Here is a 281,835-nt window from a genome sequence, read left to right as displayed (position 1 = left end):
ACCTCAAAAAGAAAAGCTCAAAACTACAGGAGTGATGAGAACAGTATAAAGAGACAACAAACAATAAATACAACAAAACAAAAAAACACTTAAGGAGAGAGCAGGCATAAAGAGATGCAATTTGGCATATAAATGCATAGAGAGCGAAAGAGAGAAGAGGAGCTCAGTACATCATGGGAGGTCTCTCATCACTCTAACACTATAACAGCATAACTAATGGATGGCTCAAGGTCAGCTGAGCCAGACCTAACTATAAACTTTGTCAAATAGTAAAGTTTTCTGCCTAATCTAAAAAATAAGGAGGGTGTCTGCTTTCCAAACCCAAACTGGGAGCTGATTCCTAAAAAGAGCGTGAAAGCGATCAAATACTTTTGCATGGAAGAGTCACGTGAACCTTATCCCTCTCATCCCCACTTCTGCCTCTGGTGATGTTGTACTTCTTGGTGTATAAAAAGCATCACAAACTAAAGTAATCCACCTCGCAATTACTTATCCTTTAATACGTAGTGTACTTGCCAAGGCAAATTCAAAGTATATAGACATAATTTGCAAGAGAGTGTGTGATCTGAGGGATGCATCTACTTAACCCTTCAGTTCCAGTGTAGACAAATGAAAGATAAAGGTGTCGCATACCTTTCACTTGAGCACCCAGTCACCCAGAGTCCTACGGCATTAAGCATTATTTGAAATACTTTGTCACTAGTTCAATTTCAAGCTTTGACACTGTCTTGCAGCAAGATTCAACAAAGATAAAGTTTTAGATGACAGGTAACAGAAACTTGCAGCATGACAAAAATGTCATATTTGAATGAGTCAGTGTCAAAATATTGTGAAAACTATGTATGATTCACAGATAGCGCCAATAATTTTGCCAGATTTGCTCTGCCAGGAAAAAAAAAGCCCTAAGGTTGATATATTTATCATTTTTCTTCTTCACACTCTCTGTATTGAGTTTTTTTCCAAGACTCAACAGAGTAGCATTAAAGAGCAATACCACATATCACCTCTTCTCATCTAACCTTCATCCTAACCCTAGCCAGATAAATTAGTTAAATATATAATTATTCTATTCATAATTTGAATAGACTGTCGGAGTACAGTTGTGTTGCGTGGATAATGTATAAAAGGTTATAGAAACCAAGAAGCATGTCATCAGGATAAAGGGAAAATACCAAGATACTTTATCTCTGAAGAGGCTTTCATTCACTTATCTCTTGTGTATCACTCATATTTCAATCTATCCGCCTCGCTTTTCATTAATGTATCGACCTCTCTATTCATCATCTATTCATCCATCTATCACCTGCAGCACCAATCCACCCATACATCCAACCTCTCAAGAGAACAAAAACACCACTTGGCCAACAGCTCACCTCTGCAACATCAGACTGTACTAACACCATAAGCACGTTGGTGAACGAGCCAAATGTTGTGAAGAGGAGATGAAGGAATGAGGAGGAAGGACAGGGAGGGTCCAAATGTCAGGTCCCATTGGGGTCAGAGGATGGCGGCTACATTTACCAAAGCAAACAGCCCAGAGGAGCAGGGTACTTCACCTGTCGCTGTGGATTACTCCATTATCACATCCACCAGTCTCACAGTGTCCTATTCCAACCACTCACTATTCAAAATTCATACAACATGCAGAATGGTGGGTGCTATAAAATGTTAAACTGCAGGAGGGTTAAAAAAAAAATCAAAGAGGCGTTGAGTTATTGAGACAAGTTAACTGTATTACAGAGCACTTTAAAAAGGAGAGGACTTTTTTTTTGTAATCTTAGATAAAGAAAGAAGTCACGCTATCTTATTTCCCACCAGTATTTCTGGATGTAAAGGCTCTTGAAGGCCTGGACTATGCCTTAATATGAGATGGGTGCCTATAAATAAATATATAGACAATGCAAGTTCATGCAACACATACTAAAACAGTTTCCCAGTTACATCGCACAATGTTAATGACATTACTCAATGGCAATGTAGGAAACATGGGACAGTTCAAGTGGTGTGCTGTCATATATTTGTGTAATTTATTCACCTTGTACATCACAGCAAGAGGGCCACATTCCATCTTAGATTTATTATCAGTTTAAAAAAATACATTAGACTTGTTCTCTAAATTCACCTGAGCAGTTATATTTCATTGTGTTTATTCATTTTATTTATGCAATTAATTTTTTTTTTATCTCAATTGAGACCATAAAAAAATCTAGATGAAATAGAAATTAGCAAAAATTCAGAATGTACAAGACTAGATGTGTTCACCTAAACAAGAATATAAACATCTCAATTATCAATAAGTATGCTATTAAGATTATTTTTATGAGGCTTAATTTGAATATAATTTGGTTAAGATTTAAAGCTCTATTTTGTAAATCCATGTGCAATTTGTGGATACATATGAGTGTTTCTTTTTCTTCTTCCCTTTCTTTTGAAATAAAATAAATTAAGATGATAAAATAAGAGAATTCTAAACCTGCTCTTCTGCTCTTCCAGCCAAAGCCACACACGTGCGAAGGCAGGTCAAATAGGTCTGAAACAAACCATCTGAATTCAAAGTACTTATCAACTCTTTGAGCCCGTTCTCATTCCCAAAATTTCAGCGCATGCAGTTTTGTCAAAGCTGATGGCATCAGAGAGATGCGCACAAGGTGCACTTTGATGTCTAAAACATACACACCTTGACGAGCCATAAGTCTATGTGTATTTCTAAAGAAATGTAAGTACTAATTTTAACCCAAACCATGATCTTTTCCTAATCTTTAGCACATGGTTGTTGTTGCCTAAATGTAAGGCATCTTGTGCATCTATACGAGATGCAGACAGCTTGAATTGCAATTACGGTACACATAAAGGGGTAATAATTCAAAAGCCTTTTCATCTACTCATCTGGTTTAGTAATCTAGTCAGCCGTGCAAGACCTTTTGTCCTTTACACACAAAAGATTAGGACATGTAATTAAAAGTTCCCATTTATTTATAAACACAACATCAGTGATGTTTAGAGTACATTGTTCTTCAAATGTGTCGTTAATAAATGAATTGCATCGGGAGGTTTGAGAGTATGTCATTTACCTATGCTTTCTCCGTTGCATCCTCCCCATCAGCCCCCCCACTCTGTGCCTCAACTGTAAAAAATTTAGAGAAATTACTATTCAGACGGAATCCCAAATTATTCAAACAAGCCTTTATGTACATTATTAATAATTTGTCACCAAGTTTTCACACACTTTAAAAGGCTTAAATATGTCAATCTCAGTTACAATTTTTTTCCGATTATCCATCAAAAACCTGACAGTATTCAATATACAATGATATAAAGACAGAAATGCAGAAAATCCTCCCATGCAGGTAGCATGGAGCAGTTAAAGTGTCCTTAATACTTTGTCCTTAACAAATGATTAAAAATAGTCAAGACTGGTCATTTTATGTCAATAGCCCAGCCCATATCACAATTATTTAGGTTTGTACTATATACTGTAGTACATTGCATGCATAAAATAATGTACTCAGTATGACTTTTTTGAATGACCCACTAGGTGTAGTAAAATTACATTTCCTTCTACATTTCAGCAGGAATTTCTGGACTGTAGCCCTGGAGCTAGTGGCTGGAGGTGGACTAAGCTGCACCATACTTTTACCCTGCAGCAATACAGAGTGCCAAGGCACTCATAATGCCACTGTGGTTTAGCTTGAGAGCAAATAGAACAGGAGAAATAGCACAAAAGACATATCCAGGGTAAAGAGCCACCCCTGGAGAAAAGAGTGACACCGAGGAGTCCCACCTCTCCTTCTCAGCAGTGTGATTAATAACCCCTGTGCCCCATAATCTCTCCATCATCTATCTATGTAAATGCCCCCGTCCCTGCATCGCCAACACACTTTGACTGATGGCTGTTCCACAGCATTGGGCTTGGTGTGTGTGTGTGTGTGTGTGTGTGTGTGTGTGTGTGTGTGTGTGTGTGTGTGCTTGCATGTTTTTGCATATACAGGCAGATATGTGTGTGTGTGTGTGTGTGTGTGTGTGTGTGTGTGTGTGTGTGTGTGTGTGTGTGTGTGTGTGTGTGTGTGTGTGAGGGGATGAGATGGTTTTTGTAAAGGGAACGGAGGAGATGAGAAAAGTCCCACTGTATAGGCTCACAGACTGGTTTTATCTGTTACAAACACACATCAGGAAAAAAGAAAGGCTTCGCACCCAAGAACAAGGCACAGGGGAGGTTATAATTTACTCACATGAATAAGGAATAAGAGGTGAAATTAGATTTGGCCAAATAGTTGAATAAATTCTCATTTTGTCCTCAAAGCCCCATTTTTTTTTCTAAGCAATGACAGTTTCAATAAATAGTGTGAATTGGATTAATTAGACATCCCAAAGCACCATTTCAAATATTACATTCATTATTAATGATTGTATATTTTTTATTAAATAATAATGTCTCGTCTTCATAATAGTAAGAGTTTTCATGGTTTGGTTTGTACTGACTGTAATTGCTGGCACCTTCCCCCATGTTGCCAACCAGGAAGTTGTTGAGCACAAAACTGAAGAAACAAGATATCCTTTCTTCAGTTCCTACTGGTGAAGGTTTATTTGGAAGATAGATTTCTTTCTTTGTGAATTTCTGTGTAATCCTTTTTGGGGAACCCAGAGGAAGCAACATTGCTCGCTTTTGCTTTTTAAACCCCTTGTAAAGAATAAAGAATTCAAGTTTTATACAGCCTTTATAGGAAACATGCAGCCATTGCCCGCAGTCGTGATTAAAATGAGGGGAGAGAGAGAGAAACCAAGATATGAGAATATTAGTTAATTAAAAAGGTGTGGAGAAACTCTGCAATTTGAGGATGTCAGAGGCTCATAAACAGATAAAATACAGAGTCATAAGAGTCATAATTCACAAGTCTGTGTTCAGAAGCACGCAGGTTACTTTACTTCTGGTTACCTGTTACTTGCAGCTAGCTGGGTGTTACCAAAAAGCAAAGTTCACCGTAAATATAAAGGTCTGGCTGTACACCATATTGAAGTTTTCAGTCGTTGCATCCTACCGTTAATTGTGAACATTTTGGAGCAGCCTTTAACCCATCGGCATTGACCACCATATGCACTGAAACTCTACCACCAGCAACTACATTAAAAAAAAAAAAAAAAAAAAGCACCTCATATATACCTCCACTGGTTGCTGATTGGCTGCGTCTCAGGGTGGCTGTGCAAAGGGCTTCCAGACTATAATCAGTGATGAAAACTGAAGCTGTGAGCAATGGCTTGGCGGAGCCAGGCTATGTTGCAGCACCTGATGTTACATGTCTGTATGACTGTACATCTCACATCATTTTGTCCTTTTCCATTTATGTTTGAACAATGCATAACACACAAATGTTTTTTTTTTAAGTTTTTTCACTACAGCAGTGCAGCTAAAATTTTTATTTGTGGTCAGTACTGTTTGAACCAAGCAAAGGTTAACCCCTTTCAAATATGGTAGATTGTTTTGTCTACTTTTATGTTTCAGCAAAGTAAAAACATTTAGCCTTTTGGTAAGTGTAAAAGTGGTCTTTTCAACACTTTTATATCAAAACAGAAGAACAGTCCCACACATAATACTGCAGATCTTTATTGAACATCTTTTAATGATTACTGTTACAAAGTCCTTCAGATAATGGTTGTCTAAGGCAATTTTAATTTATTACACTTTGTGGCATTTGGTAATTTAGGTTAATAATTGCTGTTCAAATAATGACTTACAAAATGTAATTCATTTGAAAGGGAACCATAATGATAATTTTTTAAGTGATTTGCTAGTGACTAAGTTGTGAGCTGAATTGAAAAGCTGCTGAGCTAATGATTTCTAAATTTTAAAAACTGAGCCCAATAGATGATTCGAAAGTAATAAACCAGCCAACGTTTGAAAAAAAGTTATTTCAGGTAATACACTCAAACATGTAGAATCCTCTAACAGTGAAATCCCGTTCTGCTGGACGTCATGAAGGATTAGGAGACGGGATTCATGATTTAGCATCCAGAATGTTTTCATCTGTTTCCTAAATGGTTGTCCCAAGTGTGGGGGATGGTGATGCAGACATACAGAATGCTTTGTGGGGTTTTTTTTTAACCATGACATCCCTCAGGCAGTTTTGGGCACAAAGACAGATAACAAGAGTTATGAAAAGGTCAAGGACCAACATTGTCTTAATGTGCAACTGAGTCTGAGGACAGAGGAGAAAGAAATCAGAAGGGAAATCTTTTCCAGGTGCAGTAGGTGAAGCTGTAATGTATTTGTAGTGGTATTGTGTTTCTATTTTGAGGATTACATCCATAGAATAAACACTAACTCTTTATTTTAAATTTGACTGAGTTGTGAACCTGTTAAATAAATACAGTAATTACCAAGAAGTATATACTTTTCTTTGTGAATCAAATATATGAAACTGAGAGTTCCTCATGTTTTGTGTCCATCGTGAACAGGTACAGTATTATAGATAGATTTAGTTTATGTTATCATTTTCTCATCACACATTATTTATTCTAAACATGAAGATGTCCTGTGGGTGACACAAATAACCTAACAGATCTTGCCCTAATTCTGGTTTTAATACTGGGGGTAATCTGGATCTGATTTGCTAATTATAAACCCATCTCAATCTTGTAATTGATAATTACAGTTGACTGATTGGATAATTACAATGCAGCTGAAATGAAAACAGACATGTATTGATTAAATGCTATTGAGACACCGTTTAAAGACCGATTACTTTTCATGTTGCCATACCATCCACGGCTTATTGGTAATTCTCAGGTGCTATGTAAAATGTTGAAGAATCTTGAAGTATAGAATGTCATAATGCACTTCAAACTTATTCTCCTGTTTGACACAAATACACTAGAATCGCATGAGGTTGTGAAGAAAATAATGGCAAACTAAAATTACAGCCTAGCAGTTGTATGCCTCCGCTAACAATTCAAGTTGTAGTTGACATGCATATATGTCCAAACTCATATAGATGTTGCTGCAAAGAAACTATAAATTCTAAAATGTGGTTGGCTCCCACACAACTTCAACCCTGACAGCACAGAAGATCTATAAAAAAGCCAAGATTTCTAGATAGACACCCCAGGGTAATGTCAACAATTCAGTATTTGTCATAAATGTAAAACAAGGTCACAATCTCCGCTTCTGCTCCTCAGTTATAGTATTGAACAATGGACAGAAAAAAATACAAATAATTTTATTGTATCAGAAATTCGTGTGAAATGTTGTCATAATGGACAATGAAAAAGACCCTGATCTTTGACCAGGAAAATATAATCAGTTCATTGCTGAGGCACAGTGAAAATTTTTGACAAATTTGAAGAAATTGCTCCAGGCACCCCAAAACTATCAAATTCATGAGCATAGGTCAATGGGAAGTGACGGTGACCCTGACCTTTGACCACCAAAATCGTATCAGTTTAACGTTGGTACCAAGTGAAGGCTTGCAAAACTCTAACTTTAACTGCCAAATTAAAGGTTTACTATATGTGAGAGTACTTAGTAAAGTATGCACAGACACAGCCTGTGACTACTTATTTTACTTTGGCCAAAATCATAACTGCACATTAGAGAGGAAATAGCAAAATGTTGACGCTGATGTTATTGAAACTCCTCTAAAAATTATCAACTGCAATTCTAACCAATTTAATGTGAAAGAAATGAAACACAACACTACATCAAATTTAGTCTTTATAGTACTCGTGTTTTCAGTAAATGTGCTGCACTTGGTAGCTTTTAACAAAGGCCCTTGTTGCGTCCTGGTCCCTGTAGAGGTACTTCCTGGGTAGAAGGGGTTAAGTCTTTTAGCCTAATTTACATTTGAAATACAAAATGATTTTAGATTCCAGAGACTTTTCAAAAGCACTGCTCTGATTTTGAGTTTTCCTTAAAAAAAAAAAAAAAAAAAAAAAAAAAAAAAAAGCCATAAAATATCATTTTCATCGTGTTTTGAGGAAGAATCTCTACTTCATAGTTACAATTACACATTTGTTTTGGCCTTGCTCAAGGAGATGAGATTAAACCCTACTGACAGCAGCAATCAAATTATTTATGCAACATGTACAATTTATCAAATTACATATAGTCACTGCTGAATATTCAGGGCACCTTCAGCAAATCAGGACTTCCTGTCACTTACGAGTCCAAGAACTAATCAATGCAGTACTTTTGATGGCTTTCTACTTGAAGAAAACTAATGGATGCAAACCCTCAGGACTGATCATTTTAAAATCTTTCATAGGTACAGTCAGACTTGATGATGATTGCCTTAATTTAAATGTAAGAGAAACTGAGTCACTCTGGTTCTGCTCATATGTTTACAAGTGAGCTTCAATTACCAAGTCTCACATATGAAGAAAAGGGAGGATAAGCATCTACAAGCCAACAACTTTCCCCAAAAACCTTCACTACCTTATCTGAATATCTCAGTATCCAGAGGATAGCCGGCATCCACCCCACACTCCAAAGCACCTTTTTCAGTGAGCTGCCCTCACACAGCTCTTCAGAGGGGAGACATGTTGTTAATAATTAAGGCTGTGGCTGGAGGCACAGGGAGGCTAAACTTCCTCTAACAAGTGGCTCTCTGACAGCGTAGACATATGGCTCTCGCTTCCCCATATTCTCCTCAGCCCTCCAGACTTGTGCATTTCACACACGTCCAAGGCGGGGGTGAGAAACCTCCATCCTGACTGCCAAAGAACAATAAATCAAATTCCAAATGGTCGGCAACAATCAGATAATTATGAGCGTGGCCGCGTGGCATGAAAGGGAATTTTCTCCTTCAAATCCAGTTAAGTGTTTTGCTTGATTTCTTGCCAGTTCTCACAACATTCAGTACAATAGGTAATCCTTTTTTTCTTTTTTTCTTTTTGGAGTAGAATGCAGAAATTTGAACATCATTAGTCAAATTCTCATACTGATGTTTTCATTTCTGATAAAGATCCTGTTAAAACATACAAAGTAATTGAAGTAGCAAAGATTTCTCCACAGTGTTTGGAAATCTTAAAATTTTTGTTTAAAGAAAAAGCCTGGTGATATTTTTCTTAATGTCTGCAAAAATATTATAGTATATATATATATATATATAGTATATCCAGAGCCTGATGTTGGTAGTTTTTTTTTCTCTGCACCTCAGATCTACTGTACAGTGGTGCTTGAAAGTTTATAGACTCCTTAAGAGTTTCTATATTTTTGCATAAATGTAACCTAAACCTTCATTAGATTTTTGGACAAGTACTAACATTTTATTGACAGAACATCATTGAACAAAAGACACAAACTTATTCAATTTTGTTATTTATTCATTCAGAAAAATTATGACATTTTTCATGTCTGTGTGTGGCTAAAGTAGGTGAACCCTTGGGATTAGCAGTAAATTTGAAGGTGAATTTAGAGTCAGGTGTTTTCAATCAGTAGGATGATATTCAGGTGTGAGTGGCTGCCCTGTTTTATTCAAAGAACAGGGATCAGTCAAAGCCTGAGCTTCACAACATGGTTGTGGAAGTGTATCATGTCACAAACAGAAGAGATTTCTGGGAACCACAGAAAAAAGAGTTGTTGATGCTCATCAGACTGGAAAAGGTTACGAAGTCATATCTAAAGAGTTTGGACTCCATCCGTCAGACAGATTGTTGTATAAATGGAGAAAATTCAAGACCATTGTTACCCCCCCAGGAGTGGTTGGCTAGCAAAGCTAAGAGCAAGGAGTGTAATAGTCTGCAGTTCTCGAAGGAACCAAGGATAACTTGTAAGAAACTACAGGCCTCTGTCACATTGGCTAATGTTCACCACCATCAAGAGAACACTGAACAACAATAGTGTGCACGGCATGGTTACAAGAAGAAAAACAGTGCTCTCCAAAAATAACATTTCTGCTCGTCTGCAGTTTGTCAAAGTTATCTTGTCATGTATTAAGAACTAAGCCTGAATACTACATTAGAGCCTGGCTTAAACTTTTCAATGTCACACCAATTAACAATATCTACTAATAAGTTTCAGTTGTCCCTTAGAAACATATCCAGACCATATTAGTACCGCACACCATGTTGGAACAATAGCACATTTTACAAAATGACAGTATTGGGGTCCAAATAGTCTAAGACTATTTCAACCATCTGTTGCCTTTTTATGTAAACCTGGAATTAATTAGAAAGTTTTAGGATTTAGAAAAACATTTTAAAACAAAGAGAAAGTTTTGACGTGTAAAATGAAGAAATATTTCAGATTTTGCACTATTTCTAAATCAGCAATCAAATGGAAGCAAATGTGTAGCTTCGACCAGGTTTGTACAAAACGTCAGCCTCACTTCATGTGCGTCTTTCCACGGATGACGCAGGTGGATTTGATCGAGCTGCAGTCACCTGTTAGAAATATGGCGGTGCCTCAGGTTTCCAGCACAACACTGCTTATCAAGTAGCATTGTGATGATGGGGAAAGTGTGAGACATTATTATCCTCAGAGAAATCAATATTATCAAGCTTTATTCAGAGAGAAAGAAAAGCAACCGCATCACAGATACGGAATTTGATTAAATAAACACCTCATGTCAAAAGAAGGCTGGCTAGTAGTGGTCTCCGAGGACATGTTCTCAGGTGGGGGAAAAAAGTCACATGCATCGAGGGAGGCAAAGACATACCCACGTTTCACAGTGGCTGACTGAAAGAAAAAAAAAGCTTAAATTGACTGATTAATCCAAGTTAGAGCTTAGTGGCAGTAACACAGGAGTGTATATAAGGAGACAAACAGAAGAGAGTGAAACAACAGTGTATCAAACCTACAGTGAAACGTGGTGGTGGGAATATTTAAGTCTGAGGGTGTTTTTGTTACTCTGGAGTTGGAAACCTGTACAGATCTGACTCCACCCCGCAGGAGAAGTAGTACTCCATCCTTCAGAGACAAGTTCCACCGTCAGGTTTGCATCTTTGTGGGAAAGGAATTATACTGAAGCAGGACAACAAACCCAAACACACCTCAAAACTTCGAAGAACCACTTCGAGACCAAAGAGAGAGTCTGTCGTGGACTTTTCTCCACACTCATCTGACCTTAGCCCCACGAACATTTATGGGAGTACTTACAGACTGAGAAAGTCAAACATTTCTGATGAGACAAGAGGCTCTTCCGAACATTGCCAAATCATACTGGGATAACATACACGTCTAAATCGTATAATTCCCTTAGTGCACTTACTTGTATAGTACTTGAATTTCAACTGGGTAGTGTTGTCTCAAAATTCACACTACCGTTCTGCCCTTAATAACTGTAGCATTTGATGCATCATCCGCCACCATATCTAGCGGCTTCATTTATTTTACCCAGAAAGGAGCATGTTCTCATGCCCTCCATTTTATGCACAAAATAAACATATTGATGTCTTCTAACCAATAGCAGTATGGTGGTACTTAATAAAAAAAAATAAACACTTTTGTGTGGACGTGTAGGCTACAACTTGCATTGTATTAGTACAGCATTCAGTTACAGCTGCAGCTTCCTCAGCCGCCACAGTTTAAAAATACTTTAGGTCAGTGGTCTCTCCCTTTCCGCTAAGTAGCCACAATGGCTGCAAAGTGTCCAGCGTTTCACACTCAGTTTGTGGACTGTTTTGAGTGCACTATCCGGGTACTATCCAGCGCACTGCATGGGTCCATTTGACAGTGTGAATGCACTCATGCACTCAAAATAGTAATTGTTAGCCTGTAAGTACGTGATTTGGGACACAATACTGGTGTCACACCCAGTCCAAACCCAATAAAACACGACGTGTAATCACGTCCTGTTTCATTTTTCAACTCTCCTCCTTTACTATCCTGGTATTGTTTGGTCTCCCACTGGTTTTATGATCCCAGCTGTGTCTTGTTTCCCATCAGGTAGTTATGTGTCTGTGTAGTCCAGCCTTTTCACCTCCCAGACACCAAATTGTTATACTGTATAGTGTTCACAAGTGCGCGAGTTTACCTGAGATTAGTCCTTTATGTGACTGTTTATTTATATTGGGTTTTTTTTGGATGTTGCCTGTTTTTGGATTCTGCTCCAGCCTGAGTTCCATTTTGTCATCGGCCTGCCTTATTTATTTGAATCAGCCCTTTTTTGTGAGTAAAGCTTGCTTTGACCTGCCTCAGCGTCGTGCATTTGAGTCCTGCTCCTTCTTCTGAACCATAACGCATGAGTCATCAGGTTTTGCACAAACTTGTGGAGTCCATGCAGCTCAAGTGCCTGCTGTTATTAAAGCAAAAGAGGGGCAGACCAAATACTAAGATATTCAGAAACAAATTTTAAAAAAAAATGAGTTTAGAATTGTTTGGCTTATTGGCTATAATTTAAAATGAAAAATGCTGTACTTACTTTGTACAAAATCCAATCACCTGGTGTCTCAGACTTTTGGACGCCAGCGTATGCCAAACAAATTTGGGAAACAGCTCAATTTAGGTTTACAGTTCTGGGTAAACGAAGGCTTTCCGTGGCTGACACTAGTTGTACTTTTTGAGTCAAACTAAGCATTTGGCCATGGAAGGAAAAAAAAAAAAAAAAAAGAAAAATCGTCATTTTAAGCAGCCATTGCCTTTTCTGCTTTCTCCCTCTGTTTCTGCTGGGTGGGGGAAGGGGCGACAAATCTTGTTTTGATACTGGCGCTGTCAGGGGGCTAGCCAGAGAGGATAGTAAACACTGCCTTTGCAGAACATTTAAAATCAATCCTTCTGCCACAGGCCTCGATACTCCCCTCGCTTCTCTCTCTCTCTCTCTCTCCCTCTCTTTCCCCGAGCCTTTCTTCCTCTCGTTCTGTCTCCCCTCTCTGTAATGTGTCTGCTGCTCACTGAGAATAGAGGCAGCACTTAAAAGCAGGGCGTAGGGGCTGAGTTTTGTGACAACAGTTACGGCTTTTATTATCATGCTGTGATGTGACCAGCGCCACCCATCACTGCCACCAGCAGTACAGACTTTCACACATCCGCACACGGACGCAGTTTCACACATACACACTCACATCGCCCTGATGAGCAAATAATCATGTCATTAGCCCGTGCGCTTTCAAGGCGGTGGTTCATTTGCTATCATCCAAGCTGTTACCTTTGCTCATGATTGGCCACGAGATTAGTTGAAAATCATTTTGTTTCCAGCGCTATTGCTTGATTAAGCCACCATTTGCCAACCAACAGAGACAGTCAACAGATACTTCTACCAGGCGACTATTGATGGTGGAGCGGAATACTAATGAATGTTGGCTTTTATGATCATGAAGGAACTTGTATGTTTTTTCGCATGTGCTTTATCATGAAATTCCAGCAAACCCCAATTTTGTACATCAGGCTAAATTTCCTTTCAACATCTCACCTGTGGCTTTATCTCTGCATGCACCATTAGATGGCTGAGCTGCACTGTAGAGTCGAGCAGCTGGTAAAGAGCACGGGAAATCCGACCCCAGAGAGGGTAAAGTGAGCCCTGATCCACACAGACAGCACTCTCACACTGAGGATTGTGTGTGTCACCCACCACCTCCTCGGCGGAGCGTTTTATTTCTTTCAGCAGGTGGGGCGACACGAAGTGTACGGTTTTATTTCACAGTACCACCATCCAGGCAGACACTTTCTTCTACTTATCTTGTGTTTTATGTCTGCATTCATTTTACTTACTTTATTTTTTTATTTTTTTATTCTATTGATGGGAAAAGCTATTAATTAATTGAAGTGATGTAATAGTTTTTACAAAGTAGGTTGTGGGACATTGTGCTGCGCAGCACCTGAGCAACATAACAACATAGCAACAACCAAAGGCCAGTTCTTCCTTGTCACGTCCACGTCTCCACAGTAGTTCATGTGGGTCCACGTCACATGAATTTCATTGTCTGCCCAAGTCCGCAATGATTGGTGCTGATGCTTCTGTGGACCTCCTGCTAGCGTGTTGCCGAGCTATGTGCCATAAAAACAAAATGGGTGTTTATTTTGAGGAGAAACTGTGAATCGCCGCCATTCCACACCTTTTTATAATTCATCATTAAACGATTATAAGGACACACAAATGGTGGTAAACTCCTGGCAAAACCACTATCTGCCACCATTATATTCACAACTGTATGGCCCATTGTGGTCCACCATTGTGAAGCCATAATGTGCATCACATGCATCCGTGGAACAATAGAATAGGTCCGTTTGTAATTGAAATTGGAGCTGCACATGATCGATGGCACCCAAACACAGCAGGAGGTTTCAGATTTTCTAGAAATCGGGTGCTGTGTCCATCCACTGCTTGGAAAGGGGGTTAAAAAATGCTTCTTCATAGCAGACTGATGTTTACTCTAAAATTGTGATATAAATGGAACCATGTGCGTGTGGTGCATGAGTCCATATCAGTTAGCAGAGGTGTGAACTATGAATTGGCTTTAACAGATTATCCTCCAGTGATACAGTCATCTTCAAGACAAATCAGTGACAAATATGTTAATCGGTGACCTGTAATTGCGAAAGCCTCCTTGGGGCAAATCAGCAGACTTTCAAAAATTGTAGTGTGTATAGGTGAGGTGTAGCCTACAATATTTCTCTTTAAATTAACTGGAACATATGTGGCCCGACACTAAGCTGTTGAATAAAGAGAAATTTCACAAAATGTTAAACCCTAATCGTAATGGTATTACATGTGACCAAAAAATAGTAGGATGAAAAAATAAAGAGTAAAGAGGAAACTGATCATCTTAACAAATTGATTTAGGCCGACAAGTCGGGGATAAGGTTAAATATCATTTCTGGCATCATTTTTGCAGAAGAAGAGTGGTGGTATTGAATCATAAATGAGGAACACAAACAAGTACCGTCCACCAGAAAATGTAAACAATCATAACTTGGAAGGCAGAGTGACTTTGTATATATGCTGTAAATGGCCCACTGTCTTTATCCTTGGAAAAATCAAAATGCTTTTTCCGCTATTGACTGACTGACTGGTGTGATTTCTGCACTGCTGCACATTACTTTAGATAGGGGCTGATGGTACGGGTGGGGGTAGGGAGAGATGTCTGGTACAAACAGCCATCAAAGATTGGGATGTTTCATGGGAGCAACAGAGAGCAGCAAGGGCCAACTTTCATAGTTCACAAGCAAGGGTGACATTGCAGGACCCCGAGGATTAGCGCAGCAAAGATGGACACATTTTACCCTCCACACAGAAGACAGAAACAGCGGAATCGTAACGCTATGAGAACTGATAAGGCCAGCGCGAGGAACAGGGCTATATGGAAAAACTAGTGAATTGATAGAATGAAAAAAAAAAATCAATTTAGACTATCCACATTTTTATTTCTTTCATTTCCAACTCTGACAACAAAATGTGGAGAGAAATGTTTTTTATACTACATATGCTCGAGGCAATTAAAGTTTCTCAAATGACTGAATGATCAATGGTCAATATACTTATAATAAATATGCAAATTTCTACAGATTGTAGCCACATTTAGCTTCGAATTTGATAAAACTAATTGGGTATAATGTGGGGGTATGAGATGTTCTGTATGTGGAAAGTATGAACAGACCCCAAAGGATTATTTGGCCGAAATTAAAATATGATCCCCAAAATAGAAAATTTCTGAACTCTTAAGCGTGGTTCCTCACTTTTTCACGGGTGCGACAATTTATATCCAATTATTTTGGCGCATAAATTAAATGGTTTTATGGTACAAGATTATGCTATGAAGCTTCACAATTGTGAAGTACATAAGTAACAGACATCTTTGCTGTGGTAAAACCTCGGCCAAAAAGTTGTCTCAGCGTAGCTAGCTATATAGACCTCCAATTGAAGGGTGTTCTGGATATGCTGTACATTACATTGCAGTAAATGAAAAAAGTGAAGGTAGCAGCAAACTTCGAGGCATGGCTCCAGTTCAGCCCAGTAAAAAAGGTTTTGGTTTGGAGTTACATTGGCAGAAATGGAATAAAACATTCATAACTATGTTTGCATTAGTGTTTGAACTAAGAAACTAAGAAGTGTTGTGTTTTCATTACCTTATAATGAAACCTTCATATCTACATAGTGAGTGGTCCTCTCGTATGGAGCTAACATGTTGCACGGTCATGTTTCTACAATGGCCTAAAAAAGACAAACCAAGCCAAACCAAGCAATGAACACACAGCCAGACGTGTATTGTTTTCTACTTTTTATCAGACCACATGAAAAAAAAAACAACGCCCTGGACAAATTCAATGGCTTTAACAGGTACACAGTGAATCAATAGAGCCTTGATCGTTTAAAAATTCTTTAAAAGGTGATTAGTAGACCCAAATGCATAAAGGACAAGACATGATTCTATAACAATTGAATTGGTTCTTCAAATAGATTACAAGTGTTTGCAAATGTTTACAGGTTTGTCCATGACGCACATATTTTGCATTGTCCTGCTTCCCCAAAAGAAGAATGCCACTGGGAACTGTCCTGTCAGGAGAGTGTAAGGTCAAAAAAGGAAACGCATCTTCTAACAAGCAGAAAACGCCTTTCAGAGATCATAATAAGTTTCCCATTTTTATAGGTAAAAGAAAGTGCATTTAAAATCATTTTGTAAGTAGATGTTGTTATAGTTTTGCAAAAGTGACTTACTGAGGGCAACATGCTAATTCAATCTTCATGTGCAGCCATCTCATACGAACATTTTAAATACGCATTGTAAAGGCAATATCTCACTGGTAAGATGAGAACCTGCAAGAAGTTCTTTCTTTTTGAAACACTTCACGGGATACAGTCTTTTTTTTAAAGAAAAAAAAAATGATATTACTGTCATCTTGCTAGTAGAGAGTAGAAGGTGATTCGCTTAATGTGAAAACAAACACGACTATATGTGGCAAGCGACAAGTACTTAATACTGAACATCTTCCCATCTGTTCACTGATAATTTAAGTATGTCACAATGATATCAATCGGGAGAGGATTTCTCACAAAGGACAAACAAAATTTGCTGCTGCACCTTCAACTCTTCAGTTTCAAGTTTACACCTGCGGTCACATCCCAACGGAGACATAAAAAGAGGCGTTTCGCCTTTGGAAGTGATTACAAAACACCTTGTGAGACATCACTGCTGCCTCATTGCTGACAAGAGGTGGTGCAAAATCCTTAAAAGGTTCAATTCAACTAGAGTAGTGCAGTATGTATATGCCTGTGAGGTAGCACTATATGCCACTAAATGTGTCACACCTTAGCATGGTCAAGCCATGTCAATGTAATGTACAGTATAAGCAGCATTGGCAGATTAAAAAAAAACCTGTGTTTTTGTGTTAAAACCAAGCGTTTGAAATGCCTCCGTAAACTGAGATATGATGTGGCCGTGGTGGGCTGTGGCGGACTCTAAGTTAATGTCATTGTCAACACCTGCTTGTGCTGAAATCCACACAGAGGCTGTAGATCCCAGACAGAAATGCCATCTTCGAAAAACCTCCATGAAATATGGAATTCTTCTTTACTCTTTTTTTTTTTTTTTTTTTTTTCTAAAAAGACGGCTTTCTTCATGCATGGCTTCCGTTTGCTGCACAGTGAAGAATGTTGTTACCAGGCAACAGGCATAACAATGACACAGGTGCTCTCCGTCTCTCTCCGTCTCTCTCCATCCTCTGTTCGTGGCTTTTGCATCCTCTCCCCAATATTGTTAAATGGCCCTTGTTCTAAGTTCAGCATGAATTTGTTGCACTAATAAGAAAAGGTTGCACCTTGATTTTTGAGAACATCCTGATCAGGTCTGGTTTTTTTGTTGTTTTTTTTTCTCCAGGTTTTGCTTTGGGGCTTGTGTTTTGTTCTTTCTTTTACGTTTAACAGTCTTTTGGTGTCGTTAAGAAAAGAACAGTAAGGTGATCACGCAATTGCTATAAAAAATATTATTAAGCATTTTAGTCTGTAAATAAACTCTGAACAATCGGAAAAAAAAAAATCTACCAGCGAAGAATCCATTTCCAATTCTAAATGTCTGTTAAAAGACATGTTTAAAGTTGACAAAAAGACAGAATACTGCACTAAAATGCAGGGTAAATTTAAAAAAAAAAAAAGTAAACTAGTTGATTTGTACGGCAAACAGGTTGAAAGAAAGTCACCACACTGACAGAATTCTCTTTTTTAGAAGAAAATAAGACTTTTAGGCCTCAATAACAGAAAACATTAACAGATCAAATCTTTTTTTTTTTTTTTACTGTGTGAGAAAAAAAAGTGGATAATCAAACATGTTGGTTTTCCAGAAACCCAGTAGCCTTCCATTCTAAAAAGCAGACTTTCAAAGTTTCTTTCAAAAGCCCGGAGTAATCCCGGCTCACATTTTTCTAAACACCGAATCACAAACAAAGAGGCAGGAGGGAAAGAAAAGCAAGGGCAGAACTAACAGGCAGTTAACACCAGCCTGAGCCCGGCCCGATCTCCTCCATGTCTGTCTCCTTTCTTGCTTTTCAGAGATGGCAGAGCCTTTGAGCTTCGTTAAATTGTCCCTCCTGCCCCTCCCCCACCTCTTCCTCATCGTCGTCTCCTTTTTCTCTTTCCCTCTATCTCCTCTCCCCGTCTCTCACTCACTCTGTTCTCTGTATCCCTCCTCCTTCTCTTCCTACCCTCTCCTCCTCCTCCCCCTCCCCCCCCTTCTCCTGCTCCCTCTCCTCCTCCTCCTCCCCCTCCTCCTCCGCTCTCACCACCTCAGCCGGGAGTCTTTCGCCCTTAATCAGAAGGCTGCGGCTCCCCACGCTTCTCTGCCTCCTCCCTCTATCCTCCTCATCACCCCCACCCCCCCTGCCCCCCCCCCCCTGCCCCATCTCCCCCCCCTCTATCCTTTCACCACCAGCCACCACTTCCCTCCCAGCGCTGACTCTCTCTCTCTTTTTCTCTCCCTTTACACTCCCCCTCCCCTCCCCCCCACCACCGCCACCGCCGCCACCACCACCACCTCCACACACCTCCTTCTACACCCCTGCAGTTAGCATCTGCCAAAGGCCGCCTCTGTTCATCACTCACCCATGCACTTAGCAACAAAAGATGTGTGGTAATTTCCCAATGCGTGCGGCAGATTGCCGGCCGGTCACACCCCGGGGGGGTGATGGAAGGAGGGGTCCGCCGAGGCTCTTCGACTTGCCGCTGCTTTCTAGTGACCTCCATGTCACGCATGATCGACGTGGGGGAGAGCGGTGGGCTGCAGCTACGTGACTGGCAGGCCGGGAGATGACAGCGGTGGGGTGTGGGAGTGAGTGAAAGCACCGGTGGTGGTGGTGGTGGTGAGGGTGCTGGCAGCGGCGGGGGAAAGAGCAGAGCTGATGGCTGCCACCGGCCCCGGCCGCCACGGTGTGTTTGTTAAAATGACTTCCTCGTGCAGCGTTGTCACGGGGGCTCGCTGCTGCACCTGCTCTCCTCCTCCCCAACCTCCACAGCTTCAAACCGTGTGTGTTTGTGTGCCTGTGTCTCTCACATTCAACTACAGTGCTTTCTTTGGCAAATCACCGTAGATTCTCCAAGTTGAGAAAGCGGCTCAGCAGCACATTTGCAGGACCTTTAGTACCTTTCAAAAAGCAGCACCAAAAGTCATAACGAGAGATAGTATTCATGAACAGTCTTAAACCAAAGAGGTGAAACACACAGCCGAACGTGGAAGCACTTTTATACATCCCAAAATACTGTACAACACACACATAAATATGAAAAGCGCACATGTGAGTCAAATCACAGCCTCGCAGGGGAAAGGCATATTACTGGAATTCTCAGAGTGGAAAGCGCTTTTCCCAGCAATGAAAGAATAAGGGTGTGTGTGTGTGTGTGTGTGTGTGTGTGTGTGTGTGTGTGTGTGTGTGTCAGGGGAGGGAGGGGGTTGTACGAGGAGGGGCGGGTGTATGGAGCGGGTGCGAGGACACCTCCATCCAATCTGATCAATGGCGATATTAATCTGAGCACGAGTCAGCCCCGCCGCCACGGCATTTGATTAAAACAGGGAAGAAATATGACGTAACCAATAAATCTGTTTGTCAAAATGGCACATGGCTGGAGAGGAAAGGAAATACTGGCACAGATAATAGGAGAGGAGAGGAGAGGAGAGGAGAGGAGAGGAGAGGAGAGGAGGCTGGTGACCGACCTCCTCAGCATTTCCGCCGCATGAGTGGAGCACTCAGGCTGAACCAGATCTTCACCTGCTTGCCTCCCACTGCACTTTCTCCAAACCACCTTTCCCACTGTGTCTCTCTGTTTATTTCTCTCCCTGCCTCTATCTCTTACCCTCTCCCAGCAGCACCCATGGATAACAGAATAATCCTCCTATCCTGCACTGGGGGCCTTAATGTGTGTGTCTGTTTTGTGGAGTTTGGGGTCCCGACTGCTCGCTCCTCGAAATAACTCCAGAGAAAAAGGGGAAGGGTGTAGTGTATGTTCTCTTCGTGCATATAAACTTACAGACCTGCCAACACTGTTGAGAACATTTCACAACGTAGATACAGTAATATTTTCATACAACAAAAGGCTTTTTTTTTTTTTGATTGGTATACCTTACGGCAATTATAGGGAAAGAACATTGTGTCAAGAGTTTACTGTAGAACACAATCGCTTGTGGAACATTTTCTTGATATGTTGGGCAGCTTGTTGTAGGCCTACTACAAATTGCAGAATGGAAAACACAACACCATCTTCAAATGCCTCTTATGACCTACAGTATAGTGTTAAAGGCTGTGAAATTACTGTATGAGCCCTGGCTCTTCAGAGAAGTGAGAGAAGAAGTGTGAAATTCTTATTTGCAATGCAAAATAACAACCAATGGGAAAGTGGCCAGGAAGCATAATGAAGTCAACAGAGTGTCTGACTTTCAGGACACTTGTTTACTGCTTCCTACCCAGCTAGGCAGAGCCAACCTGGCTCTGCCCTCCTACACCTCACAGCTTCAGCTTTCACTGTGACTACAGTCTGGAAACCCTCTTTGCATGAAGGTCACCCAGGCACTCTGAAGGCCAGACCAATCAGAGATCAGTGGGCGTGGCTAAGAACGATGACTTTGAAGTCAAGCATTTGTTTCAAAATATAGGTCCAACAATATTGGTTCTGGTAAGGCTACATGAATCGATATGAACATTTGCAGCAACAATAGCAAATATCAAGTCATTGAAGCCAGGGCAAAAACAGCGTCTGACTTTTTATTACAAAGTCTTCAGTGGTCCTTTGCACTCTGCACACATTGGGGGAGGGTCTTTGCTGTTTACAGCTTGGTGAGTTTCTGTGCACAACATACTTCACATGGTGGTCAGTGTGGATTGATTAAAGGGTGCTCCACTAGTTTCAAAATTAACCTGAAGTCTACGCCAATTAGAGTGCAAGAACTGGAAACAATCTCCAGTGTACGTAGAAGTATGAAGCTATCTTGAAGTTGTTGTTGTTGTGCCCAAACATATAACCAAAGTTTAACCATTGCTCAGAAAATGGTCATATTAATTATTTCTTACTGCCTAATGTACTGGCAAATAATGTTCTTTTGCCAATAACGGTCAGAAAATGTTGTGTAGCTTTCCAGCCATGTGGTCAGCCAATCAAAGCCCAGCCCCTAACAAAAGAGCGTTGACATCCAAACACAATTCAACACGGCTTTTTCTTGGAAGACAGTAACACGTCACAGTCGTAAAAGCACAGGCGTAAATAATAAAACTGATGATGTCTGAATTCCATTTAGCTGCTTCAGCTGGTATTGTTCATGCTGGTATTGTTCATGCTGACTCCCCGTCACACTGCTGCAGCTTATTGGGAATAGAACAGAACCATTGTTAATGCTATTAGAGACACCTGTGCTTCATGACACGTAAAAATGTCTGTTTTATTTTAAGGTTGCGTGACGGTTGAATGCTGTGACTTACACACTGTGTTGCATGCGCAAATATCGGCACACAGCGTTATGCTTGATCACTCACATTAATGGTAACACACATGTTGCATATAAATCTTGAGAGAAGAGCCACCTGTGAAGAGGCTAAAGATTGTTTACTATCTGTGTATTTAAATAAAATGGCTTTTTTTTTAAAGATTTCAGTGAATTCTGTGTAAGAATGCATAGTTTACAAAATGTCTGATGTATTTTTCCAGGATAATTGAATTTCTATTGAAATGTTGCTTATACACTTACATTTTTTTTTTTAAAGATTATCAATTGCAACAAATCATCATTGTCTTCCTGAGTGTTGTGCAGTAACAGTTTATTTTTGTTTCTAGAGGCAAGAGAGAAACAGCCATGTAAGATGAGTAAAGTTAGTCCATTCATTAAATTCTTCCACACCCACTTTTGATGCAGTGGCACCTTAGCCCAGAGGTGAGATTAAAATGCCACACCCTTCCTGCTCCTTATGCAGAAAATAGGGATTTAGTGAGATTTATTAAATCCGATCCCCTACAAAGTCCCATGAAAGTTTTCCATTTTTCCTTCTGTTGCTCTCAAATATTTACCCTCTAACCATTTTGCACAGATACACTACTCCAGCCCGCAATATCTGCATTAGTAAAAGTAGCCCTTGTGCTGTAGCTCATGTTTTGTCCTGATAGTAAAAGCTAAGACGCTATGGTCTTTGTTAGAACTGTGTTTCCTCATGTGTTTTCTCATTCAGAAAATTTAGAGGAATTGCAGTTATGACATGATTCATTTACACAATGAAACAAAAGAAAATAGCAGATTCTCTAGCAATATGAGTGAGGAAGGGAAAAGCATCTGTGATTGTGAATGTGGTCTTCAAAGCCTAACTGAGATGAGTGTGTATCATCTTTAATCATTTGAGAATGAACAGCCTTACTTTTGTTTTGTCCTGCCAAGATGTACAATAGGTAGTTTGATAAATATTGCAACTAAAGAAAGCACAAATTAGATAGAAAGCATTTTCTTAACTACTCTGGGTTATTTTAACAATTTGAAAATGTTACTTCCTGTTTGCAACAAGCAGAACCTTATTGAGCCCTTATTATTTGTTTTTCTTCCAGTATGAAATGATTTCAATGATGCTTAAAAAAAATTTGTGCAAATCTTGTTCTCTTAGATTTTGTATTGCACAATAACATCTATTCTGTTGTGGTGGCAGGTGGTGGTCCCAATAGCAGACACTGTATTCATCTATTAAAATGCACCTACAAAATATTACTAAACAACTGCTTCTATAAAAATATTTAAAAAAAATGGTGGTTTTTTTCCCCCACTATTGAGTAACTTATATAAAAACTGACTTGAGAAATTACTCACTTCACGCTACTCATTGAAACATAAATATAATTAGAGCTGGGTATCATTCAAAAATGTTCCATACCAGTACTGATAACTTGACTTTGAATCCTGAACTATTCTTTTATCGATACTAATTTCAGTTTCATGCAGTTTAGAGGGGGAGAGTGTAATCCAGGTCATTTTCTGTTGCTATATTTTACAATGTGCCCTAAACACCTCATGCATGCACTGTAGGCACTGTAATTTACCGATGTTCCCTTAACTCATTACATATATGCTATTGGTAGAGACTAGCTACTGTAGCGTGCACAACTCAGACAGATATGTCAAAAATTTGATGAAAAGAGAGAAAACAAAAGGTTTTAATGTAAGTTTTACTTAAACTGAAACTAAGCAATTTTATCTACCTAGGCGGGCCGCCTAAGCAGAGTCTTTGAATGATAAACTGTATTGGTTCACTGATGCTATTGGGATTTACTCCTGAGTAAACATAGTAAAGGTTTTGCATTTTAAAAGGAAAACATGTTAGTGTGGATTTGGCCTTGATATGAAAATGTTATACAAAATTTTTGGATTCCAGATAGTATCGAAGCAATTTGATAGGTGCCATAAAAGTATTCAAGTTCGGTACCCAGCAGCCTAATTATGCCCAACTATTATACAAAGCTTCAGTTTTTGCTGTGATTATATCCTAAAATCCTCTTCTCGTGAAGGTTTGCTCAGCTACTCAGACGGGAAGGCCAATCAGCGCCCAGTGGGGGTGCAATGACGTTGTCTTTGTTTGGAAACATAGTTCCAACAATGGCAGCAGTGGTAGAGTTTTGGCACCTATGGTGGTCAATGCTGATTGGTTAAAGGCTGCTCCAGTAGATTAAAAATGTACCCACAGTGTACATGCAGATTCAGTGGAACATGGTCTATCTATTCACACAGAGAATTTATGCCTGGACATATCAGGCTGGGTACCCAGCCTACTCAGCAAAAGTAATGCAGGACTTGTAACTTTTGATACCCAGCCCAGCTGAGTTTTTCCCAAGTGGCATCTCTAAACCCTTCACATCCACCCATCACATGTTCTGCATTTAACGTGCGTAGAAACAGAACACAAGACGTTGTGGTTTAACAAGCAAGCACCCCCATAATTTCGAGGGATTTACTGAATATGCAGAGGCACTTAGCTTTAGTGGCTCCACACGTCTCCATATAGTACTGACTTCAATTCACACACCCTTTAACTCTAAACAGAACAAGGTGACTCCTGAATATGGGCGTATGCATGGGTAACGTGCGTAAACCAGCTGAGGTGCCTTACAGCATGTGAATAAGACAACTCTGGAATTAACAGGAGTCACATCTCTCCTTTTTTCATCATTTACCCACCATGTAGCTCCTGGTTAGATAGCAAACAAGCCGAAACGCCAAAATAATCATATTGTGATCATAGAATTTAAAAATGTAATCTTTATCTTTACTAAAAAAAATAATCACATTACTGTATAATGTCCCTATGTAAAGCATTATTGCCACTGTTATGGAGCACACTTAGGACTGATGGTAAGAAAGAACTGGTTGTTGTGTAGGTGAGGCTGTTAATTAAGTTGGAGGGGATGACTCATACAGTCCACCTCTAAATGTCACTGCTTCAGTTCTGGCTTTGTGTTTGTCACCGTGGACGTAGTCTGGACAGATGAAGATTGCAAGAAGCAAACTTGTTTATATGCTTATTTATCATTTGTGTTGGTCCTAATGAATGTTGTTAGGCATATAATTAAAGTATGTAAATGAAATTATATTAAAAAGACTTGACAACTTTGATAAAACAAGTTGTCCTAAAGACCCTAATGTCAAGTGGCCGTACTCCCGGTCAAATAAAGCTTTGTTTGCCTTGCTGACGAGCCATGGATCCTCACCATCTGTGTGCAGCTCTGCCATGAGCAGTCCCCCATTCCTGAATGTCTCGTAGACATGAAAAGAAAGGGGCACAATGCAAAGAACAGTAAGGATGGAGGTATTAAGAGGAATGGAGAAGACTGTTGGAGAGGTGGAAGAGATGAAGAGGGAGGCCACGCAGGAGGGGGAGGAAGAAGAGGGTGGAGGAGAGCAGAAGTCACGTGACCCCTACTTCAGCACAGTGCAGGGGGAGTCGGGCAGACAAAAGAACCTGTCAGCGCCCATGTGAAAGAGCAGACATGCACATACACAACAACACAACACTGTTGCCAGGTAAACCTGAGTGGCAGAAGGTACAGATGAGGAAATGGATTTTTTTTTTTTTTTTTTTAGGTCAAGCTAAACCTTCAAACATCAAGGTGTCTTGTATAAATAACCCATCTACCAAGAGAGGTATCTAGGCAGCCCAGAGGAGGCGGTCAGTTCCTGACATCTACCTCCATCAATATCACACTCCTGTGTGGCCAGGAAGGAAGGAAAAGGAGAAATATTCACAATGTTCATATGAAACCGAGAACATCACTGAGGTGAAACCAGAGCCCCATAGCTGACGTAAAAGAATCAAAACATGACCTAAAACCACAGTGACATCTGTGATAATTCATATTAGTAAATTCAGCCATACAGTACAGCCTTACTCAACAGTATGACGTGTGCTTCTCTCAATATTATTGTTTTTAGTAATATGTTTATTTAATCTGTTTATCATCTTACAAGTACCTGAAACAAGATGCTCCAACCAACACCCTGGCTTTTGCTTTCTACTGCTGAGCTGATGACTCTCCAAAAGCCCACAAAGGCACATAGTACCTCCTATGCTGGCACTGAACTTTGGCATTTGACATAAATCTTTGAGTGAGGAATTGACTAACATGAACATGTTGCCTATTATTGAGCTGTTTGAGTTACAGAAGAGGTATTGAAGCGTGGACAGGGGGTAGTCCAGAGGTAGCATCCAGACTTTGACTCTCTGAGCTTTCACAGTTGTCCAGTTGCGTGTTTATTATCTTTATGGCCTGTCTCTTAGCATGCAGCTCCGGTTCCAGTGATGGGTGGGGGCATATCTGGGCCCTCTTGCTAATTGAGCGCAGCACTGGACCCCAAGGTCTGCCTCGCTGACGTTTTCTTAATCCATGGCTGTTTAACGCTGGCTGTGCTTGAGTAATTAAGCAGATAATCTTCAATTAAACTGAGCTCGACCCCACAACCCCCAACCCCCATCCGAAGACAGATGGGCTTGGAGCACACAGCTCCTCTTTCCCAAGATAAATGCTCCACTCCCCTGCCATGCAACCAGGGTGCTGCCATGCTTTACGACAAGTGGCTTTTTATCATGATCATTTTTTACAACCGGACTTCCATATTGCCACACTGACACATTTTTAGACCTGCGTACTGCATATACAGTAAGGCTATACATTTACACATTTGCTTTGTGTATGTTCTGAAGATTTTGATATTTTTAAATGCAAATAAATGCTTGCTTACTCAAATTTTTTAAACTATATATTAAAAGTATTTTTTTACAATTGGAAATGAATCACTATTACCTCTAAATCACTGTAGTTATATAGAGTATGTCAGAAAAATAACATTATTAAGTATGTGTTGTTAATCTCTGAATGAAAGTCAGACTTCCAAAACCTAAAGAAATCTTAAAAAATTAAGTGACCAGAATCCAGATTTCATATCTGAGGATCACTGCTCTGCTTACAACTTAAGCCTTCATTATATTAAATGAGGGCCATATTCAAAAGTCATATCAATGAAGGTGTCTTGGGGCTTGGCCTTGATTCAAAACAAATCACGTGATGCTAATTAAAAAGGTCTAATAAATACATGCAGCGATTTAAAAGCCCAAATGAGAAAATTACTTATCGTGAGCCAATTTTAATGTCTTGATCTGTGCCTTAATGTGGGGATATTCAAGTGTGAATGATTCCACATGTAAATGTTCTCATCATTTAGCTGATGTTCAAATCCTTTGAACCTATGTATAGTTTGCAGAGAAATAAGGCCAGCATTTATCTATATTTTTCTTATTGTCAACAAATCACATGAAAACAATAAACCCAAGTTTCTCTTTTTGATACAATCGAACAGGTCTGTGGCGCTAAAAATTCGCAAACATAAGAAAGGACATAAAGAACGTGTCATGCGTTCAGTATAATATACGGTTGCATTGTGGCGAAACAGTGTAGCTTAAAATATTGTGGGATTCTGTACTTCAACACGGGGTAAGAAAATAGGAATAGAGATGGCAACTTATACAGAATCGATCAAATATATCAGCATGGTACAGTAATAATATCATCCCATACCAAACAAAATTCATTCTTATTCAGTGAGCTTAAATGAGCATCAAAATTCTCCTCACAGACAGCATATATTTAAGATGCCTTATGGGACCTCGTTGCCATTTTAGCCTCACGCTAACGACCCTCACAAGCTTATCAGTGCTGCTAACACTTGCACATAACCCTCTCTCCCTCTCTCTCCCTCTTCCTCAAACCACTTCTGTTTCCACAGCGATAATTAAGCCATCAAAGCGTGCAACCATGCCCATCCTCCGTCTCTAAGGTGAGAATACAGGCCCACATGTCAAGCGGAGCGCAGCCACCCGTGTGTCTCTTTAAAGGGGAAGGCACAAGGGAACGGGCAAAGAGGGAGAGATGTGTGTGCGTGTGTGTGCGTGTGTGTACGTGTGTGTGCGTGTGTGTGCGTGTGTGTGCGTGTGTGTGCGTGTGTGCGTGCGTGTGTGTGTGTGTGTGTGTGTGTGTGTGTGTGTCTGTGTGCACGCAGGTGTTGCGGGCTTTTACCACATCAGCTATGACTGGCTGGTAGACAACACAGTGTGACGTAAGGTGAATGTTTAATACCTGCTGCCACACTATGCTGGAGATCCACAGAGAACTGTTTGCGTTAGTTTCTTTAGCACAAAGAAAATTAAATCGGAAAAGAGGAGTAAAGAACGCTAAATGCAACCTGTTCAGGTGTATTGAGGCATAGCCTCCTCCTATTAAACATACACGGATACATAGACATGTGCCAATGCTTTTTCCAGCTCTTTCAATAGATTTGACCCACAGATATTCTTGCACTGCTGTATGCAATCAGTGATGTTCACTCAGTCCCTCCAGCATTTGTCAGGTCAGTTTTTGCAGGACTTGATAAAAAAAAATTGTAAGTTGAGGAGATTGAGGAGAAAAGATTTTTGTTCATTTTTTGCTTCAGTACAGGTTGTCAATATGGTGTTGCGTCACTTGCAAAGTCTAGTTTATACACTGTATGTTTACTATTTGGGGATTACATTAACTGAATGAAGGGCTGTTATTAAAGAAATGTGGTTTATTTTAAATAGTCAGCAGTTAAACAGGACTAGTCTGTGTATTGTTATTAGTTTGCTTAAAAATATAGTGTGGGACTTTTACATATAACTGAACATGTTATGTTTCAGCCCTCGCCAAAAGGGGTCACACAATTCTAACTATGCCTATCAACACTAGATAAATCTCTGTATTTCAGAGTACGCAGAGATTTTTAATCTGGTGTCTGGTGAGACATTTCCAGTCGGTTTAGATGAATGCATACTGAGCATGCTTTATGGCCGAGCATCCTCACCAGACATTTCTGCCGGCCAAGCCAGAAAACTTCAGGTTAGCCCGATATCCTAAGTTGAGTAGGGTTAAATCAACTCAATCAAGCAGATCGTTTAAACTTTTAGGATTTTGTGCGACTGAATGGATCAAATTCTAACAGTAAAAGGAGTCATTTCGCAGGGGTTGTAACAACAATTTTTGTATCCACTGTTTTGCAGCCGCAACAATAATATTGGACAAAGCTACCGCAGAGCCTATGACGTAAGCACGTGTCTGCAATGTTTTTTCAATTACTCTCACTGACATACGGAGGAGACAAAAGCTCTGCACTGCAGGTTTAAATTAGTAGAAGCTCTATACGACGATCAATAAATAAAGCCATTGCATTGTTTCCACTAGTGGCAGCGAGGTTTATTGATTAGTAAAAATCGGACATTCCCTGACTAAAGTTCAATGGTGGTTGGTGGTGAAATCTTACCACTGGGATGAATTCACAGTCTGTCAAAACAGGCACTGTGCTTTGTCACTGCCATGTGTGCAAGCTGCCTTTACATGTTTTTTGTGAATTCTGTGAACAGGTGCACAGGTGCACATGTACAGCGAGAGCAGACCTAGAAACTCGCTTGGCATGTTGCCAGGTTGATAAATTTCACCCCATCTCAGCTGTGGCAGAACATCAGAGCCAAAAAAAAAAGCCCTCCAGCCCTCAACCAGTCAACTACAGGCGAGGCACATGGGGACCATACACAGACAGACATGACATGGACACTGACCTTAACAGACAAGAGCGCAATGTCTAAATCAGGCTCTTGTTTGAAGTGGTCATAAGTTTTGTAGTAATAGCACAAATTACCACACAAATAAATTCTGTGACATCACCCTTGCTGAAGTTAGGAGCACAGCCTGTCTCATTTTATTACCCGTACAAAATAAAACCTAAGGATTTGATACATGATTGGTTATAAGTCAAGTGATGACAAAAAGTTGCTAAATAGAAGTGTGGTAAAGTTGTATGCCATGCAATTTACATATGTTAGATCTCTGCCAGTGACTGTTTATTCAAAATTATATCTTCATTTTTTCACTAATTTGGCATTGTGATAGCTCATGCATGTGCATCATGATATACAGTATATACATAGTACACGTACTTCCTTTTCCAGGGAACAGAGGGCTATTTTTTGTTTTTTTATGTGTTCATTTGATTGGCACTATGTCAAGTTGAACTTAATAATTCACAAAAAAAACTTTACTTGTATGAGTATACAAAAACACACAGAGACAATACATTGTACCAATCGAAAGAAACATGTTATTAAAACAAGCCTTTGCAGGATTACACTTGAATCCCTTTTGGTGATGGTGAAAAAAAATGATCTTCCAAGCAAAGACCTGAATATACAAACCTGCAAAAGTGATCATCAAACCGAGATGAACAACCTTTTTTTGTAAAAGTATAAATCTAAACATATCCTTTGGTTGATTGGGATTCTCCAACAGTTAAAAAAAACAAAAACACAATCAAGTGGGTTGAGGTCAAAGCCTGAGCCTGCACATACGCACACGCACACACACACACACACACACACACACACACACACACACACACACACACACACACACACACACACACACACACACACACACACAGTCAGTGGATTGCGGTAGACTCCTGTTCTTTAGCAGCTGGGTGTGTTCCCTCATGTTACTGACAGCTCCTAATGGCGGTGGGAGACCTTGTGTAATTAGGAGACCGTACGCCTGCCATGACGCCTGTCTTACAGAAGCCAGTTCCTCCTGATGTTTCCCTCCGCCACCACAAATCCACTAACCCCACCGCCTACACACAACAAATACACACATGTGCACCAACGCACATCATCGCTCCTCCACCTTTTTTTCTCCTCCCTGCCCCCTGAATGGCTGCCGTCTGCTCTCCCTGGCGCAGTGCCCCCGGTGGCAGCACGTGCATGGTGTATCCCAGTGTACCAGTACCTGGGGGAGGTAATTATCGAGATAAGCAGCGTGAGGGAGGAGGGCTTAGTGTGTGTGTGTGTGTGTGTGTGTGTGTGTGTGGAAGAGAGGTATCATGACCACATTGTGCATCCGTATCCCCAAACTTAGACATGGCCCATCGGAGGCCCCTCATTTTTAAGAAGGAGGAGATTTACTGTATATATTTAAATTTCCTTTTTTTTGTCGTCATTTCTGCTCCTTTTTGACAGTCTGCACAGAGCAGCCCTGATTCTTTTGTCCTTCCCTTCCATACATGTTTAAAGCCATTCTTCCCCCCTCTCTCCATCTGTTTTGTCTCATTCTGCAAGTCTCTCATTCCTGATTTGAGCCCTTTTCTGAGCTTTCACACCTCCATCCACTATTCATTGAGGTTTCAACATCAGACTCACCAATGAAGTTCACTGAAACCCGACCATCCATAACCCTCTAAATTAGACAGGCGACAACATTGCATCGCGTGTAAATATCTCTTAATAATTCTATCATTGCGATCGCTATCAAGTGGCCTCACCAGGATTAAGTAATGATTGAGCCTGGAGTGGTAGAGAGGGAATAAGAGACTGGTAATTATTCTCATTTTATTGGTGCTCCCAGTCAGGCTGGTGGGCTTGTGATGCTTCATCACATGTAAAGATGAATGAGATGAAAACCATTTGTGAATGACTGGAATTAAAAGCCAAACCTGGGATAACTGAGGAACACGGAAGAAAACATACAATGTTAACGTATGCATCAAGACACTTCAGGTAGGGCTTGTCATTAAATGATCTATTGCTACGTTATCAGTAGTCTCCGATTGAATAAATATACATCATAAATATTGGAAAAATGAATCTCATCGGTGTGATTAATTTTGTCACTACGGGGGCTGATGATGTGGTGATAATGGAGCAGGTATGTGGTCTTCGGTCAGCGGCCAGTGGTCCTGGAGGAGAGAGATATAACCTTTGTCTCAGGGACGGCAGATATACGAGCCAAGCGAGCGCCAAGGATTATACACCGAGGTCCTCGCAGGGAGATTGAGAGGGGGAGAAAAAAAAGCCTGTGACCGTAGAATAATTTCAGCCTCTCTCCCTCCCTCGAGACCACACGCTGTCTGAGCCAACCACCACCACCACCACCACCCCCGGACACACACACACACACACACACACACACACACACACACACACACACACACACACACACACACTTTATCCCCCCTCCCTCCCTCTCCCGCCAATCCCCTAACTGCCTGCCGATGCCGGATGTCTCTTCTTCTCCTCCTCAATGTAGTGGGGAGAGAGGCGGGAGGAGGAGGAGGAGGAGGTGGTGGTGGTGTGGGGGGCATTGTAGGTGGTGGAGGGGAGAGAGACAGAAACTAGAGCCAGGTTCCTGTGCCGCTGCAGCTAAGTGCTGCAGCAAATCATCCCCACATTAGGAATATGGGCAATTAGCACTGTGGCACATCCGTCCATACACCCTTGTGCCTACACACCCATGCACACACGCATGAGCACACATGTACTAACAAAAATGATTCTTCACATTATCATTCAGATGGTGAAAAAAGCCTATATACAGATATTTATGTGAGAAGAGTGTTTGGCTTTTTGTTAAGATTCTTTCTATTCGATATGTTGTTTTATATGTGTAAGATAAACATAATCTAATAGCAAAAAAACATCATAAAATGTTCATCTTACCCTGATATTGTTCAGAAGTGCTCAAATCAAAAATAGCAGCAACTCTAAAAACTCTTTAAATCAAGCAGCACTAATCTCAGACAGCATGCATGCCACTTTCAACAAACATCTCTAAACAATAAATCAATCTGCAGCATTCAGGTGTACGGAGGAGGATGCAGAGCGGCAGTTGCCGTTCCACCTTAAGAAAGGTACCTTAAAAGATTATCTCGGTTATTTCACCGCCACTGAGCCGGCACTAATAGTCCAAGGCAGATATTGAAGAGCAGCGCAGGGCCGCAGAGATCTATTAGAAATTCCCATCTACGCGCCTCATACATATTGATTTCTGACACCAAGCAGCAATGAAAGGCCCAGGGGAATAATATATTTAGCAGGGTTTGCAGTGAGGAGGTCACAGAGTGCATAAAGATTAGCTGCACAGACCCCTGACAGGACGATGTGTGAGCCCAAATTGTAGACAGGCAGCCACAGACTTATGCACACACCCAGACACACACCTAAACGCGCACACACTCACACGCAGATATATGCATACATAGTATATGTAGAAACTCACACAGTCCACATAGACGGCTTTTGTGCATCTCCACGACGTTGGAACTGGGCTGCTCTGCTTTTAAAGTTGTTATCCCTCATGGGATGAAAAAACAACAATAAAAACATATGCTAGTATCAAACCTCAACAGCAAGAAATGTACATTATATGTTCTTAAAATGCCACCTTTTGTCTCTTTGTTAGAAAGAATCCACTGTTAATTGAGTCAGCCAATATTCAACAGTGTGCTCAGAGTTTTATGCTTGTTATGAACAACAAGGGCTACAAGCAAAGCCTGTTTACTCCTGTGACTGCTGAAATGCATGCAGCGGGGTTAGTCGAGGGCAGAGCACACACATACAGGATACAGAGGAGTTGGACACAAAAACAGAAACACCTGCTCGCTTTAATGTTACAACAGACCTGCAATGTAGTATTCTTCTTGTGTGAGGCTTTTAAAGGAAAGCTACGGCTTAGTGCAATTTGGGTTTTACTTTTGTGTCACTTTCTGTGGATAACACTGTCGTCCCCAAAGTCACTGTAGCGATCTCAACACATGGCAACATGCATTAAAGATAAAACACCTAGTTGGTCAGACAATTTAACAGTTTGAAACAAGCCAATAATTTTGCCACATCAACTAGATTACGTGTTTTATTTGGAACCGAAAGTGAGTGCACCCGTTATGTTTTTTTTTGTCTGTATGCACGTATTGCTGCTGTTGCTAGCCGCCCTGTTTGGATCTTCCTTTAGTGACTTATTGTTTCTATGCTTCATGAGCTTTACAGCTGCTTTGGTGAGTACAATTTTAACAACAGTATCAGGATAGGAAATAGAGGTGGTGACTGCATGCACAATCAAATCTTTAAAAATGGATCCTCAACATTTTGTCACTGAACAAAATTAGTGGCTCGAATGTGTGATGCAGTATGTTACTTACTTGTTAAAAGCCGACTAAAACACAGCAAAAGCCACAGAAACGATCCTGTTCTGATAAGTGAGTGCCAAATAAGAGACCGATGAGCTATTAGCCTTTTGTGCAGCGCTTGTATGGGCTACTTTGTACTGAACTAAGTAACAGCTTGGACTAGTAACAGACTAAATGCATTACCAAACTGAAGACAGTCTGAATCAGCTGTGAAGGTTGTACTGTATGAACAGCAGTGCTTTCACTTATGGTTGCGTGTAGTGAAGTGCTTTTAAATAGTGATGCGATTATAGTTTCGGAAAAGATGTAAACAAACTATTTAATAACAACAAATATCTGAGCTGAAAGATATTTGTTATCACCAAAGCAATTTGTAATTTTCACACTTTGCTCCAAAAAATAAGTCAAGCAGTTATTTTTCCAATGTTTTTTTTTTTTGCTGTGTGCAAAAAAAATTGTAAAGTTTTATGGTAATTTTTGAGTTGTTTGTAGCGGTGTCTCTATTTCCCCAAAAAGTTCCTGCTCTAACTTCCGTCTACTATCTCCCCTTTCCTCCAGCATTTTGCAGTCGTGGTTGGATTCTGGCGTTGTTGGGGTGGAGGTGGTGTGCTGGTGTGAGTGGAGTGATTCTGTGATGAGCTTGTCCAGGTGAAAGGGTAATTGCTTCAAAGGGGATCAGACCGCCGAGAGTGAGGCTGCGACCAGCAAGAGGGAGGACTCAACTCGTTGTGAGAGCACTTAACACCGCCTCTCCATACATCCATCCTCCACACCCCTCCCCACTCTCACCTAGCTTCCAGCTCCTGCATGCCCAATGCCATTGCCATTACTGCCTTTTTTTTTCAGTCCTGCCCTCCCCTCATCCTTCCTCCCCTCCTTCAAAGCACCACTCGGCAGCCTCTTCAGAAATTAGAATCGCTCAGGGTTTAGGCAATTTGACCAACTGCAGGGCCCGCATGTAAGGATTGAGAAGGGGAGGAGGGGTGGTTGGGACTGCTGGGTGAGCCTTGGGGGGGAATGGAATGAAATTACCAATTCAGTGGCTGAAGCACTGCGCGACAGTGGCAAACCATGGAAACAAAATGAGGATTATCCGATTTTAGGAGGGGGCGAAAAGTGCCAGAAAGAGCCTCAAGTCCACGACAGCTGACGCCCCTGCAAGTTTGCTTTGACAATTGTCTAAACCAAAATGTACACTTTTGCCAATATCACTCATTGTTTTGGTAAAACATAAAGATTTCTGACAATGTTACTTAAGCATCTTACTCATCTTCCAATCACAGGGAGTGACTGATTGTTGTTGAATTGTTGTGGAGAAGCGAGTAGGCAGAGAAAGAAATATAGCTTTTTCAGGATGATGACATTTGCTCATTTCAGGAAGAAATACCAAACAAAGACAGAGTTGATTTCATGCACCCTCACTACGTCACCAAAGAGAACAATTTGTCACAACTCCAAATCAATTAAAATAAGGTAAAATGAGAGTAAGACCGAAACTATGTGTTTGAATTCAAGGTTAAATATTGTTTTCACAGTGATAAAAACTCTAGATCTAGATACATAACATACTGTACCATCATAAATTCCTTGAGGAAAACTCCACCCCTGTGCCATTGGAAACACGAGCCACGGTATTCAGCTAGCACTGCCTGCTCCTATAGGAAAATACCTGATTTTTCACTCCATCATGGCTTGAATGGCTTTGGGAAGACAGTCTATTTCAGAGCTTTATCTCACTTCAGTATAGTCGAAGACATGACAGGAAAAAAGCCTGAATCACTTATAAGCGACACCATCCTGATATGCTCATTTCTGTTGATCATTGGGGAAAGACATTTTTTTCAACTCTTTGCAAAGATATAACGATTTTACACAGATGCATACCTTTATTAACATACCTCCAATTAAACTCTTATAGCTCTGGATTTGTCTAAAAGCACCAAACAAAACTTAAATACATTTCTGTCACTTGTCCTTATCTGTCAAAGCAAAGTATGACAGCCTGATGAGGCCGTCTCACCTTGATCGCAAGCCTCGCAGTTCAGATGACGTGAAAAACAAGCATAAACTAATCCCAACGCAAACCAGTGAATTTGATAAATCACAACCATTGTCTGTGGAGTGATGAATGGCAATGATGCTAACTACGACCATTCATCAACTCACCATCAGTTATCCTAAGGTGGCTTAATGTTTCATGCACTCAGACCTCAGAGAGAGCGGACAGCCATCCCTCATCACAGCCGACTGGGAGAGCTCCACGCACATTTCAATCTTGTCTTGTCATCTCTCCCACCAGGCGCAGACAGCCACCCTCAAAATCATCATTTTTATCAGCCACAGTAAACCTTGGACCCTGGACCGCATTCAAGATGCAGATTTTTATGGACTAGAGAAAAATAAAATCAGTTTAGCTGAGTGAGCCCAATCTGTTCGTTTATGTGTCTGTGTCTTTTTTTGGTCGAAGCAGTGACGAGGACGGCCAAGACAGGGCTGAAGGGGTAGCAGCAATGACAGGTCTTTCAGCGTGTTGGTTACAGTAAATTAGCATTCAAGCGGTGCTGCATGTTTAGCACTTTGCGATTGGGTTCAGCAGAGGCCGCGCCCAGACTGTCCCTGGGGGAACCGTCGGCAGCAATACGGCGGCACAATGGGCGTTACCGGGCTGTCAAAATTAGATAATAAAGCACCGCAGCGCTGGCGGATAAATGCGTGTGAGAGGGCATCCATCTTGCAAGCGTGTTGCTGAAGAGGATGTTGCTAAATGACAGTGAGGGCTGTGTGTGTGTGTGTGTGTGTGTGTGTGTGTGTGTGTGTGTGTGTGTGTGTGTGTGTGTGTGTGTGTGTGTGAGACTGTGTTTACACATCCATGATATGACTGTGAGGAACCAACGGGAAACAAACTTTTCTTTCCAGTGCAGCTTCGCTTTCAATAAAATGTAATGTGAGGAATTTTGATTGAAGTGTTTAAAAAGAAAGGGAAGGGGAGGGAGGGAAAATGTTGAAAGGGACTATCAAAGAGTTAGAAAAATACAAGGCAAGTGTGACACAGAGGGTGAGCTGGAGGAGGGAAATTAAATGTCGGCTGGGCACTTAACCTTTCCCTAATAACGTGTGGCCTGCTGAACCAGCAGAGTCCCTGATGTTTTATCAATACTCCTAATTAATGTGCAGCTGCCATATTTTTGACAGTATTTATGCAATATGGCTGGCTAATGCAATCAATAACATTCTGATTCACATTCTGTTCGCTTTACAACTTGAGCAACTTAAAGGATAAGTCTGGTGGTATTCTGTTTTATTCTCATCGTCGGCAAACCTTTTTAAAAGACCAAAACAAACAGTGATTTCAAGTCAATCACAACATAAAGTTGAAATATATTCAAACTGGCACATGACCCCTTCAAACAAGTTTGACTGCAGTCCATGTAAAGAAACACATTGCAAGGCACTTTTAAAAAAAAAGCCACCACCTGATCATAGCCTAAAAAAATGACCAAATGATCAAGACAACTGTTTTTTTACTCGGCACCATATCAGCAGCTGAAAATAGTCCCCAACAAAAACAAAGTTTACTACTGATTGAGTTGTGTTTGCTTAAATTTTTAATAGCCAGCTATTTAAAGAAATGAGTTCACCTTTAAACAAATAAAAATAGCCAATATGTGTTTAAGATTTTGAGTTTAAAAGATTTAGAACTTAAAGTTATCCACAGAATCTGAAGAAATAGCGGCGCAGATGTTCCATCAAAGTCCACTGAAGTAAGTATGCTAACCAGCTAGCCCAGGACCATCACCCCACACCTCAGGAGACAATAGTGACTGACTGTTGCATCCTCAGTCCAACATGAGAAGAAAAAAATAGCGCATTGTGAAATCTCTGATATGAACATAGACTGTATTTAAAAATGTATGTAATTTCAGATCTCAAAAGTGAGACCAATGCAAAACTGTCATAAAATTCAATACCACCGAGGGCTGCTAGCAGTTGGCTCCAAAAATGCTATGTCTCCATAGACTCCCATTCAACATCTCTAATTAAATACAATGTCAATCAATTTTTTTTTCGAGACGTTGTAATCCCTACTATTAGCTGAATTACCTTCTTTCTGGTGGTCCATCTGAAAATAATCCCATTATTAATTATATATTAGGCCTTATAAGTGCTATGTCTGGGGCTTGATTGACACATAGGTTCCAAATTAGATCAAGTCAGATTCAGCACTTGCTTCTCCCGACTGGTCTGAAAATGGCCACTTCTGGCTCCAAAAAGACAGCGATGGACGACTTGTCGAACCTTCAGAATGGCAGTTCAGAAACCAATGGGTGACGTCATGGTTGGTCGTCACTTTTATTTCAATGAATGAAAAAGTTTCAGTGATGGTAAGTAACGGCTTCAAATGCTAACAGTGGCAATGTAGTGATAGCTTAAAGTGATAGATACTTGTTTAATGATTGTAAGAGAGTTAATATGTAGCTGTTAGATTATAGGCGGTTCAGACCAATTAAAATAACCGTATGTGATTAGCTACTTTAGTTTGTCATCTATCTATCTATCAATCTACCAATCTAAGACAATTCTGACGGAAGTAGGAAGTAGAGTTAGTTTTGGTCTCGTCATTGAATTTGACGAGACAAATATGTAAGGAACATATTTGACTTAAAATATAGAATGACATTTTTTACCTTTACACAGAAGTTTTAACTACCATAACTTGAAATAAGTGAAGCGTTTATAGTAAGAAATGCATTTTTTTTTTTTTTTTTTTTTTTTTACTCACAGTTCTTATATTTCTATAAATTGTTTAGTAAGTAGGTTTGAGTGCAACTCTGTGAAACAACTGTGAAACAGCACTACTCCTCTTTAGATTCCTTTCTCTGTGTAAATAGAACCTGGCTTTATAGTGCTGCACATACATCTAGCCACGAGAGACAATTTACAAATAGGAATATATTTAATTTAATCATCTGTCATTCATTCTCCTTGGTGTACATTGTGCTTGCCATTGTGAGCAGCACTGATGCTTCCTGATTAATGGCTTTTTCAGAGAGGTACTGCTAATGGCTCTTTAATTGTTCTGACTTCCTTACCAAGCAGCATTACTAGTCCTGCTCCTTACACTGCAGGATACAGACAGTTTATATGGGGTAAAGAAGGGGAGGGGTCGGGGGTGGTGGGGCTAGTTTTCTACGATGCTCCTCACTGACGGGTTTGCTCTTATGTTGGAGCATTAATAACTTGTGAAGAGGCTCGCTTGCAAGCAGAGTACAGCAACCGTTCTTCAAGCTATAGTGTTCACTACTATGCTGCAGAGCTTGTAGTCATCCTGAACAGACTGGTGTTTTTATGTGAAGGCTACCTTGTAAAGCTTTTAAAATATTTATAATACACTATATTCATTAGAAGAGCATGTATGGTTGTTTAGTTAAAAGAAGGTTCACAGACTCATACAGCATGTTCCCACCAAGCAGGAACCAATCACCAAAAAAAACAGCTCAGCGTGTGTTTTCCCCTCAGAGAACTGTTGTTGTTGTTTTTTTTAAAGCCCAGCATCTAGCCAGTAGGAAACCCATATCCCTGCCTGTGTTTAGAGGGGAATATGCAGCCGGCTTTTTTGCTGTGGTTTTCGCCACAAAGTTTATCTTATCTCGAGGTCCATAGCTGTCACAAAGCAGAGAGCAGGGAGAAGCATGGCATGGCATGGTGGTCATCTATCACCATTGTAAAAGCTTGAACAATGACCTCCACAGAAATAAATGCAACAATAGAGTTGGCTATACATGCATTTAATGGTTTTAAAAATGTACCATGTGCCACAAAATCCAGAATGTGTTAACCAAGAATGTATTAATATACACAAGACAGCAAAAAAGATCAAACAAAATGGTCATAATCAGCCAATCATTAAATACAAAAACCCTCAAGTATCAAGTCAAATATCTTTCATCTGAAATGCTAATCTACTAGTTTAGCAGCACGTTGCAACAAGAGTCACCCTCGTCTTCTGATACTGACTGCCATGCAGTCAGATATTGGAAATCGTTTTTTATATTTGTGGTATCAGATGTGTACAAGTGCTGAAAACAAGCTCAGTCAGGCCCCATGATATGCCAAAGGCTCCATCGTGATCTAGACGGAAGTGATCAATACAATCCAATACACCAAATTCATTAGCAACATTTTGTTCGACATCCCCATTTCTAATATATGTCACTAATTTCCTCTGAACAAGGGTGCCTTCCTTTTCCACAGCACTTATATTAAAATGTTTAAAGAACGGATGTTGTGCATGGTTGTGCATCAGGATGAACGAAGACAGCCTGCCCATGTGCCCAAAATTTGTATGGATAATATTTGTCCATATATGCAAGCAATAGATCAAAGGTCCATCCAGGCTGTACAGCTGTCCCTTAGTGGCCTTAGTAAACAAGTCTGACATGGTTCTGGGTTCAAGAGAGTTGTCTTGTGTCATACTAACAGGAAAAGACCTGCTGCTGTTTCTCTTCTAGCTTCGGGGATTTGGGCTGCACGGTTTGTACTGTTTCAAATAGAACACTGACAAATCATCTCTATTGCTGAACATAAACATTATAAAATGTAAAAACCCATTTAGATAACATTGTTGTCAGTACTCCAGATGTATTTCTATGCAGTGAGGTAAGAGGGCCGATGCAATAGAATAGAATAGAATAGAATAGAATAGAATAGAATAGAATAGAATAGAATAGACAGTATATCATGTCTTAAATATGGATCAAGAGATTCATAAGACTGAAGGAGCCTGTAAGTTGCATATATATTGTTCAAAGTTGTCTTACTTGATACTTTATGCAAAAAAGTGGGATGTTGTCACTAGATTTTTAAGCTTTGAAAACAAAAAGCTGTTCCATTCACATGACTTACAGGCTGATCCATCATTTTTCAATGTCTTCTTAATATGGAATTAGTTTGTGACTGAACAAAAAGCTGCTGCATCTTGGTTTGTGTGTCTTTTTTTCCCCATCATATTAATCGGTAATGTAACAAATGGAATCTTGCTTATTAACCCAGTAACTTTATAGGCTTTCACTTTTGGAGGTTGTCCCCAATATCTACTCAAACAACCGACTAATAGTTCAGTAGAATGAGTTGTGGGCAGTAAAATTCATTCATCTAGTTTTAAGCAGGATTCGGTTAACTCACAAACGCTAGTGCCAATATAAATGTCCTTCAGTCCTATCATTCCTTCCAGCAGATCACCTTTTCATTTCTTTAATACAGGAAGTGTCCATGTTCTACTTAACGCTGTGATTTAATGCAGCTGGCAAGGAGATTGTTGCAGGACCTCCAAAATATGGACAATTCGTAGTGTAAAATTTCAGGTTAGAATATAAATTTTGCACAACAAATCCTGACCTCAGAATCTGTACTCTCAAATAATCAAATAAAATAGTTTCAATTTATGGACAATTAGACGCGTTCTCCGAGATAATATGAGTGAGTTTTTAAATGTGAGCTATGTCCTTGAAAAGCTTAAAAGTGTTCAAAAGCAAAATTAACACAATTGAATAGAGTAAAGGAAAAAACATTGACAATACAAATGTCTAAACAAGCGAGGACAGAAAACATCTTTCTGTTTGTGTTGAAATGACTTAACATTCAAAGCTACTTTAATACGCTACAATATATCTTCTCTCTGCTAGCAGCAATCAATCTGAAATTATTCATAAATATTTCAGTTTGTTTAATATGTAGTTAGTTACTCTCAGTTGCTGAGAGGCACATTATTTAAAAAAGATTTATCACAATTTTGACTCTCAATTAAACCTCACGTCGCTATTATCTGACCAGCGTATTCTCATTAATTCAATTTCTTAATCTAGATTCTTCACTTATAGCTCAAACATTTAATTGGACTCAAGGATGAATTGATTAGGCTTTGGCGGTCGAAGGTCAATGTGACCTCAGAAAACATGTTTGTGGCCATAATTCAAGAATTAATTTACCCTAGTAATTATGTCAAAATTTTACACAGATGTCTAATCGGATAAAATGATGAAGTCATGGCATTTTATTTACAAAAGGTCAAAGGTCAATTTCACTGCGACATCATCATGTTCTGCAAAAACGCTTTTCTGATCATTGTTCAACCGGTGATGATTGTCAAGATCTTCTGTGCTGAGCAACATCCATATTTGAAGCATTGTCTGTTGTCATGGTTACAATTTTGTGTTCTATCAGAATCAGCTTTATTGGCCAAATTCCTTCTTAGGCCCTCAGACACTGCTCACGTAGCAGTTTGCATAACTTGATTTTCATGCCGGTGCTTGTATTAATAACTAAGAGCAGCCACAAAGCCTTTGTGAGACACGCCAGGCATGCCTTGCCATCTGCGGCACCTCATCTAGAAAATTGAGACAACTGTCTTCCATGAGTGACGCATGCAGTTTCCAGCAAAAAAAAAAAAGATGGGAAAATATCTGTCATCACATAGTTTTATATAATCATAGCAGAAACTCAATGAAGGCTCTAATTATATTACGTCAGTAACTTTACAGGTGATGGGGAGCATTTTTCTGATGTGTCTCTGTCACTTGTCAGTGTGTGTTTGGGCCTACGTATCTCACTCTGAACAAAGGTAAACAAAAATCAGGAGACTGCTTTTGGTTTAGAACAATTCACTTGTTGGACCACAAATATACGATCACAGATGGCTATTATCAAAGGGAAACCGTGAAAAATCATGGAAAGATAGGGCTGGCAGTAGCAGCACCGCAACAGACACTCACCTGAGAGGTATGCATGTACTGTAAATGAATCTGACAGGTCGTAGCTTGCAGTTGTGTTAAACTGGACTGCATTTCGTTGAGAGTTGTTGGAGACGTATTGTCCTGCAAATTTACAAACATGTAAGTGGGAAGAAGTAATTTTTTTTTTACAAAGCACAAGTCAGACCTTAATATTAAACATTGTGCTCCAAGTTCATGTATCAAATTCTTGACACAACTCAAGGATAATAAAAGCTGCAAGCAGCCAAATAAATTCTGTAGGAGCAGTTTGTTAAAGTACAACATGTGCAAATCGCCAAAAATGGCCACTACATTAAAAAATGACCAACTTATTGTTGAGTTGAGGTCATGGTGCCAAAACATTAAAAAAAAAATCTTGGTATGATACACCTGTCCACTTATTTGGTACATAAAGTAGCAGAAGGGGCTGCAGTTTAGGGGGCAGTAGTGAGCCATTTTGCCATCCCTATTCCAGAAACCCACAGCATATATAGGCTACATTTTCACCATGACTGACTCCAAGTTTTTGAGAATGTTGAATCCTTCAAAAAGACAATTCATTGAAAGAAGAACATTGAAGATTTTTTTTTTTTTTTTTTTGCAAAACAGCTAGGCCTACATGTACTAAACTTGAAGTGCCGTAGCAAAGGGGCTAAATACGTTGTGAACTAAAAGAGTTCAGTTTTGATTTTGAATCCATTTGAAAATCTTGAGAAAACATGTTTCACTTTGTCATTATGAGTTTCGGTATGAGTGAAGATTGATGGGCAAAAGTTGCAATTGTATCTATTTAAAATCAATTCTGCAAGATAAGTATGTAAAAAGTGAATGGATCGCTGTGCTTTCCAGAGTTCCGGTAAAAGCTTTCTTTAGTATTCTAGACCTCTGTGCAACTAATTGATGTGTAAAGGCCGGAGGATGCTTGAACAACAAAAAAAATAATAATATTTGCACGAAGCATCAACTTACAATGTCTCAATGCAAAAGACCCGACAAAAACCAGGATTAGAAAAAAGGTAAGGTTTAATAACATGAAGTCTCCTCTCAAAGTCATCAATGGTGTTGCTTTTGTATGTAAACACAAAAAAGGACTGGAGGAATTGTGTAAAGAGGAAATCGGAGAACTTGAGAGAGAAGTCGGGTGTTAATGTCGCGCCGGCTTGATAATGCTTTAAAAGATGCTGAATACTGTTCATCAGAGCATCTGTTAAGTCAAGGACAATTCCACATTGTGTAGCCACAACTCTATTCAAACAAGTGACTTACTATTGCCACATGGTAAAATACTTTGATTTGACAAAAAAAAAAAAAAAAAAGGGTATAAAGTAGATGCATTTGCTTCCTTATGCATACAGTAACAGCTTAAGTTATTAAGGACGTTTTACAATATATTTGGTTTAATATATGCTTTCAAACTGTACTCGCTTTAGAACAGCCTGTATCAACCATCAACAACAAACTAGTACTCTGTGTGCAACAACAACAGCAACAACAACAACAACAACCCTGCAAAAAAAATAAAATAAGCAGAGCTGGCAATAAATCCTCTATTTTTCAGTGGCCACAATGCCGGTGGTCCTTCATTTCACCATTTCCATCTCTTTTCTTTTTCTTTTTTTTTTTCTGGTAACAAGGGAGGTTCGGGTGGGCATATCGTTAATAACGGAATAGTGATTCATCATTTAATTATGATTTGACAAATGCTCGCGCCTTCCCCATTCTCGGCATCCTCCTCCCTTTCAATTCTCCGCTCTGCCAAACTGTCACGCACTCCCCCCGTGGGATTAATTCGAGCTGTCTGTCTTTGTGAGGCTGCCGGCGCTCTCGGGGCGGCGGGTGCACGACACTGTCAATGAACAGAGAGCCTGACACTTCCAGGGAGCCGCACACAGACGCACGCTCCCCGCTCCCCTTGTTATTGTTTTCACCTTAACCCCTTCCTCCCCGTCTCTCCCCGCCCGAGTGCGTGTGTGCGTGCGTGCGTGCGTGCGTGTGCGTGTGTGCGCACCTTCCTCCCCACCTCCCCTCTCTCTCGCTCTCCCTCTCTCTCCCTTCCCCTGCTTTCCTCTGGTCCTGTCTCTCTCCTCTTCTCCCTGTCTCTCGCTCCCTCCCTCCCACCTACCCAGCCAGCCTCTCGCTCTCTCTCTCTCTCTCTCTCTCTCTCTCTCTCTCTCAACCCTTACAGAGAGAGGGGACAGCAGCATCAGGAGGAAATATCACACAAAGGAAGCGCAGATGTAGCTCCGGCGGAAAGGCTGCGTGAACAGAATAGGGGGGTGGGGTGGGGAAGGGAGGGAGGGAGGGGGGGGAGTCGTAGAAATCAATTAAAATATGTATCTGCCTGCATGTAAAAGTTCACATGGAGATGATATATATATATTGTTAGATTTGGTAACCGGCCGCAGTATGTTTACAAAGCAAACTAAAAAAAAAAATTAAAAAAAAAACTCCACGCGTCCAATTTGGAGCCACGTCAAAGCCCGCTGGTGACAAGCGATGCTAATGGGTGGCCATTAAAACAAGGCATGTTTGAGTTGAACTGAAAGCACTTGTGTAGCCAAATCCAGCAGGCCTTAGCCCCAGCTGGAGAGATAAGGTTTAATACCAGGCACAGGGCCCAGCCTTATCTCCCCTACTGATAGAGAGAGCACGGAGGAGAAGGGAGAGGATGGGGGAGGGAGTGGGGGAGGTGGGGGAGTGGGGAGGGGGGTGCGCAGGCGAGGAGAGAAAACAAGAGGGACAAAAACAAGTGTCTTGCAGGGACCCTGGCTGGCTGGCTGCGTGAGTGCGTCCTCCCGCCGTTGGCATAGAAACTAATCCACGTTCACATTTAGCACCTGACTTTTTTTTTTTTTTTTTTTTTTTTTTTTTTTCTTCTTCTTTTTTTTTTTTTTTTCCACCTCTCTCTCTCTATCTCTATCTCTCTCTCTCTCTCTCTCTCCACGGCCCTGGTGCAGTGGGAGTTGGGGGGAGGAGAGGGTAACCATGAGCCTTCTCCCTCATAATGAGGCCCGTAGGAGGGAGGGGAGGGTAGGGGGACGCCGGTGGGGGGGGGCGTGAGAGGGGATGGGGGGGGGGGGGGCGTGAGAGGGGATGGGGGTGGGGGGGGGGGGGATCAGCGAAGAAGGGAGGAGGGTGAGCCGCCTGGCTGCTTGGTTGGCTGGCTGACACCGCTTGGCCCTAAAGGGTCCAGCTGTGTCTCTCTGTGGGACACAAACGTGTTCACGCACACCTTCATGCTCACCACTGCTGCTGTTTTACATCCTGGTTGCGCACCTGGAGGACAGCAGACAGTATTGGAGATGGTATTGATTAACCGGGCTCAACACGCACGAACTAGCTGCTGGGAGTCTTGGGCCAGCGATTAAATGTCTCACTTCCGTTTTTTGTTTTTTTTAGAACTCACAGCCTGTGGTGTTGTCTAAAAGCGCTCTTTGCACCCAACTTCACTTTTTCTCTCACGTACACAATATAATTGTTTGTTGTGATTACCAAGATAAAGATAATAGTTCAGCTGCAGGATTCATTTATTTTATTTTGTTTTAATGGTAACGGGTTTTTCCACGTGCCCGAGTTCATATGAAGTGTTTAGAACCGTGTAAATGTCTGAAGGGATCAGTGTTATTGGTGCCATAAAGAAACCACAAGGACAATGGAAAGAGCTGTTTGTGTTTGATTCATGTGTGTTCATTGCTTTACATGTTGATGAAACTGAATAGCAGTTTAATACGATCTATTTTACCAGCACTCATCCTTTCAAACGCGACACCCTGCACGTTGCCCACGTCATCATCTCAATTTCTGCCTGCATGCGATAGACTGATGCGTAATTAAAAGCCTCCTTAAAAAAAAAAAAGTTCTTGAAACTAAGAGAACCAGAAATGTCTTTTTTTTTTTTTAGCGAGCACACTTGTTTTTCTAGTTAAAACCCAGCACATTACAATAGAATTCAACAGTAAAGAGTTTTGTGCTGTGATTTGGGTGTGCTATGTGGCTTTAACCTTAACTCACAAGACTTCTTTATAACCGGACAATCTGATTTTATTCATTTTCAAATTCCCAGTAAATTTTTAAGTGAATTCGTGAACCATAGTCACAACCAAAGCAAAGCTCCCTCTAGAGTCGGGGTACCACAATAACTAATACTTTAGCAAATCAATGCCAAAATTCTGAAAACATGACGCTGTCCTACTTGTTTTTCTACCGATAAGATATCAGAAAACCGTACCGTCCTGCAAAACAAAAAAAATGCTTTCAACAACTTTTTTCACATATCCAGGAAAGACAAGTTAACACTGAGTTCACCTTTAATCTCAATTGACCAAAATCTCAGTCCTCATAAAGTGGGATAGAAAAAAGTTGCCCACGCACGATTTATTAATATATTCACATTAATTCAGTCAAATTTGAAGTTCATATTTTTCTCTCGGTTTAAACTTTCAGTCCCACTAAAAGCTTTTTTTTACTTTTTCTTTTTTAAACCACAAAAACAAAGCTTTTCCAAAGCTTGGTGTTCCACTGAGAGTCAGCTATCACGGTCGGGGCGTAGTGTCTTTGTGTTCCCAATCAAATCAAGTTAGATCCACTGCTCGCTTCCCCGCGGCTCGTCCGAATATTGTCACTTCTGTCTCTATGGCCAGATGGCGACGGCTAAAATCTGAACTCTGAGGCTTGATAACAGCAAACCGTTGGGAGACGTCACTGTTGGTTGCCGCCTAATGCGCAACGCTGTAACTTGGAACGGGTCTAAATGGTAGCGAATCGAAACGAGATTCCCAGCCGATGTCATGAATCAACCAATACACCTTAAATGTCAATATGACAACTTTGACCATTCCGTTTATTTGGATTAGTTCTCTTCAATGACATCTGCTTTAGATTGGATTCGATTGGATCTTCGAGCACTTAAAAATGTAAATTCATTTCAACTGGATCAACACTGTGAACGTGTTTTTTTTCCTCACGTTGGGTGAGAGCCTGCAGCGTTGTTTAGATGTGCTCTGGCAGCACAACACCTATGATATGAGACTACACATCATGTTAGAATTTGGATATTATGGTATAAGTATTGTCTTCTGTCTTTTGAATGCTGCTTTACAGTAGAGTGATGTAATTTATCAGACTGTTCTAGCTGTTCTATTTTTTTTTTTTTTTTACCCACTTAGTTATTATTGCCTCATTACTGATGAGTATTTATCAAAAATCTCAATCTTTAATCATTTTCTGAAAGCACCAATAGCACCAAAATTGTCGCATTATCGTTACTGAGGTTTTTGGTCAAAAATATTGTAATATTTTATTTTGTTTATATCGCCAAGACCTAACGTAAATACAATGATTGTTTTGTATAACAAATGTGAGAATGTAGACACGGAAGTTGTAAAATAATTCAATCGTAATCTTGCGTCATTGTGTACGAGACATCAATGTAATGCTATGGTAGTGTGTGAAATTTGATCATAAATGATCAAAACCTGGTGTGTGTGTGTGTGTGTGTGTGTGTGTGTGTGTGTGTGTGTGTGTGTGTGTGTGTGTATATGACAGAATTCCTCACATCAAGTATAAAGCCATCCGGATCAAGAGTTTTGTATTTCTGACTCAAAATGAATAAAAAAAGGTCCAGTGGAATAAAAGTGTTTTAAAATGGGTGTTTAAAATCACCGAGTGCCATCAATTCACGGTCTTTCAAAACTCTCTTGACGCAGTGTTTTGATCAGGAAGACATACGACCAAGTGAACTCATTAAGCAGCAGTATGGCGCAAATGACGCCTTTTCGACAACAGAATGCGTGGCCCGCACGAACACACACCGGTCTCATGTTGCGCGTACTGCAAACATACACATTAGCACACCGCCTGTGCCTGACGGCTCTTAGCAAGGTGTTTATTTTCTTCCTTTGACGTGGGTTGCACTCTCGAGCCATCCACCGCCCCCCCCTCCCCCCCTCTCAAAAAAAAAATGTATAAAAAAAAAATGGTGAACTCCCCCCCCCCCCCCCCCCCCCTCTCTCAGTCTCTCACTGTGACATCAGTCAATGAGCTGGAAGAAGGAAGAGACGAGAAGAGGCTGCTGGAGCGCCATCTCGCTTCCTCCCCTACTCCACCACACTTCTCTTTCATTTGTATGTGTGTCTGCGCCCGTATGCTCACACAATGGTCTCTTAAGGCTTTTGGAGGATGCCGTGTGAGCGTGTGAGGTGCTTTCCCGTGGCTGTCCTTCAGCTCCCCACTTACCTCTCAGAAGAGCTCTCTGCTTCTGCACTGCCCATGTCACAGCCATTGTCCCTAATTAGGGACTCAGGACCCGAGCTCATTCAATTAATGTGCAGCCACAATGCACCGCAGATTCACCCCGCTCTTCACCCTTTCACCCCCTCCCTCTGGCCCTGAAAAGCCCTTTTCCAACCCCTTCCGCAGTAGAAGCAGATTAAAGGGACTAAGAGAAAAAAATAGGCTCGGGAAGGAATTAGTGTTGAGAGTACAGGAATTATTTTTTTGAGTAAATTCAAATGACAAAGCTGCAGCCAATTTGGCAAGGAAGCGACCTTACAAGATGTTAAATCTAAACATAAATATGTTTTTATATATATATATATATTTAAAATATGTCATTTGTGTCATCACTGCCAGCTAGAAGGGCACAGGTTACGATAAGATCAATGCCAAACAGCAGAATAGTCAGTGGAGGTGTTGAGATTTCCACATTTGTCACAGTGCATGATTTGTGGTTTAATGATGAGGTCTGATGCATGTAGTCATACTGTATTTGAATGAGGGCACTGAATTCATGACATGCTAGTATTACAAAAACTTACCGAAAAATGAGCGAGCTCCTGCTCATTTAGTGTAAGTACCTGGACTGGTTGGGAAAATCTGGGTTTAGTGATGAGAATGAGAAATGTCCGCAACTACAGTTTCATGATCATTCGCCTTTAAGCAAGACACTAAACCCCTGACTGTTCTGACAGAGAAACTCATTGACCAACATACTGTTGTCTTATTCGTCAGCTTACTGTGGCTAGCTTTGATGTTACTAGGTAAAACAAACCTTTCAAAGGGTACAATTAAAGTTCCCCTATTGCCTATGTGGGAATAAACATCAAGCTTTATACAATGCGTTAGTCTAAACAAAAGATGTTGTTTTTTTTTTCATGATGAGTATTACCAAAGAGAAAGAAGGGCAAAGATTTAAAACATGAACATGAAGTAAATTTGTGCCAAAGGTCACAATTTTAGTGAGGGGAAGCAGTAACTTTAAGGATTCCAAGTTGTTTGATCAACATCAGCACCTGTGTTACACACATTTCTGTGACCACTGATACTTGTGCATTTGTGATATCACCATGGATCTGTAACATGAGCAGAGAGCGCTCAACACGTTTTTTTTTTTGTCACACTCAGGAAATTGGCAAATGCTTCAGAAAGCCTACTGGATGGAAGCAAAAAAGCCAGGCAAGGTATTTGAGTGGCATACACGTCTCAAGAGGGGCAGAGCGTTACTGTTCAAAACCAGAGAAAGCACGTGAGGTCAGAAGCGCAACCGAGAACATGGTGGTTGGCGTTCTCATTGTTGTGCACCGTGAATCTATCCGCCGGGATCAGATTGTCAACGCCAAGTTGTACTGGGATGTTCTGAAGCGTCTGAAGGAAATTAACCTGAACTGTGGCATGCTGGCAATTGGGTTCTCCAACATGACAACGTACCCGGTCACAACACATTGGAAACACACAAGTTTCTCAACTGCAACAACACACTAAGACTTTAAAGGAGATGGTTTTTGGATGTCATGGGTGCAGCAGGGTAATGGAAATCCATCCAACAGCTATTTGGACATCACCCCCCCTCCCCAAAAAAAAAAAAATTAAAAAAAATAAAAAAAAAAAAAGGAAAAAAAGAATGCCTACTATGGTGGTGCCAGCTGGAGGAATCAACATAGTCAGGAGGCTTAATTCTGTCTGGAATATGTGTACATGTCTGTATACAGTTCCATGACAATCCAGCCAGTAGCTGTTGAGACATTTGAGTCTGGACCAGGCTAGTGGACATCCCTAGAGCCCTGCTACTACTGTGGCTAAACATAAAGGGGAGAATCCTCAGGAAGAGTGACAGAAGGTAAGGGATTCTTCCTTTTCGAATGAATAGATACACAATACAATACAAACCAATAAACAGTCCACATCTTACTATAACTTATACATAATATGAATAAGAATTTAATTACAAATGCCTATGGTTGGTCTATACCTAAACTCCCACACTATGTATATATGAAAATCTGCGGCTACCGTGTTCCAGAGTCAGTGACAACACTTCCAACAGAGTAATACTTATCTTTTTTCCGTGTGAAATGATTCAATTACTTACACTCACCCAGACAGGAAATTAGGGATTTTATGTATGAAGTATTTTGCAAGGTTAGGATGCGTGAACAGGCTTCTTAATGAAGCAGGCCTGCCTGAGTTTATAATGAAGATATCTGACAAATGGGAGCATTACTGCGACCTGACCTGTAGACCTTCAGGAGGCGTTTACAAACACACACACACACACATGTAATTTCACAATTGTCACAGGTGAAAATGTCTCAAGGGTTCCTATTCAAGACACAAACTGAACTATTATGTCTTTATTTGTCAATGTAAAAATGATGTGAAAAGCTACCCATTTTTATGACTAATATGAATTGAATCTTGACTCAACCACTCAAATATAATTTTAGCATCTTGACATATCCAAGTTCTTTTGTCATTAGGATCACATCTCTGGTAACTGCTGTGCTATTGAGTGATGAAGTATCAATATGAGATACTCAGGTTGTGCAACAAAATAAATTCAAAGAAAGAAGTGCAAGATTTATTGAGAGCTGAAATCAAAGATCCAACTGTTAGTGTTGTTGTCAACAATACCACTGTCTCAAACCTCAGACTCATCTTAAATCTATTCAGACCAAAAGGGATAAAGGGATTAAAATAAGTGGAGGTTAAAGTCAGGCGTCCTCAGAGAAACCAGCAGGTTGTCCCTGCTCCCGCTCAGTACATATACATACCTGTAACTGTCCTACATACACACCATACAAATCACGTCATTATTATCACAAACAGTTGCATGGCTATTGGAACTAATAGTCCAATGTCACAATGTTTCCCATTCACCCATCTACACACAGACCATTGGGAGCAGCTTGGGGTTCAGTGTCTTCCACAAAGACACTTCAGCATGTGGACAGGAGGAACCCAGGATCAAACTGCCAATGTTATAGTTCATGGGCAACCTACTCTTCCCTCTGAGCCACAGCTGCGCAATATTTTGATCCCAGTAGGATCTTAATCATGTAAAAACAAAAAGGGTCAGCATCTTCATTTGTGTGGAAGATAACAGGTGTGATTAACCATTCAACTCTTGTGATCAACATCTCAAAAAAATGATGACCTAACAAAGCAAATTGTACAAAAATAAACTTTGTCAAGAGTAGAATACATCAGTCCAACTATATACATATTGATAAATAAATATACTTTATGCATATATACTCGGTATGCATGTACAAAAACATTGTGGTCATCATTGTGGTCCATTATGTAAACCACCGCCTCATTGCCCTCCTTGTCATTCCCTCATCTCCTTCTGAACAAAAGTCCTTGAATTTCCTTGAAGAATGTTGGTGTTGTGTGTGTGATAACATTAGAACTGTTGCAGCAAAAAGTAAATACTATACTGTATATTAACAGTATAAAACCTAAAAATGTCCCATACAAATAAAGTTTTGTACTACATGATGTTGATGGTTCTTTGGGATTCAGGAAACACAGCTAATTTCTAAGTAGCAAAGCAAATGCCTGCAAAGCTCCATGACGTATTGTTTTACATTTGCAGCTAAAGTGCTAAGCTGAGCTTTGAAAGTTGCACAACTCTACTTAATAAAGACAAATGCAAACACAAGATATGTAAAAATCTAGAAAAAAAAAAAAACTCCTTACATTGAATTATGTTTCACTCACGGTTCAAAAGACCACAAACAATGTACCCTGCGTTTTGGAACTGAAGTATCTTTTAGTGTACTGCCAGGTATAAAATATGAGCAAAACAACCTTAAAAAAATAGCAGTCGGCCTAATTTTGACAGTGAATGCAGCAAATGGAATATGGCTGGACAATCATTGCGGCTGGTGTCATTCTATTTTCCAGCTTTTTTTAAAAATCATTTTCACCACAACTAGTAGGGGGTAATAGCGATATTCTAAGTGGAATATATTTACCCTCCACAAATGTCAAACTGTTGATGTCACAGCATCGTTGCTACAACAACTATGGCGTACGGCAAGCAATTGCCCCATGGGCATATCACACAAACACACAAATGCACCGACTCCGAAACAGGCATGCATGCCCACACACACATAAACACACCTGTAAACATATACTGTGTGCTGGTATGTCAGCAACTGTCTCCTCCTCTCATCACATCCATATACACATCTCCTCCACCTCCCTCCTCACCCCCACCCCACCCTCCAATTCATCCACAGAGCCTCCCCCGATGTTGTGGCCCAGTAATTGAGGGAAGCTGGCCGGAACAGTGTGAAGATGTGGGAGGAAAAGGGAAGGATGGGAGGAGAGAGAGATGAAAAGAGGAAGGGAGGGGGAAACCATTCATCTGAGACCCATGGATGTGGAATGGCATATTACAGGTCTAATGTGTAATTAGATAGATAGGGAATAAGGTCAGTGTGCTCTGAGTGGGGGTAATTGCTGTTGACACAGTGCCATCTAGTGGTGCAGCGGTAAACAGGAGGCCTCATCCTCAGGTGGACAGTTGAGGAATGGGGATCAAATTATAAGTTAACAATGATTTATGACATATTCTTCGCCGTCTGCAAGTGAAATTTCTCGTGTGATTGTTTGCCTCTCAAACTGTGTGCAGCGTTGCTGTCACGTGCACTGCCAGACAATGGGGCATTTGTTCATTTTTGTCATGTGGTTCTTGTGCTGCTGGCGAGCTGTTTTAAATAATTTCTCAACTGCCACTTCGACGATGTTTAATCTGAAAAAAAAAAAAAAAAAATCACATCTCGTGACTTGTTTTGTTCTGTAAACTGTTTCACTTTTAAGCTTGCCACAGAAAGCAGAGACACACAAAGATGACATGCAGAGAGGTAGACAGGGTCTTCGTGCTCATGCTAGTGTTTACATGTTTGCTATGGTAATGTTGCAGTCCCTAATGAGAGATCCTGGCCTTCCCCCCTCGCTTCCTGACGACAGGTGTTTGGTCCAGACCTTTTGGAGACAGCCACATCACATGACAGGAAGCTGCTCAATCTGTTGGGCCAGTAAACACAGAGAAATTACCACCCTGGGTTGAAATATTCTCTCCCTGCATTTACAAGTCCAACTTAATACATGTTTGTGTAGCTTTAAGTACGTGGCCTGCATACCTTGGTTTGCTAATGTCATGGTGTCCACCCATGGAAATGATTTATTAGTGTGTACATAGTAACCTCTATTTGTGTGCAACATATAGGAATAAGTAAAGTTTTTGTTTACTTTCTTCATACTGCAATAACACTACAAAGCCTGTCTGACAAACCTTGTTTTTTTTGTAGCTTTTCTGATCATTAATTTCAGCTCTACACATCAAGCCTGCCTGACTACAGTTGGGTTAATTTGCCAATATGGTATGTAATATGATACAGGGGATTACGATTTTATACATTGCAACATTTTCCAATACTGTAAGCAAGATATATATATAAAAAAAAAAATTTTTTAAATCTGACTAAAAAAAACTTGTTAATGCAATCAGAAGCACAGGGTCTGTATTTGCATTTATCATGGTTGCTAAAACATACAACATAATATAACTACTTTGTGTGTTCTATGTCTTTGTCTTTTGGGCAAAAGAACTACCAAGAATCTCAGCATGTAACTATCATATAAAAATTGATACAGTGGTTTTGAGAATTGATACAGTATCACCAAACATGATATTGAGATACTTCAGAGTATCAATATCCTCTACCTATCCTCCACCCACCCCTGTATCTAACTTGCAGAGGTATAGCTTTTGTAATGTCTTTTGAGGAGTTAAAACGAGTTGAAACATTGCCGTTTCTCTTTTCGCATTTAACGCTCAAATTACGTTTTCTTTTTGTGTGTAGTGTCACCACGTTGTGACATGAGCTCTTGGAAACTGTGGGGACTATTTTTATTATTTGATTTACTTTTTTTTTTTTCCAGATTATGTGAACAATTGAAATAAATACTCACATGAAATGTAACCAATCGTTGGTTTCCACCCCTTTGTGTGTTTTCATTATTTTAGTTTGTATTCCTTTTGTTTGAGCTGTGTTTGCTGTTACGAGCTTTGTACTCTTCATTTTGAAAATGTACTGAATCGATCCAAAAAAAAATTTTATCACGTGTGCCCAAACACACCAAGTACTGTCAGAACCAAGCGAAGAAATACAATTAATACCTAAATAAAGACTGGACTGTTAGTTTTGTCTAAACAAATCAAACTACTCAGGATATTTAAATATAACATACAAATGTGTGTGTGTGTGTGTGTGTGTGTGTGTGTGTGTGTGTGTGTGTGTGTGTGTGTGTGTGTGTGTGTGCGCGCGTGTGTGTGTGTGTGTGTGTGTGTGCGTGTCCATGGCAGCACACTCTTCTATCGTTCTATTACATGGGCCAGTGACTGCGCCATCTCTCCAGTTTCACCCCTCTGCTCTCCCAGACGTCTCGTATTGCCCGGAGGGATGGTGTTGATGTGGGAGGCAGACGAGGAGGGGAGAGGGCGGGTGACTACACACATTATCTGTCTGAGAGGAGCTCAAAACCGGACGGCCGCAGCCTCTATCGCCTCTCCGCCGACTTCAACATCTAACATTTGGTCCCAGTAATCTCACGTAGCTTTTGTTCACAGGTTACTGGCAACTGTTCATTTTGATAACTGATAACTGCATTATTCAATGAGAAGAAAACAAGGAAAAAAAAACAAGTGAAGAGGTAGCACTGAGCACCACCTCCATCGTGTTCAATTGTAGTGAATATGCTTTTATAGTTATATGCCTTTTTGGAAGGGTATTGCACAGGCACGGTTTATTTGTTAATGGTACTTGTCTCAGACATACAGTTTATTGAACAGCAGTTTAGTTTATAATGAAAATGACCTCTTTTTCTATGTAACTAATTATAATTACCCCATAACAAAGCTATATTTGCAGTAGAAGTGTGACAATATCTGTGCAGGTGAAAGAAAAAAAACATTTCACTGCAAATCCATGCCCTTAGTTTAATTTAGTATCAACCCTGCCCCCTGGTGGTGATGAGCAGTGCATTTTACAGGACAGGATAATCTCAGGCTTGTTGATGGAAAAATAATGATGGTAAAGATAACTGCCCTTTAAGATGTAATGATGGCTGCGAGGACATTTTATACGTATCTAAACACTGGGCTCTTATCAAGAATCAAAGGTCTGACATTAAAGATATGATATGATATGATATGATATGATATGATATGATATGATATGATATGATATGATATGATATGATATGATATGATATGATATGCGGCATCTACATCTATCTATACACATGACCACATCATAAACAGTCATAGAATTGGCGTATCATGATGTTGTTCCGTTTGGAGGATAAGTTTCGCTTTCTGTTCATTTTAAATGTCAGACAATTACAAAGAAGAAGACCAAGACTATTCATATCCACTACCACGACTTATTTTGATGAATTTGCAACATATTAAGTAATTTTTTTCTTAGATATTTTTAGATTTATTTAAAAGTTGTACGTAATGTTGGCGCGAATGGGAAATATTTATCCATGGTGTTTGTCAGCCTCTTTATAAAGTGACTATGTTCACTTCCTCTATGTCTGATACTTTTTTTGGGATGCTAGCTCTGTCAGGGTTAGACCACACCACTTGACGAAATGCCCACTCGTTTCGTGGCAAACACACAAGGAGGTTAGCGTACATGATTTCTCTGAGGCAGATTGTTTGACGTGGACAAAAGAAATAAAGAGAGAACAGCAGTTTAGCGTTTACTTCACATACTTTCCAATCCACTTCAGTACAAATTCTCATGACAAGATAAACCGCAGGGCAGAGACAACTGACCACACCCTGAGCACAGAGCAAACACCTCTGCTGAAGCTCATCTTTTATCAATGCTGCTTATTTGTTTTCTAAGCTCTCTCCTGCAAATACAAAGAAACACTGGGTGCTCTTTTGATGATAAAAGGCACATGAAACATTTCAATGAGGCTGCTTCTCAGCTGAGCATGGAGGCATTTCTGGCCACCCACACAACTCTGAGAGCGGACATGACTAGTTTTGGCAGGAACTCATCTAGGGGAAGAGCTGATCTGATGTAACAGTATACAGAGGAACCTCAAGATAGTTTTACATCTGCGAGACTGTGGAAAAAAAAAAACCGGATTCCAAGTAGGCCTACTTGATAACACTCGAAAAAGATTGAGAGAGCCATCTTCATAACTGTACCATGTTGGCAACCAGTGTTATAAAATATAGATATATATATATAACTTATAAATAAGTATTTTATGAGCAAGTTTTTTTACAACCTTATCCCTTGCACTTCCCTGCTTAACAATCTGATTTCAGAAGATATGCAGGCCATAAAATTGACTTTGTTCAAGGCCACACGCTGCCACAACTATCCATCCATCCATTATCTACACCCGCTTTATCGTGTACAGAGTCACGGCGGGTGGGGGAGGGGGGGCTGGAGCCTATCCCAGCTCACTTTGGGCGAAGGCAGAGTACACCATGGACAGGTTGCCAGTCTATCACAGGCTGCCACAACTGGACACTTTCAAAATGAGTCAGTCTCATTGTATTATTCAGAAATAAAATATCGGCTACCTAAAGTTTTACCATTCAAAAATAATAATTGTGAATATTTTTGTGCTTATATTGATGCAATATAAAAAAAGGGTTCAACAAAATACCCTGGGTGACAAGGACTTCATAAAGCCACTGGTTTTATGTGTGTCTTATCTTAAAGTGCTGCCAGTACTCAGGAGGAATGATGTCACCTCCTTGTTAATCATTATCCTACCACGACAGCCTACTCAAGCGCTGCCTTTATTACCCGGGCTGTAAGAGTGTGTTTTCATCCTGTCCAAGTCCTGGAAAAATACACAGCTAAGCTGACTATGTAGTAGCCTACATTTTGGTAGCTCCAGGAAGAATAAATGCTCTCGTTATTACGATTTACCGCCACTCTGATCCCAGGCAGACACTTTATGTCAATACACAATGGACTCCTTGTTAGAGCAGTCAAAGATAACTATTTAAACATTATAAAAAAAAATATGTTAGACAGTTCAATTCATTCCCCCTATGCAAATCTCGAGTGCTCTCATTTACCTCCCTCATTTCCTCGCTCCACGCTGTGCCCTCAATCTGCAGCTAAGTCCCTTAAAATCTGTGGTCTCAGATGCCTCTGACACACTCACAAACAGATTATTAATATTGTGTGTGTGATGAAATGAAACCAACGTTGGCGTAGACATTGTGCTCACCAGTTGCTATGCACAGGCCAGGAAGTAATGTGCATATAACTGTCAATACAGGTTTACATTCAAGGGGAACAAGCCCAGAGGTCATTCCAGGCTGATTTTCTTTAAAAAAAAAAAAAAAAAAAAAAAAAAATGTAGGCACATTTCAAGCCAAGTATCAGACACATTAAGAATAAATGTGTCACGCGATAGTTTCACAGCAAGTTTATGAGAACGTGCTAAATTGGAGATGTTTACACAAAGGTGAAACCACTTCAGTCACGAGTTATGAGAGTATTACTCAGTGTTTACAGAGAGGAGAGATAACCTTTTCATTGTGCTTGACGTTTGGTGCCAATATGAACACCTCAGTATATGTATATTAGAATATAACAACAATTACTCTGACCGTCCGTGGATATTAAGTGTGTCAGTTTCATTTACAGTCTGAAGTATTTTTACAGAATGAGATCAGTCTGGTTCGAGGTTGATTTGCCACGAGGCTTTTCAATCTAACACACAGTGGTTTGATTGTTAAATATAGGGAAATTGCTTGTGTTTGTAAATACCTGTCTTTTACGACAAACTAGACTTCAACAAGTAATTTTAAGCCTATTACAACTATTATATGACTCAGAGTTGCAACACAGTATTGTAAATATAAACTGTTGTGAAAAAAATTTCAATTAACAACAAAATGTCTGTACAGTAAAAGCTCCGCTTTATTTTGCATGAGCAAAGGTCGTAAAGATGAAAGATTTTAAGACTATTATGACTGAATGAATAGGTAAATTATATTGGGTTTAAAAAGTAACCTCAAAATATAAAACAAAACCTTCCCGCTGTCTGGCTGAAAATATTCTGACAAGACAACTTCAAAGCAAAAATACCAACATAACGAAGGCTTTATCTGTAATACAGTATGAATTGTGTGTGCTTAACCTCAATCCCCGTTTGTGACGTGTCTTTGATGTGATGTGCGGTCTGCAAATAGTGGAGGAAGGGCTCTAGTAGGTCTTTTCAGGGTGCATGATTCAAATTGAACAATAACTGAGAAGTTCAGTGAAATGTTTTGCAATTTAACCTTGGCTCGATGATCACTGACAAATTACAGTTTGTTTTAACAATTAAGTCCCTGGGAAGTGACAAAGAGATAAGATACCAATAACATCAGGAAGAGCTATTTAAAGTCAAACAATGTGAAAGACCAGGGTGTAAGTAGGGAAGAAACACATCACAGCCGGGTGAAATACCACGTGTTGTATAGAATTGCTCTGCAGCTACGAGAGGCTATCAATAGAAGTGTGGTTCCTACGAAGAAAACTTGCTCCCCAGTGTCTGCTGATTCCACCGGACGGAGGCAAAATCAAGAATACATTTTACAGTGTAAGGCATACTTCACATAAATATGTACAACTAATTTACATAAGGCTGCTCTGAACAGGCTGAAATATAATATTTCAACTTATACTTGACTGTTTAACTTGAACTACTAGATGTGCTTTACAAAAATGCCTCCTTTTTTTTGTGTCCAAAAGCTTCCTCTTTGATGTGAAAATGACAGAGGAAGAGTATAAACAGAACTAGAAAGAAAACCTGCATGTTACTATGTAATCTGAAGTTGTCTAGATTTAGTGTCAGTGTGTATCATTAGAATAATAGTTACATTTTTGTAACTATGTGAAATGGCAAATATCAAATTCATTAGTGGGGAGCTTTAGCAATTAAAAAGGACAGCCAAAAAAATAAAACATTAAAAAGGAACACTAAAGGGGGATTTCAAATGAGCAGGAGGTGATTTCACTCGCTGAGAATCAGAGCGTAGGTATTCCCCTCCTCAGCTGTCTGGGACAGTGGTTTGGATTACGCAGATATATTAGTATGCAAAGCACATCTCGGTAAACAGTGAAGTATGAACGATAAGAAATAAAAATTTAAAAATCTGTAAATATTTTGTTCATTTTCAGAGGCCATATAACCATAAACCTTTCAACTAAGCTGAGGTATGTAACACAGAGGACGTTCTGTGGGAAACACCATATAACTCTGACAGATTACAATAATGCCCACATCACTATTGACCACGTTTCTCCAAACTAAGCTTAAATTTAGCAACGAAGAGTGGGACTTTCTTCTTAAAGCATTTTTCTGACCAAAAGAACGTTCCAAATGCACTGATGTCATGAAGCCAAGCCCTACAAAGGAAAACCGCCGAATAAGACGTGTTTTGATGGTGGCCTCGGATGTTATTAAAAGCGAGCTTTAATTGTCCCCCTTCTTTTTTTTTTTCACTGTATAAAATTGTGACCTGTTTACTTTTCCATACTTTAAACACAGCATAAAAGGCATAAGCCAGAACGTCTGCAATCATCTACAGTGCCCTTTTTTTCTCACACCAAACACACACACAAGCACACAGACATGGGATCAGACACACATGTGCACATGTGCACACAGGGGACTTCCAGGCCAACACATCTCCTCCCACGCCCAGCTTCCAGCGCAACAGACTGAGCTTCAAGACCGACACACATACCACGCAGGTCTTATCACACATCACAAATAAACTGAGAATTAAGTCTATTGGCACACACCACCACACTTCATCAATGTCGACTTTCAGTGCCAGTGACCTCACTAACAGTCCTGGAGCTGAAACTACATCAGAAAACACAAACCAACATGCAGCTGATGAGCGGGTCAGTCATACTCAATAATTATTTGCATTTAAAAAAAAAAAAAAAATTTTTTTATAGACTCTCACACCAACACACATACAGCGGTATGGGCACCCCCAGGCAAAATACACATTTTGTTCATCGATTTAAGTGAAAAATTCAATCAATCAATAAAACTGAGCTTTTAATCAAATGCAATATTACTTGGATATTAGTATTGAAGCAATATTAATAATTATTTTACATACAGATATTTGTTACTAAACAGAAATTGTGGCACGAGCCAAAGTTTGGCCACCTACTGCTTATAAAACACTTAAAACTCATTAGGCCGTCGTCATCAGAAATTGTCAACTGATGACAGTTCGGAGCAGATCAATTCTCAGACTCTTCAAACCGTGTGATAACATGCAAAACACACAGGCTCTTCTAAACAACTGAAAGGATCTGAAGGGGAAGCTTTTAGCTTACACTTTTCATTGTCCAAACTGTCAAGAGTCAAGATGCGACTATATGCGTTACCATTTGAAAAATGGTCTCCTTGTGTACTGTATGTGTTGTACTCTGTCCCCTTCACAAAATCTAGAATTTGACCATGGTCGCCAGACTTTTACTAACAAAGTGTATGATCACCTGATGAAAATGAGAACTGGTTATTTACTATGACCTACCCAGCACACCGTATAAAAACATTTGTAGGGTAGTTCAAATAATCTCCATTTTGACCAGCTACAACTTTAACATGTATGTATGTTTTTGATATTCCTTGTGTACTTTTTGTATGATTATGACTGCATTACTTTCAGTTGTAACTGAGTATTTCTCCACGGTGGTATAACTACTTTTGCTTTTGTTTCTTCCACCACTAGTAAAAAACAAAATAAATTAAATCTTTTAAGAGTTTAATGTACACGTTAATCTGTGTTTCTTTGTCAATGCAATACAGTGACCACCAAATGCTGACATTTGCTCAGAAGTTAAAAAGATTTTTTTAAACTTAGAATCATAACTTATTCACATGAATAAACTGAGTAATTACATTGACACTGACTTTGAATGATTAAAAATATAAGTTGTAATTTTCTGTCTAAATATGTCTTTTATATTACAATGAATGCAGTACTCAACACACCTCACTCTAAGAATAAAATCAGGAAGTTCCACCATGCATGTGACCATATCAAATGATCTTCCTTTTTCAGCTGTACACGATCATCCGTTCCCAACTATGCTGAATAAGCAACAAGCTGAATACCAAACATTGAATCATTAGACATTTAGAATGTTTCAAAATCAGACCTATTCCCAAGAAACTTTCCAGTAAGATAAAAAATAAGATTAATAAATGGCCCCGACACTTGACTACAGCAAACAACGCATACCGCCCATGCTGAATGTCTACAGGTTAGCCATTCGCAAGCCAGCGCAGGTTTGAATAAATACCCTGTCAAAGCAGCATGCTCGTCTTTTAATCGTGTTTGACTAGAAAGTACATTTCAAAGTTAAACTTCCTCAGTCTACGCCGAGTGTAAAACTCATAAAGTCTGATGGCAAACCGTATGTATTTTATTTTGATGAAGTGTACAGAGTAAATGTTATTCCATTTATGACAATCAATCTATCCAGCCATAGATTTCATTGAACAATCGGTTACAGGTTACATTCCAAACAAAGTCTGTGCACAGTGTTTATGTAATTATCTCATCCACATCATGACAATGAGTAATTACTGCAGAACACCTTTACAGCAGTGGTTCAGCTGGTTTTATAATGGAGAAGCGTGTTATTACAGTTTCACTATGACAACCATTTTCTTTATTGAGAAACGTATTTGTTACTATAATTCTAAGTATGAACACATATTAATACCATTGTGTATGCACAATGACTGCTATTATGAGAAACACAGGCATTCCGATCATTTTGTGAAAGACTTCGACTGAGATGATGCATTTGGTCCACCTTGTTAACTGATTTTGTCATAAAGACCACCTTGTCAAAAGTCTATTTCAGTCTGCTCAGCAAAAACTGACCCAATTTTTATTTTAGTTTGTTTCACTTTGTCACTGGCGACCTATAAAACAGTTGCTGCATCATGTTTTTCAGACTTCTGTTAGATGTATATCTGAGGTATTTTAAAGACACCAAGTTTGGATCATCAACCGAGATAACCATTCAACGATTCCTGAAACACAAAGATGCCCAACAATGTTGCTTTGCCTTATTGCCACTGACATCATCAAAGTCTAGTTTCAAGGCCTTCTTCATTTCTTCATTTCAGTTCCATGTCTACATGTGGCATACTCTCTGTTTTTAATTAGACTACCACACAACACTCCTGGGGGCATTGAATATCTTGGGGCTAAAATAAAACTTAGAGGGAGGAACAAATACATTACCCAAACAAGAAAAATGCAATGATGCAATGACGTTGCAGAGGTGCCAAAAAGATTGCAGGGTCAAGCAGAAAAAAAAAGAAAAAAGAAAAAAAAAACTGGCTGATGCTTTGTTTCTGTTTGAATGACCAGGAATAGGGTCCCAGCACCTTGATCTTGCCCTGAAGGCCAACCGATCACAGGGACCACTCCTCCCGTTTGAGGTCTTCAGCCCCTTTTTCCAGCACATTCCAAACAGATGCATCTTGTCTTGCATTGAAAGTCAATAATGAAAAGGCTTATTAATTTTCTTATACTTAGCTTTCACACTTTAATAATTTTACAAACACGTAGCCTGGGTTAGTTGGCCCTGAGGTAGCCTACATTTGGTAACTGCTTTGGGGCTTTTGACCATATTAGAGGACTTTCAGTGGCTGATGACAGTAAAGGAACTCTAGAAAGCCTAAATTCCAATTTTTTTCTGTGCACTTTAAGAACTTGTGTTGTGTTTAAGTACAGTGAAAAAAAATAAGGAAATGTGGTTACTTTAATCCACCGGCAGTCTTGTTTTCAAATCAAAACAAGAGCAACAATGTAAAACCTTAATTGTGTCGAGCAGCAGTTGGTTTCCATCGTCTCGAGGAGGAAGAGACCGTGGCTGCGCTGCTCGGTTGCTTCTGTCAAATCGCGTTAGCAGTAGCGCATGCGCAGGAAGCTCGTCACTGCAGCAGCACATTTGACGTCACCCATTCAAAATAAAGACAAGCCCAGACACACACCGACTCAGCGCTGGACAGGGAATGCGAGGTTTACTTAACCGTGCCAGGCGACCGGTGGCCCGGACAAACTGACGAGCCTGGGGGGGGGGGGGGGGGTTGAAGACCGAGCTTAAAGACCACACACCCAACACAACAAGACGTTGTTTTGTTGTTGTTGTTTTTTTTCCGCCACGAGCCGCGGGGTCCCTTTTTTTTTTTGTGGAGCTTTTGTTTGTTTCTTCAAATAAGCATCACTGGGCAGGCTTTACCTGTCAAAGCAGTCCGCCGCAGCAGGTTTTCGCTTCAGATTTCTGTACATGACAATGACCCTCGAAGATGACCTGTCAGCAGCTGCGGCGAAGGGAACCACGGCAGATGTACAGGTTCTTCTGGCGGCAGGAGCGCAAGTTAACGGAGTCAACAGCTTCGGACGAACCGCTCTACAGGTCGGTGCCACCAGACGCGCGTCAAAATGCGAGACACAATTTAAAATAAATGTTTCCGGAACAAAGTTAACGTCGATAACTTCAATGGATGACAGACGGCAATAATAAACGGGCTATTGCTCTCTCTCTCTCTCTCTCTCGCCACCGGCCAGGAATCTGTAAACCAGAGTGCTCAAGTTATTATTTTATTTTTTTTATTTTTTTTGGTAATGTTTCGAAAAGGAAAAGCGGCCCCGGATGAACCCAGTCCCGCGAGTCTCTGTGGACTGCGGGTCAAACGTACGTTTATTGTTATGCAGGGAGAAAAAAACAAACAAAACAAAAAAAACCCAACCCAACTTTACTTGCATATTAATGTAGCCTAAAATCTGCAATTTGAATCGCGCTAAATAAAACGAAAGTTAAGTTCAGCTGTAGTCTTTAGACTAACAACAGAAATGTTGCATGTGGATTGTTCATTTTCGCACAGCATCGCTTTTAATCAAACAAACGATGTATTTAAATAATGAGGTTAAAGGGGAGAAAGAAAAAAAAACAACCAAAAACAATCTTTAAGCTTAATAATAATACTTACTGTAGGATTTACTCCCCAACTTCCACAAAAATAGGCTAGGCCTATATCTAATTAACGTCTGACTTACCCCGTTCTTTATGTCAGAAATAAATTATTAACAAGATTTACATAACACACATATAGGCTAAAATAGAATTTACTTTTACTAAACGTGTGTTTTTTGTTTTTTTTAAAGCCTGTTGCGCAATAGACAAATGGCATTTGTATTTACATCACGTTGTTTTGGTTAAATTTGAAATAATATTGCTTGCAGGGGGCTCATCACTTCTATTTCCACTCAGCAATAACAGGTCCAGGTGAAGTAAATTGCGGTCATAAGGAAATTACCTTACGAAAGACTATTTCTGTGCTTCATGTATTTTTTTTAATTTATTTTTTATAGCAGGAGAATCCTTATTTGCATATCTTTTTTTTTCCAAATCTGCATAGCCGTTGATTAAATACATATTTAGGTAAACTTAAAGCAAAGAAAAAAAACAAACAACTAAAGTCAACATTTACTTGTATTTCATGTGCAGCTATGATTTTAGCGAGGGTTCCGAAAGTGAAATGATTTCTTTTTTGTGTGTGCATTTCATAGTAATCAAATTAAATTACATCATAACTCACGGTGGTATTCTCATGAAGGTGATGATGATGGGGAGCTCGCCGGTGGCTCAGCTGTTGCTGCAGCGTGGAGCGGATCCCAACGTGACGGACAGCAGCACCGGGACAACCCCGCTGCACGACGCGGCCAGGACAGGCTTTCTGGACACTGTGCGCCTGTTGGTCCAATTCCAGGCTGACCCGCAGGCCAGGGACAATGCAAACTGTCTGCCTATTGATTTGGCCCGACAGAAAGGCCACGCAGAGGTTGTTGCTTTCCTGCAGGCTCTGTGAAATTGGCCTGGTATGCGACGCTGTGGTGTGTATATATATATTTTTTTGTTTTGTTTGTTGTTGTTGTAATATTTGCTGCTGCTGGTTCTGAGTGGGGACTCTGCGAGACGGGGCCTGAACAGGCCTGCAGCCTAAATCACGCACTAGCTGGTTTGCAGTAAATGTCCCATATTTATTTGTCTGTGTTTCGAGAATAGGAAGGCTGTCATTATTTTATGTTGAACAAAATCGGGATTATCGACAAGCGTAGGGTTGCGGATTTTGACAAATATTCAAAGGATACTATATTATTTGTAACGTCTTATCTTGTTGCACTTTTAACTTCCGTTTTTTTTTTAATCAAAGACAATGAACTCCCACTTAATCGCGGCGTGCACTTAATGGCGTATTTCTATTGAGCCAGGACTGTTACGGCTTTGACACAATCCTATTCAAATTAACGATTTTTTTTTTTTTTTTTTTTCTGTCTGACCATGTCATATATTTGACTAAATTACACAAACGCCATTAAAATGTTTTGCACATTTTAACATTAGTATTTAACTTATGCACTGTAATTTAATGTAATAATGCAGAGACTTTACTCCCATTGGTTGTATGGAGTAATGATATTCACATCTCGGATAGTATGCACTTTAGTGAACGTTGTTTCCGAAGGTTTACCTTCTTGGCAAATATGTTTGTGGTTCACATATTCTCTGAAGGTTGTATTACAGGCAGCCACGGTGAATAATTAAAAAAAAAAAAAAAAAAGTAAGCAATGATTATTTGACTGCATTTGAATTCAGCAGGGAGTGAAACCACAATGCCAAATGAGCATTGCGTAACCTCAGGGCAACAATTAAAACGTGTGAGGAGTACAAGTTTGTTTGTTTTTTCTAAACGGTTTTTTTTTTTTGTTTTTTTTACACCCATCAAATATCGCTGGTGACTTGGCTGTTAAACACAAGATGAAGGCAAATGCAGTCATTTATTTTTCAGTACAAAATGTAAGTAATTTCTTTTTTTTTTTTTTTTACTAACGCAGGCTTGTACATGTTACTGCTGTATTTGACAAGTTGACTTTGTCGCAAATAATAATAAAAAAAACCAAAAACAAACCGGTAGCTTTGTGAAGTATAATTTTTTTTCTCAAATTTACTTTTTCTAACGACACCACTGACCTGCCTGCCATAAACCTGTTTGCTGTACAACACACTGCTGCTTTCAGCAAAAGAAAAACGGGACAAGGAGGAGAAAAAAAATTGTTCAAGAGTGTTAAAAGAGTTAAATATTAGTCTGGTTTAGTTTGAGGTAGGTAGATTAGCTTTATAGACCCAAAGGGAGATTTGACAACACAAAGGGAACCAACCACCCACCACCACACCTCACCCTCCTCTAAAACCACCAGTCCCCATTCGCCTTTGTAGATCTTTAATACGACCAAAGCCATCAACAATCAATTCAATTAATCGTACATCAAGAATTAGGGTGTTTTCAGATTGAAGTCATACCATGAAATCAATAGCAAAATAGATTTTTCAGCAAACACTCCTGTTTTAAAATCGGAACATTATCGGTCCATTCAAGAGGATGGAAACGTAAGAGTGCCGCAATTCGCAGTCAAAAATAAAACCTTTAAATCTCAACTGCACATACAATATAGTAAATCAGTCCAAGTTACACAAGTTTCTAATGTTTAACGGTGTGCGTTTACCTGGTTAAAGCACGGACTTAAATAGTCATGCTTTGTGTCAAACTCTGTTGCGTTTATGACGCATAGAGGACGCATTTAGTTGAAAATGGATAAACAAACAGGAAATAAAAGGAGGAAAAACATATTTTGTGAAATCTTTAGTTTGATGAAGTTCAAGTGATGCAAATGCAGACAAGTAAAATATTGAATGAAATGAATTAATACTGATGATATCGCCAGTAAATGTTGTCAAACATACCGGTATATCTCAAACACTGTGAATTAGCAGATTCAATTATAGATATAAAAAAATTTAAAAAAGTGTTTGGATGATCAGTACAGAGCGTAAAAGAAAATCCGTTTTGATTCATGAAACGCAAAGCAGTCATAAAGAGCAAATGAAAATAAAAGTATTCCACAAATTAAAAAAAATGGCCCCAAAAAGCAAAGATAGAAACATTATGTTAATATTGGATTTTTTTTTTTTTTTAGATTAATATGACTTTTCTATAAAAGTGTATGCAGGGATTCCAGCGATTTTACTTCAATAAATCCGACAAACATTAAGACGTCAGATTCCATTTAAAAAAAAAAAAAAAGTAAAAGTAAAAGTGAAGTAAATAAGGCAGTAATTAAGGATCATTGTGCTAAACTTGAATAGCATTTTTATTTCATCCTGCATCAACAGAAATGAAGACACCAAAGGTTTACAGGCAAGAAAATGTATATATATCTGAAACATTTGCAGACCAAAAAAAAAGAAAAAAGAATATAAAGATAAATATACTAAATATAGCATAGACTTCAAATCATTTGAAATATTTCTGACACAATGACGAAGAGAAGGAGGTGTGAATCAGTATGAAGAGGAGGTTATATGTGGATTTTTGAATCAAGACAAAACACAAAGTCCAGCTGAATACACAGCATGTGCATTATTTATGTCAGGCACTTTATTGTGATTCACTGATGACTAATCCAGAGTTGAGTCAATTTTGTCTTTGTGCCGTCTGGTATCTTTTTCTTCATCGTTTTCCACACGCTCAGTGTTTTGGTAACATCACGGAAGATTGTGCCATTGACTGTAACAGAAAGAAGAAAAAACAGGTTTTTTTGTTTTTTTCCTTTTATGACATCGATACAATAGAAACAACCATACATATAGTGATGTGAAAGCTGTCTGGCAATTGTTTCTGGTGACTCTGACGTACGTTTCTTCAGCAAATGTAGACAGAAAAAAAAGGGAACCAAATGTGCAATATTGAAGTCACACAAAATAACTTCAATAAGAGGGAGCTTGTTCTGCACTTCATCCAAAGACTGAGCATTTCCAGTAAACAAAGATACGTTTTGGAAAGACACTGAAGAACTTACTTTACTGCAACTTAAAAGTACTTCAAGTACATTCAAAACGTGATGCAAAGGCTGTACCCAGTGTAAAAACACTCTTGTGGTATCATTCCTTTCAGCATTTTTCAAATGCCGAGATAATATAATATTTGTTTTTATTGTACATGTATTATATTTCTTACCGAATATACCGATTTATAATAGTAATATGCATCATCAGTCAGGGTGCAATCCAGTAAAATGCATCACTGCAGGCGGTGAGCCTAAGTCGAGTCAACTTTCATAAACGTTTGGTATTTGGAACGTAGTCGTGCACCATGTGGTTTGATTCGTCATTTGAAACGACACTTAAGGAAAGGCAAGTTTATTTGCATAGCACTTTTCAACAACAAGGCAATTCAAAGCGCTTCACATAAAACTATTAAAAAGCATCAAAACATAAAGCAAAGGAAAAGGAAATTTAAAAACAATTAACAAAGTTTAAGATGTGGTACAGTGAGAACACAGCTCAAGATAGCCGGCTGGAAGGTAAACAGACCGTCTTTCACAACCTCAGCAAAGCTTTGCTGAATGGAAATGAATCATAAATGTGGCAGCTTACTTTCAAGGTCTTCATTGTCTGAGCCCAGTCCATCTGACTAATCTGGGGTATTGCAGTCAGCAAGATACTGCTGGCTTTGTTGGCATTCTCTTTCATCGTCTTTAGTACATTGTCAACACAGACCTAGAGGACAAGGAAGAAAGAAAAAAATAAATAAATAACAGCAGCCATTTGCAGCCAGCAAATTGCACTTCCTTCAAAATGTCACAGTTAATTTGTATTTAACAAAGAAGTATCTTGTCGCGTATGTGGTGAATGTCTGCACTGTGAATAACACTGTACGATATCGAAAGATAGTAATTCATGATCAAAAATAAAAAATAAAAAAGGAGACACCCTCCTGTTAAATCAGAGCTGCTGATGTGATATCAGATTTTGTACATTTTCATCTTCTACATTCAGTAGTGCTCTCAATTATGGTCAAGAATAAATTGGTTGATATTGTGTGCATTTGTTATTTTCTACAAATTCAATGAAAAGTCATAAATACATCAGTGGGTCAAAACTTTGTGGACTGTGGAGGCAGTAAGTGGCTCGAAGGTCCGAGGGGCTTTCCCATTAGGCCCGAGTAGGACTGGCCAGCATTCACATCACATTAATCACACCCGAGCACGCTCGCATCATCATCATCATCATCATCATCATTATCACTATCATCATGCATGTGACAGTTTTATACAAAAGTATCATTTTTGCTCCAAATACAATTGATACATTTCCTACATCTAACTTTGCAGTTGATTACTAATTCATGTTACAGCTGTTTTTGTTTTGGGTGGAACAGACACGAAGGACAGCCGGCCTACTCTAAACTGTCCTCAAACCTCATCTGTCATACAAGGAAGCAGACGCGAGAATGCGATCCGCATCCCCCACATTTCTACGGAGACCGATATGAAACATGACACGGTGGAGTAATGGTGACATTTTATCCTCCTCAGCGGTAACTTCCTGGTTTAGATTTCACAGCTAACGCGTGCTGTCGCAGAGCGAGCAGAGCTCGACCCGATGCCTTTATGTCCGCGTCTCCAGAACACTGCACACCGGAGCGATCGCAAATTACCAAACATACTGAAACTTTGCGCTTAAACGTACCAGAATGCGACTGCGGTCTACCGAGTGGGAAAGAATCTGCAAACAAGAGCTTGTTGTGTACCAAAGACAGAATTCAAGTTCGCAAGAGTATACCATTTCAATTGAGATCAGCCTTTGACAGAAAAAGGAACACTTCGCTCGGAATCGTGCGAAACGATAACATGATAGCGACTGTCCTGAACTGCAAGGTCATCAGCCGAAAGTGAAACCATCTCGAGTTCAGTCAAAGCACTGTCACAACAGGACCTGCGAGTAAGCCTCAGAAATACTTGTTAAATCAGCAGTGATCCATCCAAGTGCAGATGTGAAGAGCATTGTGCTCTTTAACAGCCAGCTGTGCCCTGTACACCACCGACTCATTATGTGGTATTAATGCCCAGTCTCTCATACCACTTCAACTACCAGGTCTCTCATACCACTTCAACTACCAGGTCTCTCATACCACTTCAACTACCATGTCTATGTTCACGCGCGTGTTGAGGGTAACCTGTATACACCCGGTCTGCATCGTTGTACTTTGGCTACCTCATATATGGTGTTTCTATCGTTCATTGTGTTTTCAAATGCGGTCCACCATCTCCGTCTTTTTAACTTCCGTTTATAGGCTGTTTTTTTGTTTTGTTTTTTTAACTTAGTAAGCACTTTGTGACTTTGTCAATGAAAAGTGCTGTATAAATAAAAACTTGACTGACTTATTATGACACTGGCAATCACATTATTCAGCCAGTATTAATAATTAAAAAAAAAAAAAAAAAGCACAATAAGCATGCTTATTTATCTTCTGCAATCGTATTCGCAAATGGAAGTCTCAGTCACGTGGTCAGGATCTCTGGCCGAGTCATTTCTGGAATAATCTATTAATCATTATCACATACATTATGTGGTAAAAATTCATAGATCATTCCAGATACGAATCAGCCAGACGTGCAGTACAGGCCAGTAAATTACAGCGTCGTTTCTGTACCGTGTTCCGTCTCCTGTAACATGCGTTAACCCTTTCGCTTCAGTGCGCTTTGTTTTTATATGTCACACTGAATGACCAGGCTCGTGTTTTTGTGGCGTCTGCCAGGATGAAGCTGATGACTCAGTGTGACTCAACCTCCTCTGGCAGGGCTTCCACCGGAGGCTGGCAGGCAAGCCGACTGGGGAGGGGAGGGGGAGGAGGAGGAGGGGAAGGCCAGGAGGTAGTATCAGACATGGGAGGGGGTGGGAGGGCGGAAGGATGTGGCGAGCGCTGTGCAACAGGAGGGGGAAGAGGTCAGCTGCAGGAACTCGGAAGTGGAGTTGTGAGTTGTGCTGGATCAGTGACAAATTACACAAAACTCGCCCACACGCAGTATATCAACCGTCTTACCCCGAGCGCCTGACAGAGGGTAGGTCACTCGGAAGCCATAAGAAGCCACAGACACGCTCGTCTTACTTGCTGATCCGCAGATGTTTCAAACCTCCGTGGAAGAAACCATCATACTGATTAAACTTGACTAATCTGGTCTAGAAACGGACACGTCAACAATAACGTTTGTCTGATCCGTTTTATTTTCCACCAAAAAAAAAGGAAAAAAAGTTATTGTTAAATTTCTGTGCTGTAGTGCACATGCATTCTCGGCGCATGTGCACTACAGACTTCCAAGTTTCTACATTACACTTATTACAAGTTGAATATTTGGCTCCCAAATAATTTGCGATGTCCCAAATCGTGCGTGCACGTCCGTCCTTTAAAAGTAGACTTTCATTGAGCACCCAGTAGTTTTAAATTCTGCACATACGTCATTCTGCTCAGTGAAGCTCAAACATTCTCATGTCAGATCAAGAAAAAAAAATTATCTTTGACTGCAGGGGGACTTTAAAGATGCAATATTTTGGTGATGTGCTACACCCAAAACACTGCAGAAATTTCAAAATTTTATATCTTTTTTTTTTTTTTTTTTTAGCATTTTAAAAGCATAGTCTTGTTCATACTCACAGTTAAATACAACTGAAATTGTCTGGCTGCCACCTTTTTTTCTGTCAGTCATATCAAACCTTCCACCATCTGGGCCAGTGGTTATCAAACTTTTTTTAGTCACGCCCCACTTCAGAGGAAGTGCCCCCGCCGCCCCAACAAAATGGTAATTGTTGAATTTTTGTTGAAATAACAACATTTTGTGACTCCTCCATCTGTGCTTTTTCAAATAATAGAATAAAGATTTTCCAATCACTTTCAAGTAAACCAGATTGCTCCATCTGACATGAACAAATAAAATGTGCAATCACTTTGTTAGAACAATGCAAATAAAGTTCTTTCTGTGCAAAAAAAAAAAAAAAAGAACTAATATTTATCAGAAAGTATCTCACGGTGGCTGCAATTCACCCGTTTTGCACGAAATTTCTTTTCAGGATAATAACAATAAAGTTCAACCTGTGAAAATCTTATTACAGGTTAAAATATTTGTCAACAAAGAGTTTTACCGAGTTTAACGCCGCATATTGTTTCGACCCAGAGATTCTTTAAAATGAGAAATGAGGCGGAGAGACGAACTGTACATTTGCGCAGATCCTGGGTCCCATCGCACCTCCAGGGACGGCTTGTTTATTTGACACGAGAACACGTCATTTACTCATCACGCATCACTAAACTCAAACCGGAGGGAATTACAAATAACGCCCGACTCGTGTCACTTATGCTGCCGAATACGAACGGACTCTGGGCATTCTGGGTAAAAAAACAAAACAAAAAAAAAAAACGTTAACGATCCCAACACGCTACAATGTCTTTTCCAAACAATAACGTGCAACCTGTGCAAAACAAAACAAAATTAGCACAGATATGCGTGAGCCATCAAGTTGTTTTTTTTTATCAGTATTAGTGGCTGCAACGAGCCTGCTTTCCAATACAAATCTTTTTTTTTTTTTTTTTTTAAACGGGGTTGCAGACTTGATACGGCCACTCTCAATTCATGCTCAATGTTGAGAGCTTCGATCTGTATTTTGTTTTGAGAGAGGCAACAGCAGAAAGGCCGATCTCACAGGAGGTAGGGTGCGGCGAAGGGAAGCAGAATGCCCACAGCCCCTCTGTCCGATGAGAGGATGCTCTGTAGTGCTTTGTACTTTTGTAATATGTGAAGTTCTCAATAAGGTTCTTGAAATTAAAAAAAAAAAAAAAAAGAAATTCTGCATTTCCCCCTGCGCCCCCACCTGAAATACCACTGCGCCCCACTGGAGGGGCGCGCCCCACAGTTTGAGAACCGCTGATCTAGGCGCTAACGTGGGAGGACTGGATGTGATAATAATCACAATAATTGCGTTATTGCACAGCTTGGCACACCTTAGAATTTTACACATTCTGCCAAATTTGATCAAAAAGAAATTAATTTTTTGCGGAGAAAACGTTTGTACATGTCAGACCTTAAAACCTATCCTTATTTTGGAATCACTGGAATAAATGGACCTTCCCGAGGCTGGCTGCATATGGTATCAAAGACCACGTTTTTTACCAGCTTCTGGAAAGCACCCGGAGGATGAGTGAGGAGAAAAAAGTTGGACAGTTTATGCTCTCTCGCGCATCCAATGACAATTGGCTGAACAATGACACCGCTTATAAGATGCTTTAATGTGATGTAACTGCCCTTCATTTTTATTCAACAGCTTAGTTTGCTGATGGGTCAATAGGACATCCAACGGTTCAGCTGTGCATTTTAACGGTGCACTCTGCAGTACCACAAGGTACACGACTTCAAAACAACCCGTCGCACCTTATAGGCTGTTACATTTTGAATTGAACGATTGTTGGACTTCTGAGTAAAAAGGGACAGGCCGAGCATCGCTATAATCTCGATTGGAGTTTTGAGAAGAAACCATTGCGGGTGGCAAACGGCGTTATTTGTTGACAGAACTCGATCGAGGAGAGACGGAGCGACAAGTGTAAAGACGTTTAGCAAATTTATCTCGGAGCGCTTCCCCTCCCAGATCCAGGTGATGTTATCTCTACGAATGTTCTACATTCCCAGATAAGGAGAGGCACCTATATTACCCTTGAAACGCCAGACTGTCTCCGTCTATAGCTGTAACACAGCCTACGCAACTTTAATTGGGGTCATGTTATTTTACCGAAAAAGAGACACAGTGGTCTCAAACCAGGCTACAATGCTCCATCTGCAAAGTTTGGGGATTGCCACAGCTTAGTAAAGATAAGTTAGCAAATCAGAGGACTATTCATCACAGCATATACAGCATATCCATAACGAATGCTGCAATAAGCTCATGTTTTTAGATTGCTGTAACCCAGTGATGTAAGCTTGGGGTGACAAATTGTTCACTGAATTAAGTTGATTAATAAAAAGACAACTTAAATTTTGATACAACTAAGATTCTGTTTAATTTGTTGTGCGGAGAAACAAAGATCAGGCAAGATATGATTAACAGGGCTTCTTCCACTGCCACTGACTCGAGACACAAAAAAGGACACTAGAGACATTAAAAGTAATAAAAAACAACGACAGTTAGGACCTTTAGCCCTCCACTCACCGCCTCCTCATGTTCCTTCCAACAGTCGTAGTCTGTTGCCATGGCGATGCTGGCATAGCACAAGCCGGCCTCCTTGGCGAGGACCACCTCTGGCACAGTGGTCATATTGATGACGTCAGCACACCACTGGCGGAACATCAGGCTCTCTGCCCGCGAGGAAAAGCGAGGCCCCTCGATGGTCAGCATAGTCCCTCGCACGTGACACTTGATCCCCAGACTCCGCGCCACCTCCACCAAAACCTGCACCAGGACAGACCGTTAGTAACGGTCTTCATTGAGCCAATGAGAGAGGAATTGAAAAGGGTTTACGTGGTTCAAATAGCTATTCATGTGTGTGGGAACTTCTTATCTGTCCATTGTTTCAGTCTACTGCAGATAAGCCAATATTTATATGTTTGTGACAAATGCTACCTTAAAAACCAAATGCTTTTGGAGAGCTCCTCTGTTTTGTGACCAAAAAAAAAAATTGTTTTAAATATAAACAAAGTGGGAATTTAAAGGATAATTGCAGTTTGTTTCAACCATTGATGTGGCTACGGGTCATCTATGGTAATCCTTATTAGAAATTGTAGGTCAACAGAAAATTCACTTCATACTTTTTGTATTATTTTACTTTATCAGCCAGATGATGAGCAGTGTCTGGTGTTCGCCTGACAATGAAGTTCTGTCCGTTTAGTTTTATCAGATCAGAGAATCTTTTTCCTCATACTTTCAGAGTCTTTTGAATGCCAACGGCCCAACTCCGTGCAGGCTGCCATGTGCCTTTCACGCTGAGTAGCTTCCATCTAGCTACCCTCAGTTAAAGGCCTGATCGATGGGGTGCTGCTGAAATGGAAGGATTTCTAACCAAGGACCAACTCAATTACTCAGTTTGACCGAAAGTATTAGGAGTCATGGGTGGTCCGATGCAATATTCTTTCTCCATTGGCCTTTTTGGCCAGTAAATACGAGTTTTACCAGCCCCTAGTATATACAAAAGAAGTTCTCTTAAGATAGGGTTCTCTAAAAACAGGTTTTCACTTGGTTGTTATGGGTCACTGAATTTCCATTTGTGGGAATGAATGCCACATTTATCTATTTAAAATGACATTTATAACCATATAAATTGTGCAAAAAGCTAAGGGGTCTAATACTTTTTGAAGTGACTGTCCAATGTGGACTTACCTCTCTGGTTCTGTTGCAGAAAGGCTCAGCCATGGGGATGTGACACACACCTGGGGGACTGGTGGGCTGTCCATCATGCAGCGTTTGAGCTCTCTTGGTAGTCCTGGCAACAAGAAGCAGATAAGGTAAACAGAGTTCATTATCAAAGCAACCCAGGGAAATTACAGATCTCATTATGTTGGGCTCTCGTTGAAAAATTTGCCACATCCACATCAAATAATGAATTTGATCTAGTTTGCAAATATCAAACATATCAATATGTTATCAATTTATAGACAAGTAATTTTTTTTTTTAACCTTTTCTGATAGACAAATCAAAAATCGGAATCAAAAAGTTGAAAAATAAAAAACTGAAAAGACAGACTGCCTGTGTAAAAAACACAAGTGGACCACATAATTTGAGGTTGTCAGCATGAACACTAAGGATAATCGAGGAACAACGAGCAAAGTAAAACTATTGCTATAATCCTCATATCAGAATTTGGCAGTCCAGACACAGTTTCCATCATTAGTCTAAATAACATGTTATGAATAGCCCTTTTACAGCTAAGCAGAACTATACAAGCTTTAGCACAACAGCAGCCGCCTGGTCAAGAGCTTCTGCCCAACAACTTTCCTCCAGTTTCCACCTCATGCCGAGTCAGTGGCGTTGCAACAGGCCCGGTGCCACCCTGTCTCCCCTCAGCTCTTTATGGAGACCGGTCAGGAGCACACAAGAGACTGATTCACTTATCCCAGTGACCTGACAACATCAGCGTTTCTGTGCCTCCATGTCTCAGCTTCTTATACAAGTGTTTAGTTATATGAAGGTGCATAACGGAACCAGTCAAAAGTTCATATCTACCGATTAAAGGGTTTTTCTTTATTCCTACTCGTGTCTACAGTGTTAAACAACAATCAAGGTATCAAAACATGTTTTAAAATTTTAGATGCCTGAAAGAGCCCACCGTTTGGATTTCAAAATATTGTCAATATCTTAACCAGATTGTCAAAAGTTCACTGATAGAATTTCTGGCCTTCTCGAGGCATTTTTGAAAAATAAAAATTGGGTTATTTGCTTTATACCAATGGTACAAAGCAAATAGCCCAATTTTTTTTTTTTTTTTAATTTTTTTTTTTTGTAATCAATACTATGGGAGGAACCTCTAAGTCAAGTATGGAGAAATTACATACAACGCTTTGACAGAGTTCAGTGCGGGAGGTGGAATTTCAAGAACACAATGTTGGAACTGGTTCATGAGGAGTGCCCAAGGAAAGGAAGATCAAAAGACGTACATGCACTGAAGTTCCTGCTCTCAGAAACGGCAATTAATGGCACCCAAGACTGGAGCCCACATCACTGCTTCCCAGGGTTCAAGCAGCAGACACAATTCAACATCCACTGTCATGGTGGTAGTGCTGCTGCACAGAAACCACCGCTGTGGGAGACCAGTGGAAAACTCGACTTTGAGCTTACGAGGCAAAATTAGCATCAGATGAGATGGTTTGGGACGAGTTGAAGTTCAGAGTGAATCTATATTTTTGCTTTATATAAATATCTAAAATGTGCTATTCAATAGTTGTGACTTACGTTTTGAATGTGGAAAATAGACCAAAAAAAAATTATAAAAAAAAACCAAACAAACAAACAAACCACGAATGGGTAACACTGATTAAACTTTTATTTGACATTGTACTTATTATATAAAGGGGTCATAAAAAAGATTCTTCTGTTGTGCCGACACATGGCACCACTTTCTGTCTCTTTTGTTTTCTCAAGGATTACCGAGTCATTACAAAGTTATCTTGGACATCCAAAATATGCATCCACCAACAGTAATCTTTTAAATTGATGCCCAACCCCATCTCTTTTATTCATAAGCCCAGCATTGGTAGACTAAAGCTGTTGTATGAATGTTTTCCAGCAGCTGCAGCCCTGCCCTGCTAAAAGCCAGTAATACTGGTGTGTGAGAGAAACCATGAGCCGAGTACAATGCCTGCTTTGGCTATAGAAATCGAGTTATCTTGGCCTGGCATTTCATTAGCAATGCCATTTCAGAATCATTGTTACAGAGAATGACTCCCACACCCTCTAATTATCAAATATTCAAATTATTCCTAAAATGCAAAGCGCATGTGCTGCAAACAATTGTATACTAGATATATAGAGCAATTCTACAATCGTGCAAAAATACAGCACTACTCAGATTTATAATCAACGATATAAACACGAGTACAGTTTGAATAAAAAGGTGCATCATAGTTTCAGTATTATCCATGCAACCGTTTTGGATTGAATCTTTCTTTTAAATTATGTCAATGCAATTTAGTGGGCATTATGTTTCACAGAATATAAAATCACTGTCATATTTTAGTAAAGAGGACAGACACTCGAGTTTTTAAAGCAGAAATGTACAAGTCAATTTCTTTATGAGATGAGGTCATTTTATTTGATCTAACAATGAACCCCAGTGCTACCGAAACTCTTATGAAGTTTGCATATTCTTTAGATTTTTATTGAATTTGACCTCCTTAACAAATAAACTGAATGTTAATGTTGTCGAGATGCCATTTGGCCAGAAAAAAATAGCACTTTTAATCACGCGTAAAGCTCGGCTTCTGATGATTAAATTGAGGATCTTATTGCAAAAGACGTTTTGGAACATGAGGAATGACACTTAAAACCAGACAAACCTGGCACTCATCGATAGCAACCAAGTGGGTGATTTGTACACAACAAGAATGGAGAGGCGATTACATAAAAGTTAAGCCTTCAAAAACACGCTGTCACATGCTGTAGAACAAGTCTGAGCAAGTCCCAACAAGCAGCTTCCTCATTTCAGATAAATATGTGTCGTCTGTGCTTGATATCCGCGAGCGCATCGGCTTCGCCAACTCTGGCCAAAAAGCCAAAGGCTATGTGGTGCGGTCATGCACAAGTTTACTGGGAGAACACACTGATGCAACTGTGGGAAGGCAGTTTACTACTTATCTCCATTTAACCAGCCATATGCCAACTCGTGGATAATAAATAATATAAACAGCCCGTCTCAATAAACATATTGTGTTAGCTAATAGAATTTGTGCGATCGCCTCGCTGAGAGCACAATACTCTCATGCTCTCTCTATGCTGCACAGCAAGTGTATAAGTATATGCCTTGAGGTCAGAAAGGGCCGAGAAAGTGCTATTTGCTATGAAACAGAAAGCTTCAGATCGGGTTTACCAGCAAGTTTGTTTAAGGAAGAATTCATAGTCACCGAGACAGGAAACCTGGTGTGTTCAACTATAATCACTTCAAAGCCGTGAATGGTTTCAAATGATAAAAACATAGAAGTGAAAGATTATTGTCGGAGGTTTCGTTGTGACTGACAACATGGACAACAATATATGAGCATTGACTATATACCTAAATAAAGACAGCAATCAGTCAACCATATCAGGACAGTCCTACCTTCATGAATGTTACACTGGCCAGTTCTTGTTTGAAACTGTTGCCCCAGTTGTATCGGGGGGGGGGGGGGGGGGGGGGGGTGTCATTTTGGAGGACGTAGTTTAAGCTGCTGTTAATATGTAGCGTAGCCTCATTGATATAAATGGAGTGGGCAAAATAATAGAAACCCCTGCACCAATCCACAGCCTCCAAAATGATCAGAAAACAGAATGATTGAAAAGTGCAAGCTGAAATTCTCACAACTCGGAAAAAGCGATGCACTGAATGAAACATGAGACACACACAGGAAGGAAGCCACAACTGTTCACAGAAGTATCTCTGTAGCCAGGTTCGAGCTCCAATCGATCTGTCATCATGCTGGTGTTGCCACTGGTGGAATGTCACAGTGACAACATTTTTAATTCTCACTGAAGCCCAAACTGTGACACTTGAGATCAACACAAAATAGCCAGCACATGCTAACATTTTTTTTTTTTGCCCACTTAAAAGAAGAGTAAACAAATATTGCTTTTGACAGATGACGTCAAACATGGAGAAGCACTAAGCCGTTCTCAACCCACCATCTCAACACCATTTGTCACTCAGTAACATTAGTCCTGTCAGTGAGCCGTGTGGGAAGAGGCTTGAACTGCTGTACTACAATCACAGGATCACAGCCAACGACAACTTTTGACAGAAGGTCAAACAGATGTAAAGAAACAGCTTAAGACTGGGTTTATTTCATGAAACAACAACAAACTATGTAACCGTCATATATTCACATAAACTGGACACTGTTTATGATACTAATTCTCAAAAAGGACAGCGTTTAATTAAGACGTAACACACTTAATGTGTGTGCTGTTCTGTGTTCTATATTATATTAATGCTGTGTTTTACTATAGGTGTTAAAAATACCCAAGCAGTCAGACCAAAAATATCAGTAGCGAGTTCAAAGTTATGCTAGATCCTTGAATAGAAGTGGGATTGGACAGTCTAAAAAGCTGCTTTATCATATTTAATATTTTTTACTGTTATTTTTATTTCTTTACCTGTGACTATAATGCTGCTGTAGTGAAAACATGTCCCCTTGTGGGATTAATAAAGTATCTATCTATCTATCTATCTATCTATCTATCTATCTATCTATCTATCTATCTATCTATCTATCTATCTATCTTTTGTGTTGCCCCACAGACCCCGAGAAAAAAAAAAAGTACAACTTTACTTTTTCTTTGCGATGGATGATGCATAGTTCTGTTTGAGTGTACACATGCACATGAAAACGAACTTCCCTTCCTGTTCAATCAGATAACAGTGAGCAACAACTGATGCTAAAATATGTATGTAAATTAATTCGAAATTTCAAAAAACAGGAAAAAATGTTAAGGGAACAATGTGAATTACTGTCACATTCTTCCCTGTTTCTCTTCCTGGTGCTGGTATGAGAAACAAATACTGGAATCTTAATCCGATGATGGGGTCATATCCGGCTAACCTGTCAATGAACTGATCTATGATGACGATATCTCCTGGTTGAATCTCCTCCCGAAGTGAGCCACAGGCCGTGGTGGCCAGCAGATGTGTGCAGCCCTCTTCTCTGAGTGCCCAGATGTTGGCCTGGTAGTTCACATTGGATGGCATTATGGTGTGTTGTCTCCCATGCCTAAGGATGGCAAAAGTCAGCATTCAGTATGTACATTTATATAGTCAATGTCAGAAACGTGAAAATATACGCTTTAAATGTAAAACAAAATTCACACTGCCCACCATATTTGAAAAAGTGCAAGATTTTCCCACTAGATGGTGCTGATACAGAAAACATAGAAATGTCCTCTTACCTTGCAAGGAGCACACATTCCACATTTTTTATCTTCCCCAGTATCAGGGCATCTGATGGCTGTTCAAGAACAGCAGAATAATCAAATTACACCTTTAAGACGTCTACATGGAATTATTTTCACAGCAACGTAGGCCAGAACACAAGCAGAGCTTTTTGTTTACTCTGCTCTGTTCAACATGAACGCTCTTTGGAGCACAACTCACCTTTCCATACGGTGTGTCAACATAACGCTCGGTTCTTCCCTCCAAGATATCTGGATCATCGAGACCTGAACCACCAATTATTCCAATCTAAAATGAAAGATTTTTTAGAAAAGTTCATACTGCACTTCATATCGGAAGCAGCGCTTCTGCCGGGTTCACCAAGCTGCATTTGTGAATTTTAAGACTTTGGTATTACCACGCAGAATGCGATTGCATACATGTTCCATTATCGTACCTCCTAAGGATGTAAGTATAGTGTTATTTATTTTAGTAGAGTACTTTTTTGTACTTTCAAACAGAAAGTAATAACAATCGCAAATGATATTAATTCAATTCATGTGTCCTGGACCAAGATAAGAGCCATAAAATTGACCGCTGGATTAACCTGCTAAAAATGTGGAATGCATTCCATTTCATGCAAGTCTTAGCTAAAACTGAAATTTACCCAATTTACCCACAGACAATGAGCTTCTTTGCTACTGTAGATAACGGTGTTTGCTATGGACCAGATGGTGCTGACTAAAAAACAGTTTCCTGTATGCCACATCCGCTGTCACAACAGTCCTGTTTTAGTTAATAGGTTGTAATGTCTCAACAACCCACTATAGATGTACAAATATTTTGTGGCTAACAAACACTATTAATTAAGGCAAGGAAGAGAAAATATTTAAGACTTCTTAATACCTTCGAAGACCTTGTTTTGAGTAGACATAACAACATAATTTTAAAAGACTTGTAAAAACCCTTCATATGTATACTAAATTAAAAAAAAAAAAAAAAAAACATTGATGAAACGGTAGAATGTATCTTGCATACAGTGTGAAGGAATTAGAGAATGAATAAAAACATAAAACAAAAATAAATGCAGTGTTTTAAACTGTATGACATCCTGACAAACGCCAAGACACTGGTTATTTCCCTTTAGGGGAGATGGCTGTCTTTGTTTGTACACATTTACACAAAGTTGGTTAACTGCGATGCTCGAAGGGAAATCCGTTTACTCAAGTACCGTATTTATACATCAGCTTCACAACATGTTTACTTTCCTGTTTTACAGTCAGTTGGGAACAATGATCGAGGGAATTTACTACGCTGTCGCATACACTTAAACATATTTAAGAGGCAAATACTGTAGGGCTTCCCCTAACGATCTCTATTACAAATTAATCATGAATAATCATTAATAATCATTATGTCTGTAAAATGTTAGAAATCTAAAAAAAACTTGTAGAGATGGGACCCAGCACAGGCCCCACGGCAGCATATTATCATGATACTTAAGTAATGATCAAGATTTTAAACATGTTGCAGTGTGCTGAGCATTACAATAACCTCCTGCATGTTCAGGTTTATTGACTTTTTTTTTTTTCTTTTTTTTTTTTTTCTTTAAACAGCCAATCCGTTTATGTTGTATGTATGCAAGATTTGATTTGCTAAAATTTAGTTTTCAGTCTGTTAAATTCATTTCAATTGTAAAAAATGGAGGGTGTAGACTGACCACAATTTGTAATAAAAATCTATCAAAAAGGTTGAATGCACCGGATTTAATTATTTATGCATGCATGTACAGTGGTGTGAAAAAGTGTTTGCCCCCTTCCTGATTTCCACATTTTTTTTGCATGTATATATATATACTTTTTCACACAGGGCCATGTGGGTTTGGATTTTTTTTTTTTCTCCCTGAATAATAAAAACCTTCATTTAAAAACTGCATTTTGTGTTTACTTGCGTTATCTTTGACTAATATTTAAATTTGTTTGATGATCTGAAACATTTAAGTGTGACAGACATGCAAAAAAAAATTGGAAATCAGGAAGAGGGCAAACACTTTTTCACACCACTGTATGTCTGCATGCATTTTTAGTCATTGCTCTTATTTTGTTTTTTTTCCCAAAATAATTATTTTGTATCTATGTTATTTCCTATACCTCATAAGTAGTTGTAAATTTGTTCATATTATGTGCACTTTTTTTTGTCTTTCTCTATGCTGCTGTGACAAGTAAATGTCCCCACTGTGGGATTAATAAAATGTAATCTAATCTAATCTAATCTAACGTGGGTCTGCATTCATTTTTCTTATACTTTGTGTCTGCGTATCAATATCATATTGACCTGCAAAATATTGAGGTGCCATATTGACGTTCCCTGCACCCCTACTTTTCCAGAGGTTACAATGTCCAATATTTGTTTTATAGAGATGATGACGTGGGCATTTTAAAAAGGTGGCAGCTTGTGGTGCTTTTGAACCATGTTGTTTATGCTCACAGGTGTTTCAATATAAAATTACAGGAAACCCTCTGATCTTAAAATGGCATCCGACTCAAAAGCGAAACATCATTTTATGAACCTTCATGACTGCATTAGTTTTAGCTGGTGTTTCAAATAATATTTTTTTTAAAAAAAGAGGGTATCTGACTGTTGTCTTAGTTACTTTGGAGATTAACATTTAACATAAAAACACAAGATCTGACTCTGAACTATGATTCAAAGTCAAAGATTAAACCATTTGGCAGCATGTTATGTTCTTAAAACTCCTTCCACATCTGGTCAGCTTGCGGCTCCGAAAGCGTTTACACTGATAATAAATACACATCAATGTCACAGCACACAACAATGTACAACTGGAACTGCCTTAATATTACCAACCTCGCGGGTCCACGTAAATTATGCTGGTAATACTTGGTTATGTGCATTTTTTTTTTTTTTTGTAGCGTGGACCTGACAGCCGGCGAGCAGCCGTCAGGTACCGCGAGTCAAAGATGCAGCGTGCACTGCACGTGCCACACACACACACACACACACACACACACACACACACACACACACACACACACACACACAGAAACCTTGCAGGGAAAAGTCAGCTCGTCTTTGTCAGCCATATCCACTCACTTTACAGACTGAAGACTTAGTACGGCTTTGCTAACACGATGCTAGCACATCTGGCATCAAACGCATTGATTTCCTCCTCCTCCCCCCGTTGAGCGTCTTTAAACACGTAATGGTTCACCTGCTAAGACTTGCAATGTCACATTAAAATGCAGGTTTACCTTAATGGGCACCGTGGACGCCATGCCGCCTTTAGTCTTGCCTCCAAAAGCGAAGTTGAGCGGAAGATGCTTTATCGTCTCTGCCGATAACAACATCCGGCGGCTCGGCGGACTTCACGCGGTTCACTTCCTGTTCTTCATCAAAATAAAGGTGGTCACTGGAGGTTTTAGGCTGATTGTTGTGTGCATTTTACGGATAACCGGGGTTTTTTTTTTTGTTTTTAAAGTAAACAATGGTATACCTGGATAAATTTACCTTGCAGGAGTACCCCTCCAACCTCGAAATGTACCGTGACACACATTTAATCTTCCTGGCTTCACAATATAGAGCTCATAAAAAAATAAAAAATAAATCCACATTTTCCAGTCTGTAATAGTTTTTTTTTTTTTTAGCTTGACTGAACACTTAAAAGTTGGAAGTGTTCTATTTGAATATATATCATGTCATTATTTGTTTTTATACATCCACAACTCTTCTAGCTGTGTTATTTTCTGTTGAGCACTTTGAATTGCGTTGGGTATGAAATGTGCTATATAAATAAGGTTGCCTAACCTATATTTAATTATTCCTTTCATAACTGTATCTTCACCCTGCATTACCTTGTTTTACACCTTTGCTTGATTTTGTTGTTACATTAGAGACAACAAAATGGAGGGGGGCAGAAATCCTTTTAAAACACTATACTGTGCATGATTATGGCTTTTTTTTTTTTAGTTTAAAAACTTTATTTTATCACCTTGGCTTTAGTGTCAAGACGTCAGTTTATCACGTGATCGGTTCCATCACGTAGTTATAATAAACAGAAGCAACAATGAATGTAAAGCATGTTAACACTATGGCCTAAATATAATTAGTTTGATTTATTCAGTGTGAACATACCTGAGATAAGGACACAAACAGCATAAACAAAATAGAGCACACCCAGTTCCTCATTACAATTTATTATCAAATAAAAGTAATCACAATAGAGCCCCTTCTGTAATCCAAAAATCTGCTGCAAATACTAAGCAGTACTCTGCAATCGGTGGGTAGAAATTGTTTTTTCTCAGGAATATTTATAACAACCAAAATGTAATCAACATTATCCCTGAGAACATCTTGAAATCAAAATACATCATACAACAAAATGAATTTCCAGAATAATAAGTGAGATTTCAGAAGATGTGCGGCTCCCCATATTATTCCATTCTGTTTTAGTCGAAGTGGCACGTTGCACATAAAGTAGCATTGTTGTCGGTGGTTGTTAATGGGTTTGAAAAGTTCATTGATTTAATGATGTCCTCTGTCTAGTTCTGTGCTCGTCACATACACCAGTGTCATTTGAAATGTCTCAACAGAAAACAATTGTGACATATCGATGGTTTTCACCATCACCTTTAATTGCTGGGGACCTTTTACAAACTAAACATGTTTTGATCTAAAATGCTGGTGGCAGGCTTTAGCAGCGGAGGGTAAATCCATCTGTTGGGTTATGACAAGTCCTCTGCAGGTGTAGGGTCTACTGGGTCACCTGTGGTACTGTCGATGCAATTATCCTGATTGGTGCTGCTGGACTGCGAGATACCATCCTCAGCCAATGTATCGCTGTCACTATCAATGGTAATGACAGTGGGTGAGTGCTTCTTTGTGCGTTCACTACTCCTGTGCCTTTTGCTTTTCTTCTTGTGTTTCTTCTTCTTCTTATGCTCTAAGCTGAGACTGCCACTGCTCTTTTCTGATCTCTCTTTGGACTTTTTATGATGCTTCGCTTTGCTTTTTTTCTTGTGTTTTGTTAATGACATTAAGTCACCTTCTGTGTTCGAGTTAGAGAGTGTGTTTATGGATGATTCCTCCAAATGTCTTGTTTTGTATTTCCTCTTCCCGCCAGGCTTGTCGTGGTGAGATTTCCTTTTGGCTGCAGGGGAGTGGCTGCTGGAATATGTCCGAGAGCGAGAATGCCTCCTGTCCCGTCTCCGTGAGTCTCTGCTGTGGCTCCTGGAGTGAGAGCGTGACGGCCAATCTGAATACTTGTGGCTCCACTTATGTGACTGATAGGTGTGATCGTTGTCCCTCCTTTTATAACTACTGTAACTGTAGCTTTTGCCACTGGAGTACGAACAACCTCTTTCAGTGGAATGAGTGCGGACACTGCAGTGGGAGATCATTGGGCTTCTGCTGGTGCACCTGCGCTCTCCACTTCTTGACCTCCTCCTTCTCCCATGGTCTCTGTCCTTCAAACAGTGTCTCTCCCTAGATTTCTCCTTGTTGCCAAATCTCCTATCAGTGTCTTTTCTGCCTGACTTTTTGGATGTCTTGCATCTTCTGGATGTTGAAGAGCTTTCTTTTGAATGATGATGGTGGCCTGTTTGTACATGTTCTGATCGTCCACTGGGGTCACTACTTTGTGAAGCTGCAGGACTGAGACTGCTGAAACGGATGTGTTGAGGTAGAAGAGGCACTTCTTTAGTATCTTCATTGGCAGACTCATCAGAGTCAGAGGAGAGCTGAACCAGCTCAGGAGTCCTGTCTTCTGTTGGCTTAACAAAACCTACTATGACACAGTCATCGCTCTCAGAAGACACACACTCTTCATTAACATGTTCACCCTGAGTCAAGTCTGTTGGGTTATGAGGACTCACTTGCTGTGGAGAAGCCCCAAACTCTCGTGCCTCCTCCTCTAAACTGCTGTCTGAGTCAGTGTCCAGTATTGAGAGGCGCTCTGGTCTGCCCTGCTCTGTTGTCGTTGAATATGATGGCCCGGGCGTCTCATCATCCCACAGAGAGTGGCTGAGCGTAGAGTCTCCTGGATGGTCCAACTCTGCAGAGATTTCCTCATCCTCTGAGATAGCAATTACAGATGAGTTGGAGCTGCTGTTTTCATTTGAGGAAGACGGCGTGTAGTCGTAGACAGCATGCTGATCGTAGGCCTCCATGTTGAAGGGGGCCCTCGCGAAGCTGAGGAACTCGTGCAGAAAGTGCTCTGTGCGACCCTGAAGGAACGGCCTGAGCTCTTCCTGAATAGCTCCGTCCTCCATGTCATAACGGGTAATGCGTGACATGATGATGTGCTGAACTATGTTGACCAAAGAACCGTGGGCCCCGTATAGCACACTGAGTTCTCTTTTTAGCCAGGGGATCAGTCTATGTAGGCAAGCAGGATTTCTTCGGTAGAACTCGGCTGACGTGTCTCGGGAGCGCCCACCATCCCGGACGTTGCGAACCCTCGCCCCTCGTCGGTACAGCTCTCTCCTGAAGTTGATCATTTCTTGCTCCCTGACATTGTTCACTGCCCTGCCTTCACTCGCAGCTCTCCTCTTGGCTGCCAGCCTCATCATCATGTGCCGAATGTAGCGATCTTGCGACTCTTGGGGAGGATTTAAGGTTTCAAACATTACTCCGTTGTCTGGAGGTGGAGATGTCCTTCTCTGCATCTGTCGACGGACTCCGGTGAGAGTTGTGCGGTATCTGAACCGCACTCCCTCAAAAGTCCCAAAAGCGTAATTATCCGGCTGCTGCAGGTCATACTTCTTAAAATCTTGCTCTGATTTTATACTGTGATAGATTGAATGAAATGGCTGTTTGCATAGTGGACACTGTGCTTTGTTCTTGGACCACTCTTGAATACAACGGAAACAGAACTTGTGCAGGCAGATGTCCAGGTATGAAATATTGTTGAATATGTCCAAGCAAATTGGACACTTGGAGTCTGGCGACACTTCTGCCGACATTGCCTCAGAGGTTTTTCTTCTGCCACTCTTCTGGCTCTGTTGCAGGGCAATCTTGACTGCCGACATGATCTGACATGAAAAAGAAAGATTTTAGTGTGGAAATTCTCACATCATCCAAAATTCCAAAGATTCAGGTCAAATCATATGAGTGATGTCTCATATCAGACCTTGTTTCCACAATTAACCCTGTTGTAGCACATACACATAATAATATGGATTGAAAAAGAACACATTTCAAGTAACTTCTATCGAACAGATTCAACTCCACTTAAGTCGGTATGTTGTGTCAGATAAACTTTTTTTTTTATCACGGCTCTGAAAACAACAAAATGTACCAGCAAAAAATATTTTTCAGAGGACACTCTGTGATGTTATAACAATATGACTTACCAGCTCGTTTTGTTAAGATATCCTTCCCAAAAACAAAAGAGGAACCGTCTGTTGTTGTAAAAACACTTTAGTGCAGAAAACAAGAGAAAACAAGAGAAATGAGTTCTCCCTTGAACAGAGTGACGTCACACACCATGAAGGACCTGCAGCAGCGCTTCAACAGAACATACATTTATAATCCATTGCTAATATCGACTCGTATTTTATAACAAGACATCGGAATGAACATACCAGCTGCTGAATCGACAGTATTGTTTTGTCCGCCTACGACCGTGTTGTTTATCGTTTAGTCAGCTTTAGCAGTTATCGTTTCCTTCGAGAAGTGACTAATGTCGGCCAACAGTGGCAAATATACATCTAATCTACGTGCTGTTACGTATGTAGAAACAACCCCAGTATTCACGCAGGCCGCGCTGTGGAAAGTACATCGATATTAACATTGAGGAAAAGCTGGAAACTGTAGTTATCGAACAGATTAACTTGGCTTGGCTGAAGTTAGCAGGCGAGCTAACTCGGCTAGGTCAGAATGGCTAACACCGTTTAGCTCGGGAGCCTAGCATCTTTGCGGCGAGTTAGCACGTTTGAGAAAAGTTGTTTAATATTTACATCTAACTTCCTCAAACACGTACGTGGTTGGCAACTGAAGAGTTCCTCCTTTCCGTCTTGTAGAAGCCCATTCATCTCTACGTTGCTCTCATCCCCGGGCGACTACTTGTAGATATCTAACCTGGCTTCCAACTCCTTCCACGGCGCATCTTCCTGATATTTTTAAATTGAAATCGCAACTTCCGCTTTTCACAATAAAAGCACCGTATTCACATTTTGAAAAAAACACCGAAATCGTTTCCGTCCTTCGCAATAAAAGTACCACCTTCTCATTTAGAAGAAAAAAAAAAAAAAATATCAAAACCTATTTTTGCCCAGAAAATGAAACTGTCAGAATAAAAAAAGAAAAGATGAAAGTTTGCCCTTCAGGTCAAAGGACAGGATACAAGTCATTAAAAGTCATAAAAAATTTCCCCTCGGGGATTAATAAAGTAAATACCTACCTACCTACCTACCTATTACAGTCTTGTTTTTATCTTTAACTATGCTGGTAAGTTATTATCAGTATTTACTTTATGGTGTGCCAAAGTTGGTATAAATCCCAAATTCTCAACCTATATAAAATGCTGACCAATCCCAACTATGCAAATTCTCCTCTCCTCTCAATTGACAGTAGTTTTAAAATTTGGATGCGTTTTCCTTTATATTACATCCCACCCTAGTATCCTACTTCAAAATTCCAGGCATCAGACTAGTTAAAAAGCAAGTTGTGAAGTTATTATTTTTGGCTAACACATGCTGCACCTGAGTTTATTTTTTTTTATCAAATCTAAACTAAATCCAAATATTCTCAATTTAAAAAAAAAAAAAATTCTCAATAGGAACATGTCAGCATGTAAATTCAGACTCATACTTAAAATTGGATTTTTAATATTTTAATAGCATTTACACAGTTTTTACAACAGAAACTCAAGGAAATAATTGAAATATTTCAACTTCAGTGATGGCCATGGGTCTCGGGGAGATCTGGAACAACTTCTCCTGTCTCCAGAATGGTGTCTCCCTGAGCACAAAAACAACAAAAGGTCAGAAAATTTGCTTTTCCTCCATCAAGACATCACAGACAAGACAAATTCTGAGACAGAAGCAAAATCGGTCTATCTGGAAATCATACTTTGTTATGGCTAATGTGCAGCTGCATGTACCAAAAATTGTAAAAAGGATTATAGCGTTAAAAAAAAAAGAGAGAACAAAGGTAGACTGTTAGAATTAATAAAGGAGTCGTACTTACAGGGAACAGCCTGGGTTTCAATTCCACAATGCCATAAGGTCTTTTCTGTGGGGAGTAAAGACATTGTTATTTAGTATGCCTCGTGATCAATACATTGTCACATGATGAATTTTCCATTTACAAACTAACACCGACAACTTCATAAACTAAGTAATGTACGGCATAAAGTCAATGCAGCATGTTCGTCATTATGTATCCCTGCTTTCTTTGCATGTTACCCTACTTGTATTCTACCCAAAGATGAAATAAAACTTTGAATATTTAACAATGTACATTGATGAACTCTGTATCATGGATCTCCAATCCATTTCCAGTAATGACTCTGTATCTTGCATCGGTAAGTGCCTATGAAATAAAATATTACAAATACTGTTGAACATTTCTGGTAACTTACAGCGATATGGTATTTCACGTAGTAGTGAACAAGCCAAGCAGGTATCAACAGCCGTGTTAATGTGAAAACGCCACCTTTGTATGCTTTGTAGGTCTGTAAGGAGAAGCATAAATATCAATACAGGAGTAACTAATAAGTCACAGCATTTACCCTGAGATCTTGAATCAGGAAAAACATGCTTGAACCTAAAGCTGGTCCTTTTACACCAAGTAGGTGACATTTTTTTTTTAATGTAAAAATAGAACAAAACCCAAATCATACAAACTCAACTCAATCAACAGAGAAAAATCCACAAATGTTCACGTTTGAAAAGCTGGATTATTTGGAAGTTTGGCATGGTAAATAACTTCAATCGAGTGCCCAGGGATGTTGGGTTTTGCATATTTTGAAGCCCCTAAAAGCATATTTGTGCCATTCTGTGACATATATAACATCATATTGAGTAAAATTTTACATGATGTTCAAAAAAGTTAATTTTCTCTGGATTTACAAATCTTACTGCAAAAAAAACCAAACTTAACTTGCACATATTACAGAAGATGCGAGATCATTGTGATTAAAAACCAACCATTGTTTTCATATAAATGTACCGAGTTAAAGGCCATCAGACAGTTTATGTTAGAAAGTCGTATACCGAATAGACAGACGTGGTTTAAGTAGCTGCTGGTCAGTCTTTCTTACCTAATGAAGTATGAAATGGGACACTCACAGCAGATATATATATATATATTTATTTTTTGCCTTAAACCACCATGTGCACAATCATTTCAGAACATTACATCCTGTCGGGTTAGCTTAGCACTCACGTAAAGCCTCCACAGGCTCTTCGGCTCAAGAAAACCAGCCCAGAACTTGGCGACGGCGCCGGGAGGCTTCGCTTGCACCACGGGCTCCCTCGGACTTAGCTCTTGGTCCTTCAGCCACTGTCTCCGGAGCTTTGTTATCTGATCGAAACGCAGCTTCTCGTCCGGCGTGTACCCAGACATCGCTTGTTTCAGTACAGTCAACCTCAAGCAGACCTACAATGACACCGCGGAGGACAACTTCCCTTTGACGGGCGAGCGCACCAACGAAGAAGAACAGTTCGACGGAAGCTAGTGCGCCACCCGCTGGACGACGGTGGATAGTGGCGGACAATCTGTGACAATACGCTTATTTGGATTTGGTTGTTTACGATGCAGTAAAAAGAAGAACCTCATTGAGTCATGCAGAAAAGTGTCAGTAAAAAAAAAAAAAATAAATACTTTGAGAAAAATGGCAGAAGCTTTGAAGTATCTGTAACTGTCAGGTTTGTTCATACATTGCAAGGTCTGTTTTTTGATGGCACATTCATGACATGATATTTTACAGATGAGAGCCGCATTATTAAATGAATTAGCAACAATTTAATATTTTTGATACTTTCAGTCCATTAAATGGCAAAATAAACCACAAAGAAGACAAGGAGCTTCAATGTTATGAGTAGCAGGCCTTTTAAAGGGGCCCTGTCAATTTCTTATGCCAGTCCCGGTTAGGCTACTCTACTCCACAGCCAATGACAGCAGTTGCATTTCTTTTGTGGCTTTGAAGGAGCTTTGTCCAAAAAGAAAAAGGAACCGTGATCATGCACTGGTCATCTTATTCCACAGCACTCGTCACTTTACATTCATCATTCCAAACTGTATTTATTTATATTTATATATATTTTTTATTTTATTTGTTTTTGTGTATATAGTCTGTGTGTATGTTTTATTCATTGATTTTATTTTGTTATTTTTTTCTCAAATAATATATATTTTTTTATCTACCTTATTTCCTATCTCATAAGTATTTGTAAATTTTTTCATATTGTGTGCACTTTTTATTTTATTTTTTTGTCTTCTCTATGCTGCTGTGACGAGTAAATTCCCCCACTGTGGGATTAATAAAGTCAAATCTAATCTAATCTAACAAAAAAAAAGTCTGAGTGGATACTTCCTAATGTCATATCCATAGCATTGAGGTGATTTCTGCTTGAATTTGGAGAATACACATTGCTAGAGGACATGGGCTTTGAACTTGCGGAAAGGACTGGTAGATTATCTAGTTGCATTATAGGATGAGGAGGAACCAGTTTCTTACCCCATACAGGACTCACCAGATGGACCCCCCCACCCCCAACTTTATGGCCCCATCACTAAATGACGTTTACTTTTTGTCCTCAATCTTGCTGACGGCAGCACCTGTTTTAATGTAAAATCCATTTAAAAAGCCAGTAGAATATATTCATCTGTGTTGTTGCTCCACGTTTATCTGGGATTACATGTATGCACTCACTGACATTGTTACGCATGCAGTTCATGTTTATTACGCAATCTAGCGCCTGCGCCGTCGTACAGTCCGCCTTCGTCTGCGCAGAGCAGTCGACTTTGCGGGTCTCTATTTTTTTGTAGTTCCTGGTCCAAACACCATTCCAATGGGCGGCGCTAAAGTACCATAAAGTGGTCTGTCATCCACCATTTAAATCAAGAAGAAGAAGAAGAATTGCTTACCGGAAGGTGTCTTGTTCAGTAGGTGGCGGTAATGCACCTTTCGCTGGATGCCATCCGCCCCAAAAAAAACTTAGAAGAAGAAGAAGAAGGTGTCTGTTGTGAAACAGTCCGACTACGATCACTCGTTTTCTCTCTTGTCCGTCACACGGAGCGTAATGGATGTAATTAACTAACGTTGGTACATTTGTGGACTTCAATCACGAATATTTGTGAGCCGGCATCTTATTAGCAGGTAAGAAATCACGTGTTTCCTGATCGCCTTTGGGACGTCGGTTCCTGTCCACTCAGTGTTTAGGCCAGCTGAACTTTATTAACCCGGGTTATCATCAAGGTAACCTACCTGTCAAATACTCAACCCGTCCTGAAATATGAGCATACCGGTTGTTGCTCAGGCTCCCTCTCACTGTTTTAATGGAAACCAGTTGAATTATGTAAATGAGTTGAGTCTTGTCGAACATGGTCTAACACGTGTGCACGTATGGTGTAAGTACCCACTTACTATTGACCTGATGTTGGTTGTGTTTTACGGGGTCTGCTGTGCAGAATAAGCATCATCAGGATTACACGTGGCTTTAAGGATCTTTACATGTTAGTGTAATTTAGCAGTGAAGATATTTCAGCAATCCCAGGAAATATCCTTTCAAATCCCCAAATCTTCCTTTTCATTTAAGAAAACCCCATGAACATTTTAGGAGCACTTACACTCTGCAGTAAAACATACTTTTTCAAAGCTCTGTTTTATGCACACACAGTGAATTACAATCAACTTTGCGCGTTTGATTCTGATATTCATGAACATATTTGCACACAGTGGTGAGTTTTGCCGTAAAAGAAAAAAAATATAAAGGCATACCAAATTCAAAATAAAGAAACGTTAACATGCAAACTTTCTCGAAAATCAGATGAGGGACTTTTAATGGATAAAATATCAGTTGTTTCTGATACCCAACAAATGAATTACCAACGGAAGTAATTTCAATCCATAAATCACATAAAAAAAATACAGTATTTCTGTAACTCACTTCGGCTTACTAATATGCAATGTTGCCTATAGTGGCTTAATATCTATAAATGGTAAGGCAGAGTCTCTGACTGCTTATTTATATAATCAAATATGAAGCAAGTAAGCAAATTTATATTACAACATGTACATGTTAATGCACGAAGAATTTACTGTGTACGGCTTGTAAGTGTTTACAGTATGTAATGTATGTAGTGCCCTCAAGAAGTATTCAGAAGCAATTTGCTTTTTTGCTTCTTACTGATAATTATCTTCACTTTTGCAGAACTGTGTCAGACTTTGGATGGAGTCAGCACCCAAGCTTTCATCGTTTTGTGTACTAGTCACATTAAGGGACCTCAGGGTTCGAGATTCAGGTCATCAGCCTCACCGACAGAAGGATGGTGAAGTATTTCTGTAACAGCACAGACATCAGGAGTACATGGGACTCTGTTGTCTCTGCTTTCTGGCAAAGGTACCCAAACCCGTTCAGGTATTTAAACATTTTTATTGTCAACATTATAATCAAAAGTGCTTTTTTTTTTTTCTTTTCTTTTCTTTTAAACACATTTGATGGGTGTCAAAGTCCACACATCCTTAACGATACTTTAGGCCATTTTTTTTTTTAGGCTTGTTAGCAGCGTAGCTCCATAAATGTGAAGTCTGTCAGTTGTTCAGACCAACATTTTGCTCCTGCCTGAAAGCTCAACAAGTCACCGAACAAGTCGTGAAATTTCAAGGCTTAATCTAGGACCCATGTTTAAACTCAAGTTGAAAAGTAATCCCAAACAGTGAGCATGTCGCTGACGAGGCTGCGTGTTTGTGTGTCAACCAGCACCCATGTTCTCACCGAGGACGTCGTCTACCGAGAGGTCACCGCGGACCACCAGCTCCTCTCCAGACGCCTCCTGATGAAGACCAATCGGTTGCCTCGCTGGGCGGAGAGCATCTTCCCCGCCGGCATGTCTCGCTCCGTGTACATCATCGAGGACTCCATCGTGGACCCTGTTAACAGGAAGTTGACCACCTACACCTGGAACCTAAACCACACAACCCTCATGGTGAGATGTCTCATTCTCTGTTTTGTTTTTTTTTCAGGTTTTTTTTTTTGGAACAATTTCAGTGACATTGTTTGACATGTAGCCTTGTTTCCTATCCAGTGTCTTTGAAGGTTGTTTATTTATCTAGAGCTCATTTCCTACCACACTTAACACTGATATAAGTTTCCAAATCCGTGCACACACAAAGACATTTTGTACATTTCAAAATTAATAATTTTGAGGTCAAAACAGGCCACCTGAGATTTTTATAGCTCTGAGGAGAATTTTTTTATTTACTTATTTTTTCTTTGGTGGGTGTGAGTTGGTTGCGTGGAACAGGTTACATGCAAATCTCTGAAGGGCCTTCAGATACCTCTGTTCATCCTCTCGGTGGATAGCACTGATTGGCTCTAACCATCTCACTCTTAACCAATGAAGGCAACAAGTAGGCCTACTAGGTATTCAGAGGCAGAGTAGGGCGGGTCTTCACAGAATGTGTGGAGTAGCTTGTAGGCCGCTGCTTAAACATAAACACAACACATATCTCCCTAAAACTCTCAAATGATCTTAAGTTAAATGCAACCACATTCTGCTCAGAGTCACCAGTCAACACAGTCACTCTTTTGAGCGAAACACCCATGGACCATCCCAGATCCGATTAATCCCATCCTAGGCACGCTGATAAGCACTTAGTAAGTTTGTATCTATATATTATCTATATTTCAACAATATAATGTAGACTGGCTTTACAAATTTGCTTTGAAGTAGTTTGTGACCTTTTAATTAATCCAGGGTTTTTAAAGGCAAGCTCATGTTTAACTTGGCTCTTTGGAAGATGCAAATATACTTGAAAAGCAAAACAAATATACATGTAAAGTGAATACCTGTAGCAATTGTATCACATGTTGAGCATGCCCTGAACCCTTTGAGTTTTGCAGCTTTTCTGTGTACGCCTCACCTGTTTGCATCCCTGAGTTCATCTTAGCTTAACACTGTATGCTGTGCTGACAGACTGAACTCTGCGCCGTCACTGCATTCAGGTGTAGCTGGTAAAGAGAAGGAAATATTCATTCAGTCAGCTTGATCTTCAAAGGAGCCGAGCGTTTGAACGCATGTAATAACCTCCCGGGAAAGAAGGACCTTGACATGGCTTGTACATTATGCAGCTTTAAGGTGTGCTAACACTCTGAATGCAATATGCTGCAAACCACAGCCAGATGGATTTATGATGCTCAAGTTTTTAATCCCCTGCGATATGAAACATAATGCAGTCAAACTAACAAAAGTAGCCCCGAAGAGTGTGACGGGATACAGAAACAGAACTTCCACAGCTGTTGCAGCCTTTAAAATAGGAAGTAAGTTTTAAATCTTTAATCAAATTGTGACCCTAAATTTTTTTTTGCCAAAACATTTAGTAAAATTCCAAATGACTCTTATTCTGAGTAAAATACTTAATACCTGATACAATACTTACTGCTCGAGCCATTTATTGAAATTAGATCAATCGCAGAAACATTCATTCTCGACACGAGAGGTAACAGTTACTTGAAATCTCCGAGTTTTGAATGCCAAAATACGACATTTACAATAGACAGTACTTTAACGGGACCTGCCGTCACGCTTTCTCTCCCCCAATCAGTCGGTTGAAGAGCGATGTGTTTTCCAAGACTCGGTGGAGCAGCCAGCAACCACGCAATTGAAACGGCAGGCGTGGATCTCCTCAAGCATTTATGGCTTCTCCAAACCCATCCAGGTACATATAGCCTCTGTACTGAGTGTAAAATACACTAGATCGATGTGAATTTTTTTTTATGTCAAACTTATTTCTCATTTAAATTAGTAAGTGTCTTAAATCAGATGTCAATGACTCAGCGTAGGGTTGTGACAGCAGTAGGAGAACAGTGTCACACCGACGAGGGTGGATCTCACCCGGAACAACGCAATCATAGCTCCCTACCGTCCCTATTTGCCAGATTGTGCTCCCCGTGACTTCTTTCTGCCCCCTGCTGTGAGGTTGGTGGGGACGTTTCAAAAGCATGTGTAACTCAAGTGCTGATGTTGTTCAAGCGCGGTAACTTGACATACTTACTCGGGAAGGTTATAGCCGCTTCGTGCACGTCACTGTGCTTGTGCGCAACAGGAGCAGTATTAGTACTTTTTGATTGCCCCTCTCACTCAATTAATTAGAACCGCTGATTTTTTTTTTCTAACCCCTGACTGTAGAATTACCTGCTTCAGTTCAAGGGGATACATTTATTTGTACTAATATTAATTTGAAGCCTTTAGTTAGATTTGTAGGGCCGAGGGCGGTAGAGGAGCAGTAGTCTCTGCGAATGCCAAAATACAGAAGTCGGAGATTTGAGGGGAGAAATCAGTGCCAGAAATATGTCAGTCTGAAGTTGTTATCATTAGATAAGGAAGATGCCATGCATGCATAGATATCCCCAGAGACCAGCAGAGAGAAGACAGTGTTGTTTGTGAGACCCCCCCCCCCCTCCCCCCCCCCCATGTACAGTACAGCCATTTCCTGTTCTGTCTTTTCCCAGGAGTTTGGATTGGCCCGCCTCAAGAGCAACCAGGTGAAGGCCATGAAGGGGCTGGAATATGCGCTGTTCAACCTACAGGGTATGTCCACTGTACATTTCACTGCACGTGTGTTCCAGCTGAACCAGGAGAAAAGTGGAAGTAGAAGGAAACATGTTATTTTTTAACTGATGCCATGTATGGAGCAGAGAACACTCACAAAGCTGAGCCTTCTTTCCTCAAAACAGGACTGTGACACATCAGACACTTTCACTCATTTGTGGCTTAATTCACATTACATATTGTTGTACTATTTTGATACATGGCCAAATATTTTTAATACATTCTTATGTATTTTCTTTAATCCCATTGAACTGAGGCTCACCCTCGTCATTCAGAGCTTAACTTACTCCTCGCATGTTTTGTTTAGAAACAGGTTCACTTAAGCACCTAAAGTAGCCCAAAGGTCCTTGTTGTAGCTCAGAGACACCATGTGACTTCACAGGGATATGAAACCATGACAACTACAGCGACAAACCGCTTCTGAATTTAGGCTCAGACCAAAACATTTTAGGAATACAGTGTTACACAAACAAAATATTACCGAGCAGGACATATTAAAAGGCAATTGTCTGTCCCCTGAGAGATGACGTGAACAAAAACAACAATAATTTGATATCATGAATGAGTAAACTTCAGGCTAATTAAATGTGCTGTCTGTAAATATTTGGGTTTTCACTAACAAGTACTGGCAGCTGCAGAAAATCAGATCAGCAGATGTTTATTTTTTTTTTTTATTATGAACTCATAGTTTTCTTGATTTAGATATAACTAAGAAAATAGTAAAAAAAAAAAAAAAAATTTGTTTTGTCTGATCAAAAGTCCAAAATGAAAAGATATTTCATAAAAATACAACAAAAACTTTAAAATATATTTTGGGAAGCTATACTAAGTCATTTCTTTTTAAATGACTTTAAATGCCTTTTCTTTTTTTTCTTTTTTTAAATATAGCTCTAATCCCAGCCCTTGATTTGGCATGCTCAAAGCATTTACACTTAAACAGACTCCGAAAGTCACATATCAATAATTACAGACAGTTTTGGCTCACTTAAATTTGATAAACTTCATTTAAAAAGAAAATAAAATAAAAAATTCAAACATTAATGTGTGACAAGTGAAATTTGTGAATGTAAATCACGGTAAGCCATAGATAGATAGACGGAAATAAAGTTGGCACACTGTTTGGCCGACGGCCCGGACGAGTGAGGTCTGTGTTATGGTACAAACTACGTGTTGTGCTGATGCAGCGTCCTGTTGTCTGAAAGGGCGTTTCTCCCATTGTTGTGATTTTGTCCCATTGCCACGTTGTCGACGGCACTGCAGGAATTGGCATCAGGCTGAGCGTTGTGGTAAGTGTGTTAAGAGTTGGGCATCCATTTGCCATCCCAGGCCTCAACCAGGGTTGTCACATGATGCCATACATGAGCCCACACAGTAGACAATGTAGCTGAGGTAGTGACTCTCTCCCTGTTTGTCATATCTGTCAGTGTTTCAAATATTATTTGAGTATTAATATAGAAGTAGATGAAGTGTGTGTTTAGTTGAGTCTAATGGCGTTCTTATATGAGAATACATTAAAGCCCTGTCATGAGATTTTTATCAGAGGAAACTACACCAGCACTTTTTCTATTTTTACAAATATTTCCAATTTCCAGCTAAAAAACAAAACAAAACGAATCATGTAGCATTTCTGCTACTAGCTGGAGGATGGGAAATTACTGATTGTGATTTAAAGCCCCTACATTCATCTACATGAATTGTAGTTAAAAAAAAATTTTTTTACCCTAATAGGAAGGTTTCCTTTTCATATTATATTGATTAGTGTTTTCGTAAAATTAAGATTTGTACATGTTGGTACCAGGATGCTACATCAACATTAGTATACAGTTAAAACACTATTCTTTACTGTTACTGTATAGAGATGAAAAAAAAGTTCAACATTAGATTTACATTTAAACAAGTCGTTCTAAAGTAAAGGCAAACTCCTGTGACTAAAAATAGCATCACTTACTACATGTTGCCATTGTATGGCAGTAGAGTCAATGATGAGTGATGCAGAACAGAGAAGACTTCCGGTGATGTTGAAGTTGATGTTTGATTGTTTTATACAGTTTGTTTTTCTGTGATTAGACATATTGAGGGAGAGCGATGGTTCGAGTTAAAGAGAGAGCAGTGTGACATGTGGGAGGGATTTAAGAAAAGCTTTGATTGTATGCAGTAGGTGTGCGTGCCTCTACTGTGAGCTCATTTGCTCCACACGTTCATGCTTTTTGTTTTCTGCCATACACCAAAGCTCAACTGACACAATGCTCGTCTCGGAGACCCGCTTACATTATTTTGAACAGTTAACTGTGCAACTTTCCTTTGATGTCTTGCTGTGAACAAACATTTAATTAGCATCTCTTCTATCAGCAACTGCTTGAAAAGCCCCGAGTAAAGGCTGATGCAAAACTTTGAAATACCCCAATCAGCATAACATTGGACCCACTGACGGGTAATGCGAATAACCCTGATTACCTCGTTACCATGGCACCTGTCAAGGGTTGGGATCTATCAGGCGGCAAGGGAACAGCCAGTTCTTGATGTCGATGTGTTGAAGCAGGAAAAAATGGGCTAGGGTGAGGATCTGAGTGACTTTAATAAGCCTCAAACTGTGACGTGTAGATGACTGTGTCAGAGCATCTCCAAAACGGCAGGTCTTCTGGGGTGTTCTCGATATGCAATAGGTCGTACATACCGAGAGTGGTCCAAGGAGGGACAACTTGTGAACCGGTGACAGGATCATGGGCGTTCAAAGGGCACTTAAACATGGGTAGCAAAGGCTGGTCCGCGTGCTGCGATCCCACAGAAGAGCTGCTGTAGCACAGAATACTGAAAACCTTAATTCCGACTGATAGGAAAGTGTCCGAAAAACCCAGAGTGCCCATGTTGACCCCTGTCCACCGTCGAAAACGTCTACAATGGGTATGTGAGCGTCAGAACTGGACCATGGAGCAATGGAAGAAGGGGAATCACCGTTTCGTTACGTTGACATCACATCATAGTGTCGTTTACCTTCGAAAGAGATGGCAGCAGGATGCTCTGAGGCAAAAAGGAAGTGACGCTCTGGCCAATGTTATGCTGGGAAACCTCAGGTCCTCTCACTCATGTAAATGTTACCTGTCCATGATGGCAGGACCCAATTTTAAGAGGATAGTACTCCCTGCCACCCTTGTGACAAAAGTTGTTTAGGAATGATTTAAGGAACAGGACCAAGAGTTCAAGATGTTGACTTGGCCTCCAAATTCCCCAGATCTTAAGCCGTTTTCACATCCGTGGGATCTGCTAGAAAACAAGTCTGATCCACGGCGGCCCCACTTCACAACTTCCAGGACTTAAAGGATCTGCTACTAACTCCTTCAGAAGTCTTGTGGAGTCCATGCCTCGGCGGGTCAGAGCTCTTTGTGTGGCACGAGGGAGACCAACACAATATTAGGCTGGTTATTAGGTTATCATTTTGTGGCTGATCGGGGTAAATTCAATTAAGTTTTTGGAGAAGCTTGTATCTGCTTTCTAGAATTATACTGCACTTGACCGAAATATGTTTGTCTCCTTTCTGCCTCGCTCACAATGCAGGGAACTCCTTCTGCTGTATTGTGACTCTGGTTGTTGCTCACTTTATATCGAGGGTTCACCGTCGGGGCAGACACAAATAGACTCTGCCGCCCACGGCTCTGAATCCAGTGTGAGGCAGTTCATAACAGCAGACAAGTGAGGGTGTGGTCGCATACAGACTTTTCAGAAACTTCCATAATCATCTAGATTATGCCACGTTTCCGTCTTGCAGGCCCGAGTCGGTTTTATGGAGGATTCCAGTCTTGATAAGTCGCCGTTCGTTCCTGTCGCTTTTAACATTAACAGTCAGATTGAAGCAAAAGCTGCTGAAGCACGAGGTTGGAAACACCGAGGGAAACTGCTTTTTTGTTCACATGGATTACAGTCACTGTGATAAAATATCATCTTCTGTAGTAAATAAAATTAAAACCAATTTGACATTTTGACGTTGTTAGAAGGATGCTTCTCCTGTCAGGTCTGGAATTAAAAATCATTCTTCTCTTTGCAGTGCAATCAGGGCAAAAGAGGTTAAAAAAAAAAAAAAAGCATCTGTCTTCCTCTGTATATTTCTGACTTTCTTGCCTGCCAGCAGCATTGATGAATGTCTCGGCAAGACGCAAAGACAAGTTCCAGCATAGCGTCGTGTCGTCTGTGCTAGTAAAAAATAGGCTGCAGAAATCGCACTCTAATAAGAAACTCTTAACAAGAGAGCTGGCAGCGAGCAGCCCACACTATCCTGCTTGTGAACAACAGAAAGGCCTCACTTTCCACAGCTTGAGGAAGCCATCAGTGTTATCTATTCCATGTCTGAAAAGGGATTTGGAGAAAAATAACCTGCTCATTCTGTCCCTCCTGTCTCGGGTCTACAGGAGAGACGCGCCAGCGGCTGCTCAGGCACACGGTGAAGGACGCGTCCGAGAAGGCCAAAGAGGCAGCCAAAAGCTTGGCTTCAGCTGCTGTTGCCCCGAAGAAACCACAGCAGTACGTCTGACAGGACAGCGTGCGAAAGACTGCACAGGTGCATGAACTCGGCACAACACCTTCTGATCGTTTCGATCACTTGATTGCTGTTCACGTGGTCTTTTAATACTGCAGTCGGAGTTTTTCTGTGGTACGAACCAGCCCCTGTTGAATTACCTCTGTTCTCTACTGTCGGTTGGACGTTTGCTTCTTCCTGTCTGCACTTAGCTGCCTGTATCCTTCTTTGTTTCTCAGCTTTTCATTAAATCTCAGATCTTGAGCCTTCGTATATGACCTACTGCCTTCAGACCAGCAGCACCTTTTTACTGTTCTATTAATGTCAGCTATAAATGCTGTGTCGAGGCCACTTATTTAATATTTCAAATCTACTGTAGAAGACTATTGAGTAACAGGACACTATATTTATTGATCAGCATATCTTTTCATTATTTATTTACTGCATATTGTGAAAATTCTTTCGGGATTTTACGAGTTCAAGTATCATGTTATTGTTCACACTAGACCAAGTCATAATATTGGGACTGTGTTTTGATTTCACTAACGTGTGTAGGGTTCAGGGGGATCTTTTGGCAGAAATGGAATATAATATTCATAATTATGTTTTTGTTGATGACCTGAAACTATGAATCTTTATAGTTGTGTTACCTTACAATGAGCCCTACATGGGGAGCAGGTCCTCTTCCGGGAGCGCACCTTATTGCACCGTCATTTTTCTACAGCGGTCCAGAAGGGACAAATCAAATACTTTTTCTTTTAAACACTTTTGTGAGTTTCGTATGCGCTTGGAAGGGTAAAAGTAAGGTGAGGAGCATTCAGTTGGCTGCAATCTGAAACCTCACCACTAGATGCCACTAAATCCTGCACACTGCTCCTTCAAGTACATAAGAACAGGATGATAATGTAAATGGTTTAATGTGCATGCAGGAGAAATGTAAACCGTAAAACGTAATCTAGATTTATCTCTCCATGTGTTGATGGTGTCAGAGCTCAATGTATCCTGTAATATAGCACACACAATTAGAAAGTGTGCTGCCAGCCAGCCTGTGAGGATTGCATTGATAATCACAATACCAAAGTGACTTCAATTCAAAGAGTCAGAATGAGCAACGTTTTCACTTCTTTGAGCTCAGATTCCCTTTGTAATGAAATTAGCCTTTAACTGTATGACTGTGTGCATTAGTGAAAATAGACAATTTCAATTTGCTTGTTGATGTGAAGATGATATTAGCCTAAACATTTAAATGATTGCATTCCCTTAAAGATAGACATGACAGGATGGGTTTTTTCGTTTGTTTTTTGTTTGTTTGCTGCAACACTTGAATTATAGTTGAAAAATAATTAATGTGATGTATTTTTTATCAATTGTTTAGGAACAAGAATTCATATAACTGGTTTCATGCAGATTTATTTTCACCAGGTAGTGAGAGGTCTAGAAATATTCAAATCTTTTTGAATTTGAGCTGAAGATGTATGTATTCAGCTCTTCATTATGGTTGTTAAACTGAGCTTTAATAAACCAGAATATGTTATTGATTTAATTTTGCCTCTGATGTCGTCAGTTAACGTCTTGCTGCTCTCACAATAACAAAATATGAAGTCTGACATTTCAAAATGTGTTAATATTCCAGAGAAGAGTTTCACAGCTGCAGAAACCAGACAGGAAGCCCGGCTTCATTTCAAAGTCTTCATCTGCATGTCCCTACTGCTCTGCTCAGTTAAAGACTGTCACGGTTGTTCTTTACTACTTCCCCTTGTGGGATTAATAAAGTAACTATCTATCTATCTTATCACTCAATCAGCAGTGTGTCTTTGCATGCGGCGGATCATAAATGACTTCACAGCTGGCAGCTTTATGTATAAAACATTTTAATTATATTACAATGAGAGAATACACAATACCTTAGAGCGTTTGCTAAAATGTAGCCAGCACCAGGTACTCGTGTATACACACACACACACACGCACGCACGCACACACTCACACGCACACAAAAAAAAACAAAAACAAAAAAAGGAACTTATATAACATCTTCTGAATGCATATTACACATCCGCTAAAAAGAAACATATTCACAGGTCTCTGGCACAGAACTCTCCCGACTCTGCACAGTGTGTCAGCCCAAACCAACTCCTCCACTAAATCCAAGCCAGTTCACCCTCGACAGCCTCTAGGTTCTGGTGGGTACAAAAGAAATGAACAACAACGCCGGTGCGACACCCATCGTAGAGTGTCGCCCCGATACATAAAGATGCAAAATTAGGAGAAAAGACACGAAGGCCGAAGTGCGGAAAGTGGTAAGGTAGTTATAAAGCTTTTCATCTTGAATCACATACAGGAATTGTTATTATTCATGGAAGGATTAAAAGTGACTTTTTATTTGGCAGGAATAACATTTAATGGAAGTCGGTGTGTCGATTTTTGTAAGCACCGTTAATCAACAGGCCGAAGGGGAAGAAAGATGTCTTTCTGATTTTATCGGTGTGCACAGACCTGTCCCTTTGCATTCTGTCCTTTTCTGAGCCCCCCACCCCCCCCCCCCACCCCCCCACACACACACTTAATTCATCCCACCTACCACCCTCCGTTCTTTCTTTTTTCTCTGCGTGCTGACTCCCCCAAAACATCTGCGCTCTTACAAAACCTAACACACTGAAGCAAATCTCTGCGACACGGCAACATAAAATCAAACGACAAATCTCGTCTGCACACGCTCCGACGTTAGTTTTGAGCTTTCTTCTCTTTGACGACGCTCGTTTTACACTTTGATGTAAGAAGGATTTCAATGAAAAGCCCCTTCAACTTTCTGACATGAATGGTTGCCTCTTCTGTCATTAAAGGGGAAGCGCTATAACATCTATTTTTGTGTCTCAAAGGGGTTAAAAGTAAGAGCAACTGTAACTGTTTTAACAGTCTTCATTTAATTGGTACAATCTCTGCTTTTTTTTTTTTGTAAGAAAATAACTTTTTTTCAAGGCACATCATCAAAAGAATTTCCATAAACACTCCATCCAACATTCAAACGAAATCTTACCATGTCCGCTAAGCTGCTCATAAACCACTCCTTCTGAGAGTGTGTGCGCGCGCGTGTGTGTGTGTGTGTGTGTGTGTGTGTGTGTGTGTGTGTGTGTGTGTGTGTGTGTGCGCTATGTACATTTTTCAATGATGCCACTGAAAAATTATAATCTCATATCTGGCCCTCGAGCTTATCCCATTCGCCCCGTCTTTGCGTCACTTTTCCTGTTGGGAGGTTCTGTGCAAGAGAATAATCTTAAACCATTAATATGGTTTACTCGGTTGTTCATTTGACCAACCAACTGAAGAGGACATTTTTGCTACAAACAGTCATGTACAAATCCTTTTGACATGAATGTAAACTTTTGGATGACAACCAAAAAAAAAACAAAAAAAAAAACAGCTTTTCAACAAAAAAAAGAAGTTTTTTTCTTTCTCGTCTCCAGTGAATTTTTCTTCCCCTCCTGCAGTGTTTGGAGAGAGTGCAGATAGGAGGTAAAAAAAAAAAAAAAAAAAATCATCGAAATAAAAGTAAGTTGGTCACCAAAAATGCACCACACAGTCAAAAGCAAAACCACCTGCTTGTCTTAAAAACCCTGGCTCCCCTCCCCCTTCCCTCAGAAAGCACACGATGGTAATATTGCTGTGTCTCAAGAGGTCCCCTGATCAATGGGTAACACTATTTGTTGGGACGGACCACTGGGAGCTCAGAGGATAACACCTTAAGCTGCCATTGATTGGATTATTCTTTTATCGCTCCTCTCCCAGTGACTCCCGCTGAACAAACACATAGTCCACATACAATAATCGTAAAAATGACAAAAAAAAAAAAAAAAAAAAGATAAAACACGCTTCAAGCCCAGAAGTTTTAAACCCCGTCGGTGACCATTCGGGGCGACTGGAAGCTGCCATGGGAGTTCACCAGTGTGTGTTTTTATTTTTCCGTGACAGAGGCGGCACTGGCAGATGGGTGGACATCAAAAAAAAAAAGGGGGTGAGGGGAGTGCCTGGACAGGGTGTAGTACAACAGCGGCTTCAGTAGAGACCAAGGGGAGCTCTTCTTTTTTTTTTTTCTATTTATATATAATGAGGTCGTCTCTTCACACGCCCCTTGCTCATGGAAGTGTTTCGCGTGGTAAGGGTTGAAATCGAAGCTTTCAGCCCCTGCCAGAGGAGGAGAAGAAGAGGGAGGGCGGGGAGTGTGACCTGAGTACGGGGCTGAGGGTAAGGAGGTGGGAACGAGGAGGAGGAGGAGGAGGAGGAGGAGGGAGGTCAAAGGCTCACCAAGGCACAGAATGACAGCAGGAGAGTCACCCAAGGGAGAGGGGCCAGTGTATCAGCTCCCCTGCCCCCGCTCTCCCTTCAACAAGCCTGGCCTGTCTGTCTGTCTGTCTCTCGTATATATTTATATATATTTATATATAGATAGATAGATATACTCACTCTTTTTTGTCTTTTCATTGTAAGATGACATTTAGGAAAATATAATACAAAATTTACTACAAGAAATATAGATTACACTGGCTAATATCACTTTCAGTGACAAGTAGCTTTTTTTTTTTCTTTTTTTTTGTATGCAAGTTTTTTGTTTTCTTTTGAGTCTTTTGTTGTTTGTGATTTTTTTTTAAATTTTTTTTTATTTTTTTTATTTTTTTTGGTCAGACCAGTCATGGTGGACCGGCCCCTTTTTGTTTTTAAAGTGCCAAGCTCTAAAGACTGCCAGAGACTGGGGCTACTGATTACTACATGGTCAGAGAGCGACGGAATCGCCTCCTCCGTCAATAGTGACTATTGTGCATAAATTACAGACAAGTTAGAGAAGAAACTCCACCTACGTTGGTCTTTAGCAGTGCCCAAAAGCTCCGGAAACAAGTAACAGAGAGAAAATAAGATTATTAATCTTGTGATAGAAATTAAAAAAAAAAAAAAAGGGAGCTGAATGTGATTAGTTCACTAAATTAGCTAAAAATGAGCGCCTCTACGGAGAACAAATCTTTACAGCCAGCCCGTTTTTTTTTTTTGTCCACATGTACAGCTTTGACTTGTTAATCAGAACAAAAAAAACAAAACAAAAAAAAGAAATCCAGTCATACATCAACACTGCAGAGAAAGCAACAGAGCTGTAGAGAAATGCAAACTATGGGTGGATGGCGTCGTGCACACAGACGAGGATCCATTAGTGACGAAGTAAAAAAAAAACAACAACAAAAACAAACAGGAGGAGCCCTAATTTTTCTGCTGGTCCCGCTGTCTGTAAGCAACATCTTGCCATCCACATCTGAAAAGGGGAAAAGTCTCCCCGTTAACACCTCGTGGTCCACCAAGACTCAATTAATTGCTACATCAATTAGCTACTGAGAGGAAATCATCTTTAGGTAATAAGAGTTTTTCGTCTCGTTTTTATTTTGATTTGACATAGTAGTCCATCCACACCATATGGGTGGTATAGTGTAGTGGTCAGTAGTGTGGAGTAGTGGTTAGGCAACCCAACCAGAGGGAGACGCGAGGGTTTGGACAGCAACTGTACATCTATTTACATTTTGTCTTCTCTGCTGCAGCTCTGAAGCTTTTTCCGGTCGTCTTCGCTCGCGCTCGGGAATGAAGGTGCGACTACGCTGTTGGGGAAAAGTCCCATTTGAAGTCCCGCGCTGGCTGAGGCGTTGATGGCGTGCTCAAAAAGTCAGAAACTTAAAGGGGTGGTTGGACATTTTTCTGCCGCTTATTCCCTTTCTTGCTGAGAGCGGGATGAGAAGATTTACTGTATGTGCGTGTAAGTATAAAACTCCAGCCAGCAAGCTGCACATCTTAGTTTAACTTAGCTTAGCTTTGCATAAAGAGTGGAAACAGGGGCAAACAGCTGGCCGAGCTCTGTCTAAACTGAAGAAATATGCCGAGCAGGATTGCTAAAGCCCGCCAATCAATTTTTTTTTATTTGTTTAATGTGTACAAAAACTGTGTAAGAATATCAAAATTCACCAGGCATATTATCTCTCTAACCTATTCATTTTACACTTTTGGCTTTGAATATATAAAAAAAACAACAACGTGTATCACACGTGAGCTTTATAAGTGCTGATTTTTAGGCTCGCTGTCTACTGCTGTTTCCTGTCTCTCTCCTCACCCAGTTCTCAGGAAGACAGAAAACGATCGTGTTCCTCCAGAATTTCAAACTCTTCCTTTAAGCTTTGACCATTTGTCAGCAGTCCGATTTTTCAAGGAACCCACAGGACATCTGTAATCGCTGCTCCTGTACTTGTTATTGTGTGAAAGGAAGATGGTGTTTGTGCTGAAAATAACTTTCGAGGTCCAAATTTCGCGTATATTGCAGAACAGAAGTGCTTTACCTTTTACATCACAAACTAAGTGCAAGGCCTTGTCTGTGTATTATTGCCACATGAAGTCGACTTGAAGCTTATATTTTGTTTTTGACCTCTTTGAAACTCCCTCCCTTGACTTCTGCTCTCCAACACACACACACACACACACACACACACACACACACACACACACACACACACACATAAACACACACACATAAACACACACCAGTTAACAAGTCAAAGCTGTCCACCTCACCACAGAATTCCCACATAAAAAAAAAAGCACAAGCTGTGCTCTGCGCTCTCTGAGCCTGCGGCAAAGCTAGGTAGGGGCTGTGAGGGCAGCGGGAGGGCAGGGCGTGTCAGGAGGGGCAGGTTCAGGCAGGATACAGTAGGGTGAGGTAGGGTCAGTGGTCAGGAGGAGGGGGGGGGGGGTCAGGAAGGCTTGAGTGGCATTTCGGCCCCATGTGCTTCCTGGAAAGTCGCAGCCAGGAAAGGAGGAACAGGTTCGGGGTGTACCGCCGCTGTGGACTGGTCTGATGTGGGTCGTGGGCGGCCCTGGAGATCGCAAATCAGGGAAGGGTAGGGTGAGGAGAGGAAAGCACGGGTGAGGAAGCTGGTTGAGAAATGGATGGCCGCGCGCTGTCTAGCAGTGGTGCGGCTGCAGTCTGTGGGAATGTGTGGCTGTGTAGCTGGTGTCGCTGGAGCTGCTCTGGAGGCTGTAGTGGTCCTCCTCCTCGCCGTCGCTGATGCTGTCCACACTGTCCGCCTCGCCGGGGGTGAACTCCATGCCCTCGATGTCCACCTCTGCACGCAAAGAAAGAAGAAAATACACTCGGTTATTTTCAGCGGTGTTTAAAACGGAGCACGAGAGAGGAAACTGTTTATTTCCACCCAACTGTGGTCATGTTTATTAGGCAGCCTGCTGCGCCTGTGGATTAAACCTGGATTTAGGCAGCCATTAACTCTGGGCAAACAGGCAGATCTTTGTGCTCCAACAGCTAATCCCCTTCCATTGATAAACAACTGCATGTGTGTTTACCTCATCCAGGATTAGCAAACAGACCAAACTGAAGGCTTGATTTACTAAGATCTCAAATAAAGGGTACTAAATTGCATGTTCCATCCAAAAGTTTGCACATTTCGATTTACTAAGAGTAATCGCGTCATTGAAATCAGGTGCAAATCGCTGTATTTAAATGAGGAGTTTGCATGTGTTAAAGTGATTCCACCTATGGAAAACAGAGCGACTGCAAAAGGAAAAGGAAATCTGATCCCATTGAAATTAAGAAATATAAAAATAACAAAAACAAGGAGATTATCAGCAAGAAAGTCAATAATGTGGGAAAAACAAAAAGGCTTAATAATAAAACGTCGGCAAATAAAAGAGGAGGGATGGTGGATGAGATCCTAACAAACCAGCAGATCCAGCTCTTTCTGTGACGAGCAAGTGACTTTTCATTCAGTGCCTCGCCAGTGATCAGGAACCTTATCAAACTACCTGTGAATTCTGAGGGACACATTCAGGACCTGCGACAGCAAACCTGAATATCTGGACTGGGTGGGACATCCAAGCAGCGATACGCTGGAACCACCCAGAGGTAGGAAAATGCTGAGTCGGAAGAAGTTTATTAATTGCTGGTATTTCATGGCTCCTCCTTGTTGTTGGCTGTCAATCATCATTCAGTTCATTCAATAACTCGGAAGTGTCATCGCTGGACAGACGATATGTCTGAATAATTTTTCCCTCTGACATCTAAACTTTTTTTCCACGGGTGTAAAACCACATTCTTTATGTATTATTTAGTTCCCCTGCGTCTCCTTCTCACCACAATAAGAACAGTCGTCTCTCCAGATTTGCGCATCTGACTAATACGTTCCTTTCAGTCGTACTATAATACACACACAATCACTTCTCCTATTTCTACTGTCAGGTTTAGTAAACATCGTTGAGGGTGCTAAATTATTCTCTTTGCATGTTCACCTCCCAGCATTTTGCAACCTCGAGCAGAAACGCCCAAAATTACACAAGCATGCAGGCAAACACGCAAAATGGACAACGTGTATTAAATTGCACATTTGAAAGACGCAATCCTCACTGCACGTCGTTAGTGGATCCGCTTGGACATTTTTTTGCGGGTGGTGTGGAGTTTGCACGTGATTTTACACACGCAAACGTTGAGTAAATCAGGCCCTACGTGTTTCAGGGAAGCCTGTGACGACGATGATCATGTGGTCTGACCCCATCAAAAGCAAAAAAAACCCCAAAAAAACAATCACGTTCGACAGTTGCTCCTGGGAAGCTTTCATAGTGTTGATTGTAATTATAAAAAGGTGAGTAAAGAGTGAAAAGACCCTGCCAACCATCATACCTCCGCGCGCCCGGCCACCTGTTTGACTCTCCAGCAATCACTTCTGGTAAAATACACCGATGCCTTCACTCTCCTTAGATTTGTTGGGGATTTCCAGAATACAAGGCTTCCGATCAAATTTGAGTCTGACCAGTCTTGCACAACCACAGCCTACTGTATTTTGTTTATTTCTGTATTTACCACGTGATGAAGTTGCTTATCTGCCACAACCGGCAACAGCACACAGCGGACCACATGACATGAAACCGCCCACTATCAGTAGCTGAAGAGCAGAGCCAGACCTGTTTATCTGTAATCTGAGGTGAGTGTGTCAGGCGACAGCCAAATTTCTCCAACACGCATTACATGTGGATTAAAGCACTCATAAACCACCTTTACAGTATTTGCAAGCTGGAGTTTCAGGGCACACAGTGTCCCTGTTAAGACCATTCGTTGGTCGTTACTTATTTACATCGAATTTGGAGGGAAGCTACTTTTCATTTACATTAATGTCATGGTTGGGGAAAGCCCAGAACTGTCCACCTGGTAAATGAAGAGTGCATCAAATGAAGCTCAGATGCAGCTTTTTAGTCTTTGATGTTACGGCGCACATCAATCTGCAGTAGAGACCGACTGATGTATCAGTTGGTTGATTTTATGGGCTGATATTGGCCTGTCACAAATATTTTTTTTTACATAACATAATGCAGAAAAACATGATTGGGGTAATTTACAAATGTCCTATTTGTTTTTAGATTTTTTTTTTTTTTTTTTCAAATTCATAGTTACTTATCATTTTTTAATTCCCAGTGAAGCTCACTGTTTCAGTGCAAGGATTCATTTGGGACAATAGTTTATTGTTAAACTGTAAAATGTCCTTCCTCTATTACAAATCTGTGTCCCAAGTGTTTGATAACCACATTTCAGTCAATATATTGATATGATATTTTTTCCTTCCTGATATTGGTACCAGCGTCAGCCCCAAAACCTCAGTATCGCTCGACCTCTACTTGATAGGTATTTATAGATGGGCATGTGAAAACATTGGTTCTAATGTGATTTAACAAGAACACAAGGTTCTACAGTGGGTTGATCCTAGTTATAATACCACTGATTTACTTTTTACCGTCGGCATACCTTGCTCTGAGTCAGTGGAGATGGTGGAGCCCATGCTGTTGGTGCGAATGCGCTCCACAGATCCCGACACAGAGAGCTGCTCCAGGCGGCGTTTGAGGTAGCGGTGCTCTCTCTGCAGCTTCTCCTTCACGTTTAAAGCCTTCCTGTCCTGCTCTTCCAGCTTCTGCACATACAACATAAGGATGCCAAGAATCAATGATAATGTTCATTCGACCCAAGCTCATCTCTCTCAACATTCTCCTTTAACTCCTCCAAAAGGTCGCTGTCTTCCTGGTCTATTTTTTTTGTCCAATTGCAATTTGCATTGCAATAGGAAGCCAAAACTTATTGTGAGGGAATACCGAAAATTCCACTTTGACCTTTCGCAGGCTGTAGAGAAATGGTACACAATAATACAATAGAAATTAATGTTTGCACCATTTGACAAAAGAAATATGAGTCATTGCTGCACACATTATATGCATGAGTGTAAAAAAAGAAAAAGTCAAATATGTTTTACGCTCATAATCCAGACTAACAACATGAAAGCTACCTATATGACATATTTTTCTGTGTGACCTAATGTTTCCCAAATAGTTGGAATATTACCAGATTTTATTTTTCTAGGAAAACACATTATATGACGAAGCAAAAGATTAGAATAGAAGTAAACACAACGCTTCATATTGTAATTTCCATATTATCCTCATAATTAATCTTATGGCAGAATATATCGCCTTTGCTGAAATTTTGACTCAGGTTGTGTCGTACTGATGTTGCCAGGCTCGTTCTCTACCTGCCCACACTCAGACCTCTGCAGGAATTTCAAAAGAGAGTATTTAACAACAACAAATTTCAACACGCAATGGGGAAGTAGCAAAATGACTGTGTGAGGAGTAGAAGTTAGAAACCAAAAATACATAAACTCATATCAAAGTTTGACTCAGCGTGGAATTAGATTCTGCACTTATTTGCATATGAACGTGTTTGGTAGTGAATCAAAGCCAAGTCCAAACACGTGGCCCTTCGTGATGCGAGAAGGAACAGCACAATGACGAGAATTAACGCAAATTGTCTGAGCAGAGAGGACGTGCATGATAAACAGGAAATGAAGGGTTAAAAGAGCAACGTCTGGATTTTCCACCGACCACACTGTTGCTGCTTGTAAACAGCAAGATCAGTACAGCGTGTCCTAAACTGTACATAGAGTTCATCTTCCACACCAACGTTAACAATCAAATTACAGTCTGCATGCATTGAATTTCCTCTAAACTCTTCTATATGACTGCTCCTGCTGCAGGCCTACTGGTTTGAGCACATGTTTCTTGGTGTCGGAACTGAAACCCTTGAGTGAACCATGGAGAGCTTGGCCGTAAACAAACCAAACATCATGCTATCTTCTTGTAAATATCCAGAGATCAGCCACACAATCTCCTGCAGATTCTACTTTGTTGACTCATTTCTTGAGCTTTTCTTTCTTCCTTTCAAACTTGGATTTGTTTTTCTGGCAGGCCCTGAACCACTCTGATTGAAAGATTTGAAAACAATGTAACTCTTAAAGAGTCAAAAAAGAAAAAAAGCTGAAAGAAATAAGAGAAGTAAAGTGTGAGTTTTGTGCTCATGTAGCTGGTAGAGATTTTAAAAAAAAGTGTGACTTCCTGAGGGGATTTTTTGATTAATGTCCAAACTGATGTCTTCAAAGTGCTGTTTTTTCCAGACCAGCAGTTAAAACCCAAAGATATTTAGTTTACAATGATACAAGCAGCAAATCTTCATATCTGACAATTTGGAACCAGCAAATGTTTTGCATTTTTACTTACTACATTTTCTGCAGGAAGACTGATTCGTCTGTTGTGGAGTGAGAGAATTTGCTGCAATTTGCATTTTGATATAATTAATTTGCCTTAAAATTTGCATGAATTAGAAGAAATTGAAAGTTAATGAAATTCGATTTTATTTTTTTTTCATCACTGCCTTGTAATCATATGTAATCACTTCCTGAGATAGTAAGCATACCACACAGAAAAAGACTTTTTCAGCGATGGGCTGAAAATGACAAAAGTCATAAGCGGAGGTTCTACCTTTATCATGGAGAAATTTCGGGAATTTTAGTAGTTCTCAAACTGCCACTTGTCAAAGAGATGCAAACAGCAGAACACATGTGAATACTAGTTGCTTGTGGGTTTTTTTTTTACCTTGATGTGCATCTTGGCCCTTTTCAGCAAGCTCAGAGTGGTGTGTCTCGTGCTGTCTGGACCCAAAGGCACCAGCTTCTTCAGCTGCTCCAAGTAGAGCCGTAGTTTGGCACGTCTGCAAGCACACAAACACAGTGAGTCAGCACACTTTCAACAACAGTAAAGTGAGAAAGTAAGCACCTACACAAACAGGCTGAGAAGGGGCAGAATCAAACGCTGCTCATCGTACAACGTGATTTTCATCTCTTTTGTTCTCGTACTTGAAAACATAAGAAGTGAGACTGCTTACTGTAAACTGTCTGATGAGGGCTGATGCTCTGCAGGTTTGGTTTTACTTCTGACTTGACCGTGAGACATTTTCAAAGTGTTGAGGGAGCACAGAGTCTCTGTGGTTACACACGTTCAAAGCTTGCAAAGGCCCCTCATCCACAACAAAGAGCAGACTATGCTGCATTTCTGCAAAATTAACAATATTAGTTGAAACACCACCACTGTGAATCTTGAGGTGCGCGGAGATGGGACAAGCTGTAACCTTCATGAGTAGGTACATGTTTCTTCACTTGGTCTTAATCAGCAGCTGAGGTTTGTGACTGCTGGCATGTGCACATTTGCAATGTAACAGGGATCTGAAATTTTAAGTCATGTTTTTGTAACAGGACGGGGGGGGGGACAACAACAGTTGAGGTTTTTTTCCTCAGCTGCCTCAGACCACCACAGTTTGATGTGTGCTCTCTGCTCAAGTCCATAGTTAAATCGAGAACGTGCATGTACCAGCGGACACAAAAACTTGTGTAACTAAGGCACTGATGTTGAACAAGCCACAAAACTTGGAATACTTTCTCATGAACGTTATAGCTTCCCCCCCCCCCTCCCCACACACACACACACACACTCTGTGCACGTCTAAGTGTTGGGCTCCAGTCACACTCATCAGGAGCAGTCTTGGAACTTCATAATTGCCACTCAAAGATCCAACATAATTAACTTAAAATAGCTACACCAACCAATGGTATCGGACCAGATACTCAATGAACCGATCGGACCAAAGTCCAGTCCGGAGGTCAAGAATAAGCGGTTAAACTGTCATTAAATACAGACAAATGTAATTTAGCTATGCGACATTTATTGTTATCAATGACAATTTACCCTTCACATATGGTTTATTTTATCATCCAGCCACACTTTTTATCTTTGCATATTTCTTCAAGCAAGAGCTGTTCACAATATACTCCCACATGTGACACACATTCAGTATGACAAACAGGCCGTTACTATGGAGGCTTTTTGTTTTTTGTTTTTTAATGAACTATATATTACCTCGCCCTCTGTGATTTTCTGACTGTGGCTTCATTTGTGACGTCTGAATTCGCAAAAACTGCTTGCAAATGTATAAACCCAAGTGCACACAATAGCTCAAGTATATATATATATATATATATATATATATAGTGGCACAGTGCAACACACTGACCTGTGTGCATGTGTGCATTTTATAGAAGTCCAGCACTGTCCACCACAACTGTATTGACTGACTTTTTCCAAAACCTCATGCGCAACTGCTTCAGAAAATAGGAAACCTGCTGTACATTAAAACTGAGAGACTTACAGTTACAGTGTGCAAAACTCATTATTGGCCAAAATGGCAGCCATGGTCCTCTCATCTCTTGGTGACTCTGCTGACTGAAATCAAGACAAACATTGTGACCTCAGAAAACCCTGTGTCCTGCGCCAAAGCCCTACAGGCCATCAACCCTGGATGCTCAAGTAAACAGCTCGCTGGATGCATCATTTGGATGTTTATTTGAGTGATAGTGATGACGAGGAGAAGCTGATCTTTGTCTGGTTGCGTGACATTCTATGGATACTGTATATTATTCAAAAGGACTGCTCTTATTCAAAACATTTTTATCAGCAGATCTTCTCTCTGTCCTTGTTCTATTCAGATTTGTTCATAAAAGTATTTCAATCCTCCATTAGTCAAGCTAGTCCATGAACCGTTCCTTTGTTCTGAGCAAGCCTTCCCCCCTCTTGTCCTGTCCCTTTGGCTAACTCCGGCTGAATGGTAAACAAACTCCCAACAATGCAAGGTCTCCACTGGCCATTGCTGTGACCACAATAAACCTAATCAGAGAAGTGAAGCTCTCTGGGGCTGTCTGCAGAGCTGAGCACACAGGAGGCCCCAGCCAGTGCACGAGAGCACACTCAGTCTTCACACATGCACACACAATCTTTTCTCTGTTTCTCTTTCAGGAAGGGTGTCACCTATATTTTTCACATAAAGTAAGACCCTCTCAGTAGCCCCATCTTTTGCATTTAGAGGTCAGTCACAGACAGCTGGCATGCACAAAGAGAGTCTCAGTAACTAAACATAACAATCTAACTTCCTAAATTATAATTGCATCTTTAATTTTGATGGATTTTATTGTACCTATAAAATTGCACTGGATCTGTAAAGATTAAAATGCTGTGTAAACATCCTCTCTCCTTTCCACAGGTGCATGTAGGTGATCCACAAAAAAAGAAAAAAGGGGCGTGTGAAAGTGCTCTTATTCTTTTATTTCCTCCTCTCCCTGGGGGCAAGTCCACCAGACCCCCGTCCGCTGAACCCCTTCAACCCTCTGCTCCACCCAGCCAACATCAACACCCCCCCCCCACCCCCACAGTCCCAATGGAAAACAAGTGTCTTCTGAGGACATGGGCGGGGGCCACCTCCAACCTGCCTCAGTCGAGCCACATGAAGCACTTGGTCTTCAGCCAGGGGAAGCAGGCAGGAAGGAGCAGGGGGTCTGCAGCAGGGAGGGGGAGAGGGGGCAGGTTTTTTTTGGAAGGGAGTGGGGTCCGAGCAAGTGGATGACTTTCTCTTGGATTTAAAAAAAAAAGGGCTCTTTGAGCACAGTGTACTCAGCTGCACCAGGCAGTGCTCCATACACATCATCCAAAGGGTAACTTGAGCCAATGGGCAACCATCCTGCATCCCACCCCACCCCATCTCTCTCTTGTAATGAAAAACAAAAACAAGGCGTTCCCCGAATACCCTGCCTGACTACCCACATCCTCCCCTAGAAAACTCTGCTTTTTTTTTTTTTTACCCACTTATTCATCCCAGGCCCCACATGTATGCTCACTACATATTTTACCTGACATGTAGAGGATAGAAATGTCCACTTCCACCATTGATTTAGCCACATTAGAAATATAAATGATTGAACTGTTTTCAGCTAGGCTGTCCCAGACCATCCACACTTTTTGCCACAGTGACAAAAGGACACCAGTAAGTCAATGTGTGCAACCAAAAAACAAAAGTCTGGCGCATAGCCTACTTAAAAACAGCAAGGTCTTTGTGGAAGCAACAGCTTCAGTTATGTTCACCAGATAGGTTATGTTTTTGGTTTATTTGTCTGTTTGTTTATTTTTGTTTGTTGTTATGGAAAAACAACAAGCCTGATTTTCATGAATTTTGGCTGAAGGGTGTAGCATGGGCCAAGGAGCAACACGTACCATTTTGGAGCAGATCTGAATCACAGGGCAGAAACACTAATTATCTTTCTTTTTCATTTACATTTTCAAATCGGGCCAAAGGTAGTGACGTTTAATAGTGACAAAATATTTTAGAAATTCTATGACTCCATATCCCAAACTACATTCACAGGTACCAATAATCCTGTGAGATAAACATATACTCATTCAAACTTGGTACCGCAAGCAGTCGTATGGATCACCAGAGTGGAGGGACCAAACCAGGAATTTTATTTTAGTACTTTTAACTACATTTTGCAACAAATACTTTAATTAAATAAGATTTTCTATTCAGGACTTTTACTGATAATGGAGTATTTTGACATTAATGTAATGGTACTGTTACATAAGAAAAGGATCTGAGTACTTCTTGCAGGACCTAGTTAAACCTGGCAGGGTGTCCCTGACAGCTCCCTAGCAGCAGCATGTGTTCTCCTGCCACGAGACACACTCGCTGTTTTTCTTCAAGAGCACACAGCCGATCTGGAGCTGGGTTAGGACCCTCCCTCACTCACCCTTTGTTTTTCCTAAACCGAGCCCTGGTCACGCAATGTTTATCAGATTGCCTAAAACAGCCATGCAAACTGTGGCACCAGATGAACATGACCATCGTGTCTGTGACAGGGAGCAGATCATTTGCACTGTCTGGCCCACATGGTTCTGAATCACAGTACATTTTCCAATTTGTCTGGGTTGAAAATAGGATGGTCTTTGATATTCCAGTCATGAACAGTGTCACAGCATGAGACTATTGGTGTGGTGTCACAGGACTTGTAGCTAGGGCAGATTATGGAGTCGTGTGTCAAGCGGCTGCAGACAGCACAAAAGGCAGGGCTTCATGGTACTGACACACAATATAAATGGAATATGTTTATGATATTTAAATCTCATCTTTTTTTTTTAATGTTACCTCTAATAAAAATCTGCATTTTGTTGTGAAAATTTTGGACTCCTCTGCACAGAGTGTGCTGTAATAACTCTGCACTTGTGGATTTAATAGTGAATCTGCAACTCAATTTGTTCAGGAGGAGTCTGCAGAGAAATCACCACCTGACTGTTCTCACGTGCTGAGTACCACGGGATGATTTGTGTCTGATCTTTGGCCTTCCCTCCCCCACCTCCTCCTCTCTGGCCATCAAAGGCTCAGTGCCAAAACACAGCAGATAACTGAGGAGGGAAAGAAGGAACTTTTTGCTGAGAAAGCTGTGTGCTACTGAAACTGGAACAAGTTATTTAAACCGCTGACCTACAGTATATACAGACAAGGTTGCTGGGTACAGATCAGGCCTTTCTCACAACTCACACTTTGAAAGGAGTATCTTGTTTTGTTGCTCTCTGCATCTGCAGCAGCCTTATTAGTATGTCTGACAGATGCATATTGAGGGATATTAATGTATTCTGTATCTAAAGAGTATACAGTGTCCACACACTGGCAGGCATAATGCTTCACACACACTGTCCTGGTGGCCACAGTGTGTCCCAGAAAGGCTCCCTCCGGCACACAAAGAGCTGCAGGGCCTGAGAAGACAAGCTAGAGCAAACAACAGACCCTCGCCCCTTCACTAGCTGCAATGTTTAATGAGCTCACTGCATCCCAGTGCATTCCTCAACCCATATGCACAGGACCAAGTGGCTTGTCTGGCACCGAGCCAAACCCACAAAACAAAGGTCAGAGGTCATCAGAAACACCAGTGCAGTGAGCTTCCCCCTCACTTGCAGAGCTGAATAGGTACTTTTCCTGTTGGGTTTAAAAAGGAAAAGAAAATGCCATACAGTGCTTCTGATGGTGCTTCGACTTGTGGTGCACCCGGCATCAGCATGCAGGGTGCACAGCCTGGTGTGCTCAGCTTTAAACAGGCACAATAATGCTACCATCTAATCTGAAAATGCAATGCATCAAACTGAAGGGTTTGTCGTTTGACGTCTTTCAAATAAAGCGGATCTAAACTGTGTTCTTAAGGGCTTAAGGGATAATTCCAGGTCATTATATCTTGGATCTCATTTTTACAGTTTTGGACAGCATTCTTACCAGTAATAATCACATTTCACTCATCAGGTAAATTATTGAGTTTTGGAAACATTCCATGTATGACAAAAATAATGTCTTACCCACTTTATTTGCTGGGGTTTTGCATGGACAATGTTTTTTTCTGCAAACTTTGTGATACTTTGGATAATCTCCCTTTTAACTTCAAATAACAAGGTTTAGTCTAATCAAGAAGACTGTTTTTCTATTCCAAAGAAGGATGTCTGACTTGTAGGTTTGTTTAAAACCTGTTTGAGTAGGATATAAGAAAATACCCCTCAACCTTTCCAGAGAAACTTTTTTGCATCTGCCCCCCTCTGCTCTGGAAAGTGAAAGTGGGGGCTGCGTTGCCTGAGTGCGGATCACCATGGTGAGGTGGTGGAATTTGAGGTTGCCAGTGGAGTGGCTCTACATCTGGCTGGCAGGTTCCTCCGGGAGTATGGAGGCAGATGGAGGAAGGTTTGAGGTGGTGAGGGACCATACCCAGGGGCCGACCGAAAAACACAACACACACACACAGCCTTTCAGCAGCCCTTCATTACTCTCCCTGTCACCCTCCAGGCCTTCCCTTACCGTGTTTACATTTACCAGAGATCTGATGGGCCATCTCCAGAAAAACAAGATGGTAGAAGAGTCAGAAGCAGCTCATGTGAAACTGGCAGAGTGGTTCACCACACCGCTCACGCCAGTGAGACCAAAGACACCCACACTGAAGCACAGAGAGACACAAGAGGCTTTTATCACTCTGATATAAAATGTCAGTAGTCTGGGATGAGCTGTGTTTGTTTTCTGTAGTGGAGGACGCCACACCCACCCACTGTGTGCAGTGACAACTGAAAAGAGAGACAGACGGATACACGTCCCCCATAAACACATTCTCCTGACAGCAGGACATGGAGCTCGCTCTCACATGACTCTGCTCTCACGCAAGCTGCAAACAGAAACCTGAACAGAGACAGAGGGAGGTCCCTTCACTTCTCATAGAATTACCCTGAAGAAAAGGCTAAGCGTGCTTTACTGGTGATTAAATGACAGGAAACAGTAGAGTTAGTTTGCTGCTCACTTGTCACTAGTTGTAGTAGTACTTCCACAAAACAAACTGGAATTTCCACAGGGCGTGCTTGGGAATGCCTAGTAATTAGATTCATTTGATTGTTTTCGTGTACTGAAACAATCCCCTGTGCAAGCGTGGATCATTACAAAATCCCTTCCTCAGCACAGCCAGCTTACAGCGGTGTTAACAGAAAAACAGATGTCAAATAGAATTTAAAGGGGGAAAGCGTGTGAGCAAACAAAGAGAGGGGGGTTGAAAGCAGAGAAAAAGTTTTTCCTGCATCTCTGAACCATTTCAACATAATGTCAAATGACAGACATGGACATTAATTGCCTTACCCTGCATGCATCCCTGCATGCATCGAAAAGTACATCTGCAAATGTTGGTCGGACTAGTAGAGACAAGTTCAGCGAACTCAGTAAACACATTCCGCCGACATGGGGGGAGCTCCGGTTGTATAATGATACTTGTCAATGTTTAGCACACAGGAATCTGGTGGCATGAGAGGACATTTAAGGCTCCATGTTGACTGTAAATGTTGGGCTGTTTACTTCTCAAAGATGTTTTTAGAACAGCAGGATGGGGTCCAATTTGAGGTTCTGCGCCCACATCAGGGGGACTTTTCTATCACACAAAATGATGCTCATATTTTAAGACTTCTTACTTTTTGCAGGGTATTGGGACATTTTCAGGAGGCTGAAAGCTATTTAAAAAAAAAACAAGGAGAAAAATGACAGACACTGCTACTGTAGCATGTAAAACAACTAAACCAAATGGAAAAGACAGAAGAATCCGGTCTATCAGTGCAGGATTGAACGAATAATGAATCCCAGGGTGACTCCCTACTAGCCAAAAATTACTGTGGACGTGGCTACAGACCATTCTAGTAATACTCGGCCTGCTCGTTTTTGTACCCCCAACCATCCTGACTCACCCCCTAAACCGCCTCTTGTTACTTAACTCTGCATTCCAGTGCGTGTGTCTATGCTCTGCTGACCTGAATTTCAAGCTGCCTGGTTGACACACATAGCAGCCACGTCCTACACTGCCTCGCCTCCCTCCCTCCCTCCAGATCGTCTTCCTCTCCTACTCCTCGGGCACACAAGGCCCCGGATCAAATCATGAATGGTTCAGTCAACGCACTTCTCTCCCTGCTCTCCTCCCCTTCACTTACTTCTTTAATTTATTTTCTCTGTCCTGGCAACCCTCCCCAAAGCTGTGCACGCACCCTGTTAAAGTTCATCCTACGCTGTTGTTTTTATGAGCGTCAGCTGCTTTGTGCCAGCAAACTGAGTTTACTGCAGAGCACCCTGCAGCAGCCAACACCTGAGAGGGAGCAGGGCGCAGTCTCAGCTAAATGTAGACCTACAGCGGTCACATTCACATACTCTAATATCTCTGTGGACAAATGCACAGAAAGATAGTGCAGATCATCCACAGGCCTTTCACAAACGCGCAAACGGGCCCAGAATGCGTGTGTGCAGCAACCATAGCTGGGTTTGACCTGAGTGAGTGGAAGATCTTCTCAACGCTGTTTCTTATTCTTCAGTCACATACAGCCCAGTTAAAACCCAGTCTGTCTGATATATACTAAATGTACTGGCTTCACTAAATGCATAACAATTTGGACAAATCCATTCAGTCTAAGGTAGAACAATGTAGCAAAATATTTCACGAGATTTTAAAATCTCTGGTTGTATTGAACCACTGCAGATAAATGTTGCAGACAAATAAGCAGGACTACTTTGTCTCACTCTCACATTTGAATTTAAATTGATGGCTTATGCCAGCTTGGTGTTACAAGACCCAAATTCACTTTGTGAATGTATGTGTTTGGGAATTGGTTCCAGTGGATCCCGAGTCAAAAGCCTTTAACCAATCGGCATTGACCACCATATGACGTCGATTTTGTACCAAGCTGTAAATAATGGAGACCCTCACCCAATGTGAGAAGAGTACAATGTTGATAAGTGACCATTGCAGACTTGTTTTTAAAATTTTAAGCATCAATTCCTCTGTATTTTCTGGCAGTGCTCCAACTATTTCTATTGTTTAATCTTGTTCTACCACCACCACCATTGGAACTACATGCCGTAAGTATAACTTGTATAACGTACAATGTACAAATGCTTGACTTCAATAACATCACACTTAGCAACCCCACTGGTTGGTGGTTGATCTGCCGTTCAGAGGGGCTGAGCGGGGCTCCCATACTCATCATAGCAAAACTGAAGCTGAGAAATATGGGGGTGGAGCCAGAATATAAAATATATAGCTACAGGATTTTTGCATCAAAATGAGAAGAAACTTGATTTTATTTAGGCATTTAATTCACTGGAACAGTCAAAACAAAATTATCTTCTAGTTAATTTACTCTACAAGCAGTTTCTTAGAAAAAGGAACGTCTTCAAAATGCATTCATTTAAAGCTACGGTAATTAATCAACCTCAGTTGTAGTAGTTCTGGGACATAAAGTTGGTCAGCAAATACTATTTTAAGCAAAAATGCCAAATTCTTCACGTTCCACCTTAATTGTTCATCATTGTATTTCTGTCTCATGTGATTTTGAAAATTTAACCTTGAACTTTTTCTGAAATTTTAAAACCAAACCATCAACTGAAAAAAATGTGAACAAACACGTGTCTGTAAACTAATCAATAATGAAAACAATATCTAAAGTATAACTTAAATTGTATCCATAGAGCACACCCTTTAGTCCACTCTATTAGTAGGTCAACATTCACTTAATCCATTTGCTACAAATTACAACACGGCCTACATGTGCTTTAATGATTACTAAGTAAGGGACATCAGTCATTACTGATCTGAGTTGGTAGATGCAAGCTTTAATGGCTGCAGCAGGTCACCAAACAAAGGGGGAATGTAACTGACATTGTGACAGTTGAGGAAGTTAAGCACACGTGCAATAAGTGAGCATGTGAATGTCACACTACAACCAAAGCTGGACGGAAACTTTCCAAACTTTGTTTATATGCCAATGAGAGGCAATCATTACATTTAAGTTCTTAAGAAGAACAGTGAATTTAAAAAGCTGCATATATTATTGACCAGGATATGGCCGAATTTAGTGATGTTCACAACAGCTGTGCAGTTTATAATCCAATATAAAATGAACGACTAACTTCAATGTAAATTTACTGTCAGAAAAAAAAGGATTTATACCTCAAAAAGAGGAGGAACGGGTCCAGTTTTATCACTCAGTGAAGAGTGATAAAGGCCTTCTGCAAGAAGGGAGCCCTCCTCTTCCTCCTCCTCCTCCTCCTCCTTCGTGCCTCAGGTTTCTGCTGACTCAGGCACTTTTAGTGGGCCAAACAGAGAGCCAGATCGAGGAGAAGGGGAAAAAAAACAGATAACAGAAAAAACAGATGTGGTCTCAGGAGAGAAAGGGAGACAAAGAGTAGAGGACAGCGAGGTGAAGGAACAGGGCTGTGGATGGGTCTCCCTCCCACTGAAACACCGCCATAACTCATACAGCTGGGCATGGTACTGCCCAGCCTAAAGACGAACACACACACACACACACACACAGGCGAGCTTCACTTAAGGGAAAAGAGCTCCTCAAAGCCAAACAGGTCATTCATCACAGCTGGGAGTAGAAGGCATGGGGACAGTAAATTTAATTAGAGAGAAGATGAGACCTTGACAAACAGAGTGCTTGCTCCTGTGTCCATAAAGTGCACGTGGATTTAAAACTTCGTTCAGTCGGTGTTACACAGTTGCTGCACATTACCTCTGTGTAATATAGAGTATGCTGTAAGAGAATACTGTTTGTTGAAATCAATCTGCAAACTTTGAGTGTTGCTCTAATCTCAGTGATCTCAGAAATGAAACTGAGAGCACCTAATAGCCATGGGTGGTTGAGATAAAAATAGAATTGTAAATCCTTCTTTCAAGCAGCACAAACATACCAGAAGCTCAGCCTGACGCAAATGACTGGACTCAGGTTTCCTGTAAACAGGTGATATGTGGGAAAGCAAAACGTCTGTAGCTTCACAATTTCTTGTCATTGCTCAAAAAGGAAACTTGTGGCACAGAGAGTTGTCATAGGCGTGATCAAGAGCGGTTGAAATCAGAAAAGGGAAGGAAGTAATGGCAGTGCAGACCAACCACACAGCATCATTAGGTTTCACAAAAACATCGAGGTGACGTTTTGCCAGTGCAATGATGAGTGAGTGAAAGAGGCACACAGTCATCCTGGAGATGATCTGAACAGAGCTGTTACAGCTACACTCAGGCTGCAGCAGATAAGCAGGTGGTGTCAGGACAGACGACCCTGTAGGACTCCGCACCCACCCACCAGACAACTCACTCTGATAACAGGACACAAATATATGCAGGCTGCCTCCTGAATGACTGCCAAGGCAGCCGATTCAGGAGAGGCGCCAAGCATGCAGCCACTGAGCAGTAACCTGATGTCCACATGGAAGAGGAAAAGAATTCAACGTAATCAATGTTTGGTTTATTAATCAATTATCTGATTGGCAGAATGTATAACATTTTTCAGGAGCTTGTCTTTAACTTTATATTTCCCAAATTTTAATATTAAAAAAAGTTTGGTATTAGTGCAAAAAAAAAAAAATCAGATATGCAGAAACTACATGTTACATGTTTACCAAGCTTGACCTGCAAGACAACATGACTTAAGTATTATTAATGAATGGCCCTGCCTTCCAGCATCTCAACCAGACATTCATCAGTCACCTTGTCTACCTCGTGAACACATAAAAACAAAGATCACTATGTGCTGCAGGAAGGTGAACCGAAAACACAACACATGACCAAACAAAGACAGTGAGTCAGTGCTCAAACAGCAGCACCTCCCTGCAGTGGTGTCTGAGAGAGCGTGAGGGAGATAGGCATTTTGGAGGCGATACTGGGACTGCAGTCGAGCCGAAGCTTTACACAGATGGTCCAAACTAGTCATGCATTCTTTAAACTGGTTGAACAGGCAAGAAGACTTTTGGTTTTGCTTATGAATTAGCAACAGACAAGAGTTTAACCGCAGACACTGAAGATTTCAGAAAAAGTCCTTTGAGTGGCATACCACTGTTTTTCCTTTCAATTTCTCTGGTGAATTTTTTTTTTTTTTTTCAGTTATCAGTTTACTGTTTAGTCTATAACGTAGTGGGAAATAGTAAAAAGCCCCACTGCAAGTTTGGAGGACACAAAGTGACATCAAATTGCATGTTTTGGCTGACTAATAACCCAAAGATAAAACCAAAAGATATTTGATGTACAATCTGTTACAAAACTCAGGAGAACATTTGCACAAATCCTCTATATTGGCTGAAACATGCACATTTTTTGGCATTTTTGTTTGTAAATGACTTGTAAAAGACGATTGTCAAACTGAATTTTCTGTTGGCCATCAAACCACTTAACAGTTTTGGCATAACTATAGCTGGCGGTTAAACTGGGGTTAAACTGAACTGTAGCTTGCAGGTGTATTTGTTAATGCTAACTTTATCTCAACACACTCTTCCCTGCTAGCAGTGCTGCTAACATTAGCTTTCTGCTCCTGGCCTGCATTTATTACTGGTTGTGTATTTGACTTTTAAAGTTCTACTATGTCACTGTCTGTCTGTGTTCTCTTTGTGTCCTTTTGGCTCTAGGTCAACATTATTTTAAGGTTAGGGTTGTAATGTTACTTAGACAAGCAGCCAAGAGATAAAAGCAAGCAGGGAGATCGGGAACAGCTGAGCGTAACGCAGTGCCCCCTGGGAAATGCAGTTTATTTGGGGACATGGTGAATTGCCCTAAATAAACCAGCTTGTGAGAAGTGGTGGTGTGCAATAAAAAAAATCTCTGTACACCAAAGAGGAAAATGTACAAGTACCAGTGAATAGTGCGTCAATTCAAGCACTGAGAGCAGGTGTAACACACTATCTACTCATCTACTGTATATGGTTGTGCCAAAGTCACAGTTTCAACCTTTAACACCTGGATGTTGAAGTAATGATGGTGTAATTTGTGGCCAAAGGTTCAGACAGTGAATGACTCAGAATCACAATGATACCTCATCATTGCCCGGTCTGTCATTACAAATAAGTGGGCTGAAAATGTTCCACACAAACAAGTCAAGGGTGAAATAAGCAGGAAAAAAACAAGGCACAAAAAGTGCATGGAATAATCCAGCACTTGTCACAGAGGCCAGGGCAACATGACATGTTTGAACATAACTTTATTTGTTAAAGGGCTTACTTCTTGGCATGCGTGATTAATAAGATAACTCACATCTTTTACCATTACAGTCATGACACTGCACTGCACCTTCTTTTTCAGAAACCCGTGGCCATAGTGATGACAAGGGAAGTGAGTAAAGTGATTATGGAACACTTTACTGGCATTTGCACTTGTCAGTTTGACTGGACGTCACTTCAGATGTAACCAACCACACCCGACATCGGACGTGAGGTAACTGTTGTGTCTCAACACCTGCAGTGTGATCAGCCACGGCCCTCTGTGTCTCTCAGGTCAAAGAGGAATATGTCCTCACTTGTTTCTCTCAGCGCTACACACACACACACACACACACACACACACACACACACACACACACACACACACACACACACACACACACACATTACTCGCTCGCAGACATGTGACTGGCAAACCCAATTCCCTCTATGTGGGTAACAGTGTGTCACGCACATGCAGCCTGACCCACCCATTTCACATGCTAACAGTCACATCAGCTGTTTTCCAAATCCTCGCTGTACACCACTTTTTAAGACTCAAGAGTGACTTTGGCGCAAAACAACAATTCACAAACATCCACCAAACTTTTTTGTATCAAAGAGAAGTGTGTTTCTTGAAAAGAAGCCGCTTAAAATCTGCAATTTCTTCTGTTAATGAAGTCAAAAGAGAGCAAAAACAGAGCTGCAAGTGCTGCACCCCAAGGAGAGAAACAGAACAACTATCTGTGAGGTGCATGCTGGGAGTCGTAGAGCAGAATCACCGAGAGAGTGTGTGTGTGTGTGTGTGTGTGTGTGTGTGTGTGTGTGTGTGTGTGTGTGTGTGTGTGTGTGTGTGTGTGTGTGTGTGGTGTGTGTGTGTGTGTGTGTGTGTGTGTGTGTGTGACTGTGTGCCAACTGTGGGCTTCTGAGTTTGGAAGAAATGACAGACAGTGTCATCATTCATTCTGGCTCTGTTCACAGTGTCAGTGGAGGGCAGGATTATCACATTACTGACAGAATTCTCCCTTCAAACAAGGAAATAAGTTGAAACAAAGGCAGATCTAATCGGCATGAAGGTGCTCTTATGCCCCATTATCTGTTTTCAGACACGAGGCATTAATTGATTATATCTCCGGCTTTTCAAGGAGCGCCTCTGATCCGATGCAATGCTGGTGTTTTTGACCAAGAGAAACCTGCAGCCATTATTCCTTAACCATGTATGTCAGGAACTCAAAGACACACACACACACACACACACACACACACACACACACACACACACACACACACACACACACACACAAACATGAGAGACGGAGGAGATGAGATGTCACCTTACCTGTGTTTCTCCAGCTCGTTGTGGGAAGATCTGAAACAACAAAAAGACACAGACAAGTGTCAGGGAAGAAAAAAAGCGCCAAACTGCTATCAAAGTACTGCAAAAACTTGAGACATGAGGGTTCGGATTCAGTGTAATGGCGAGAGATTTGGTTAGTACACGTTTTGATCTAAAAGTAAGACAGATGAAAGCAAGATTGGAAGAAAATGCGAGGTGATAGATCTGAGAAACAATCAGAACAAATGTGTCAAGAGATCAAAGAAAGGCTTTGATTCTTCTCTGTCTTTTCTCTCCTTTCTGACTTCAGGTGGCTACGGGGCTTTTGAATGCAAAAGTTCATGTAAGAAATGCAGTATTTTAAGGTTCTGAGATAGGCCTGATCTGTTGCATAATGCACAATGGCTTTTGTGTGATAAATGGAGCTTGTCTTTTAAAGTCTTTTTTTTCTGTTTCTATGTGACATCTGTTGGAAAGCATGCAGCAGGGGGGCAAAAATGGCCCTGAGAGAGAGCAATATCTGTGACACCCCCACCCGTCCCTCCCTGCCTGCCCCACACATATACAAACAGCATGCACACACTGCTGTTGTTGCTGCTGCATGCTGGCAGCACAGCAGCAGGGACATGGGATAAAAACACACTCAGACGTCTGGAGGCCAAGACGCTGTAGAATTCCTCAGCGTGTGGGCTATTCCGAGGAGAGCCCCTATTATGACGTGCAGCCGGGAGCAGCGAGGGCACTGCAGTCCATCTGAAACAGGCCCTCTGTTCATGAGACCGTCATGGATACCGCGGCAATAAAAACAAAAACACCAACAACAAAGAGGCCAGACTGACAACAAGCCTTTTCACATTTTCCACTGTTTAAGAGCCCTTGTGCTCATGAAGCAGTGGTTCCCACAGCTGTGCCGAGGAGGCCGAGGGCATCGGCCCATCTACAGTGTTCGCTGCACTGAAAGGGTTACAACTGGGATAATGTAGTGTCTGCACAAAATCATCCCCAAAACAGCACAGGATGTTGCACTGCCGCTAATAACCCGATCCAAACGGCCCGGCAAAGAGCTGCACTCCATCATGGAGGAAGTCGTGCTATTCAAATCTGCAAATTGGGGAAACATCCCGGTCAAAGCACAGGGCACGACCAGGAAATCATTCAGAGGAAGAGGAATGCTCACAGACCTGTAATAACAACAGATTAAAACACACCTTTATATGTTATGTGAAAGCATGGTGTGACATGCAAAGGACTCTGGTGTTAAAAACTCAAAGGCCTGTAAAATAGCTTTATATCATAATTTCTATGGGATGTAAAAAGCATCCACAGTGCTCCCTGTGTGTGTTTTCCCAAATTCAAAGGAGGATATTTAAAGATGCAAAATAATTTAAGCAGGGTTTTTCTTCTCATCTGCTCTGTTTACATTTTAATTTAATATCTGTTGAGGCAGAGAAGTGAAGCAGGGAAACTCTCACCGATAAAATTCCAGGTCTCGTTCTTTTCTTTTTTTTACGAGGGATTTTGATTTAACAACAGCCTATGAGTAAACAAGGAAACTCCACCAGGGTTTCTTCTTTCTGTGTGCACAAATAGACTCCCAACTGTTTTTATTTTTTTTACACGCCCTGAATATTATTCCATTACAAAACATGTTAACTCTTTTAATTTGCAGATTTGATCATGATATCAAACGCGATAGCCACATGTGTTGATCCTACAAAGAGAGCATTGTGCTTCATAACTAAACAGCCAGCTTCAGTTTCAGTTCAAACATTTTTTTACTTCACCACCCCCCACTCCCTAACCCTGCATCCTGTTGATGCTTTAAAAAAAAAAGAAATCTGTTGAAGTGTATAAAGGGAATTGGGGAATTTGCCTACAGTGCAGTCCCAAGAAAAAGGAGGGAAAGCAGGCCTAGTGCATGAAGCCCAGTGGGCTTGTGTTTGTAAAAGGGTGTAGGTGTCTGGTTGAGCCACCACACCCACCTGCCACATCCACACTCACACCCCTCACCCACACACATACTAAATTTGTGTATTATGCTGTCATTGACTGGATCAGAGGAATGTGGAAAGGGCTGAATTCTTCTTTGTGATCAACGTCTACAAATATCACCTTCAGATTTACAAAACTACACACATTAAAAAGGAGTGTAGTTTAACAGATACTACTTGTCAACATGCTGTATGTGCAGTGACACACCTCTCTGATTCACAAGTGAGTAGTGATTGCTTCACTGTGGTTCCCTAAACTATAATTAGCCGAGATAAAATTGTATTTATTCTTTTTTTTTTCTTTTTCTTTTTTTATTACATCTTGATGTGTTGATGTTCTTTGCACTAAACATGACAAATCGTTTAAGTTCCTGCAGAGCTTCACTAAAAACCTGTTTACTGTAAACAGACAAAAGAATTCACTGTTGCAAAATAATATGACACAATAACTGCAGAAATTTACATATAGCCTAGATACCATGTAAATGTCTCTAAATTAGATGCCTGCTGAGGGTGTCCTACATTGATCCAATAAATGGCAGCCCTCCTTTAGACCGACACAAAGAATCAAGTGTGTTTTCAGCAAGGAGAACTGAAAGGATTTGGTGATTTAGCAAATTAGTCAATCAAAGGAAAAATAATCAGCAATTATTTTGAGAATAGTTTAAAAGGTACAATATGTACGATTTTTTTTTTTTTTTTTTTTGTACGAGTTGTTCACAACATTAACCAACATCATCCACAGAATGCAAGGAAATAGTAGTGTTGAAGTTATGTCAAAGACGTCTATGTATTGTTTTGAAAGGATATTGACTGAAGTTGGCATGCTGACCAGCCAGCCCCGGTCAGTCTCGTCTTGTAATACTACTCCGCTCCAGTAAACACAACGGTGGCTGAAACCTTTTGCAAAACATTAGCTAATATTGGTGTTGCTTTCCACCGCAATTTTAAATAGCAAACAAACCGCGCGCGGTGACCTGTTTTGGACGAATCCAGATGACAAAACAAACCACTTATATAATATATAATTATAAGGTGTCGCTACGGCTGTTTTCCTTGCTACTGTGGTCTGAGCACCCCTCCTGCTGATCAGGCGTTTTGTTGTTTTTTTTTACTTGAGATGCGTATCAAATGTTTAAATGACCTTTAACCAGCCGTCCAACTTCGAGTCTGAAAAGAAAGCAAAGACTAAACCGAAACTGAAACTCCCGTTTATGTCATGTGTAACTTACATCACGAGACAACACGCTGACCACATTCAAATAAAACATGTCAAAGCCGCGCACAGGTGAAAGACAAGCCGGCGTGACGCGGTCGCAGAAATGAAAGGTAATATACACAGTGTGTGTGTGTGTGTGTGTTTGTTGTTGTTGTTTTTTGTTTGTTTTTGTGTTCCCCCAGCATGAGGAGGATAAGGGGTGTGAGTGAAACAGTAGAAGCAGCAGAGTTGACAGTGTACGCGTGGCACTGTTTATTGGAGAGACCAAAACAGAGAGCCCAGCCCCAGCAGCAGCAGCAGCAGAGATGGCAGCGTGCACGAAAACTGCTCCACTATCTGTGTGTACGTGTGTGTGTAAGCGTGTCTTTCTCTCTGTGCGTGCGTGCGTGTGTGTGTGTGTGTGTGTGTGTGTGTGTGTGTGTGTGTGCTTTCTTCCGTGAGGTGGCATGGAAAAAAACAAGAACAACAACAACAAAAAAAAGTATATTTACCTATTGTTCTGAGTTTTTCTGGAAATTGGCGAAGCTTTCGTTTTCTTTCGGGAAAAGTCGCTGCTGTACGGTAAAACAGAAGCATAACCGTGTTCCGCCTCTGTTGACACACAGAGCAACATGCATGTTATATATATTGTCTTGTCTGCAAGAATAATCAAGAAATAAGCTGACAATGAATCATTTGGTGGGAAAACGGTGAAATAGCTATAGAGGCTAAAAGGCAATTCAAGAAGAATAAATTGTGATCGATCACTGATGTTATCGACTCCAATACATCTATGTAGTACTGAATAGCCCCAGAAAGGTCTGTATCTTTCATAATTGCAGCTACATAAAGCTGGAATTGGGATACTGGTCCATATTTTTAATGCCACCCTTCATTTCCCTGCATCTAAAAACAAACTCCACTCTAACATACGGCGTCACAGCTTTTCCTGTGCTAGAAATACCACAGTTTATCAATACATGACATATTTAAAATAAGAAATTACAGCTGTTATTTTCTAGCATGCATGCAACCAGGTCCAGTTTGCACCCATCGCCTGGTCTGTGTCCCATTGTCTATAAAGTGACATCATACCTGCACTGTGGCAGGGCACGTTAACATTATAATAAAACATCAAGTTAACTGCCACCCTAACTCCCCATTCACAAAAATAATCATAATTATGATCGTAGGAATGCTTGTCAGTTCAGCTTGAAATACCTCTGTCTCTTCTTTCCAAGTACTCTGCAGCCTCCAGCAGAATTAAAAGAGAATTAAGTTCCATCTTGTTGTTGTTTTGTTATAAAAAAAAAATATATGAACAGTCTATTGACACAAATGTACAAGTCATAAAATAATGGAATGGAAAATGTAAAAACTGTTTCAGAGCGATGTATGTACGCTGCTCACTTCTGAGTCTTGGTGACTCCAAACTACAGTATCAACAGCACCTTACTAAAACTCGGGAAGTGACTGATGCTACCGCTGTCCAATGAGGTCAGCACGTAGGCGGGCTTATATGTGAGTCTAAACCAATGATTTAGCGGAAAAGTCTGAAGGGCGATTTCATTGGCTGAACAACGTTAAAGTCGTCAAGACCATACCCTAGCAACAGTCGCAGCGGCCCGCCTACGTCGTCGTTGATTGGGTTGATACACAGACACTAAGCCTCTGATTGGCTGGAAGGAATCCTGGGTGTGTGTCACAGTTGAACTTGTGGTGTTGTTTTGGTTGCCAAATTTGTTAACTCCTCAAAAGTATGCTTTTCGATTTGGACCGTGAAATAAACTGCATTCATCGGCCGTTCAGTCAACAAGGCTCCGTTACATGCAGTCAGCTATATCTCATGAGTGTGTGGCCTGGCAGAAGTACTGACAGAGTTTTTGTTTTGTGTTCATTTCCTGTCCCAGTCATTATGAAAGTATTGTAGGAAGCTGTGAAACTAGGTTCATATCTTAGCCTATAGGCATACATCGAGTTATTTACTTGGTGTAAAGAAAAATACAATGAAAATGTAAAAATGTTGCAAAAAGACGCTCCCTTTGAAAAGTTTAATAACATTTTATTTTCACATTATTTGGAAAAGAAGTTTAAGTAAAGGTATTGGCATAGATGATGAGAAGAACTCTTAAGAGCTTAAGCTTATTTTGCAAATCATGTCTCAGCTAATGACCATAAAGCCACGTTCATATGGATTTTAAACTAAGAAACAGCTAAACTCTTAAAGATACACACAACATAAACCATTAAAAGCAAAATGTTACTTGTGCCTTTGTATATTATTCCTATGACACAATCAGAGCTTAAATAATGAGTTATTAATCTGTGTATTGAAAATCAATTTGAAAGTAAAAAGATTCTCAAATGTGTATAGGCAATTTGATTTTCTTTTCTTATTATGTGTGATAGGAAATTGAATACCATTTGGACCGTTATTTGGACAAAGTCATTTTAATAGGTCAACTTTCGATGTTTAATTGACCAAATGATAAATTGAGAAACTAATCATATTAATTGATGGAGAAAAAAGATAGTTTGCTCCTGCGCTACAAATAGTTCTACGTATAACATTTTTATCGCAGTTTTACACATAGTTGTCCATTTTTGTTGACCACAGCAGAGTTTACATTCAAAAGTTACACTCTGAGGATTTGTTTGTTATCTCTGTGCTGGTTTGCAAGACCAAAAAGACATCCCCTTTAAGCCGCTGAACAGTCATAGGTCTTTTCTTTTTTTTTTTTTGGTTGAGTCAAGTCTTAGGTCATGATACATGACACAAGTATGACTGAAGTTCAACTCGTGACTCGACTCTCTTCTGGTGGAACTTGTAGCTGCAGATTCAGCACTTAAACTTGGATTTCATTGGGGAAAAAAACATCAGAACCAAACCTGTGTGTTCATTTTTAGTGCAAATCTTCTGCTGTGTGATGCAGCTGAGGTGTGGGAGTGTGTAAGATGTCATGGGTACTGGAGCAATGGAAGAGTAATGAATATCTCAACAGGAGTGCGTGCTGAGTATAAATGTGGTTTGCTCTGCATGGCATGCAGTTTATGTCGCTAGCATCCAGATGTTTCTGCCTCAGATTGTTGGAGTGCATTATAAAGAAATCCCAAACATGTTACAATGGGGGAAGTGACTTTATTTTTGAATGATGAGAAAAAGGCCTCTGAGGAACAGCACCACAAACATTGTTTTTGTTGTACTTTCTTGGTAATATGTGTCATACAGGATCCTCATGGGGCCTGTTCTGTAGACCATATATCATAGATTGCAAGATTTCAGATGGAGTAAATTGTCGGTTAAGTCTGTGGCTCTCAGTTTTGTAAATGTCAGAACATTTGCATGAGACATGTGCGATTGCCACAAGCAGAAACTCAAAAAAACAGTGAAATTTATCGTTAAAAATGAATGTCCATTTCTATAAAACATTGCAAAGAGAATAATTGCTGTACATATATACACTGAGAAAACTTTTTTTTTTTGCCCAACGAGAGGGGTTTCTAATTCTAACACTTCCTTATATGGAAACAACAAAATAGTTCGATTTCTAATAGCTCCCAAAAGGACATGGGTATTTTCAGCGCCCGCTATATCACCAACATGTCCTTATATAAAGGGAGGTCTTGCTCATTCGCCAAAACGGCATAAATTATACATATGACAGTTCCAGCGCCAGCCATGTCAGACCTTTGTCTTCATAGTAGCAATAATAAACGTGGTTAACGTTGTAAATCAATCGCAGTTTGATTACAACCTGACTCTCCAGATGATTTGTTAGGCTGTACTTCCTCTTTAACCGTTCTCACAGGCCACAGTCTGCATCGTGCATCACTATTTACAGACTTGCCTATGTACTTTGCTTGATTCTGCGGGTCTCCACTAGAGGGCACATCAGAGAATAAGTATCTAAATAGAACTTTGCATGATATAAACAATAAACATGGTAACATTACTGTAATATTTAGTGGAAATTGGTTTCAGTGGTCCGACAATTGATTAAATCACGTAACCAGCTTGGGTGTCTGACGTCTGGGGCACAAAACATGTCATCAGCACCATGTCAACAATGTTTTTCCAACTTTTTCCACCATGCACGGACGTAGTGGTCTCGGACTCCATTTATTTTTGCATCTTCAAATATGGCACTAATCTCATGCCAGCTATTCTGACAAGCTTATTTGTTGCTATGCACCAGCAATGACACAACATACAGTCTTGGTCGATTAAGATGTCTTCAAAACCTTGTGCCATTATTGTTGTAGCTTTCAGGAGCCTGGCTCATCCCTGTACTGTACTGTACTGTACTGTACATCCACTGCAACAACTGTTCTTGTTGACGCATTACATCAATTTCTGAGGACATGCACAACCAATGCTCCAAACGGATACGTAAGGCAGTTATCATGTGTACGCAAACAAGTACAAAAAAGCAAGTATGTTTCGGGTCTTACACTGTTTAGTTTTGAAAAAGGCAGGCAAAAAAAATACTTGGCAGGTGATTGAATGAAGCATTTGGCTTTCTTGTCTATCAAAGGCCTTCAACCAATCAGATCAATATTGTTTTCAGACAAACAGTTGCTTTTTGCTTTCGTAGCACCTTAGAAAATTCCAGTATGACCTTATAAACCGCCGATTGGTCTGAACCAAAGCTTTGGGAGACAGAAATGCATTACTTGAAGTCAGACAAGATGGACTGTTTGAGCTCGCAATCTCTAGACCTTAAGCACTACAACGATTTTGTTAGGTTTTAGGAAAAGTTGAAATAAATATTTTTGTTGCGTCAGTTAACATGATGCAAGTTATGTTACATGACGCAAGTCAAATTCTGTAAGTTCTGTAAGCTAACTCATGTACGTTAATTAAATAAGTAAACGTTTGACTTTTGTTTTCACGTGGGACACGGACAGCGGCCTCCCGGGGGAAGTTCCTGTGTGTGATTCATCCAACCCTCCTCAACTCCTTCCCTACGATGACTTTATTGCCTTTATACTATGCCACCTGATTTCCTCCTTTTCTCCTGTCATAAACACAACAGTCCTAGGGGTCGCCTATACGTGAACATTGGAAGTTTTCACACTTAAATAAACAAACATTATGAAGTTAATTAATGTACTATATCTTGTAATCCTGTTGAATTAGAATGCATTCATTTGAGATAAGTGTGCCTAATAAGATAATGAGTGTACAAATTAGTTGTACATGAACATTTTTAATGCACACAGAACTGCACAAGATGTTCAGGATGCAGGTGATTGTAGATAATTTAACACTTACAAAAACTATGCTTATATTTGGTTCCCCCAGATCAAGTCATGCAGAAACCACATTCAGGTGCAAATCAAGCTGCATATGAATTTATGTGTATCAAGAGCTTGAATTTCTGGGGTTTTGCCAGCCTGCAATTTGCATGACTTCATTTCAGAGTTATCTGAATAACTGTTGTTTCATGTATGTAACTTGTTTTTGTTATTCTCAAAGTCATTTTTAGATGATGCAGAGAGTGTTAAAAGCCAGGATAATGTAGATGGTTAGATCGATTTTTTGTTTTGTTTTGTTTGTTGTCCTTTTAATACCCATTTATAAGACAAGGCCTCTTGCCATTGAGATAATTTCTTTTTTCATCTAATTTTAACTCACTATGCAGATTGTAATAGGGGAGATATTTGCTATTTTTTGTCTCTCCAAAAGCTTATGATATATTAAAATAATTTGTTTATGAGGAGGTCTGACAGCTTTTCATAGGAGAATTTGTTGTCCTGCCAAATAGAAGGTATTGGTGGTGGTGATATGGTGATATAAAGACACAGTAAACAAGCGGCTAAATTAGGCTGAATACACCCTTGTTGTAAATAGTGTAGCCTGTGTGGAGTCATAGTGAGAATATAACCCAGTCACACATACAATGCAAGTGTTTCACAACAGCTAAGCTGCATTTTCTCCGGTCAAGACTGCTTGTGTGTTCAAACTACACCTCATGACTATTCCTGAGGTAATTATAAGGAAGTTATGCAACTTGAGCATTTCTTATCATAGACCCACATATGTAGTGATGCTGATGCACCGTGCCATTGAACTCTGTGCAACTGTGGCTCATTTCTGATTGCAGGAGGCCACAGGTTTTTGCAGTCACATGAGGTGCTTCTCTCATCAGGTTTTGTTGTGTGAGCATTTGTTTAACCTCACGGTAGGTCAATGCAATAGAGCAAAGGCCTGCTATTAAATTGACCTTGACCCTGCAAGGATCTTTTATGTAAGCAAATATTCATCATCCTGCGCATTTTATCACTTCTGTTTTAGAAGCTCTATTTCCTCTCTAACTGAAGTGGACTTAAGTAGGAAGATGTGGCTTTTTGCTGCTACATTTGCAGTAACTGGCATGGTTTGACAATTACCTCAGTTACAGTGGAAACTTCAGTCATTAACCTTTTCACAACGGTGGTTAATGAGAGAGGCCCTCTGTTTATCCAGAAGGTAAAATGTAGATATTTACATATTTACTTTCAGCACATCTAAAATTTATATTTTAAACCGGAAATTGAATAACTGTCATGTAGACATCTGAATTTATATTTTTTTCTGGCTTCAAACATTGAACAACAAAAGTGACAAATCAGCGGGAGTATTTTCACAGACATGCACAACTTAAACTCCATTGCATGGTATCCTTTTTTATGGTTGTGCTTTGTATGTCATACTTGCATTGTTTTTACTGGAACAGTTCCCACAACTGATATTACTAAACTGTATATTTTGAACGTATAACCCCTGTTGGTGATGTCCTCAGCTGTTTAATGTTGTGATATTTCATTCAAATATATTTTGGTCGAAATAGTCACCATGCTCATGTCTTTAATGTCATTGAACCAAAATAATAAAGTGATAACTGGTCATCCTCTGAATATCTCATTGCAGAACAGTCCAAACATGCTTTTGCATCATTTGAAAGGAAATAGCCTTTGTCCCTCCTGCTGCAAGTTTCTATTTATAGACTTGTCATCTGCATGCTCGCTGATCATAGTGGCTCAGGCCTTGCATTGCTCATTGCCTCAGGCTTGTCAGCCAAATGACGGCTCTCACTGCTTTTTCCTTTTCTTCATCTGTCTATCGTTCCATCTTAGTCAAACACCTCAACCCACTACTCGTACATCCACGTCCCAGACTCAGACAGTGGTCTTTGTGCCACATATCAACAGTCACTCTGTCTGTACTGCCAATAAGAGCATTAGGACTATTTAAGAAATTTAGGTCATAAAATCAACCAATAAATAGCTTTATTTTGGCTTTATTTTTAATGAGTCTTTTATTTCTGTGCATATTGTTTGTTTATTCAAAGCAACTATAAGGTAAACATATAACCAGTCACAGCATTATTTTTTTTATATTTGCTCATGAGCATAGAGTTGCTTAATTAAATTCAAATGTAATCATTTTTAAATGTAAAATGAAACTACAAGCCTCTTCGTTATCTTTAAAGACGCTACAATGTCTTCCTCAAAATCTTCTCATTTCCCTTTTCTATTGTTTACTTTAATATTATTGGACTTTTTGAAGTCACATACCACACATAGGCTTTTGCTGCCACTCACATGTAAAAACGTTCCACATTTAACCACTGAAAACTGATAATCAATAAATGAACATCTTTATTCACCAGATTGAAAGATAATGACATTTACACTCTTCACTGTAGAGGCAAAGAAGGAAAATAACAATGTATGGTTTCATTCTCCTTCTTCAGTCATTTTCCATTTTTGGGCACGACTGACAAACCAAATATCAGCAACACATGTCTTCTGCTTCCTCTCCCACAGCCCGCTGACTCAAAGTGATAAGCCGTCTATCAAAGTCATGTTCTCAGGAAATTACCCAAATGCTTTTCAATATGTGACTGAATTGTGGTTACTTTTTACATGACTCTTCTCTATCAGTCTTGCTGCATTTAGAGTCACGCTTGTGTGTCATAAAAATATTTTCAACAGTCTGAAGCAGCAAAGCCAGCAGACATGCCAATTACAGTCAGCCCATGTCTTGTATTTGTTCATTATTTTACCTTTCTTTAACCATAAACCTGGATGATCTCTATAAACAAATCACCACTTTTTCCACTAAAGAAAATGTTCATATTGTGAAATTATTTTAATAACATTTTAGGCCAAATAACTTCCTGAAAGTAGGTATTAAATCTCCCATCCTGCAGTTTCCCCCTCTTATTAAACCCTGATATAGTTTTGGCTAGTGCTTGTTGAAAATTACAGCCCTGCTACAGGCTACTAATCTGGCTCCAGCCTGTGTTGTTAATCATAAAAGCTAATGAGAGGCGAGGAAGAGCGCTTGCAGATATGGGGAGTTGTTTTATCTTGTTGACACTGATTGTTTTCTGACTACCTTCCTGCAGGCACCCTGCACCTCCCATCGTCCCCTACATCCTTTGGGCCAAAGGTCGTTACTGTGGTCAGCATTCCACCGTTTTTGTTCCACATGTAATCAGACTTGACTCTACAGTAACAGCAGAAAGGCCAAAAGTCCACAGACATATCTTGCATTTTCTGTCAACAGGTCCACGGTCAGATCATTGAAAACGGTTACAACTTTTCTTAAATCCAAGTCAAACAGGTCATGTTTATGTGGTGGGCATGCTCTCGTAGGTCAGGTGAACAGTCAGGTGTAGTGTTGTTGAATGCAGTTCGAGGCCTGACCCCTCCGTCTCAGTTTTCTAATCAGGGCCACAGGATACAAGGCAGCCGCTGTCCTTTGTTTTCCTTCTTGTCATCTTCTTTGTCCCTGCTGAGCCTAGTAGTGTTGGAGTTAGTTGCAATGATCACTTGTCATGCAAGAGGTTAAACTGAATCCTTAGTGTCTGTCTGTTGTGACGGCTTTATCAAACACAGTGGCTGAGATTAGTGTTGGAAACAACGTGGTTGTTCTGTCATCTTGTGTTTCAAGTGTTAAACTCCCATGCCAGAAGTGGTGAGTAGGAGTAGCATGGTGGGCCTAGTTAACCCTAATTTGTCTTTTTTTTTCCTAGGTGCACCCCCTGCTGTTTTGCTGTTATGCTTTTCCTTTTTGTGCCACACTGTTTTGTCTTGCCCTATTGTTTTGCCAGTTGTAAAACTTTAGTTTAGCCTTATAGTTTCTTTCCATTTAAGTTCTCTTTGTTCTTTCTTCCTTTTTTTGGTGTTGAATATTCATTTGTGAATGATTTTGGTATTCATTTCCTTTCTTTTAGTGAAACTATGTGCCAAATTGTTGGGAGGCTATCAATGTCCCTGCACTTAGGCATGTGTGTAAAAGCCCTGGGACAGTTTGTAAGTTGCACTGTTGTCTGTGGTGACGATTGCTATGTTGGAGGTGACCAGGTGTCCCCATTTAAGATCTGTGTAAAATATTTCCTGGGGTGCAATTCACCAGATGGCATTGTCGGTGTCACCTCCATTTCCTCCTGTTGTGCCAGCACCACAATAACATTGACACACATGCTAAAACCATGAGCTGATTGAGTTAAAGCCTATTACAAGGTTAAGATCAGAAATCCAACATTCATCCCCATACAGCAGATCGCATGGCATAAGCATAGATAGATAGATAGATATATAGATAGATAGTTACTTTATTAATCCCACAAGGGGACATTTTTTTCGCTACAGCAGCATTATTGGTACAGAAAAGCAATAAAACAACAGAGTAAAAATATTAAATATAAAAATGCACAGTACACTGACCACCGTATCAGACAGCACACTGCCTAGTCGGACAAACTGTGGCCTGCCTGTCAGGTAGCCAGTGATCCAGGAGACGGTGGACGTGTCCACCCCCACCACCCGCAGCTTCTCACTCAGCAGCAGTGGTTGGATGGTATTGAATGCACTGGAGGAATCAAAGAAAGTGATTCTCACAGAGCCACCGGTTCCATCCAGGTGCGACTGAGCTCGTTGCAGCAGGTAGATGAGGGCGTCGTCCACTCCAGCACCTTCATCACATGAGATGGGGGGGCAACCGGTCGGTAGTCGTTGAGGCCAGATGGAGTCGTCTTCTTCGGGACTGGAACCAGGCACGACATCTTCCACAGCACCGGGACCTCCTCCTGCTCCAGGCTCAGGTTGAAGAGGTGTTGCAGGACCTCAGCTAGCTGGATGGCGCAGGTCTTCAGGACCCCGGGGCTGATGCCGTCAGGCCCTGCAGCCTTGCGCTGGTGGAGTCTCTCCAGCTGTCTCCTAACCTGGCCAGTTGTCACAGAGAGGGGGCGGGGGGGGGGGTGTGAATGTGGGGTCATGGCGTCGATGGTGGATGAGTCCTTTGAAGTTGAGGGCTCTGTGTCCAGGCAGCTCACCAGGGGGGACAGAGGGGGGACAGAGGGGGGAGGGGAGAAGGCAGCGGAGGTGTTTGGGAGGTGTGGTGTGTGGAGGAGACAGATGAGGGCGGTGAACTAAACCTGTTGAAGAAACAATTTAGCTCATTGGCCCTCTCCAGGGAGCCCCCTGGTTGTCTCTCTCTCCCCTTGAAGCCAGTAATCTCCTTCATACCGGTCCACACCTCCCTCACGTTGTTCTGCTGGAGTTTGGCCTCCAGCTTCCTCCTGTAGGAGTCCTTGAACTCTCTCAGCAGGTCGCGCTGCACTGACCTGAGCTCCTCCCTGTCCCCAGACCTGAAGGCTGCTTTCTTCTTATTAAGAAGAACTTTCAGGTCACTGGTGATCCACGGCTTGTTGTTGGGGAAAAAGCATGTTTGGATTGGTCTCGAGCAACTCCGCATGTTCACCTGACTCACCCATGACGATAATGAAAAGGGACTCCTGACTCCTGTGACTTCACACAGTTTGAAATTTCCATTCCAGTATTACCCTGCTGCCATGTATCACATGGTTTGCATAGTATTACTGACACAAAGAGCATTAGTCACTGAAATTGTACATTTCCCTCCTGTATTGCATTTTCAGGAACATCCTGTGTGTCACCGTTGTTGACGTAGCAGAGAAATACCAACGAATTAACTGTCTAGAAATGTTCCCGAAGGGAGAGGTAGGGTGTGTCCACAACGAGGGCTGAGACTGTGCACCTGTGCAACCCAAACATTTGATTTCATGATGCAATATTTGTAACACATCTGCCTTACAAAGTTGAATTCAATACAGTTAATACAGTTTGTACAAAGAAAACTGTCAAAATGTAGTTTTTTCTTTTAACTGACCATGCATAAATGGTATGCACCTCTACAAGCAGACAAATGCTGTCCATTTGCAAAACTCTATTGCATCACATTATCATGCTGTCAGGTCATGGTATAGTTAGCAGTTTGTCGCATAACAAAACCTCTGTAGTCCCAAGACTCATCTCAACCCTTACTTGAAACCTTTGAATTTACGACGCTTCAAACTATCAGTTGGGAACTTATGTTTCTTTCAGAGTATCTCGGATGAATTGTGCAGACCTCAAACACACACGCACACACACACTGACAAGCCACTCCTGTTTATTTCCCTGTCATAGTGCTGTATTGAGTTTTGTCTTTTGGTTAGTTTGTCCTCTTTCTAAGTTTTCATGGCGGTGAGGTGGTCATGTGGCTCAGAGCCTATCTGCTTAACAACACCTGGAAGTTGGTCGACATCCCTCTGGACTATATTATTAGTATTTTTACAATCTCTAATTTGTCATATTGAGTTTCCATACTGTAAATCTGCCACGTCGCTTTATTGCATGTTTGAAGAGCCATTTTTCTTTGTCTGAATTGACGGTCTAAGAAAAGAGGATGTTATATTTTGTACAGATTGTAAAGCACCCTGGAACAATTTGTGATTCACTATATAAATAAAATTGAATGGACTTGGGCATCAAGTGTAGATGTTTTCCTTCCGTTATCATCCTGCCTGATCTTTATATTTATGTTTGATAGGAGTGTTCGGGGAGGATATGGTCTGATGACCTCAAGCAATTAGTGTTTTTTTCTCTTCTTTTTTTTTTGTTGGGGGAGTTAAAGACAACACCACTCTGTCAGCTTACACAGCCTCAGTGTGCTGGCTGTCACATCTCTAAGTTTTATCTTATAGGCTACTGCAATGATATCTCAGTATGAGTGACAATTATAGGATGTACACATGCCCACAGCTTTGATGTTTTTAACAGTGTACAAGGCTTGACTAAATCATTTTAACAGATCACCATTGAAAATCCTATGTTGCATGACTATTAGAAGTATGTTTATATATGTAAAATGCTGATATCATTCCCTGTCATTACCAAATTTCTTTCCTTTTTTGATTTCATGATTTTGGAGGCAATTCCACTGTTTTCTTTCTCTTCTTTTTTTTTCACTTCTAATATTTAGCAGAACTGGAATCTTTGAGATCTCTGTTATTCATTTATTTGTCACTGTAGCAGCAGTGTGTGTATATATTGTATGAAGAGCACCAAAATGATTTTTTTTCCCCCTCCCATTTCACCCCTGCATTTACCCATCTGTGTCCCCTCATATGTCTTGCTTTCTCCATCTGTGTGATTTTGCCCACAGAGCCTACAGCTGTTCACACAACAACCGGCTGAAAGGAGACAAACTACTCTGCTATCCTTTTGCCTTTTCAGTCCTGTGCTCCAACGTCTTCTCTGTGGCACTATAGTGTAGAACCTGAACAATTTTGTGTGTCTGGCCCTGCTCATCTGGAATCTTTCCAGGTTCCTGTGTTCTTCAGTTCCTCTGTTGTCCTTGCATGGTGTGCTGTGGCGAAGCGACTGTCACATGCTCCTTCCCTTCTTAAGCACTGTGCCACATGACAGGACCATGTTGCTTTGGCATATGTCCTCCATGGGACCTCCGGGATCTCGTGCAGGGTTGAAGCATCTGCTCTGTAGGATGTGTAAGTCATAAGAGATTTGTCAAAGAAAAATGTATGCTTCACTCAATTTTATAAAACATTTATGTTCACGCTGGTTAACTTGTGAGGAAAAGTCCAAATAGGCTGAAACTTGGACACCAACACCACGTAAAGTAGACATACAGCCACAACAAGTCAAGGAAACCCAAGGGGGGCAGGGATGTGTATTTGTGTGCATGTGAGTTTTGAATGGGCTCAAATAAAACAACCATATCTGTGACCATGGTAACTGGCGAACTTAAGCTAATTCATACACTCAAACAGCGGGTCTCTAACAACAAACATCCTCCCTATAAATATGCAAACGAGGCCGATCTTTTCTTGTGGGTGGGCAGCAGAGAAGGGCAGTGACAGACCACCCACCAATGGATGGAACTCTATTCTGATAATAGATGCACATTAGAAAATGTGAAAGCATTCTCTTCAGAAACATAACTGCCCATATGTTGTTGGCTTGATGTGAGTTTGAAAGCCCGCTGAGAATCCCTGTGAGGATGTCTGGATTTACAAATCCCTGGTGCGCCATCGCTTCTAACCTTTGGACTTGTTGTGACTTGAAAGTGCATTTCTGTGTATTCAGATGAAGTGATACTCCACCCAAAATCTGTCTTTTGACTTTCACCCCCCGTAGGCTTAAGAGGGCTTTGAAGGTTTGTAGTTTTTCAGCAGCAGTCAGTTTGGCCGTGGAATTTTAAAATGCTTTTAATACCATAAATTAAATTTTTCAACAGTCTTGAAAAATAGTATTTCTCACTGGGCATTGAGAAGATCTGAAAACTGTATACTTCTTTTAAGTAGCCTATGGAGGTGGAGGCAGGGGATTAGCCTAGCTTAGCATAAAGACTGGGAGCATGGGGAAAAGCTTCTATGGATCTGTCCCATGGTCATAAATATGCAAACAAACATACATACATAACTCTATAAATCAGCCCTTTTTGTTTTATCTATGCACAAACCAAATATACATTTAGAAACATTTTGGTTTTATGGGAAATAACATGCTATACTGATGAGTGCTAATGTAAGAAAATTGCCTCTGGCTTCAGCTCCATACTTAATGCACAGACATGAGAGTGGACTCAATCTTCACATCTAATATTCAGTAACAAAGTGAAAAATGTTCATCAAAGTGATCACAGAATCATCTTGAACCACACCTGCAGTGTAATACACTTACAAATGACTGGTCTGTGAAGTTACTGTGTAAAATATGGATAGACCAAGAAGAAATTACAAATAAAAAACATCACAAGACAGCTCAGTTACACAAAACAGTCATGACACACACAGAAACACTAAAACACTTGCAAAATATGTAGTTTGAGCATCACTCAGTCTCTTGGCTAGGTTCCATCATGAGCTTAAAAAAAAAAAAAAAAAAAAAAAATCACGTGTGTGTGCGTGTGAATACCTACGTTGCTGAAATGCCTAGCTTAAGCTTTTCATCAGCTAGCTCACAAGTGGTCAAAGGGCGTGGCAGAGACAAATGTCAGAGACAACACACCACAGTAATTACCAGCATCTCTCGAAGTCATACATACAGCACAACTTGCTTCTGTCACTGATTGCATGCGAGTCTTTGTTTATGCTCTTTGTTGTGCTGGCACACACACTTGGATTACGAGTGTGCTATATGTGGACATGTGTATGTGTGTGTGTGTCTCAGCACATTATTTTGCCCCAGCTGGAACTTTGTCCCACAGCTGCATGGTACAGGGTTTGGCTCATATCCGGTGCTGAGCTGGCAGTAAGAAGGAGGGGTGTTAAAGGGTCTGGAGAGTGCAGAGTCATTGTGGCTCCTTTCCTGCTGTATCTTCTAATGCTTCACCTCACACAACATCAGTACTGTGTTTTCATGCTCGTGTAGTTTTAGCGAGGGTGTGGGGAGGGGCCCTTGACAGGTGGGGTCCCCGTTGGCCGTGAAAGGTAATTACCGGCAGGTGCCATGTGTATATAAGAACCAGCACCAGCAATGAGGGCAGGTCTGCAGGGGCATCCGGGGCTAATTGAGACATACTAGTATTGGTGTCATCTTCAGGACTACCGCAGCTTTGACTCAACTGGCTGTTTAATTCATGGTACATATCAGCTACTGTCCAGAGCAGCAGGAGGGAAACTCATGAACAAGAGTTTAATCTACAAACAATAGGCAGAACCAAAGATATTTCAGACTGTATTTAAGGGCTTAAAGAAAAGGAGGACAATGAACCCCCATCTGTGTTTTAATGAGGTTTAATGAGGGAAGCGTAACAGCAGCAAGAGAGGAAACATGTATGTTGAAAAAGGAAAGAAAAAAACATGCATTGCTGTGCACGTAGAGACCAGTACAGCAGTGATGATGAGTATAACAAGATTTCTTAGCATTTCAATTCAGAACCATGGTTCATAACAGCTGACCAAAATCAAAGTACCCGTGCAGTCCCCTTATTCAACATTTATAGGGGAGGAAAGTGGAACAAAGTGCAGGAGTTTCAAAGCAGGGGGGATTCAAACAGTGAAACTACTTCTCTGTACGGCTCTCCAATGGCTGCTGGCCTCAGCAGACAGAGAGAATGGCCCACAAACACACAGCTGTTTCTAATCGGTAACTCAGCACCGATGGCTGACCTACATTCTGGTGCTTGCACGTCTTTGAACCCGTGGCCCTGCCAGACTCAGCCATGGGGGAAGGTAGAGGGAGAAAAACAAGAGGAGAGGCTGCAGTCAAGAGGGGTAAAAGAAACAACAAAAAGGTGGTGGTGGTGGTGGTGTGTGTGTGTGTGTGTATGTGTGGGTGGGTGTGTGGGGGGGGGGTAGGGATAAGGAAAGAAAGAAAGAAAGAAAGAAAGAAAGAAAGAAAGAAAGAAAGAAAGAAAGAAAGAAAGAAAGTTATTTTTTTTTACTTTCTTGGTTTGTCCTTATGCTTTGTTCTTATGCTATAATTGATTTTGCAGGTATAGGTTTAACACAAGTTGCATGGCCTGCATGCATGTTTAATGACATGTCAGTAAGCCAGACTTCTGTGAGTGCCTGCAAATGTTTCCACAGCCCCAGCATGCAGCTGTGCACACCAAAAAAAGAAAAAAGAAAGAGGGGAAAAAGAACTCATAAAAACCTCCTGACCGTCAATTTTCTGGTCCTCTGGATGGACTTGTTACGCTTGGAAAATCCTCACTTTTCAAAATTGCTTTTCTTTGTCAACACCCCGCTGTCTATCAAACTTTCATAAAGTTCTGCTGTCTGCATCTGAATGAGTGTCCCTTTTCATTAAGGCTGGAGTGCATCTAGCTAGCATTCCTTGCATGCAGAGGAGGGGTACAGTGGAGTGCCAGGGGTCCCCTGGTAATGACTCATGGCAAAGTTCCCTATCCACTCCCACTCCCAAACAGGACGCTTCCCTGGGTCATGTAGAGAGAGTGAGAGAGAGAGTGAAGGGGTGGGTGTGTTGTAGGGGAGGAAACAAGAGAGGAAAGGAGAGGAGGGGGTTCTGGGGTCTTTGGAGCAAAAATGCTGCAAAAACAAAAAAACGTTAACTTTAACATTTACACACACTCCGCCTCGGAGAGAGGAAGGAACTAGAAGTGGGTCACTGTGTCTCAGGACTCCAGAAAAAGAAGAAAAAGAAAAAAGAAGACAGAGCGGGGTAGAAGGGAAAGCTGAGGGAGAGTCAGTTTTGCCCAGCCAAGAATTCAACGGATTGAAATGTGCAGCCACAAATCCACAGAGAGAAGGAGAAAGAGGGCCAATTTAAGACTTCAGAATAATTAAGAAATGTTGTAATGTCAGTCAGAAATACAGAAAATAACAAATTATTGCTGTTTACGGAAGTATTTCTCCTCACAGGCTTTCATCTTGTGTCATGAAGGCAGGGGTGGCAGAGAAAAGTGCAAGCCTCAGAAGCTTTTTGCAAGAAAGAGGCATGTTTTAATATCAGCCAGTATCAACAGTTTCTCATCAGAAAACTGTTGTTTTTGTCACCAGACACCGTGGCCATACAGGGCTGCAGAACAACAAAAAAGAGGATGTAAGGATGAACTGCATTGATATGGGGGCCTTTTCTTTAATGGTCAGTTAAATCTGGGCCTAAGCCTGACCCTGCCAATGATAATTCATTTGGACGGGGTAGAAGCTTTGACTGTGATCCTCTATGGTGGGTTAATTTCCTCTCACTTTGATATTCTATGTTTTTCCATTGCTCATCGGGGTGAACCACTGTTGTTTGTGTCACTGCTGTGTGCACATTTAAGCAAGAGCATCAGAAATAAACTGACATGAAGGTGTGGCTGCCGAATCTTACGATGTATTACTACATGAGGGAGTCGCAAACTTTATTGCTCACTCTGTATGCATTTGCACTTTCTGCTGCCAAACTAACATGCTCAATACTTTTGTGTGGCACAGGATATAAATTACATTTTGAGCTTATTTTATGATTCATGTGGCTCATCAGTAAATCCCTTTTGAACCTGCATGCAAACAGAAATATAAAAAGTTGAATGTGTGGATTATAATATACAACATTTTGTTTGTGTTCTTTGGTTATGCGATGTGATGCTGTGGATTTCAGGCTGCACACCGAGGTAACCTGATGAAGTTTTCTCATATGATGTTTTGGTTGTGTCACTCAGCAGCAAGATAATCATGTTGATAGCACGCGCTTGTATGTGTACGTGTGAAGGTCTCTACCACCCTCATTAAGTTAACTACGGTTGACTTGCCGGGACTTGTCATGAACCTCTGTTTGGCCTGTGGTTCCAGTGTGTGTGTGTGTGTGTGTGTGTGTGTGTGTGTGTGTGTGTGTGTGTGTGTGTGTGTGTGTGTGTGTGTGTGTGTGTGTGTGTGCTGAAGGGGGGGCGGAGTCTGTCACTTTAATCTGCTGTCAAAGAGAGGAACAGGAGAGTAGGGGTGCAAAACAGCTTGTCAGTCACGTGTGCTATCTCGCTTTGTATGTAACCGTGTAACGTGTGTCCCTGTGAATGAGTTCAGAGTTACAAAGTGAAGCATTATATTTCTCTCGACTGCCTCCAGTAAAAACAGTGCAAATATTTATTTAAAAAGAAAAAAACAACTGAGAGCTTTGATTTTCAGGATTTGCCTTAATACAACTCTCAAGAATATTGCTGCTCAGCTGATAAAGTAATGAAGCTAAATTTGACTGTGTGCTGACATGTGGAACAATGCATGGAGGTTTTCTGTGTTTGGTTTGCATGTGGTTTGTGCAAGGCTGTACCACAGAACAGAGACAAATGTTTGTGCCAGGATTAGTCCTGTGATCCTTTGACAAACATCAGAGGAATAGTTTTGTGTATCTGCCCCCTTGTAGTTGTGTTTGACAGCTGTAGTATATTAGCACACAGACAGCTGAATTACAACGTTGATGATAACACACTGCCATCAAACTTCAAACAAAAAGGCCATAGACACTGATCCGGTGACTTGGTCTGTCTTAATCACTGACAGCTGAAGGAGGGTCTTCCACAGGGCACATGGAGGCCTCATGCTGGATGTCAGGTATCACTGGCAGGTACAACATACCTGCTTGATGGGGCAATAAATGACTGAGTGTGTAAGTACTGCTCGCAGAAACAGATGACATGTTTTAAAGCACCTGAAAACTTTATTTCAAATGTTCCATATTTCTTCATAACAATAAATATTTAAAGCAATAATAAAAGATTAATTTAGGTTAAAAAAAACATTCTTTACTTATACATTAATAAGAGTTAGAAATTCTGCTTCATCAGGACTGTGTGGGTGTGGTTACATCAGGGCTGATTGACAGTGGCATCTCCCTGGGAACACAGGCCACAACACTAAACAAAACTGACAGGCTTCTTCTTTTTTTTGGTGTTCAAAGTCACTCCCCATTTAATATAAAGATTATATAGTTTGGTTTACTCATTACATTATTTGGGTGTCCAATTTTCCAGGGTGTTTCTATAAAGAAAATAGTGCAACACTGCACTAGACGAGTAAGAGTCCATCTCATTTTCTATTTTGAAGCCTTTTTAGAGGCCAGAAGAGGACAAATATTTCACAAGAAAATAAAGCAAACATGGAGGAAAAAAAACAAAGATTTTTCTGTGTATGGTGTCCCTTTAATCCTCTGTTGCTGACACCTCACATTTATCTTACATCTTGACCACCTGGCCACTCATATGCGGTGTAGTGAATGACTGAAAATAGGGAGTGATTTGTTTTTTTTTCTTCTTATGATGTTAAATTCTTATTTGGTGCCTGTAAATGTAACAGCACCGATTTTTACAGTGCTGACCCGTTCAAACCATGTCAGTTGAGCACAGACAAATACAGTCATGTGAAATAACCACTGTTGTGCTAACTGGTTATTTAACCACTGTTAGAACAATAGCATTATAATGTATTTAGGAAGGATCCTCTTGCTTATATTTAGATGATGATTAAGAAAATAGGTTTGATCTCATCAGTATAGAAACACAAGGAAAGGTGGCTTAAGTAGATTTTGTGGCAAATCAAATTGGTCTTGGTGTGTTAAACCTAATCATTGAGTTTTATCCAGAGGTCTCTGATTGGACATTTCACTAAATTAGGAACTTTCCATGTTTTGAAACACTCGGTCAAATTAGGTGTAAAGCGCAGCCTTTAATAAAGGCTGAGATAAAGCAGCATAAATAATGGAGGTTACTTCCCGGAGGAAAATTCAAATAATAATGTTTCACACGACAAAAAGACAAACATGGCTGTAATTTGACACGCAGGTTTGGACAAAGCTTCTTTGTTGGTTTGGAAAAAGGCTGGTAATAATGCAAAGTGCATAGAATTTTGCTTTTCCCTTCAGGGACCTATTGTGCACCGTGCTGTCATTTACAGTGGCATTTCTAAATGTCACATGTCCATGAGGCACAGGATGTGAACTGACAGTTTGGTAAGTGCAGGCAGATGCATGCTGTTTTTGCTGCACCAGACAACTTTGTATTTCCCAGCATTGGGCACTTACTAAGACTCTGTGGCAACTTGCCGGACTTTCTGTTGGGGCTTTATAGATAAAAGGGAAGTTTGAAGTTTCATGACTTGGGCTTTTTCCCTGCCTATTTGGCAGAGTGACATCATATTAACACTTAAGACTATTGTTTGGTGGGCAGGTTTCAAAACAACACAGCAACCATGTAGCCACACGACACATTCCTTAATGTCAAATGTTTATTTTTTCAAAACTATGCCAAAGTCTGTAATATAAACTGTAATATCGGCCTTTTGTCACTATTATGACCAAGGACATTTCTGTACTTCAGTATAAAATGGTGTTTCTGCAAAACACAGTGTATCATTAGGTATGAATGTATGCACAAATAAAGTGTACACATACAAATTAATAAAGAATAATTATATAAAAAAAATACTGATATAACAAAGTCAGTTTATAAAGTCCTTGCAGGATTGAGCAATTTCTGATTCTTAAAGGCTTGTCATTGGTTGAAGAGGCCTCCTATTTTCAGCTCCTAACAATGTGTGCTTTCTGGAAAGCAAAAAATAAATCCCTCTTGCCAAGAAATAGTTTGGTGGTTGTTACCAGGCCTTTTGAACTTCCTGTGTACCTTTCGGCTTAGAGGGATTCATTGCTTAACTGCCTTTGTTCAAAGTCTCCCCTTGTCTGTCACTTTAAACTGTTAAGCCCTTAACGGTTTATGTCTAAATAAAAAAATGTAATGCCATTCTTTTTTTAGATGTATTTGTGGATGTGTAGCTGTTGCCTTGTCGTGTAGCTACTCCCATTCTGTGGACTGAAAAAGGGTGACGACTCTGACCTGATGCAATCGAGGGAGAGAAAGAGATGTGGTGCAAGGTCACGTCTCCTGTTAGTCCCAGTTTGTTATTTGTGTTACCTGCATAAATCATGGCCTAAAAAGAAGCCATGAAGTAATTACTGCATACAAAAAAAGAAGAAAAAAAAAAAAAAGTTTCATTTAGAATTTCGTCTAAATGATATTGTACACTTTGTGTTTTGTCAAGTGTTCCTGTTTCTAAGTCTCACTTTTCCACAGATCAGGAGGTATTTTGATCTGCTGCAGTTTTTCAATTCAGTTTTTTTTAAGATAGTATTTGTATCAAAACCTAATCCATATTTTAATTTGCTAATTAACACCTATAATGAGTGTGTTCTTGTGTGTGTGTGTGTGTGTGTGTGTGTGTGTGTGTGTGTGTGTGTGTGTGTGTGTGTGTGTGTGTGTGTGTGTGTGTTGTTTTTTCTCACATTGAGCAAACAAGTTAATCTATTGTATCCTCTGTAATGCTTAGGAAAAATTACAGTACATCAGTGTATAGTTGGCCTATTATGATAAGCATATGCTTTTAAAGATATTCAAATCACAATCAATCTATTTCATTCCCGTTTTAGAGCACAAATGTGAATAGAAATGTAAGAGCATTGGAGAGTTATGTGGTTGTTTTATTTGACCTACTTTTAGTTTCTGTTTGATTCCTTAAACTAAAGTGTTTAGTGTAGAGCTACTAACAGTTTCACATTTTACATGTGAAAGATGCTAATAATAAATTCCTGTCTGTATGTGGCTCACACTGACATGGTATAAAACCTGCAAAACAGTAGGTGTGGCAGCTAAAGCAATTTAGAGCTTCCTTGTTCTCGTTTTGTTTTAAAGTGGCTTACACACACACACACACACACACACACACACACACACACACACACACACAAAAGCATGCACACACGCACATACACATGCACACACAGTAAAAGGGAGGTTGGGCTTCATGATTTACAAGCAATGATAAATAAATGAGCTATATAAGATATATAACTCCAGGTAAAATTATTATTAACAGACACATAACTGTAACTGTTTTAAATGTACTTAGGTTTCATTTTCCACAGCAGATCACTGAACTTTATTTCAGTATCTTTTAGTGGCACATTTTTTTTTTTTTTAAATATCAACAACCTGAACCTCAAAAAGCAAAAGCCTGTTGTCTGCTGCCCTCTTGTGACAGAGACGCAAACTGCAATTGATGCTTATTGCTGGGTTTGCATTTACCTAAGGTTTAAGTTGTGAGAGGAATAGAAAAAGGAACATTTCTACAAACATTTCTTTGCTCAAAGCCACAAGATAATACATGCTACATGCTAACATTAAGGAAATGACCTTACATATGACATATGTCAAATTTGGTGGACAGCATCTTGAGGCCTCCAACAAGGAGCCCTTATCCTGGAGCGCTGAGGACTAACCTCACTCCACGGCAGCTGAATCCTTTAGAGGACTGCTCAGCAACATGCACCCACCTGATGTTAATTGACAAAGAGTTAATAAAGGTTTGAAGCACTCACCCGATTTAAATGTTCATTTAAACTCAGTACATTACTGCTAACCCTAAAGTCCTACAGCTACCCATTAACTACTGTTAATGTGAAAAGCGCAAAAAGCTTTGTTCAAAGCAAACAGTTATTACATTAAAGGTAGCAACAGCACATTTTGGCTGGTGCCTTTTTATGTAAGGTCATGCAGGCTGGACTGCAATGACAAGGCCAACCCGCAATGGCTAGTATTCCTGCCTTCAAATGCAACCTGTGAGTTTGTGGTTACAACATGGGATCTTGTGTGCACTATGTGATTGACATTTAAGTGGTTATGTTGTGATGACATGGTTGCTAGGCAACAACATGGACAAGACACAAAGGCTAACAATTTAGTTTGAGAGTAGGAGGGAAACCATATGAAATGCATGTAATAAGAGGGAATTATTTTTGCATTGGACGCAGGATTTCATTTATATCAAAAACACATGAGTTTCAACAGAACCCCCATTTAAGCCATTTCACATTGGTTGGCCAAATGCTGTGACTTCCTGTATTATGCAGTTTAAATGAAACGCCCCCATTTCAAATTAAAAGCCCTCTATTACATACGCGGTCCAGCCGTATTGTTTATGTATTTCAGAGAAAAATTATCAATAAATCTAAGGCAAAATTAAGCCTTTTTTATTTCGCTGGTTTCATAGATAACTATGAAATATTGTTAAATATACTACACTCACAACAATATGGTTTAAATGACACGAGTTAAAGAATGTAATTGCTAAAGTCCAATCACGTCAAGTAAAGTTGATAGACATGTAGAAGTGTAGGTGCAGTTTTACTTAGCCTGATTATAAAGTGTATTTGCCCAACCCCGGATATATTAACAGATTAGTTGTAACATTAGGTGCACTCAGTTCCCAATTACAATATAGGGAAAATCGCTATTTTGCTTTCCACTGTACTGTGAAATGGTTTCGTTTCACCAGAACTAGGACAACACACGTGTGGTGGCCTTCTGCTTCGTGGAGCTCCAGTGTGTGAATACAGGAATACAGCCCCTGCGCGGCTGTTGCTGGGAGCTGCGTCCAATCAAAGCCGCAGCGTCCCCAGGCAAGTAGTTTGGTGGCTGGCAAATAATGACATCATGCACAGCCCCGGTCCCTCCGCAAAAACTACGGGTGAAACATCTCCTTTTTTTCCACTACAGCAAGCGACACACGACTCAGAGATTCAGAGGTACATCCATCACATGCACCGTGAGCGTGGCCTTGGTAGCACGGCGTGTGCAGCGGAGCATGGGAGGGGCATCCGTCTGTTTGGGGGAATGGCGGATGGGAAGGATGCCGTGTCTGTGGAGCGGGGCGGCGGTGACGGGGGCTTAGCGGAGTAGCATCCCACATCTGCATTTGTATTTTCCTCTACTTGGCTTGGTATTCTGCTTCCGCCATGGATCCGGAGAAAACGCTGACGTTCTGCCACGGGCTGCAGGCTGAGGAGGTAATGCGCCGCACAGCTTTCCTTTGACTCCAACACTCATGTCAACAGCTGGGCTTGAATGCTTCTGCAGAGCAACATGCTTTCCTCGGCCCGTGTTGTTGTTGACAGTGGCCTCAACTTGTTCTGTACACATCTGCCTGATCATTTCTTCTTCTTGTACCATCGCACCTTTGACAAATTGTTTGAGACAACAGGTGCATTTTTTTTTTTTTTTTTTTTGCACCACTGCAGCAAATATGAAGTGCTCAGTAAAGTCATTCTGTTTTGGTTTAATTATTATTTAATTGGGAAGGCTGTCTGTAAAACATCAGAGGACTGTATTTGGGTTATTCTGATCACCAGGGAATTTAATAAGACTTTGGGCACAAGGAGACACCAGCAGATTCCTGTTTAGTTGTGTTTATTGAAGGATTAAGGTCGTAGGCTGGCACCAATCAATGCTGGTTTTACATCCTGAACGGAAAATATGTACTGTGTACTAACAAACAATGAATTCAACTCAAAAGGAGTAAATGGCCATTCCACAGTATTCCAGTAGAACTAACTTAATATAATATTTATCACAATTTAACACTGCTGCTGATTCAGGGAAACCGATTCACTGAGGCTGGTATTCCCTGTTAATTCAGTTGTCTGACAGAAAATTCAAAGTTTCACTGTTGGAATATAACTGTCGTACTGCCAAAGGAGTTTGTGTACGATTTTACATTTTTGTATAAGAACTGAGAAAGTCAGAAACAAAAGTCAACAAACAATAGACATGGCACATTGCTACATAGAATAATACTGAAAGAAAAATAAATACCTGCATAAAATCCATAAAATAATATGACAAGTTGAGTTCTGGTTTAAAGCAATTCTCATTATTTGATCAGAAACGGAGAGAAGAAGAGATGGAGGCCGATTTTAGAGGAGTTCCATAGAATTGTGTGTTGTTGTAGGTTGTAACATGTTCTCTGATATAGTATTTTGTTGCTTCCATGGCAAGTTCCCTTTTATTTCGTGTCAAAATTTAGTTTTTTCAGTTTTATTCTACATTAGGTTTTTTTGTATGCCTTTAAAAAAAAAAAAAATGACAGTGGAGATATGAGAATCACACCAGGGACTAGCCTTCAGCGCATTTGTGTCCATGTAATATGCATTCGAGCCGCTCAGTCACCAGTTTGCCCTGAGTTTTATTTGAAAGAATTTAGTTTTTATGTCTTGACATATGCTGCAGTGAAGCAGACAGTGTTGCCCTGTTTCATTTAAATTAGATAGGCAAGTGACAGTGATATCCTCTTACAGCTGGCTACAGTAAAGTGTACTTTTGTCATTTTAAATGTGATCATACTATATATTCCTCCACTGTTTGCAATCAGCCTCTCTCATTTTTCCCTTCAGTCTGGATTTTTGTGTGCACTGCAATCGATACCTTTGGGGGCCCTTGGGTGGAAGTCATTTGTGGTTAGCCTGTGGTCTCTGGGGACGCCTGAATGACTTTACTTCACATTCACTGCTTATCCTGTGCCACAAGGGTGGGCCTGCCACTGGAACTCAGCTTGATAGTATTTATGACATAACATTTCCCCTCATGACTCTGACTCTTACAACAGTAAAGTTCAGCTAGGAACTAACAGAGTTCAATTTTAAACGTGGGATATACAGCAGGATTTATCTGTTGACTTATGGTGTGACACAATATTTGGTGGTCCACACATTTTGGAAACGAACAGAGTTTGCAGAATCTCAGATTTTCTATCATTAGTAGCAGAAAGAAAATGAAAAGTACAAATGAGTAAATAACCTCAATAAGTTTTGATATTCACTGAAACGTGACATAGAAGACTGTCCAGTACTGAAATTTGACAAAACAATCATCATTTACGGAGGCCGTGTTTTTGTGTCGTTTGAACAGCAAGCTCTTTTACTTTTTAAAAAGGTACTAGCTGTGATTCTGAATCTGGTAATAGCCGTGTCCGCACTGGCATGTATGCATGTACAAACAAACACACACACAATGCACTTCAGGGCTAACATTGTTCCCCATGCGGACCACATCGCCAGCAGCCACTTGTTAACAAAAGATGTCACATTTATGTGGCTGCAGGTTGGGTGTGCAGCAAACCGTTGAGCACCCAGTGTCCTCACATTGTTTTTACTGTGGCCCCACATCCTGCACATACACAGGCATTTTTATCCCTCTATGCTGGTCACAGCTGTTGGCTGTTGCAGAAACATGTTTTCAGGTTGTCCCGCTGTCTGTCCCATACTCATTAATGCAATATATCAGGAACACCTTGGGCGAAATCTAAAAATAATTCTAAATTTGGCACAACCATTCAATTGGACTCATGGATGAACTTATGTAAGTGGTCAAAGGTCACGGTGAGCTCTCAAAACACATTTGTGGCCATAACTCTTGATTTCTACGCTTATTATGACAACATTTCACAAAAATGCCTAATAGGATAAAACGGTGACATTTTTTTTAATCAAAAAGTTCAAAGATCATAACTCAGGAACACAGATGAGATTGTGACCATTTTCTCATTTGGTCGGATGCTACTGGTAACTCTAATCTTGGTTGTCTTGAAACTGCGGTAATAGGTGTAAACTGCCACTTGACTGGTTGACAAAGGCAAACGACTCTGAGGTGATAATTCTATTCCTTTAACTTACAGCAGGCCTGCATGACATTTGCAGATGCGTAAGTGACACCCATCATTTTTAAATCTCGTTTAGTGTAAATGTACATCTTGTGTTAGTTTCCACTGCAGAGAATATTTAAGCACCAATTATATGCAGATCAGGTCTTTGTGCTAGATGAAAATAAAACAATCCCAAAAGAACAATAATTAATATTATTCTGAGATAACCAGTTTCATATGTATGTGACTGCTTTGCTGTGAAAACCCTTTTATGAGTAATTGATCAACAGACAATTCATACATTTTGATAACTTATTTGCCAGTTTATCTATTTAGCAATCAAATATGCCAAATATTTAACAATTTCTGCAGTCTGTCTTGTAAAATGCATATTTTTGGATAAGGCAACCTGTAACTTTTTATATTCATCACATTTTTACACATTTCAGGGGGGGGGGGGTGTTGTTGAACGAAACGAGGAAGATAAAAAGAGGACACATGGTTTCATGACTATGTTTGGGAATTGGTGTCTTCTGTCTGCTACCTTATCCTGCAGAAGAGAAATAGGTTTGGTTAAAAAGCCATTGACTTTCCCGTCTCCTTGAAGACCAGAAATGTAGCAGTCAGTGGCTTTAGACTAGAAAATGTACCGTTTGTGCCCTTTTTTTTTTTACACTTGATAACTAGAATAACGACTTAGTATTTCTTTTGCTTATTCTTGCCATCTCCATCTAATAATCTTTCTATACTATTCCATCCTAACCGTTGTTTCTCTGTGCCTTTTATCAGATGACTATGTCCCTGCAGGGGTTGGATGCAACCGAAGATGCTACGGTAGGGAGCTCAACCTTTAACCACACCACTGGATAGTATAACACATTGTCCACATGTGTAAAGAGCCTCAATGCCGTTTCCTCTGTGGTTGCTATGGCAATGCATACTTATTTGTTACACTTCTGAGTCTCGTGTGGTAACTATGTACATAACAGATTTACAGATTTAGCAGCCTCCTCTTGTTGCATTATTATTGAGGTTTATGGTTTTGCTGAAGTGCCAGAGCTCATCGAGACTCTTCCCCCCAAGCATTGAAATTTATTGGCTTTTTATGTTGTGTCGATCATTATATTAATGTCTGGGTTTCGTTTCTTCTCCCTTGCACTTGCTATTGATTTAGATGTAACTGTAAAATTCACTGAGGTTCTGTCCTTTTTCATTGTAGGTGCCTGTAAAGGAGATTGACATGAGCACAATTAATAAGGTATTAAACATCTTTAAACTCCAATAACTAACATATTTCTGTTAACATATTATAGATTAGATGAGTGATATGAAACGCACTGTGCGTCAAGGAATCCATAGAAGCATTTTAGCATCTTTCTGCTCAATTTATAATTTTTTTTGGCCTCCATTTTTACTGGATGAGCTGGTTCATTTTAACTCGTTGAGATTCAGTCTCACATCAACCCTGTTAAGAAAATTTGTATTCAGTACAAATCTCTGATAAAGCCCCTGTAGACTCTTCTCCCAGCACAAAAAAGCAGGAAGACAGAGTTACTGCTAGCTGGTGAACTTAGTGGAGCATTGAATGGCTAAAAGCAAGATACAATCAGAGGTAAAAGGAGAGTGAATCCTGGGTTCATTCCATGGCCACTAATACATTTCCAAATAAATGTGAATGTGGCTTTGTATCACCTTAATGTGTGAATAGGCAACTATTTGCTAATATGTCTGCCATAATATAGAGAGAAACATGTCAGTGTGTTTCCAGCTTGTTGGCCAAAATCAACAAAAAAATTCAGCTCAGTTAGTTTTAAAATCCACCGACTATTTTTTTCTGGCGCTTTCATTCTCCCCTCGTGGTCAGTAGATGGAGATGGTTTAGTTGCAATCACATGACTGGAGTTTCGAAACTTAGCCAGATGAACGCAGGTGTTCGTATAAAAGGGGGGGGGATCACATCCCCACGCTCAGGTCAAAGATTTGACATCATATGTGAAACGCTTCCTTTTCTGTCCTGACTTTACGTTTTAATTAAAAGCTTTGAAAAAAGCTAATGCATGATATCCTAAAGATGACATAAACTTTGTGCATTAACATGATTCCAACTCTGGTTATATTGCAATGTGGTATTTTGTCCACTAGGTGGTGAAGCATCAAGGGAGCTCCGGCAACCTGCCTGTAGTCCGTCCCAAGTACTGCCCTGGAGTAAACAACAATCCAGGTTACCTGTGTGAAACAGGACACTGCTGCGGAGAGACAGGCTGCTGTACCTACTATTATGAACTCTGGTGTGAGTCGACTGACTTCTTTTCATCTGTGTCACTGTAGAAAGGGCACCGACATGATGGGTGGATTTATTTATCATCCAGTCCTGCCTGGGAGCATTAAGTGAAAAATCTTTACAAACAAAAAAGGGATGTTTTCTTACATTACAATCATGTATTAAAAAAAATAACAGGTTGTAAAAGTATTTATTTTAACTCTGTATTGGCTGGGTGAGTCTTACCAGAATATGTGGACAACCATTTGAAAAGAATCTGACCAGAAAGACATGGAAATCAGCCAGATATTTTTGTGTATTATCAGACTATTTCACAGATTCACTTGTGGTCAAACAGATAAAAGATAAAGTATTCCTTAGCATTTCACCTGCACTGATCACTTTCTAATAAGATGGGCTCCTAACCCATGGAGCATTTAGTTGAACTTACACCTTCATTATAGTCTTTACAGAACAGATTTCAAAAATATTTTCACTGGTGCTAATTTTTTTTTTTTTTTTTACCCACTTGCTACGTGTATCTTTAATATTGTGAATGTAGCCTCATTACATGTAGTTACAGGTAAAGTGTAAGCCCTATTTTGGCTTTTACCCTCACCCTATACATTACTTAAACTTGCACTAAAATACTTCTATGGACAGAAAACACCAGGAGACACCAAACAGCTGTTTTAGGTTATATGTTTACACTGACATCAAAGGATTTATCTGCCACTCGCACAACTGGATGCTACTAAAAACCACAACATTTAGGCCCTGCCCTTAAATATGTCACCTGGAGAACTTTTCAAAATATACATACCTATGTTGAAAAATGAAAGTGGAAAATTCTTTATTGTATAAAATGTATTTGTTTATACTGTATGTGTTGTCTGAAAGTCAATGTCCTAGTTAATACATGTATGAATCTAGTAATCAGACCTAAACTGCCACTGTTTTTTGGACTGGTCATATGAAACAGAAATCACATATGTAATGGGATAAAACATTGACAACCACCTGCAACCACTGTTATTGTTTGTTTTCATGATGATGAACATTGGATGCATTTCCTGTTTATTGCAGGGTTCTGGTTGTTGTGGACGGTGCTGATCCTCTTCAGCTGTTTCTGTGCTTACCGCCACCGCCGGGCCAAACTGAGAATCCAGCAGCAGCAGAGACAGAGAGAAATCAATCTGATCGCTTATAACGGAGCCTGCAACTACCCTTCCTCAATGCTGGACCTCAGTATGTTTCTTTCATTTTAATGTAGCACTGAGCTACAATGACACTTACAGCAGGTCTTTATTACTAATTTAAATCAATTTTGCATGTGTTCTGGTTTCCTTGTGTCTTTTTTCAGAGGAAAAATAAGCACTTATTTAGATCGGTCCATACGCTTGTTTGATTATTATCTTGGCAACACCTATAATAATGTTAATGATAAGGCTCATATCAAAATGAAAATGTAAGCAACAAATGTTTAGATTTACACTACATATAATTTTACAGTAATAATTTGCACCTAATAAGACAGTATCACTATAACAACCAACACAATAAAATTACATTAACAGAAAGGTTAAATAATGAATATTAAAACAAACCAAAAAAAAATCTCGTGTCGTGCCAGACCAATTTATCCGATTTTTCTGGCTGATACTTTTTTTTCTGATATATTGGTGTATTAAAACTTTTTTTTTCACAGAACATTATGCAAAAACATAAAGCTTTGGGTAGTTTATTTTTGCAATTAATTCTGGGTTTATTTAATTTAATATTTGCCTAAAATTATTATTATTATGACATTATTATGATTGTAAAATACCATGCCTGCATTACATGTCTTTTTCACAAGTATTTGAAAACCACATTTTGGTTTAAATTTTGATATGATATAATTTTTTTATTCCTTAATCAGCATCAGCTCCAAAAATTCAGTATCGGTCAGGCTCTGATCTCATGCGTGCATTTCAAGTACATCAATAGCCCAAACCCATTTGTTTCTGTGGAACATTAATAATTTAAAAACTAGTTATATGATATTGTCTCAATAGGAAATATTACATAATTTCCTAACACAGCTGAGCACTGTAGTTTCTAGCAAACCTTGCTTAAAAACAATACTAAACAATAGGTTTTATGGGGACTTCATTTGGCTAAGGATTAATACCAAATTTGTTGCCATAATGAATTATTATAACTGTATGGTTCATTCATGTGTTTGTATTAGATTTTGACAACAATAGAGAAATTAGTTATATTAGGCTTTGGCTGCATAGAGGCATAAACACTTGTTACTAGGATCAACTTTGTTTTGGTATTTTTTAAATAATTTTTAGATAATGAACAGAACACAGAATCTTACCTGCCTTACCCTAGAAAGCAAGGTGTCCGAGTTGATTCCTCTTTCATCACAGGTTTTCTGGCTTCCTTCAAGTTGCCGTCCTACGAGGAGGTGGCTGCGCAGCCCAGCACCCCTCCTCCGCCTTACAGCTCCGTCTTTGCCGTGCAGGGAGGTACCACAGCGGGTCCTAGCTCCTCTTACCCTCACTATCACCACCATCGTCACCCCTGCCCCCCCTATCTTGGCCCCGGCCCGAGTGGCCTGACCTCTTCCCAGAGCTCCGACAACTACACCAGCTGCTCCTGCGAATCGTGCTCCATCACCTCCCCATCCAGCACCTCTTTTTCTGTCCAGGTGACAGACGAGACATATGACAGTAGTCACATGTCCACACCCAGTGAAGCGGGGGGTGACCTTGCAGTCATGCCGAGGGTAGGGGCCACCTTCACACCTACACCCTCCCTGCCTCCTCCATCACAAGTTCCACCTGATGTCATACCTGCGGCCACTCCGGATGTCATACCTGTACAGAGACGTTCCTCTAATTGCAGTGAAGGATTCTCACCTCCGGCTCTGCCGCTTTCTCTCCCTTTACACTCTCGTCCTTCACACTCCTCTCGCCTCCCACTTTCTCCCCTTGTTCTGTTATCTTCCATTCCTCCCGGTCAGGTCTATCCTCTTGTCCCTTATGATCCACTCGGAGCCATGGCTGTTCAGAAAGTGAAAGAAGATACCTCACCTCTCGACCTGACCGCCAGGCCCACACCTCCTGCTCCTAAACAGGCTCTCTTCTTATCAAACGAGGCTCTTTTCGTGCATTGTAACAACAAAGAGGAGCAAAAAAGAGAAAAAGAAGAGCAGGAAGACGAAGAAGATGATGATGATGAGGATCATTTCCGTCATCGACGACTGACGGGTGACTCAGGCATTGAGGTTTGTCGCTGCCATGTAAAGAGAGTGGAACGGGTGGAAGAGGAACTGCAGAAGGGGCACTTCGATAAAGGAGGGAAAGAGGCTGTGCAAGAAGGTGAAAGGGCTGACATGCTACACAGCAGCGTAGAACTCTCCCACCGAATGAAGGCCGCCGCACAGTCACCTCTCTTGGACGACTGCGTGGAGCAGTGCGGCCTCGTGTCCTCATCCTCCAGCATCATCCACAAGAAAGGCGAGGCCATCATCACTTTGGAGTCCTCGTAAGTTGACAGCCAGGGAGATGTAGTCGATCAAGTGGTCAAAGTGAGATGTTTATCTTTGATAGCATTCAAGACTAGTAGGTGAAAAGTTGAATCACTGAAGAACGTCTTGTAAATCTTACTGTTACGGTGGTAAGGGACAGGATGAGTATCGGATGAGTATCGGAGCTTTTTGGTGTTTCTGTATTCGATTTCAAACGAGTAATACCTGAACATTTTTTTCTTAGTTAGTTCATTTGGTTTGTGGTTTGGGGGATTTATTTCTCTACAAATTGCTGTGACTAATGAATAATGAATTGGTCTTTCTCTGTCTTTTCTGGTTTTACAAATACCCAACATGCTCTGCATGCCAACCACATCAACTGTCAACAGTTTTCTCCTCTTCTCTGTATTGTTGCAACTGCAATGAACTCCTTTGTATCAGTGGTTCCCAACCTGTGAGTCAGGAGGACTTTTAAGGGGTGACAAGAATGGTCATGAGATGATTGACAGTATAAGGGAGAAGAAAAATGTGGTTCTGCTGGACAAAATGATTGGACTTTCTCCAATCTGTGCGTTTTTAGTTTTATGTCTTCAGGCATTTAAAAATGATTCCAATGGAACAATCTGAGAAGTGAAAATCAATCTTTGGTGCAAACTTGACATATGCAATGTTTGATGGGGTAACAATAAAATATTATCGGTCTAATGCAGCAGAGGGAAAAAAGGTTGGGAACCACTGCCTTACAATTCTGCCATGATACTAGGCAGAAAACATAAACAAGAATGTTGATCAAAAACTGACAGTTTCTGAAACTTGAAAAAAAAAATCTGCATTTACAAAGGAAATTGCAGAACAATTTATTTTCAAAAGAGCAGCTCTAAAACAAGCGTATTTGGATCCTGCTATATAATCTTAATTTATGAGATCCTACAGTATCTTGGGATCAGATGTTGGGATCACAAATATTGAACACTGCAATATGGAAAAGTGATCTTTCTTTTCTGTTATAGTGTGATTTTTCTTTTAAATATGCTTTCACCAGCTTACTTCCCTCCTTTGAGGAAATATTGACAGAAGGCAACTATTTTGATTGATTCATTGGGTCTATGTTTTTTACATTGTGTCTTATGTTGCTTCCTCAGTGAAAAGGGGGGCAAACATTGATTATAATGTGTGGGTGGCAAAGCTTTACAATGGTATTATGGTTATACGTTGTTCTTTCAGACTGTTACAAGAATATACTGTATAATTATCTGACTGTTTGGCTTTTTGAACACGCTCCTGGTTGATCGATGCCATTTTTGCAAGGCAACGTGAATCCCAGTCCTCCATGGACGGACTGTTTTACGAGGCTGACACTTTAAGCCTAACCTCGTCACGGATAATGAATGTAAAAGGTTATGCATTGTAACAAAGAAAATACTCAAACTGTTTACGGAGAATTTTTATAGCATGATGCTTGACTAAAAACCTCTTCAAAAGTGTTAAAAACTGCAGCAAGGCAATGCAATCTGCCTGCTGTCGGCTTTGAGATGACACTTTGAAAAGAAGTGCCCATTGTAATGTCTGTCCATGTTGAGTAGTGCTTGTTAAATATCAAAGGTGTTTGAAGTGAGGCTTCAAAGTCACACAACAGAATCTTCTTCAAATATTGCTGTGGCTAAACATGTCGTCACACAAAGAGTTGGGCTGCTTTTCCCCTAATGCATCCTGGTTGATCCTGTTTTTTATATGCAAGATCACTCGTTAAAGCCCAGAGAACAGTGGGCGTCCTCTCCTTCAGTGGGCAGAGTGTGAAAAACTCTTGATTGATGCGCTGTACATCGAAGGATTAAGTCAAATTAGTCATTCCTGATCACAGTTTGTGGTGGGAATAGCATACACGTACTCTCTTATAATTAAATGTCAGTACAAAATGTACTTGAGAATAGAAGTTTGATCAAATTTTGTACATGTTTGTCTTGCTGTTGTTGTTATGAGATGAATGTCTCTGTAGCTCAATGACTAGAGGCCAATCTGCTCTGTGCTTAGTGCAAAGCTGACTTAATTGTCTAAAGCCTGAAGGCAAAGCTTTTAACTAATTTATAGCTCCTGTGCAATGACTTAAAGGTGCGTCTCAGAGGGTGTCGATGCTCTGACAGAGACTGTTCCTCCTTTGAACGTATCGAAATAAAAGCCTTTTGGAAGCTGTACATTTTTTGGGCTGGAGAATGGACAGTCATTAGTTTCATTTTCAGTAGCTAACATAGGTGTTGATCAAAGTATATGGTGCCTAGATGAAAACAGATTTACTGTTGGGCGTTCTATAGTTTACTGCTAAGATGTGAGTGTGTGTGTGTGTGTGTGTGTGTGTGTGTGTGTGTGTGTGTGTGTGTGTGTGTGTGTGTGTTTCCTTTGAATTGTTAATAGGTGTAAATCAAATGGGAAAATGTTTTCTATCAGTGTGTAGAAGTCTCTTTATAAAATATAGACGGTACATGTGAGACTTGCAAAAATAGTATTTAGCAATAGTATTCACACTTTTTTCCTTATTCTAGTTAATGCTGGTTGATAGGAAATAAACTGTTGTGAAAAAAGACATTTACCTCTATTACCGATCCATGAGCTGTGCTGGGCAGATGCCCTGGATTGTACAAACACAGCATTTTTAAATGCCTTTGGCTTAAGGTTTCTCCCAAGTGCAAACTCATATTATGTGGTTTTGCCTTCAGCACCAGTTTGTGTCTCGTGTATAACCATTACATTTAATTTACAAAGCTGAGCATCAGTGTTTGTCAATAATGTCACTTTAGATCTTTGTTGAAGATTAAAAAAAAAAATCTTTTGTCTGCGTGATATAAAAGATTTGCTCAGATTTCCCAAGTTACAACCTGATTTGTTTTTCCACACAAAGGTGGACAAAGCATACAAGAATCAAAATGTATAAAGATCTATCACTGTCTCTTATTTTTCTATACTGATGTTATCAAGAAATGTTCAGTTTCACATTGAGATTTTAATTTAATTTGCCAAATAGAGTTACAACTTTGAAAAATGGGCAAAAATCTAATTTCATTCTGAAAGTTTTTACTTTGTTAAATATTTTTGGGGGTATTTATTTTTCAGAAAATTGATGTTCAGCCCTGAAACTAAAATGTAATAGTAACACACGAGGCACGAACTGGGTTATGTTTGTCCTGACTCCTGCTTTCTAATTGAAGCCAAACCTATCTGAGTTCAGTGTAGATAGAAAAAGTTTGATTTCTTTTGCCTTGTCGGTAAGTACAGACAAAATGCCCAAACTCTACCCTCATTTCCACTGTCGGCCAAGGCCTGATACAAGACTGTTATCTCGCTCGAGTTTTGACTGCAAAGGACTGTTTACTTCTCCTTCTGAAGATAGTATTCACTCTATATTTGTACTGATTTTATTTTATAATGTCAAGAATTGAAGATTTAAAAAAAAAAAAGCCCACGTTGGTACAGCTGAACTACTTTGCCAGGAAAAAACAGGATAACTCGAGACTGTTTGTTGTTCTCCTTTCACTCCTGCAGCTACGAGCCAGCAGGATATATAGCAGTATCTTTATGTAACTGTGTGTGGAATAGTTCATATTAATATTACTACAACATGTGGTGTACTTTTGAAGTTATCTTTGTGCAATTCTACCTGCAGCTCTTCAGTGTGTTGTACGCATGTGTGATGAGAGAGTTATTGTTAGCCGTGTTGTTGTGTTATTGAAATCACTGTCGCTTATTATGAGGCCAAAGTTGAGTGTTGATGGTATTTGTCAGTATAAATAGCCAAACATTTTTGTCTTTCTAGCTGATTTTGTACCAATGTATTGCCTAGAGATTTCTGATGCATATTCAGATGTAAAATCCAAACAATGAGAAGCTCCCACACTTTTAAATGTTTGTTTGGTTGCACATATTGTGGTGCTTTTTAAATAAGGTGGGGTTGTTTTTTTAGGTTTCTTCCATTTTAGTTTATTTTTCATAGAAAATGTCACTGGGATTCTGCCATGTTGAACACAGACATCTACCTTTCTTTGTCCAATAAAAACTGTGGATTTCAAGTCAAAAATAAATGTGCTACCAAAAACATGTCTGTACCTTTCTTAACACGTCTGCAGCTCTCGTTGTCTGCGGTGCTAACAGTCTGCATGACATACAGCAAATGCCAAACAAGGAAGAATGAGCTAAAAACTCCCACTCATTAGTATCTGCCACCGTGAATGACTCTGGGTGAATCATCCTGTTGCACTCACTCTGAAAGCTTCATCTTTTCAGGAGTTTGCGAAGTTTGAATTCGGTGTCTTTGACTTGCTGACAGCTCTGTGTATCAGCAGTGACAATCTCAACACGCAGTATGAGAACATTGACAGTCTTTGTAATGCTTGTATTGATAGCCTCAACAGCACCTGTCTGGTCTTATTGTTCTCCCGCATGGAACAACAAAATTCTGTTATTGCTCAATTATTTCTGCCAGGGCTGGATTATCAACCAGCAGCTCTAGTGATAACTCTGTGTCAACTGTTCTGAACTCATTAAATTGAACATTTGTTTGGGATCATGTTTGACTGAAGCACAAAATCAACAGAAATTATGAGATGATGTGTGGTGGGTCTTTGCTTATTTGGAAGCTGGGCTTGGAGAGGGACCCTGTGTCAAATTCTACTTTCAAGACCTTCATTATTTCAGTCTTGTTGCATAAGAGGAAACAGGCGCCCTTTCCTGCACTGAACCTCAGCTCGGTGCTCTGCCTCCAAACACAGCCATGTCTGTATTTCCCTGAAAAACTTCACAGGAACCCCAAAGGTCAAAAACAGCGGCAGAAGCAGATCTGTCATCTAAATTTTTATCAGCATCAACAGGGTTGCGTGTTATATATTCCTTAATTCATATGCATCACATGACCACATGTAAACCTAGTAAAACTGCACAATTGTAAAAAAGTGAAAGAAACGGATCATAAGGGGCCTACAAGTTCCTTTTTACCCTGTGCCGGTGAAAAAAGGAACCGCTGGCTGCAATGAAAGAAAAAAAAAGCTGTAGAAGAAAAATGTAGATCTTGAGCAAACACTTTCATGAGTTTGTGAGTGAGAAACGTTGTAGGCATTTTAGTCATCGAGATTATTGTGAGAAATGCCAAGAGCACCAGAGTTAACAAAAGCGGCAACATGTGTTTTCAGCACCATCTGGTGGTGTAAATTCAGATGACAAAAACACTTCGATGTGAATGGTAAGGTTTTCTATAAATACAGAAAGAGAAGATATGCAGCAACATACGGAAGTCTCCAACCACAAAAACGACCAGTGACATCTCAAATTTGTATTGGTCACCAAATAACACACACAAAAATATGTATTGAAGAACCAAATCCACAAACATGTATGAGATGAAAAACCACAGGAAAGTTCTGTAAGAAGGACTGAGCAGAACATCCAAACACCTGTAACACCATTATCTGTTTTTCATTCATCCTGCAGCCACAGTTTTTGTAGCAGTCCCAGTGTGAAGATGAAAAACTTATACACGTCCCGAGTCATCATCATCTTAGGAACAAACAAGAAAATAAATAGCGCCCAAACTGAACTTAACACAATTTGATGTATTAAATCGCTACTGGTCTTTAATAACTAAAGAAGTGCAAAACAAAAAGAGGCATAAACAAAAGATTAATAATTGCAACATTTATAACATGATAATGACAAAAATACAAAATACCTCATAATCATGCCAAAATTTAGAATGATTTAACAGAAAGATAATAGATATGATATTCAAGTAAAATATATAGAAAAATAGTAGTTGCGATGATTTTAAATAATAAAAATCCCTAGAAATTAGGTGTATTTTCAGTGATCGATTCCACAGTAGGGGTTTCCTTGCTCTGTGATTGGTCAGATTCGACCAGCACCCACCCCCTCTACGGACCACTCCCTATCCGCGTTTCCTCCACGTGACCCCTCTCGGCTCGCTCTTGCAAAGTTAAAAACAGACTTTGTTTATCTTGCAGGCTGTTTGCTGAAATGCTCTCCAGCTAGTTAGCCTGCTCTGCTCCCCTGTTTTCGTTATTTCTGCTCTTTTCAGCCGCGATCGCTGAGAAGAGATAAACTCCTGCAGCTCGCTCCTTCACTCAGTTGTTTTTTTTAGTCTCTTTGTAATTCATTTTTTTTATTTTTTGTTTATTTTTTTTTTGTTCTGTTTAGCTGAGACCGTGCAGCACGAAAAAAAAGGGGTCAAAAGGAGTCCAGTTATTTCTCCCTCTATCTCGTACTCTCTCTCTCTCTCTCGCAATAAACGAGGTTGCTCTGCAGACCTTGGACTTGCAGGTTTTGTTTGGGGGGGGGGGATCTGTTGCAGTTGAAGGCAGCTCGACAGGAGGGAGGATTTTGTTTTTTTTTAATCAAGCGCCATGGCGACCGAAGTGGATACGTGGTCCTCCGCCGCTCCGCAAACCGACGGTGAGTGAACGACTTCAGTCGTGCGTGTATGTGGGGCACGTCGGTGCAGAGTGTCAGGGGAGCTGCCACCGGGCCTGCTGCTGGCGTGCTCTCTCCCCTGATCTATTGTCCCCCCCCCTGCATGGGATGGGCTGCAGCGACACCCAGCCATGCTCCACCATGTGCTCCGTTAAAACCAGACACACAAACAAACACGTACGTACACATAGCACTGGTGCAATAATCACTGCATTCCGACGCAGATTTTCTCTTCCGATGCTGCAACTAGCGCTGAACTCGATGTTTTTTTTTTTTTATTTTTTTTTTTTTATTTTTTTTAAGAAGCATTGATGTGATTATTGTTGTTGCTTTTACATTTAACCCTTTCACGCTTTTGATTGGACGAGGACACAGCGCTTACTTCCGCGTTGGCAAAGTCGTTGTGTTGCACATACTCGTAGACTTTTCTTTGCACTCCATTTTTTTTAATTATTTTTTTATGTTGCATTATTCCTTGCACGAACTGAGCTGCATTGTTTTTCACGATTTATATTGCCTTTGAACGCACCTTTGCGAGACACATGGCTCTCCAGTCCCACCAATTCACCCTGTATTCGATATTTATTCAAACCAAGACGTTGTGCAGAGTGTCAGCACCACGTTTCCAGCATGAAATCTGATTTTGTGATAAACTTGCAGAAGAAATCGTCACGTTTCATCCCCAATAAAGCAAATGACGGGGTTCAATTTTTTTACTCATCCGACACGCAGACGTTTTTTCTGCTCACCATATCTCCTGAATCCATTCAGTGTGAGAATAATGATTTTGATCATTGCACACTGGCCTATTTTAGAGGCACTGAGCTCAGGGCACACTGGGTTCCGTGTTTTTCTCTCTCAGCCTGCCGATGACGTCGCCATGTATATCCTACTATAAAAGCCAATAGGGGAGCCTTGCATAATCTGTGCCTTCCTGTGTATTTAAATGTTACATAAGAAACGTATTGTTAGCCCTGTAACCAGTGTTATTTCTCACACTCAGATTGCACACGTGTGATCAACATTTTACTTCAAACTTGATGTCTCCTAATAAACACACTTCAACAACTGGCCTGACCAGTTAGTGACACACCACATGGTTCGTTACTGGTATGTTATGACATGCGGCAGGTGCAGCAGTGCAAACATGGGCTCTTCTGTATGAACTTAGCTGGTCTTATTTCTCAAGGAAGGTCAAGCTACGCCTGATGGTGCAGCCCCTATTGATGAGGTAGTGACAGACGCACACTGTCAAAGAGTCTATTGTCTGGGCTGGAAAGCAAGGGGGAAACAACTTGTCGATACATAGTGGGTCTGTCTGGACACTGAGCTCTCGCAGCAATATGGGAAACTTGTGAAGTCTTATTAAATGTGAGTGTTCTCAAATGATCAGAATTTTAAAACGAGCTTGTTTTATCTATTAGGGATCACAACCACTGGTTACTGCCTCATCAATTACTCGGCCAAATTAATTGATAAGCTAAAGAGCATAAAGTAATGGATTTACATTGTTTGTCTGGCTGGCAGCCGAAGCTCCCAAAGTACCACCCCCTGTATGTTTTGCTTTTGGTGCGATGTGTTTATCTGTTTGTTTCTTTAGCAGGATTACAGAAAAACGACCTGTCTGTTTTTCATCAAATTAGCTTGAAGGGTGTAGCACAGGCAAAGGAAGAACCCATTACATGTTTGAAGCACGTCGGAATTATGATTCGGTTCCATAAATTATTTTTCAGTATCATTACCATTGTGAGACAGGACATTGCTTCACCTTGGGAAAAGCAGTTTGACTAAATAGTCTCAACTCTTAAAAGCTTGTTGGGTGCTTTATGTTACATCTTACGGCCTTCATTAGTAGGTGAAGTTTGCTGGGTTGTCAGGTTTGTGTTTTCCCATTGACCTTCCTTTTAATTGCATCAGCTCTATCAATGAGTCACTCGATAGTTCCAAAGATGTGGGGTTGTTTGTTTTTTTTACTTAGAAATTGTTCAGAAAAAAATACACAATGCATGCTATTTTAATAGCCTCCTGATTTGTCAACTATGTGCTTCAACACAGGCTATTGTTCTGTACGAGTTTTTAAGCAATGCAGGGCAGGCCTTTTAAAGGCTGCATCAACCCCCACCTCTGAGAGCATTTACACAGCAAATACACGCTTCAAGAGTGTCATGGAAGTAACCCGCTGCCATAAATGTCAAGCCAGATCTTTTTGTAGCCCACTGAGTACACACTGTTATGGTCTCGGTCGCTCTTCCTTTGTTAACCCTCATTCCCCCACATACATTCATGACAACATGTTTGCACACACCAGTCCTGCAGTCAAGAAACTGACAAAAAACACGAATGCAAAGTTGTGCTTTACACCGGTGTCAGAAAACATGCTATCTGACTCTTTATCTGAGTTGGTCTAATCTTTTCCATGAACTTTATCTGTGTTGTTGCTCTGCAACAGAGTATGATTCAAGAAGCACAGTCAGCAAAAGTTTCCATTAAATGAAGTTGTTAATTTTTCTCTCCTTTTATGATAATAATTTTTTTTTTTTTAAAAAACACTGTTTCCCAGCTGGAAACCTCAAAGTATCTTTTTTTATTTGTGGAGCATGGGTGGCCGGTTTTTCAGCCTCTTTTGTAACCGTTGTATATTTAAACAAAATTCACAATATGTACACAAGTTTAGTCCACGTGTTTGCAACCTGTTTTTAAGTCAAATTCTGCCTGAAGTCTCCTTTCATTAGACCAAATGACAGTTAAACCCCAAGGAGATCCCCACCCTTCTCTCCTGTCATAGATAACCACCACAGGACCATTTGCAGAAAAGCTGCTCTGCATTTGTCCCCTTTTATCAAATTCTGGAATGTTTGGCTAAGTTTTTGTTTTGTGTTTGGGTTTAACAGCAAAAGATCTTTCGTAGATATTTACTCAGTTAACATGTATTTACCCAGATAGTTCACCAGAGATTTAGAGCAGTATTATTATGTTTCACAAACTAGTGTAGAACTATAAAAAAAATAAAAAAAAAGATGCATAAAAGTATTCAAAGCAAGTATTAAAAACAACAAGAAGTTGTTGACTGCACTGTTCGACACACAGGCGTGTGATAACAAATTATTGTTGAGTGTAATTGGCTTGCAGTCCTCGATTTGTTAAATGTTTTGTACAGAGTTAGCTGAGGCTTTTGAAAGTAAAAATGTAGCTTGCATCTTTATCATCTGCATCAGGATGGCCTACTGACTTAAGAAATTCCCTCCAGACGTGTTTTAAGACTTGTGAAGACATGCTGCTTATTGTAGTACAAACACATGTGATTGATAACTCTGTTTACAATTAGTTGAACTGAGAGAAAACGTTCCCCTTCAGCAGATAAATATAGTGATAATAGCCTCGTTGAAGTAAAATGCTTTTTTGAGTGGCAGAATGCTTTGGAATTATTGCTACATTTAACAGATTGTCCCAATAATTTTAGTTACAGTATCTTTACAGTATTGAAAAGTAGCTCTGTCCTGTGTGAATTCTGCTCCACTGCCCCCCCCCCCTTTTTTTTTTCTCATTCATAAACACTGCTACTGTATGGGTACCTAAAACTAAACCTCACCACTGCTGCTGGGGATTGCTGGCTATGGAAACCTCCCACGCTGCAGGCAGGGCCGAGAGCCTACGCTGTGTGTGTGTGTGTGTGTGTGTGTGTGTGTGTGTGCGCGCTGGTTAGCTGTGGGGGCGGTTTAGAAAACCATCATGACAGTGTTAGTGTGCTCTAGTAGGCCTGCAGTGTTAAACACAACAGTGTGACTTTGTTGCTGCAGCTTATTAAGCAGTTACAGTCAAGCTCTGCATCACTGAGCCACATGATCTTATGCCATGTTTTATGGGTTGGGTAGCTTGGCTGCATTTTCTTAAGGTTGTTTTGCAAGATGTGGCAAAACATCTCAGACTTTTCTCTGCCTTCTCACTTTTCTGCTCTTTTCCAGTTGGCCAGTTGTGCGTTTGGTGCGCTGCCATTTGTTAGTTCCTAGTTTACTGCCCTAGCAGGCCCCATGGCCTACATTAGGGGAAGGAGGAGGAGCCGAAGGAGGAGATGACACACGGTAGGCTGTTTACAGATTTGTGAAGGCCAAGGGTGTGGTGCTCCTCTCACTGCAACAGGTTAATTCAGGGAGATGTCCTTCTTTTGCACAGAGGTGCTTCCTTTCCTTTATTGTTCACACTGTTGAGCTGCCTACACTGCAAAGTTTTTCATCTTTTGAGCACCTTTTAAAGTTAATTAGTTTGCAGCCCAATATATAATATAGAAGTATGGTATTTACTTAAATTGCAGTCATTTGGTTTTCCTTTTTTTTGTTATATGTGTGGTGTGGACATTTTTCCTCCTCCTCCTCCTCCTCCCTCTGCATGTTTTCGATAAGTCCTATAATTTATAGGGCCTCAAACTGCCATTTGGAGCCACGTGTAGGGGATATAAGTATTCATTACACCCTCAGACATTCCTCCTCCTGCTTTCCCCGTCTCTCTTACAGCCCTGTCATGTGACCAGTCATGGACCCAGCCATGCCATATGTAGTCAGGAGTCACTTTAGCTCTGGCGCACAGATCGCGAGAAGACGGAGGACTAAAAAAACTGGTGTCAGCACTTCTCCAGCATGTGTTCCGCTTCACTCCCTCCCTCCCTCCCTCCCTCCCTCCCTCCTTCACTCCCTCCCTCCCTCCCATGCCTACAGCAGCGCTCCAGTCCTATTTGTTGTTTTGATGCGTCTCTCTACACTTACAAGGAGCAAACTGAGATTAGATTCCTAAGTACAGCATTTCTTTTCCACCTGCAGAAGAGTAGTATGTCTGCTGATAGAGTTGGTGAGTGTCACAAGAATGTATGTGTGAATTTGCACTGCCTTCTTCCTGTATATTGTTTAGGGTGTTAAATGATATTAAAATATCACCTCGTTAACCATAAATATTTACTCTCTCACTACAATCTTGAACAGTTTGGTGCAAATCCTGGAGCCATACTTCGTGTACGACTATGAATATCGCTGAATATTGGCTTGTCTTCTCGCCAGCATGCATCTTGGCTTGTTTTTTTATTAACATTGCTCAGTTGTTGTAAAAATTGCTTACTTCTGACATCAATTCACAAGTGTAGATAAAATAAGATTTCTCATTCAATCATGTTTTATTAGGATTATTAGTATTATTATTTTTTGGACACAGAAATGAACTAAATTTTACGAGATTAATGTATTCCTCACATATTTCCTTTTAATGTTTTTTATATTCTCAACAATGTGGTTTGGTTCCTTGCATTGAGGTTATACAAGAACAATTAAAGTTAAAAACACACCACATGCCGCACTGCACCACACTCGCATGTTAATGCTTAAACATGACACCAACATGTGACTGTTGAACTTACATCATCCTCCACTCTTTTCAGTAGACTGCAGAGCAAAAAGGCCTCGCTTTTCTACACCAAAGTCACAAAGCTAGTTTTTCATGTAACATCATTATTAAAAAAAATGGAAAGGGCCTTCCCCACTACACTGTTCATCTGAATACTATTGTAAAGTTCAAGCATTTTGATTGATCCTAATTGGCCTTGCCCAAGCCATTAAAAAATAAGCACAGATCAATAGGATGTAGACAGGTTTGTCCTCATACTTTTGGCCATTTTATGCAATTACAAACTATCCAACTGTCAACAATCAACTAATTCCAGCTCTATGATCACAGGGATGTTTTCGGTCGATGGCAACCTGGCGGAAGCTAACCGTTCCTACAGTGATGACGAAGATTTGCTCAACGAGGCCGAGGTGAACGGGAACTGGACACCCCAGGAGAAAGCGCTCCACGAGGCTCGTCTCAAAGCCAAAGCCAAGCGTCGCCTGCGCAAGTCCTCCTCACGCAACTCCACCAGCGAGTCCTTCTCTGAGTCGGGAGATGTGGCAGGAAGCGACCCAAATAGCCCTAAAGGCAAAGTCAACATCAACGACCGCAAATCCAGGACAGGCAAAGGCAGAGGCCTGCCAAAAAAAGGTACACCTTACAGTCATATGTTGTAGCAGAGAGCACTACAGTTTATTCATGGCTAAGGAGAGTTCAGCTTTGTAGAGGTGCACTAAAGATGTAGGCTTGCTCTTTCTCTGACAACCACAATGAGCAATGAACTGACCGGTTACACTTTTAACACCCAGAATGGAAATGATAAAGGTCCTGCTGACTCCTCGACTGAAGTGCAGTTTCAACTTGTTTGATTTTAAGTGTTTGTTTCACGACCGCCTTTTCATCAGGTGCACAAACTGTTTGGAGCAGGAGATGTATTGGTGAGCTACCCTTACATTGTTTTTTTCTGGCTGTGTGGCCATCTTCAGGTGGGGCAGGGGGAAAAGGAGTTTGGGGGGCTGCTGGGATGGTTTATGAAGATGAAGAGCCTGACGCACGGGACCCTAACTATGATGAATCTGCTCAGGTGAGTGAGTGCAGCAGACTGTCTTTGGATTTTGACCTGTGGGTCCAGTGTTATGCAAGTTTATCTTGAGAAGCTGGAACTGAAGATCGCGTCATTTGAGAGAAGAATGTTTGCTTGAAAAAGATTGATTATATCAATAGTTGAAGATTATTTTTCCATCTACAAACCTACTGATAAATTGTTTCAACTCTTGATTAAAGGATATTTTGGCTTGCTTTAATTTCAAAAATTGGCTTTACTGGTGCATCAGTAGTCCGTACACAGTTTTTTCCAGTAATCAATGATTACCACCAGCAGAGGTTAGTTTAGTACAGTTAGAGCTTCAGACCTGCTCTGTGGAGCTGCTTTTTGTTTCAAAGAGGCCCACTCTGATCAAAGCTGTGTGGTGCATTGGATGGTGTCTTTTATGTTTCATGTTGCACAAACGCGCTGATACTGAAGTGCTGATGAAACACATTGACTATAAAAGAGGTGTTGTTCAATGAACAAGATGTTTGTCCACACTTAGACAACAAGCACATGCACTCTTACACCGCTAATTTATTTCACAATGTATCGCTCTCTTGTCGTGAATTGTAATATCTGTATTGAAATGTAATAAAATATTTGCCTTAGGATCAAGGACAAGTAACATGTGGTGAGTATTCTCTGATCAACTCCAAAGTGATTTAGTTTACCCAGGCAGTACAGATGCTGCTGAGCCTCTTTTAGACGTTTTGTCACATGTATTCTCACTGCATCTCAATGTGTCATTAAAGACAACTCTCAAGTATTTATAGGCCTGAACAAGTTCAACACTTCATGAATTCTTGCTGGAAGACTGCTCATCAGTTTTGTGATACGATCAATTCTTTAGTTTTGTATATATTTAAATAAAAGGAAATCTCTCGCACATGTGCACAGATTTGTGCTTTATGAGTCCATGTAATTGGTCTGACTGATTGAGGAGAGACATAATAACACTGTCATCACCAACTTTTACATTATGATGTCAACATGGTTTGGCCACCGCTCATTTAAAACCCACCCACTCACAATGATTGTTTAATCCAGATGGCGCCATCCCATCACAATCAACACAATTTTCAATCTTTAACCCGTTATCAATCGAATAGGGCATTACGACACTGAAGGCCAAGTTTGTTTGTCTCCTGCTTCAGTCACATCTAAAATGCAGTGGGAACTGAGCTTCTGTCAGTTAAAGGGCTGATAACAACTCGGGAATGGTTCAAAAAAGCCAGTGGGATTTGGCCTTGACTGTTGCAGGCAGGTCAGTGGAAAGGTATCCAGGGTTAAGGCAAGGCAAGTTTATTTGTATAGCACATTTCAACAACTAGGCAATTCAAAGTGCTTTACATAAAACCATGAAAAGCATCAAAACATAAGGCAAAAGGACAGTGATTAAAACATTAAAACAAGCTAAAAAAAAAAAAAAAAAAAATAGGATACAAGCTGCAGTGCAGTTTAAGAAATAAAATACAATAATAAAATGCAGAAATGCAAGAAATAAATCAACATCCTTACGTCTGGGATGTTAAGAGGGAACTGGGACATAGTGGTACAGAAAAAATACACGGGATATGTGCAGACTGTGGCCTTTGAATCAGACTGAGCAGAGCACCTGATAAAGGATTTCTGAATGGTACAGGTCATCCTGACTTTGGGAAAATGTCAATAATTTGAGTAGCCCTAAAATCGGAACTAAAACAGGCTTCAATGCCCCTTTTACCTCCCCTTTGAACTATCCTCGGTTAAATATAATTGGCCTTGAAGTTAATTCAGAGAATTAAGAGCTCTTGCATGAATGTTGAATAAAGGTTTGTTCTTTGGCCTGGACTTGGACATAAATTGGGTTTGTACCATCACATTGTAGAGTCAACAGTCGCTTGTGCAACATGAGCAGAACACAGGAAAGTGAATCGCAATGTTGAACTTTTGGCAATAAAACTTGTGCACATTTGTTACTGTTACATGAAACTTTTACAGGACATTAAAATCAGCGCCTGTCTGAGCCAAGATTATTTTATCAATGTGTACTATTGTTCTTCAGTTCAAGGAAAACCTTACCTGAAAACTTGGTCGGTTGGTTGTAACTGATATTCATGGCATTAATGAGCACAAGTGTTGAAATGAAAGAGAGAAGTTAAAGTTAGTAGATTGTATTACAGAAGGAGAGGACATAGACAGATAATGTAGGCTTTTTTGTGAAAATTCCTTTGATAAATATCTGAACTTGCTGTGATAAAGTTGGCAGACCTGATTTTACATTAAGTTAAAACCTTTACAGTGTAGACTTGATAGATTAGTTGTTTTAATAATAACTAATAGCTTTAAACTTATCAGTTAATGGTCCAATGCTAAAAGGAAGATGATGAGAAATGCTTTACATTTCATGTTTTGTAAACTGAAAATCCAGCAGTCATGAATGTGCATCGGCTTTGTTGAGCATATTTGTGCACATGGTAGGATTTTTATGACTGATAATGTGTTTTGTTTGTGTTGTTTTTTGCACAGGGGGACACGGTTTATGCAAAAGTTGTGCCAGAGATAGATGAGAAGGAACTAGAAAAAATGGTCAACCCAATCGTACAGGAGTACTTTGAACATGGAGACACAAAAGAGGTCCAGGTAAATGATTCAACTCGGTGGGTTTAGAGAAACAGTTGATGGATGAACAAAATAATGTGGAGCCTAACAGCACTGAGTAACAGGACTGATTAGACTGTTAAGTTGTTTAAACTCCAAATTCAGTGTTATACAATTCAAACATGTATGCTTTCGCTGATTCAGAATTGATCTATTAGGTCCATCTTTTAAAATGTTTCCTCTCTGTCAGATGCTGCTGAAGGGGCTGAACCTGGGCCCACATAAGTACGAATTCTCCTCTTTGGCTGTGTCCCTGTCCCTTGAAGGCAAGGCCAGCCACAGAGAACTGACCTCCCGACTGCTATCTGATCTGTCGGGCAAGCTGCTGTCACAAAGTGACATGGCTCGCGCTTTTGACAAGATGCTCATAGAACTGCCAGACCTCATACTGGACACACCGGAGGCACCGCAGGTAGAGCTGACACACAGAAGGGGAAGTCAGAGCAGCAGATCTCTGCTCAGTGGATCTATAGTATAATTTTGTTGTCTGCATAAGAGGGTGGAGAGGCTCTGCAGGGCGTAACTCTCGGTTAATTATGGCACAATAGACATTCCATTGTTTTGATCGCGGTGCACACACTGATCTCATCAGATATTACACGCACAGTTTGAGATTTAACACCAAGCAACATTCCACTTTTGAGGCAAAAATAACAAACATATTAAGTCCCTGTTTTTGTAATAACTCAGATTTAAAGTGTACCTTGTACTCTCAGAGCAGTTTTGTGCAATTTATTTTGTAATTCATCAAAGAAAGTACGGGCTGGTAGATTTGGGAAAAGGGGCTTTTCAGGTCAATGACGACACACTGCAAGAAGTGTTTTCTAAAAATATTATACAATATTGATTTGATTAGGTTACATTATGAATGTCATATTGACAAACCAGTGGACACTTTCATCTTGTAACAATTTGTTTTCTCTCTCTCTCAGATGTTGGGCCAGTTTATAGCCAGAGGCATAGCGGACCATGTTCTTCCCATGTCTTTCCTGGACTGCTACAAGGGCAAAGTGGACTGTGAGCATGCCAGGTGAGCCAAGACAAGCAAAGCTGAAATCTGTCTGGCTTTCCGGCGAATTTGAATAAAGGCAGATTGAAACTGTGTTTTTATGAAGATTTTACCATTTTGTCCAGCCCCTAATTATGATTTTTGTTTTTCTTCCAGAGTGGCTTTAGACCGTGCTGCAGTGCTGCTGACCATGAAGAGGGAGATGGTTCGTCTAGATAATGTTTGGGGTGTTGGTGGAGGTCTGAGACCCGTTAAACATCTCGTCAAAGAGGTAAGCTCAGACCAAATACGTAGAGTTCTGCTGACTACAAAATCGTAGACCGATAAGTCAATTGCTTGTTTCAATATTTATAATGATTTAATAAATAATCCCCTGCATCTGAGGTCAGAATGTTTGTATTGATGAGCTCTAATTTTTTTGTTAACTGTATATTACGTAAACAGAAGGCCAAAATGCATGCTGGGTAGAGACCCACAGGCCAGCACTCTGCTGTGTTGCTGTGTCAGCAGAGCATTTTTCTCCCGAGAAGTGGGAATTGTAAAAACAAGGACACAGGATGGGGCCGATAGAAATACACACCCTAGCCTTCAACTGAAACAAACTACACACACACACACACACATACACACACACACACACACACACACACACACACACACACACACACACACACACACACACTCTCTCTCTCTATTTCTTGGATTTGTTTTTGCTTACAATTATTGCTCTGTAATTTGTGATTGTGGACAATGTGGGAGTTTCAAGTGCACATCTTGTAAAGCTAAATGTTACACAACATTTTAAGTGATTGTGTATAGGTGCAGAAATGAGAGAGTGGTGTGTCAGTGTGCCTTTGGTCACAATTGCATTGTGTCAGGAGCCTTCAGACCTGCAGACTCTCCTGCCCAGTTTTAATTTCCTGCCTGGTTGTGTGCAGACTGGCCCGGAGGAGGCACAGGGCCGCATTCAGTCACAGTTCTCCTCTTACTATTCTTCTTCTCACAGTTGCAGCCTTTTTTCAGTTTCTTCGTCCTTACTGTCCTTATTTTTCACATTGTACTTCTCTCCTGTTATGTTTTTCTTGAAGCTCGGACAGCTACTTTTCCCACCAGCTTTTGAGCATCTTGCCTCAGTCACGCTCCTCCTAGATCTCAAGTGGTATGACTAATTGTTCCAAAAATAGGTTTAAACAAAACAGTGTTGGTTGATGTATGTGCAGCTTAGCAGAGAGAGTGACATAATAAAGCATAACAAGTGAATCAGAGACTAAAGAATTCAAGCACAGCTCCAACAGGGAATACATGTTTTTTTTTAATTTTTTCTAAATGACTTGTCAGCAACATTAGGCAGGTGTGGCAGGTTATATTTCCCAAGGAAGTCAGGTTATTGCTGCAGTAATACAGTGAGAGATGGCACTTTTAGGTGTTATTGAGGTCTCAGCCCAGTTCCTTTAAATTTCATGATATCCAGGGTCTGCTGGAAGGAGTACAGGTTTGTCTCAGATAAATGACCCTTGCTGTAAAAAGGTAAATTCAACACAAACTCGACCACAGTAATTTTTCTATCAATAGACTAATCTCATCACTCCAATTTTTTTTTTTTTTCTATTTAATGAAAAAGATTTTCTTACAGACCAATTCTACCTTTACTGTGCAATCATGATGTTCGGCTGGTCTTAATACTACTCAATGTTTTCTGCAAATGCTTCAAGGTAAAAGTCTTCCATGGAACTGAAAGGATTCTGTCCCCTAAAGCAGCAATTTCATATTAAATACATATGGAGCATAATAAACCACAGGAGTACTTGCACTTGAATATTGTTCTATTTATATTCAATTATTTATATACGCATGGTTCCTTCCTTGACCTTCATCCTTCTCTGAAGATTTTCAACCAAGCGTCAGTCTTTCATCTCAGCTGGAGGGTCAACAACACTTAAATATTTCTTGACCGACATTTACCATATTAAATTTAGAGATCCACTCTCATGACTATACAGCTGTCTCCATCAGTGTCTGATGCGCTGTTAACCTGGACGTCTGTATGTGTTTGTTTTAGATGAACCTTCTGCTCAAGGAGTACCTGATATCAGGAGACGTGTCGGAGGCAGAGCACTGTCTGCGCGACCTGGAAGTTCCTCACTTCCACCATGAGCTAGTCTATGAGGTACTAAAAACTTAATGTCATGTCAGTCTGAATGCTGCCTGCACACATGTAAACTTAATTAATAGATCATTTCATACAATGTAAATGTTTCTGTTGGATTTCCGCATGCATTTCACGCATTATGACATCAGGAGTCTGAAACCTTCAAATCAAACCTTTAACATGTTTTCTCTTCCCTGTGTCTTGTCAAGTATACTGAAGAGCAAAACTGAAAAAAATAATCTCCTCGGTGACTGTCATAGCTGTTTCCTGCCAAGGACATTGTGTGTTTGGCAGTGGCTTTCCTTCATTTTCACTACATGAATTTGCAAAGCTCAGTCCAAATCAAATCAATCCAAAATGTGTGATTGTGTAAGTAGAAACAGATAAATGGTCATACAATTTTGAATGCACGCAAATGTAACACACACTGTCAGAGATGGCAGATTTTTCTGTGGCAAACTACATTGAAGGCAAATTTGTTGCATTCAAAACTGCAACTGCTCAAAGTCCAAAACTGATTCAGGATTATTATTTTTTTTTCTAAATGCAACTGAACATAAATTGACAAATTGCGCATGTGCAACTGCATTAATAAATCTCTACAATCTACGTGTGTTTAGTTCCAGGTTTGCTAATAGAGCTTTAGCCATTCATATAAGATTTGCATAAGCAGTAAGCTGATCAGCTGAGATCACTCCACATTCAAAAAGTGACCAGCCAATTTACTTTTTTTGCCGTTTAGATTCAAACTTTGCCCTCAAAGTGAATCTTTGTCACTGAGTTGAACACTGTAACCTCACATGTCTCATCAGGTTTTATTACTTACAGATAAACAGAAATGGAAAACCAGAACTCATATATTAGAGTCGTGCAAAACTTGTTGAGGACAACAAAGTCATGCTGTTAATCCTACCTTGTCCTCTCTCTTTTTCTGAAAATGCCTGATGGTAATTTTCCTTGAATGTAGTTGGAAACACTGTAACCATATGGTGAAATTTTCAGCTGACACATTAAACATGAAAAGGTCATTTTTGATGACTGAACTCCTCTCATATTTGACTTGTTTATTAGATGCAACACGTTTCTCAGTCTTAAACATGACGTTGTGCATCCCTGTTGTTTTTCAGGTGGTAGTGATGGTGCTGGAGTCTAAAGGGGACACTGCCAGTCACATGATGATAAAACTTCTGCAGTCTTTCTGGAAAACAGGCCTCATCACTGTGGATCAGATGAACAGGGTCGGCCCTTTTTTGATGCTATAATTACGTTTCTTTATGATATTTTCATATTTTTGAAAGCAGCATCTATAACCTTGTTATAATACTGTTTATGCATTGTTTTTCATGTAGGGTTTCCAACGTGTCTATGACGAACTGCCTGAAATCAGCCTTGATGTGCCACATGCTCACTCTATTATGGAGAGCTTCGTGGATCTCTGCTACCAGGTGTCTGTCATCACCAAACAGCTGAGGGATGCATGTCCTTCCAGGTTAGTTGGGCTTTAATTAGCACAAATTTTTAAGGTCTCCTGATTAAGTTATTCTTAAGACAGGTGTTTTGATATTGTCAAGAAATCCCCTGAAAAACCAAAACCGTAGTCGGTCTCTTAATTGTTTCTGACTTCCGTATCTTGTTTGTGGCCTTTGTTCTTTGTAAAAATGTAAATTTTTAAAAAATGGGTCATAAATATATTTTTTTATTTTTTCAATAAAGGCTCAGCAGTTTTTAAACTGCACTGCCTATTTTCATGTCAATGAAGAAACATGTCACCCACGGCAACAGTGTGGTTCAGTGATGAGTTCTTAATAGGTTTTGGATAATAATGGATGAGGTGATTAATCTCATGCTTTAAATACAAAAACAATACCAGCTAGTAAAATCAATTCATCATTGTTTTGGTTCTTTTCACATGAATCATAAGAAAATATTATCCTTCCAAAACCATACTAACATGTCGCAAACTTTACTTTCTCCACTAGAGGGCGGAAGCGCTTTGTAAGTGAAGGAGACGGAGGGATGATCAAGAACTAATCCACAAGAGGAAGAGCAGCAGGAGGAAGAGGAGGAGAGGGGGGAGGAAGAAGAAGGGTGTCCACTGGTTCTTACACCCTGTTTCTGCTTCAGCATGTCTCCCTGAAACCGGGCATGCCGGCAGTCTCAAGTTTCCTTGTTCTCCTGATCACGTTGTCATTACACAAACCAGCGTTGACGTTCGGTAAAAGTAAAAGGAAGAGTGGCCTGGGCGTTCAGTTCCCTTCATCTTGTTAATCACTGTTTTTGATTGGTTGATGCTAACCTCTTGTCTCAGTCTTTGTACCCACTGCAGAAAGACAGGTGGACAGGCTGGGTTTTGTGGGAGATGAATATTCTTTTTTTTTTTTTGTCTCTTGCTTTTTGTCACCTGTTGCCATGTCGTTTTTATTTTTTTTTCATGTAATGCGCTATAAATGGAAAAAGCACTTAAAGGACAGAGCATACTGTACAGTTGGTGGGCACTTAGTAATTTAGCTCCACAACAAGGATGTAAGCCTTTTTATCATCTGCCACAAATTTGGGGAAATTATTTCAAGGACGTCATGCTTTGTACCGTCTGGTTCAAGTGTTTCTATTGATCCTTTTTGAGCAGGCCTTTTTGTTATGTTTTTTTTCTGTGAATCTTGGTTTCTGAGGCTAAATGTCTACTTTGTAAAGCAGCAGTCAAAGTAAGAGGTGTTCGGGCACTGTCTGGGTGTTTATTTGAAACAGGCATTTGAGAAAATATACTTTGGAAGCCATTTCTGAAAATAAGAATAAATTTGGGATTACATGTTTAAAAAAATTATTGAGCAAGCAATATTTTGAGGACTCTGGCTTTGCTTGCAATTAACAAATGTATTTCGTGCTATATGGTCAGCAGATAATTCTGGACAGGTAACCTTTAAGTGCAGAGCCAAACCTGCTGTAGAGAGCATATGGAAATTGTCTTTAAACTTGGAATCTGTTTGCCTATGAAAAAGCAACCCCAGCTATTTCTTGGAAGACAGTTTGTCATTGAGACTTTTCCACCCCTGTCTAACAGTTTTACATGTTGACCAAAGTTATAATAAATGTATTTCATTCATTAAAAAGGCAACAAGTGAACGATTCTGGATTTTATTTTGTTTTTGTTGTTGTTCATACTGGTTATATGGGTGAAAGACTAAAACAAGAATATGAGATTATAGGCAAGTAGAGATGTACATCAGTCACATCTGGTGATCATAGTCATCAGTTGTGATCCTTAATGAATATTTTGACCATGGCTGTCTTGTGTATCTGTACCTTTTTGGTCAGTTTGTCTCATTTCCAGTCCTTCTCTGACTTAATTTGATCAGGTATAACAGCATTCTTATGAACCTGTAACTGAGAAGCAGTTTAAGGCCAAAGTTTGGATTGTATTTCTCCCAAGGCTCCAACTCTTAGTCTCTAATTATGGTACATTTAAAATACACTTGCTGTGTCTTTTCATAGCACAGCTTTATTATGCCCAGAGTGTAAATAACTGGTTGAGGGAAATTTATGTTAAATAGTTCCCACTCTGAAACTATTTCACAGGACACACTCATTCATTCATGCATGCAGCTGTCCACTGTCAAATAGAATCTATAATGTTTATGTTTTGTACTCCTGCAGTCATCTTTGTACTATTTTGGATCAGCAAACTCATGACACGCTGCCCTACATGAGAAACTCATTTTATATATTTCAATAAAATGACATATTTCCCTCTGCATTGTTGTATTTGCTTTTTTTTTTTTTTTTCTCCTTTTCTTTTTGAACATTACACGGATTATTTATTCTAATATAGCCCATTAATTTTCAGGAGCAACGAAAAGGTAGCTGGTGACGTCATCGTAGAGCGCAGAGTACACGTCAGTGGAAGCGAGTAGGAACCAGGAAGTGGCTAGGCGGCTTTAGCCAGTAACGGAGAATGAGCAGCTGAAGCCTCGGTATTTCAGGTCGGTAACCCTTTTCTCAATGAACATTAAGCTGTAACTGCGAAATGACCCCGTATTTAAGTAGCCACCAGCGAATTAAAAACCACTTTGTGTCGCGACAGCTGATCGTTATCGTTAAAACCAGCGTTAGCATTCGGGCACTAGCGAGAAACGTGCAGCCTGCAGGCAGCGTTGCATTGCCCGGGGCGCAGTTACTGCCAACTCGGATGTGTTAAAACAGGTGGCTGGGATTTGTGCTTAAATTGGAGAAAGCTTGCATGATGATCCGAGTTGGATTTAGAAAATGCTCGGCGACGTAATAACGTGTTTACTGCCATGATAGACCACGCGAGGTCAGCTGCACCGCTTTTCTTCAGCCTTCAGGATGACGTTGCTTCTGCAGGATCTCCTCTTGTGATGAGAAAGGCATTTTATGAGTTCAATTGTAGTCCCAAGTATGACCAAATTATATGCTACAAATACCAGTAGACGTTGAAATCTTGCAGGTATGTGGTTATTGATGAATATTAAGGCTAAATAGGGGTGGAAGAAGTATTTCACGTCCCTTACTTAATGAACGTATCAATACCAAACTGTGAAAATACTCCAGTACAAGTAAAAGTCCTGCATTCAAAACTTTATCCAAAGTATCAAAAGTATTAGCAGCAAAATGCGCGAAAGCATCAAAGTAAACATACTCATTGTCCCCTAAAATGCTTCCTGTCAATGTTTCACTATTATGCATGACATTTTTGGGTGAAAATTATTGCCGCAATAATGTGTATGTTGCATTTTACTGCTGTATATGTTAAAGGTTTCAATCTCTTTACACTGTCAGTTAGTTTAGTCTGCAGCAAGTGTTTGTAGCCTCACTGTCCTGGAAGAAGCAGGCATCTCTCTAAAGTCAGGTTTTCATGAGCTCAGAAAAACAGTCCTATTGTAAGCTTTGAGACATTTTCCAGCAAATTGCATTGTTTTCTTTTAAATAGTTTATTTAGCTTCAGAAGTAGGAGATTTTCTTCTAATTTAATTCTTCAGTTTATTAAAAACATACAAAATCAACACAGTTGGAGATTCATGGTTTTCACTGGACAGAATAAGTATGGAACATTGTAATAGTAACTAAAGCTGGAGATACATGCTGCACAACATCAGGAGAATACGTCCTCTTCTCACTCAGAAGGCGGTGCAGGTTCTGGTCCAGGTTCTGGTCATCTCACATCTAGACTATTGTAACTCCCTCCTGGCAGGTCTACCTTTTAGTGCTATCCGACCTCTGCAGCTCGTCCAGAATGCAGCAGCTCGACTGGTCTTTAACCTCCTAAATTCACTCACACTACTCCGCTCCTCCTCCGCTCCCTTCACTGGTTACCAGTAGCTGCCCGCATCCGTTTCAAAACATCGGTACTTGCGTACCGTGCTGTGAACAGATCGGGTCCAGTCTACATCCAGGACATGGTCCAACCTTACATCCCAGCCCGCTCCCTCCGCTCTGCTTCTACCAATCGGCTTGTCGTTCCCTCACTGCGAGCTAAACACTACAAAATCACGACTGTTTGCTGTCCTGGCTCCTAAATGGTGAAATGAGCTCCCCACCGACATCAGGACAGCGGAAACTCTGTACATCTTCCGCCGCAAACTGAAAACACACCTCTTCAGACTTTACCTTGAACAGTAGAACTTTAGTAGCACTTAAAATGACACTTACTGATAACACTTGGTAGTTTGGCTTTCTTGAAGAAATTGTATTTTCTTGGTTCCTGTTGTTCTGGGTTTTTGTACCCTCATGGTTGAAATGCACTTATTGTAAGTCACTTTGGATAAAAGCGTCAGCTAAATGAAATGTAATGTAATGTAATGTAATGTAAAGCTGTCAGAGAAATGCTTCTGATGTAGAGTAGTAGAACTTCTAGAGCTGCATGAAATGGAAATCCTCAAGTGAACTACAAGTACCTTAAATTGATTTGAGTAAATGTACTTAGTCACATCCCACCCCTGCTGAACAGAACTGCAGTCCAGAAATGCCAAACTGCTTTAATTGACTTTAATAAGTTATTGTTTGCCTATTAGTCCTCTTAATGCTGCTGCAGAGTTCCACTATTGAATCAAAATGCATCTTTCTCCTCTCTTCCCCAGTTTCAGAAGGGTAGGATGGGCAGGCAGAGGAAGAGGGTGGTGACGGGTGAAGCTGCTCCACTTCCAAGGAAAGATGAGAAGCCCTCTTCATTTCACCGCAAGGAGAAGAAAAAGAAAGTTGACATCGGAAAAGTATTCATCAACATCTCCATCGGTCTTTGTATATTCAGCCTCATCTGGTTCTTTTATGCCATCTACATGCGATCGAACTTGGCCAAACGGGTGGTGACTCTCCACCCATCACCTCCTGTCCTGGATGCCAATAGCAGCAGTGCCAAGGTTTCCCCGGAGAGGTTCTGGGGCTCATACAGGCCTCAGGTCTACTTTGGCATGAAAACAAGGAGTCCACGGTCAATCGTGACAGGTAAGGCTGTCACATTCAGAGACAAGCTGGCCACTCGTTGCAACCTCCGTCCGAGCTTATTCATTCAGTGCAACTCACAGAACTTTATTTTCAGATTTTGTGGAGATCCGATTGAAATATACCACATATATTAGCAGACCGTGGGCAATAGGATGCTTTTTTTTAATTTTCTTTTCTTAAAGCTGCACAGGGAAAGAAAAGGGTTCAACTGGATGTTAAGTGCTTAAACTGGGTTGCTATATAACTAAAATCCAAACCAGTATCTAATCTTATATTACAACATGAATAGTATGCTGATATGATGTCCTGGGATATACTTTTTTTTAGAGCAATGACAATAGTCAAACAAAAATTTATTTGGATGTAAAATATTCGGAACCCATAGTCTGTCACTAAATAGACACAAAGCATCAATTACAAAAAGTTTAAATACATAAACTGGAGAATTATCAGTTTTGTAGATGCTCTCTTTACTATCAAAATCCCACCAAAATCCTGTCTTAAATCCACACATAACACACTAGCACAATCTAAATTCTGTTTTAGGGTGGATTTTCCTTTTAATATTTAATTGTTTACTTTTAACAAATATTATGTTAATTGTATTAAGCAAAACAGTGACAGGCTGGCAAAAAGCCCAGGCACTTGTTAAATTCAAGTACATTGTGACCCTGGACGACCAATATTGGTAATTAGTTGATAGCACAACATGTACTACATTTTCAAGCACTTAGTAAGCAGCAACAGGTACCCACAGTTGTGCTGAAAACCTTGTCGGCTGGTAAAATAGTGCTCGTAGCCTTTGACTTATGACATAAATCTATTCTCTGAAGCTGTTCACAAGTAATTTCTGCCGCATTATTAGGAGCATAATTTGACCGTTCTGTTTATGCTTCCTCTATACTAACAGCTACATTTATTTCCTTTGATTATCATATCTCCCCAGGCATGATGTGGATGCGTCAGTTTTCTGACTTGGACATGAATCTAAGGCACACTTGTGAGCAGGGAGATCATTTGCAAGGTTATGGCTGGCTGATGCATGATGGGCTCACCTTCGGCGTCCAAGAAATTCGAGACAATGACTTCACACTAACCACAGAGTTTGTTAAGAGGACAGGTGGAGATCATGGAGGAGACTGGACCTGGAGGATCACAGCCAAACAGCATGTGAGTGTTTATTCATATTTACTGCATGGGCAGATATTTCTTCACATGATCCAAAAAAAACAAACTCGGTGTGGTTAACTCTTTATTATCTATGTATTGATGATCATAGGGTTTTCTTGTGTGTGTGTGTGTGTGTGTGTGTGTGTGTGTGTGTGTGTGTGTGTGTGTGTTTACCCACTAGAGCTCTGCCCCCCAAGCACCTGTCATCTCCCTGATGTTTTACACGGCAGCAGACAGTCAGGGCTCGCTGCAGGCTCACAAAGAGGAGAAAAATCGTCTCGCCTCCATCACCGGTTTCTCTGAGGAGCTTGGAAACTTTAAGATCACCTTCCGAAAGCCTGTTACTGGGGAGTTATCCAGCGCTAAATATGCCAGGTAAATATATGAATCGAGGAGTGAATGGGAAAGTCAGCCGTCCAAGGAAGCTGCAGGGAGCATAGAGTAATGCGGTATGACCTCCGGTGCTCCATCTTATCAGTTAATAGTCAGTGAGGGAAGGTAAACCTTGATAGAAAGGGGAGAGGACATCGTCGTATCGCAGCAACGAGCGGTCGCCATCAAAACATAGGTGGTAAATCGTGCATAAAAAACAAAGTCTTGAAAATTTGAACGTGATGGCACAAGATGGTTTACTGTAATTTGATCCTACATTACTACTGGGTTGAAAAACGAACCACTAGATGGCAGCAGAAGATGATTTTCAGCCCTCGTTTCATCATGCAAGTGCTATGAATATTGTGATATTTATCATAGCACAATATGCAAAGTTTTAAAAAGCGATTTAAAAAAAAAAAAAAACCTCAAGGGTTTCTGAAATGTCGCAGATGTCATTTCACCAGTGAATCTGTTTGTCCACTTTCAGACAGCACTGGCGTTGTTTTTTTTTTTTTTTATTTTTTTATCTTGAGTGGATCAGGAGTATGCTAGCTCTCTGCTAGTCACATTTACAGGCAGCACCAACATTTCACACGTTCAAAAAAGCCAGAGAAGACCAAGATAGCAAAAATAGAAAGGTAAAGTATGCACTGATAAACATGATTAGAAATGTATAAATGATTGGTATTTACCGTAAGAAGGCGGATGATGCAATGTAAGATGGAGAATAAAGTTCGATTTTGACTTGGACCAGTCAACAGTACAAAATGAGACTAGCTAAGCTACAGTGTGCTAAGGCTACCTAAGCTACCTTGTACGACAGTAACTGATGGCAAACTACACTTTAAAGTTATGTGTTACTGCTTTTATTTTATTGATTTGAAAACACAGCAGAGTTAACAGGAGTTTTTTTTTTTTTTTTTTTTTTTAAATCATTTCAGTTACAACTACCTTCAGACTGTCTCTCCTGGCTTGGAGAAGCTGACTGACATTGTGAAGCACAGTCTGAACCGCAGGTTTGTCTACAGCCAACCGTCTGGTGAGAAGAGGCATTACATTGCCGTGGACACCTACAAACCCCCCCACCACCAAAACCAGCAGAAGCCTGCCGACACGAGGAAAGAAAGTGATTTTGTGGTTCACCAGGTGACGGTTCAGACGCCGTTTCAGATTGAAATTCTGTTTGAGTCTGGAAGCTTCCACAATCGTCCCAACCAACTGGTGGGCTCCGTCATGACTCAGGAGCTGGAGAAGAGGAAAGCCGAGTTTGACGCAAAGTTTGAGAAAACCTTTGGGCTCGAGAGCAAAGGTTTTAGCCAGGCACACATTAAATTTGGCAAGGCAGCGCTCAGTAACATGTTGGGTGGAATGGGTTACTTCTATGGCCAGTCAGTGGTTCAGTCCGTCTACAACGAATACCCACTGCTGTACCCCGACGGTGCTTTATTCACTGCTGTCCCATCCCGCTCGTTCTTTCCCAGAGGATTCCTTTGGGATGAGGGCTTTCACCAGCTGCTACTGAGTAAGTGGGATCCTCAGGTGACAAGGGAGGCTATTGCCCACTGGATAGACCTGATGAATATGGAGGGCTGGATCCCCCGCGAGCAGATTCTTGGAGACGAGGCCCGCAGTAAAGTCCCAGCTGAATTTGTTGTTCAGCGGAACGAGAATGCCAACCCACCTACTCTCTTCTTAGCTCTTCAGGAACTTATTGAGCAAGTATCTTCAAATCCAGACAAGGCAGCTTCTCAACCAACCTTGCCTTTTCTCAGACGGCTTTTCCCCCGCCTGAAAACTTGGTTTGAGTGGTACAACACCACACAGACGGGGCCGCTGCACAACTCTTACCGCTGGCGTGGACGTGACAAGGACACTAATCTGTTCCTCAATCCCAAGACCTTGACCTCCGGGCTGGATGACTACCCCCGAGCCTCACACCCATCAGCAGATGAGCGCCATGTGGATTTACACTGCTGGATGGCTTTGTCGTCAGGCATCATGGCCAGCATCGCTCAGCTTCTAGGCGAGCCCCATGAGGACTACAAGCTCTCGCATGATATGCTCAGTGACAACAACCTGCTCAATGAGCTCCACTGGTCAGAACAACTCCACGCTTTCAGTGACTTTGGCAACCACACGCAGGCTGTGTCCCTGCAGCAGGAGAAGGTGTACGTACCTCCCGGACAACCTCGTCATCAGTTCCCTGTGGCGCGCCTCGTGCGTTCGGTCCGACGAGCCCCCAAGCTGCAGTACGTTAATGCTTTGGGTTATGTTAGCTTGTTCCCCTTCTTGCTGCACATCCTCCACCCCGACTCACCCAAACTTGAACACATCTTCAGAGACATGAGAGACCCCAATAAGCTGTGGACACCCTACGGCCTGCGTTCGCTCTCGAAGGCAGACCCCCTTTACATGAAACGAAACACAGAACACGACGCCCCCTACTGGAGGGGACCCGTGTGGATTAACATCAACTACTTGGCAGTCAGAGCCCTCCACCACTACAGCAACACAGAGGGGCCATACCAAGATAAGGCAGCTGTTCTTTATGAGGAACTCAGGACTAACATTATCAATAATGTTTATAGACAGTATGTTGACACAGGGTATATCTGGGAACAGTACAATGACGGCACTGGCAGGGGCCAAGGAAGCCACCCCTTCACTGGTTGGTCGGCCCTGACAGTATTAATGATGGCTGAACAATACTGATACTGTCCATTTCTTCACATCGTTTCTTAGAGACTGGCCTTCATTTATCTGGATGTGATTGAAACAACATTGAGTATCAACCTATACAAATTCAGGCTTGCTGCCAATAATAACAAGATCCCTGTAAGAAAATACCATTTGTGATCATATTTCTTCATGAAATAGTAAATTAAATGAACAAGTTTTACACACATTCTCTCTTCAGGGTGATTTCAAACCAAGTGTAGTGCAGCTATCCTGTCTCTGCTGTATGTAGAACCAGGCAATCTATAGGGCTTCAGTTCCATACTTACGGTGCATTTTACTGAATGAAGTTCTATTCCTGACAGCCCATCTCTCCGAAGCAGGATTCATGCTTTCGCACTAGATTGGAGGACAATTTTCGACGGACAGCTGTTTCTGGGGAAAGTTATTCAAGTTGTGACTTCACTTGACAAATAAGGGCCATTATCTGTAATTGTGCCATTTTTCAATCACATCTCTTTGATTGTCTGTCTGATCATTTTGATATTATTGTTCAATCACACTCTTTCAAAACAAAGTTAAATCCAGTCTTGCTTAGCACTTCTGAAATGACTGCTTCTAAAGGCAGCCATATTTTGTACACACAGCCTGTGGTTTGACTGGCAGGGAATACAACAATGACTGACATTGTTTTTGTTTTGGTCTAAAACAATAAATGGTTTTAATATTTTTTTTCGTGTGCCTGCACTTTATTTTTTGGTAAAGTTGAAAACAAATTGTTTGCTTGAATCTGGTAAAAGAAAATGACCTTCTAACTCGGTCCTTAAAATTTGAGCTTGGTTGTCAGAGTTGCGACACCTTCACACTGAGCACTTGTCATCGGTGATCTCTGAATGCGAACATGTATCAGTGACTACACTGTGGATAAAATCATCACTAAGGTCCCTTCTTAATATACAACTCAGTCGTCATTCTTTGTGAACAAAACGCATTTCCTTTTACTCATGTAAAACAGCTGTGACTTGAAATTGGACTTTTTACAACGTGATGAACAAAATATGCCCAAACATGCAATATAGTATATTAATACAACTTTTGGTTGCTTGTTATTACACTGCTTATTACATACAGTAAATACAATCAGTCTGCAAGGGTGTGTTTTTTTTAATTCAATTATAATCCCAGATTAGTAAAATCATTCTTGTTGGCAGCAGATGAAATCACACCAAGTCCCTTTTATCTTGTATTATTTAAATATTCCCGATATCTAAGAGAGCATATATCATCTGCAATATAGGAGTAGATATTATGACAAAAGTAGGATTAAGCCTAAAATCAATTTAATGAATATTACACAATACAGTTGGAGATCCAGGATATTTGAACCTCATACTTTATGTGCAGCTTTAAAAGAAGAATTTCTTCCTCCTTCCGGTTCTTGTTCTTTGGCATAAACTGTGCCTATTTGTTTTATTGAAATCATGTTTAAGAAATCCTCCCATGTTCAGTACAGATGTCACCTCTTTGTCAAATCAAAGCAATTCCAGTCACTTCAACACACTGACCTTAAGTATAGCAGCCCGGTCTTCTTTCTTTTGTCAGATGGCACATTCGAAGGCCTCTAGCTGACGTCAATTATTTCCTCTTTTTTGTCTTCTTTTTTTTTTTGCATGGTTTCCAAGGAGCGCAGTTGTTGTGAGGACTTGGTGCTTAATTAGCCAACATCAAAAGACAGGGAGGAGAAATAGATGGCAAATATTTTTTCACTCCTTGACATACGCTGGTATACATTCACACATTAGGGCACACAGTGGCAATGTTCTTATTAATACTTTGCCACCGAATAAAAAATGCTGGTACTGAGTGCACGCTGGTTCTCGCTCTTTATGTGTGTATGGCCACTGTGCTCCAACCTCTGCACTTTTATGAATCCTTTGAATGGGCTAGATGTGCAGTTGTATAGTTGAAGGCTTAGCATGGTGCTTTAAGGTTACATGGCTAAAAATAGTGCCTCTATCAGTTAGCAGAACAGCAGATAGGTTTGTGAAGCTGCACATTGGTTGTTTTGCCAAATGTATTATACGCTACAGTTTACATTTTTCTATCAAGAAACCAAGATATCTGTACTGTGATTATTGACTCGATGTAACTTTAAGACCATGAGCATCATGGAAAAGGTTTCACATTCATCTTTTAAAATATTTACTGCATTGTTAAACTGAATTGCTATGAGTATAGATCTGGCATATGACGTATCAATGTGAAATGATCGCCTCGGGGCTCGATCGTGGGAGACGCGAGCTTATCGTTTGACCCTTTGACCTGTTGACACAAAGCACAGCACTGAGGGATTTTTGGACCCAGATGAGCCATATCCTCTGCCTCTCGCTGGTTCTCTCAGAGGAAATGGATTCCACATCCCCTCAATGCAACCACAGTTGAAAATGCATTTATTTCTTTGAAGAGTGCGGACAATATGTGTGACTAAAGCACTCAGTGTGCAATCCATCCCCCTTGCCCAAGACCCTTTTTTCACAGTGAGATGGGATAATAGCCAAACAGCATCAGAGCTAACTAATGTGACTGCATAATAAACAGATGAGTCAGGGAGTATTCATTTGCATATCATCGCAACCTTATCAGAGCTTCTATATAGTGAATATTTGGTGAGTTCCTGCGACCAATGAATTGATTGGTGAGTGCTGTGAACATGAGCCAATGTCCAAAATGCTGCTGCTCAGTGTTGAAATGATGGAAAATCATTATACATGTGCAGAGTAATTATAAAGTTGTCAAATAGTTCTCCCCACACACACCCTCCACCCCTACTCCACAGCACTGACTGCTGTATTGAATGTAATTACTGGGAACGTATGCTAGAGGGAGCTAATTAATAAGGCATTTGTGAGTAGAAAAGTGGCTTTTTGAATACAGCTTAGCTATCATTTTACTTACAATGGAGAGCTACTCAGAATTAAAGCAGTATAAGTGGATAATTATGCTAATGGCTCAATCTGAATTTAAGATATGATGGCAGGCTGTATTTCTAGATGATGTCTGTTCATGCATTGCAGCGTTACAGTCACTCTCACACAGGTTGTTTCCATATGTGGGCTTGTATGTTCGTATAATCTCACCGGAGATATCAAATGTTTTGTCCGGAGGCCTCACGATAATATGTGTGCGAGTGTGTTGACACAACTTTATGGCCTCTCGTACAAATAGACAAAGCTTCTGGGCCAACAGGCTATGAACTTCTGCTCCTTGTGATGTATGCATTTTTTTTCTATCCTTGTGTATTTCTCTGGCCTAATGGCTACGGAGTGTTTAATGGGTCACTTTTCATTAGCTTACTGCATGTTAATGTTGTTTGTGAAACCCTGGCTTTGACATCACTGACCTCGTAGGACAGTGTTAACAGTGTTTGTTCTCTCTGACATCAAAACAGCAAGCCTTGTACTCTCTATGTAATTCAGTTGCCATGAGCAGCATCATCCACAGTGCTAATTGCCGTTTATACTTAATATCTTTCTAAAAATAAAAATTGGCTTCACAATCCAGCATCTCCAGTTCTATGTACCCTGCCTTTGCCCCCCCCAGAAGCTTACTGTTTAGTAGCAAACTTGCTTCAGCCAACATAGGTCTATGTATGTTATGTAAGGCCCACTATAAATAGGTTCACCCGGGATCTTTTGTCTTTACCTGATTCGCTCTTAGCCCAACAGTTTTTATTTCTGGAGAGCTGTGGAAGCTAGTGAAATGTAGAGCTGGCCGTTTCCATAGTTACTTTTGTTAGCTGCAAGCTCTTAACATTCTTCATCTGTTTCCTCACATGTCTGCTGTTAGCTGTTTGTTTGAATCTGTTTGCATTGCATGTCTCCAAAATGACTGAATGTGCATCAATATAGCAGTGATGGAAACAATGCTTTCTAATTATTAACATTCATATCTTTTCATACACATTGCAGTGTCACTGGAGAAGAGAAAGAGCAACAAATAGAAATTGGTGTGGGTGCAGATGAGTCAGAGACTAGAATATGGAGACCTATTAACTTCTGTTGGTCAAAAGTACATGCAATTAGTCCCATGTTGTGTGATAATGATTTAGTGTAGTGGATGTTATTGAGCTTCAGGGGATTGTTGATGTATCTGTTGAAACGAATACCCCAGATATTTGCATATTGATTCTTTATCTGACATATCAAACGTCAAACATTCTTTGAATTAGTTGTGAGATGTTGGAATTGAAGCAGAAAATGTAATATTTCAGAGTGGTTTTTTTTTAATTATTTTTGTGGATTTCTCTTGAAAATATGCAAGCAGTTAGGTAACACCAGGTGCAGTAGCTGGATCAGGCCCAAGCATCGGACTGTCAGAGCGCTACGAGCATGGATCTAACAGAGAAGAGGGCAAGGTGGGTGCCATGCGAGCGCAGTGTGTGTGGAGGAGTCTGGGGGCATGGTTAAAGAAACACTGGGGCATTCCGCAATCACGATTGGAGAGCTGAATATGAGTCTCACCCATCCCTGTTGTAGAACCAAAGAGTACAGGCGGCTGGGGACCAAAGTGGGCGAGTGTGAAAGTATTTTTGGATCGCACGGGAAACCTGCCACACCAACAGCAGCAGCAGCAGCAGCAGCATCGGGGCCTGGTACCGGGCTTCCCTAACCCACTCCCACTCTCAGAGGAAGAGCAGGAGAGAGATGCTCCTTCAAAAGAAGAACCACGCTTCCGCTGCTTTCATTTTTCTTATTTTTGCTGTTTTTCTTTCAATTGCCCAGTGTTTGAATGATGATGTAGTATATATAACTATGCAGTGCCCAACATGACAGAGAGAGAGAGAGAGAGAGAGAGAGAGAGAGAGAGAGAGAGAGAGAGAGAGAGAGAGAGAGAGAAAATAACGAACTTGGCAGCTGAGGCGAGTATCTTGTATTTATAGAAAGTCGTGTTTCCGGCAGAGGTTTCTGTGGTTTTAGCACTCCCAATCCATTTTTGCGGTGTCTTACGGGCCCTATTGTATTCAGGTTTAGATTAAAGATGTTCCCTCATCTAACGCCTTGGGGGGGAGATTTGACTGTGAGACATGTCAGAATGTGATTTGGGGGAGGCAGATGGATTTCACCAGCTCTGTTCTACCCTGGCTTTCGTAGGATTGCTCCAAAAAATGTACTTTGCATTCACAAACTTAACAACACATTAGTCAAAAGTACAACACAGCACTGGAGGCTAAATGTAAATGTGTGTACGGTATCACATATATGCATTTCATTACTACATGGATGCAGGCAAGACTGTAGCCCACCTTATTTTTTTAATCTCATTTTTTTTTTTTTTTTTTTTTTGCATTTGTGTTGTAGATCCAGCGCAGTATTTCCTGTATAACCTCTCCAGATCATGGTGGGTTTGAATTGCTTTTTTATTTCAAACAGCAACGACAGCCTCTGCATCTCAGTGGATTTCCTGGTATGGATCAGGTTCTTCTATTATTTACTCTCAAACAGTGTGGGCTGCATAGTTGGTTGACAGGATGCCAAGGCATTGAGATTTTTAAGAGCTGCACTGTACATCAAATTCATTTTGAAGTAACGACTTTAAGTTCAAAATGAATGTCTTATTTTGACTGGTAGTCAGGTGGATTTGACGCTAAAACTTTATTTCTTTTGGTCCAAGAGTCAGCGTAGGTTTCAAACTGTTAAAGTCAGAGAAAGTCAAACTGCAGGGGAGCTGGACTCTCTGCTAAATTTAGAATTTCCATTGCAAATCCATGGATGAAAAGAAACTGGCTATTGATTTTCACTAATCAGCGAAAGCCATCTCCTTATCTGATTTAGCTCAAGCCAGAATTACAATGTGCTTTTCAGAACAAAAGCAATACATTATATCAATAGGAAAAGACAATTATTACAGTGATTCCGCCTCTGGTCACCTCTGGTCTCTGGTTGAAACTTTAGGTCACATTTTTAGCAGTTGAAAATCTTAAGCTCCAAACTAACACCTACAGAGCTCAAGTGTAATGTGATCCACTGATGAGTCGTTTTGATGTGCAGTTTATGTCACTAGCTTGACTGCTGTACAGTTTTGCAAAATCGCCATAGCACAATGTGTACAATTAATCAGAAGACGTGTTTAAGCTTCCCCTGAAGCAGAATATTAGATCTTGTTATAGGTACTGCATTTATTTTATATGTTGTTTGTGTTTATCTTCCATTAAGGTTTGATACAGCAACAGGACACTGTGTGTGTCTATATTACTGGTTAACGTTCGCTTGGTCATCAGAGCAGTGCAGAGAAGCTTGTTTTCTTAAAAAACGTATCAACACTGAAGTCAAAATAAGAAAATATAGAACAGACATTACTGTCCACCCTACCCTTCATCTTGCAGGCAGTGATCTCAGAGGGCAGTCACTCCAGTCCTTACTGCCTCTTCAACGTTTGTCAGGCACCCACCGGCAAGAAAAACTCCCACTCCCTGTCCAGGAGTGAACCTGAAAATAACACGGCCACAGGGTTACATATACTGTAGAAAGATATTTAGCTTTCTCTGTGGCACAAAGATTTAATTTCAGTTATGCATTTAATATTCGGCATCATACACATAATCAGTATATCAGGTGCTGTTTAATTAACATAGACTTACTTCTTCTGACTGTTTTAAAACTCCGTTGCAAAATACAGGTGTAAAATCACAAATGCTAGACATGCTTTTGGTGCACCACTTTGGCTGAGACTCAAATATCTCAACATTCATTACATTGCAGTGAATTGCTGTGCAGACATTAGTTGTCCCCACAGGATGAATCCCACTAACTTCCCTTGAGTGATCCTCTAGCGCCACCATCAGGTTGACATTATTTGTATTTACTGAAGTGTGTTGAGAAATGGATGGATTGCTATGAAATGTTCTATCAACTGTCATGGTTGCCAGGTGATGTACCACAATGATTTTTCCTCTAGTACAACCATGAGGCTGACATTTGTGGTTTGTGGATATGTGCCATGAAATTGGCTACGCACATTTGAGGCACCCTCCAGATACATCGTAACCACTTAGGTGCTCAAGGGACCCGCCATGTAGTGTCATCATCAGGTCAGATTTTGATTTGTCACTTTGGTTTATGACATATCACCTGAAGAACTAATGACATGCCTTGTACTTATTGTTCATTGGCGAATGTCAGCTGACATCCTAAACTATATGGTGAACACGGTATGACACGTTAGAAATGACAGTGTGAGGGTTAGCACACTGTCATTAGCATTTAGCTCAAAGCCTCACATTTCTACTAGCATGGCTTACTTCTAGTCTTGTTTAAATATGTAGATAGATAGATAGATAGATAGATAGATAGATAGATAGATAGATAGATAGATAGATAGATAGATAGATAGACAGACAGACAGACAGACAGACAGACAGACAGACAGATAGACAGATAGATAGATAGATAGATAGATAGATAGATAGATAGATAGATAGATAGATAGATAGATAGATAGATAGATCTATACATACATACATACATACATACATACATACATACATATACTTAGATACATTGCCACAAAGATAGATACAGAGACAGATAGGTCAGGACTGTATTAAAGTAAGTTCAACTTGTGCTTTACTGAAACCATTCAGTAGAAGTGCAAAGATGTCATTTCATTAAAGCCATGTTTCATCTTCGTTCTCTAGCCGGCACTTCGAACCTCTTTTGAAGTCAATATCTTGTTAACATATGGAGGCAACTTTGCATGGCTCTAGATTCTTTTTCAACCCACCAAGCTCTTCCCGAAGAGAAAGGAGCATTTTGTCTCACATTGTTCAGATAAAACAAATGCCCTCATTTTACTTTCATAGGAATGGAGTTACCCCTGCGCTATAATGTCAGTAAGTGCTAACATTACGTAAATCCATTACTTAGTGCCTGTGCTGTGGCATTTTATGGAGGAGAGAGGTTAGCCACACTGCAGTTATCATAACAGCATCCCGTGATCTGAACTCTGTGTGATCAGATTGGTTTTAATAGACTCGGGATTACTTGGAGGCAGTTCCTCAAAGCTAAACATCTCTGGGCCTAGAATTAGAGTGCATAACTGAGGTGAAAACGATTTGTTCCGGAGAATGTCACTGCTGCAATGAAAGAGCTTATACGCTATTATCATACCCTACCTTAAAAGATGACAGGGTAGCGACTTAGAGATTCTTTGATACATTTTCCACCGCTCAGTATTGATGGAGATAACATCAAATTTGAGTAGTCTAGTATGAGCAGGCTGTTTATAATGTCTAATAGTGTTTTTGCATTTGTGCTGCAGTAGACATACTATCTTTTATTCCATACAGCCCACAATCTTTCTTACCTTCAGTTAATCTTGTCTGTAACAAAACACACTCTCACACTATTGAGATGGCCTGAGATCTGAGCTCACAGGAGACATTTTATTACTGTTCAGACGGTGAAGAAAAGTCCTGTATTGGTCAAAGGCTGTCTGTAGTTGTGTGAAGGAAGTGACTTTCTGGTTTTCTGTGTGTACAGCCTTGTGAACTCGTGACCCCTCGTTTCTGGTTTTGTGGCTATTGTGAGGTTTGGTTCTTGCTGTGGACCTTTGTTGCATTGTCTTTCCTTTCTCCATGGTCCCCGTTTATCTTGACCGTCTGCTTTACTAAAAGCTATCCTGTCAGTATACACTCAGTGTTCACAGTAGATACATCTGTCCTATTTAATGCAACCTAATACAGATGTTCTGCCATAAAGTATTTTGTTATGTTACTTACAATACTCAGTGTTTGTTGACTCTGCCATAGGAGTATTCATTTCATTATATGCTTTAGCATTGAAATCCGTCAGTGATAGTGCATTACAATAAGAGGTGTTTCTAATATTCTTCCCCCTCATGTACAGTATGTACTAAACTATTAACTATAACCTCAACAATAAATACTTATTTGAACTACATTTACGTCACACATAACTAAAAATTATAAAATAATAGCAGATAGACTAAAGACAACATATCAAATGTTGAAACTGAGAAATGTTATTGTTTTATAAAAAATATATGCATATTTTTAATTTGATGCAAGTAACACATCTCAAAAATGTTGGGACACGGGCATGTTTACCACTGTTTTGCATCACTTCTTTTTACAACACTCTGTAAATGTTTGGGAACTGAGGAGACCAGTTTCTGGAGTTTTGGAAGTGAAAAGTTGTCCTATTATTTTTGTCCTATTATTATAATTTTAGCTGCTCAACAGTTCAGGGTCTCCTTTGTCATATTTTTCATTTTAATAATTCGCCAAATGTCTTAAATCAGTGACAGGTCTCGACTCCAGGCAGGCCAGTTTAGCACGTCTTCTACTGGAGAGCCATGCAGTTGAAACATGTGCAGAATGTGGTTTGGCGTTGTTTTGCTGAAATAAACAAGACCTTCCCTGAAAGAGACGTAATCTGGATGGCAGCATATGTTGCTCCAAAACCTGTATATATTGTTCATCATTAATGGTTCCTTCCCAGATGTGCAAGCTCCCCATGCCATGTACACTAATGCGCCCCTGTACCATCACGGATGCTGGCTTTTTAACTGAGCGCTGATAACAAGCCGGATGGCCCCTTTGCTCTTTAACCTGGAGGATGCAGGATCTATTATTTCCAAAAAGACTAAAAAATTTTGATTTGTCAGACCACTGGATAGTTTTCCACTTCACCTCAGTCTATCTTAAAATAGCTCAGACCCAGAGAAGGAGGCTTGCTTCTGGATCATGTTTATTTATTGTTTCTTCTTTGCATGGTAGAGATTTAACCAGCATTTGTAGATGCAGCAATGAACTGTGTTCACAGACAATGGTTTTCAGAAGTGTTTCTTAGCCCAGACTATGATTCCCACAACAGATGTGTGTCCGTTTTTAATGCAGTGCTGCCTGAGTGCCCCAAGATCACCACCATCCAATAATGGTTTCGGCCTTGTCCCATGTGTACAGAGATTTCTTCAGATTCTCTGAATCTTTTTAAGATATTATGTATTGTAGATGATGAACTCCCCAAATTCTTTGCAATTTTACATTGAGGAACATTATTCTTAAATTTTTGCACAATTCTCCCGTGCAGTGGTTCACAGTGATGAACCTCTCACCATCTTAACTGCTGAGAGACTCTACCTCTCTGAAATGCTCTTTTTATACTCAATCATGGTACTGACTAATTAATCTAATTAGTTGTAAGATGTTTGACCATGCGTTGTTTTTTTCTCATCTTTACACAATTTTTCCAGTCTTTTGTTGCCCCTGTCTCAACTATTTAGAGACGTGTTGCTGGCATCCAATTTAAAATAAGCACGTATTTTTCATAAAACAATAAAATATCTCCGTTTCAACATTTGATACGTGGTTTTTGGTCTATTTGCAATCAAAAATGTGTTTATGGGATTTGCAAATCATTGAATTCAGTTTTTATTTACATTTTACACAGCACACAGCATCCCAACTTTTTCAGAAAGGGGTTGTATTTCTTCCCCAATAATCATCTTGTTACACCTTAAATTCATTTGAAAACTGCTTGTGATGGTACCAGCTCTCATAAATTCAACAAAAAAATACAAAATTATTAGCAACAAAATCTTCTTAAAGTATCAAAAGTAAAGCTCCTCCTGTCCGTGTTAAATGATCATATTATCAGATCATGATATCTATACATTAATTTTGAACTTGGTAAAGGTGGAGCTAATTTTGATAGCTTCAGATCTTAGCTTTAGAGAGCTTTAGAAACTCAGATCTCTGAGGTTTTTAATGAATATTTTTATTTTGACAAGTTACAGAAAAAACGTGCTTTTTGTGTGAATATTCGGTAAAAAAAAAAATTATTCAAAATGGAAGTAGAAGTATAAAGTAGCAATAATTTGAACTACCTAAATGTTTAGTAAAGTATGGGCTGTGGTGCTTGTATCCTTATAACAATGGAAAACCATCTGAGTATAGCTAACAGACTCAAATTATCCAATAAATGTAATGATTGACCGTTAGCATATTGCTAATATAGTATATTATTATGCTGCTCAAACCAAAGGGACATTGCTAATGTTATAAAGAGGATCGCTGAGTTTGTTTCTGTAGAATAAAATCTTCCACAGTAGTATCATAATGTTAGTACTAACTTTAATTTCCCATAAACCTCTGGGGTGTTATTGGATTGATTTCATGCAAAAGAATGCCGTTCACATGAATACAGACCTACAGGAACCATTCAGTGTAAAGTAAACAGTAAAGGGTTGGTGTCCTGCTGGTTCATGTGTGATTACAAGACTGAATGCTGCATCGTCGCTATCCATGGTCCTGAACCTCCAGCTGGTGCCAGAGGTCTGCTGCAGACTGCAACATCCTATAAAAGAGTATCGACTTTTTGTAATAGGAAGTGTGACCCAGAGTGCACCCAGCAACAGATGCGAAACAGAAAAAAAATGCTTTGGGGGTTGAAATGTCATGTGAACAGTTGGGTTCAACCACTGAACACCTCAGGGGTGTTATCGACTCCCTTCAATGCTTTTAAAGGCCAAGGGTTCATTCAGACTGGGCTTTGCAGTTATTTGCCCTGATAGTGTAAGCGACCACAATATCCAGCGGCACCTCGAGAGTAAGTGAATTTGTGAAAGTAAATCTAAGCAGTGGCCTGCCTGGACGAGGAGTTCAGTGGAACTGCTAAAAACATTTAGACCATGCAGTCTGTGCCAGAAGAGAAAGTATCTGAACTGGCCTGCAGATTGCTCTTGTACTTGTCTTTTAAAAGAAAGTATTTACTGGTGTTTATCTATATTCAAATATAATTTGGCAGATGCAGATTTAGAAGAATTACTTACCAGTTTAGGTTCCCAAGGTCAGGGCAACACACTGCACATTTTTAGGCATTGGTCACTTTTGATATTTTTGGTATATTTGCTTCTTGGTTGTCTTCTTCCAGACTAGTGGCAAGGGAACATCAAAAATACACATACAGGTGTCCGTTTTACTGTACGTTGTTTTTATGTGACGGTAGATTTCTCCCAAATCTACCAAAAGTCAGCATATAGGAACTGGTATATACAGTGGGCACAGAAAGTATTCAGACCCCTTTAAATTTTTCACTCTTTGTTTCATTGCAGCCATTTGCTAAAATCAAAAAAGTTCATTTTATTTCTCATTAATGTACACTCAGTACCCCATCTTGACAGAAAAAAACAGAAATGTAGAAATTTGTGCAAATTTATTAAAAAAGAAAAACTGAAATATCACATGGTCATAAGTATTCAGACCCTTTGCTGTGACACTCATATTTAACTCACATGCTGTCCATTTCTTCTGATCCTCCTTGAGATGGTTCTACTCCTTCATTGGAGTCCAGCTGTGTTTAATTAAACTGATTGGACTTGATTAGGAAAGGCACACACCTGTCTATATAAGACCTTACAGCTCACAGTGCATGTCAGAGCAAATGAGAATCATGAGGTCGAAGGAACTGTCCAAGGAGCTCAGAGACAGAATTGTGGCAAGGCACAGATCTGGCCAAGGTTACAAAATAATTTCTGCAGCACTCAAGGTTCCTAAGAGCACAGTGACCTCCATAATCCTTAAATGGAAGAAGTTTGGGACGACCAGAACTCTTCCTAGACCTGGCTGTCCAGCCAAACTGAGCAATCGTGGGAGAAGAGCCTTGGTGAGAGAGGTAAAGAAGAACCCAAAGATCACTGTGGCTGAGCTCCAGAGATGCAGTAGGGAGATGGGAGAAAGTTCCACAAAGTCAACTATCACTGCAGCCCTCCACCAGTCGGGGCTTTATGGCAGAGTGGCCCGACGGAAGCCTCTCCTCAGTGCAAGACATATGAAAGCCCGCATAGAGTTTGCCAAAAAACACATGAAGGACTCCCAGACTATGAGAAATAAGATTCTCTGGTCTGATGAGACCAAGATTGAACTTTTTGGAGTTAATTCTAAGCGGTATATGTGGAGAAAACCAGGCACTGCTCATCACCTGCCCAATACAATCCCAACAGTGAAACATGGTGGTGGCAGCATCATGCTATGAGGGTGTTTTTCAGTTGCAGGGACAGGACGACTGGTTGCAATTGAAGGAAAGATGAATGCGGCCAAGTACAGAGATATCCTGGAAGAAAACCTCTTCCAGAGTGCTCTGGACCTCAGACTGAGCCGAAGGTTCACCTTCCAACAAGACAATGACCCTAAGCACACAGCTAAAATAACAAAGGAGTGGCTTCGGAACAACTCTGTGACCATTCTTGACTGGCCCAGCCAGAGCCCTGACCTAAACCCAATTGAGCATCTCTGGAGAGACCTGAAAATGGCTGTCCACCAACGTTCACCATCCAACCTGACGGAACTGGAGAGGATCTGCAAGGAAGAATGGCAGAGGATCCCCAAATCCAGGTGTGAAAAGCTTGTTGCATCATTCCCAAGAAGACTCATGGCTGTACTAGCTCAAAATGGTGCTTCTACTCAATACTGAGCAAAGTGATATTTCAGTTTTTCTTTTTTAATAAATTTGCACAAATTTCTACATTTCTGTTTTTTTCTGTCAAGATGGGGTGCTGAGTGTACATTAATGAGAAATAAAATGAACTTTTTTGATTTTAGCAAATGGCTGCAATGAAACAAAGAGTGAAAAATTTAAAGGGGTCTGAATACTTTCCGTACCCACTGTATATATCATGCTATGAATTATAGCCAAACAAAGTCCATTGTGAAAACCTGCAGAACATAGACAGCGATATAACTGGAAGGTTTGGTGCATGTAAGTGTTACTGAAGTGGCGATATCTCATGCAGAGCATAATGAAAAAAACACTAATTTTAGAAAATGACCTTTAACTTTAACAATACATCTTTACAGGCCATTTTTTTTCCCTGTTTATTTAGTTTGATAATTTTGAACTTGAACTGTACAATGGACAATGTATTGCTCTGAATATACCCACATCTCAAAAGGAACACAAACTATAGTATACTATAGCAGACTATTTGTCTCTGAGATTTCATACTGACCTTGCACATTTTTATTTATAACATCTTATTATCCCTGTCTGTTGATCACTATGTAGCCTACCTTATCATGTCGTGATATTACGTGGTCTATTCATATTTTAAGACATTGCTGTAGGTTATAAATACCTCTCTAAAATATGGTATAGATTGACTGCAGTGTTTTTTTGATAAATCATAAAGAATTATACATTATCACCATTTAAGCCAAACGGACCAAGGCCTTATGCTGAGTTATTTGTGGACCAGAGATACAGTAGGCTATATCACCTCACTTGTTACATTACATCCCCCTTACATCTCTTGAATTAGTAACTTCATGTCTTTTCCCAATAAACTGCTTTGAGGTTTCAAGTCAAACCGTTGTCCAGTCTTCTGTGGACCTACAGCCAAAACTGTAGTAATTGGGATAGTTCACCTTCAGTTTCACACAGAGGTGGATGGCTGGTGATGCTATCAACAGTAACGACTTCATTTTATTTTAATTGAAATGTAATGGGTAAAGAAATACCTTCATTACAACGCTTACTGGTCGCCACTTGTTGCAACGTCAGAATCCATCTCTCCACTATGGAAGGAGGGAGGACTGAGGGGGGGGGTGGGGACTCCGTCACATCCTCTGTCCATATATGGGCATGAAGTTTACACGCAGCGGGGAATCCTCTCACTGGAGCTGATGAATGGGGAGGAGGGCCGAGGGAGCTGCCAAAGTGTATATAAGGAGGGAGAGGGGAAGTCGCTGATGTGAAATCCACAGCAAGCAAATACCTACTGAGGAGCAGAGACGAAAAGGAATACCTTTAATTGCTTTTTACTCCCTTTGACTCAAACCACTTTGGATCATTTGTTGAAAACCATCAAAAGGGGGGTTGATCGAAAACAGTCATCTGCATAATTTGTTTTCCCCTTTTACCTTTTTCCCTGGGAGAGACGGACTTCTAAGTGCATCATTATGTTGAACAATATGGATTTGAATGCGAAAGATTCTTTTTACCCTCAATTTGAGAATTGCAACAGTTCTTCCTTGGGAATGGAAAACAGCGTGCGGAAAGACAACCAGGAGGTGTACGTCGATGCAGAGCGGGGGGTACCTGCCCAGTTCGGCCACGGTGAGTTCGCATGTTTGCACAGTCGATTATTCTGCATGCATGATAATTTAGACATGTCGATGATTATTATTATTATAGGAAATATGTAACACTTTTTGTGCAGTCATGTGTGTCAAGGCTTTTTATCAAGGCATTTCTGTGCCAAAATACGCGTGAATGTTTATGTAACGCTGATTTTCTTCATCGTTTAAATTGCTCTGTTCCTCGGATATTAAACAATCCCGATGACAGTTTTTTTCTCTGTCATTCAACAGAAGGAGCCCCTGCAACCCTAAAAACCGAAGCTTCCAACTCGGAATTTGCTTTTAACCCCTGCGAGTGCCCAAAAGACACATACACCCCCTCCTCGCTCGCCTACTCCGGCAGTTTCTATGTTGAGGCATCTCAGGGAGCGCCGTGCAGCACCGAAACACTTCTCAATATGATCACCGAGATCGTGGGTATATCTACGCTGCCACTCTCAGAAGTGCAACAGAGCGGCAACAGTCGGGGAACTTATCCGTCGCCTGCGCCGCTGGACAGCAGCAATGGTCATTTTGGAGATCCCGGCGTCAAGCGGCAATCCTACACCTGCTCCGGACCCACTCCGCCTGTGTACTCTCCACACCAGACGAGGTATACCGATGATCAGACCGGCAACCAGGCCCAAGACCCGTCCACTTCCCAGCTCAGCTTCGGCTCTTCACGAGCTCCAAACCAGAAGAAGGCTGAACCAAAGTCAGAGGCTGCCTCTTTCCCCGTCGTGGTTAAGAATGAGTTTGAAAGCAGCTGCTACGAGTGGGGAACCTTCAATAAGTCTGACTGTTTGGAGACGACTTTCCAGACTGAGACCTTCCCCATGTCAAATGATTTCCCCCCTGACCAGCAAATGGATGTAAAGGAACTTTTAGACACGTTTCCCCCAATTTGTCCCAACCCAGAGATGGAGTTTAAAGTGGAGGGGGGTATCAAACAGGAACCGTGTTTCTCTGACACCTGCTCCCAGAGCTACTCTAGTCCACTGTACAATAATTACCTCCCACCACCGCCCATGGGCCTCTCCTCCAACCTGAAACCCTTCCCCGAACCTCCACAGCCATCTAATCAGTGTGATTCCTTATACACATCACCAGCCTTACCAAGCACCATAGACTCCATCCTGTACTCTTCCTTGTTGCCAGATTCTTTTGCCCAAAGTTACACCACCCGCGCGACGAAGCCCCCCAGGGCCAGAAAGAGCGCCGCCGCCTCTCACGGCCCAGCCAAAGAGAAACCCTTCACCTGCCCCATGGAGAGTTGCGACCGGCGCTTCTCTCGCTCGGACGAGCTCAACCGGCACATCCGCATCCACACGGGCCACAAACCTTTCCAGTGTCGAATCTGTTTGCGCAGTTTCAGCCGTAGCGATCACCTTACCACCCACACCAGGACTCACACGGGGGAGAAGCCGTTTTCCTGCGATGTGTGCGGCAAACGGTTCGCCCGCAGCGACGAGAGGAAACGGCATGGACGCGTACATCTGAAACAAAAAGAGAAAATGGAAATTAAGCCACAGGTGACCACTGGCGCGTGGCCATTCACTCTTCCCGAGGGGATTTGAAGACGAGGCCGTGTGTGCACACATATAATAGGAGGATCTTTCCGTCTTGGAAGATAAGCCAGCTGACTACAAGTTGATGTCTGAGTTGGTGTGGCCGGCGAGCCAATGCCTAACATAGTGGTTTTGCGAATATGAGAGTTTCAGAGGAGTAGAAAAGGGGAAAAGAGGACTGCTTCGGCCTTATAGCCTGCCGCTAATGCTGCTGACTTTATGCAAAGATGCATAAGTTGTAAAAGTCAGTAAACAGATCAACAGTGACTTGTTGCTGTTAATGTCAGTCGAGGCAAACCCCTCTGCTCTGCATTGCATGACTACTGTTCAGCACCTCTTCTTCTGGACAGCTCCAGCCTCCATTCGCCTTTTGAGCACGGATGGATTGCACTTACAGATTATTAATATCTCCATTTAAGATTCTTATTTTCTGCTTTTAGCATTCTTAGAGCAATGGTTTGGACTATGTTTCTTAAAATGCATGTTTATGTCAGTGTTTTTTTCCTTTAACCGGAATATCAACCACTGTCAGCTCCTTCACTTCACCGTGAGGGTTATTGACATGAATGTAGGCTAACATATATATGGCTCAGACCATAAGCTGTCCATCTTTGATCAAATTTAGTGTTTGTTTATCTTCTTATCATTTTGCTGTCAGTGTTTTTTGTCATTGGTCTTTGTGTTGTGTTACAATTGTTTGGATTATTACAGTTGTGAAAGATATATCATAAATGGAAATAAATATATTTGTATTACTGTACTTCTTTGTATTTTTATAGCTAACTGTATATTTTACAATTATCACATTTGAGCGTCCTTTCTAAGGTGAAATGTATTCTAAATCATAAATAATGTCTTGGTTTTCGAGGGCTATTGTTTAGTAACACAATATTTTAAATGTTACAATTTGATATCAGAAACAGTTTCGCACTTCATTCCATTGTTGGTATGATGAGAGTTATTTCATTGAACTGTTGATCTAGATTTAAAAAGGGAATGTACACTAGTTGTGGTACGGCTTTTCGACAAAATTGTTTTTGCAGTATGTACAGAAGTATGTTTAATCGAGCTAGAAATGACTAGCTAGTCATATAAATATTGCTTTTAAGTAATCAGGTAGCACACATTGCTGCGAGTTTCTGTAGATTTTACCTTGGTGATGAAAGGTTTTATGACTCTAAGTATCTTTTGCTGGAGATACTGTATGCTGAAATGTTCAGTTTAGCACACACACACAAAAAAACAAACAAAAAAAAAACAACAAAAAAAAAACAACAACGTTGAGAGTTTGGTGAAATTGTCACCAACAGGGTACTGCAAAAAAGTCAATTAACTCGCCTTAAGTTATATTAACTGTTCAAGTAAAGATTTTGTACATATACCGTTTCTACAATACTTTAAATTAATATTGATGTTGTTATTTTTATGAAAAGTTTATGAACAAAATAAACATTTTCTGGAAGCAGCATGTTTCTTGTGTATGGTTTGGAGTGATCAAAATGACTGTTTGCCACTCTCACTTTGCCCAGTCTGTATCATACAGCGTTAAAAAAACCCATCGGAGCATTCACGAGTGTTTCTCTTCCCAAAATATACATTATAACAGGCCACCTGTGGCACCACACTGCAGCCCCAACATTAGACATCACAGCTCTGTCCAGTGACTCATGAGGCTCAAACTATTGAAATTAAAGGCTTTCACGTGATATAAATGTGGCGTTAAATACCACGAGTGCCATGGGAGTCTTGTTAAACAACACACTTTCTTGCCATGTCAAAGAGATGATCTGAAGCTCTCTTTTCATTCATTCGTTTGTTCAGTCAGCCATCCATTTTTTGGTATAAAAGAATATCAATTTCCACTCAATTGCTCAATGCCATTATGGTCTATTATCATGTATTTTATTTTCAAAGAATGTTGGGATTGAAGTCTCCTCTTGTAAAAACTGGCTGTGCATTCGTGTAAATGCAGTTAATGATCTCCGTGCCTTCAAACCTCTCTCCAAGACTGAAAAAAATAGCGAAAAAAAAAAAAAGAAGTGGTGCAAGCCACTGCTTCTTTTTCTGATGGTAAGAGTTTTATTTATTTATTTTTTTTCAAAGCGGCAAAATTTGTATGGCACTGTATAAAAGATAGACTCCAATGGCACTATTTTTCCATGTTTAGTTATAACAATATATATATTATTGTACAAATAATGTTTAAAGTAAGCAAACATGACAACATTTTTAGTGTGAGGTGCACATGCAAGAGATTCTGGGGAGAGGACTGTTCCTTTTGTACTTAAAGTGGGATACCAAGATGCTTTTTGTCATCTCTGTAAGATGCCAAGTTTATACAATCTGTCATTGCACACCATGCAGGCATGTATAAGAGGGACTCCGCGGTGGTACGTAGGACATGCATGTGCCCGTGACGCAGTCGACTGGCAGAATACCACTTTGCTTGCCCACGGCAGTGCGTAAGTGCCTGCGTTGTGTGTAGCTGACAAACATACTGTACCAGTGTGAAAATGCGAGCTGCCACATGGAGCACTGTGAATAGTATGTACCCGTCCTCTCCTGTCTATCACTCATCATCTCTGACAATAGCACAGGGCCCAACCAGCATCAACACACACTCCCTTATCCATGTTGTTTCAGTGGAAAACATAGTCCGGTGATGGATAGTTGAGGTTTTGAATTGCAGTGATGTGCAGTCACAGTGACCATTATCCAGACACTTGAAGACTGAAGAGTTATTGAACTCTGGCCACTGATGGAATTTCTGCAATTGTACATTTGTAAGCTCAAATTCATATTTGCATACTGTAAATGGTCCTTGATGTATCTACAGCATATGAGTACAGTTTCAGCAGTGTTGTCTTTACTGAAAGTAGTTTCCATGTCATAAACCTACCTAACTCTTGCCTTGATACAGACAAAAGACATAAATTGGTTCTTTTCCACTGACTGACATTTATGGTTTTTTTTGTTTTTTTTACTCCCGTAGATATGCATAATTGCTGAAGCCATTAAGTAATTGTGCAGGCAGGGCACATGACCGCTACTGAGAACCATGCTTTCTAAGAACACAGACCACTGTGAATGGTAGCACATCAAGTCCATTAAATCCCTGCCAGGGCATTATTAATGCAAACATGTTAACATTAGAACTGTTGTATTGGAGGGGGGGTTATTCAAGGTAGTGTGTTTGTGTGACTAAAATATTCTATATGTAACCAGGGTGAAAACCATGAACAGATGTGATTTCACTTCTTTATTGTCTCATCCAATTAATCGCTTCATGTAGGATTGCCTCTGGATAAGTCAATGGGGCTATTTATCTGCTGTACCAAATGAGCACTTTGGCTCAGGATTAAATGAAGAAAAAAAAAAAATCCTTAAAAATGACAGTGAGGGATTAGATGGGCCCAAATTTGGAGGATAAGTGTCACTGCAGAATGATATGTACTTACATTACTTGTAAGCATGAGCTTTCTCTTTTCTCTGATTGGCACCCAATTTTTTGTTTTTATACATAATGTATTTTTTTAAATATTTGGTTGCATCATAGACAAGAAATTACTGACCTCAAGCACTTCTATATGATACAGGCTAATTATTAAAGCATACCATCCTCCTCAGTGTCAAGCTATCCATAACTGTGCAGCCATTAAATGTCTAAAGTCTGTCTTAAGAGGGGCAAGTACAGCTCCAGTCGTCTCTAAAGAGCCCAACATCCCTTTTATCCATTCTACCTCTACAACAATAATCCAATAATGATTTTCTGAATGTATAAAAAAATGAATTTATTTGCTTATATGATACATTAGAGGCCGTCTCAGTGGTTCACGCTTCAGGTATCAGGTCACCTCAAGGGCCTATTAATAATCACAGTCCTACTTGAGACGGTCTATATGGCTACACGGTCTCATTCGCTTGTGGATTGATCCATTGTAGGGTAATCACCACATAATTTTATGCGCACCTTTAAAATGTGCACCGGGGCACGTCATGGTCCTTGGGGTGGGCTCTGTAATCAAGGTGCATAATCGCATGGCGGTAATGGCAATCAGGCTTAGCAGATTAATTTCTCGGATCATACATCAGCCCGTCGGTCCTGTATCTGATCGTGAAGAAGGGTGTAGGTGGTCTGGAGAGGGCATGTGATTAAAAAGAAGAGAACCATTGCAGTGAGAAGGTGCTCGTTATGCAAACATTTTAAAGTGCCTAACTCTTTCTTTTGCTCTGGCTTCCAAATTCTTCATTTGTATTACTGATTAAGCAAAGCACAACAGTGAGAAAATTACTTTTTGCCTCGCTCTTTCATAAATTACAAGTCAACTCTGGGGTCAAGGAGCCCAGTCTACCACTTTTATCCTGCGCACAACATATCTACATCAAAGGTATAGTATTTGATACACCTAAAGTGAATGGAATGCAGTGAACATACCCCATTAATGACTTCACTGCAATTCAGTGAGGAAATCTACAGCTGCCCTTGGAACATTCCAGGTCTGAGGCCTTACAATACTGCTGCCGTACTGTCATGCATCTGTGTGTATCCTCCACCAACCTCCAGGAATCTGGACAGTCAAGGGAAATAATCTTTTCAGTGCACACAAACCTTTTCCTTTTTTTTACCATACATCTATTTCTTTTTAACCTGATGATTTGAAATTCCATTGTGGTGGATTCTTGTTGCTTGAGGTACAGGAGCAGCACGGGTTTTTTTTGTAGTTCATAACCTATCATGAATAATTGATAAATAGTTCAGCTGCTTCAATTTATATTATTATATTAACAGTAAATAACTTTGTGTGATGTAAAAGAGATCACTTGCACTGATGAACCGGAGACTTTTCCTCTTTAGGGTCTATAGAATATTTTGGCGTCTTTTAGCTCATGGTTTTGGTTTTCAGCCCCACATATGTCTCGGTTCATTCTCACTGCTCTCCTTTTACATCTGCATCATGAAGAATTCTGCAACAAAGCTGTTAAAGCCCACTGGGCCCTTCCAGCCCAGCAACAAACAGCAGACCGCTAGATAGCAGCTAGCTCGTAAACATAACTAGTATTTAACAGAGAAGCATCTCCCTCAAGATGTGGTGGGGACCAAAAGCAGAGCTAAAGGAGGATTATGGAACTTACATTTGTCAAATGGCCAGAAACATAACTTAAAATCGATACTGCATACCTGTTGAATATACAGTATAAATAGGCATCTATATGCTAACAAGGTCACCATATCCATTATTCTGAGTATGTAAGGAATTACACATTGAACAATTTCTGATGATCTAACATTATAGAAATTACATTTGTGTCAATTAAATGACATGATAATGGAAATGTGTAATATATTCTTTATGAGGTGCACATGTTTTTTAATGGAGACATGTCATAAATATTTAACCCCTATCTAATATTACTTACTGGTATGCAATACCACTAAATTGTTGCCAAACTACTTCCCTTTAAACTTCTGGAAACTCTAACTGGATTGAAGTCGCTTCTGCCAGTGATAAAGCGGAGCACTAAACATGGCAAACATTCTTTTTAAAAAGCCTAAAAAAATCTTATTTCATCACGTGAAAAAGGCAAAAAGAGATTTTTAATGATTTAAAAATTCCAAGAGACACTTCTGGCATCATCCTGTGCAAGTTTAAAACTCATGATAAAGTAACAAACTTTGCTGGGTGTAGAAGAAAGAGCAAAATTTCTCCACATAGAATCAGACACCTGAAGACAACAGCTGAGAAAAACCCCAGCACTAAAAGAGGACCTGATGAAGGTAGGAACAAATGCATCGATACAGTCTATAAGACGAAAACTACACTTCATGTCCAGAGACCTCACAATAATCCATTCTTTACCAAAAAGCACATAAAAGTTGACTTGTGGGACGAATACTCACTCATGGATTTAAAAAAAAAAAAAAAAATGACAGTTCTTTAAAGGAAAAAAAAAGAAATGTCCTTGTATGTTTTCTAGCATGCTCTCACAACACCGACCTGATTAGCTTTTCTTCCCTACTTCCATAACAATGACACACTGACGGTGGTCCGGCCTGTTGTAGACGGCTGTGCCAGCGGCTTGTAGTGACAACAGGATTAAATGTTAACCATTAACCTGATCAGCTGGTGGCAGAGACAGCTTCCTTGAACTATGATCACTTTAATCAGTCATTATATATTGTATGTCAGAGGTGCTGAGCACCAAAATAAACCACCTCGTTTTAAGGACATCCCAACAAAGCTGGGAGTATGGCCTGTCCTGCACAAATACTTAGACATGGAGGAAATTGACTTAAGGTGCAAAAATATAACATCGCTGAGGGCATCCTGGATTGACAGTAATAACTCTGAAGGAAGTTTGTGCTTGCATAAAAAATGTCTACCATGCTATTACCTGTTGCAAATACCTAGAAATCTGCTGTCACATTAGCATGCAGCCATCTGACAATCTAACTTAAACAAAAAAATGTGTAAAATCCACTTATCTATACAAGATCATCATACATACACACAACTGTTAACCCCTTTTACCATAAAATACATGACTATATGACCATGTGTCCAGTAGAGCTGTGAGTGATTACTTTAGTGCTTTGACATTTGCAACAGCAGTAATGAGGCATGTCTCTGACAGCCGTGTCACTACCAGGAGCCTATGTCTCAGCTGTTCAGTTCAACGCCGGGAAGGAGGCATACTGTGGCCAAACACTGGCACTCTTTCTAGATAATGATGGCTCACCCATAGAGAAGCACAGAGAACGAGTAGAAGTCTGAGAAAACTGTGCACGTGTGTTTCAGTAAGAGAAAGAGGTGAGTGAAGGAGGCCGATCGAGAGTGTATGTGAAGTGTGTGTGTGTGTGTGTGTGTGTGTGTGTGTGTGTGTGTTTGTGTATACATGTCTGTCATTGCCAAGATGGAATCAGAGACTGGGAGAGGAGGCTGGGCTGGGACATAAGGACTAGTAGTATAAAAATGAGTGGGCTGCTGAGCATGCTCACACAGTGCACCCTCCCGTCAGGCAGGGCGACGATTTGCATGTGCACACCAGCCGCAATGCCAACTACAGTATGTATTCTGCATCTAAATGAACCAGCAAAAATCAAGCGTTGCTCTTTGGAGCTCCATGAAATGTATGCAAAATGTAGCTACTTCGGCATCAGCAGCTTGCTTTCTCTGCCACAATCGCTGTTTTAATGCCTGCTGAATTCTCACAGTCGTGGAGCCATTAGTAAAGAATAACTGAGAACAGAGAGGTGTGTTACTTTCTATACAGGTACATAAGTGGCCTAAACCATACAGAGGGAATCACATTCTGTATGATTTAAACTTTATTTATTACATTTAAGATAGCTTAATTTATGTTTAAGTGTATCTTTATTTATTTTCATAATTAGGAGTGTTAATTCTATTCAATTTTGTTTCTTTCTAATGTGGTCTGTTGTATTGTTGATGTCTATTACCACCTACTCTGGTTGATGAATGACATTTTTAACCAAAGCCAACCTCAGGACAGACACTCACTTATTCAGCCTTAATTAGTCTTTATAGCTGAAGCATGCTATCATGTCATTTAGAGTCATATATCTTCTGTTTTCTACAACACCAGCACTTTCCATCTGTAGTGCAAGGCAACATGTACTTTTATTAAACTCCCACTAAATAAGTAAAACTCAATCACATGTAAAATCTACACAAAAGTAGAGTTAGTGCAGAAAAGATGGAGGGCATTGTTGTGTTACTTAAAAACGGATATACTTGAATAGCCTATGCACAAAAATCCTGCATTGATAATTTTATATAAAATGATAATATTAATAAATCACACGTTTTCAAAGACCTAACCTCACCTGAGAAGCCCACATCTACCTGCCTTTCATAGCACATCCTGGGTGTGTCATGCTGATGGTCCCTCCCAGGGAGTTATATAACCCCACCCATTAGGCCTGCAGAGCCTCTTTTCCCTCCAAACCACCAGAACAAAGAGTGAACCTCTGTAAGTGAAAATGGACTTTTAATCTAATTTGTAATTTCATTTGGTTATTACTTGGTTAACATTTCACGGTTGTGTTAAATATGTGACTCATGACTTTAGATCCCTATGTTTGCTACCTTTAAGAGGATGGAAATGCCCATTTACTGGGTGCGTCAATGATGTAAGTCAAGCAATGTTACTTTATGTAATTTGCTTTACTCATTTAGTAATTTATTAGTGATGACATTTGATTTGATATTTCATGTATTTATGTGTCTTTTTGTTTTTGATACTTTCTTTCACGTACAGAAAAAAAAGCCTCCATTCATCAATCTGTTAATACTTAATTGCTACAAATAAGTTGTTGGAATTGCTTTGGATCCAGTGTTAAAATGTGCAAACCACATCCAATGTTCTGTGAACCAACAGCACTACCTTCACGATATATCTTTTTTACATATATTCTGTCATAAATGGGAATGTGCAATGTAACTATAGCTGTTAAATAAATGTTGTGGAGTAAAAATTCTGATATTTTGTCCTGAAAATGTATTAAAATGTCAAAGCACTTTACTCTTGCGTCTGCCCTGCGTGTACCGGCCACTGTACTGCCCTCTGGTTAGCCGCGTAGCAGAGCTGTAGAATCCCACAGTCCCCTCCCCTCCCTTATTCCGCCCTGCTTTCCCCCCAGCAGTGCATAATAGCCAGCTCTGCCCACCCCCAGTGGCTTTTAGCAGGTGATTGACTGTCACTTTCACCAAGGGGGAGCGCACAGAGAGTGACGTCTCCCTCCCTGTCTGAGTGTATAGGAGCCATGCTGGGGTCACACAGGGGCGTATACGACGCAGTATGTTTCCCAAGCCTAAAAAGAGCTGGCTGTATATCAGACAGGAGCTGTCTCTGATCTTAATCCTGTAGGGTGTTGGGGACCTAAAGAGACGTGTTTTTGTCCCTCTCCTGTGATTCTTGGTGCTTTAAATGGGGGCTTTTTATATGTATGAGTCAGATCAGCAGTACGCATTTGAAAATCAAAACACTTTTTCTCTCTGTAGGTCCCCAAATTCCCTGGTCTTGTGTTGTAAGCAATCACCATTTGAATTAACAATGTGATTTAGTAGTTTTTGTCGCAGCATTTTTTGAGAGTATATGGTGAGGTAAGACAGGAAATTGAGCTCTTTTGGGGGCACTTTGATTTTTAATTGACTCTGGAAAAAGGCACACATTTAGCTATTTTGGCTTCATTTTATTTTTTTGCCAATAAATAGTTTTCTTAAATCAGCTTTTCTCCAAAGAATTAATCAAGAGAATATTGCTAATTTATGCTTTGAAGAATTAACATCACTAATGCTTAGTTAGGAAACAGAGGAGGGAAAGAAGAGTGAGTGCTGTTGATGTTAGTCATCTGTGATCCTGTCACTCAATGCTGTTGCGGCATAGGGTCTGCTTCCTGTTAACAAGATATGTTTACAGCATCAGCATTGGGCTCCCACCGTCTGTGTATTTGTGCATTTACACTCCTTGTCACTCCTCAAGATTGATGCATCCACATGTCAGTTAACTATTAACTGACCAGGAACTGCCATCTTTGGGGAGACAGATAGTGACAGTGTCCCTGGCCCTCCAAAGTGCTCTGTGGCTGAGGCAGGTCATCCTTTGTTTGGGGGTGGCAAGATGCTGTGTCTAACCATTAACTATATCCCTGACACTGGGGCTCACTACTGAGGTGACAAATCCCACTGTCCCCCAGAACTTAGGCTGGGGAAATATTAACCCCATCTCAGCTGGGGCTCTTCCTCCATCGTCGTGCACATAAATGAAGGGAGGCTGATCCTTCCATCGCCATCAGCTTCTCCTTCCTCCTACTCATCCACTCACTGTGTTTGTGTCTCTTCTGGCACTGACAGTGGTGTCTTGTAAAGGAGGAAGAGATTGATATGATGAGAGGTAGATGTGCTGCTTCCTGCCTCTGGACGTGAAAAAGATAATTTATGGACTCATCACTTAGCAGGTTGTGAAAACAGTATTTTTTTAAACAAAGAATAACCCTCAAAGAAATTATCATTACGTACAAATGCAGAAGTATGATTGAAGTTGAACAATCACTTAAACATTCGCAGAGCTGCTACAATCAAGGACTTTAATTTATGTAGGAGATTCTCTTCATTTGTGATCTCATACAGTAGCTTTGCTGCTCACAGTTGTTTTTAATGTGACCATGTCCCTGTTCATAGGGCCCATTCACTGTGCCCTTGCATGTTATAGGTCCCCCTGTGTTCAACATCTCCCAAGATATTTTCTCCCTCCTTCCATGAGATGTTAAAAGGGTGACAGATTTAGCTGTTGCCTCGATCATTAAATCCTGTACTCCTTCATGGAGTCAGCAGACCTCCACGGTGTCTCGGTCCCAGGCCATAATGGCCGCTCATGGTCCAAATGGACTGAAGAGCTTTCATGTGTCCTGAACAGTCTACTCCTCTCATTACAGTCTCACATCAAACAGCCTCATTATTTTCAACGAGGGAGGAAGCGCAAGTGTGACGAGTTTGGAGCTACAAAGTGACTTCGGAGTTCAAATAAAATCTGCACTTTGTGGTTACACTATTCAAGCAAAATATTGCAGAGATTAAAGTACTGTATGTCTCCATACTGGTGATGCCTTAAGTACCAGTTTCAGTCTTATTTAAACAGAATTTGAAAAAAAAAAAAAGATGAAATCAGGACCTTTAAGGAACAAAACTGCAGAAATCTGCTTTGTGTATCCTGAGCCATCAAAGTATTACATCCAAAATATACTGTTATTATATTCAACAAGATTGACATTCACCCTCTGCACCTCTGAATAGCCTGTATCGTAAATGGCTTTTCACAGTCTGATTATTGAAGCGCAGCAAAAATGTTTTGATTTGTTTTGAGACCATCATATTAGCTCTCAGCAGAATTATGGCTATTTATAGTTTTAAAGCATTTTACATCATTTACATAAAAAGCCTCTATTACTTGTCTAATTTAATATTAGCTGACAACAATTTGACAAGGCAGGATCAAAGGTTAAGCTTACACACAATAGCTGTTACCTCTATTAACATGGAAATGAATGCAACAACTCAATAGCCTGTTGTCATACCTACAGTGAACAGCCTAAATAAGTTGCAGTGAAAAATCACAAGGGCTGTACTTGATAAGACATACTCGTGTTACTATGGCAACATCCATGGCTCAAGCTAAGAATGCAGAGATCTGGATAATCATTGTCATTGTGATACATGGGTTTTTTGCTATAAGACTCGTGTATTACTATATTGAGACATTGATGCATTTGCAGTGCACAAGACTGATTTCCATTCAGAAATCATTTTAACAGCTATACAAGCGTATATTGTGCTGCCTGAAACACAAAAGCCCCTGCTTATCACTGTGTCCATTTTCACGAGTAATACACTTCTATAATGTTTGCTCTCCTTCCTGTACAGAAATGAGCTTGACATTGCCTTAATTAAAAAGATTATTGTGGCCATTTGCACAAATGAGGCATGCAAAAGTATCCTGTTTTGCATTTTTTCTGACCTGATCTATACTCTGCAGAAACTATTTTAGAGCACTTAATGGCAAATGCATGGACCACAGTGTACACAATTCACAGAACTCCACCTTGTAAAATTGCTTTTCTAATTTGCACTTTTTTTTTGTATATTACATTTTAATTTGACAAATAAATTCAAGCACTGAGCCAAAATCACATCTCTTTCCACTCTTGTGTTTTTTGTGAAAATAAAAGATGGCACTGTGTTTAGCACTTAGAAATTGTTTAATGCACCTGGACGGAGCCACACCATTGAGACAATTCAAAACATATATTAGTATGAGTGGAGAATTTACATTATAATTCCTAATTGCCCTGTAACATCTCAAATAAAATTGTTAAGAGCCAATCTAAGTAACAGCGACACTGTTTGCCAGAATTTCTTGAATAATTCTTTGTGACTGCCAAATGTTTTATGCTCCCTACCTGTTATTTGTCCTGTCGCTCCAAATTGTTCATTTTCATGGCTGGACTGCTTGATAATAAATTGCACACTTACAGTGGAGTTACATTGTTGTGTAGTGAATGTGATAATACATTTCAAGCTGTTAACCTGCAGTTTCATCACATTTTGTCCCTTTTAATGAGTATAATTGGCACTTGAGGTGATATATTGATATTGGCCGAACTCCCACAGGCTTATATGTTGTTCCTTTGTGTTACCCTGAGTGTTAAAAGACAGCAAAAGACCATTCGACTTGCTGATGGAGGAAACATTTCTCATGCTTTGAGGAAGCCAGATTAGCTGTCATTTTGCACAAATGTGTGATGTCTGATCAGTGAAGACACTGATTTGTAAAAAATGTCTCCTCAACATTTACAGAGGATTGATATTCAAGTCAAGTCATTTTACATATTCAAGTATCCTTCTATTTTCAATTGTCTAATATTTCTAAGCATTATGTTGCTTTGAATTTAGAAATTTAACGGGCTGGCATCAAGGGAATAATCACCATCAAGAAATAGTGTCTGCACACACAGTTCCAGACTTTTTAAATATGATTTGATCTTGTTCTGATGACTAAAAAGTAATATTTCTCTCAGTAACTGTTCTTAATCAGTTAATCCCTGCATATTACTGGTGCCCCCTGCTGTGCAAAGCTTAAACTGCATGCTGTCTCTTTTTTGTTGAGATACTGTTGGCTTATTAATTTAAGTATGGCATATTTAGTCTCACACCTACAATAATTCAAAAGATTTTAAGGATTTTAAGGTTTGATAGTGGTTTTATTGTGTCATTTCTACTGATAATGGAATGATACCCGTCCCAAAAATACAATCTTTGGTCTTCCATAATGATAAATGAATCACCATTGCTGTTTGTAGATGTTGTTTCTCACACTGATTTCACATTTAATGTCGCCAATAGTTGAAAACAAGAATGTTAAATGACTTGTATAAAATATATAAAATACTTAATCATGAACACCCTACATAATAATGGTGATAATAATAAGAGACTTTGTCTAAATTCTTTTAGTCTTCTTCTTCTTCATCACCTTTTTTTTATTATTATTTATTTTTTTTATATGATCACACCCAAAATAAAATAAACTCCAGGCAAAACGTTTTCATTGTACAAAAATGTCAGACATGTGTTGTGGTTGCTAAGCAAACAGTGACTAATAATATCTACATGGAAGAGGTTTGCATTAGTGCTGCAAGCCAAAGCACAGCATGTCTCAGTCTCTACCAATCTAAAGACAATGAAGGTTCACCACACTGTAATTACCCAACAAAGAGTTTGTCAGTCACTTCTCATAAATATGAATAAGGAGGGATGGATAAAGGTGTTCGGTCTAAATTTGCCATGGTTTTTGACGTGAGAACGAGAAAACGGCCCAGCATCATATTCATCCTATCAAAATCTCCTGAGGGAGAGAGTTTTTAAGCTTTTGTGTGTCAGTCTTTCCCTGTCATGACTGGATGAGTGCAGCGTGTAGAGGGCGTAAAGGGGTAGAGATTGATGTAACAGGTTTGGATTTTACTTTTTTAATTTTTTAATTATGAAAAAGGTTAAATGGTTTAGAAGCAGCCTGAAAGTGTCAGCTGTTACTGTTAAAGGTAGGAAACCATGCAGCAGAGAGTACAGCCAAATAGAATAGAAGCATGCATCTGTAACTTTTATAGGCAATTTAAATATTAATGGCCTAAATTGCCACTTACAATGCTGCATGTACTTAACTTAGCATCCATAAAGAGTCCTCGTTTAGTGTCATCAAAGTAGGCTTCATCATAACCAGCGTCAACTCATCAACATTATTGTTGGTTATTTTGGCATCAGACATCACTATAATCAATTAATCTGTATTTTAGCTATGGAAAATGTTTCTGCCTTATTAGACTGCCTGATCCTTGTTATTTAATGAAGCAAATCATTGTAACACAGTGATTATAGTGCTTCTTAGAGACGGTGTTACGCACACATTGGGCCAAGTGATGCCCTCCTGGCTGCTTAAAGCACTGCTGAAGGCAGTCTGGCTTTAATCTATCACCTTATCAATTTAAATCAACTTGCATTATGCCAAAGCTTAAGGCACTACAAAAAAGGTTAGGTGGCTGTTTTTAGCCAGACCACAGTAGCAATAAAACAGCTACAGCAAATCCATATATCTCATATATGGTTTTATTTGGTATATTCTGTGTTGTCATAAGCTGCACTGAGGATCAATTTTGAGTTCTTCAAAGTCAGTATACCTGGTTTGTTTGATACTTTGAATTGCCTTAATTTGATATGACAATCCGATCTAGCTAGATACAGTTATTTTACCTCGTCTGAACTTCAATAGCCAACTTAACAAATAAACGATATTTGTAAAGTTATATAGAACTATTGGGAAGGAAATTCCGCTGTATTCTGCGCACCCTGAATAGCAGGCACACAGAGAGGGCTGGTAAAGAGACAGATCTCAGTACCACCTAATTTATTTTTTTGACTACCCACCAATTCTCCAATTATACACCTGCTTTAAACTTATACCTTTATGAGTTCTTGATACATAGTGACTGTTAGCATTGACAGCTTTTTACTTACCCGTCCAAAAGAAACTTAAGTTCAAACTTCATTCCTTTACTCACCAAGAGATGTCTCCATCTGTTGAAAGGAACACCAATGTTATCTCTTTGATTGCATCTATTTCTTTTCCGTCAGTATTGTTTACCGTTCCATTCATTCTAACAAGAAGTTACAGTGACTGACTTTTGCATGATGAGACGTGGAGTGTTATGACGAAACAAGGAAGGGCAAGCTGGTTAGCATGCTAACTTCAGCAGACATGTCAACAAAACAATGCATAGATGTGTTTGACATGGTATTAACACTACTATTTCTTCACATTCTGTGGAAATGTCTTAAGTATCAGTATTTGCACCCTCAAAACAGCATCGATTGTCGGAAGTGCACTTGCATGTAGCTACTTGGCAGGTAAGTTGAATGCAAACATCTTGAAGGACTTGCTGCACATCTTCTGTGGATTTAGGCCATCTCAGTGGTTTCTGTCTCTTCATGTAAACAAACATTGACTCCATCATGTCGAGATCTGGGCTCCGCTGGGGGTCATACCATCTGTTGCGGGACTCTTCGTTCTTTTTGTCACTCATGCTGGTGCTATATGACTGTGGCTCTATGTTTGGGGTCACTATCATGCTGCAGGATGAATTTAGGGCCAATCAGACAAGTGAAGGGGCCTGTGAGTTTTGTAAAAACTGAAAGAATAGTAACACATTTCACCATCATCGAATATAGTTTGTGCGACTGTTTGTGAGTGTTTTGGCATAATTGTGTTTAGCATTTACAAAGAATAAATTCAGAGCAAAATTGTCCCTTCCTGTAACATCAGCATGCTGCCACCAGTTTTACTTGGGAAATCAGTGAGGAAAATATTAACATTAGGCATGAATAATTTGAGAGTTGCGGAAGTGCGTTGAATTATAGCCCATTTGAAAAATTGATGGCATGCGCTCTTGCTCAGTATATTCTAAAAGTTGAGAGGACTACACGTTTACATTAAAAACACCAGAAGACGTATATATGCTATAATTTAATTGTCATTTTTAGTTCAGGGCTCATGCATTTTACACATCGATATTGTGGTTGTGGCACTTAATATTGAATAAGCAAACAACTATGTGTATAAAAGGCAGTATGTAAGCATAAATAGACCTTACTTTCAGTGGGAGATGAATGAATGTGTTGTACAGTAAAATAAATACCACTTCAATGGAGCATATTACTGTAGGGAGAGCTGACATTGAGGGTGTTACTGTTATTGGGTAAATTTGATCATGTGTGAAGTGTTAATTAACATACTTAAGTCATTAAATTGTGATATGTACACATGTACATGAAAAGTGCAAAAATATGTTGTACTTTATTTTTCATAGTGTTTTCAAATGGAAGCCAGTGCTTGGTGTACTTCTCATCTTTGACCAGGAAGTGGTGCTTAAGCTCCTAAATGGGAGTTGTGGGGATCATGCATCTCTCTCGCTCTGTCTCTCTCTCTCTCTCTCTCTCTCTCGCCCTCTCCCTCTCCCTACACACACACACACACACACACACACACACACACACACACACTTTCCAGTTGTGGCTGTATTTATGTTAAAGGTAGAATAAAAAAATCAAACATGATGGAGGATATCAGAGGTCTATGCTTTATTTTAATTTATTAAAAGACACTGAGTATCTTCTACACCAAATTATTCATTCCGTTGATTCAACAGTTGAGGATTTCAGGATTTCTTTAATACAAATACACCATTTTAATAAGCTATTTTCAGAAAGTGAAAATGGATGTAAGTAAGAAATTAAGTGATAATTGTTGTAATGTGGATGACACAGACAAATACTAGTTGCCGTAAATATGCAGCTATTTTTAAATCCCTGCAAAAAACAGCCCCGAGCTGTGGCGCATGGGACCAAAACATCAGCTGGCGATTGAGGAACTGGGGATTTTTCTACTTTTCTTTCTTTTCTCTTCTCTTTTCTGCCACCACATAGCAACCTACTGTATCATTAGCAGCAAGAGTTATGACCCCCATTATAACACACATAACACTGTGTACAAACATCCAGTATTCTCTAGCTTCGTCTTATCAAGGGCACACAAACAGATAAACGATGTGCTGCTGTTGATGCCACATGACAAATATATAGTTGGAAAAATTACTTTGAAAGGGCGTAAAATCTATCATAAAATTGGTGAATTATCTTCAGAGTAAGTTAACACAATACAATCTTTAATTGAATCCAGTGTAACAGCCAATCCTTTTTAACAGATGATTTTACAACACTGGGATGTTTTTTTTTACCTATTGTGATAACAGTTAATCCAGGACAACACCCCCGCTCACAACTAAAAGGCTGTAGCCAAGATTTAAGGAATACTAAAGTCCAAAATCCACCAGTCCATGAAGAGTGTTTATCCGAGCTGTACAAAATATTGTGTAAAATGTTCTTTTTTTAATAACATTTTCAAAACTGTGTATAAACATTCTTTTTAATTTTTTTTGATAACATTTCTACATTAATTTAATGGTCAGATTATTATTTTCCTTCTCTAAACCCTGTTCCTAAGCATTCAACACACTACTAGAGAAACATTTTGTTAATGTTGAGAAATATGTCAGCTCTTCATTTAGGCTCACAACAAAATGTAATCATTTGCTTGAACATCACAATGAGTCTGTAAAATCTATCATCTTGAAATTGTATATATTGTAATTTCTGCATGTAAACTCCTCCTCAAGTCAATAAACATCCCGTATTCCCTGAAACATGAAACACAATGCCAGTAAAATATCTCTCAGACAAACACGACAGCAGTGACTATTTTCATTTTTGATTACGGGCACTATTTTCTCTGTATTTATCAATCAATAGTTTGGTTGTGAAAATTGTCCACCACAGTTTTCCAGAGCCTACTATAATATCTTTAAACTTTTGTCTGAGCAACAGTCAAAAATCCAAAGATCTGCACTTTATATTGATACCTGCTTGGTAGCAGAGGGGCAAAAATTAACTGTAGGTCGCCTTTTACCTCCAAGTCCCCTCAAATAGAGACCACATGGCACACTAATAGATGACAGGTGTATTCTATTTTGCACTGACACCCACAAACCAACCAGAACTCCTGCTTGCTCCTGGTTTTGTACATTTGTGCAGTGAGTTTGTGTTAATTTCATGAGACACAACTTCATGTGAGTCAGAAGTATATTTTGCACTTCAAGCAGGACCACAAGGTAAATGTAAGACTCAGGTTGTACTTTTATCGGGCAAAGTCACTGACAAATTTGCAAGCAATGAAATTGCTAGCAGTGATCTGGGGGCCTTTTTGAGCCCCTGGAGGTCTGGAGCTTTGGGGCACTTGCCCACCATCTATTTTAGTAAAACAAACTTGTGTAAAACAGAGAAAAACAACAAATCTTTCACATTGGAGAAGCTGGAACCAGAGATTGTCTCACATTTCTGCTTGATTAACAACTTAATTGATTGTCAAAATAGTTGTTGATAATTTTTTCTGTCAACTGACTAATAATTGACTACTTCCGTCAGCTTTTTAAAGACAGATCTTTAAAAGCTTTATGGTGTGCAACAATTGTTTGGATTCCACTAGATATGGTACTATACTTAAACACAAGTATGCATATTTTAAAGAAACATAGCAAACAAATAACACTTTAGTTGTTGAATATATATATATATATATATATATATATATATATAAGCAAAACCTGTGCTTAAGTCAGTACCCTTATGTTTTGCTGTTACATTACTTGGTCTGGTCTGATTAGTGGTGACTAAACTTCAGGAATCTGATTTGAAGATGCTCCTTATGTTGTGCTCCTCTTACACTACTGTAATCTTTAAAATTATCACAAAATCGGACCTATGTGGCTAAATTTGCCACCTTCTTATAACTGAAGACACTTAAGATGGAGAAACATGGTGGTTAAGATGCTGAAACAATAAATCTGTGACACAAAGTATGCTTCTCAAACCTCTTCAGTTAATGTTAATTGATCCACAAACCAAACACGTAGCTGCGAAACTCTAACTGCCTTAACAGCCTGAAACACTAAACTGGATGAACGAGATGTTCTGTCCGTCTTTTTTGTCCATTTGTGAGTCTGTCCCTCCTGTGTGCACCGGGCAGGGTTTTATCAGTCCATCTCCAAACCCACGGTCTAAGTAAGCACTGGTACAATCTAATTAGAATATAGAGGGGGTGTTTTTTTTTGTTTTTTTTTTTTACACGATTCATATTTTTGCATCTGCTCTCTCTATCCTCCTCTTTCTCATCTGCTTCTCTCCTCCCTCCTCTCCCTGTCTCTCCTTCCTGGCCGTCCTCTGCAGGCCTGCTGCTCTCTGCTGCAGAGAGAGGCTGCGTGACGTCACCGAAGGCTGGAGCGGTTCCTTGATTGGAGCGGAAAAAAAATGGGGAGAAGATTGCGAGGTGAGTGAGACGCACATTTCTTTCCTTTTTTAACCCGCTCTTCCGATCACATTTGTGTCGCTGCGTATGTGTGTGTGTGTGTGTGTGTGTGTGTGTGTGTGTGAGAGTTTGCTGTGCATGTGTTCAACTGTCGCTTTATTGACGCCGCTTGCTGCTCCTGTGTAACGTCTTTTTATGCAACGTCGGGGAGTCCAGTGTAGCTGCGAGCCAGTGCTGCTGTGAAAACAGGAGAAAACCGGGTACATGTCAGGTTGTCGCCCCTTCCTCCGAGAGGGCATAGCTGCTGCCATTTGCATCGGTGTGAATTCACCATTGACTCCAGGCCTATTCGTGCATTTTAAGTCATTACGGTGGTGTTCATTGCTGTAAGATGACATGTAGTGGTGCCGTTGTCCACACCCACATGATCGGCTGCTTGCGATTGATCCATGTGCAGTGCAGATATGAGGATCAATGCTTTTTGGTGCTGAACGTGCCAGTGTTTATACTGTCCCGTCGTTAGCGGTGGTCAGTGGGCAGCTTTCGAGAGCCATAGGAGACTTTGGCCGACCTGTGTGCCTTCGATGTGTGGGAAATGGACCTGCTGCTGCTGTATTTAGAAATATTCAGATGCTGCGTATTGTGTGCAAGCTAAATCTGTTTATTGACTGTGCACATACAGCTTTTAACCGGGCTGTTTTAGGAAGTGCTGCATAATTTCATAAAGCCTGCATGCATTAATTTATCACCTTCTTGCAGTCGTGCTCTCTGACTGAAGTATCTACACAGAATCGATTTTTAATGTTTCCCTGAGCACACTTGGATTCAAGAGGGAAGAGTCAAAGGAAATCATGACTCTGTAATATTCACTCTCTGAAAATAATATTCCCACAGGACTCCTCAAACTCTCCTGGTGAGCCTGGGCTCTTGAGGCAGCAGCAGCACACTGCTGAAGTGACAAACAGCCAGGCTGCTGGAGTTTGGTAAACTGTCATATGACTATAGTGCAGAGAAATCTCAGAGTCAGTAGGCCTTAACCTCCATGCTGCTGTGTTTGTAAAAATCAGATGTGACAAAAGTTGGAGCAGTCATGCTGGAGAAAGGAAGATTGACTTCAAGATTAAAGCAGAAAACAAATATGTTTGATTTTCTTGCAGAAGGAAATCAGATTTCATTGTTATAAGATGAAGGAGATAGGAAGTCTATGCTCTTTTATCTAAGAGAGAGTTTCCTTCTTAATCTGCACTGCAGCAGTATAGAACAAACATATACAATATGTACCTGTTTACAGATCCCATGTCAGACCATTTCAGTCACTGGTCCAAGACATTACAGACAGCACAGCTGCAGTTTCCAGATGTCATGTAAATGCCACTGGAGACAGATGGTTTCCCAATGATCACACAGATATCTATCTATCTATCTATCTATCTATCTATCTATCTATCTATCTATCTATCTATCTATCTATCTGTCTGTCTGTCTGTCTGACTGTAAACGAGATGCAGAGTACAATCTGCGGGGAGTCAGTTTATGCACACTCACACTGAGATATCCCACAGGTATTCACGCGGTCCTGATGTTTGCCACTTATTACACATTTAGAAGATGTTTCAGCCTCGTCTAAATGTTTATGAAGATGTGTCTTCAACAGAAGCGGATGGATTAATAAGGTTTTGAGCCACAGACAGGCTGGGGAAGTCCTAATGTGCCTTATGTGTATATTATTTCATCGTTGTCTACTGTAATTCCCTTTACCTAATATATGACTCACTTCAGTTATAACAGGATTGTGTTTGTGCACAGCTGGCTCAGGCATCTCCCGGCTGTTCTGTTATTGTTTCTGCTGACTGTAAAATGGTGTTCACCCAACCATCACTTGGAGATCAAGGATCAGGCTCATGCTTCTGGCCTACGACATTTAAACTTTTCTGATAGTTTGTGACTGCCAAAGACTGAATGCAGATTATTGACACAAATGTACAAATTATTCTCATGCAATATTTACTTATGACTCTTTGGTGTTTTAAGGTTTTCAAACCATCACATAATGACAAGTTATCTTTTCTTTTTTTCTTTTTTATTCAATGCTTTTTCATACAGTCTGTCAGCCCTGCTGAAATAGGAAATATTTAATCTTCACAGATTTCCTCCATTCTCTCCAGGCAACTGGAATATCATGCCAACACAAGCTGTGGATTAATGAGTATAAAAGGACCTCAGACAGTGAAAATGCGGCCCCAAATCATAGAGGCCATTTTCTGCATCATTTCCCACTGACGTCCTCTATGGAAGCTTCGTCCCCAATCTTGTTTAGGCCCTTGTTTAGGACTCAATGTACAAAAATACAGGAAGCTTGCTTGTTTTCCTTTAAGAAGATTCAAGATACTGAGAAAGTACAGTGTCTTATCCAGCTCTGGTTGGATATCTAACACTCCTAAGTAGACGTGACAGATGTGTAAGCAGAGCTATCTGCATAGGCAGCAGTTGCTTAAATTAATGCAAGGTAAACACTCTGTATGGCATATTAATAGATTGTATTACCTTCTGAGGAATCTGAAAGATCAGTTCAATTTGTTTATATTCCCTCATTAACCCTCCATTTCCTGAGGAAATAAACAGATCTCCAGCTCTCATAATGTACAGTCTCAGCATGACTGCATACAGTAAGCGTATAGGATTCCCAATTCACATGGACAGTGTGTTTCTCAACATTCTCCCTGGCATGATTGATGTGTACTTGAACATAATTGTATCAGTGAAAAGCCGTCTGGATCAATAGCAGACAGTGATGAGCTGGAGAATAATACTGTCCTTCAGCTCACGTTTGTTAAAGTCTTTCCGTCTCATTCACCATGCCAGCCGTGTCCTGTCCTGAGCTCAACTGCAACTGCCCAAAACCCCAGGAACCTAAAGTTTGGATTAATCAAGGCTCCAGTCTTTAAGAGGGACCTAATCTCAAAACCTAATATAAAACCTTGATTATTTTTACTTTATACAAGGTTTATTTGTAGTAAAATTGGGTTTGTCAAATTTCTTATAATTATTGTTTTCTAGGTGTCAAATAATTAACAAACAGAAACATCAGGCTTGGCAGTATTATTCCAAAGCTGGACTACTGTGAGGCTGCAATCAATTGTTATTTCAATTATCAATACATTTGACATTATTTTTTTTAATAATAAATCAATTGATTACCGTATTAATTGTCCCAAAATATTTCTTCCCTCAGGCCAAACTTTACATGTTCCAATTGTTTAGTTTTGTGAGAGCAGCAGTCCTCCAAACTTTTTAGTTAATGATCATAGAAAACCCAGACACATGCAAATACATTGCAGAAGATTGTATCAAAGATTTTGGGGCAGTTTCGCTTAAAAAAAAACCTCACTATTAATTGATCAGTTTGCTCAGTGTGGTCAGATCTGAAGTACTGGTTGGTTTCTGGGTGACTGAGGAAATAATTAAACTGTCATGTTTAATCAAGGTTAATGGGGGCCCAACAACAAATTATTATTATGACACTCATTCGGTCTCCAAGTGGTCATTGAGTGTTAATGCTACCTCACTGGGTACCTCGACAGCTCTGATAGAATATGAAGAAGCATTGACTGAGTGCTTTCTCCTGTCCTTGTAAGTAATGGCTAAATGACACCTTGCAGTAGGCTCGTTATTGACAACTGTTGTGAGTGAAGGGTGTATTATAATGTAGAGTTAGTCAATTATAAAATCACAAGATCAATTTTAGCCTTTGAATGGAGAGTGTAATGACAATGTTTTACAGACTGTGGCGGTTTATTAATGCGGGATAATGGGGCACGGTTACCTTCCAATTATCCAGGGACGAAAGGCTACTTTTACATGTCACCCCCAACATGAATTAATTATATACAGCAAAATAACAACAACAAGAAGCACGGTGGTGCAGTGGTTAGCACTGTTTGTTATCAGTTCAAGCCTGCTGTTGGGCCAGGGCCTTTTTGTGTGGAATTTCCATCTCCTTGTTCCTATGTGGGTTTTCTCCAGATGCCTCCACCCAAAGTCCAAAGACGTGTGTTAAGTTAATTGGTGACTCTAATTTGGCCCTGGCCGTTCACTGGGAATGTAAGAATTATAAATAACTATATAATTATTTTTTTTTTAAATAGAACAATTTCTAAACTACTCCAAGCATATTTTTTTTCTGCATTATGTCCTATAAAAAAGGTTTTCAAATCAACATCAACATATACACTGATGCCAATATATCTGTGACAGGCCACCTGATATATCAGGGCTCTAGTTTCTGATCTCTACCCAGTCCTGAATTAAACATCTGTCTCTTTATATGCTGAATGCTCCTTATGCTGTTCTGCTAGTTGCAACTGTGTCTGTGTTTGGTGCTGAGCAGGTTATGTGCAGTGATTCTTATAGAGTCTGGTGCGGCTGAAAACAACACTGTGAGACTGATGTGACTTAACCAGAGCAGTAAAGTTGCAGGCCAGAAAGCAAACAATAAGCAAAAAAATACTATAAAGCTGAGGAGAGCTGGGGAGTCAGGTGATAATACTCGGTTCAATTCAAGCATGAGGGTAAACTGATAAGGCAAGGAATTACATCACAATAAATGTCCTCAACTTCAACAAAGAGCAGGAACGGCTACTGTAAACGCTGCTATAAAGCAGCTTGTCAGTCTTAAACCGGGCTGGACTCTTATCAGAACTGCAACCCCTACATTCCACTGAACATGGGTCCGTCCCGTCGTTTATGCTCCCAGATTTTGTTCCGCCTTCTGCGCGACTTCAAATTCCACCGGCGGCGTGTCTGACTCAGAGCGTTTTGTGCCCGTTTTATCTTACTTCTTCATTTGGTCATGTTTCCTTGATTTTTATGCTTCTATCGTGGGTAAACATTGTTAAAAGGCTTCTTTTTTTTTTTTTTTTTTTTCTCCGTTTTGTGGTTATTGTTGTCATTTCCTACTTTTTTCTGCAGCCTACAGACAAAGTTAATGCAGCTAGCTGTGTTTTGGTCATTAAAAACATGAATTGTCCTATTTATTGTGTAACTCTTGTACATACCGTGTTTGTAGCAGGAGGAGAACGCATTTCTTGTCCAAATTTAGACTGCAGGGGTAGACGGCGATGTAGTGACGTTTTTTTACGACATGGAACATTTTTCCCAGAATTTGATTTTGTTTTCTCAATAAACTTTCTGTCCTGCCGATCTGGTCTGTTGAGATTGCTGTGGCCTCTGAGCGGCTATCCACAAAAAGAAACTCGCTACCTATCTTGAGCGGCGCGGCGAGCTGCTTCTGGGACGCTGGTGAGACGGACTGCGGTGCAGCCGGTGGGATATGTAGTATTGACTTTAATGACGGCGATTCACTCTGGCAGCCGTGTCGGAGACAGAACGCGTTGCAGATGGAACCGATGGAAAATAGCCTTAAGTCAGTTTAATGTCTCGCAAATGACCTGAATCCCCTAGTTACTGCTTCTCAGGTGGTAAAATAATAAATGTAAAGTAATTTTTGTTGCCTATTTAGTTTGAATTGATTTTGATTCTACATAGATGTTCAATACATTGCATCCCCTCATTTTCTTCAAATATCCAAATGCAAACATTGACAGGAATGGCTTTCTGCGCAATGCTGTCACATGAGATGACATGTTTTGGCCTGACTCTCTGTATAATATCCAAAGTGTGCTGAATCTTTTTCAACACGAGTGGTTCTGTTTGCCCTTTGCTGTCAGGTGAGGGGCCCAAAGCTGTGAGATTGTCCTGTCATGGGAGTCCCATGGCTTACTCCGGGCTAACACACTTTGACATGGTCATGTAACCGAGAAGGCATTGGGAGCTTTCACTAAGGCTCTTGCTTAGTTTCTAAGAGTCCATATACTTTAAGGTGGCACGCCAAAGCTCTGAAGGCTTCTCATGCATGTCAGCTGGTATCTGAATGTGAGCAGTCTTTAATATTCACTCAGCATTGATACTATTGCATGCCATGTAGAGCAAAGTAGGATTGGGCAATGTGAAGTCTTTCGTCACACTGTTATGTTTTTGGTTCGGTCATGGAATTTCTGCAGTATCATGGAATTTCAAAAAGTCTAATCCACATATGGGAAGTCACGAGATTTAATCCAATATCAGGGAAATTTGTTTGTTGTGTTTAAATTTTAGCTGCCAGTAGTGGGTTTTTTTTTCACATTATTTCACATTTCCTGCATTACATGGGTGGTTTGTTTACATTAATCGACTGGGAATCACTTCAGTAAAAATGCTTTTACTTGCTCCTGCTAACAAAGGTAAAGATTTCAGGAAAAATTTAATTTCAAGTGCTTTGGCTACAAAATGATGGCTTTAAAGACTGGGTGTTAAGAGTATAACAAAACAGCTAACAAGTTTGATGTGTTTTTCCGTTGATTAAAGTTCATAGAAATTCAGCTTTTTAGTCAGGAAAATTTTACATTTTACATTGAGTAGAAACCTTGTTGGATACTCTGTTATCTGGGTGTTGACTGTGAAAAGGATAATGTGGGAGTGGGAGAGGCATATTTTCCACAGGAGAAATACCAGCAGGGATAACAGCTCCATTGTTGAAGTGTGGGATGATGCTCGTGTCACACCTCTCATCAAGGCTCGGCACCTCCACTATTATGTACTGTAGCGTACTGCTATCTGCCAATTTCACTTCAGTGCCACAGCATCTCGAGGTGAGGCTTTGCAGAGGACTGGCATGGTGGCTGTGATACACCTTGAGTCACTCTTCTCCTCACACCTCCAAGCAAAACAAATCTTAATCGGAGAGCACAGGGACAGAGAAATATATCTCACCTGACTGTGATAGAGCTGCAGAGACTGTCTGCTGAACAAAGATAACCAGCGACTTTTATTATATATCAATTAATTCAGACTAATTTGATAGTTTGGTGTTCATTCTTTAGAGTTGAACCTTTAACAGTCACGTTATTAAAGTAGCCTGAGGGCCAGATGATGTTTTATGCATACGGTGCAGAGTTTAAAAAATATTTTGCAGTGGCTGCAGTATAGGCCGCAGTATCTTCACACAGATAATGCAAGGAGTTTGAAATAAATAGTTTAATATTTGAACTCCAGTTTTTTAAAGCACAGATCAGACACAGACACTAACAACCACTTAAAGGGACCATAATGATCATTTATATAAAATGGTCATACACTTACAGCTATGCCAGCTGTAATAAACACGTAAATAGGCAATAGATCTGAGTTTAATCAACCATACAAAAACTCAAGCACATTCAGAGTACAGATGGGCAGTTGAAGCTAAAATACTATTTGATAATCACCCGCAATTATTTGACTTTTTGGAAAAAGTGACAGCCCTAGTGGAAACCTGATTGTGCCACATGTCATCAATCAAACAGACACGCCCCCAAATATACTTCTTTTTGAGGCCTAATTTCTAATTAATGACGGTATTATTTTCATATGGACCTCTAAAAAAATGAATATAAAGGAGGGAATTTAGCGAATGACAACTTAATGACTTGTGAAATGTTTTTAGTGTATTTGTATTTAATGAGACAAGTTGAATTAGAGTCTGTGGACCCAGAGCCTTTTTGGGGCCAACCCCTAGTGGCACCAGGTGGTATTGCAGTTTAGAGCACTTCGGCATTGGCATGATTTTTCAGACCCAAAAGCTACGTCCAATTTTTTATGCGGGCGTTGAGTGAAACGTAGTGAGGGGTTAAACTCCTTACGCACACGACCTGTGGTGACATTATTGTGAAAGGTGTTTCCAGCTCTGTCACAATACTTAAGACTCTAAAACCTAAACTCCAGAAGTACATGAGTAACACTATTGAGTGTATGGAAGCCAGATATCAAACGTCCCAAATTCATTATTTAGTCCTTATTCATTCTTGATTAAGGCTGGGCGATGGATGTAATCAATGGTAAATGGACTGCATTTATTTTGTACTTTTTGGATGCCTCTCATTCACCTACACACACACACCATTGAAACTTTCAATCAAGATGCTGCCTTTGTTGATTCATTGCGACACTTATTGGGTTTAACCGTATGCGTTTTCTTCCCAAACACAACATTTGTTTTGTAATGAGACTTTACCGGTTCAGTACATCTCCTGTCTTTTTATGTCTGCATACTTGAAATCCCAGAACAAAAAGTAGAGCATTATGACTGTTCATTTTATACTATCTTATTGACTATATGGGCCTAACTCAATGAAACTCTGGTGATAACCCCAGTAAGATACACCCTCACTTGATTGCCAAGGCGTTGTGCTAGCTAGTGTCTTGCTTTGGTGTATGAGCATAGCATGCATGGTATTTGTAGGGTTGTAGGCAGTTTGTAGGGTAAGACAGGGAGTAATAGTGAGTCAGTTGACCGTTGTGGTGTTATGCTGCAATTTGCACTTTGTGTGTACTTTAGAAAATTAATTTTGGCTACCGTGACACAATTATTGAAGACGCACATCATCAAAACATTGCCCCTCACTACTTCTACGTGGTCAGAAACTCCACAGGGAGTCTTCAACAAATAAATTGATTTTTTTTTTCTCTTGCTTTTACTGTGGGTATACTCTTTGGCCACAGGCTACTTCCTTACAAAACCTGAAAACCTCTTGTGTTATATTATACACCTCTCCATACTCTAACTGTATGTAACAGTCCTATTCAGGCAGCCTCCTCACCCTGTCACCTTTTCTTCTCTTGACCGTCTTTTCCTTCTTATCATCATCTTTATATGTCTAAACCATCTCTTCCTCTTCAAGACTATTCACCCGTGACTCCTGTCTTAGTGTTCAGAAACCTTTTTTTGGTGATAAAAATGGATTATGTGCAAGTGTAGACCAGAATCCACTTTTAAACACCTACTGATTTGCAGTTATTGCCCTGATGTAAACAAACAAGATAAAGACCCTTTAACCCATTAACCCTGATACCATCATTTTTATTCATGACCTTGTTGTAGGGAACCACTGTGAATTTGAAGCCCTCGCTCTATTTCCTATAGGTCTTTATTTGCCTTGACTTGTCTGATTTTAATGCCTTGTTTTACGGTCTGGAAGCTTGCATGGGTCTGACAGACAATGACAATAAGATTGTTGCTCTTTCCCAGCAAAGAGCTTAGCTTCCCATCAAAGTCCACAAGATTGCTCAAGAAAACAATAACTCAAACAGTTAGGGTGACATTTCTGATAGCAAAAGTATTTTGATCTTTATTATAACTGTGTGCTCCCATTAGCCCCGGACAAACATCATTCAATGACAACTAAATATGTTAGATATACTCTGCTCTTTAATATTAAATACTGTGCCAATCAGTGTGATATCTTGCCACATCGGATCATTATTTGGAAGCCATTCTGTGAATGTTTACATCCCCATATAGTGCAGTTACAAATGTGGCTTTGAGATTGTTGCAGATGTGCATCTGATCAGTGCAGGAATGAAAAAGAATCACTAAGCATTTTCAATACAGCTCCACTGCTTCTACTTAATTTTAAAGCACCACGTGTATATCAGATCAGTAAGGTCACACAGTCTGAAAGCTGACAGGTAAAGATAGAGCTCTGAATTATTGGGACAGATGGGCTAGCTTATCTGGGAAGACTGATGGCTTTTGGTTGTTACTGATTATCACAGAAATGCATTAGTTAAAAATTAATGTCAGAGTTTTTGCTCTATAGGCTATACCAAGCTTAGCCTGATGTTGTATAAGAGGCCTGTGTTCCAAATGACCTACTTCTCTTTGTACACTCATATATAGTACACTTTCTTTTTAGTACTCTTGTGTAGTACTTGAATGTTAACAAGGTAGTATTTTTTTTTATCTGCCCACTGCCTTTCTGCACTTACTGGAAATAACCATAGAATTTGAATGCATCATCTGCCAACATATCTGCCAGATTTAATCATTTTACCCCAAAATAAAAGTGTTTTGTACCCTCTTTTTCAAACACACAATAAATATATGGCTTCCACCTAACAGCAGTATGTTGGTACTTAATGAAAAATATAACCTTTTGGTTAGTGCTTCGCAACAGTTGCAGCTTCCTTAGACGCCAGAGTTTGAAAATACTTAAGGTCGGTGGTCCCTCTCTTTTTGCTATGTAGCCATAACAGCGACTTCTGAAAGTAAAAGGTTTCCTGCGTTTCATGCTCAATTTGTGGACTGTTTTGAGTGCACAACCCGAATACATATTGTGCGCTACATTTTTCCATACTTGTCAGTGAACCCACATATACACTCAAAACAGTAAGTGTTAGTGCGTAATTACACCATTTGGAACACAATGTTGGATTAGTTATTGTATGAACTGCCTTCTCCTATTCCATATTCAAACTACTCTTTTAAGAAAAATCAGCTCATTTGGGTAATATCCAGACTGTTACTAGATTTTTGGGGCTGATGGCAAAACCGGTATAAAGAGGTAAAAAAAAAAGGTCAGATATCAATATACAGTACCAACTAAAATGTGGTTATTAAACACTTGTGAAAAAGAAAAACTTGAGAATGCATAGACCAAACTGACATCTGTGCACTTAAACATTAAACTTCACTGGGAATGTCACATTATAAATAACATAAAAAATATGTTTTTTCTGTGAGCGAGAAAGTACTGAATAATTGGGAGAAAACATGAAAGAACCACTGCTGTGCAATTTGACATAAAAATTACAGAGGAAAGAAAGAACAAAATATAATAAACAGCAAAACTTTGAAATTGTTGCAATCCAAATGTTTTCTTAGTCATACATTTTTTTTTCTTCTTTTCTTTGGTTAAACCTAAAACATGGCTGAGGGGCTAAGTTTTTTTTTTTTTTTTTTTTCACATATCCCACTATCCACTAGTCCACGATAGTCCTGTGGAATGTTTCAGCTGAGCTCCACTGGCAGTATGTGACATGTGGCTACCAAGCAGCCTCACTTTGTTCCATATCCTGCCTGTTTAAATACCTCACTGAATAATTTTAAGCAGATGGGAAATGCCTGCTGTCTGCAGTGTAGTGACTCCGTCTGTGAAATCCTCCTCCTTTAATAAGTGGGCACGACTTGCCAGTACACTCCCTGATCCAGCCTCACCAGACGTCTAATAACAGTCTGTGTGACTTCTGGGGATTTCTAGTACACGAGCCCACTGTGAAGAACAATCTGCATCTGTGATTTGTGATTACACCCCCAATGCCTACTGCTTCGCTCATTAATTGCTGCTGCAGAAAGATTTGAGAGAGAGGAACTCGAACAGTATGTTCTGGTTGAAGCTCCAGTTTTGGATTGCGGTGCAACATCATCTCTACCCAGCTGTCGGAGTCCAAATGGCTCATGTTGAAATACAGACTGTGCACACTCTACTGCATGGGCTGCAGTTGAGATGGAGACCATGTGGACTCCTTGTTTGGCAGAAACAGCCTGTTAGAGCAGTCCAACTTCTGGGCTTTGGCATTCTTTGTCTTTGAATTGGTATCCAATGGTTTGATGAGAGTTTTTTTTTATCGAAGGCAACCTGCAGTAATCGTGTCTTTGTTGACTAAATATATGGTCATTTTATAAAAATACTTGACAGTCAAGATCTTCTTTTTGTTGGCTGAGCAACACTAAACATGATCTAGGATGAGTTCAGCAGAGCCTAAGGAATTTATGAACAAACTTGGAATAGTAGAAATGTACATCTAACTTGATATTTTGTGTACTCTACATCTCTTTGTATTTGTTGTTGTAACAATGGTTTTACATTGCCCCTTGACCAATTCTATCTTGAATCTCCGCCTCAGCAGCAAAATGGCTCATACCTAAATAATATGACGTAGATAATGTTGTGTAGTCACTGAAGATGGCAGACTGGTCATATTTAACAAATATTTAAAACTTTTATTGGAACGCCATAAGGCCAGTTTGGTTTTCCTACCAATAGGGAGGCTCTACCTCAAAAACAGCACTGGTGATTTCATATCCTGTTACACATATTTTCTGTGTTCCAAATGACATATTTTCCTTAGTACACACACAAATAGTGTTCTTCCATGTTAGGACTCTTCCTTGTGCACGCTGCAGTTCTGCACTGACCGGAAACAACCTCAGCATGTAAACACATCACCCGCCAAAACCTCTGCAGCTTGAACTGTTTTACCCAGAAATCAACATGTTTTTGTGCCCTCTCTTTCACATACTCAATAAGCACACTGATTCTTCTGTCCAGCAGCAGTAGTGAAAAAGAAACACTTTTGTGCAGTGTTCAAGAACAGCTGCAGCTTCCTCAGATGTTTTTAATTTTTGAAAATTCTTTATGCCGGTTGTCCTGCCCCTTCCTCTATGGAGCCAAGATGGCGACCTTTTAGGGTGAAAAGTGTCCAGAGCTTCACACTCATTTTCTGAGTGCATCATCTGGATACATGCAGTGCAGTGCATGTTGCTGTACTTGACAGTGTGAACGCACTTATGCACTCGAAATAGTGAGTGTTAGTACACAAGTATGCCATTTGGAACACAGCAGTTGTTTGGGAGCTATAAGCGCAAAGACCTTGACTCGATGAGAGAACTTAATTAGATAAGCTGATGTAGGGAAACCAATGGAGGCTGGCCTACTGAATCTTTAGTTCACGAGGGGTTTCAAGTGCTGGCTAATTGTATAAAAAAAAAAATACTGCAGTGTTCTTGCATTGTCTTACACTGCTGGAGCAGATTAAAATGATATTTATCAAAAATACTTTTAAAATATTTTTTGGGACTTTTTTGGAATTCTTCAATGCAAAGATTTGTTTTTATTCAGTAAGGAAAGTAGATGATTTGCAGGCTTTATTAGTCTTTGTTTAAGTTTTGCAATGCATTTCTTTAACTCATCTTTTCCTCATCTTCTATTGGGGATTTGTTGAAAACATAAGGCAGCATTTAAGACTGGACATACAGAAGGAAAAGCTGCATGAGGAGGATATAACTCAAGATAACAGATAACTGTCTTGTGGGTTACCAGATCCCTTTGTAAAGGATTTAGCATTAGTCTGACCTCTTAGACTTAAGACTGGGAAAGGACGTTGGCACTAACAAGCACTCTCACTAATGGATCCATTTCCCCACTCTTCCCTGAGTCTCCCTCTGAGTATTCCAGTGTACAAGTGCAGGAGTTTGCTTTTTAACCCTTAGTGAAGTAAAGGTTTCATGTTTCCTGACCACTAAACTTGAAGATCATTATTCCTACTGAAAGGAGAGGCTGTGGTCTCTGCTGTGTCCAGACAGCTAGAGTAGTAAATATTCAGACTCCCACAGTGATGATATGAGGAAACCTAGGCTTTATGATTGTAATCTGTATTATTAGTGTAGGGCATTATTTTCAGACTGACTGCTTAAATGACCTCTTGACCATAGTTAAGTTTTTTTCAGATGCATTTTTTGTATCTATTTATTTTAAATGCAACAGCTTTTACATGCATATTTTTAATCATTGTTCTTGTTCGGTGTTGTAATTGGCACAGTAAACAGCAGAAAATTAAATTTGTCAGTGGTTGTCGCCAGTAATCACTTTTCAAACGATACATAAAAATGCTAATATAAGGCTATTCACCTTTCTGTTCACTGTTGGATGATGATGATTGCTGCATATAAATGTGTATCTGTCTGGTTTAGTTTTGACTTTGTTGTGATAGCTTTTTGAAAGCCCATTTTAAATTTTATATTACTTAACCCCAGTGTGTTGCTTTACAGGTGCATCAGGCTTTGCTTTTGTACTCCATAGCCAGCAAGTTAATTTTTTTGATAATGTTGCCTTTTTGAATTCTCATTCTCATCATGGTTTAAACGAAATGACACGAGTAGGAAACCCTTCAACTCTAACTTGTATTTTCTCCTTTTGTTTAGGACCTCAGGCAGGGAAACCATGGCAGATGAAGTAAAAACACCAGTTGAATGTTGCCACTCTGTGCGGTCATGTGACTGACCTGCCTTTTCCATTGCACATGGGATATCCCTTCCTCCTGCTGACCTCCCGTAGTTGCCCCGTTCTCAACATGAGAGGATCTGTCGGGCGCTTGACCTCTGTGCCCTCATACTGGCGCTGCCGTTGTGCTGCATGAGCGCCCTCTCTCCTCCGGCAGTTACTGCACGGAATGGCCTCTCTGGACCTGCCCTACCGCTGTCCTCGCTGCGGGGAGCACAAGCGCTTCCGAAGCCTGTCGTCCTTACGCGCACACCTGGAGTACAACCACACGTACGAAACCCTCTACGTCCTCTCCAAATCCAACAGTGTGTGCGACGCCGCTGCTCTGCTGCCCCTAGTGGCCGAGGGAGCTCTCCTCACACCTGCCAACAACAACGACCCTTTTGAGCCACTTCGGCCTTCAGCTTTAAAGGAGCGGCGCTTCCCATGCCGTGAGCTTCCTTGTGCGGACGACCTGAGTTTGACCCCAGCTAACTCCACCACTGCAGCCCGGTATATTCCTAATGTAGAGTTTCCCCTGGGGGAGATTTTTATGAAGAAAGCCATGACATCCACAGATCCAGGTCCCCATGGAAACCCCAGCACAGCTGTAGCAGTGGCAGCTAATGTAGCGGCCAGTGCAGTGGAAGCAGCCTATGAAGAAGGCTTGGCCAGGTTGAAGGCGCGGGCGTTTGAACGACTGGAGCTGGACGAAAGGCTGGAGAAGCTCTCTGAAGAGGTAAATCGCTATGGTTACTGGAATAGGAATCAGCTGTATTTAACACTTGTGAAGAGTGTCACTCTAGTTGTCAGTATCTGTCAGTGTAGTTGCACACAACACAAGCTTGATTTCTGCACGTAGGTTATTTCACAGTTTAGAGGCAATCAAGTAAAATATTTGTTTTTTTGCTTAGTAGAACGAGTATGCTTATACTGTAGTACCTAACAATAAATAAAGAATGAAGACTTCAATTAAGGCTTAAATGACCCCGTCGATGTTTTTAGATAACAGAAAAGATAGATAGATAGATAGATAGATAGATAGATAGACAGACAGACAGACAGACAGACAGACAGTTAGTTAGTTAGTTAGTTAGTTAGTTAGTTACTTCATTAATCCCCAAGGGGAAATGTTTTCGCTACAGCAGCATTTATAGATACAGGAAAGCAATAAAATAACAGTAAAAAATATTAAATATAAAAATGCACAATATATACAATAAATAGAATAAAATAAAATAATTAAATTAAAACTAACTAAACAATAGTGTGATTAAATTTTTTTTTTTATTTAAACAAACAAGAAAAACAGACAATGGTGTTATTGTTGTGTGATGGATTTTGCCAGAGGTGAGTTATTGTACAGTCTTATTGCAGTGGGCAGGAATTAACTCCTGTATCTGTATCTGCCACACTGGAGACAACATGTCTGACTCTCCATCTGACAGTACTCAGCCAAGGACACATTTTTATCCTTATCGGAACCAATGTGTTCCTTTATAGTTGAGCCCTTGTGAGAGTACGGGAGAGAGGTTCAGCAATCGGGCACGGCCACACATTGTGGCCTCTCTCCTCGATCGAGCTGCTGCCAATAAATATCACTGCGTTGACACCCAAAACGGTCCCCTCTGCCTTCTTCACCTCATCTGCACGATTTCCATCACGAAGGTATTGGCGTATTGTCAAGGCCGGGATAAGAAACTGATGTGACTGATTTTACTTTTTTCACTCAGTATGTTGTCATAATGATGTCTGTCGTCCTGCAGCTGTCTGTTTGTACACAACTGAGCTCAAACGCTTCCCTCACGTTTCATACTGATAATTTCATTAGGGGTTTGTGCAACATATTCTGGAAAAACTATTTTCTTCAAAGTAATGATGCTGTAAGATGCAAAACATGGATATTTAAAGATGTTTGCTGACAGAACATTTTTCCAATTGTTTTGTTGATGACTGTGTCTTACCAAAACACCTCATTTACATATTTTGTTATGTTTCATACAGTGTTTTGATTATGGTGGGAACATTAGGCATCTAATGTTCTTGCCTTCTTGTAGGTGGAGCAGAAAATAGCTGCCCGTGTAGGCCGTCTTCAGGCAGAGCTGGAGAGGAAGAGCTCTGAGCTGGAGCGGGCCAAGCAGGAGAGTGAGCAGCTGAGCCAGGAGAAACAAGACCTGGAGGATAAGGCCTCTGAGCTTTCTCGGCAGGTGGACGTCTCCGTGGAAATGCTCGCTAACCTCAAACAGGACCTCGTAAACAAGGAAGCGGAGCTGAACCACAAGCAGCAGTAAGTGAAATGCATTTGTTCTGCAGACTCTAAGGTGCCTAAAATTTCCATGCCATGTGATAAATCTGAGCATAATTTGGTATAATATGTTAACGGTGTAGAACTGAATAGATTAAGTACGTTCAAAAACATCAGTGTCCATACTAAAAAAATGTTTTCATGAGCCAATATTTGAGTGTGCTGATCTATACTAATAGTACTGCAGACTAACTGCAACTGCAATGTTGGATTATATTAATAATGGCCCTCTGTGTGCCTGTCATTAAGGGTGCATATCGGAGTGAGATATGGGTGGTCCGGTCTCAGCGGATAAATCCAACTGAATTTCTCTCCCAGTACACCTCTGGAGCTCCATAATGACTGCTTGCTGTATTAAATTTAAACCGCAGAGGATTCATGTGAATTGTGATACAGAGTTATTGTATTTCAAGAATGCCCCATGTTTTGTCTCTGTTTAGCTTTACTGACATCCACTGGATTTTAAGATGTATAGCGTTTGGTAGGCCAAATGTCCAATCTCACAAAGTTAATAATTTGTGAAAAATAATTTGTGGATCTCCCATGTGTTTCAGATTCACTTCAAAGTTGAATGACTTCATCCTTGGGCCATGCTGCACCCATCTACAAAGTTTAATAATAATTGGCCCAGTAGTTTTTCTGTAATTTTGCAGACGAACAGTCAAACAACCAAATCGCAATAATAACATAATCTCCTCGCCGCAGGCAATAAAGAGTTGCCTTGTTTGTCTTGTCCGCTAAGTGGGTGGTGATCTGATGTTTGTTTGTAGAAAAACTGTATTTAAATTTCTGCGTTCTTGACCTCAAAACAGATAGTTACTGAAGGTTGGGTTATGTTCAAACAGAACCAATTTTGACGTTGCGTTGTTTGACCATGATGAAAATCAAAAGTGAATAATAGCTGTTCCAACTGGGAAAGCTGTGCATATTTTCCGACAGTTTCTCTCAGAGGACATTCTCAGTGTTGCATGCAGTTGTTTGTATTAGAAGTGACTGAAATTGGTGTGTCAAGAATTAGAAAATGGAGCTGAGAGAGAAGTTCAAGCCCACATGGAAGGGAAGTGGGTGTGAATGATATATTGTGTTGGTTTAAGAAGATTAAAGATACTCTGAGAAAGTCCCGCCAGTTCCACTGTTGAGAAGTATTGCAGGGAGGAGGTCTCTAAAGCTACTTGATCATCTGACTGCATACTTGCAGGTTAACCATGCTCCTTTAATTAAGCACATCATAACCCAGCCTCTTCTCCCCCTCCACCTCTTTGTTGATGGAGTAAACTCTGTCATATCAACCCATCAGATGGTCTACATTTATCCCACTACTGTCACAATATACAAACATCCTCCAAGGCTGCTCAGCTGCTTGTGCTGAATGAAGGGTTGAACTGGAGCAGCTGGGTCTGCAGCAGCTTGTTGCTCAGAGGATCCTGCCAGTCCCGCCATAAAGCTGCCACACTGCTTCTTGAACTAGTTAAAAATACGGCTGCTTTAAATAGACAGAGTACTTTGGTGTAAATCACAGCATTATGAAGCAAGTTTAAGATCATTCTGAGGTCTCCCATTGCAGGGCACAAAGAGTGAATAACACCACGCTTTATTTTACTGATTTTCAGAGCTTTTATTGAAATTAGTCCATGGGATGATGTACTGTGTGTTCTTTTTAGTTTGACAAGCTACTATTGAAGCAATGCTAAAAAAAAAATTCAAGACACATACAAGTTAATATAATAAATCAGAATATAATATAACAAATAAGGATAATACAGCCTCTCTTATTACATTTTATAAAATGGTTTACCCTTTTCCTATCTCACTAATTAAGTTGCATTGAGATTAGTTTATTATTCATTTTAAATGGCAAGTGTTTACAAAATTATAAGAAGACAAAACAGAAGAATTCAGTAGATTGTCTAATATATAAGAATATAGTTGGTTGAAACATCTGAATTTGTTCTGGGACAGATCAATAGAAGTGTTATGAGGAAGGTTTTTGAGAAGAAAAAAAAAAATCAGCTTCTGTCTATTTAACATAGATTAAAGTTTAGCGTTTTCATTAGCCTGGCTGCGTTGACTGTGGCTCAAAGCTTCAGTTTTCTTCGCTGTGTAACAGTCTGGGTACTTGGCCCGTATTAACGTTTGCAGAGCCACTCTGAAGGGGCGGACCGATTAGTGACCAGTATCGGTGGTTAAGCGCGTTTGTCTCACCCCTCCTTCACTGTGATTGGACGGTTGGTGACAGTGATGAGGGCAACTCTCGGTGACCGGAATAAAACGCTGAACGCTCAGCGCAGAATAAACACTCAGCAGCTCGTCACACTGCTGGCTTTCATTAAAAACAACTTTAAAAACATAGTGCCCTCAGGAAAAAAAATACGTTGGTGGACACGATAGGTAGTTGCAGCGGTGGCAGAGTTTTGGCCGGTTTGTTGAGCTGATTGGTTAAAATTAACCCGAGGTATACGCCCAGTAGGAAGGAACGTCTGCAAACGATTCTCCATGGAGCATCCTCAGACCCATATATTCACAGAGTGAAATTTAGTTCTGGTTCACACCAGGCTACACTTTCATAGCGACAGGCACAAACACAAGCTCTTTGTTTGGTGATACTTGCTGTGCTAAAGTGATCAACATGTGTTAACAACAGTACGTGTACTGTGCCTTTATCTATCAGGATAGCCAGCATCATCTGTCTATCTTCCACTTGGTTTTTATCACTTCTCGTTCTCCTTATCGGGCTTGAATGTCAGTAATAGGTCAGACACAGAAAGGCCCCTAATCTCATCACAAACACAGAGCTGCACACATCACTGCTCTGTATGTATATATCTGTGTGTGTGTGCATGTGCTATTCACTGGTTCTTTGTAAAGGCATTACTAAACATCATGTAGATAGTACAGTTTGAATTACAGTTGTAGATGAATATGTAGTATCATTGTGTATCAACAAATATTGTCTCTTATCGGGTAATCTGTTGACAACATTTTCAAATAACTGTTTGATGTATAACATTTCAATTGTAAAAAAAAAAAAGAAGAAGCCCGTCACAGTTTCCTGGAACCTCAAGTGATGCCTGCAGCTGAAACAGTAAAGATATTCAACATATAATAATGCAAACAGAAAAGCATTGAAATCTACCCATTTTAACTTTACAAATTATTATTGTCTTTTTGTTTGGTGTTGACCCGTAATGTTACTTTAGAAATGCTGCTGCCTATCCAGTCCTAGCACACTAAAGTGTTGGCAATCACTTTATGTTACTTATTATCAAGTGGCATCCCACCTTGACATAACCCATTGGTTTCTGAAATGCCATTTGAGGCCTTGAGTCTTGCATTGTGGCTAACGTCATCTTGTTTTTTTGGAACTGTAAGTGACCATATTTGGAGGAGACCATGGAGGAACAAGGGAAAGATCTGACTGAAAACCTCAGGACACTACGCCTGCCCACCTATGCCGGCAACCTGACTACACCCCAGGCATGTCAACCAACGCCCCAAACGTACCTCACTTTGAGGCTTCATATCTAATCAAATAGGGAATTATTTACAGAAGGACCACCACAACACTGATCAGAAGGAGAGAATTGAACTAATGAAAGCATAATGACTCATGGACAAAGTTTTACCTGAGAGAAGTTGATCATTTTTTAACAAAAGTCTATTAGAACCAGAGGTTTATTGGAATCAGCCCCAAGTGGCCCTCAGTGGTATTGCAATATAAAGCACTTCCACATTGGCTTCACTTTTCAGATCCAGAGACTGCATCTATTTTTATATAGTCAATGCCTATTCAAAAAATGCTGTATTTTTACAATCCTTTAGTCTCATGAAACAGACAGCTAAATTTACAGACTTGGGTGATCTTGTGATATCACACAACAGTATTTCATTGGGTTAAATGAGCAAAAGACTAGTGTGATTTTATTTTACTTAGTCCCACCCTTCTTTTGTAAAGGTTACAGTAGCTGTGGTATCCCAAACCTGCAACATCACATCGGGAAGGTCATACTATAGGCCTGAAATCCTTGCCTCGACTGTGTGACTACCCTCTATTTAAGTCAGCAGCTTAGCCTCACCCTCTCTCACAGACACACACGCATATACACACACACACACACACACACACACACACACGCATATACACACACACACACACACACACACACACACACGCATATACACACACACACACACACACACACACACACACACACACACACACACTTCTTGTGTCTGTCTCGGCAGAGAGGCTGGCAGTCAAACAGTAAGCTCATTCAGACTCTAAAATGCAGAGTAGGACTGAGGTGGAAAAAGAGAATCACTGGTGGTGAATGTTCGGCAGGGTTGATGACTAAGCAGTAGTTAACAGACACAAAGCAACTTACTGGCTCAAATGTGTCTGCCTAACAATCCCTTACACTCAGCTGCAGACTTAACTCGAAGGTTTCTGTGAAACTCCATCAAGATCCGCAGCATGCATCTCATCAGTGGTGTCAAATGCTAAATCTGCGATTCACATAACTGAGTTGCTATGCAACCAGAAGAAACTCCTGCGAACTGTGTTTTGTTGCTCGCAGTGGCATACTTAAAAATATGACACTGACCTGATAATTTATCCTGCACTTAAAAAGCCTGTAATTAATTATGAAAAGTGTACAAAATTCCAGTTCTTCAGATCAGTTCTGACTTCTATCTCAGCAGGTACTTTAATGTGCAGAAGAATTAATCCACTAAGAACAACAACAAACAGAAAAACATACTGCATGCTTAAACTGTAACCGTCACTGGAAATAAATAATGACAAACATCAGAATACACTGCAGCAGTGAAAACTGGATGAATAATAGAGCCCCTGAAGCATGGCTGTTAACTGGTTTCATGGCAGCTGGAAAAAAACGAAAGCAGCTGCAATCAGCAGAAAGCAGAGCCTGGAGAGAAATGAAAAATGGAGGGATGGTTATCTCCATCATCTCAGCCTGTTACAGATTCACTCGAATTAGGGAACAGCGTAATTTTCTGTCTGTCACAGAAATATGTTGAAATCTTTCCAGCCATTAATTATTGCTTGATGTCATACGATAAGGTTTATTTAGTTGCTATGATAATGGTCTTATTATCATTACAGTAGATACTTTTGAATTGCTATTTGCTATTAATTTGTCAGTAATGTTTACTATTGCAGTTCAATTTGTGATCCATTTCATTTACAGCTATTTGAGTGCTCGAATTAGGGAACAGCGTAAGGAGTGCTCCTACAGGATAAGTTAATAATGTATGCTACATTCTCTAGGTTGTGTGAGATACACATTTTTTGGTTGAAACTGTCAGGGAATTGACATTATCTGTGGCTGTACAGTACTGTATAGGTTAATAGGCTGTAAGGAGCGTTTTTAGGCATGTTTTTTTCTAATTTCTACCCATCACGCAGTACCATCAGGAAGGCATTGGATCAGTCCTAAATCAATTCTGCAGCATAAAAGAAAATCCTGAAAACTATAGCCAGAGTCACAACAGATGGTCTGGCCTCAGAGAGCCATGATCTCAAAATGATTCATGCCATTAATGCCCAGCACTGTACATTTACGCATAATATATATATATAGTAATTTGTACTGTGCCTCGGGATGCCCCTCCAATTTTTTCTTTCCTGCAGACTCTGATACCTCAACTCAGGATATCTACTGCTGCAGAGTACCAATCCAATATTAATGCCTCTACCAAATTTTTTAATTTTGTGGAACTCAATGGAATTATTGCCATGTAGAGAAGCAGTGTGCCATCACTGACTGAATGTAATTGACAGTGGAAACAGTAAATTTTATAAGGACATTGACAAAACATTGTGTTTAATTTAGATTGGTAACATCAAGGGCTGATCTGCTTATTAAGGCCATGTCCACCAATCCAGTGTATCAGGTCAGTCTATTCATTATGCTACAGGGGAGGGATACAGTGTTGCATTTGATTGCATTAAACTACGTAGGTATTCATAATATTGTGTCCACCCTCTGCACAGAAGAGCAAGAAGAGCAGAGACACCTGTCAGGTTTTCATATCATATTCAGCACACACAGTTGCTGCAGTAGACCTCAACTCTCAGGCTTGATTTATTTCTACAATCAGCTAGGATAAAGTGAAAATACCCTGTGCAGCAAAGGCACTACACAACATGGAGGATTCTCGCTATTTGCCTTCACCAGTCTACCTCGGAAAACAAGCCTTTTCATTCACTGAGCAGCAATCTTGACTGCAAAGTGAAGCTGTCGGGGCTGCAAGAGAACTCATCTCATTAACAGCAGTGTCGGAGAGTGAGAGGCAGGGCAAGACTTCTGAAGGCTTTCTAATGAATAGAAATAGGAGAAGGAACGTGATCTGCAGTATATGTAGTGTTGTAGTGAATGTCGACTATTCAGACAATAAAAAGTATGTGGAATCGAAGGTTATTTGATTTCATTAAAGTATTAATAATTAATTGCTGTAGTATAAAAGTATAGTGCGTTTTAAGACAATAGGGTAAAATTTGCCTAAACCCAGGAGGAATGGATGTCATACAAGTCAGCAAATTTGGGTGACAGAAAAACATTGCTGTGCTGATACTGAACAATTTCACATTATGAAAAATGCATGCACAGAATGCACTATACATCTATATATAAGGATTCTTTTTCTTAACAAGCAGAGTAACATAAAATAATTATATGCGTCACATTTGGTGACATGTCCTGCCAGCCATGGTATACTGAGTAAGCTCAATTGTTTGGAGAGTTGGTTATATCTTGGCTGCAGTGTCGTAAAGTGTTATGGCCCCAGGGACCTCTACTAGTGCTTGCGTGCTTTCTTTGTTTTGTTTCTGTCTTCCAGCACTACTGGTTCCTGGATTGGCTGTGGAGTCTTCAGAGCAACTGTGGGCAGCTGGCCACTGTCTCCAGGTTACTTAAAAGCCACCACCTCCAACAGTCTGTGGACTTCTGTTCCCCTGGCACTATGTCAGGCTGTGCCAGACTTTTGATTTTTATGTTGCTATAGTGCTCTGGACAGCATGTTTTCTTTGTTAAGCATTTTGATTGGAACCGTTCTGTAGACACTTTTGTTCATTTTTGATTAAATAATCACATTATTTTAGTTTAATCCTCCGTGTGCCTCGTCATTTGTTATGGTCACCGAGCCGGGCCATAACAAGAGGCAGCTCAATTATGCTCTATGTATACTAAATGTATGTATGCAGAAACTGCATGCAGTGAGATTAAGTGACTTCTAACAAGAAAAGGTTCTGCATGAAAGATAACATAGACTATAGAGCATGGATGATCCATGTGGATATTAGTTCTTAGTTTGAGCAGAATTTCTGAGCAGAGGGCCGTCCATGTCGATCATTAGATGGAAGAAGTGTCCTTGAAGTTGGATGAAATGATTTGAAGAGGAAAAAGGAAACAGGAAGGGATGTTACAGCCAGTCTTTCAGCAGACAGATCTCTTCCTCTCACTTTTTTAGGACTGACATGAAAGGTTGAAGTAACAATTTGATAATAGTGTAGTGTAGTAAAGTGTGAAAAACTTGGAGAATTTACCAGGGTTTAGTGTCTATAGATGTGTGCGACTGTTTGTCAGTGGAAACCTGATATTGAGGCATTGCTGTCATGATTTTTTTCCAAGTTATTTTTCAATCTGAATAAGGGCTGCTGGATTGCGTATAAAGATGGACATCCTGACAGCTCCTCAAAAGTGCAGTCAAAATGTCAGGGAAATGGGGGCCACCACTTGGACACTACTGCACAGACTTATTGCAAATGACATCACCAGCGCCCACTTCTGAGTTATTTTGGCTTTACTTCTGTAAAGTGGGAGGAATTGGTAATGCATCGTCCATTTTTATATAGTTCATGGTTTTTTGGAACCAAAAGGGACCTTAGTGGGACGAGCTGGGGAGCAGCGAGCAGGGGATCTGACTTGATTTGAGGATCTGAGGACACCAGGCTTGCCCATCTATATCGGATATTTGACTGCACCCCAGGCATGTCAATCAAACCAGATACGCCCCCAAACCACAACTGATATTGAAAAGAGTTGTTAGGATTTTTACAACTACACATTTCCGTACCTACATTTTCACAGATCGGTCAACTTTCCCCTCTGATTTATTCCAGTTGTATTTCAGTTTTTCTGAATAGATGGCATCAGAAATTCAAAACACCACTGTCATCACTGCAAACAAGCATTTGAGGACAGATTAATTTTCTGTTTATGAAAATTCTGAAAGCTGAATTTCCAGTGGCCTTTTCAGCTTAATGAATCAATTTCTTTCATGCATTTGAAATGCTTTACATTGTCACCTTGCTGTTCTCCGGGTGACTTGGATTTGTGATTTGTAATAGGAATTTTGATTTTGAGAGAACTGATCTACTCACGATAAAATATTTATTTTTCCCTGATTGAATGGAACAAACACCTGGATTAGTGGTTACTTGGGAAACTGGTCCTGCATTTTCTTTCCTGAGAAAAAAAAATTAAACAGCAGCACATTTCAGCCTGTACCTCTTTTATCGTCATCTTTCTCTCATCCTTTTATCCTAGTCCGTCTCAAATCTCCTCTCATGTCACCATGCTCCCCACACATCTCCTCATGCTGCTTTCCTCTCTGTGGGTTTGTGCGTAATGCATATAAATCTGTGACACTACTGACATGATGACACAATGTAGCCTCCTCAATCTGTCTCACCAAAAAAACTACCATTTTATCCAGGTGTCAAAATAGAATGACACACAAACAGCTGTCCTTTGTTAAAGCAGAGAAAGTATTGCATTCATACAGCTGCCTTGTCTTCCTCATCCATGCCTTTCAGTCAATCATCTTTGCTCTTAAATATTAATGAGGTATAATTCTGAATTAATGGATAGAGATGATGACAACTGTGAGAGGAGGCTGACCAGTGATTGTAATTAAAATTTAAATAGACTCTTTCAGTAGATCATGCCTTATTAATCATGCCTGGAACAGCTGGATGTCTTTTCTATACCACACTATTTATTATGGCTGTTCGGGAAAGTGAAACATGGCTCGCTTAGCTCCTAATTATTTCTCTGTGCACAGGCTGCATTGGACATTTGCAGAGGTCGTCAAGCCTGTTTATATTTGTTGAGTAAAACAAAAACTACCTGGCTTTCAAAGACTGAACAATAGAGGATAAGAAGTCATATCATTTTAAATGCATATCAGGTAAAAACAGCAAAGAGCAGGACAAGTGTTTGTTTGTTTATTGGGCACATAAAGGGGGAAATGTGATGCAAAACCAAAATATTTGTTGTTGTTTTTAACAGTGGTGTTGATTATGTCAACTGTTGGGTGAAAGTGTTGCTGAGGTTTATGCCTTGGTGGTTGGTGAGGTCTTGTTTATAATAATTAGTTCAGTAGAGACTGAACAATTTAAAGTGTGTTACAATGTGAGGCTAAGTGATAATATGGGAAATTATTGGGGATTTGTGGACAGCGGAAACAACAATAATGTATCATCACATATGGCAAACATTAACTTCAATGTGACACATCCTGTCACATTATCATTCATTTGAAGTCATGTCTCTGGTCACCTGGTAAATGTAAATTTAGTCACTTACTTTTAGCTTTGTTTTTGGTCTCTGCCTCCTCCAAAGGGGGACTACTTTGCTTCCTAGCTTTTAAATGCTTCACTGTGTTCAGCAGGTCATCACTTACTGTGTGTGTCTGCTGTTTGGTGCTGAGCAGGTAGTGTGCAGGTGGCTTTAATGTTGAAAACAGCTGTGGCAAAAAATGTCACAGTGAACCAGAACTGTATGGTTGCAGGTGGACAACTTAATATTATAGAGTATATGTGGTATATGTGGTGAGATCAGTGGTTCAGTTTTGATCAGTAGTTATATTTGATTGAGTCATGTGAGTCTCAAGTAACAAAGAGCTGAAATAAAGGTAAATCAGACTGAGCTGTTTACATTTAAGATAAATATTTCATACCTGACCCCATATTATATGATGAATAGTAATTTTTGCACCCCAGTTGTTGTATGAATTAAACAAACGAGCTTCAGTGGGTTAATTAGTGAGCATTAAGAGAGCTGGTAGGTGGATATTGTCAAAACTAGGCTAACTGTTTCCGTCTGTTGTCGATTCTTAACATTAAGCTAAGCTACCCAAGTGCTCGCTCTATCCACATACAGTGCATCCGGACAGTATTCACAGCGCTTCGCTTTTTCCACATTTTGTTATGTTACAGCCTTATTCCAAAATGGATTAAATACATTTTTGTCCTCAAAATTCTACACACAATACCCCATAATGACAAAGTAAAAAAAGTTTGTTTAAAATTTTTGCAAATCTATTAAAAATAAAGAACGGAAATATAACACGTACATACGTATTTACAGCCTTTGCTCAATACTTTATTGAAGCACTTCTGGCAGCAATTGCAGCCTCAAGTCTTTTTGAGTATGATGCTACAAGCTTGGCACCTATTTTTGGGCAGTTTCTCCCATTCTTCTTTGCAGGACCTCTCAAGCTCCATCAGGTTGGATGGGGAGCGTCGGTGCACAGCCATTTTCAGATCTCTCCAGAGATGTTCACTCGGGATCAAGTCTGGGCTCTGGCTGGGCCATTCAAGGACATTCACAGAGATGTCCCGAAGCCACTCCTTTGTTATCTTGGCTGTGTGCTTCGGGTTGTTGTCCTGTTGGAAGATGAACCTTGTATGTTTGGATTATAAAGTGTGTGTCTGGATGTTCAGTGTATGACTGAGATGGAAACACAGAAATGAGGCAAAACTTCAGGGCACCGCGAGCTAACTGTGAGCATGGGGTCACAAATATGTCATGAGGATGATGTCAATCCACCATAAAACTACCTTCATATCATGTTTTTTTTTTTTCTTTTCTAAATCATGCCCCCAAAATGACAACCTGCATACATCGCCCAGAAAAGATGGCAGTCTGCCTTTCAAGCTCACCCAGCGACCACATAAACACACGGGCCTGTTTGTCACCTTGAGGCGTTATTTCTGCGGTGTGAGTGAGTCACGCTGTGAGAGTGAGGTGTGTGTGTGTGTGTGTGTGTGTGTGTGTAGAAATTAGGATTGACAACAGGAAGCAGCCACATCCAATTTCCTTACCCTCTTCTGTCAAAGCTCCTGTGCTTCCTGCTTCCACATGACTGCAGATTTCTGTTTGCTGTCTGTTGTTTTAGCCTCTGCAGTGTGTTTTTTTCCCCTCACTGAATTTGTGCGCTTTCCCTCCACTTCATTGGTTTTATCAGCTTCAGTCCCCTGTTCTTCCCGGTCTTAACTCTTTCTGCTTTAATGAAAATATCTGTAAATTTTGTTTTTCCCTTTTCTCCCTTCCTGGACACCCTGTAGTATCTATCTTGTATCTTTTGATCTCTCAACTGATTCCCTTCCTTACCCATTAGGATTTCCACACTGAGGTTCCCTCTGTTGAGTGGTGAGGCTGCCAGGCAGTCTGCTGCATCTGTGCATTTCTTCCTTACTTGGGGAAAGAGAGAGGAAAGTCTGTCCTGTGTTGAGTCCATCATGTTCCTCCTCATGGGAATATCTGTCTGCAGCACAACAAAACTCTGATACACTTGAATAATTAATCAAAACAAATTGCAGATGCAAGGAAATTCAGATGCCAAAACACAAATGGCCTAATTCAGGGTACACAGACTGATCTCAACAATGACTATTTCTTGAAGCCCTGAGACAGCTGTACACTACTCTCCTGGAGGCTGAACTAAAACAGTGCTTATCATTGTTTTCTCTGTTTATTAAAGCGAGTAATGAGCTAAGCTTCAGACTGTTTAATAAAACATCAAATTAGGTGCAGCCCTAATTATTAAGTCAAAATAAATGATACTTGGAGTCATTGAGTGTAATGTGATGCATCATTATACAGTAGGATGGTTCGATATTATAATCTGCAGAGGCAGTTTTCTAATTCATGCACTCCTACATCCAACATCAGTCTCCCTGAATTTTATTGTGTTTCTTTTCTCTCTTTTTTATGAGGAATATGGTCACAAGCCTTATCACTATAATTCAGCTAAAAAAATGCCAAAAATGTTTTTACTTTGACTGATGAGGGTTCCATTTAAATCTGATTACATATGAAAGCAAATCCTATATTGCACAAAGACATTACTCTTATCAATTGTAGTTCCAGTGATATTCATTCTTTCCCTTTCTTTTGACAATGCAATCCTGAATGTGCAACACATTTCATTCAGAAAGGCAATTTGGGGCACTTTATATAATGCATTAAAAATAAACAGGAAATGCAGCATATAATATTGAAGCAAATTAAAGAGATAAAAATCCTTTAAAAATTTTTTTTTTTTTTAAAAAACAGTACATAAACAACCAGCCTGTTGCTTAGAGGATAAATAGTAGTACTGTCTAAACAGCCAACCTCACATCCTGAAACGCACTTGAAAAAGAAAAAGACCAACACAGAACAAAGACTGTTGAAGTCCAAAGTACTTTCTGCATAATGTTGATTACTTAAAGCTTCTACCTTTTGTAATAATAATGGCTTAAATGAACACACATTATGTGACAAATATACAGACAATTATCACCTTACTGTCGTTCCCAGTTCTACATAATATTTTAGCATCTTTCAGCACCTTGTTTTGGTGGTACAGCCTGCAATGTTACTGGTTTTGGTTTATTCTCATCAGCATAATTCTCAGTAACAGCAGGTTGCTGTTTTAAGGAAAAAGGCTATAAAAACGGTCTTTTGTTTACTCTTCATACTCTATATTTATATTTTACAGTAATTGTGTGTTATGTTAGGTTTAGTGTGTAAATTTGATCGTTTTTACAATAATTTGTTTAAAAAATAGTGTGTAAATACACATCAATCCAGTTGTAAAAAAACAAACGAACAAAACATCTACTACATCAGTGTTGTGTTCCCAAAGGGATTCACTGCCCTCAAGTGGCCAACAAATCTAGAAATTATTTAATACCTTTTTAAGGTTCATTCAGACTCGCCCAGAATAACGTTTTATCCTGAATTAAGAAAGTACCACAAAAATATTGTCCTCTGGAGGTCTGTTCCTGCTTTAGTAACCTTTTTATTGTCTATTATTCGTCTTCACGTGGTTCAATCCAGACCCTGCTTCCTGCTATCTGCATCTTTAGTTTGTCTCTGATAGATGTCTGATGATACAATCTTGTAATGTTACTTGGGATGTTACCTATGCAGAAGTGGAGAGGAGAGTTTACACTGTTGTGGGGAGTCTATAGCTAACAGTTTACATCTAAAAAAAACCAAAACAGTTCTATCTTACACCAGCCTACTTTCAGACCAATGCAGTTGTTACTTTCTTGTCAAACACTCACATTGTTTAAATAGCAAATGTACTTGTGGCCATCTAAGTGCCCATGGATGTGTTGGTCTTTTAAAGAAGGTGTGGTAAACTGCATCGTTGACACATTGCTATCATCAGACAGTGGAAAGTGATATACATAGACAGATAAACAAAATGTTTATACTTTGCTTGTTAGATACCTAGGGACATGAAGCAGCACGCAAACATGCACGAGATAAAAAGATTACAGTTTGTAAAACTAATATTGTGCACGTCCAATCTCACACCAGTAGATGTTTCCTCAGCAGAAAAACATGCTTTCCTTCTATTTGGCAAATCCACCGTTATAATAGCAATCTGCCAAGGTGTAAACACACCTGGCTCTTAAAGGGAATGGGAGATGACACTCTGATTGATTTATTTCATGTTACGCCCAAAACAGACTATATTACACCCTTTTGAACTATGTTCCTTACTTTGAGCTCAGATTACCCACTGTTAAACTAGCAAAAGTGGATTTGGACATGACATCCCCATGCTCTTTAGACTGTGAGCTTAGATCGTTAAAATAGAGCCATTGATGTCTTCTCAGTAAATTTCCCCCATGAAGAGTGTCATCTCCAGCAGTCGAGAGTGTACATTAACAGGCCTCTTAGTCGCTTTACACCAAGGTTTATATGACTCAGTTTGCCCAGTGTCAAATCATGTTATATTTCACTATGAGCAAATACAAAATGACTCGAAACAGGATTGATCACATTGCAACATGGAGGGAAGCCATTTAATTTTGACATAATTTCCTGATTCACTGATTATTTACTCACAGATGTGATATCACTTTCATTGCTGCTCCACAGTCTGTCACCTCGACTAATTTTGGAGTCATATTTTTGTAATTGTTGCCTGAAGATAAGAGAACTGTGCCAGACAGTAAACTATTTTTATCTCAATGTCCCCATTTCAAGAAAAATTCATTGTGTGTGTTTTTGCTGTTTTGGAATAGATTCTGGTTTGTATGATGGTTAGTATGTTTGACATTAGTTAGACATTAAAGTATCTGACTTAATGAGTGACTTGGTTTATTTCAAGAGCACAAGCCTATTTAAACCAAAGGGACAGTGATTTTATGTCCTCATTTCCTGTGTGCACTAATGGTCTGAACTTTTTAATGGTTCCTTTAGCCTTCTCAAGGTCAGATGGCTGAATTGTCTTGTTAAGCTCCCCTGACTGCACTGTTTAGACAGCACAGACTCGGGCTGAGATGCATAAAAAAATAGGGTTGAAGTATGCCTGAAACATTTAGAAATTCCTTATAGAGAAAGCTTCACAATAACAGGCATGGAATATGATAAAAGGGTTTTAAAGGATTTGTCTGGATTTGGAAAATGGTGCTGAAACATTTAGTGAATTAATTTATTGGTTGTTCTGCAGAAAATAGTAGACAACCAATTGTTAGTCTATGGGCCTATAGAGCAAAAATTACGAACATTTGGTGGATCCAGCTTCCTAAATGTAATGACATTTCATTGGTTGAATAATTATCCTTGAAACGTATAAAGGATTTTAGTCACTGGACGTGGATTTTTAGTTGTTTCTAAACACTAATCTTCTGGGAAGCTACAACCATGTTGCGGATGCACAAGAACTTTCAATTACCTTGCAGTTAAATGTTTTAATCAATGGCACCACTCACCTCTCCTATGTACTGTTCTGGATGCCTTCATCGAAGTCAAAATGACCAAAGTTGAAGGTCAGATTTCCAATCTCTTCTAGATTCAAGGGGACAGTTGACTCTGACCGCAGAAGCTACCTGCATTCCCAACAATAACACCACATTTCCTTGGCTTGGTCCCTCTGTGATCACCAAGCGACAGCCAAACCCAATATTTGTTCCATCCGTCGGAACCGTGGATTGTCATCCAGGGTGACAAGAAACAAAGTCGGAACTTCTCCCGTACTCGGCCGTGGTGTATCCAGCTTCGTTGGGGTGGTGCTGGGGAAGTTGGACCAACACCTGTCCAGAGCCCATGGCCAGGCCAGTGCCACTGCCCATAAGGTTGATTGGTTTTGGTGTAAATGTGGTGCCAAACAAAGATTGCCCGCCAAAAACGGATTTCTTTTGCTGGAGCCTCGCAGCCTGTTAAAGCTGTATCACCCAGTATAGGCCTGCTGCTAACTTATGTCTGCAGCTGCTTTTATCTCTATCAAACAGTCATCATCTGGAAATACACAAAACTGTGTGAGTGCTAATAGTAAAGGTATGTCTTTGTGAAAATGAAGGTAATTTTGAGGCCGAAACAACCTTTAAGCAGTAAGGAGCTGCGATCCATTTTTGGGAAGTGCATTTTATAGGGACAGCCTTTTAAAGGTATTGGTAAAAAGGACTGGGCTATGATCTTTATAACCATCATGACTTTATGAATGGCTTCCTCTGTGACTCGAAAAGTTCCTGACTGGTTTCAGGGCCCAGCGCGGTACGGAAACAAACACGGTATCTGCTTTTTACATTAAGCAATTTTTTTTTTTACATTTATTGCATGAAATTTAAGTATCACATAGCACATTTAAGACTGAATAAGGTTATTATTATTATTTATAGTATCACATGGCATATTTAAGAGTTGAACAGAAAAACTCAACACAAAGTTAATGATGTTGTTTGCAGTGTTCTATACCAGCTTGTGCCCGCTGCCCCCAAGAGACGAAAAGATCCTTTACTGCTAGTAAATGAACAGAAATGTTTGTAGACAGAGGTGGCACATGTCCGGTGAAGTTTATGTTCATCTCTTTGAATTTCTGTGCTTTTTATTTTTGTCATTGTGATAGATAACCCCGTGAACGGTACAATATTGCACTGAATCATGTTCCTTTAGGGAGATTTGGACTTGTACCAAGTCAAAGCCGGTTCAGTGCAAAGACTACTCAGTGATCGTGGACATAAGGGACTACTTATTTACAGTATTACATAATCAAGACCTAAACTTGTTGTGTCAAAATGTTGTGACTAATCACATCTCAAGAACAGGCTGTTTGCACGCATGACTAATCATTTATATATGATGTTTTTTCAGGTGACAGGACAGAACCACTGCAGGGAAAGCAAGAAATACATTACAAGCAGGCTGCAGGCAACTGCATACGCTTTCTGTGTTGCTGCTTTGTTTGCGTCTGTATCTGAGTAACACAGTGTCCCTTGAAAAGAATGACGAAATGACGGCGGCAACTTGACCCTGCTGTGTCTTCGGTATAAATATCCAGCTGCTAGTTCTCTTCCCTCTCCCTTTCTCCCTTTGTGTTGTATTGGGTATTTATCCACCATCACCCTTCAGTGTGCGTGGTGTCTACGTAAAATGGGCAGGACAGCAAGTGTGTGCAAGAGAGGTTTTTCAAAAAAAGTAAAATAGCAGCGTCCTCATGTCAACGTGAGGGCCATTTGTTTAATGAATATTAATCTAAGATGAACATGTACCTTTCTGCCACATGGGAGGTCTGTAATTTGCCACCTGACCCTCTTAAAGCTGATTTGTAAATCAAGAGTATGGCCTCTAGTTTAAACAATGTTCCATTAATACTGCTTCACTCTCCCTACTCTGCCCACAGGGAGGTCGCCCAGATTGATCAATTCCTCCAGGAGACGGCGGCACGTGAGGCCAACGCTAAGGTGCGCTTGCAGCAGTTTATTGAGGAGCTGCTGGACCGAGCAGACCGCGCAGAAAAACAGCTACAGATCATCAGCAGCTGTGGCACCACACCAAACGGCAGCCTGGGACGCTGCAGCCTGCAGGCCTCAAAGGGCAATGGACGCCAGGTAGGGATCTTTGAATAGACAATTGTATGTTGAGTTGGCGAAAACACACTGTGAAAAGCACTGTGTTCTAGTTTTGTCATCACAACAAAACATAATGCAGGATTTTATCAGCAATATTTAATCGCATCTGATAATAAACAAATTACTTTAAAATAGTTAATTGATCCTGCTCACATTCAACCACATGAATATCCAAAAACTGATATAAAAATTTTCTTTTGTTATCATATGACCTCTTTCAGATCTAATTTTGTGACACATTAGAATTGCCATAACAAATTAAGCAGCTGACATCTGCATCGCAGTAACTCAATATTATTTCTTAACACTGTGGTTTGTTTTATAACATTTAATGATATTTCAAATTTTTATTTTACCTCCCAAGACTTCAAGTCTGCAAAAAAAAAAAATCCACTTTTAGCTTTCTGGTAGTCTTTAACAGAGCAGCTTTCCGCTATTGAATAATGGTGCATAAGCATTGACTATATTGAGGAAAGTCTGTCGTGCACCACAGGTCGAACCCCTAATAGACTTAAAGATGCCTGATATAACAAGTCTACTCTGCTTTACAAAGCTAAAGGGCAGTAACCTCCCACTTTTCATGCATCAGAAGACGATTTCAATAAATTATAATTCTGGATGAGAATGACTAGTTGAGAAAATTTAAGAGGATCCACAATGAGTGTGTTTAGTTTAAGCTGAGATCTTAAGCTTGTGGTTTGTTAGCTGAACAGGACATTTTGAGAGGGTGTATGTAAGTGTGTTGTAAACGTGTGCTCAAAGTCTTTTTAGTCATTTAGCTCATTTGTCGTGCCTCCTCTCCTGCATTCATTCGGCCCTATAACAGATGTCTCGCCTTGTCTTGTGATCCCAGATTATTATAAGAGTAGGACTTGTGCTTACAAGGTGAAACAGGAGATTTGATCCCTGTCTGTTTAGCATTCAGCATCAAAGCTGTTTGAACAGCGAAGCTCTGCATCAGAGTACATCCTGACCAGAAAATGTAGTTCGCATAAAAATTTGCCTCTTGGTCCGGAAACTGGAATTCAGCTCTTTGTCTCCAGGCTCGGTACTTGAACTCTGCCACTTCTCTCCTTTGCGTTGCCTTATTACACAATGATGAAGAAAAAAAAAAAATGTAAAAGCAGCCAGAGCCTGTTCTTAAAATGTCACTTATTCAAATTATTATCCAACACTTCTAGAAAATGAGGTGACCTGTTTCACATTGCACAAATGTGTGTGCTGCCATGGAAACCAGTTCTTGCTCTCGCTCAAGGTTTCAGCATGATTTTTAATCAGATGAGATGTACAGATCTGCCTGAGAGAAATTCACAGAAGCATTTTCGCTTGTTATTTGAGTGATTGAGTACAAATCTTGTCTTCAAATCAACATCACTGAATGCACGGATATTGTGGGCAACCTCGGCTTACTAAATTCATATAGATATACAGCACAGTAAAAAAAATAGGTGATATTTTCTAATGCAACAAATGAGGTGAAGGCTAAAAGAGTCTGTTAAAGATGTGTACTGGCACACAAAAGATAAAGCTCTAAAGTCTAAAAATGATTAAGAAATATGTTTTCTCCTGTTTCTGAAGCTGCTGTATGCCATCTGACCTGTGATTGACCTAAAATGTTGCCTAAATTTAGACATTTTTTCTTTGGATTGAACCATTCGACAGTTTCATGTCTCCACTCTGACTGTGAATAATCAACATGACACGTACAAGTGTAGAGTCACACTGGTTGGCACCTTGTTACGCTGTCAAGGGAAGCCCAGAGATGTCAACCAACCAACCACGCACCTTCACAGCCTGACTCCCCATCTCTCTGTTTGGCATCAGCAAGGTCACCCTTATCTCCTAGGAAACTGGTTTTAGAGCCGCGGAGGTATTTTAGGACTGACAGTCAGAGCAAGGATGACTCGTTGCCTGCTCACTCTCCATTCCAAGCCGAATGTTACGTATTTATTCACAAGAAACAAGGGGGTTATAGCTTTAATTCAATAGTGGTTTCTAAAAATTGTTGGCTTTGTAAGAGAGAAAGGACAAGAGGTAGAAATAGAGAAATTCTACACCAATCCTTTTCAGATTCTACCCTTGAATGAAAGCATTTTATTCCATCCATTTCTTGGAGATGTGTCCCCGTTCTGCCTTCGCTGCAGTCTGTCCAGGAACGAGAGCCACGGATGGTGTTTGCTTGTTTCCTCTGTGGTCCATTTTCACTGGCAGCAGGCCAGAAACAAGCTGTGCGAGTAAAGCAGAGGAAAAGGGGAGGCATAGAGAGAGGGAGTGACAGTGTCTGTGTTTGTGCACGTCGTCGGTCTGGTACACCGAGTCCCACCTGGCACTGTTTCACACACTCATAAATATACACACACGTACAAACGGTGCACACAGCACACTTCAATGCACCGGCAGCTCTGAGTGATGTGTGGTAGAGTGGTAGAGATTTTACTTTCAGGCAAACAGTCAGATTGCAGACCTACAACCAAACACATTTATAAATGCTCACCTGCTTCCTAAAAATGTTTTGATTGTAGGAAAGATACGGATTTTCTTGGCAGTGCTGCAGTTTAGAGATGGAAATATTGATCGATCCGTCAGGTCCATCCAACAATTTAGTCAAGAGGAAGATATCTTCATTGCAGCTGGTCACACTGCCATGAATGCAAGACATTCATGATCCCCAGTAGATTATTCCTCATAATCCTGTAGTATCACTGTTAGATTTATTTTCTGCAGGTTTAAATTTTTTCCAAATATGTAAATCAATTCTAATATACAGTAAATCTGGTATTGAAAATGTGGAGCATATTGATCTATATAATAGCAAAATTTCCAGAAAATGTGTTGTGCATATTTATAATCCCAAATGATTTCTAATGATGTCAACTCTATTCTTTTTTTACTGAATAATCCTTCAATCCAGTCGCTGGTCTTGTATGAAATTTGCTGTGTTGAATCCTGTTTCTGATCGGTATAGAATGTATTTTACGTTTTGGGGTGATGACACTGGCTTTTCCTTAAGTGTCAACACAGTGCCAAGATTTTAAAACAAAGGTCAAAACAATGTCACATGAAAAGATACAAGAACCGTGCTCATTATATTCATGCTCCCCAGAGAAGTAACTCATACCATGTTTTATATTTTGTTCTATTTCCTCTTATGTCGTATTCATGATAAACAGTCTTCACAAGCTGCTTCTCGCCTGTCGTCTCTGACTGATCATCACTTTCTCAAATGCTTTTTTAATTGTACAGTACATGCTCAAGTCTGGAAACTGAAATGAGATGAAACCACATCCCTAAACCACACACACAATTGTCTTTAATTCGAGAATTGTGTTGCTCCTTCGGTCTTAATTGTGTTCTGTTTGACAAAACTCTGAGCTGTCAGAACTTGAGATATGTTCAGAAAACCTCTCCTGATAACTGCAAATCAGGCTGCTCTTTCATTTTATTGTACTAACTTCCCAGTGGGGATATGTTAAGCAGTCTTCTGTACTCATTTTATTTTTGTAGCAGTGCTAATTTAACGATATGTACGCAATTGTATGCGAGTTTATTGTCTTTATCATATTTTTGAGTATTTTAAAATGTGTTCTCCATTATATCTCATGTAGATTGGAGTTGGAGAACAATTTGATAATACAACCAAAGCATCGAGGGTGTCATTCATTCCTCAGAAGCTGCTGTGATCTCAAACAAAAACAAATGTATGCGTGTAAAATGTTTTTGGAGTTTGCGGCTTGGTTAAGAAAGCAAAGAAAATGTGACATTTGATTAATAACAGTTTTCTGTCTGTTCTGTTTGTTGTTCTCCAGAGAAACTCCAGCCTGTCGGGAAGCACAAGGGGAATGTACCAAGTGTCAGAGAGACGTTCCTCCCCCAGTACAGGGTAGGTCAGCACCACACTGCTCCCTGTCAGCATTCGACACAAAGTCAGAACTTTTACCTCGAACCTGAAGTGTAATCCATCCAGGACACAGCCATAAGGAGCTTTATGGCACAAGTTTAAACCCTCATTTACTGGTAATTTAATGGGTAAGTAAATGGAGAATTATCCCAGCTTTTAATTGACATATTATATGCGGTATAATAAGGGATATCGTTCTTGTACTAAATAATTAGGGAACTGTGAAATGTCTGTCTGTTTTCTGAGGATTTATTTTTTTGGTCCAACAGGAGTTTTTATTCTCAAGGCTGTCGAATAAATTGAGTGTGCATTACCTTTCTTACCTTGTCACAGCTCCTGTATTGAAACACAGTCTGTATGCGTTGTAGAAATGGAGCCCCAGAACTTTTAACTGCCGTCTACTGTGCTCGCTCACCCCAGTCTTTGGGGTGCAACTTGCCAGTTTTGTGTGTAAATATTTGTAAGCGCAGCAGTCTCAGTTACACCGCCTCTGAAAAAACAATAAAAACACTGCAAGTGGCGTGATTGCAGCTTTTTGTCATTGTTTTGGCGTTTAGCCTTTATTAGATAGGAGCAGTAGAGGCAAGCCGGACATGTGGGGAATGACTTACAGTAGAGATCCCGCCGGCCGGTTATTGAACCAGGAACTCACTGCTGATGGCATTTGTGCTTACGTGGAATTTGTGCCATGAGCTCGCCCGGGGTTACAGCTTTTTTGAATTGGGGCAGTTTCTGTTATTCTTCCCATCCCATAATAGGTAAAAATCAAGAAATTATACTGTCGTTAAATACAGTAACATAATGTGACATCAGGTTTCTGTAACATACACACACCAGGGAGTCTGCTGTAAAGGCAGTTAACACAGTCTTCTCTGCAGAAATTATACAATTATACTTTCTGCTAAAAAAAAAAAAAATGATCATGGTGGAATATTATATGGAAACAAAGTCTGTGGTCAACCATTTGTTTTAAATTGTCTTTTAAGGTCATTTGTAAAGCAAGATGGCCAAACATATGCTGGATACAGTTTCTCATGTGATTGATTGATTTTCTCTTGTTTTGTTTTATTTTAATTGTATATTTTTGAGTTTTCAACCAATTCAAACCATCTGAAGAACTTGTGATGGATATTTTTCGCTCTTTTGTACTACTTTGAGGCCAAACTCGAAATTGATAATACAAATAAATAGCAGTTGCAGACCTACAACACTTAAGCAGTAAGAGATTGACTGGATGTCATTTGTTTAATATTGAAAATAAAGTGTAGTATTGAGCTCTGGTATATGTAATGCAAAGGATCTCAATTTGAGTCAGAGACTCTCACTCAGTGGCAGAACTGAGACGCAGGTTGGACGTCTCACTGCATGAGGTGTGACTGAAGTATTTCTGGGACTCTGCTGGAGATTTCAGACACATGGCCTTGCCATAATTCTCTGACTAACCCCAACTGTCATCCCCAGTTGGTATGTGAATGTGTTTCCTTCTGTGACATCACATAGAAACTGTCAGGCCTTCCCTATTGAATCATTGATGGTACAACACACACACACACACACACACACACACACACACACACACACACACACACACACACACACACACACACAGTGGCCCAACAACAACATTTCAAGCCTTCTGTCTTCGGCTATTAATGGGTCTTCATTAAGGATCAAGATATGTTTGCCACTTGTTGTAGTAAAAATCATCATCTCAAGTGTGCCACAGCCTGAGTGATCTATTGATACTGACCTCACCAGATATTTACGTAACAATCATTAGTCTACTTGCGTCAGTTTTGCAGCAACACCTCAGACAGATGGCCAGTATTTTTGCAATTTGCGCGGCAAATAGTCATATATACTGTATATATATACTGTATGTGTGTGTATGGGGATCAATACTACAAATGTAGGCAGTTTTGTTTCTACTTTACTCCCATTAATTCCAAACATCAAAGAAACCTTGCAGAAAGGCCTCAGTTGGAAGTAGAATCCATCACTGTAGTGTAAGCAGCTGGCAGTCACATTTTTCTTGCAGTATTACATGAGAGCGATGCTATCAGGACATGAAATCTGACATTCTTAGTGTAAGTCTTTTCATATTGATTTATGAATTATTAAACAACACATTCATCAGGGTGAGACACGAGGGAGTGTGTTTCTTCTACTAATTATTGAGCTGTTTGATATTATCTCTCTGATGCTACTCTCTAAAATCGTGAATTAGCTGTATTAATTAACGTATGTGCTATCATGTGATCAGCTCATATCTTATCGGTTGCACATTATGTGTCTCTATTGATTAAATGTTAAAATGTTGCAGCACTCTCATGTTTATCATATTACTGCTTTTTAAGCAGCTCATTAGACTGCAGTAAATCGTCTCACTTTAGTCTGTTGAAACCCTACACAGAATCTAAAATCATATTTGTGTCATAGCATGTATTTAAACCTCCTGTGCATCCTCACTTGCAAGTTGTGATCAGTGCTACCAGCAGCAATAAAAATGAACACGGGTAACCATGTTCATTTTTATTGCTAAAATGATACATGCCGATGCTTTGACTCTCCCTATTATACTGAGAATAAGAGGAAGGAAGAAACAGAAAAATGTCCTACTTCTCAGAGGCTGATATTTCTAACTGCTCATTACTGTGTTGGTTTGGAGGTTATTTTAAGTACTGTATCAGTTTGTATGTACAAAAGCTGCCCTCTTTCTACTCTAAATCCTCTGAAATGCAACTGCTCCTTGTCAGTAATCGACCTATTTCTGGTTCATTTTGGGTTTAGAAGTGGTTCAATCAATACATTGACTTCTGTCAAATTAGATACCAACGCTTGTTGTTCCCAGTGAACCTTTAAGGGTGTTACACTGTGTGGAAAGGACATAAGTCTTCACTGGGAAAAACATAAACATGTCACCAAAGGATTTAGAGAAGGTGTAACAGTGCTACCTTTCTGTGTATTTGTCAAAAACTGTGTAGAGTATGTGTTGAGTGGGTATATGTGTGTGCGCCATATGCTTAAATTCAGTATTTATTGTGGCTAAAAAGTTAACTTCCATGTTAATGTCCAAGTGAAAGCACCTTTAGATAATATTCAGCACAGAAAACATTACAGTGTGATCAAAAAGAAACACTAGTACATATCTGATTCTGGGTCTAAAGATGGTTGTGGTGTAAATGTTGTAGAAGTGGTATAAAGGTAAACAATTTAACAAACTCCACCTACCAGCCCACTAATTATCATTTCATATTTGTTTTTTAATCTGTTAAAAACAAAAGGAAGATGATATGTAGTATTAGAATTACAGATTGAGGTTGAAGAGAAATATTTGTAAGATTGGCACAATGACTTCTTGGAGTTTCCACTGGTTGCCGGGCAACTTTAAGGCAACTGTGTTTGGCCAAGAAATGGTCCTTCACACACAAAAAAAAACACAACCTGTCATCTCTTCACTGGTTTTCACATGTGAATGAGCGAGCTTTAGAGGTGCTGGTGTGTCTGGATTTTAGCTTTGGACCAGCTGCTATCTGTAGCTTCATATTTAACAAGCAGACTTGAGATTGGTATTAATCTTCTCATTTAACTCTGCAAGAAAGCCAGTTTGCCTGGTGATGATTGTGTTTTTATTGGTTCTCGTTGTCATTATTTAATCTACAGCATATCATGTTCTTGGATGTTAAATTGGCCTTCCATGTGTTAGATTATCCTATCAAAATAAATATTTATAGTACACTTTCTTGTCTTTTGCTGCAGAGCATCAGGGAGAGTTAAGTCCGTCTCACAGGGCTCTGGAGGTTACGACAGTGACAGTGTCGAGATGCATCCCATGGAGGACTGTCCTGAGGCGCAGTACTATCACATGCAGTGCCGGCTGGGAGAGGGGGGTTACGAACGCTCCCCCGGCTGTGGATCGAGAAATTGGGGTCTTCGTAAACAGGCTATCCAGAACTGGCAGCGGAGACCCTACAGGAACAGCACTGAGGGCGAGGAGGGAGACGTATCAGACGTGGGCTCCCGAACTACCGAGTCTGAAGTGGAGATGTGGGAGCAAGAGAGGAGAGCTGTGGCCGAAGTCCAGCAGTCTGCCGCGCCCTATCCTCACCACAGCAGGGCAGCGTACCGCCCGAACACAGGTAGGCTGCTGTCTCTCTGGGAAGCTGTTAAGAGCAGCAGAACTGGTTATTCTTAGAAATCTACATCCTGTATCTCACACAGTCTCCAGTCTAATATCCAGCCTGTAATTTAGACACCTGGGAGCCGGGATTCACAGAATAAAGGCATTAAAAGTGACTCCCATAAGAGAGTTGACAAATGTGGATCTAGGTCAGGTTGAGTTGCAGGTGCTGTAATGTTGCAGGAGCTCTATCACTGACCAAAGCTCATTCCACAGGTTGAATGGTTTTCAGTCATGAGTGTCTGTAAAGGAGAGGGCCCATATCTGTTGCAGATCTTTCAAACACAGGTATTTCACTGTGGGGTTTCGGGTACCACATTTGGGTAACGCAAAGAAATGTATCAAAACCATTTTAAATAATCACTTGAAGGTAAAATAATAAGCACAAAATAGACCAAAAATAAAAAAAATGTTTTACATATAATGTAATACAAATAAATAATAATAGTTATAGACCAAAACAAATATTTTTTTTAGTGCATAATTTATTACAAGTTTGTCTCACCTCTCTGTTAAAGGTAGTCACAAGTCATGAGACAGGTCATCGTTGCCATGAGGCCACGGTTTGAGTCCAGAAGAAAGCGACCTTGCTTTAAAGCGAATTTCAAGCAATGTAGTTTCCATACTTAACCCCAACTATGTGGGTTTTTTTTCTTGACAATAACCGCATGTTTTCTTCAAGTGACCAAGTGATAACCTACAGTGACGTCACCCAGTGGTTTCTGAACTGCCGATATGAAGCCTTGAGTGCAGTATTTTGGCCGTTGCCATCTTGCTGGTTTGGAGTCAGAAGTGACCACATTTTGACCAGCTAGGGACGAGAGAGCTGGGATCTGATTCAATCTGATTGGGAACCCGAGGACACTATGTCCCGCCCACCTATAGTGGAAACCTGACTGCACTTCAGGGCTGTCAATCAAACATACAAGCCCGCAAAATTATGGGATTTTTTTTTTCATATGGACAGCCAAGAAAACCAGTAAGGAGTGACTTTAGCGGATAACAAGTTGAATGGGAGCCTTTTTGGAGCCAAGCCCCAGTGGCTCTTGGTGATATTGCAGTTCAAGGCACCTCCCCATCAGCCTCATTTTTCAGACACAGGAGCTAGTCTACTTTGATACATAGTCTACACACATAACACTGGCATGCTACCCTCTAGTGGACTGATGGGTGTATCACACACTTTAGTGCTGTATTGGGTTAAACAAAAATAATTAATCAACAGGGACAAGATGAACACGTACAAGTTAGGGTTGATAATAGTGAGCATGTAGGCTAATATTAGCCTCCACTGCTGTAGTGATTACAACTGCGATTTAACCAAGGCCTTTTTTCTTTTTTTAATGAGTTGCTTACACTTTGTTTACAAGTGTTGTACATGATGAGAAAACCAAGTCATACATTAATACAAGTGCTCGCTCCTCTTGTTCTGTTATATTGTCTCAGTTGTCATCGGCTTTGTGCTGAGCCAAGTTAGACAGACAGTCTTTCCTGCACAATTCAGATCCATCACAGATTGTGCATTTCTCTGTTAACTTCTCGCCCTGCCAAGATCCTTAAAATCACCGCTATCTGCGGCCCTTCATTTGTTTTCACCCTGCTGTTGGTTTTCTAAATACCAGGTGGACCTGGAACAGTTCGGGAGGTAGTGAAACTGGGCCACTACTTTATGACATGTTCATATGAACAGCTATGACTGACCCATTAACTGAAAAGATGTTTCTCACATTTCTTAACGCGCAACATGTTACTGGCGTTCCTCTTGGCTGACGTACTTCTCTTTATTGGGAGAATCTCTGCCAGGTTTTATAGGACTGGATGTATCGACAAGCACACCGTTTTTTTTTTCTCAGCATGTAACACACAGCTCTGCTTTTTTAGTCCGTTTGGCAATCTTGAGCGTAGGCGGTGTGTGTGTGTGTGTGTGTGTGTGTGTGTGTGTGTGTGTGTGTGTGTGTGCGTGTGTGCGTGTGTGCGTGTGCGTGTGTAAAAGAGAGAGGGGAAGAGAGAGAAAGAGGAAGAGATAGTGAGAGTGTAAGCAATGGTTCATAGCCCTGATGGTTTTGAGCAGACGCCTTCCAAGGCCAAAGATGAAATGAGTCATCTAGGAGCAATCTTGCTGGGAGGAATAAACCAGGCTGGGATTGGACACGTGGTAGCAGCCAATAGATGGCAATAGACAGAATGAAAAGATGAGAAGAAAAAAAAATTATGTAATCTCAATTAGTGTCTTGTTGGAGGTTGGCGCCACCAAGTGACAGTTAGAATTTTTGTAATATTTTTTAAGAAGAAAGAAAAAACATGTCATTTATTTTGAATTGTGTGTTATCACTGATCACAATAAACTGTGATGAAGGATTTGAAGACTCTTTTCTTACGACAGGTCGGTCTGAAGGGGTCTACAGTAAGCCATGCCGCCACGAAAAGAGCCCATGCAAGTCCAACGAGGTGATCAGTCCAGAGATCCTGAAGATGCGTGCAGCCCTCTTCTGTATCTTTACCTACCTAGACACTAAAACGCTGCTGAGAGCTGCTGAGGTCTGCCGCAACTGGAAGTTTGTGGCTCGCCACCCGGCGGTGTGGACCAGAGTGCTGCTGGAGAACGCTCGCATTTCCTCCAAGGTGCATAGTGAATACGTAGATGTTCTTTACATGTGGCAGTCAGTAGCACTTTGAAAGCAGGGGCATGTGGCTTAGTACTGTAATTTTCATAATAATATTTTCTTATCTTCATGTTTTTTTTTTCTTAGTTTCTAAATACATTATCTCAGTGGTGCACTCAGACGCATTCTCTCATCCTGCAAAATCTCAAACCAAGACAGCGGGGCAAGAAAGAAACCAAGGAGGAATATCTTAAAAGCACACGGTGAGACACATGCAGTACAAACAGACAGAGATACAGGCAGGATTTTACAACTATTCTTCTTATCTAAATTATTGCCAAGTCACTCTGAGGTACTTATTATAGCACTGTGTATTATTTTGGCTCCATTAAGCACATTGCTTTGGAAGGTGTTGAACTGACACACCAAATGGCTCCCTAAACATGATGAGACAGGAAGAAACATAAGTGATGAATACTGACACCTTTCTGGTGCTCAGCATGTTGGATATCAGTTTTCATTTTCTTGAAAAACACAAAAAGAAGTTTGATGTGAGTGGAAAAAGTGAAGTTGTGTGAGTGAAGGAGACTTATATTATTTCCGAAGGTGCTATTAAATTGTGCAGACACTATTCAGACATGCTGCAAACCTTACAGGAACATTTTAGTTACGCGCTATAGATGGTAGAAGTGCTGTTGGAGATGAAGTGCTGAAGGACAAAAGAATTACTTCCTCTTCTCTGTCTGTTTTTTGCTGTTGACCTTCCCTTACATTTCTATCTAAGTGGCTGTCTGGAGGAGGGTCTGGAGGCGTTGTTAAAGGCCACAGGAAGCAACCTGCTGATACTGAAGATTTCACACTGCCCCAACCTGCTGACTGATCGCTCCCTATGGTTGGCCAGCTGCTACTGCCGAGCCCTGCAGGCTGTAACCTACAGGTAGACGACCAAAACCACATCCCAGCTCTCTTGAAAATTTGCAGCTTAACTACATTATTAAGAAACTAATTTGTGACCATGACACTCCTCTCAGTTTTACATTTCAATCATACACCAATGTACATTATATTGTTTGTTATATGGACATGAACTATGCATATTTACCTCCAGAAGTGCCACAGATCCAGTTGGACAGGAGGTAATCTGGGCCCTTGGAGCAGGTTGTAGGGACATTATTTCCCTACAGGTGGCGCCACTACACCCATGGTAATATACAGAAATAAATATACAGTATCTTTTTTAAAACTAGTTATAACTGAAACCTCTGTTATTTTAACCGTGCCAAGAAATCAATGAATGTTTTTTTCTTTTAGCCAACAACCTGCTCGCTTCAGTAACCGATGTCTGCAGACCATTGGAAGATGCTGGCCACACCTCCGGGCTCTTGGTGTGGGCGGGGCTGGATGTGGGATTCAGGGACTGGCCTCACTGGGTAAACACTGCTTAAAGAATCATAATTCCACTTGTACTTGAGTCCACTGCACTAATTTTAGCTACAGCTATGTAAATAAATTATTAACGAGTGTAATTCTAATACCGTCACACTCTTAAATCATTCATTCAGTTGAATGTACTGAAGCAGTGAAATGACGGATGTAATTATTGTAGCCACATTGAGAGGAGAAAAACGTTTTTTTTTTTTATTATAACAAGCTTCAAATATCTCAACTGCATTAATGTTAAAGTGTTCTGTGTATTTTTCTTATATTTGATATTTGAATCTACATGAATGTTTCATTTTCTTGCTTGTCCTAGCTTTATTTCAGCTTTAAAAAATAAATGTATTCATATATTCTTCACAGGTGTGTAGTTCAGTCGGTATAAATATGCAAACAAGTCTTTATGCCTTACTGTCCCCTTTGCTGTATACTATTTTGACATTCTCCTTCTTTATCTTCCCCATCTGTGCAGCGAGGAACTGCATGCGCCTGCAGGTGTTAGAATTGGACCACGTGAGTGAAATCAACCAGGAGGTGGCAGCAGAGGTTTGCAGAGAGGGCCTGAAGGGCCTGGAGATGCTGGTGCTCACCTCCACACCAGTCACCCCAAAAGCCCTGCTCCACTTCAACAGTGCGTTTTTAACCTACTTTATTCAAAACAGTATTAGACTAACTGACTTGACTATTAACTGCAATGTACCTGTTGCTGTGACCTGGGAAAAGTCACGACAACAAGAGCGTAACTCTTAGCAAAACATGTCAGTGCACTATTTATGACATCAATCTACTGACTGTGTTGTCACTTGAGGTCTGTTTTCACATACTTCAAGACCACTAAGCAAAACTAGTGTTTTAATTTTCATAAATGTAAGAAACCAATCTGGTCTGGGAACACCTCGATCAGCCGTATACTAATGTTCCTTGGATCCTCCTTTCAATCATGTAGGTGTTTGCCGCAACCTCAAGTCCATCGTGGTTCAGATCGGTATAGAAGACTACTTTGAGGACCCCAACAGCCCAGAAGCTAGAAAACTGTTTGATGAGATGGTAAACAAGCTGCAGGTAAGAGCAACTTAGGGTCTCACATCACATTCTTCACATACACGCTTTATTTGACTAACGTAAGGCATTAACAATTAACACACAAAATTACATTTCAGCTACACATTTATATGAGAACGAAACCTATTGAAGCCTATAACCACTGGTCCACAACCAGGCTCGACTTACAATTTTTCAGATAAGAATATTTACTAATCTGTTGTAAACTCATAAATAAAGAACATTTCACAGGCTACAATTTGGTTACTGTCTTACTAACCACATTGCCATTCATCCATTGCGGTGTTGATTGTGAGAAGGTAATGGTTCACAGGAAAGGTAGCTCTGTTAACGAAGGTCTGTTCAGCAATTTCTCAGGAATTTATTTTCTTTTTTTGCCATCATGTCCTCAATGTCCTTGGAGTTCTGCACCACTGTATACACATGACTAACAGTTCAGCCAATAGGTGTTTGGTGGATACGATGCATCTATTTTTAACACAATTACACACCATTTTAAACCATGACTCAGCCCTTGGAGTCCCAGGGATGGTTGGTTGTTGATGTGCTGCAGATAACTCAGAGGCTCATTGTAAGAGGCTCCAGTCATTCTTACAGCTCACCACACACAAACAGAGATGTAACGTGTTGTGCAATCACAGGTTTTTATTTATGGTTTGTTTTGATGAGCCAGTTTACAGTGTGTTCCTCTTTTGATATTAAAATCAAGATGGTGGGTGGGCTAACAGTAGGAGCCTCTCAAAAAGGTGCAAACTGTTGTGATTCACTTTTCTCTCCTCAAGTTTCCCTTTTTTGTAACAAGTCCTGTCGAGGTGAAGATTCGGAAGCAAGACAGTCATTGTTACTGAATACACTTCCTGCTGATGGAAGAATAGACAAAAGCATGATGAGACAGGTGGACATTGAGTATCTGGTCTTAAGATATTCAGAGGAAACTCATACTCAGGTCTCCTTTGAGAAAATGATATTCTGAGATGCCTCTGCCTTTTTCTTTCAGGCTCTTAAGAAAAGACCCGGCTTCTCCAAAATCCTTCATGTGAAAGCAGACAGTCTCTGCTAACATCTTTCGTGCAGGTCCTTCAAGTCTTGGAGAGGTGCCAACATGGCTCCAGTCAATCAAAGAGACACAGCTGTTTTGAGCCACCTCTGGGGGTTGAACACGTCTGCAGCTTCAAAAGAAACAACAGAAGATCCCCACGATGAACCAGGACTGAGGTGCATTCTTCAGAGGTACAAATCCTAAACAGAAAAACTCACTGGACATTTGAAATAAATATTGTAAGACCATTGAACTTACAATGACACTATGTATCAGATGAAGAGCCGGTTTTAACTTTACAAACTGAAGAAACGCAGCAACTATCAGATTACTCTTTCTCAGTCGTCTTTTGCTTTCACCATAAAAGTGGATTGTGTCATTGCACAGAGCCAGATCCCTTTCTTGAAACACCTGGAGCCGTGACAGTGCTGTATTTCAACTTGACGTAGACCTGAGACTACCTTCAACACCAACAGCTCGTGGGCAGGAGCCCATTATAAAGCCTACTTTCCACAGAAGTACTTAACATGGTGGTCGGTTTCTCAAGAGATCTCGTCTTCTCTTAATCAAAGGTTAACAGGAGCTTTATGTTTGTGTCCACGCAAATGAATGAATGCATCTGGTGAAAGTATTACTGGTCTTCAGCTGACCTGTCCTGCACTGCTGTATGTTGAAACTGGACAACTTTGAACACTTACTGCTTCCACCCAGAACAGAAATATGCTGCACCAACTCCAGGAACTGTGGAGAGAGCGAGGACAGCCTCCCTGCAACACACACACACACACACTTTGACAGTCTTCTGCATGACAGCAATGCATTTTGCCTCTTCTACCGTCCTCTGCTTCCTCATATGAGCAAAATCCTTGTCACAAATCTGAAATCAGTGTTTTTTGATCATTGTAGTGTTTCTTTTGTCTGCGAGAACAGGATGCAGTATCTGATATTACTGGTGCCATTTGTGACAGCTTTTGTCCTCATTCCGGTGAGCGTTTTCTCCGATGTGCCATTAATGAGGGAAGAAGGACCATGTAAGGCAGATGTGTAATCGCTTCCATCAAAAGTAACTCACCTTATTGGAGTTTGATTTAAGTTTAAGCAACTCTTACTGAACATGGTGTCGTGTTTCATGTACAGCAAAGTTCCCGGGTGTTTGCAGGTGTTGTAGTGTTTGTATCTCATCTGAGTTTCATACTTAACCATACTAAACAGTGCCATTCCTATTTATAAGACTTGTCATAGCTGGGCCCTTTTTCAATCTTAATTTGTGTGCATCAGCAAACATGCTCTGCCACCCTCTGCTGGTGTTTTCATGCTCTTACACAGATGCTGTGACTATTGTACCCTTTGCAGCATGAAACAAGTCCAAATTTGTATTGTTATGCAGAACTCAGAAGCCAGCGATCAGGTCTCCAGTATCAAATTAGGCAAATGATTTGGCTGCAGTTGATATTTTCAAGAAGTATAAGCAGCAATACCTACAGTAGTGCTCACACACGCTCACTGTGCATGTGTCTGTACTGAGTTCCACTGATTTTATACATCCAGATCAGTTTATAATTCACACACTACCACTCAGACTGTGAAAACAGTGGCATACTACTGCATGTTCAATGGCTGTGGAGGAGCCTTGTAATGTCTGAGACTTGATCTGGTGGTTATCTAAGCTTTGATCACATTTGTAACTGAAAAATTGGGCTATAAACTGTGGGTATAATGTGTTGAAGATGTTGATGTTTACCAGGCATGTAGGGCCTTATAAAAGAGATATTATAAAGAGGAAGGAATCAGAAGTTTTAGAACTTGACCTATGATATGGACCAATAGTCAGAATTTCAATCATTCTGCTGCATTGATTTTTTTTAAATATGCCTCTCTAGTGAGTCCCCCCAACTTTATGAATAGAATGCACTTTATGAAGTGCAATACTAAATCGCTTCAAACAGAGCTCCCATACGCTCACAAGCACTTTATTTAAAAAAAAAAAAAAAAAAAAAAAAAAAAAATCATGCACAGTTTTGTAACAAGTTTGAAAATTAATCATACAACAGGCCGAACCTGACATCTTTTCCCTTCTTGCCACACATTTGATGCAGGTTGCACACCTCATTTATCATAGCGCAACTCCCCTCGTCTCCACAACAGAATCTATTGTTTGTGGATGGAGAGTGCAACAGAGCAAAATAATAGTTTTTAAGAGTGGTTAGGAGCTGTTTGTCATGTGGGTTCTTTTAAATTAAACAAAAAAACAACTCGCTGATAAACAAAGCTGTTAGCTGCTGTTTTTGGTCTCTGCTTCATGGTCAGAAATATATAGGACTTTTGTAACTACATATAGTAGTAATGATGTTCCAGGTCAATGTGTGAGAACATTTGAGGATGTCCAATTCTTCATGTTCTTCCAGTGCTACATATTATTATCCTTCACTGGTACACTGATTGTCCGCTCGCTTTAAATGAAGGAAACAGGTTTGGGGAGTTAAAGGTGAAAAACATTGCTGACACAATAGAGAAAACACAAAGCACTTGTTGATTTTTTTTTTTAGTTTAAAAAAAATCCTGCCTTCGTTATCAGCTACTCTGTACATAATGTTTATAAGAAAAAATAACAAAAACCAAGGAAAAAAATGACCAACATTTGATGTTATATAATATTAAGGTCATACTTATGAGTGGAAAAGTTGAAGTTTACAGGTCGTCATTCTGTAAGCGTTTTCTCTCCAAAGTTGAATGAAAGATAAACATAGAGAATTATATTATGTATAACAGTAGTGTTGAAATTGCAGTTGTGTATTAGATACTTTATATTAAATGTGCATCAGAGTCATATAGAGATGGAAATTATTTAAGAAGAGGATAAAGATGAAAACTCAGCTATTTATTTCTATAAAAAAAAAAAGAGCGATGTGTATAATGTTGGCATGTTTGTGTTCACGCATCAATCATTAAGTTGCCTTCTTAACTGTTCTGCTACTGTGGCAAGAAAATTATTAGATGTTTAAAGAGCTTTGATTGCCTGCAGGTTAATACCGTTTCTCTTTATTTGATCCAGTCTGTTGTTGCACTAGTGAGAAAAAAATATATATTTCAGATGTTTATTATAAGAGTGTTGTTTTTAATGTTGCGCTATTTCTGAGTATTTGACAAAATATGATGCACTTTCTTTCCCGAACGCTTCTATCGGCCCGTTGGTCATCGGTTTAGTCAGAAGCGATGCTGGTTTCTGTCAGCAAGATGCCTGGCAACGCCTTCTGCAGTGGTACAAATAAAGAAACTCTTTCCTTACATATCGGGTTTCACGAGAAGACGATTTTGGAAACACAGTGATAACTTACAAACTTCTATAAGTGAACAGACGTACAGTTTGTCTCTTTCCTCTCACACCATCTCTCATATCTCTCATGGGTTGGGAAGTTCAAGTTTAAACCCAATTCAGCTACGGTCAAGTGCTTTTTAGGTTGCCAAAATAACCTTATGCTCGCCTTTGTTTCTGTCTTTGTTTTACTTCTGCATCACACTGTAAATGTCATGCTCATACCAACAGAACATTTGCTTTATTGTGAAAATTTACCTGCTGAGGATGTTACAGAGCATTTATGATCTGAGGCTGCAGATTCGAGGTGCCAAGTACGCCGGTATCATTTTTTTTGGATTACATCTCCATTGTCTGCATCTCCAAATGCCAAACTGACTAATTTCTAATTTATTTAATTGATTTAAAGTCTGAAGCATCACCTTTGAACCAAGGTGCTTCATCATCAACATGTTGATTTCATTATTTATTTTCTTTTAAATCAAGTGTTCTCTGTTGCAGTTAGACCAATATCATAGTGTGCAATAGAAAAACGGTGTCTGAGTGTTGATGTCCAGGTACCTCTCTGTACATATTTTATGTATGAATGATTGTACTCTGCCCATTCATCTGAACAGTATTTTACACATTACCTCAACACTTAACTGGGCAATTAAGTGTGCAGTTTGTCTTTGTAAGTTTTCATTTTTGACTGCCATCAACAGGTACGCCAGATGATCAATGAACTTCATCCAGTTTGTCATTTCTGCGACAAAATTAATTTTGTTGCTGAGAATCACTTTCCCAAAACATGATCAGCCTTCTACAATGACTGCAATAGATGGAAATGTTTTACTACTCATTTTCACTCATTTGTTGTCATCAATAAAGTTGCTTTAAATTGTATTTGCTCATATTTCTGTGTACTTTTTACCTCCATAAAAGGAGGTAAATATGTTTTCTGTGCTCTTTGTGTGTTTGTTTTTTGTGTTTGTATATGTGCCAGCAGGATTACAGAAAAACTACTCACCTGATTTTCATGATTGGTGGAACAGCGTAACATGGGTCAAGGAAGAACCCATTGAATTTTGGAGCGGATCCATGAATTATTTTCCATTTTTATTAACTTCGTGAGAAAGGACATTTGGCCTACTAAATGTTGTAGATGTTAATCCTAAAACCTGTCTGACATCGTCTTAAAGTTATTGTTTCACTTCCTCTTGCTGTCGCACTACGTGGGGTTGCTGTTCACAGATTTATCTTCGCTCATAAATCTTAGCTCCCAAACACTAAATCTCTCTGGACAGCAGATGCAAGATTTATGATTAATTCTATCTTATTTTCGGTCCGCTGTAGTTAGCAAATGCTTCTCTCTCTCTCCTCTGCTTGTGTTTCTCTCTCCTGCTCAGTGAGTTCAATGGTTCGTTTTTCCTCTGCCTCCTGTAGTGATAATGGTATTTGTAATAAATGTAGTCTTTTCACAGTATTGAAGGTGAGGCTTACTGAATTGGAAGAGCAGCCACACACCAGAGAAAGCAAGCTGCGGAGGCTGATCAGGCCCCACTGGCTGAGCGGGCCGACCCAATGTAATCCGTGTTAGCCATTCTCCAGTAGCTCCCCTCACGAGAAGCCAGGCGGGCTGGGTGAGTGTGAAGGAAGAACATCCCTAAAGCGATGCCTGTGATAACCAT

The 281,835-nt window shown here is 40.2% G+C and overlaps 11 protein-coding genes across 18 annotated transcripts; 7 read left to right on the top strand and 4 right to left on the bottom strand.

The window, feature by feature from the left end:
- The first annotated feature begins 64,013 nt into the window (after window positions 1-64,013).
- On the top strand, window positions 64,014-66,999 carry cdkn2a/b (cyclin-dependent kinase inhibitor 2A/B (p15, inhibits CDK4)). Its single transcript, XM_069167627.1, has 2 exons — window positions 64,014-64,450; window positions 65,652-66,999. The coding sequence occupies exons 1-2, from the start codon at window positions 64,322-64,324 to the stop codon at window positions 65,901-65,903; spliced, it is 381 nt and encodes a 126-aa protein (XP_069023728.1). The 5' UTR covers window positions 64,014-64,321; the 3' UTR covers window positions 65,904-66,999.
- A 300-nt stretch (window positions 67,000-67,299) lies between these two features.
- Window positions 67,300-84,899, bottom strand: mtap (methylthioadenosine phosphorylase). The gene is made up of 8 exons (XM_069167625.1): window positions 84,798-84,899; window positions 81,748-81,834; window positions 81,543-81,601; window positions 81,200-81,367; window positions 76,292-76,394; window positions 75,128-75,367; window positions 69,530-69,652; window positions 67,300-68,660 (listed from the first exon to the last, which is right to left on the bottom strand). The coding sequence occupies exons 1-8, from the start codon at window positions 84,891-84,893 to the stop codon at window positions 68,622-68,624; spliced, it is 915 nt and encodes a 304-aa protein (XP_069023726.1). The 5' UTR covers window positions 84,894-84,899; the 3' UTR covers window positions 67,300-68,621.
- Window positions 84,900-85,640: 741 nt separating this feature from the next.
- toporsa (topoisomerase I binding, arginine/serine-rich a) lies at window positions 85,641-89,655 on the bottom strand. Of its 2 annotated transcripts, none has more exons than XM_069167932.1 (3): window positions 89,502-89,655; window positions 88,896-88,960; window positions 85,641-88,574 (listed from the first exon to the last, which is right to left on the bottom strand). In XM_069167932.1, the coding sequence occupies exon 3, from the start codon at window positions 88,569-88,571 to the stop codon at window positions 86,268-86,270; it is 2,304 nt and encodes a 767-aa protein (XP_069024033.1). In that variant the 5' UTR covers window positions 88,572-88,574; window positions 88,896-88,960; window positions 89,502-89,655; the 3' UTR covers window positions 85,641-86,267. The 2 variants fall into 2 exon arrangements, with proteins under 2 accessions (XP_069024033.1, XP_069024032.1); XM_069167931.1 differs by having other exon boundaries at window positions 89,525-89,655.
- Window positions 89,656-90,365: 710 nt separating this feature from the next.
- Window positions 90,366-92,192, bottom strand: ndufb6 (NADH:ubiquinone oxidoreductase subunit B). The gene is made up of 4 exons (XM_069167182.1): window positions 91,933-92,192; window positions 91,127-91,219; window positions 90,733-90,777; window positions 90,366-90,504 (listed from the first exon to the last, which is right to left on the bottom strand). The coding sequence occupies exons 1-4, from the start codon at window positions 92,110-92,112 to the stop codon at window positions 90,439-90,441; spliced, it is 384 nt and encodes a 127-aa protein (XP_069023283.1). The 5' UTR covers window positions 92,113-92,192; the 3' UTR covers window positions 90,366-90,438.
- A 1,498-nt stretch (window positions 92,193-93,690) lies between these two features.
- Window positions 93,691-104,372, top strand: LOC138209628 (PRELI domain-containing protein 1, mitochondrial-like). The gene is made up of 6 exons (XM_069168322.1): window positions 93,691-93,868; window positions 94,923-95,129; window positions 95,472-95,697; window positions 97,316-97,429; window positions 98,223-98,301; window positions 102,723-104,372. Exons 2-6 carry the CDS (start codon window positions 95,038-95,040, stop codon window positions 102,842-102,844), a joined length of 633 nt encoding a protein of 210 aa, XP_069024423.1. The 5' UTR covers window positions 93,691-93,868; window positions 94,923-95,037; the 3' UTR covers window positions 102,845-104,372.
- A 311-nt stretch (window positions 104,373-104,683) lies between these two features.
- On the bottom strand, window positions 104,684-133,564 carry mxd4 (MAX dimerization protein 4). 3 transcript variants are annotated; one of them, XM_069168321.1, is made up of 6 exons: window positions 133,371-133,564; window positions 132,662-132,761; window positions 128,964-128,993; window positions 114,829-114,943; window positions 112,655-112,817; window positions 109,713-109,973 (listed from the first exon to the last, which is right to left on the bottom strand). In XM_069168321.1, exons 1-6 carry the CDS (start codon window positions 133,432-133,434, stop codon window positions 109,813-109,815), a joined length of 633 nt encoding a protein of 210 aa, XP_069024422.1. In that variant the 5' UTR covers window positions 133,435-133,564; the 3' UTR covers window positions 109,713-109,812. The 3 variants fall into 3 exon arrangements, 2 of the variants coding, with proteins under 2 accessions (XP_069024420.1, XP_069024422.1); XR_011179174.1 differs by having other exon boundaries at window positions 109,891-109,973; window positions 111,539-112,817; XM_069168319.1 differs by lacking the exon at window positions 112,655-112,817 and having other exon boundaries at window positions 104,684-109,973.
- A 21,834-nt stretch (window positions 133,565-155,398) lies between these two features.
- On the top strand, window positions 155,399-168,277 carry LOC138209080 (WW domain binding protein 1-like). Of its 3 annotated transcripts, XM_069167437.1 has the most exons (6): window positions 155,400-155,780; window positions 159,200-159,244; window positions 159,630-159,668; window positions 160,553-160,700; window positions 161,757-161,918; window positions 163,091-168,277. In XM_069167437.1, exons 1-6 carry the CDS (start codon window positions 155,730-155,732, stop codon window positions 164,212-164,214), a joined length of 1,569 nt encoding a protein of 522 aa, XP_069023538.1. In that variant the 5' UTR covers window positions 155,400-155,729; the 3' UTR covers window positions 164,215-168,277. The 3 variants fall into 3 exon arrangements, with proteins under 3 accessions (XP_069023539.1, XP_069023538.1, XP_069023540.1); XM_069167438.1 differs by lacking the exon at window positions 159,630-159,668 and having other exon boundaries at window positions 155,399-155,780; XM_069167439.1 differs by lacking the exons at window positions 155,400-155,780; window positions 159,200-159,244; window positions 159,630-159,668 and having other exon boundaries at window positions 160,607-160,698.
- A 1,910-nt stretch (window positions 168,278-170,187) lies between these two features.
- Window positions 170,188-186,665, top strand: pdcd4a (programmed cell death 4a). 2 transcript variants are annotated; one of them, XM_069166872.1, is made up of 11 exons: window positions 170,188-170,643; window positions 176,377-176,679; window positions 177,015-177,112; window positions 179,627-179,740; window positions 179,949-180,170; window positions 180,691-180,788; window positions 180,924-181,038; window positions 182,827-182,934; window positions 184,044-184,154; window positions 184,266-184,405; window positions 184,896-186,665. In XM_069166872.1, exons 1-11 carry the CDS (start codon window positions 170,595-170,597, stop codon window positions 184,945-184,947), a joined length of 1,410 nt encoding a protein of 469 aa, XP_069022973.1. In that variant the 5' UTR covers window positions 170,188-170,594; the 3' UTR covers window positions 184,948-186,665. The 2 variants fall into 2 exon arrangements, with proteins under 2 accessions (XP_069022973.1, XP_069022972.1); XM_069166871.1 differs by lacking the exon at window positions 170,188-170,643 and adding an exon at window positions 175,416-175,500.
- A 123-nt stretch (window positions 186,666-186,788) lies between these two features.
- Window positions 186,789-194,323, top strand: mogs (mannosyl-oligosaccharide glucosidase). Its single transcript, XM_069167957.1, has 5 exons — window positions 186,789-186,893; window positions 189,009-189,372; window positions 190,319-190,542; window positions 190,724-190,917; window positions 191,859-194,323. Exons 2-5 carry the CDS (start codon window positions 189,024-189,026, stop codon window positions 193,627-193,629), a joined length of 2,538 nt encoding a protein of 845 aa, XP_069024058.1. The 5' UTR covers window positions 186,789-186,893; window positions 189,009-189,023; the 3' UTR covers window positions 193,630-194,323.
- Window positions 194,324-208,355: 14,032 nt separating this feature from the next.
- On the top strand, window positions 208,356-211,759 carry LOC138209391 (E3 SUMO-protein ligase EGR2). The gene is made up of 2 exons (XM_069167940.1): window positions 208,356-208,724; window positions 208,979-211,759. The coding sequence occupies exons 1-2, from the start codon at window positions 208,568-208,570 to the stop codon at window positions 210,301-210,303; spliced, it is 1,482 nt and encodes a 493-aa protein (XP_069024041.1). The 5' UTR covers window positions 208,356-208,567; the 3' UTR covers window positions 210,304-211,759.
- Window positions 211,760-229,208: 17,449 nt separating this feature from the next.
- Window positions 229,209-281,050, top strand: fbxo41 (F-box protein 41). Of its 2 annotated transcripts, none has more exons than XM_069166898.1 (14): window positions 229,209-229,299; window positions 243,113-243,909; window positions 245,228-245,457; window positions 262,405-262,612; window positions 266,440-266,513; window positions 270,291-270,670; window positions 273,095-273,333; window positions 273,462-273,577; window positions 274,099-274,251; window positions 274,426-274,518; window positions 274,626-274,744; window positions 275,224-275,382; window positions 275,698-275,813; window positions 276,811-281,050. In XM_069166898.1, exons 2-14 carry the CDS (start codon window positions 243,361-243,363, stop codon window positions 276,871-276,873), a joined length of 2,499 nt encoding a protein of 832 aa, XP_069022999.1. In that variant the 5' UTR covers window positions 229,209-229,299; window positions 243,113-243,360; the 3' UTR covers window positions 276,874-281,050. The 2 variants fall into 2 exon arrangements, with proteins under 2 accessions (XP_069022999.1, XP_069022998.1); XM_069166897.1 differs by having other exon boundaries at window positions 274,423-274,518.
- Window positions 281,051-281,835: the final 785 nt, after the last annotated feature.

This window comes from Embiotoca jacksoni, unplaced genomic scaffold (genome assembly GCF_022577435.1).
Source record: "Embiotoca jacksoni isolate LCO1_2020_lvr unplaced genomic scaffold, fEmbJac1.0.p SCAF_4, whole genome shotgun sequence".
In the NCBI taxonomy this organism is placed as follows: domain Eukaryota; kingdom Metazoa; phylum Chordata; class Actinopteri; family Embiotocidae; genus Embiotoca; species Embiotoca jacksoni.
Note: the sequence above shows the minus strand (reverse complement) of the source record. Positions and strands in the feature narration are given on the sequence as shown.

Bases quoted from the DNA above. Each gene is read 5' to 3' on its own strand.
- cdkn2a/b (XM_069167627.1), top strand. From the start codon at position 64,322: ATGACAATGACCCTCGAAGATGACCTGTCAGCAGCTGCGGCGAAGGGA. The intron at 64,451-65,651 runs GTCGGTGCCACC...ATTCTCATGAAG, and splicing joins TCGGACGAACCGCTCTACAG to GTGATGATGATGGGGAGCTC.
- ndufb6 (XM_069167182.1), bottom strand. From the start codon at position 92,112: ATGTCTGGGTACACGCCGGACGAGAAGCTGCGTTTCGATCAGATAACA. The intron at 91,220-91,932 runs GTGAGTGCTAAG...TTCTCCTTACAG, and splicing joins AGAGCCTGTGGAGGCTTTAC to ACCTACAAAGCATACAAAGG. The intron at 90,778-91,126 runs GTAAGTTACCAG...TACTCCCCACAG, and splicing joins ACGTGAAATACCATATCGCT to AAAAGACCTTATGGCATTGT.
- toporsa (XM_069167932.1), bottom strand. From the start codon at position 88,571: ATGTCGGCAGTCAAGATTGCCCTGCAACAGAGCCAGAAGAGTGGCAGA.
- LOC138209391 (XM_069167940.1), top strand. From the start codon at position 208,568: ATGTTGAACAATATGGATTTGAATGCGAAAGATTCTTTTTACCCTCAA. The intron at 208,725-208,978 runs GTGAGTTCGCAT...GTCATTCAACAG, and splicing joins ACCTGCCCAGTTCGGCCACG to AAGGAGCCCCTGCAACCCTA.
- mtap (XM_069167625.1), bottom strand. From the start codon at position 84,893: ATGTTGTTATCGGCAGAGACGATAAAGCATCTTCCGCTCAACTTCGCT. The intron at 81,368-81,542 runs GTAAGAGGACAT...TGCCATCCTTAG, and splicing joins GAATGTGTGCTCCTTGCAAG to GCATGGGAGACAACACACCA. The intron at 75,368-76,291 runs GTAAGTCCACAT...GTCCTGGTGCAG, and splicing joins TCTGCAACAGAACCAGAGAG to GTTTTGGTGGAGGTGGCGCG.
- LOC138209628 (XM_069168322.1), top strand. From the start codon at position 95,038: ATGGTGAAGTATTTCTGTAACAGCACAGACATCAGGAGTACATGGGAC. The intron at 95,698-97,315 runs GTGAGATGTCTC...TCCCCCAATCAG, and splicing joins TAAACCACACAACCCTCATG to TCGGTTGAAGAGCGATGTGT. The intron at 98,302-102,722 runs GTATGTCCACTG...TCGGGTCTACAG, and splicing joins TGCGCTGTTCAACCTACAGG to GAGAGACGCGCCAGCGGCTG.
- fbxo41 (XM_069166897.1), top strand. From the start codon at position 243,361: ATGGCCTCTCTGGACCTGCCCTACCGCTGTCCTCGCTGCGGGGAGCAC. The intron at 273,334-273,461 runs GTGCATAGTGAA...TTTTTTTCTTAG, and splicing joins ACGCTCGCATTTCCTCCAAG to TTTCTAAATACATTATCTCA. The intron at 274,252-274,422 runs GTAGACGACCAA...ATTTACCTCCAG, and splicing joins CTGCAGGCTGTAACCTACAG to AAGTGCCACAGATCCAGTTG.
- mxd4 (XM_069168319.1), bottom strand. From the start codon at position 133,434: ATGGAACTTAATTCTCTTTTAATTCTGCTGGAGGCTGCAGAGTACTTG. The intron at 132,762-133,370 runs GTATTTCAAGCT...GTGTGTCAACAG, and splicing joins CTTGGAAAGAAGAGACAGAG to AGGCGGAACACGGTTATGCT. The intron at 109,974-114,828 runs GTAAAAAAAAAA...CTTTGCGTGCAG, and splicing joins GGGCCAAGATGCACATCAAG to AGGTGGACATCGAGGGCATG.
- LOC138209080 (XM_069167437.1), top strand. From the start codon at position 155,730: ATGGATCCGGAGAAAACGCTGACGTTCTGCCACGGGCTGCAGGCTGAG. The intron at 159,245-159,629 runs GTAGGGAGCTCA...TTTTCATTGTAG, and splicing joins ATGCAACCGAAGATGCTACG to GTGCCTGTAAAGGAGATTGA. The intron at 161,919-163,090 runs GTATGTTTCTTT...CTTTCATCACAG, and splicing joins TTCCTCAATGCTGGACCTCA to GTTTTCTGGCTTCCTTCAAG.
- mogs (XM_069167957.1), top strand. From the start codon at position 189,024: ATGGGCAGGCAGAGGAAGAGGGTGGTGACGGGTGAAGCTGCTCCACTT. The intron at 189,373-190,318 runs GTAAGGCTGTCA...ATATCTCCCCAG, and splicing joins TCCACGGTCAATCGTGACAG to GCATGATGTGGATGCGTCAG. The intron at 190,543-190,723 runs GTGAGTGTTTAT...TTTACCCACTAG, and splicing joins GGATCACAGCCAAACAGCAT to AGCTCTGCCCCCCAAGCACC.
- pdcd4a (XM_069166872.1), top strand. From the start codon at position 170,595: ATGGCGACCGAAGTGGATACGTGGTCCTCCGCCGCTCCGCAAACCGAC. The intron at 180,789-180,923 runs GTGAGCCAAGAC...TTTTTCTTCCAG, and splicing joins GTGGACTGTGAGCATGCCAG to AGTGGCTTTAGACCGTGCTG. The intron at 184,406-184,895 runs GTTAGTTGGGCT...TTTCTCCACTAG, and splicing joins AGGGATGCATGTCCTTCCAG to AGGGCGGAAGCGCTTTGTAA.